The sequence below is a fragment of the Dermacentor variabilis genome, chromosome 2, assembly GCF_050947875.1.
Source record: "Dermacentor variabilis isolate Ectoservices chromosome 2, ASM5094787v1, whole genome shotgun sequence".
Classification (NCBI taxonomy): Eukaryota; Metazoa; Arthropoda; class Arachnida; order Ixodida; family Ixodidae; genus Dermacentor; species Dermacentor variabilis.
Window position 1 is genome coordinate 266,992,143 of NC_134569.1, and position 288,358 is coordinate 267,280,500.

A 288,358-nucleotide genomic window follows, 5' to 3' on the forward strand; every position below is an offset into this window, starting at 1 on the left:
TGAACTCATCATGGTAGATGTGATATGGCTGTAAAAGGGCCTAAAAAACTTACGCTGTAAGTGGAGTGGAATATATAGGTGCTAAAATAATGACGGTGACTAGGATGTGATGTGGGCTATGGAAATGGGCTTTCGTTAAAAGATGATGCAATAAAACCATAGCACTGACACCAGAGTTTCAAGAGAGCCCTTGAATGCAGGGCTGTTAGTCGTGTGCTTAAAAGTTGCCTGGCCAGATGATTTTCAGGGTGTCCGTTTCGGCTAAAAACTCTAAGACTGTTTGCAGATTAAAAAGCGGTTCATCGCTAAGAAAAAATGCAGGGTGAACGGGTAAATTCTCGCGATATGCAGCAGGGAAATTTTAATACTTTTTACTCTCTGTTTCTATTGCAGGGCACTGAATTAGAGCATGGAGGACAGTGAGATTATTGCCGCACTTAACACAAGTTGGAGGATTGCCCCCAGTCAAGAGATGAGAGTGGGTGCAGTATGTGTGGCCTATCCTTAAACGGCAAAGAATTACTTCCTTGTAAATTGCTATTTTCCCATTTATCCAGTTCCCCAGTTTTGGTTTTATTATGTGAAGCTTATTCATTGCTTGTTTATCCCATTCGCCTTGCCAATGATTCCGCAATTTACTGCGTAGAAAAGGCTTTAGGTCTGTGGCAGGGATGCGGATATTTGAATCTGCATCGCTAAAAGTTACTCACCCAGCGCTTTCTCCAGCAGCTTTCTTCAGCAGCTTTGTTGCCTTTTATACCTTTGTGACCAGGTACTCAGCATATCACAATCACTTGATTGCACATATATAGGGAGCACAACAGACTGTACAACTCACTAAAAACTGAGTTTTGATATTTTCTTGGTCTAAGTAGGGCAGCTGACTACACTTAATGAATCTGTAAATACAATAGCCCTAGCAAGTTTTGTGATAGTATAGCGTAGGCTTCAGCTGTAAATATACTTGTGTGTGGATTTAGTGCTCCGGATACTGAAAATGAAGGTCCCAGAGCTGCGTAAGAAACACCTTTAGAGGACTTGGAAGCGTTTGTATAATATTCTATACAGGAGTATTTCTCCTGGAGTTCACGAAAATGGAATTGTATATGGGCTTCTGGTGCCCTCTTAGATATTTCTACGAAAGAGACGTCGCATTCAATGGTCTGCCATTCCCATGGTGGGAGCAGGCGAGTGGGTGCCATTAGGACATTCTCTGGGACTAAGACACCTGTTTCTTCTGCCAGTGTTGTCAAACGAAGGCTCAACGGAGATTTAATAGCTGGGCGGTTACGAAATAATCTGGCTGTAGACACATCATGAATAGATGAGTGACATGGATGCTGAACGTCTGATTTAACCTTGAGGGCATAGGAAAAGGTTAAATATGTCCTTTGGAGATGTAATGACCATTCATTACACTCCACATACAGGCTTTCTACGGGACTTGTCCTAAAAGCGCCTGTAGCCAGGCGTATACCCATGTGTTGAATGGGATCTAGGATCTTTAAAGCACTAGGCGCAGCAGAGCTGTATACTATTGCTCCATAGTCGAGGCGGGACCGTATAAGGCTTTTGTAGAGGCTCAAAAGGCATCTCCGGTCACTTCCCCAAGATGTGCGGGATAAGAGCTTTAGTAAATTCATTGTCTTCAGACATCTCGCTCTCAGATACTTAAGGTGAGGGACAAATGTTGGTTTAGAGTCTAAGATGATTCCTAAAAATTTGTGTTCGTGGCTGACAGATAGCGGTTGCCCATTAAGATGGACAACAGGGTCAGGTAATATACCTCTCTTTTTGGAGAATAGAACGCATGTGCTTTTTTTGGGGGTTTAACTTGAATCCATTCTCGTCAGCCCACTTAGATATTTTGTTTAGGCCAAGCTGTATATGTCGCTCACAGATAGAAATATTGCATGATTTAAATCCTATCTGTACGTCATCCACGTACACTGAATAAAACATTGTTCGTGGTATGACGCTATAGAGGGAATTCATTTTTACGATGAAGAGCGTGCAGCTCAGCACACCACCTTGCGGCACACCTGTTTCCTGCGTAAATTGACGAGATAGTACTTTACCAACCCCCACACGGAAAGTACGATTAGAGAGATAGCTTTGAATCAGGTTCAAGAGATTGCCTCTGACACCCATACAAGCCAGATCACGAAGAATTCCAAAACGCCAGGTTGTGTCGTATGCCTTTTCCATATCTAAAAATACGGCTAATAAAAACTGCTTGTGCACGAAGGCATCTCGGATATTCGCTTCCATGCCGACAAGGTGATCTGTCGTACATCTACCCTCCCTAAAACCAAACTGTAAGGGGTCTAATATTTTGTTGCTCTCAAGATAATGAATTAGGCGTCTGTTTACCATTTTCTCAAAGAGTTTGCATAGGCAGCTTGTCAGGGCTATAGGCCTGTAGCTGCAGACCGAAGTTGGATCCTTGCCCTCCTTGAGAATAGGAATAACGACTGCTTGCTTCCAGGCAGATGGAATGTAAATGGCAGAGAATATGGAATTAAAGAGTGATAGTAGTGTTTTGTGTGTTTCGGCGTGTAGATGTTCTATCATCTCATAAACTATTCGATCGCCTCCAGGAGCTGATTTATTGCAAGAGTTCAGTGCAGCCTGAAATTCCACCATGTTAAATGGCCGGTTGTAAGGTTCATTTTTATTTCCTTGCCGGTTCAGAGGCTGTCGTTCCGCTTGTCGCTGGTATCTTAGAAATGTATCTGAGTAATGGGATGAGCTCGAGATGTACTGGAAATGTGCCCCTAGCGAATCAGCTTGGTCCTCAATAGTGTTTCCTTGTGTATTTATTAAAGGTAGAGGGTGAGTTTGGCGGCCTTTTATTTTGTTGACCCTATTCCAGGCTTTCCGTTCGTCTGTATATGAATTGATGCTACTGATGTATTTTTGCCAACTTTCCCGTTTGGCCCGGCGGCGTATTCTTCTACCTAGCGACTTTATTTTCTTGAATTTGATAAGATTCTCGGCAGTTGGAGATTCGCGAAGGTGACTCCAAGCCTTATTTTGATTTTTACGAGCTTCTTTGCACTCCGCATTCCACCAGGGAACACGTCGCCTAGTGGGTGATCCATTTGATTCAGGGATACACTGTGACGCCGCATCAACAATAAGTGCTGTCAGATATGCCACGGCGTCATCAATAGGAAGTCCAGAGATGTCTTCCCAGGTCATGCGGGTGAGTTCTTTATAACGCTTCCAGTCGGCTGACTCGACTATCCAGCGGGGGACGCATGGGGAGCATTGATCATGTTTTGTTGATTTTATGAGAATTGGAAAATGGTCGCTCCCATATGGGTTTTTAAGTACGTTCCACTCTAGATACGGTACGAGTGTACCAGATGCAATGCTCAAATCGATCGATGAAAATGTTTTGTTTGCCACGCTATAGAATGTAGGCTCTTTATTATTTAGTAAGCATGCACCTGTAGTGAAGAGGAGGCTTTCTACTAAGCGTCCCCTGGCATCACAACGACAACCTCCCCAAAGGGTGTTGTGTGCATTGAAATCTCCGAGGACAATATAAGGTTCGGGCAGTTCATTAATAAACTTTGGAATTCTGTTTTTGAAAGATGGCAGTTCGGAGGGATGTATACTGAGGAAATCGTTACTAGTTTATTAAACAGTATCGCACGAACTGCAACTGCCTCTAGGGGTGTTTTAAGTTGTAATTGCCGGCAAGCAACACCCTTATCTACAATTATGGCCACACCGCCAGACGAGCCAATTAAATTAAGAGCGTCGTTGCGGTCTTTTCTGTATATGGCATACTGCCGGAGAAAGTTCGTGTGTGAAGGATTAAGATGTGTTTCTTGGACACACAGCATCTTTGGATTATACTTATTTAAGAGTTCCTTAATGTCGTCTAGGTTGTGGAGTAAACCCCTGACATTCCATTGTATGATCTGCGTATCCATAATGTATGTGTTTTAAGAACTCGCCAGTGCGTTGGTTACCGCAGCACGAAAATGATGTGAATACTGCGCGAAGTACACGCAGCTTGGCACCTGTTGTCATTTCTTACATCAACAGTGCAGTGATGTGAAATTTTCGTTATGTCGCATTTCCGAACTCTGTGTGTCTAAGAAATATAGATTATATAAGCTCACGAGACCCTTTATGGCCCCTTCATGCGAGCTCTCTCATTCTTCCCGGCGCGCTCGAGGGAGCTGCGCCGTTCCTTGGGCGTCTGAGACGCCGGATTTGTGCTTGCATCCATCACCTCGTCTGAGGCGGTGGATACTGCCCGCGGAGCAGGCACTTTCGCGAGAGTGGTGGGCCGATCTGTACGAGCAGTGGCCCTGGGTACAACAGGCCCGGAGGTCTGCTGGCCCTCATTTGCGGGCGACGGAACAGCGCTGGCTGTCCCAGTCAGGGGGGCGGATGGCGTGACCGCCGTCACTCTCCGAGTGACTTGGGCGGGCGCCGAATGAGGTGGCGCTGCCCCCCGGCGCGCCGCATCGGTGTAGGAAGGACTGTTCTGATTGTTGGAAAAGAAACGCTTGCGTGCCTCTGGGAAAGTCAGATTTAGTTTCACTTTGAGTTCTATTATTTGTTTTTCCTTTTTCCACGAAGGGTAGGATCTTGAGTAAGCAGGGTGGTCTCCTTCACAGTTGGCACAGTGAGTTGCTGAACTGCAAACGTCAGAAGAGTGTTCGGTGGAGCTACACTTGGCACAAGTCGCACGCCCTCTGCAAGTTTGTGACCCGTGCCCAAAACGCTGACGTATGGTCTGACACGTAGCTTGCAGTAACCGGTCTCGATTGATTCAGGAAGAATGCTGGTTGCAAAAGTTATGATAATGTGCCTAGTTGGTATTTCTTTGTCATCTCGTCTTATTTTAATCCTTTGCACCTTGACAACGTTCTGTTCCTGCCATCCTTGTAGTAATTCACTTTCACTAAGTTCGAGAAGGTCATCTTCCGAGATGACCCCGCGCACTGTATTCATCGTCCTGTGTGGGCCTACTGAGACGGGAAGTCCCCGAACACTACAAGTTTCGAGAGTCTGTCGTACTGTGGCTTGTCGCGAACATCGAGAAGAAGATCACCGCTTCCCATCTTTGTTACTTTATAACCTGGGCCTATTGCTTCTGTGAGGGATTTGGCTACAAGAAAAGGTGATATCATTCGGACTGTCTTAGTTTCCTGCTGACTGTGAACAACGTGGTATTTCGGAAATGACTGTTTTTGGTTGCATAAAGAAGCTGAAAGGTTCATCGGTGCGCCCCCTCTTCAGGGAGCGATCAGGTAGGGGGGGGGGGAAGCGTTTGCCATACAAAGTTTGGAAATTCGGCGGCGATGGTGACCACCAACCACCGAGCCCAACAAGGGGACGCTACAAGGTCGGGAAAGTACATGCAGACGCCAGCCATGCATCGCCGCTATAACCTAATATAAAATCCCTAAGTTTGGATAATTACACCAGGTTAACCCTTGCCGCCCAGAATACGGAAGTGAGAAGAAGTGATAAGGGAGACAGGAAAGAAGAAACAGCGAGAGAGAAAGCAAAAGATTGAAGAGGAGGACAGGAAAAGGCGACTGCCGATTTCCTACAGGTGGGTCAGTCTGGAGGTGCCGTCTATGTGAAGCCGAGGCCGAAGAGGTGTGTTGCCTCCGCCGGGGGGCCTTAAAGGTCCAAACACCCAGCATCGGCTCAACCCCCAGGATCCCCTTTTCCCTAGACACGGCTAAACCGCGCACGGCTACACGCGGGAGGGGCCAACTCTCGTGTGCTCGGGTACCGTGGTGTCGCAACACACCAAACGCCTGCTGACGCAGACGCCCCTGCAGGGGTTCAAGAAAGGAAACGCCAGCAAGGCAGATGAGGATTATTGTTGTGGGACAAATACACACCACAAAGGGTGCAACCGTTTTAAGCGTGCATAGAACAGTTTACACCCTTTGGAGTGCCCCTTCTGATAACGCGCGTGCCGTTCGTTACTGGAAAGTTCCGGGCTCGCAGCGTTAAAGAAAGGAAACGCATGAAGGCAGAGGACGGTTATTGCACTTTTAAAACGGTTGCACCCTTTGGGTGTAAATTTGTCCCACAACAATAATCGTCATCTGCCTTGCTTGCGTTTCCTTTCCTGAAAACTCGGCGCTCGCTACTTTCCTGTCAAAAATGCTGCGTCACACTGATAACGCCACGCCGTTCGTGACTGGGAAGTACCGGGCTCGCCGCGTTAGAGAAAGGAAACGCGGGCAAGACGGATGACTATTATTGTTGTGGGACAAGATAAACCCCAAAGGGTGTACATTTTTCTAAGAGTGTGTTGTGTGGCAGAAGGGGCACGCCAAATGGTGTAAACTGTTCTTAGAGTGTATATACTCTACGGTTGACTGGTGCGGCGTTGTAATTAGTACGGCGGCTGTAGTGTTGTGACGAACTGCTTGTCTAGTTGATGATTTCTGCTAACACAGTCCCATGGTGATGTCACAAGGCTTTGGTCGGTCACTTGGCTCCAAAATTTGACTGCCCGAACCTAAAAAATGTCGGAGCGTGTAGTCCGTTGCTCTCTATATAAAATAGCGTTAAATAGCCGCTCCTATTGCCTTTTTCAAGAAGATTATTCTAAATCATATTGTTTATAGCGTTCGCAACGTACACAACAGTTTCATTGTATACGACGTAAAATTCGCTTCTACGCTCTTTAGAAACTTGAAACCACCGTGATGTTTGACGACAGAACGATTACCACTCATTTAACTCTTAAAAGTTGTCCGTTAGTGCGTCGTGAGTTCAAAAAGTTAATTACGCACACAGCTTCACTGCGTACGTATCATAAGCACCATCGTTATGCTGGCGCCGTACCACGCAGAAAAGCTAGCTTTACAGTTTGGAAAGAGCTCCGTGACACGATTTAAGGCGTGCAATGCAGCACGTACGTTTTAGAGCACTGCAGGGGATCGCTTTTGCAAGCTTTCTACTGAGCTAGACATCCAACGACATTGAAAACAAGATATGCCCACCTTTCCTTGAAACAGAATCGATTAACCTATTGCACATATCGGGCGGAGGACTTACTCGTGAATACTTTTACTATACTTTTACCAGATCATCTGCCTTTCACTACGGCACACAGCAGTAAATCCTAATGTCATCTACGACATTAGCCTATCTGTAATCAACTCAAAAAAGCTAGATTATCCTATGAATCTTTTAAAACAATTTTTTTCCAGTCTCTTACGGAGGCTAGGAAAGGGAAATTTATGCCGTCGATCTAGCATTCCAGCTGCCACCTATGCTCGTTGTTTACATTTCTTGCACTGCTCCTCCTCTTCTAGTTTCACTATTCAAACGCAAAGCATTCGCAAATATATGGTTTCTTTTGTATTTTGTGAATTCATTCATTTATTGCCAATACAAGCGCTTTGTACCTGCCGAAATGGCAATACGAGCGCTGAACAGATCGCAAAAGCAGACGACAGCGAACAGGTTATAACTAGCGCCACTCTCCTTGCACGTTCTATCCCTAGCGACAAAAGGGGGCGAACTAGACCAGGCGTGCTGGAGCAGGGAGATCTGTGAAGGACTGGAGTGTTGGTTCAGTAGGTCGTGAACCTAACGCTTTCGGGACCTAAGCGCTAGAACAACCAGGGCAAAAAAAAAGAAAAAAAAGAAAACGCTTCGCCTAGTCAGATAATTCATTTCCACCACCAAAGGTCGGGGCTTCAACTGTTACCAACGACCGCGGTTTCGAGTGCCCTAATTAACTATACATTAATTAACTTCGCCTTAATTACCACGAAAGTAAGTGGGTTCGACTTCTACCAATGCTCGTGGGTTCAAGTGTCGTAATGAACTCTATCGTAATTAAACATGTGCCTTAATTATATCTACCTTGATTAACTTCGCCTTAATGAACACCAAAGGTCGTGGGTTCGAGTCCCTTAAAGGGACACTAAAGGTTACTATTAAGTCAACGTAGACTGTTGAAATACCATCACAGAAACCTCGAAACGCTTGTTTCGTGCCAAGGAGAGACTTATTTTAAGAGAAAATGCGTTCTGAAGTGTCCGCGTACCTCTAGCGCAGTTCAAATCGCCCGCCCTCCGATCGAGGAGTACTGACATCATGGTCTCATAGTGACGTTGCGCCATCGGTGAGTAGAACGGCGTCCGCAGACGGCGCTACGGCTTTTCTGCGCAAAACGCGAACGCGCGGCCAGAAACAGAGCCAAGACAGAGCCGACAGCAGAGCGAAAGCGGGAGTATGGTGGCTAGCGGAAGGAGAAACGAATTACGTCCCATATTACGTCCCACGGCACACGGAGAGTGCGTTTTCGTTAAACTATAGGCTGCGGCGAGATCGCAGCGTGGTCGTTGTGGTCTATGAGAAGCGACGAGCCTTTTCGCACTCGCAACAGGGCATAAAAATGTGCGAATCGACGCAAAACTCGGCCTAGAAACGTGCTTCGCCACAGCCAGGGCTCAATACGACCCAAGCTGGCACGACCCAGATGTCGTTTCCCGCACCGCCACCAGGCGCCGCTACTATACCTCAAACTCCAGCGCAAGACGCCCATAAGCTGGTACTTCATTCTATGACGCTAACTTCGACGCTCGTCGCGATGGACCCTGACACCGACGCGTGCGTCTAATTGTCGTACAAAAATCCCTCACGTGACCTGATCCTAGGTGCCTAGGGACAGGATCGTTTAGGGACTTTTGAGAAGGCATGATGGTTGCGCCGAGCGACGCCGTGGCGTGTTCGTTCTCGGCGTGATCGTTCACCGGCTCGCGCGGACCGCGCGTTGTTCAACGTTGCTTATGTGATTGTGCTTGCGTTGCTTGTGTGTTGGTTGTACGTACTTAGCGGGAAAGCCACGAGTAGTGGTGATGCGACAGTGCGGCTTTCGCCATCTGTGCTTTCGCCTCGGTGAGCTCTGGCAGTACAGAATCTGCGTTGTGTGACCCGTGCTTCCTTGACATTTGAAATGTCGAAGTGGCCAAGCGCCTCGGCAGCGAAGTTCTGCGAACCGCGATGCCGTGGCGTGCGTTGAATCTCCGGCCCACGCCGACCGCTGGTCGTGTGTCTCCGCAGTGGGATCAGTACTTGTTGGCTAAAAGTCGCGCAGTAGTAGTGGTGTGGCATGTCGGCTTTAAGTCTCGGTGAACTCTGGTAGTGTGAGATCCGTATTTCTGAAGAATTCATTGGTGCTGACGATTGAAATATTCAAGTGGCGTAGCGCCACGGCAATGCGATTTGCGAACCGGCGCTGTGCAGCAGCGTCGTCGTGTTCGCCCCTTTTCGGCAGCGTCATCACATCGCACATGCACTTTTACTTGACGGGACTCGTAGGCGGAGGTATTGCACGTGTTTTTCGCCACGACTTACGTAAGTAATATAATGCATAAGGTGGTGTTTGCTCACAACTGTTCACGCGTCCTTGAAATAGGGCAGCGCATGTTTTCAATCGTGTTCAGCGCTAGTGCACTATCCGTCACTTCATGTGATTTACTTTTATCGTGGGCTTTACGACAATTATCGCGTAGTGCTGTGAACATAACGGAGCTTTAGTGATGTCACATGATCTGCCAGAATTCCACGAAATGCAGAGTAGATGTTTAATATTATTCGTACTAAGGGCGCGATAAGCACAGTGAGGTGGAGCCTAATACTGTGCCCTGTAATCTTCAGCTGCATTTGTGCCCGTTTTTCGCGCTCTTAGTTTTAGCAACGGGACGCAGGGTTAAGTGCAAAGTTGGGACGAATGAATGTGTATATACGTCTGCAATAACTTCACCGCAACACATTTGTTACCTTGAACATACTGCCCCGCCCGCTTTACTATAATCTCAGGTGCTCTCGAACTCTCTATTTGCCGGTATTTTTATTTTCACGTGCTGAATGGTCCTACCGCAATACATATATATAGTGAGGTGAAGCTGATTAATGTTGCCAAGTGCTTTGACAGTGTCAGATCTAACAGTTATAGAATGACATGGCCAATACAACAGCTCATACCTTCACTTTAACAATTCTATTAGGACTGTCAAACTAATCTTACAGCACAGAAAAGCAACGTAAACACCTCAAGAGTTGATTAGCAAGTAATACTGGAAAGCTCAAGTCTAGTGACCAAGGGTGTGGTGAAGTGCTTTAAACATTCAACCAACACACCTTAAGTGCTTAAAAATTTCTAGCATATTGATGCAGGCTGATCAGACTTACTTTGATATTGGTTGTTTTACAATGAAAATAATAGTACTGCATAAGAGGACGCAAGCGACTCGTGTGCTGCTTGGTTATGCAAACCACATGGGTGCCAGAAATACCCAAACATGGTGCTTGTTTACACACGCTGCTTGCGTCCACTAATCTAACGCTCTCTAATGTCAGCAGTATAAAGAGAGGCTGTAAAAATATGGCTTTGAATTTCGCAACTCCAATTTTGTTTCTTCTGTACTTGTACAACCTATGGTTTTGTGACAGCATCTGCCTAGCTCATTGCCACATTTTGCGACAAAAGCAGTGATGATTCAATCAGAGTTGCCTGTCCTAATATTACTCCAATAATTCTTTAAACAGTTCATTTTTTAAGCACAAAGCATGTCATGCCCAACTAGAAAATTAACCATGCAATAATCTACTAGAAGTGGCTAAAAAATCAGCAGTCTTCTGAAGTCAGCTTGATTTGCAGCTGCTAAAATTGGCTATTATTGAATTAGGGCAAGGAAGAAACGGCTTGAATAAACATATGTCTCATCAGAAAGTTGCGGTGGTGTGCTGCAGGCTAAAAGCCGTTTTGGCATTGGTCTACCTCTGTCCCAAAACCAGGCACCACAGCCAAGGCGACTTCACTTGTCTTTGACAGCTTCAAATTCGCTTTCACAAGCACGTAATACTCAGTCGAGGTGAGCTCAATGCACATCACCCGCACTGGGGATGCAAAGACATACGGCCAAGAGGATGCCACCTTGACGAAGCAGACACCACAGAGTGCACATGGCAAAGATGGAGTCATTTTTCAGATGTTGAGGAATCTTGCCGAAACAAGGAAGCAAGCACTATTGCTTGTAATCAATGAAATCTGGAATATTGGAATTCCCCACAGAGTGAAAACACTTGGTCATGATGCCACTACCGAAACCAGGCAAGAAACCTGACACCATAGACAACCTTTGATCAGTCTCACTCACATTGACAGTGTGCATATTGACTGAAGGAATGTGCCTCGCGAGGCTGAACCAGCATCTGGGAAAGACAATAGCCTCTTTCTGCATCAAACCATCGTCAATGCCAGCCGCTTTGGAGGAAAGATGTATGGGTTCTTAGTCACAGTCCAACCAAGAAGGATGTTGAGCACAGTCTGCAATGAGGAGGTACTGGTGGCCTTTCGTGAAGCCTGCCCAGTCATTAGTGGTGTGAAAGCCTCTAATGCAACCATATGTTTGAATATGAAGTTATAGTAAACAGCCAAAGACTTTTACCAACTGCACAGGTGGAAATGCAGGTAAAACCCGGACCAGCACACTTGGTTGCAGGAGTGATTTGCTGATGAGGTAAGAAGGTGACTTAACAGTTGGTGATAAGGTACACCGAATGCAGGTATGCGCAATATGTATACATACTGTTAGGCTGAAACAGATTAATTTTCTCCAAAGCAATATCAAAAGCTCAATTTTGTTTAGGATGCCACTCATGTGCTTTAGGTAAGTGTGGACATCATCATCATCAGTCTGGTTACACCCACTGCAGCGCAAAGGCCTCTCCCATACTTCTCCAACTACCCCGGTCATGTACTAATTGTGGCCATGTTGTCCCTGCAAATTTCTTAACCTCATCCGCCCACCCAACTTTCTGCCGCCCTCTGCTACGCTTCCCTTCCTAGCAGTGTGGACAGGGTTATATACAGCGGCATAGGCAAATGATACAACTAGATACAGCTGTTATGCGTAATATTTTTTTCTGGACTAAATTCTTGCTCCTTGAACTCATTCGAGATCATTAACTGTAGCACCAAAGTAGTGGAACACTACCAGAACAAAGGCATGTAGCGTGCACATCTCAATTCTTCTTATGCCAGTCTTCTTTTTTACACCAATAGCTGCTATGGGCCAACTCCCCTGGTTCTGATGTCTACTGGTGTTGTCACTCTAATTCCCAAATTTATTGCTAGAATACTGCAGATAAAGTTCTCATTGTGATTCATTCAAACATATGATCAAAAGATTGGCAGTCCACAATTCTACATTTCAGCCACTCTGCTGAAGGTGCAGTCGTGGCGAATACCGATCCTGGAGAGTGCGATCTAGCCAACAGGTGCCATGATTGGCTAACACCTGTTCAATGTCTGCGTGCTGTATATAGAGCTGGCGTCCACGCCTTCAAATTCTTACTCATCACTTGCCCCACTTGTGAAGGCAGTACTATGATAATTTTTCTTCTTACATGTAATGACAGTGATTGGATGCATCTGCTTTATTAATCTTCTAGTGCTTGGCTTCTCAGATTTGCTGGATGGGGCTGGTTGATGGGGCAGAGCGCGAGACCTAGCAATGGGTAGCTCAAATATTGCTTTGAGAAAACCAAATTAATTCAGCCGTAAGAAGCTATAGGGTTGTTTTTCTGGAGACCAGAGACCAAGTCTGGATGTGAAAGAGGAGGAAGAAAACTTGTCTTTCCACTTCAACACTGGGAGGCACAACTCCCACTTATTTTACTTCTTTAAAGGAGATTACTGACTTACGCTGGCAAGTGTTCACTTCAACAAACACCGAATGAAGCAAGCTTCCTGCGCATATTTCACCATTTATTGCATCACTTTCACAGTATGAGTGGAACTCCAATTTTCGTTATGCCACAACTTGCCCAATCTTGTGTTTTGCAGTAGTATTTTAGCAGTGCTATTAAGGCACTTACATATTCGTGAATAGTAGTAGAGAAAAAAAGTAAGAAAACAGTGGCTCTTCGTGCATCGACTATGCATGCACCTAGTGCTCTCATGTCCATTTTTTCCGCTATCTGCTAAACCGTTCTAAACAAGAAAAGCTCATAGACAATTATTTCGCAGAGTCAGACAACTAAACCAGTATCCTTGGTAAGCAAGGTTTATTTATTTGGTGACATTTTCTGTGGCCCTGCTATGGGGAACCAGCGCTGGATAGGCGGCGCGTCGAAAAGAGTGCGTTGCACGCCGCCCTGGCGACGAAACGCGGCATATTCCAGCCACACAACCAGACGACACACGCATACGCAGCCGTATTATAGTTCGTATGTTTCCGTTTTCGCGCCGCTTCAAGTGGAGGTTTTGTAAAGAAGCTAGCGCCATCAAGTGAAGAAATGACGAAAGAAGCTTTCTAAGCTTTATACATTTTTCACAGTGCGTCGCGGCGAGCACGTGTGTTTGTTTAACGGTTGCGTCGTGTATCGATGCCATGCTTGCGTGGCTGCCTGCCTCGCAAATCTAGCAGTTATGGCTCCGGTCGTGCTGCGCTATGGTTTCGGAAGTATTAGTTGGCCTGAAGATATTCCATATTTCTCTGGCTAGACATAAAAAATTCTGATGTTACTTCGCCACAGCAGTCAATGGAGAAGAAACCTTTATCTCATCAGCTGACTCGCGCAAGCAAAGGTTTGAGTGCTCGGCTGCTTGATCCGTAACAATTCTGGCTACATTTAGCACTAATGACATTAATTTGCCGGATGCATCTCAGCGCCGAGTCCTCATCCGCATGCGCATATTTATAAACACATAGGTGGCTTAGTCGCGCGTGCGCCGGCACTATGCGCATACAACTCGTATTACAAGGCAGCTTCCCTCCTACATAATTCTTGGCAATGAATGGATAATTTTTACCTTTCGTATCGTTCACTTGGTGCGGTGGCGTTGGAAGGGGCTTGGCGGTGGCATAGCGAAGGAAAAATGGTACATATGCCGGATGGTGCATGCTATTGCTCATTTTGTTTCCGACGAAATACCGACAGCAGATTCTGCTGTTTGGTACTGTCTGCCATGGCTGACCGTCTTCACTATCGAATAAACCAAGGATACACGCAAAATTTGATTTAGAAACCAGCCCGACACCGCTTGACAGGGCGACAAGACGGGAGCTTACTCCACTCGCCTGACTGCTTGGATCCAACGCCGCCTCCGTTCTTGTTCGTAGGGTTTAGATGGAAAGACGCAGAAGGATACATCCTCCCTCATCCCGACTTAGTTGTGGCACTTGTATACGCAACAGTATCGTCGGCGCCCTTTTGTTTTCCTTCGACTTTAAGGGCACGCAACGCAATTTTCGTCCGCGGGGGAGGCTGCATTGTGCACGTTCTGACCGCCAGGGCGGCGCTGCAGGCGCCGTGAAAACTCCAGCGCTGGTTCCCCATTGGGCTTTCTTTTCATCCTTTTCCGCTGTGCAGATTCATTAAGAAGTGACAAGACAGTTTGACAATTTTAATCATTGAAAGACTTAGCGAAACCTTTTTTGGGTTGTTTTTCCTTGCTTTCAGACTCTGCACATTGCCTTTTAAGGCATGTTTTAAGTGTTTCTTTTTTTATGGAGAGGGCATGTTAACATCTTTTACACCATGTCAATTATGTGGTGCCATAGTGCATTCTTGGATGGAGTCTTGCCCTTTCATTCAGTAAAATATAATGTTTTTTGTGTCATAGGCTGTTTTACATTTGAGTATGAGTGTAGCATTTCGCTAAGTTTTGCCTCTGTCACCCAAGCTTGCTACCCACTGTTGTTGACATGTGACTTTTGTTCAATAAAAGGAAGTCTGTCACTTATCCTGTGCACTGGTTGTCTTTTTGAATTACGATTTGTTGCCTATATTAGTTCTTTTGTTGTATCTCAGATTAGGAATGGCTATCAAAGTTGACATCATTTAATCATATTGCACACAATGTGGATGATATGTACTTGCAATATATGGCCACTATAAATAGAAGTTAATTCAAGAATAGTGCCTTTGCATGGTGGGGCAGCCATGAATTGTAGCTATAAGTTACCAGCACTGCAAGTAGCACTGTTTGTGCAGAATATAGTTCAACTCTACGACTTTCAAACATCATTGTTTTTATCTGCATTTGTATAGCTCCAGTTCCTGTGAACAACACGCATCTGGCGGAAGAGTGGCTTGCACCTGCAGTGGGGCCCAATGAATAGCCAAATTTCTGCCCGTTTTCATGTTATTAGCATATTAGTTGAGGCAGTCGTTCTTATAGTAAACTGTTTGCGCAGTGTAGAAGCCACTGCGGGTGTCAGGATCTTGTACACATCTTCAGCTTTGCAGGGGACACAGCATCTGGCACATAGTTTGTCACAGGCCATGTTTTTGGGGCAAGTTGGGTTTACTCACTTGCAAAGAGAGAACCAAGCTTGTTGGATATGAATTCAACCGCCTGTACACTCGGTGGCCTTCTTCATTTTGTGTGACATATATGGTTATAGCTACCCTTGCTTTATGAACTTCTTGTCCGGCAGCAGTTTTGCTTTTGAAACACTCAGGATAGCTTTCAGCAAGCTGGACAGGAATAGCACTGAAAAACCAGCAGATGTTAATTGTTGCACTTGTCATGCGAAGCTTCCTACAGTATGATGAGGACGGAAATTAATGAAGGTGTTCCTCAAGGCCTTCTAGCTTGTCATGAGTTTGGAGCAACGTGATGTATAGCACTTTTCTGATCGCATACTATAGGTTCAGCAGGTGTGGCCATGGTTGAAGTGCAGTGCAAGGTCAAGAAAACAGATATCTATGAGCAGCACACTGGTAAAGGAGACGCTGGGAAAACTAGTGGGAAGTCTGTTGAACATTTAATTGACCAAGTTGCTGGCTTCATCAGGCAAACTGTGATAAAGAGAAGGAAGTCATCAACACATCAGAAGGTTTTTGCGTATAGACACTGCTAAGGTTCTCAGGCACGTCTCTTGTAACACGCCAACAAATCTTAGTGCGCAGGCTATGCATGACCAACTACATATGCCTTCTGTTTGGACAAAGAACTGCTCATTGTAACTGATGAAGATGGAGTGGACAAAAAAAAAACGGCAGCTCCACTAATCTGGTTTCACTGGTATTAGCAGTGCTTTGTAAGTATGCATCGCCATACTCCCCACTGCCTTCTTGGTTGACATCAGCAAGGACCGGCTTGAGGCAAGGGGTAATAGACATCTTTACAAGCTAAAAATGCATGCATGCATGGAGAGCACGTTGTGTCCAAAAAGTAGGCACTTCACAGGGGCATTGGAGAAAAAACAGATTATTGACAGTGGCCAAAGGCAAGCTTATCTGCTACTAAACACCCAACACTGTTGCCATGTGACACCTCTGAAACAATCCTTCTGAAAGAAGAAATTATCCTTGTGCATCCATAAAGAGGGCGGATAGGCAAAGCCCCTTCAGCAATGCGGCCAGCTTCAAAAGGCCCACTTGGCACATCCTGAATGCTTCCTTCTTAGACTTTGCTGGGTGCAAGCATTCTACTGTCCAAAAGTTGTCATTGAGAGCACTGTTGGTTTGGTGGCAATACAGTTCAGAAGCGATTGCAAGAAACCTTTCTTCCGAGTTGGTCTGGAGGCTCATGGTGCTCACAAAGTGACACCATGAGACAAGCAAGGTGACCGGATGCCTCCAAGCCCTTGTTCGTGTATCACACTGTTCTGTTAGTAACAACCATCAGATCTGAAACCAACAAGCTCAAGTTCAGCACTCGTGTGGTTACTGTGGAGGATCCATAATAGAAAGCACAACACAGAAAACTGAAGGGAAAGGATAAGGCACCACTTAACACCTAGTATTGCTGCAGCCCACCCCCTTTTATTTTGTCTGGTCATGCTACATTTTTTTCTATATATAGGCATGAACTTATCCTGTGCACAGCTTATTGCAGAGAGCATAGGTGATGTTCCCAATCGGTGTCCGATTTTTATATACACTATATGCTGGCTCAAAGAGGCTCGAAACACTGCAATGGAAGCTTCTAATAGAAAAAGTGCCTGGAAGAAAAAAAAGCTGTGCTGCAACCATCTTGGCAACATCTTGTCCCCTTAATAAAAATTGTGCTTCCGTATAAACTTCAGCCCTCCAGTTTAGAGTAAAGTACCAGTGCACTTATGCAAAATGAATCAATTCTCAAAGAGCATGTGCAGTCCAGCCAGAAGCATAGGTATGAATCCGCATTGTGCTCCTGCATTGAAGGTGAATACTGCGTTACAAAATGACGAATGTGCCTTAGTAAGCTTCCCTGCAATATGAATTTGTAATCATCGTATCCAGCTTTTCTGGACATGAGGGTTTAGTTCGCGTGAGTGCCACCACGTGGCGTACCAACCTTAAACTTTTCAAACTTCCCGCGGTGACGCGTGATGACGTCAACCAAACAAAATAAAAAAAAATAAAAGCTATCCCTGCGCATTGAACTTCGCCACAATGCTTGTCCCGCCGGTGTTATCAGTGTTCTTGATCAAGCGTATTCGCTCGTCGCCTAGAAATTACTCGTCATCCTAAGAGCGTTTAGTCGCGACGAGCAATGGTTGATTCTGGGCTTTTGATGCGGTTCATTTTTTTCTTTTTTTTTTCCTTTTCCTTTTCTTTTGTTCATTCTACGGAGTAAAGAAGCTAGCCTAATCGTCAGAAGTACTTCGGGGCAGCCTTTCTACAGTCGGCATACATTGTTAACGTCCGAACATCGCACAGCGCCTACTAGAGACGCCGTCGTGGACGGATTTTGATTTTCCACTATCGAATTCGTTAAGGTGCACAAAATTATTTCACTAGCGACATTGCAATGCGCACACATGGGCCACCGCCGCAGCTGCAATTCTAGATGTGCTTAAGCATTAAGACATATGCATGGATAAGTTGGTTTTTCACCTTAACACAAAAGTCACGATACAAGAGTTGAGCAAACTGTCCTTGTGTCGTCGCAGGCTGTGAGACCGGGCTAGTTGGTATTCCATGCTAAAGTGACTAGCGCAAGAGTGGACACGGGACACTAGAGGCGACAAGGATAAGCGCGCAAACATCCAACTGGGCGCTTGTCCTTGTAGCGTCTTTAGTGTTCCCTGTCCACTCTTGCACTAGTCACTTCAGTTTGTGTCGTTGTCCGTTAGCACGCTATAGCCGAAGCTGTTCGCAATATTACGTCTCCATTTACTGGCCACCAGGCCAGGTACACCATTGGGTACGACATATACAGTACTTGCAGTTAGTTTCCAAAGTAGTCTCCTATGGCGGTTGTCCACGTGCGTGAAGCAAGAACGATATTTAAAATTATTGTGCAGTAATATATGCGGGATTTGTGTGTTCTCCCCATTCTCTACCATGTTGCCGTTCCGCCTTTATTATATAGCCGCAATGTAGACTAGCACCTATCGAACGCCATAAAGGCTATCCACATACTCAAAGACCTCGCGCACAACTCCTGACGCTTAATTGTACTCAAGAGTTGTGCGACTGCCCAGGACATCCTTAACGAATGTTACATAACACATTATGAGGTTTTACTTGCCAAAACCACGATTTCATTAGGAGGCACACCGTAGTGGAGGATTCGAGAATAATTTAGACCACTTGGGATTTTTTAACGTGTGCCTAGCCCTAAGTACGCGGGTTTTCGCATTTCACACCCATTGAAATACCGCTGCCGTGGTTGGGATTCGATCTCGAGACCTCGTGATTAGCAGCCGAACCCAATAAAAGCTAAGCAACTACGGAGGGGAAGGAATGTTGGCAGTAGGAGAAAGGTGACAGCCGGAAGGTGAGACAATTTGTTCCAATCCTCATTACGCGAAAATCGGTACCATCTGTTTTGTCGAAGAATGACACCGTAGAATGCACTGTATTCAATGAGTGAAAAAATTATGCGAATCCTATGTATGTGCGAATCGATGTAAGCAAAGCTTTCTGCGTTTGATGTCATTGTCATGCGTAATCTCCACAGAGTACGCAGGCACTCTCTAATGAAATGCTGTCAATGTTTGCCTGGTTACGCCTGCCATTGTGATGCAAATAAACGGGCGCCTTCAACTCTTTTTCTCAGAAAGAAACGCTGAATGAAATGCTGACGTGATCCTAAAGAAGATCAACAAGCGCCGCAGTGCTCGATCTTACGACGCCCATATTCGTAAGCTTATATTCGTGATTTTTTTTTTGGGAGGGGGGTTGTGCTCTTGTACCCTAGAAATGTCCCTCGGACGTCTCTGACGTGCTCGTTTTTATTCTAAAGTACGCAATGAAAACTCTCATCACTGCAAGTTCATGATGTATTGGTGGCAGGCCACCATGGCGTGTCGCGCAAGTATGACCACGCTGATTCGTTTGGGTTGACATATACTATTTTGTGCGTCATACTTCGCCACATTCATTTTTCAAACTATGCCAGAGCTCGAAAAGGGCGGCCAACTCACTACGTCCCTTTCCTCTGTTTACTTCCGCAAAATGTGTGTTTATCGCTGTGGTTACCAAATACGCCCAGCGGTATGCTACGACACAAGCCTTTCTGGCGGCTGAGCAACTGAAGTCGCAGGCTTTATTCAACATGGCGTCGACGTTCTATATGGCTATGCTCAATTACTTTTCGCGGACTTCGCTCACCGCCTTCTCTCCAGTGTCATCTCTTACGCTACTAGCTCCTGCTAGACACAACACAAACACGCAACGACCTTAATGAAGTATCACTTACACGCTAATTGACACACTGTCGACGTATATTTCCGCTGAGCACCAGGATGGGAGCGTTGTCCTGTCTATGGTGACATTATCCGTCTACAGCCTCGCTCAACAACACCGCTCGTTACTCATCACGTTTTTTTTTTGTCGGCAAGAGTATAGTGTATTTCCTCCGAATGTGCTTTCGGCTTTAGACGTGACCTTGCACGCCCGCTTATTCTGTTACGTTGACGGCCACCGTTGTCGTCAGGATGCCACCTCATTCTGAGCTTCGCAGTCACCAGAGACCACAGAAAGCTGTCTTCACAAACAAACCACCGAGATTCGAGCCCATCTCCCAAATGCTCCATCTTGCATTTGGGAAATGGGCACGCTAACCATTACGCTACCACCTGCCTCCACCAATTTCTGTTTATCTATCTGCCTGGAGCAATTGCCGGACTTGTTCGCCAGGCTAAACCCGCCTGCTGCTACAATTCACCACCACCACCACCACCATCCCACTTCACGTTTTTGCCGCAGACGCAGGCAGAATGGATGCAGAAACGAAAAAAAAGTAAAGATTGCTTGAGCGGCCAGCTGACACATGACCTTAACTTTGGCAGGTTATTCTCAGTGGAGCGCATGTAGGCTTGCGGCTGTGTGCAGATTGTGGGTCGCCTTAGCTTTATTGTAAATTTGCTTTCACCGACTCTTTTCAGCTAGAACTCAAATGCCGGACAAAAATGATACCTACCGTTGAATATTTTTTTCTTGGTTTCAACCAAAAACGCTGATTTACACAAATAGTGATCTTTTTAAGAAATGGCATAAGGATACTACATTTCGGGTCATGTCGTTGTGTCAGTACGGGCCGGCACCAAGTATCGACGAAAGGGCATCACAATGCCAATGCACGCGGCAGGTTACTGAATGAAGAAATCAGGAAGCGACTGTTTTTCAGTTCTCGCAACACATTGTAACAGACACGAAAGGCACGGACAAGAAGAGAAGAAAGAGAGGACGAAGAAAACGAGGAGTTAGAGAGGCCGGGCTGCGCTACGATCACGCTACCATCATCGTCCAATTCTCCTGTAAATAAAACCATTTCTTCGCAACTCCTCGTAACAGTTGTGGTGAAAGGTGCTGCGTAATCGACACCCGAAGACGGAGGCTGAACCACAAGTTCTTCGACGGAGCCGTCGCCTTGCTGGACCCCCACCGAATCTACCGGAGTTGAATATGTCCCACGACGCAGACGAACAGCGGCCCATTCCGACTGCTGCCCAAGTTCTGCTCTGCAACTGAGAGATGCGCGTCCCTTCGCCGGAAGATCGGACGAAGACGTCGAGGAATGGCTCATCCATTATCCCCGGGTGAGTGCCGCCAACAGGTGGAACAGCGCTTCTCAGCTTTCGAACGTCGTGTTCTTTCTAACCGATACTTCATTGGTGTGGTTCGACAACCACGAGGAAACATTCACAACACGGGGAAGATCTGTTTCCGAAATCAAAGAGCGATTCGGTGACTCCGCGACGAAAAAGAAAAGGGCAGAACAGACGCTACTGCAACGTGCGCAAGTACCAGGCGAAACCTGCACGACCTACATTGAGGCAGTAATAAAGCTGTGTAGGATGGTGGACTCTGGAATGTCCGAGGAAGACAAAGTCGGGCACATCCTAAAAGGAATTGCCGAGGATGTTTACAGTTTCCTCATTGCAAAAGACAGCCTGGCTTCCGTCGCTTACATCATTCGGCACTGTCGTACTTTCGAGCAACTAAAGACGAGGCGCATAACGCCGAAGTTTGGCAGGCTAGCCAATGTAACGACAGTTGCAAGCGTGGACAGCAACCAGCCCCTTGATCTTGAATCAACGATCCGACAAATAGTTCGGGAAGAACTCAGCCTGCACGCGCAAGTGACATATCCAGGCACTCATAGCTTCCGCCTACCACCAGATTTTGAGCCAAACGTGGCATCCTTCTCCCCGTATCCTGCGGCAAGGGGCACTGAGGATTATGAACTCGCGCCCCGACAGCAGTCACGTCTCTACGACAGAGGCCCTACTTATGGCGCTCGGCCACAACAAGAGCAGCCGCGTTTTTACCCCCGAGGCCCTGCGACTTCTGTCAGGCCACGACAAGAACAGCACCGACCCTACTACCACGACGCGACTTATGAAAGATATAACGGATTTCAGCAAGCAGCAGAGACACGTTATCCACATGACCACGAACTTTCTCGCCGCCCGCAGCCGTCTACCATTCGTTTCGAGGTAGACGCTGTGAACCGCGACCCTCCCGTGTGCTACAACTGTCGTTCCACAGGCCATATAGTTCGGTATTGTCGCCAAGCCCGTCAATCACGTAGGACACCATCGATGTTCTCGCCACCCTGAACCCGTACTTCATATGACCTGCGGACGACCGATTTGCTTCCAAGGGATCACTTCTCACACGAGACCAGACGCAGCGATTCGCCAGCATCTGAGCAGAGTTTCACGCCTCCAAATAGCCGTCCCCGTCGCTCTGCGTCCCCTCGGCGCCGTTCTTCCTGACCGCCCCCGGGAAACTAGCATCCGCGGCCAGTGGATGTGTGGTCGCCGGACGGTCTTTGTAAGAAATACCTCTGCCTGTTGTGATGTTCAAAAACACAGTGAATGTCTCGATTGACGGAATACCGACCATGGCGTTAGTTGATACTGGGGCGACTGTGTCTGGGATGAGCCTCGCTTTGAAAAACCGGCAAGGCCACAAAGTTATGTTTTCTTGGAACGACGGTATTACCTTTCGTGGAGTAGGCGGCGAGTGGTTTCATCCCCTTGGTGTTTGTGCTGTGAGTGTTTTTTTGGCTGGGAAAGTGTTTGTGTCGGAATTCCTTGTTCTTTCTCGTTGTTCGCACGACGTTATTCTTGGTATCGATTTTCTTGAACAGTGCGGCGCTTCCGTGGACTGTGGTTGTGGCGAAATCTCATTGAACAAGTTATTTATATCAGCACATTCTGAACAAAGCTTGGGTAGTGAAGACAAGGACACAGACACAGTCAGTGTTCTTGATGAAGTGATTGTACCATCGTGGTGCCTGACGTCCGTTCGTGTTTCTACAACTACTGTTGATACTGATTGTGTTGACCTTGTAGTTAGGCCTCTCCGCATAAACGGTGCTAAAAATATACTTGTGCACTGCTCTGTCGTGTGAATGACGAAAGGAGTCGCCACATTGTGGGCGCTGAACTCTTCCGCCACGCCGGTTGTCCTTCCTCGCGGTATGAAAATCGCTCTTTTCGATGAAGCCGCATGTACTTCAATAGCGGCACTAACTACGGACGTTTCTACAGCTTACTTTCCTTGCGATAATCGCCATTCTGAAGAGCTAATGCTTGGCATGATCAGCAAGGCTCTCGGTACATCGGAACGGCAAGCACTGGTACAAGTCCTTGCCAGGCATGAGGCCGAATTTGATTTCATGCATGGAGATGCACCCCTTCATTTACCGTCATACCGCGTCCTGCGCTCGTCACAGAATAGATACTGGCTCAGCACACCCCATCCGCCAGAAGCCCTACCGAGTGCCATCGTCCGAGCGCAAAGTTATTGCCGAGCAAGTCAAGGAGATGATGAACAAAAGTGTCGTTCAAGAGTAATCTAGTCCATGGGCAGCCCCAGTAATCCTGGTCCGAAAAAAAGATGGCTCCTGGAGATTCTGCGTGGATTACAGACATCTAAACGCAGTGACGAAGAAGGATGTCTATCCACTACCGCGAATCGATGACGTCAGTGATTGCTTACACGCTGCTTCTTACTTCTCAACACTTGATTTGCGATCGGGGTACTGGCAAATACCTATGGACCCTGCCGACAAGGAAAAGATCGCTTTCGTGAATCCAGATGGCTGGCCTATTCGAATTTAATGTTATGCCTTTTGGCCTTTGCAATGCTCCTGCCACCTTTGAAAGATTCATGGACACAGTACTACGCGGTCTAAAGTGGGAGATATGCATGTGTTACCTCGATGATGTTGTAATCTTTGGCCGCACGTTTGAAGAACATAACGAACGCCTCAGCCTCGTTCTCGACTGCATTGAGAAAGCTGGACTGGTCCTAAACTCAAAAAAGTGTCGGTTCGACGAACGTCAAACACTGGTCCTGGGACACTTAGTCGACAAGGATGGCGTCAGACCCGATCCTCGTAAGATTGAAGCAGTGAGCTCCTTCAAGCCACCGCAGTCAACACGAGAACTCCGCTCATTCATTGGCCTATGTTCGTATTTTCGTCGTTTTCTTCCCCGGTTTGCCGACATCGTTTATCCGTTGACAAGTATTTTGCGACAAAATGCATCCTTCAATTGGACGCCAGAGTGTGACGCATCATTCTCTCAACTGAAGTTTATACTAACATCAGCACTCCTCTTGCGTCACTTCGATCCATCTTGCCCGACTGAAGTTCACACTGATGCGAGGGGAATCGGGATAGGAGCGGTGCTTGTACAACGTCACAGTGGTGCAGAACAGGTTGTCGCATATGCCAGCCGTGGTCTGAGCAAATCTGAACGCAATTATACGGTCACGGAACAGGAATGCCTGGCAGCCGTTTTCGCCGTACAAAAGTTTCGATGTTATCTTTACGGTAGACCATTCAAGATTATCAACGACCATCATTCTTTATGCTGGCTGGTCGGTTTGCGTGATCCCTCTGGTCGCTTCGCACGTTAGGCGCTGCGCCTCCAGGAATACGACTTTGTGGGTACAAGAGTGGCCGTCGTCACGCTGACGCAGACTGCTTCTCTCGGATTCCTCTTGCGACTACCGACTGCGATGCTGAGAATTTTGACGACTGTCTCGCTGCTGTTACTCCTACGTTCCCTGACGCGGCAGACTTTCAGCGAGAACAACGGGATGATGTTACCCTTGATCCGCTTTTTGTCGCCGCCCGTACTTCTAAAGGCAGCGGTCGCTTTACTGTCCGTGATAAATTGCTGTACAAAACTAATTACTCCGGGCATGGAGCGCGTTTTCTCCTTCTTGTCCCCGAGAGTCTCCGCTCCGAGGTTCTACGCGCCATGCATGACGATGTGACATCCGGCCATTTCGGCTTCGTACGAACGCTGCACCGCACGCAATAGCGCTTTTACTGGCCCAAGATGTACGAAGCAACCAAGCGCTATGTCGCTATGTCGCTAGTTGTGAAACGTGCCAACGTCACAAGCGACCGACCACCGCAGCCCCGGGTCCCCTTCGGCCATTGACACCGCCCAGTACGCCGTTCGAGCAAGTAGGCATTGACCTTCGGGGTCCATTCCCGCCATCTAACAACAGGAACCGCTGGATAATTGTCTGCGTAGACCATTATACACGGTATGCAGAAACTGCAGCCATACTCTCTTCCACCGCTGCTTGCGTGGCGGCCTTCCTTCTCCGTTCCGTGGTCCTTCGTCATGGCCCACCACGTGTCATCATCAGCGACCGTGGTCACCGTGGTCGCCAGTTCACGGCTGATGCCATTGAAGAGTTACTTCGTTTGTGCACTTCACAGTTCCGTCATTCCATGCCATATCAGCCACAGACCAATGGCCTCGTTGAAAGGACAAACAGAACGCTGACTAACATGCTTGCTATGTACGTCTCCTCCAATCATAAGAACTGGGACGACGTGCTGCCCTTCATCACTTATGCATACAACACTGCGAAGCACGAAACCACGAATTATAGCCCATTTTACCTCCTGTATGCAAGGTTACTGCGAAGCCCTCTGGACACTTTCCTACCCTTCGTTCTGCACAGTGATGATTCTGTATCGAAGACTTTGTGTCTCGCTGAAGAAGCGCGTGGAATAGCTCGTCTTCGTACTCTGGCCTCGCAAAGTCATTCGAAAGAGCGATACGACGACCGTCACGTACAAGTATCGCTGCAAAAAGGTGACTTATTCCTCCTTTGGACACCGCAACGCAAGCGTGGATTGTACCAAAAGTTCTTGTCACAATATTCAGGCCCATTTGTAGTTGTGGACCGCCTGAGCGAACTCACTTACGTCATAGCTCGCCTCCTGTGCAATGGCCGGCGATCAAGCAGAACTCAGCTGACTCATATTGCTCGCCTGAAGCCTTTCTACCCTGCCTGTACATCCTGACTCGCCCCACGGGCTTCGTCTGCTTGCGGGGAAATTTAACAGATACGAAAGGCACGGACAGGAAGAGAAGAAAGAGAGGACGAAGAAAACGAGGAGTTAGAGAGGCCGGGCTGCACTACGATCACGCTACCATCATCGTCCAATTCTCCTGTAAATAAAACCATTTCTTCGCAACTCCTCGTAACAATATTGTACACAGCACACTAGGCAGCCACCACCATGACATCTTATTTTTGACAACTGCGACACCAAATGGCGGACTGATATATTTCCTAAAGGGGTTTAACTTTATTTTTTCATCGCAGAACCGCAAGCACAGGTTGCGTCGCGCGTATACCGCAGCCACGTACTGTGGCCGCACTCCTTTTCCTTTAACAATGTGGCCCCCGGCGGCTTCACGCGCTCCCGTAGGTGGCGGATTGGACTGTCACTCCAGAAGTTTAAATACACAACCTTTTTGCATAGAAACGACGGCATGATTGTTAACATATTGTTGGCTTGGATATGTTTGGCACGAGGCCCAAGACCCTGTCTAACACGTTCTTATGTTTGCGTTCGCGTCTCTGTCTTGAAGGGACTCACACCGTGACATGCTACAATGGTGCTTGCGTTGGGCGTATGTAAGGCGAAAAACGCGGTTCTAAAATGTCTGTTCACTAACTTGTGCAGTAAACCCATGTTTATAGTATTCGCGCAGTATAGTAGTAGTATAGTAAGAGTCACGAGTATGGCATCCGTAACCGCAAGTGCCACGTTATGGTCGTAACTTGTCGGGACAGCGTAGATGTAATCCACAGACCCTGCCACTAAGGAATACGTGGCTAGGCATGGCTGATGAATAAGTAATTGCGAAGGTTGGTTTTCAGTAAAGGTTTGTTACCAAGAACGGTGGGAGCTTATACTGCCGCAAAGGACGGATGCTGGGCGGTGACTCCAATCATTTACTCGGCACATCACACATCTACACTGGAATTCAACTGGTTTCACCAACTCTTGCTTATATTCTCTCGCCTCTAAGCTGCGACTTCGCCTGCCACCCAGGCCCCAGCTTTTCCTCTTTGTCCCCCGCTTCTTTCCCAGTCTGCTGAGACGTGCTTCCACTGAGTCTTGCTCCTCCTTTTTCTCAATAAATAAAGGCATTCATCCATGCATGCCTAGGTTACTGCAGAAAATAGCGTGTCTTTATCTCCATAACCACCCCGTCTCTCAACTGGACTCTCCCATCGCAAAACAAAGTTGCTGTGTTCCAAATGGCTGGGCGTCACATACACAATTTTCTAGGAAAGGCCAGTAGCACGGCGGGCAATTTTCGGTGGGTGACGAGACATTATATAGAACACCTTCTCTGCCATATCCACACTGAGTGCTCTGCTTCGTGAGCTACTATTAGCCGCTACGACGATGTACGAAATGAAAGAAACCTAGCTGGGCTGGTCGCGCGCAGCTCTTTTTGGATTCGTGATGCGTCGGTTTAAAATAATAATATTTCTTATCTAAGCCTAAATGACAGCGATATAGGCGAGGTGAGTTACGGTAGCTAGTTGGCTTGGACTAACGACGCTCTTCACGGAGCACTTCCCATCACTTATGCGTGTTTGCGAACGGGAATGAAAGACAGGAGGGTAACACGCCTTCCTGAAATAAAACATTCGGAAAAGCCCTTTGTTTGGCGGTTGGACATATGTCGAGGGTGCCCAATACGAACAATCTGCAAGTCTGTATTACCTTGCAAAGGGGAACTCAGATGAAACGCTGTCAAACAGATAGGCTTTTAATTATCGTAAGTAGATCTTTATTGGAATTCTTTACCATGAAGTGAAAGCCGACTAATAAGCATTTAAATTTTCTTTGTTAATAAAACATCTTGTTAGTAAAAGGTTGCTGTGCTTTACAGCCCCCTAAATTAAAACGTAAGTTATGGAAAATAAATTGGTGTGGTTAATGTGTAAACGCATAGGCAAGAAAAGGCCTAGTCCATTTCCCAGTATTCTCTCAATGAAGATGGAGCACCTCTATACTCTCACGTTGTAGTGATGTGAAGAACAAAACACTTCCAAAAGAGTCAGTCACGAATGTTACTCATTATAAGATGAGCTTGCGCTGGAAAAGAAAATAACACTCAAAGATACCGATGGCTGCGCGCAAAGTGCTTCCTCTGATTCCGATCTACGGATCAAGGCGTCGGTTCGTCAGATTGGAATGCTCGTACATCGCAGCGCAATCTCGGGTCGGCAAATGTGATGGAGAATGTACGCCAGTATTCGCTTCACGCGCGCAATCTGATAAGATAGCGCTGTTTCGCTATTGAATCCGTGCCAACATACTGGATATTAGAAACGCATGCAGGCGCATCTTGAGCTAACTGATAACTTTGGAACTGTGGTTAGACGCTAAACCCCCCCCCCCCCCTTAAAAGAAGGAATACAGTTGCTTTCAATATTAGCTGAAACATAGTGCTGGTGGTATAAAAAGGGCCCACAACACTGCACAGCGGCGCCGATTGACATACAGGAAATTCAAGAGCGAACCACTTTACAATTACTGGTATTTATCAAACCAGCATATCGTGGTTTAATGTAGCCCTGTATTCCAGGGGCCAGTTCCAACACGGGTACTGTGTCGGAGCTCATATTTCATGTCAGCATTATTTGTCACAAAATCAAAGCATTTTTTCTTTAGATCTTAACATTAGACAGCCAAAATACATGCAGCGAAACCCTCACCTTAATATTTCAGTACTTTTCGTTCTAACGTACATATCCGTGCTGATCCATATGTTACAAAGTGCTGAAAATGTGCCCAATGCTTTCCTCCAGGAAGCTGTTTTTATTCCTTATGATGCCAGGAAACCGAGTCTGATGCCACCAACGCTCAGAAACCTAGTCGGGAGCGCGCACAATGTTCTCGCACACCTTGTGGGATGTACCGTAGCGCTGAGGTGCTTCTTGTATAATGTATGAGAATCGGTTGTAAAGACAGACGTGCAAGGTTGGGTCATGTGCTTAAGCTCATGAAGTTGATTTGTGCCAAGATAACCTGTCCAAACTTTCACACTTACTTTATAAGAAGTCTACAGCACCATCAATATGCCGGCTGCTTTTAACTGCACAAAACAAAACCATTCGAACGATGCAAACAATGTTAACATCATTTTATCATTCAAGTGTTCAGATTGGTAACCTCTAGATGCGGAGTAAGTTGAGAAGTTGTTTGCGTAATTAACAAAGCTACGTAATTAAATTTTCAGTAAGCGTTTTTACGTGGTTAAAGAAAATGAGCAGTTTGGAGCCCGTCCTCGAGATTAAGCAGCCAAACGAACAAATTTCGACTAAATATGCTTCTGTAAGAGCAATGCGAACAAACATTTTCCAAGTAAACACTCTTGGAAGACGTAACTGACGCAGAAAAAGAACATCTGTGAAGTCAAAGAAAGAACACCACTTCACGACGGGACACACACAGGGGGAACCACACACAAACTGCGCTAACATTAAGTGCTGTTCTTAATGTGATAATGAAGCAACTAGCCCGTCAGTCTTTCCTTCCAAACCTGTAAAGTCAACCTGACCACATCTAGCCTTTTGTGGTGCTGTCATCAATAGTATGGCCCCGTGAACATGTTCCCCATGGTCACATAGTCGCGTTCCATTTTTATTCACGCTGCTTTCTCGAAGGCAAGCATTTTAAAGTTTTAGTGTCAATACGGCAGTGAACGTGTGCCGCCGAAAGCTTGCTTGGTCGCAGAAGCGATGCATGACGGAATGATGGTGCAGGTTTAGCGTGTCGTCGGCATCAAGACAGTGCACTGCCGCCGAGCGAAGGAAGATAACGAAAGGGAACAGCTTGGTAGCTGCTCAGGAAGCCGTGCCGATGGTGGCGGTGCCATCATGACAAAACCTGAGGCGGCGATATTGACGGCTGAGGCGATTTTTTTTCTTTTATTCTTTTATTACTTTTTTTACAACGAAGTCGTTAAAAGTATGCTTTAACTCGGGCCCAATTCCGACGTGGCCTATTCACGTAAATGTAAAACGCCGAAACGATTTTCTGAGATAACCCCTGGGCCGATTTTAATAAATTTTGCTGGATTCGGGAGAGAAACGTAAATTCTAGTGACTATTAGAAGCGCAAATTTCTATTTAGGGCTTGAATTCTGGTAAAAGATTTTCAAAAATTCAAAAGTGCGAAAAATACAGAAGCACGAAGTTTACAAATTAATAACTCCGCATCAAGAACTGATATCGCGGTTATGTAAACAGAATCCTTTAGACAGTTCAAAGCGGACAAATCCAATATGCCGATTTATATCTTACGTGAAGTCGTTACGTTGTGAACAAGGGTTGTGGAAAAGCTGCATTTCCGCATTACTAAATTTTTTTAGATTCATGCGTATTATATCAATTTTGTCCGCTTTAGATGTGCTGTTAGATGCAATGTACAGAATTGTGATATCAGTTTTGATTGCCGAAAGACAGAGTTGTAAAGTTGGTTTCGTTTTCTGAAAATTTGTGATTTTTGCCAATTTTGAATAAACAAATGATGACCCAAATAAAAGATTTTAAACCAACAGTCACTAGATTTTAAGTATTTCTTTCAAGTGCAACAAACCTTGTAAAATTTGATGCAGTGTTTGTGGAGAAAAACGAGTTCTCCTTTTACATGTATTTATATAGGACCACCAGAGCTAAAGGTTCCTCTTAAGGGCTACTTTCCCCACTATCGCGTCCGCGTATAGAGCAAAATCCCGAAGATAGCATAATACCGGCCTGACCCGCAGCAGAGGTGCAGCAAACGTTCAGCTCTCCCCATACGTGGGCTGATCCCGAATGTAACGCCATGCCAGGCCGACCAGCGGCGGAGGTGAAGCAGGTATTAAGCACTCCCCATACGTGGGCCGATCCCGAAGACAGTGCAACGCGGTGCCGACAGACGGCGGAGGTGCAGTTCGCCATTAAGGGGCCCACATACACAGCTTTGCGGGTCGTATTTCTTTAGAGAGTGGGAGGGCACTGAGATTTTTTACTTATCAAACATCAGGTCATCGACGGCGAAACTAGGGACACCAAAGCCGTCCTCGGGCTCCACCTAGAAAGCGCCTTCGACAAAGTTACGCACTCTGCCATCCTCGCGCAGGTATCGCATCTAAACCTAGACGAGAGGTCGTACAAATATTTCAAAGGCATCCTCACCGGCAGATGGCGGAGCTCAGACTCGGCGACCTGAAGACGGACGAGAAGACATTAGGGAGCCAGGGCACCTCCCAAGGCTCCGTCATCTCACCCATGCTATTTATTCTTGCTATGATTCAAGTTGCCAAAAGACTACGCCAGCTTGAAGGACTGAAGCACACGATATACGCGGACGACATTACGCTGTGGGTGAACGGGGGCAGTGATGCCCGCACAAAATCCACGCCACAGACGGCAGTCGACACGATCGAAGAAAGCTTGGAAGGTACTGGACTGCGTTGCTCCCCAAGTAAGTTGGAGCTCCTGCTTTACCAACCGATCAAAACGCACAGAATCAAGAAGCAAAGGAAACACGAAAAGATCAAGATCCGCACCAGGGATGGTAACACAATACCGACGGTCAGCAAGATCCGAGTCCTGGGCATGACGATCGAAGCGCTCGGCAGGAACGGAGACACCATCACCCTCAGCATGGGTGAGGCGTCCAATGCCAGCAGACTGCTCAAGCGCGTTACCACCAAGAAGGGAGTCATGAAGGAGGAAAACTTCATCAGGCTTATACACTCCTTCGTACTCTGCCAGTGTACGTGGCAGCCTTCCACAAGTGGGTGAAAAGCGAAAAGAACAAGCTAGACATCCTAATCCGGAGGGCTTACAAGACACCCCTCGGTCTACTTGAAACTACCAACATGAAACGTCTCCTCCAGCTGGGCATACACAACGCGCTCGACGAGGTCATCGAAGCGCAAAGAGCCGCTCAGTTGGAAAGATTGTCATCAACAAAGGCCGGCAGAAAGATACTGTGCAGTCTAGGCATCGGTTATCATGAACAGCAGGGACAAAAATGCCCCGTCCCCGACCACGTACGATGAAACGCGCGGGTTGACCCCTTGCCGAAGAGCATGCATCCGGAATTCAACGAAGGCAGAAGACGCGCTGTAGCCAAGGCACTAACGGACCTGCACGCGGAAGACACCGGTGCCAGATACGTGGATGCAGCCGAATATGCCGGCCGCAACTGCTTCGCGATCGCGGTGGTCGACTCCGTGCGGGCGACTGCCAGCACATCGAGCAAGCAAGTGGAGGAAGCAGAAGAAATAGCCATCGCCCTGGCCATCGTAACCCGAGAATGCCACATGATCCTCAGCGACTCCAGACAGGCGGTGAGGAACTACGCCAAAGGAAGAATTGCCCCAACGTCGGCACGCGTCCTGCTCCGACAGGCATACCGCGACAAGAGGACTCGAATCAAGTGGTTCCCGGAGCACGCAGGACAAGCGTCGGAGAAGCATGCCAATCGCAACGAAACGGCACACGCCCGAGCGCGAGGATTAACCGACCGCGCCCAAGGCAATGGCTGCCCGCTGTGTTTCAGCGCCAAAGACCGGATGACCACCTATAACGAACTGACCAAGGCTTTCGGCTGCCCCGTAGACTTCTCCCGCCGCCCTGCAAAGGGCTCAGCAGGTCGCAGGCCGTGCTGTTCAGGTAACTACAAACGAGAACACTTCCAAGCCCGGCGCTATTGCATAGGATGTAACCAGAATCGCACCACCATGACAAGTGCAGAGCGTGCTGCAGGGAGAAGGCCACATTCGAGCACATGCTATGGGATTGCTCCAAACATCCAAGCCAAGCTAACTCAGGACATATACCACCGCAGCTTGAGGAAGCAACGTGGAGCGAAGACCAAGAAATACAACTAGAGGCCGTCGAGCAGGTCATCGAGGCGATGGCTAGGCAGGAGCCTGGTGAGCCGGCAACGGCGAGCGGGGATCCTCGCAGAGCACCCGCTGTAAGAGTCGGCAGTCGTAGCCGTAGGGAGGACCTTGTGGCGACAGGACTAGGCGAGCAGGATTTATTTACATATTAACATTTTAAGGAAGATACATTGGCAGTTTAGCGCGACTCCCATATGGAGCCCGCAAGACTATCATACAGCAAACAGCTTACGAGCACACAGCTCACTAGTACATTTCTAGCATGACAACGAGCACTCAGCTCCCGACGACGAGCACGCTCTAGCAGCCGGTAAACGCTGCTTATAAGCTCTCCGCTCGACGTCATAGTTCGATGTCCCCGTGGACCAGCCCTTCTGGAGGAGAGCTCACAAACACGTGCCGCACACGCACAGGGGAAAAGGGTCCGGAGCCGACGTCAGAGGGCTTCGTAGAACTCTGCTTTGTCTCGGGTGGCGCAGCCGAGTACCACATTCCTGAGTTGACCGCGCGCCACGTGGCTGCCGGTCATCCGCAGTTCTCTGAAGTGCGCCCTGTCTGGTGGGATTGGAACAGGTGCTGCGGGCTGAAAGCTGGCACGTTGCCACCCCGTACGGCCATTCCTAACACCACCACGATGACGACGTAGGTCACGTCCGAAGCGCGCCTTCGCGCTTTACTGCAGGCTCAATAAACGTTTTCCCAATCTAATCCAATTACTTATCCGCGTTTGTCCTGCATGCGTGTGCAATAGAAACAAGAAGCAGGTATGCATAGAAAATCTGAGGTGGCGGCGGCGGGTCGTAGCGCAGAAGTTAGCATGCCCAGCCCCTCCAGGTACTTACATCTGCATTGACATGGGTTCGTGGTAGTGATAGCGACCACAGCTCTACTTTTTCTGCGCGCGATAGCCATTGTGGCAGCACGCGCAGAATTGGCAGAACTTTCGAAGTTAATCAACAAGCGTAAGACAGCTGGCATAAGGAAATATAATATGGATAGAATTGAACATGCTCTCAGGAACGGAAGAAGCCTAAAAACAGTAAACTAGGAATTGGCAAGAATCAGATGTATGCGTTAAGAGACAAAGCCGGCAATATCATTACTAATATGGATGAGATAGTTCAAGTGGCTGAGGAGTTCTATAGAGATTTATACAGTACCAGTGGCACCCACGACGATAATGGAAGAGAAAATAGTCTGGACGAATTCGAAATCCCAAAGGTAATGCCGGAAGAAGTAAAGAAAGCCTTGGGAGATATGAAAAGGGGGAAGGCAGCTGGGGAGGACCAGGTAACAGCAGATTTGTTAAAGGATGGTGGACAGATTGTTCTAGAGAAACTGGCCACCCTGTATACGCAATGCCTCATGACCTCGAGCGTACCGGAATCTTGGAAGAACGCTAACATAATCCTAATCCATAAGAAAGCGGACGCCAAAGACTTGAAAAATTATAGACCGATCAGCTTACTGTCCGTTGCGTACAAACTATTTACTAAGGTAATTGCATATAGAATCAGGAGCACCTTAGACTTCTGTCAAGAAAGGACCAGGCAGGATTCCGTAAAGGCCACTCAACAATAGATCATATTCACACTATCAATCAGGTGATAGAGAAATGTGCGGAATATAACCAACCCTTATATATAGCTTTCATTGATTACGAGAAAGCGTTTGATTCTGTCGAAACCTCAGCAGTCATGGAGGCATTACGGAATCAGGGTGTAGACGAGCCGTATGTAAAAATACTGAAAGATATCTATAGCGGCTCCACAGCCACCATAGTCCTCCATAAAGCAAGCAACAAAATCCCAATAAAGAAAGGCGTCAGGCAGGGAGATACGATATCTCCAATGCTATTCACAGCGTGTTTACAGGAGGTATTCAGAGACCTGGATTGGGAAGAATTGGGGATAAAGGTTAATGGAGAATACCTTAGTAACTTGCGATTCGCTGATGATATTGCCTTGCATAGTAACTCAGGGGACCAATTGCAACGCATGCTCACTGACCTGGAGAGGCAAAGCAGAAGAGTGGGTCTAAAAATTAATTTGCAGAAAACTAAAGTAATGCTTAACAGTCTAGGAAGAGAACAGCAATTTACAATAGGCCGCGAGGCACTGGAAGTCGTAAGGGAATACATCTACTTAGGGCAGGTAGTGACGGCGGATCCGGATCATGAGACGGAAATAATCAGAAGAATAAGAATGGGCTGGGGTGCATTTGGCAGGCATTCTCAGATCATGAACAGCAGGTTGCCATTATCCCTCAAGAGAAAAGTATATAATAGCTGTGTCTTACCAGTACTCACCTACGGGGCAGAAACCTGGAGGCTTACGAAAAGGGTTCTACTCAAATTGAGGACGACGCAACGAGCTATGGAAAGAAGAATGATAGGTGTAACGTTAAGGGATAAGAAAAGAGCACATTGGGTGAGGGAACAAACGCGAGTTAATGAGATCTTAGTTGAAATCAAGAAAAAGAAATGGGCATGGGCAGGACATGTATTGAGGAGGGAAGATAACCGATGGATACCAAGGGAAGGGAAACGTAGCAGGGGGCGGCAGAAAGTTAGGTGGGCGGATGAGATTAAGAAGTTTGCAGGCACGGCATGGCCACAATTAGTACATGACCGGGGTTGTTGAAGAAGTATGGGTGAGACCTTTGCCCTGCAGTGGGCGTAGCCAGGCTGATGATGATTATGATGAGCCATTGTGAAACTAAGGATGTAGTTAGCATGCCCAGCCGTAACTGCTGCAAATTGCAGCAGTTACGAGTGGTGGAACCCCGCTGGGGCTGATAGTGAAGAAAGCTTCCTTTCTCTGCGCACTCTCGCGATGGTGAAGCTAAAATGAGGAGGAGGCCTGACGGACGCAACGTTGATGGCCACCATAACAGAATGGATCGACCACCTGCGGATAGGACGAAGCACACCAAGTTTTTAGCACTTGGCCTGGAGTCAAGCGCTACAATGGCTAGTATGGCTTCACGGAGATGATAGACCGAACTGCTTCGCACTGCTAACACTGGACTGATGCTAAGAAAATACTCCGTTCGCAGACACCACGCTACACTGAAATTAGCAAAACAAAATCAGTTTATAAACTGACAGTGTCAATTATCTGGTGTCCTTATTGTGCGTGTGAATGGCATAAAGGTCCTCGCAATGAAATGGTAGTATCTTTGTTTTTGCTGCAGTTGCACACAAACAAACTTCGTTGAAGTGATCGGACAGCAATCTACCAGCAGGGAAGACCAACGCGCAAATTAAAAATAATTGCTGGTTTCAGATCTTCCAATGTACTTTGCGCTCAGCTACTATCTGTAATATTTTTTTTCTTTTTGTGCTCTTATGAAGAGGAAAACTCCACATTTCTACAATATCAACAACAGTGCACAAAATAGACTGGCTTTGAAGCTGTGACCACGCACCGCACTTTTCTACATTCAGCACATGTAGTATTGGGGCAACGCGTTTGAGCAAAATGATTAGGTTTTCGGTGAAAGCGCTGTGACAGGCGGGAAGAAATCGTTGTCATGCCCGGTCTAAATAATACCATCTGAAATCTTATTTACCTAACATATTTTTTGAGAAATCACTATAACCCTTTATACGTTTGCTTCGTATGAGTTATGTACTAGCTTGCCTCGTCAATCTCAAAAATGTATTGTCTTTGTGGGAAAGGCTTTCGTGAAAAACGACCCAACATAACAGTAAAACATCCAGCATGGTTTCTATCCAGATGATTGACGAAATTCTGCACTGAGAACGTGTCGACTAGCGTGCGATTGAAAGTTGAATTATGATCGTTGTAAGCTTGTGTTGCGTCTAGCACGAGCGAGTAGTGTTAGCGATGTCATTGGTGTGAAAATGGTCAGCTCGGTCTGCGATTTGTTTTTGTGGATCTCCACATTGAACGTCGCAGTCGTCACGATGAGAGCACACCCATGACATCATTAGCTCAGTGGGCTGGGAAGGCTCGAGTGGTAGCTTACCTTGAGGGATATAGGTAACAAGTATTGACGTACGTACTTTGCGATGATGAAAAATATGCAGAAATACCACTGGTGTTGTCTAACTATTCGTAAACAGGCCCCCAAATTTCAATTGGCCCACCCCAAACAATAAGTAGGCCCACCCCCAAATTTCAAGTTGGCACACCCTCAAATTTAAATTGGCCCACCCTCAAGTTTAAAGTCGGCCACGCCCTATTTTCTTTTTGCCCAGCCTTAAACCTCAAGTTGGCTTAAACCCGAATTTCAATTGGGCCACCCCTAATTTTCAAGTTGGTCCACAGACGAATTTCCATAAATCGTCCTCCAAATTTCGAGCCGACGCATCCCAAAATTTAGGTTGGCCCACCCCCATATCGCCCCCAAATTCAGATTGGCCGACCCCGAGATTGCTCGCACATTTAGGTAGGATCACCCCCAAATATAGATTGGCCCGCCTCCACAACACCACCAAATTTAGATTGGCCCACTCCAATACCACCCGAAAATCTAGGTTGGCCCATCCCCATATCAGCCCCAAACTAACGCTGGCGCAACCCTCGATCACCTCAAATTTAGGATGGCCCACTGCAAATCGCCCACCAACTAAGGTTAGTCCACCCATATTTTACCCTCCAATTCAGCTTGGCCCAGCCGCGCATCACCCCCATGGTTAGGTTAGCCCGACCCCATGTCAGCCCCAAATTTAGGTTGGCCCACCCCCATATCATCCCCAAATCCAGGTTCGCCCACCCCCATATCAGCCCCAAACTTAGCCTAGCCCAGCCCTCTATCACCTCAAATTTAGGATGGCCCACCGCAAATCACTCCCACATTTAGGTTAGCCCACCCCCGTATCACCCCCGATTCAGCTTCACCCAGCCCCATATCAGCCCCATGGTTAGGGTGGCCCACCCCCCATATTTCTCCCAAATTTAGGTTCTCCCACCCCCGTATCCTCCCCAAATCCAGGATGGCCTACCCCCCATATTCCCCCAAACTTAGGCTTACCCACCCCTATATCACCTCAAATTTAGGTTGAGCCACCCCCATATCAGCCTCACATTCAGCTTGGCTCACTACCATTTCACCCCAAATTTAGGTTGGGCCACTCCCATATCACTACCACATTCAACTTGACCAATCCCTGTATCACGGCCAAATTTGTGCTGACGCCACTTCCAATTTCAAGTTGGCCACCACACCCCCTTCTATAAAGACCTATGTATTCATATGGGAAAAGCGTCAAGTTTTTTGGCGTTACAGACACGATTTCGCACGATTTTGCTACCAGATCACTGGGGCACTCACCAAAGAATGCTTCGCATTAAAAGCAACTGCACCGAACGAGTGACGCCATATGTTGATCCTAAATACTGACGGCTAGCCAAGCTAGCTTCTCTGTAGAGCGACCGGGGCAGACACAGCACGGCACATTTATTCAAATTGTTTTTTTACGGCCACACCTACGGATTCATACCACTTGGCTGTAGGGGACACATTACCAGTAGCTATTAATCCACACGCTGCACATCTCCTATTTGGTGCATTTCTTAATTGGATGAATCTTTAGAAATAATTAACGTTCGGGCAGCGACTCAGCTTAGCAGACACTTTGTTCCGCACGAATGTTGCGTAGGAATGGCACTGGCCACCGGGTGGCATTGTGGCCCAGGTTGACCTCATTCGCTCGGAGTATTAAAGACATGGGAAAGTCGAAGAAAACGCACCTTCCAGAAGGACGCAATAAGAATGGCCATTTTGTTCTCCCAGGTGCCACGATACAGAGCACGAAAGTTTTTTTTTTTGCGTAGCACAAAGCTTTGCGCAAGCTTCTAGTTATGCTGTCCAATGAATAAAACCTTCATAAATGCGATGACCTAACAAATGAACACGACATTGCTGTGTTTTAGGAAGGAAAAATAGAAAACATAATATTTCAAGAGAACGACTGGAAAACCAGAACCGAAAGCAAATCATGAGTTTTGTGTTTCTTCCATCTGGTGGGAGACTATAAAACTAAGTCCTATGCGGCTGTAAAAAAAAACTGCGCCGCTGAAAAACCAGAACCGAAAGCAAATGTTGGGTTTTGTGTTTCTGCCATCTAGTGAGAGACTACAAAACTAGGTCCTATGCGGAAAAAAAAGAAGACCGAAGCGAGAATCGAACCGCGGCCACCGCGAAGCGTGACTAAAGGTGCGCGCAATTCTACCGCTCGGCCACGGCTTCCAAGGGTTCGCGCAGGCGTACGAACATCTTTTTATAGACACCACGTAAATTTTCACGACAGTGTTACAAAAAACGCTTTTGGGAACAGTGTTACGCCGTGTGTGGAGAGTCGAGCTAGGCATCAGTCGAAAGCTGAGTCTCCGGACTACATACGCTGCACTGCGTATTGCGATAGAAGCCGTAGTGTAATCACAGCCGCGGTTCTTGCCTCGAAAATGGAGTACAAATTTTCGTCGTTCCCATAGGCTTCCATTGCTAAATCTTTAACCGCTGTGGGAACAAAATTCTTACGTGCCATAGAGTGATCACTGCACTTGGCTCGTGTGGATTGTCTTCCAGAACACGTCTGTCACCTGCGTTTTTTGATAATCGACCTGCAGCTTTTGTTATTCGCGAAAAACCCGCTCGTTCCATTGAAAACGCGCTAGCTTCGTGCCGGGGCCGCTTGGGGCGCTAGTTGGTACGTGTCCAGAAAAGCTGGATATGGTACAAAGAATTGTCAATTAAGCTTACCAAGAGCACAGATGCACTTGCAAATTATATCACAATTGAAAATAATGAGCAAACCTATGTGCCCTTTCCACTATTAGTATGCTTTACTGCACAATGCTTAATTCCACCTCTGTATTGCGGTGTAGCAAGCTACGAAAAAAACGTTGCATAATTGAGCTTTTTAAGATTAACTTTTTTGCAATACACCTATGTTCTGCGGTGAAGCCTAAGCAATGTACTGCGTTGAAGCATACTAAATGTGGAAAGAGGCCACTGTCACTGGACATAAAAAGAGTTCTTTAATTATACCCTATGATTATACACTCCCGCAACCGCCGCCTCTCAGGTCGCCTGAGTGGACATACTATGCTGGGTGATAGCGGCGCCCTCCCACTTTTAGTATCCTTTACCGCGTAACTAAAATGCGCTGCGGCGAAGAAGCAGTACATTTGTATTGAGTGAATAAACAAATGCTTTTTACAACAGTACAGAAATAAACGCGCACCATGCATCAGTCTAACACATGGAAGAGCGTCGCAACAAAAGGTAGCTGATTCACACAGGCTGTGTAGCCCACTTATCAGTCGTAAAGGCTATTCTGGGTAATTCATAATTTCACACACACAGAAATATGTTTATATGTTTACGTTCGTACTCCTTGCGTAATAAGACTTCCAGAACTTCCACAACAGGTAGTAATTTACAACACACAAACGAAAACAACAGATACATATGCCTTGTTTTCAACTCGGTCGTCATGCAAATGACATATAGCACGGAAAAACGTGAACATGCTGTGTGTTAGCATCGTAAACTTCATACTAGGCAAGGAGCACACCACAATCCCGCGACAGCCGCTAATGAGACCAAAACGGGAGTACATATCTGTGAACGTGCAAATGGAGACCCTAAGCCACTCTGCTCCTCCACCACCCCCCGCTGCACGGCTGAACCACTCGTTTCAAGCACAGCACACCTAACACACATTCAGCACTGAACAGTGGGCGGTCGACGCAGTCGCATTTACATTACTTGTAGCGAGCAGCACATCCCTCGATGTCCGTTAAGCAAAGTCGGACACGGCGACGCCACATCGCGGTTCGCAGAACTTCGCTGCCGATGCGCTAGGCCACTTCGACATTTCAATTGTCAAGCAAGCACGGGTCACACAACGCAGATTCTCTACTGCCAGAGCTCACCGAGGCGAAAGCCGCACCACCACTACTCGCGGCTTTCCGCCAAGTAACGCAGAACCTACAACCAACACACAAGCAACGCACGTACAATCACATGAGCAATGTTGAACAACGCGGGGTCCAGAGAACGATCACGCCGAGGACGAACACGCCACGGCGTCGCTCGGCGCCAGCATCGCGCCTTCTCAAAAATCCCTAAACGATGCAGTCCCTAGGCACCTAGGATCAGGTCACGTGAGGGATTTTTGTACGACAAATAGACGCACGCGACGCCGACAGATTGGCTCGCGATGGTCGGCTCAACTTCAGCGATTTGAGCACCGACGAGCGCGACCTGCTGCTGAGGGCTCGCACTGCCGGCGTCGTTGCGTACTACGACGGCGGCCTCGACACCGGCTCTCCGGAGCGGGAAAGCAACGAGGGCTTCCCACGACATCACATGGACGTGGCATTCTCGCTGCTTGTTCCAAATGATAGTTTCGTGAGCCAGCAGAACCCTCACAGCACGACGCGATAACGAAACTACTGAAACTCCAAAGCGTGCGCGGCGCAGAGTCGGGCGCGCAGAGTCGAGCGAAAACGAAACCTTTCGAACACCCATATTACTGAAGGGTAACGTCAAAATGTTATTTTTTCTTAGAATCGAATAGACGTAGACAAGTAGCATTTTTTTCCGTCTTACAATCGAATGAAATGATATTTTTAATACGAGTAGTTGAGTATTAGTAACACAAATTATGAGGAGTCCTTTCGTCATCGGGCTAGTACCGGAATGTCGCTGGGGGGTCTCAAATCGTGTCATGCATTTACCTCAATTTCTCGGTTACTAAAGCTCTGTTCGCGATTATATTGACGCCTTAGACGTTCTAGAACATTGCTCTACCACTTTAACTTGAGTTTCAGGTAACCTTTAGTGTCCCTTTAACTATATCTTAGAAACTGGGTCTTAATTAACATCGCCCTAATTGATGCCAACGGTCGCGGGTTCGACAGGTTCCCCCAATGGTCGTGTGTCGAGTGCCTCAACTCTATTTTAATTAGCTGTGCCTTAATTAATTTCGCCTAATTCACTCTGCCTTAACTGGCGTCGCGAACTGTCTCGATTGGTTCGCTTGGGCTCCCGTGACATTTTTCGGACCATCGTGTGGCCGCGCTAACATCGCCTCATGAGTCATACCATGCGTTCGCATTAATAATTAACTAGTACTAAGCAGCAACAGCTGATTACAACTACTACTCATCTACTTACAGCTACTCATCAGCAGCAGCTGATTAATATAGAGCACAGTGGACGGCCGCGGCTGCTGCGGCCCTGGACTAAGGACTCCACAACGCACTCTGGGGCAGCGCCGCAGCATTTTCACAGTTACGTAAAGTTTTTTAATCAATCTCCTAAACGCGAGACTATACAAACATTTAAAAACGCATCGATGAAAACACTTGCTGAGTACGTAAGTTGCGAAGTCGGAGAACCCGAGCCGCTTCGCCAACGCAGAGCTGCGCCCACGTAGAGCTACCTGCGGTGCTCCCGCCCTGTGGCGGCAAGTCAAGACACGGGGGCACTCGCAATTACAGTGGCTAGAATAGGGAAGTGTGGCAACCAGCACGGAGCGCCTACGAGACGCAGTGAAGCCGCCCACAGGGGAGCCGCGAGGGGGCGCGCGCTGACGTTTACAGGTCTCCCTAGATTCAATAACACACAACACAGATAAAAATAAAAGGCAAAATAAAAATCTGAGCATGGTGGCAACTGCCATCGCCTCGTTTCAAAGGGGACGCTCCTACCTTCCATCCATCCATCCAGGTCAGTGTAAGTTGGATTTGGATTTTGTGGCGGATGGACGTGCTTTTCGGGGCTCCGTGGCGACGACGAAATCATAAGTTTTTGTGCATGCTTTGAGCTTGCTTCTGTTTTTATTTGCCGTTTTTTTTGCATTTAAATAGTAATTGGGCGTGCGGACGATCCTAATAATAATATTTGGGCTTTTACGTGCCAAAACCACTTTCTGATTATGAGGCACGCCGTAGTGGAGGTCTCCGGAAATTTTGACCACCTGGGGTTCTTTAACGTGCACCTAAATCTAAGCACACGGGTGTTTTCGCATTTCGCCCCCATCGAAATGCGGCCGCCGTGGCCGGGATTCGATCCCGCGACCTCGTGCTCAGCAGCCCAACACCATAGCCACTGAGCAACCACGACGGGTGCGGCCGATCCTGTGTCGAGGCTTCAGCGACTTCGTTCGTAGCTAAGTACTCTTTTTTTTTTTTTCTTCTTATTAGCTGATGTTTTTGAAGTGTTTTATTTTGCATGGAGCAGGAGCGCCAATTTTGAAATCGTGGTAAGCGTGGTAAACGTACCGGCTTTGTCTAGGTCTGGCGGTTTCCCTCGTTAGGCCTTGGTGCTAGGCGGGACCTATTTAATAGGCCTATTTAACTATCTCAGCTAGCTCTTCGAAGTGATTTGGCGGACGTGCTCGTTGAGCCTAAGAACGTAGGCCTAGCGATGAAACCAAAGAAAGGGAAGGCCGCGGGGGACGCGGAGCAAGTGCAGTGCGACGAGTGCCTGCGCTGGTGCTCCCTCGACGAGACCAGTTTCCAGAGCTTAGCAGACGCGGAGGAGTCTAGCTTTACGTGCGGGCTGTGCGAAGGGGTCAGGGAAGCAGTCCAAAAACTGGAAGGAAATTGGACAGCCAAGTTCGAGGAGCTGAAAGCAGACCTGAGGGAGGAGCGGGAGAGGCGGTTAGCTTTGCAGGCGAAAGTCGCCGAGTTGGTCAAGGTGGAAGCGGTGCAGGCCGCGCAATTAGTAAGAACCGTGGCCGAGCTTGGAGAAGAGAGGGAAAGGAGAGCAGAACTACATAGGCGTCTCGATGCGCTTGAGACGAGCGCAGCGGAGAATGATGGATCGGGACACCAAGCCGGTGGCAAAAGCACAGAAAGTAGGGCAGACCCTACATGCGAAGTCGGGGGCAGGGTGGCAGAGCAAGCGGTAGTCAGCTCGCCGCCGGTGAATCGGCGTAGTTATAGCGAAGCAGCGCAACACGCCCCGCGGGAGGGGACGCTGCAGCCACAGGGGCGCCAGCGAGCGCGAGCAGAGGAGGGGAACAAGCTAACTCCAAAGAATCAGCTCATAGTCAATGATAAGCACAACCTGGAAGTTAGGAGGGAGGGAAAGAATGCCCTAGTACTTATCGGTGGTGATTCAAATATGAGGAGGTGCAAAAGAGCTATAATGGAGCGTGCAAAGGGTGATAAGCGGGTAGCAGTCGGGACGTTCCCAGGCAGGACAATGGACGCAGTACTGAGAGAAACAAAAAGCGAGCTTTCTGAGAATGTTGCAGAGCTCAATTTGGTAGTGGTAGCGGCGGGGCTAAATGATGTGTTGAATGGTGAAGCTGCAAAAGTAGTGGAAAAATTAGCGGAGGGAGTTGACGATTTAAGGGCGATAGCACAGCAAGTCCATATCGTGGTATGCACAGTGCCGGAGGTGCAAGGAAGGAACGGAGCAATTGCCAAGGACGTTGTGGCTGTAAATTGTGAAATAAGAAAGCTAAGCCAGGAGAAGGGATTTGAAGTGGCAGACATAAACAGAGAAGTGCATAGAGCAGGCTTTGGCGTAGGCTTTACACGAGATGGCATCCACTTTAATGGAAGGCTAGGAGCCGAGATCGGCTGGCGCCTGGCAGGTCGGGCAGTAGCTTCTTCAGTGGGTCCACTGCGCCTCAGGGCGTAGGGGTAGGTAGAAACAGTGTAGAAAGTGCAACAATAGAGGCTGACGCCAATAAAATGGCCACTAGGAGGTCCAGGAAGAAAACTACAAATAATTTTAACACCAGGATCAGGTACATAAACATGCAAGGCGGTAGAAAGAGAGCGAGGTGGTTAGAAATAGAACAGCAGTCAAAGGACGAAGAAGTAGGTGTATACGCGCGATGCTAAACACACCTCAGGGATCTAGAAGACCCACCGCTTATTGAAGGCTACGTCTGGGAAGGGAGCAATAGAACAACAACGGAGAGGAAGGGAGGAGGAGTAGGTATGCTCATACACCAAGGAACAAATTGGCAAAGAATAAAGTTAACTTGCAAGGAACATGTCTTGGTATCAGGTACAATTGCCGGTAAAAAGGCATGGCTAGGAGTAGTTTATGTAGGGACAGGGGACAAATACAGGCAAGAGAACAAAGATCTAGTGAAGTGTCTCGATGACGATATAAAGCAGTTTGGAGAAGGTGCCGATATTTGTCTGCTGGGTGACATGAATGGCCACATCGAGGATCTGGATGGATACACAGATGGTAATGGAAAGTTGATGCTAGACTTCTGTGAACGACACAACCTAGTTATAGTAAATAGAGAAACTAAGTGTGAGGGACAAATCACGTGGGAGTCCCGTAACAGACAAACGACCATTGACTACTGCTTAATGTCGCAGGGATTGTATAGCAAGTTAGCAATAATGGAAATAGACGAAGAGGGGAAGTACAGCCTCGGAAGTGATCATAAGCGTATTAGTCTACAGTTGGGAGCCCTACTCAAAAGAGAAATGCAGGGAAGCCAAAAAGAGTACGCAAAATTAAATGACGCGCAAATAGCGCAAATAGCGGCTGGCATAGAGGAGCAATAAAGAAACATCCCATGGAAAGGTGGGATTATAATCAGTTAGAACTACTCATTAGTACAAAAATAAAAGAGGTAAAAGGAGTAAACTGCTGGAGAGGAAAGGGGAAGCCACGAAGTTGGTGGAATAAGGAAATTAGAGAGGCCATCGAACAACGACGGTGGGCATCTCGGGAACACAGAGAAGCAAAGAGGGCGCAGTTATCTGAAGAGGAAATAGGCCAAAAATGGGAATATTATCGACAAAAGAAACAACAAGTGCAGGTCCTCGTCCAGGCTAAAATAAAGCAGTCCTCTGATCGCTGGCTGGCTGAAGTTCGCGACGCAACTAAAGGGGGGTCAAGAAAATTCTGGAACCATATAAGCTGGCTGGGTAAAGCTAATCACAGAAAAGAGGAACAGATTCACGATGCCGAAGGAAATTGTTTAGAGGGAGATGACGCTGTGAACTACATCGGTTCAGTTATAGCAGAGTCATTTAGGAAAGACGATAGGGTAATTGCCCCAAGTGAGGGAGCAACACAGAATAGCATAATAGAAAACAGGTTAGAATTGACCAATCTTAACTGGAAAAAGGCGGAAGCAAATGTTCCAAAATGCACGTCCACGGGGATAGACGAAATTCCAATCAAGTCAATTAATGAATTTGGCCCAAGAAGCAAGGAAACGCTGATAAAAGCATTGGAGGCAGTCATAACAAATAAGCAAATTCCGCACAGCTGGAAACAGAGTAAAATGAATTTGATTTATAAAGGGAAAGGTGATAAGAAAAACATAAAATCTTTTTCACCAATTACGATAACATCAGTTATATATAGGCTGGCGATGCAGGCGGTGAAATTAAAAATGCAGTCATGGGTAGAAAGTAATAGAATACTTGGAGAACTTCAGAACGGGTTCAGAAGTGGTAGGCGCTTAGATGATAGCCTGTTCGTGCTTACCCAGTGCATAGAAATAGCTAAGGCGGAAAATAGACCTCTGTATTTAGCCTTCCTGGACGTAAGTGGTGCATACGACAATGTGAACAGGGAACTCCAGTAGAACATATTAAAAGCTGAAGGTATCGGTAATGAGGTAATTGATTTTCTACAGGAACTATATCGAGAAAATAATGTTGAAATAACATGGGAAGGAATCAAGAGTACGACAACTGTCGAGGTTCACAAAGGATTAAGGCAAGGTTGTCCTCTATCACCGCTGCTGTTCATGCTTTATATGATAAGCATGGAAAGAAGGTTACAACGAAGCAATCTAGGGTATAATCTGTCGTACAGTGTAGGTGAAAAGGTTGTTGAGCAACGACTACCGGGTTTAATGTATGAGGACGATATTGTACTGTTAGCAGATAGCCAGGAAGATTTGCAAACTCTGGTTAATTACTGTGGGGACGAAGGAGACAGTTTAGGTTTCAGTTTTAGTGCAGCTAAGTCCGGTGGGATGTTTTTCAACGATACAACTGATCAGGAGCTTACAATACAAGGCCACGAAATACCCCGAGTGGCCGAATACAAGTATCTCGGGGTATGGATAAACAAAGCGCAGATGTACACGGAAAAGCACGAACAGCCTCTAATAGCAAAAGGGCGAAGAGATGCCGGGATAATGAAACATAAGGCATTGTGGGGTTACAACAGGTATGAGGTACTGAGAGGCATTTGGAAGGGAGTAATGGTGGCGGGGCTTACTTTCGGGAATGCGGTCCTGTGTTTAAGGGCACAGGTTCAGTCGAGACTAGAAGTAAATCAGAGAGCTGTGGGAAGGTTAGCACTAGGTGCCCACGGGAAAACCACAAACGAAGCAGTACAGGGAGATATGGGCTGGGCATCATTCGAAGCACGGGAAGCTCAGAGTAAAATCCTATACGAAAAACGTCTGAGGAAATCGGATGATAACAGGTGGGCAGCTAAGGTGTTTAAATACTTAGACAGAAAGAGCGTTGACTCACAATGGCGGAAAAGAACTAGGAAGCTAACCAGTAAGTATGCCAGACACGAGGACGAAAAAGGACAGAGCATTAAACGACAGGTTAAAAATGCGGAAGGTAAAAATTGGATAAATTCAATGGAAAAGAAGATAGAACTATATCGATACTGGAAACAGCAGATCAGGAAGGAAGCGTTTTATGATAACTCAAGAGGCAGTGCCCTACTCTTTGAAGCTAGATCAGGATGTCTTAGAACGCGGAGCTATAAAAATAAATTTAACGAAGAAGAAGACACATGTACTGTGTGTGGTAAATATGTAGAAACGATGGAACACCTCATACTAGAATGTGATGGTATCAATCCCGATGTCGATGCGGCCACAGTCACCCTTCCTGAGGCCTTAGGGTTCAGAGATGATAGTCATGTAAATAAATATGCGGTGTAAATTAGCAAAAGGCGATTGGAGGATTGGTGGCTCAAAAGCAGAGAGGTGACATAAGGTTAAAAGGGTAGGAAGACGTATTTAAAGAAAATCGAGAAATTCAATAACACACAACACAGATAAAAATAAAAGGCAAGATAAAAATCTGAGCATGGTGGCAAAGGGACGCTCCTCCCTTCCATCCATCCATCCACGTCGCCCGGTGCGAGTTGCGCCGGCTCTGCTGCTTCAGCAACGCCACGCGCCCTGACTTCTGGGAAGTAGTGCTCGTTTCTTTTTCTGCTGCAGCAATTTAAAAACGTAGAAGAGCGCACCCACAAGCCACTTGCCGGCTCAAAGCCTAGCTGTCACTTTACACTCGAACTATTGAGAAACTGAAGAGACAAAAATGCAGAACTTGAAAAGGGCGTCCTCGCAGACCGGTTACACGCTCTTCCACCGAAGCAAAGACTTGCTGTTATGCAATGCTTTCAAGCTGCTCGCCAAAAATCAACGAAAGGTATGTAGTACAATCCGGACTGGTTGCTGGATTGCGTGATAATGCTGATGAAAAACTCGAGGCTCGACGAGCATGTCGGGCGGGAAGGCATACTCTTCTTCCCAAGCGGAAGCTGTTTGAAGGTGCACATGCGGAAATACAAGGATGGGTTTGGCCTCAACCCTGCTATTATCACAGGCATTGAAAGAAAAACCAAATCTATGGAGGAATTCAAGTGCCATGGTGGCCTGATTATGGACGAAATTAAGCTGTCAGAGTTCTTGAATGTTGGCGCAGGAGGGAAAGTAGAAGGAGTGGTGGACTTGGGGAAAATTCACATTGGAAAATGACAAACATCTTCCCTGCAATCACGGTCTTGTGATCATGTTTGAACCGTTCACTGGTTCCTAGCTGGCACCAGATATTCGGCGTTTTCGCATCCAGGGGAGATGTGAAGGCTGCTTTTGTGCAAGATCTTAACAGAAGCCGTGCAGCTCGCAGAAAAGGCTGGGCTGAAGGTAGATTATATCACGGCGGACGGAGCTTCATGGAACCGTTCAATGTGGCGGCTTTTTGTTATTTCTGGCTCCTCGACGTCCATAAAACCATCTGCACCATATCCTGTTGACACTGGAAGACGCCTCTTCATTTCGGATTTTCCGAGCCTGATAAAATGTGTTCGAAATGGCCTTCTTAAGGAAAGGTGCAAAAGGCCTGAAGGGTCTGTTTATACTGAGCACATCAGAGCAGTACACATAGAGGATAAGTGTCCACTTACCCTTAAAGTGATGCCGAAGATCACTCTTGCTCACGTGAAACCTAACAACTTTGAAAAGATGAAGGTAAACCTGGCATTGCACCTTTTCATTCCCCAGGTGCGTCGGGGCCTGTTTTTCTACAAGAAGCAATTAAAGGAGCACTGGGGTGACCCCGCACCAAGTCAAGCCTTTGTTCTGCTAATGTGGAAGCTAGTAAAGGCAATGACAGCACGGATTCCACCTGAGGGATTGAAACCTGACTCTGAACATGAAAGGCACGTCAAGGATATATGAGACTGCTTAAACCGATGGGAGGCTCACGCGGGAACGTCACCAGCAGGATTTCTTTCAGCAAGCACTGCCAAGGGACTAAGGGTCACCCTTCAGGCCACGCTTGATCTAATCAAGTACCTTCGTGAGAAACTTGGCTTAAAGTAGCTGCTGACGTGCCGGCTGAGGCAAGACTGCCCAGAGAAATTGTTTGGTATCATTAGACGGTTTTCGGGTGGCAACGACGTTCCCTCTTCTGCCCAATTCTTGCTCGTTGTGAACTGTTTGAGTTTTTACGAATTGGTCAAAGCGCCCAGGAGTGGCAACTGTGAAGGGGGCGATCTGACCTTTCTCCTCAGTGGTTAGGATGCAAGCCATAGCGGGAAGGTAGAAGAAGCTTCTCACGTGATAAAGAAGTCCGCAATGCTTCCATGCCATGAGTACCTTGAAAAGATGAGCGATCCGCGGCTAGCCTTCTACATGGCAGGGTATGTTGTACACGAAACAATCCTGAGGACTGCGTGCAAGAAATGCTTTGACGAGCTCCTTGTTTTCGCCGACGAAGCCAAAGAATAGCTGGCGATGTTCATCAAGTTCTGCGGGGCCTCATATATACCCTTCTGAGAAGCTCTTCTCATATGTAACGCCCTTGAAACTACTTTTTTCGGTGTGGTTCAGTTACAACGAGCTGCACAGTGACTTCTTGGAAAAGCTTGTCTTCTGCGTGCAAAAAAAAAAAAAATGACGCCATGCTAGGCTGTGCGCAGCATGGCCCCAAATTCACCAACCAGGTTACAAAATTGGTCACCCGTTTGCACATTTCTACACGAAGGCACTCAACAAAGAGAGCGCGTTTTCCTGTGAAAAGAAGCACCTGAAGCTCAGGCGCGTCACTTAGCAGAGGCTGACAACGTTCTGTTTGAACTGCTTGTAAACTATTTAAACAAAATGTTTTTTTGTTGTTCTCGTGAAAAAAAAAAGAGCACCAGCTCTGGCGTGTCGCATATCAAAATATCGTCGATGACTGAGAATGGTTTGCTTTCTACATATTCTAAGCAATTCTTCAAAATATGAGTTGTTTGTGCAAGCAATGTGTTGAAAATGAAATGTTTGCTTCCGAGTTACCACTGGGAATTTTCTTGCTTTGCGTTCGATAACCAGATAAAACAAGGTGCATTCTACCATCGATGTGCGCTCAATCGGATTGTTACCTTGGCGCCCTGTGATTCGTAAGGAGCTATGCTACTATATAGCAATTTGCAGCCATGAACGAGCGAGCATATACGTAGTGTGAAGCTCTCTTATTTGTTATTGCATTCCTGACCGCGCGCGGATGATCGCATTCCGCGCAGGGCCCCTGCACTGCGGCTGCTAGTCGCCGTCGCTGCCGACGTGTATGCGTGTGGCAGCGCCCCCTGGAAGTTTCCTTCCAAAGCGCCAAGCGCGAGCCGGCGCGTTCATCACGCTTCCCTATTCAAGCCACTGTACTGCAATGTACGGCGCCTACGGAGACTTTTACAACTGAACCTAGTCTAGTAACATTGCCGTCGACCCGGTCTCAGCAAACCTCGGTCAAGTAAACAAAAAAATGTATCTAAAATTTTATATAAGTAAACCCGCATTTTTTAGTTTTACAGAAACATGTCGGGATATCTAGCGTAATTTTTGGGTGACTAAGTTCAGTTGTCGCAAACATTTGCTACCACTACAGTGAGCTAGAAGTATTGGGTAGTGGAAAGAGCGGAGGGCTGGGCGCACAGGCAGCGTGAAGCCAACAGCGAAGACTCCCGCTAGGGGCGCTGGTGTGCTCTTCCCGAGGAGACCGTGCCGGTTGGAGCTCGCGTTGCCCACGTGCGCTTTACCGCGTCATTCTTGTTGCTACGAGCCACCGTGCTTTTCGCATTTTTGCAAGTGAAGCTAGTGAAAGTGCCGAGCGTGACCGTTTCTCTGTTCGATGCTGCCCTGTTGTCGCTTTTTGGATAATGGAAGAGAAGAAGAAAAAAAGCGATACGCATTGTTATGCGCCCGGATGCAAGAGCGGGTATCCGGGTTTTCGGGAAGTAAATGGGCGCACGTTGTCTCTTTTTGGAGCGCCTAAAGACAATGACCGGCGGAAACAATGGGAGAGGAATGGGAAAATGGGAGCGGCCCTACGGCCAGAATCTGCTTCTATGGAAAAGCTTCTTTCGTTTCTGACGTACCTGACCGAATGGGAGCTGCATGCGGTGGTCGAGGTAGAGGTGGTCGAGGTAGGTGCAGCTCTTGTGTACATTCAGTACACAAGAGCTGCATCATGAGAGTGTTATGGATGTTATTGGTATTGTTTAGAGAAACCGCCAAGACCGGATAGCCATGCAGAATCATTGACGGTGAAGGTTGTAGCTTTTCATGTTACCACACGGCTGCACTTTTTTGTGAAGTCCTCAAACCATTCGAAAGATAACGGTCGGGAGACCTCAAGATATCTGAAGTTAATAATAATAATAATATTTGGGGTTTTACGTGCCAAAACCACTTTCTGATTATGAGGCACGCCGTAGTGGAGGACTCCGGAAATTTTGACCACCTGGGGTTCTTTAACGTGCACCTAAATCTAAGCACACGGGTGTTTTCGCATTTCGCCCCCATCGAAATGCGGCCGCCGTGGCCGAGATTCGATCCCGCGACCTCGTGCTCAGCAGCCCAACACCATAGCCACTGAGCAACCACGGCGGGTATATGTGAAGTTGAGCCGCTGTACATAAGTATGTGAAATGGTATTGTGTACTCCCTACCGTGGAATTCTTCTGTTGCAGTATGTTTCTTGAAAATGCCTCCCCCTACCCACTGATACTGTGACTGAAATAAACTGTCTTCAGGAGGCTCATGCTTCTGAAATGCACATGCTCATGGCTTGCTTAAATCATCATGATAGAATAATGCAGCAGTTTCAGGAGGGATGTCGTGCGAAACGCAATTGCTTGAATTTATGACAGATTTACACTTTAACATAAACTCAAACCTTCAAACTGACAGCATCTTTCTGGATTTTTCTAAAGCTTTTGACCGTAGCCCATTGTCACCTGTTTTTGAAGTTATCATCATTAAAACTTGATTCACTAACTCTATCCTGGCTTCGAAATTTTCTTTCTAACAGGCAGCAGTTTACTTTCGCTAACAGCTTCTCCTCGCCCCTTTCAGATGTTCCATCTGGTGTACCACAAGGAAGCGTTCTTGGTCCCTTACTCTTTCTGATATACATTAATGACATACCCAATAACTTATCATGCATGCGCATTTTCACTGACGACTGCATTGTCTATCGTTCTATTAACAGCTCTGATGACCACCTGATCCTCCAAAATGATCTTAACCAAATTATTAATTGGTGTGACACCTGGCTAATGACTCTAAATTCATCAAAATGTAAAGTGATGTTCTTCACCCGCAAACGCACTAGCTTGGACTATTTCTACTGAAGTAAAAATGTCCCATTATCTCGGACCTCATCATTTAAATATCTAGACGTAAATCTTTCAACAAACCTCTCCTGGACTTCTCACATTACTAACATCTGTGCCAGTGCTTCTCGATCACTGGGTTACCTGCGACGTAACGTTCGGAACTCACCTCCACTTATCCGCAATCTGGCATTTCAAACATTTGTTCGCCCTCGACTTGAGTTCGCCGCTCCACTCTGGTCTCCCAACCAAAATTACCTAATTACCATGCTGGAATCAATCCAAAATAGAGCCGCACGTTTCATTTCCCGAAATTAGGACTACCGTTCTAGCGTAACCCAAATAAAAATTCACCTTTCACTTCAGATGCTAAGTAATCGTCGCGACATAGCCTTTTTGTCATTATTTCATACGCTCACCACACTAACAAACGCTCCCTACACCTAGAAACGTCATCGCACACGTCGTACAGATTACACAATCATGACAGCTTTACGCGCATCTATGGTAAAACAGAAGCATTCAACTCGTCTGCAATTCCCCGTGCCATTCAGCTCTGGAACAGCCTCCCCGACAACATAGTTGTGGAAACTGATCGTGAAAAATTCAGGCACTCATTCAACTCGCTTAACCTTTGTTAACCATTGATATCACACTCACTGTTCTGTGTTATTTTTCCTACCTTTTTCTTGCACTATAATACGTTTGTCACAAACCTAAGAGTTCTTTTTTATTGTACTTATATACAGCATTATGTAGCTATTATGTTTCTCAACTTTTAGGCTGTGCACTTGGCTGGTGCTTTTTATTATTATTTCATATTGTTGTTGTTACTAGATTGTGTGTACTTAATTGATTCTATGCCCCCCTTACTCAATCCCCATGTAGGGGCCTTGTAAGGTTCTCTACAAATAAATAAATAAATAAATAAATAAATAAATATGCATGCATTCAGCACAAATAGATTTTCTATGGTATGAACAGGACTTGTTACTGCTGCAGCTGGGTAAAAAAAAGAAGTGAAATTTTAATGCTAGAAGTGCACTCTGTCGCTGCAGGGAGGAGAGGGGCGCACGAAGTGCGTGCATCGCTATAACAGACATTGCAGGTACGTGCTGTGCCCTGCCATCCGATGCTACAGATCTTATGGTAGCTTACATAAAACCATATTTACATGTTTGGCATGAGGAAAAATGAACGCAGCATTCTGAAACTCTGTGCCGCCGCACTCGCTTGCTGCGTTCTGCCGCATACTCCCTCAGCCGGTGCTCGGGAAGTGAGAGCTCGCGCCATCTGGTGAGCTTCTGCACAATATGCCTCGCGCCCGGACCGCCGCTTCTTCCACTACCCAATATTTTCTAGTGCACTGTAGCTACCACCGAAGGCGCTGGCCTAAGGGGGGTATGATAGAACAGCCAAGGGAAGAGCAGCGATCATATGTTCGCTAGCAGCAGCAGCAAGCAGGGTCGCAGTGCGCGCTTGTAACACCAGTTGCAAAAGTCTGCAGTCCGCTGTAGTAGCGTTGTCGATAGCATAGTCCCGAGCTGCTGATACATTCGAGCGGTGTACTTGAAGAATTACCATGAAGTGGACGGTCGCCTTTGCTGCCTGCCTCGCAATTGTTTCAGGTGAGCTCGGCTCAATTTTGCTCAGCAGAGTGAGTTTTCACAACACGTCCGTTTACAAGTCTCAATGTCGGGCGACGTCTATTTGCCCCTGCCCATAATGCGCCGCTGTATAAATGGCGAGTATTTGGCGTGGTGTGAAGGCCGCCGTCGTATCCCTAATCAGACGGATGCGTCATGCGACAAGGGCAAGTCATAGCCAGCGGCTGACGTCCCCGTGCAGACCGCAGGCGCCAACTTGCGCGTGACAAACAATGCGCACTTTGGCCGACGCGTGAAAGCGGCGCGCGCGCGTTTTATTCCGCCTCCGTGCAGAACCCCTGCTCGAGGGGCGTTCATTGGTGGCCGTCTTTCGAGAGTCGGTCACGACGAATCGGCAACGCGTGCGTAGTGCTTTCATTCTTTCTACCGCATCGTGATGCCTACGCTCGCGTCGGTGCCGCCACCAAGCTTGGTTTTACTGCTCGCACTTCTCTGTTCCAAGCTATCGCGATCAGGGCGGGCGGTATCCGAGTGTCGCTCACGTGGCGGCGGCTATCGGCGTGTGCCGCCCCCATTCCTGTGGAGGCAGCGTGCGTTAGATGCGTTCACACATGGCTATCCTGCTAGGTTACTTCGCGTTGTCATCGCGTCGTCTTGGAAGCTCGACGGTCGTTCAGCTCGTTTCCACAGAGTGGTTAATTATCGCTTAAGGCAACGCCTCTAGGAATTTCATTAGCATTTCGTTGGTGCAGTGTCAATCACAAATAACTGGCAAATCTGCGTTTCCAAAACTTAACCGTTGCAACACAGCTTGTTTCATTTTAGTGTTACTTTGGCAGCTTCCTTGAGAGCACATTGTAATGCGCCGAGCGTGTACGATTGAGCGTGGTCACACCTAGCGTTTAAGTTTCGCAGATTGTTACGGGACCAGCGGGTATATTTGGAGCACGAGTATGCTAGGTATATACAATGACCAACTGGCTAGACCGAATGCTGTCAAAATTAATGCTGTCTTTGTCGCAAGTTTCATCATGCTGGAAGCTTTACTGTTGCCGAAGCATATTCCTTATTTTGAAGTGCCAACCTTTCCTTGTCATCCCATGAAAATGCAGCCAGGAAGCCCATCTTGACATCTATAAAATGATCAAGGACAAAAAAAGCCGGTGACTCAACAGTGCGGGCCAGTTAAATGAAAGCTTGCACAGAAGTTACTTACAGTCGAGGAGCTATATTGCCTCCCTTGTCAGGACCATCGCGTGTGTAATGCAAAGGCATGGGATACTTCCCCACCTGTGGCAAGTTGCTTTTCAGCCACTTTCATTGCCATTAATTTATCATTTCTTTAATTCACTTAGTAAGTACAAGTAATTTCCCCTATATTGTCCTTGGTTTGTTGGCTTCTCATGATGATTAATAAAAGTCGGGCCCATCGGTCAACCCCGTTTCTTCCCTTTCACGTCCTTGTCAAATATGCCTTAATTTTTTCCAATTCAAAACGCTTTTTGTGCATTGGTCTGTCTGTGCCTGAGGATAGTGGGGATTGACTGCTCTACATCGGCAGGCACAGCTGGACCAATGGGATGTACCTCTGTGCTTGAACTAGTCTTTTTCTTTATTTGCCCTCGTTTTGCCGTTCACTGCCATCACAAATTCCCACTCGCCTGATTCACCATCATTGTGCAACCCCAACAAGTCTTCAATTGCCCATTGACGTGCCTTTGTTACACTATAGCACGGCAAGAATGACTGCAATCGCACGCGTAATGTGAAGACGTGAGATCACCTGTGGCAAATTGTTTTTTCTTCCACTTCCATTGCCATCAATTTGATTTCTTTAATTCAGTTAGGTAGTGCAAGCAATTTCCCCTATGTTTTCCTTGGTGTCTTTATTTGTTGGCTTCTCATGATATGAGCAACACGGTTGCTTATTCCCCAAACTAATTCAGTTGCATGCAAGCATGAGGATTTAAGCGTGCAGTTTGCACCATTATTATTGAAGCACACTGGTCAGGCAGTGCTAACCATAAATGGAAAGCTTATCGTGATAAGTGTGAAACAAGGTAGTGGAAAGAAAACAGAGTGCGTGGTTTCTTGTAATCACAAATCCTATTGTTACATCCTATTGCAAGCAAGATTTTGCTCCAAGGCAGAGTTGGGAATGTATGCTTGGGGTACATACTGCTAGTCAATTTCAGTTTGGTTAGAAGCTAGCGCCTGTCCGTTTCGTAGTTTAGCACTTGTTGGCCAAGTTGGTGCACCTTGGCAAACATTTTTTAACTGTGAACTAATGACCTCAGAGCATGGAACAAGGACAGATGTGGACTTGCAACTAGCTTTTATTCCACAGACTACATGAAAGTACTGTCGCAAGCAAGTTTGGAGACCACGGCATCAGCAAAAAATTAAGATATAATGAAGCACAGCTCCATTACCTAGGCCGGTATTACGTAAAACTATTCCAATCTATTTTTATTCCAAATCTACAATTAGCACTCTGTGATAGGGCCAAATTGCTGTCTCCACCCATATAGGTGTGGGACCTGCCTATATAGGCTGAACCCCCATCAATTGACTTGCCACAGAGGGCTAATGTTGGATTAGAAGAAAGACTAATTTGAATAGCATTACCTAATACCGCCCCTGTAATTAGTTTAATACATTCGATTGGTCAAACATGCGCATGTTGGCATATGCTCTTGATTTCAGCCGGAATGCCTTGGCTGCAAAAAAAATAAAGTGCGGCACCTTTGCTCCCCACCAGTGCAGGTATGCGTGGCAAAAAACAATCTCAAACTTTCTGTTCATGCAAGCTAACTATGCTCGTCAATAAACCTCATCTCACTGTTGTGCAGATAAAGAAGGGGTGTAATTGTCATCAATACCTCAATTTATCTGCACAGCAGTGAGATAAGGTTTATGGAAGAGCGTGGTTAGGGTTGCATGAACAGAAAGATGTTTTTGATGATGTTTTTGCTGCCCACGTGGAGTGGTGTATTTTTGGGATGTAATTATGTGGTCTATGCGGAATAAAAGTTTGTTGCAAGTCTGTGCCTTACCTTGTTTCATGCTTTCTCTATGGTCGTTAGTTCATGCAGTTAAAAAATGTTTGCCTGTCAGTTTCATTTGTCTGCTCACCTTAAAGCATGCTTGGTGCCTCAAGGCTGTTGAGGCACTGGGTCTTCTCCGTTTAAGGGCAGATTGAGTTTGTTCAGAGGCCAGCACCTCTGGGAAAAGATGACACCTCAGTCGAAATTTGAGGCCCTTCGTTAGCAGTAGTTGTGTTCTGCACATTTCTCCACAAGAATGTGTTAATATAGGCATTTTATACCTCAACATTTAGTTGTAAAACATGCTTAACTATTAATCTCTACAGTGTTCATTTCGGCTGGCTGGTACATGTTCTAAACAAAGTTTAGGAGACAGGAGACGCAGCAGGAGAACCATGGGACAGAGTGCTGGCTATAACCAAGTGTTTTATTTCTACAAGTGGTAGATGAAGGTAGATATTAAAAGGAAAAAAATAACCCTCCCCTACCGGGAACAGTGGTGCAAGCAAAGCTCGAGATCTGCGGCTCTTCGTTGTCGTAACACCTCGGCTTCGTGTTCCCTCGCGGCGAGGTCGGCACGTCGACAACCAGCCCTTTCTCGACCAAGTTCATGAAACGCCGCCTGTTCTGTGGTTGAACACGTGGCACGCTCCCGCTGCCGTTTCTTCAAAGCAGCCTTCTCTTCGGCAGAACGAACCAAACAGGGCCTCCCCATCTGCCGGACCTGAACTGGCGGGAAATGGTGGGCATGAGGCGAGCGAACACACAATCTCACCCTTTCCCTCCTCTAGAGAGGGGATGCCTGTGATTGGCTAGCACCTTGCGATGAGTCTACTTCGTGCATATAAAATCCTGCATGATAAACTGACAGTGGCTGAATCGGTTAGTGTGGTGGTCTCGCAACCCAGAGGTTGGTGATTCGAATCTCCAGCCTAACAAGGAATCTTTATTTTTGCACGGCTTGAGTTTTTTTCGTACGGCAACACCGACGCCAATGTGAGTGAGGCAATACAAGCTTCGCTTGAAAAGCAGTTGGCACGACAGATATTCTATTGAGTTTGTTTACATGGACAGCTGACAGAGAACTGTCCCCATGTGTAAAGGTGCTGAAGGCTTCAAAATTCTCGTGTCTGCACTGTTCGCTCAGGGTAGTTAGCTATTTTGCTTTCTTCATAGATGATGGTGCAACCACACATCTGAAAATGGGTAGCAGGATGCGAAGCTCTATTTTCAATTAAGCAGTCATTGAAAAACCTTCTTGCTTAACCGATGTCACAGCGAATGTGTGAGCAGAATTTCGTAGACAACCCGGGCGAAACAGTCCACAAGATGATAAAAGTGCTTGTAAGAGCAGGGCTCTGTTATGCTTTGTTCTTGATTTACTCTCCTGCATAGTGCACCAAGCTTTTTAGGGGTACAAGAACAGACTTCAGTACGAAGCAAAGTCCGCGAAGGATTCTAGTTAGGAGTTGCCATTAGTGAGCGCACACTAGCAAGCGCACGTGTGGTTTGGTCTTAAGTTTCACTTATTTCGAGGCTAGTTCAGTGTTTAAAACTACTTGAAATTAGTGAGACCCGATGGCTGTGACACCGATAAGCAGTGTGGCCGCGGCTGAGTGTGAGCACATGATAGTAGTCTTTTTCCGGAAAGATGCATTATTGAAATTAGAAAGCAGATTTTTGATTGACCTTTTTGATCTTTCTCGGGTGACCGCTTTTCACTGGCTAACAAATGTTAAGTTATCGCTTGGCACAGCACGCGTCTACATGCATCAGAAGTTTCTCAAATGTTATTCATGGTTCTATACATTGTCTGTTGTCACCGAACCTTGCGTAAGCTGATGGTATGCGCGGCGTGAATTGTGTAGTACTTTCTGGAAGACAAGTGGGCGCTAGCGATTACTCTGGAACCTTCAATGACTTGCTTATAAAAGCTGATGCTCCTGACCTCAATAATTCAATACGTCAACATGAATGTCCCCCACATATCCCCCCGGTGGAAACTAGCCTCCGCTGAATGGGATTTTAAGGAATCAACTTGCTTATCACGACATGTTATCACCGATTTTAGCATAGATGAAGCAGTAGCGTATCTTACTTGTGTTATACTCGATGCAGCAGAGGAATTCATTCCACAAACACAAGGACTCTCATGTAAAAGACTGGTTCCCTGGTGGAATGAACAGTGCAGACTGGCATGAAAGAAACAAAGCGTTGGGTCTGCTGCGTCGCTCCCCGATTGCAGAAAACCTCATAGAATTTAAACTGGCAAAATCGCAGGAGCACGCGAAGACAGGCAAGGAGGGCTAGCTGGGAGAAGTTTCTCTCGGGCATCACTTCCTACACTCAAGAGTTCAAAGCATGGAACTGTGTAAGAAAGATAAAGGGGCAACAAATCCACCCTTTGCCCTTAGTGGACGACCAAGGGACTACCTTGGAAGATCAGGCCAACGCTCTGGGTGAACACTTTGAACATGTATCAAGCTCCACACATTACACTTCCTCAAATATGAACAATTAGCTTAACTTAAGACACTGAATCATAAATGCCGTCCGGATGAACCATATAAGCGTCGTAACCATCCTTTTAATATTGCCAAGCTTAAAGCTGCATTGAGCACATGTAGGAGCTCTGCACCGAGAGCTGATGGAATCATGTATGACATGATGAAGAACTTACACAGACGCACAGATGACACTTCTGGCACTTTTCAACTCTATCTGGGCTGCCGGATACCTCCCATCCTCACGGAAGGAAGCTATTGTTCCCGTCTTGAAGCTGGGTAATGACCCTTCCTTGGCGGCAAGTTATCGCCCAATAGCTCTTACAAGTTGTCTATGTAAGCTATTTGAAAAAACGATTAATCGTTGACTAATAAATTTCCTTGAGCTGAACAATATGCTTGACCCCTATCAGTGTGGCTTCAGAAAAGAGCGGTCCACGACTGATCATCTTGTACACATTGAAGGAAATATCCACAATGCATTCGTACATAAACAGTTCTTATCGATATTCCTCGATACGGAGAAGGCGTATGACACAACATGGCGATACGGGATCTTGCAAGACCTGTCGGGAATTGGCGTTCGTGGAAATATGCTAACCATACTAAAAAGCTATTTATCCAAACGTACCTTTCGCATGAAAATCGGCACTGTATTTTCGCGTCCTTTTATACAAGAAACTGGTGTACCGCAAGGAGGTGTGCTTAGCTGCACGCTCTTTATCGTAAAGTACACTTCGGGCTTCATTACTGCCAGCCCTTTTTTATTCTGTTTACGTAGATGATATACAAATAGGTTTCAGATCCTGCAACCTTGCAGTCTGTGAGAGGCAAGTACAACAGGGCTTGGACAAAGTGTCCAAATGGGCAGACGAAAACGGATTTAAAGTGAACCCCAACAAAAGTTCTTGTGTGCTTATCACAAACAAACCAATGGGCTCATTGCAGATCCCCATATCAACATGTCTGGTCAGCAAATCCCTGCAATCAAAGCACAAGTTCTGAGGCATCATACTTGACTCTAAACTAACATTTATTCCACACATAAAGTATCTCAAAGTGAAATGCTTAAACACAATGAACTTACTGAAAATTTTGTCCCATACAACATGGGGCAGCGACAGAAAATGTTTGAATCTGTACAAGAGGCTCATTCGACCACGATCGGACTATGGTGCTGGGATTTATCATTCTGCCGCCCCGAGCGCACTAAAGATGCTAGATCCGGTCCACCATCTAGGAATCCGCCTGGCCACTGGCACCTACAGAACAAGTCCCATTGAAAGTTTATATGTAGAATCAAATGAGCGGTCACTCCATCTGCAGAGAACATACATCAGCCAAACATATTTTCTTAAAGTTCGCTCTAATCCTCAACATTTGTGTTTTAATACCGTTAACGATATGACATATGCTACTTTTTGTAATCTTCCCTCTGTAAGACAGCCTATTTCGCTGCGTGTGAGGGAGCTTAGCGCTGAAATGGATGTCCCACTCCTCAAACATGCTTAATGCCTCCAGCTAAGCTGCTACCTCCTTGGGAGTGGCAGCTGATGCAATGCGATATATCTTTCATGCAAGTTACAAAACACGCTCCAGAGATTGAAATCCATATGCATTTCCTGGAACTCCAGTACAAGCACTCCTGCACGAAGCATCGAAGTCACAAGACTGAATGTCCTATGCAGCCGTCGGCCCATCCTTCTTGGAATCCGATGTACTGCATCCAGAAACTAGCATCTTTACGGCTAAGGCCTATGCACTATTGTCGGCTGTGAAGCATATAAATAAATCACAACTCCAGAAAACAGTTATATATACGGACTCCCTCAGTGTTGTGAAGGCCTTGATGTCTTTCTGTAATCACAAAAATCCAGTATTTAATGAACTCTACTCCGCACTGTGCAAAGCATATATATCTAACCAACATGTGATCATATGCTGGGTGCCTGGACACAGGGGCATCGAGGGAAACGTTCTAGCCGACCAGATGGCCACATCGATTGCATCGCCCGCTGTTAATTCTAACGCTGCAGTCCCTGTCAGATTTGAAGCCCTTCTTACGAAGGAAACTGTGAAACTACTGGCAACACTTCTGGGATGTGGAAACAAATAAGCTGCACGTAATAAAGCCACAATTAGGTTTCTGGCCTTCTGCAACAATCATGCCGAACAGATGTGATACTGTTGTCTAAAAATAGGACACACATTTGGCACCCATAACTTTTCACTCACTGGAAATGAGCCTCCGACCTGTGGTAGATGCGGGGAGAGGCTGACCGTCCTCCACGTCCTCCTGGAGTGTCGGGAAGCCGAATCTGAAAGAAACATTTTCCCTTAGCATACCGGCAGCACATTCCTCTTCATCCTGGAATGTTGCTTGGTGCAGAATCGCTCTTTGACAGCAATGCAGTCCTAGGTTTCCTGAAAGATGTGTTACCATATAGTGCAGAATATAGATAGAGGTTTTTTCCAAAAAAAGAACATTACTAGTTCACCCCTCGACTTATATAAGGGCCCTTGGCACAACATGAATAGTCGTCTGGCAACATGGAGGAGCGCAGACCTTTCGGCATCCGCGTCGTTATCGCCTCCTTTGTGACCGACGCGACCCAATGTTAACGCGCCTATGCAGTTGCACTGACGCCATCTTCCCTTTTTGTGCAGCGATCTTTCCTGGCGTTGCTAATTTCCCGACAACCCGCAAAATGAGTACGAGTACTCGACGTCAGTTCACCGCGGCATTTAAGCGTCCGGTACTGGCAAACGCAGAAAGTCAAGCTGTTTGCCTGCAACGCGCGGAAGACGTCCTTTTGCGGGTGCCACGCGGTGCACTCGGAGCTCGAAGGCAAGGTGGCGGGTTTCGTCCATGAGCATCGTACCAGAGCTTTGCCAGTGACAGAACTCATCCGCATCAAAGCTATTGAGATCGCCCGAGAATCCGGACTGCCCAAGGAACAATTCAAGGGCTCCATTTATTGGGTTCATCGCCTCATGCGATGCAAGAGATTCGCACTTCGACGGTGCACATCAATCTGCCAGAAGCAGCCAGAGGCATACGTGGACAACCTGGTTGAATTCCAGCGCTATGTTATCTGTTTCCGGTAGCAGAATGGCTACATGTTGGGACAGATAGGCAACGCTGATGAAACGCCGGTGTGATTCGACATGCCGTCGCCCACCACAGTGTGCGAACGCGGCGCAGAAGAAGTCAAGTTTTTCTACGGGGAACGAGCATTCGCGCTTCACGGTGCTGCTCGCGTGTACTTTCACAGGCACTTGACCGCAGGTGTGAAGCAGGCACTCCACGACGGGAGGACGGAACTCGCCGTAATTTCAGGAGGCATGACGTTAACACTTCAGCCACTGGACGTCATGCTCAACAAGCCCTTTAAGGACCGTGTCCGTGAACAATATAATCAGTGGATGGCCAGTGACAACCCAACGACCCCAACCGGCCGGCTGCGCAGGCCGCCTCGCCACTGTGGCCACATGGGTGTCGCAGGCTTGGCGCTCGCTGCCCAACGATATGGTGGTGCGGCCATTCAAGAAGTGTTGCACTAGCAACTCCTTGGATGGCACCGAGGATGACATGTTGTGGGACACAGCCAGTGAAACAAATACAGCTCAAAGACAGCTCAAACGAATGAGCAGGTGACGAGTCTGGTGGCACCACTAAATAAAACGAAGTTGTGTGCCTTATAATTTTTGTGTTGACTTCTTTGCGTCAATGTAAGGGGGTCGACCTATATTCTGCCTCAACCTATATTCCGCGTTATACGGTACATGTTATTAGCCCCATACGTTTATAGCGCCTCCTCTCTTCAGAGGATGCTGCTGTGATATATTGTTTCATATAGCACATGCTTCTAGGCCCTTGTGTTTCAAGGGCTCTGGCAAGGCAGTAGTGCTCTGGGCAATTTCAGCATTTCCCAAATTTTATGTATTGCATCATTCTTTCTTAATGCGTTTAGTGATCAGAGTACACGTCATTAATCATTGCCATAATTTTATTACGTGTAATTTTATGCAATTTATATCAGCTCTTTTAGGCCCCTTTATAGCCACATCATTAAATTCACAGAACCCATCAGACCACTACGAAAACATTAATACTAGCATGGCGCTCTTTGGCCATACCTGGCCTTTGCGCCCTTAAACCTCAAACATCAATCAGTCAATCTGTTACTTTACTTCGTAGGGAATCTTTAGGCCATATACAAGATATTGACCTCCTGCGCTCTCTGGAGTTTGCTGAAGACCAACCCAATCTTTAACTGAATGCTATGACTACACCTGTTCCCAAACCTTCAGCTCCAGGCAGTTTCCGCCCTTCTATTTTCACCGATCTATTGTCAACACATCGTAGCGAACTCCTGGCCCTTCGATCCTTCCGCTCCTCCTCCAATTGTGCTCAACCATCTTTGGGTCGTACAAATGTCGCGCACCACGTTGGGCTACATAGGTGACATAGGTGAAGGTTGTCATGCGCCCTTATGCCAGTGAGCGTATAGTTTCAACGGCAGAACGGCACATTGATGGTCTCGATTGTTTGCAAGGAGGAGAGAGGAGCAGAATATTTCTCGTCTTTGGATGTACGCTCGGGTTATTTGCAAGTTCCAATGGCCGACCTTGACCGACTGAAGACTGCTTTTGTCACTCCTGACGGACTGTGAGTTTAATGTCATGCCGTTTGGATTGTGCAACGCCCCAGCTACTTTCGAATGGCTGATGGGTAACGTCCTTCGTGGCTGCAAGTGGAATACCTGTCTTTGCTACCTTGAAGGCATCATCGTTTCTTTCTCGAGATTTTCCAACTCGCCTTGTTCGTCTTCGCGCCATTCTCCTGTGCCTCACCTCTGCTAGCCTTCAACTGAACATAAAGGAGTGCCATTTCGTTGCACGCCAGCTTGCGATACTGGGTCACGTCGTCTGCAAGGAGGGCGTTCTTTTGGACCCCACGAAGCTCTGTGCCGTAGCCGAATATCCCAAGCCCAGTTCCATGAAAATGCTTCCAAATTTCATTGTGCTCTGCTCGTATTTTCATCGATTTGTGCGCAACTTTGCTTCAATCATCTTGCTTCTTACCAACCTTCTGACATGTAGCGGCCTGTCTGCTTGGTCGTGAGCGTACGACAAGTCCTTCCTGATGCTACGGTGCTTACCAACGTTGCGGTCACTTCATCACTTTGACCCCAATGCGCCCACAGAGGTCCATATTGACACAAGTGGTGTCGGCCTTGGTGCAGTATTGCCTCAAAAAAAAAGCAGGATACCAAGACTGTCATTGCATACGGCAGTCGAACCTTCAAGAAAGCAGTGCAATTATTCCGTCCCTGAGAAAGAGTGCCTCACCATCATTTGTGCTTTGGCTTTGGTCCGTACCTTTATGGCCGCTCTTTCAATGTAGTAGTGGAGTATCATGCTCTGTGCTGGCTCTCATCGCTGAAAGATCCCTTGGGACTTCTCGGTCATTTGGCTCTTCGCCTACAAGAATACGACGTTTAGGTCGTGTACTGTTCCAGCTGCAAACACTCGGACGCCAATGCGCTGTCCCGCTCACTGCTAACATCTGACACAGCTTCTCTGTTGGCTTCTTCAGCTCCCTTGTTGCCTATTAACTTTGCAGACATGTCGTCGGAGCAATGCAAGAATGCATGAATTTGTCAACTCCTTAACTTTCTAACTGATCCATCAGCTTAACCAGCTTCAAGAACTCTTTCGTCAAGCTGTCCATTTCAGTAATCGAGACGATCTCCTCTATAGGTGACATTACGCATCTGATGGCCGGAGGTGGCTGCTGGTGGTACCCTGTCACATGCGAACGGAAATCTGCGCTGCTTTCCATACCGACGCTCAAAGCGCTCATGCTGGTGTTCTCAAGACCTACAACCACCTGCATCGGCAATACTACTGGTGTGGAATGTGAATGTATACATTTGGTGTGGAAGTACATATGTGCTTGCACTGCCTTTCGGCGGCGCTTTTCGTCTCTCTTGCTCGGCCCAACGATTTGACTGCATCGATATCAACTTATACGACCCGCTTCCCTTTACCATTTCTGAGAATAAGTGGATAATTGTCGGCGTGGACCACCTCGCAAATTATGCGGAGACTGCAGCTTTGTCCACAGCGAGAGATGTTGCATTTTTCATGTTATGCATCCCCGTGAACTCTTGAGTGACAGAGGACATGCTTTCCTGGCTGCTGCCATTCAAGCCTTGCGCAGCAAGTTCAGTGCAACATCGTTCATCGCATGACATCCACATACCATCCTCAAAACGAATGGGCTAACTGAACAATTTAATTGCACTCTCAGTGATATGCTGAAAATGTACACCGCATTGGACCAAACCATTTGTGACACTGGCCTTCCATTCGTCACATATGCTTACTGCACTGCTACACACGTAGCCACAGGATTCTCGCCGTTCTTCCTCTTGTATGGACGTGAGCCATCATGCATGCTGGACACTTTGCTTCCCTACACACCCGGCTCCTCTGAATACACTCCCATTTCTGATGTTGCCAGGTATGGCGAAGATTGTCGACAATCGGCCCGTTCAAGACAACCGGGATCAATGTCACCAGCAGCTAAGGCACAGCACCGACTGACCTCTCCCTGCTTTTGTGACCGGTGTCCTCGTTTGGCTTTGGATTCAACCAAGTGCTCCTGGTCTCTCCTCTAAATCACTGGCCCAATACCATGGGCCCTACCGCATCCTTGCTCGGACATCTCCAGTCAATTATGACTTTTAACACTGTCCGAAGACTTGCGTCGTTGTGGTCGAGAAATCGTCCATGTGAGTTGCCTCAAGCCCTCTTATGACCCTGCTATACTGTCAACACCTTAAGTTGCCAGGATGGCTATGCTATTCCCTGGGGGCCAATGTAATGAAGATGGCAAGACGATGACGAAGCAGCCAAGCCAGCAAGCCAGTGTTGGTGGTAGCCACGCGACACGAGCTTGCACTTGCCTAGATTTTTGGCTGCTTAATGCCTGCCATTTATTGACGCTTGCCTTTGATGCTCCTTGTCGTTCCTCAATGTCTAGACGTCAATAAATCATGTGACAATATATATGCCCTCCCTGCAGCAATCTCTTGTGAAATCGGCAGTATTACTAAAAAATAAAAAAAAGGTACGTGAAGTCCATTCACCTGCTTGAGCGCTTTTAATCCGCGCTTTTTTTCGCTACAGGAAAGGAAATATTTTTCCACCTTTGGTCGCCTAACAAGAAGGATTCTGTAGAAGAGCCATTTGCCCAATAAATCCAGAGAACATGACAAAACTGCATACACTACAGCAACGTCCAACGTGCAAATTTCAAAACACTTCCGACTGGCAGCAGACAGCCAACACAACACAACAAAAAACCCAAAAAAGTGCAGATACTCTGCTGAAATGCGCTAAAATCACTTGCTTCGGGCAGGTTAAGAGCGCTCTCTCATTGCTTCTAAAGTATTGCACAATATAAAATATGGTGAAAACCCATGAGCAAACAGCTGAACTTACTAATGTCTCAACTTGCGTAATTACTATGAAAGCGGCTCCACGCCTCCCAAGAAAGTGCAAAAACTGGGAGGGTGAGTGTTAAGTGACGAGAAGCAGGGCTGTGATTCTTGCGATTAGGAAGACATCCATATTCCAAAATGCCTTGAGCTTGGGCTGCCTCTTGGGCACTCGACTGTGACTAGCCAAAGCTGTTCCTCGAGGTTGGAGCCAGCAATATTTTGCCGGACTCTTATAGAAAAATGCGTCAGGTAAAGCGAAGCATGAACTAAAGTTAGCTCAGAACGTGGCTCAGTAAATACTAATAACGTCATCAGTAGGTTGGAAAGAAATTCGTCCGTTCATTGTAGCAATAAGTGGTGCCCAAATATAAGTGGCAGCTCTCACTAGCATGCTTTACGTAGATCTTGAGGCCAGCTGGTTGCATGTGGCAGAATTAATTTCGGAGCCAGAAATGTGCCGTGGGATTTCGGCACCATCTGTAAGGCGCCTGCAGAACATGTCATGTTTTGGCTACTTCTCTCTCATGAAAAATTTTGATCTGGCTATTGTAGTACATTTTGAAATATTTGGCTTTTTTGGGGGGTGGGGAGGGGGCATCTGGTAACCCTGTTGAAGAAGAGTGCATTGGGGCGGCCAGGCTAAAGGCACGAATATAATCCGGCTTAACGTGGATGCAATCCATGCACGGCCCAGTTACACTTGGACACTGTGGTTTACTAGCCTGTTGGGGAATAGAACATGTGCTATCACACACAGCTGAAGTGAGCGGGTTGCGTTTGCACCTTCAACAGAGGCGCTCGGCGGCTGCCCACTTGTGCACTTGCCCCATAGGTGTTTTGTGTTAGTGCTACAGCAACAACTGATCACTGCGCTGCTGCAGGTCACCTTTAAAGCGCAGGGTAAAATTTTATTGATCTTAGTGTCTCCGGCATGATTCGCAAGATTTCACCGGAAATGCCGGACTCGTCAACCGATCAGACTACAGTCATCTGTTAAGGATTAGTAACTGAGGCTCGACATGGCCTCCGAGATTTGCACGCGCTGGGTGGTTATTTTCCAGCCGTCCCATTTTCAGATGTAGGCGTGGCTCTTTTCTGTGCTGCAGCACTCGCATCTAAGGCATCGGGCAGGCTTTCGGGTGCCCTGGTATTGTTGCCACAGCTTGGATGAGGCAAGAACAGTGTTTTTGCGCTGCTTTACAATATTTTATTGATTTCGAAATATGGCTCAGTGTACGAAGGTCAAGGTGCATGCTGGAGCCTATTTTCCCAAATGCTTAAATTTTTTTCTCTGCAGACAGACTTGCTGCATTCACATGAGTATGTAGAAGTGCCGGTTATATAGATATGCTTATCATTCTTAAAGTCCGTTTTAAAGCAGTTTTGCCAGCTGGTATCAGTGCTTGCTCTCCTCTGAATTTCGCTGTTGTGATATGGCTTGAAGCAAGACATAGCATGACCCATCCACAGAAACCTGCTGCAATTGCCAGTATACTTAGATTGATGTCAACCTAAGTGTTCAAAATTATTTCGGAGCCCCGCACTGCAGCCTGCTTCATAATAGATTTTTTTTCGTACACCCAGAATTTTCTATTGAGATAGCAATTATATGGACACTCCAGGTGGCGACATCGACATTTCCTCTCATTTATGCTAAGCCTATTCGAACAAGGCAACAGTGCAAATCCTCAGTTTAATGAACATGCGTGCATTGCAAAGAATGTTGAGCGCACTGTGACGCTAACTGAATCGACCAAACTTGGCATTCGGCATCGAACATGCTCGCTTCTCGAGATGTTGCCAGTGCCGACAGATGTGGCGATGTGACCCTCCTTGCCTCACTTTCGTGAGGAGGGTCATTAATCTCCAGATTCTGCGGTGCCGGCGGTGAAAGCGAAAGCTAAGCTCCCATTGCGCATAATGCTTGGCACTTGCTTGCGAGGCTTCCCACGTTTCTTTTCCGAACTCCCTCTGTCATGCTGTGAATGTGCATACTTTTAGGAGGAAGCCGAGAAGCACTAAGCAGCAGGGGTGGCAGGATGGGGGTGTGCATATGGATCCCAGCCAAAATTTTTTCATGCTATCAAGCACCGCTGATCAAAACAACCTCGGCGCCAGAAATCGTTCAGGATTTTGTCTAGAATGTCTTCTTTTATGCTCGAAAAGACATTTCGGCATGAACATCGCGAACTCGGGCTGGATTCCATGGCAAATCCCATGCTCCTGGAGTCGCATAACTCAAGAAGCCCCTTCTGAGCGCAGTTTCAAGGGTGTTTTGATGGCGAGCGTGCTTGTCGCGACATCCTGCAGAGGCCCTGAGATCTACGGAGCGCATGGAATTCAACTGTGAAACTTTATAGGCATAAAATTCTTATAAACATTTGATACCAAAGGTGTATTGCCTTTTCTAAAGTTGTACCTCCGACCACACAATGAGACAAACCAAATCGACACGCTATCATACAAGTTGGCAAAGGACGCAGCGAGGTCCTATGAGACGAAGTGTTGGGGTGGTTCATTGCGCTGTTATGTAGCAGAAAAAATATCAACATAATTTCACCTGAGCCAACGCATCGATGCCAAGACAGTAAAGCCAGCAAAAGTAACCACTTTCTTATATATTTTTCTTTGACTTTTATTCGCGAGGAGACATTCAGCTTCAATTTCCTTGTCCTTGCTACTCGTGGGCTGCCAGAGTGTCAAGGATTGGTGGTGAGGTAATTCGCACTCTCCGAACCGGAGGGGATGGGGCGACAACAGACCCACCCCGCGTGCGTTTAGTGAGGGTTCGACTGCTGACCGGCGATAAGGTCCACGCCTGATCGACCGTGAACCAGAGGCATGAGACGGGAGGCGACGTCGTACAACACACACACTCAATTTAATAAAATAAAATCATGCGCGGGACATCATGAAAGAAAAAGAACATACAACTACAAGTAGTGGGCTCTAGTTCGCGGAAGGCGTGCGGGTCACACGACACACGCCCTGACGCCACTCGCGCGACACTAAGCCCACCACGTGGGAGCTATTAACACTCGCGAAATAACAAACAAAATACGCGACACAAATACAAAATAGACGCGACAATAACCACGGCAAACATTGCACTAACAGAACATACAAAAATCAACACTCTATGGCTAATTAAACGGAAGATTAAACGCGATTACAAAAGTACAGTCCGGAGGGAAGTTTGAGAGATGCGGAACACGTGGCGTGGGCTTATTTGCGAAGTGTCGAGTAGGGCGTCCGAGCTGGGGAGGCGCCGGGCTGCTGGGTCCGTCGTAACCGCACGTCGCTGCCGAAGATCGGGACTGACTCGGGACCGCGTCTAGGGAGGCTCCGGCTACAGGAACTCAGGCCGCCGTCCTCACGCCTGCCTGACACCCAATTCGCCTGCCGCTTGCCTCGCTGGTCCAGCAACTCTGTCCCCTTGTCGCAGGTCACTCCGCGCTCGTTTTCCCTCTCTCCGCTCCCTCTCCCTCGCCGCGCGCCGGCTGTGACGTGAGGAACCGGTCTGGGTGCCGGCGGGATCTAGGGAGAGCGCTCCCCGCGCCGGGCACGCCGCAGCGGGAGCTGTTGGCGGCGGTGGGCCGACGCCGAGGGGTACACGCACTTTGTGACACCACCCCGGCGACAAGAATGTTATCGAATAACATGCAAAACAAAACTCAAAGTCGTGTACGCGCACTGAAGGGGAGTCTGATCGCTGCTGACGGTTACCCGCACCACCGCGTCGATGAGCGTTCTTGAGTTGTGCGAGCACTCGCGCACAAACCACTGCACCACACTTTCGCAATGTTTCGGCACTGGTATTAGCACATGACGTACAATGAAAAAGATAAATACAAAGCATGCGTCAACGAGGCCATGAAGCAACACGATGCACGGAGTAGTCTTAGTGAAAAAAAAAAGAACAAAACGGAGACAACTAAAGTCTGTCCGAACTCCTCTACCCATTCATGCCAATTCAGACCCGGCTAAGGTAGTCAGTGCCCACGTTCTCCGCACCCTTGATGCTAAGGACGTTGAAGTCATACTCCTGTAGGAGCAGGGCCCTCCGAAGCACCCGCGAGTTCGTGAACTGGGCTTCCTTGAGGTATCTGAGGGGTTGATGATCCGTCTGGACCGTAAATCTTTTACCGTAAAGGTAAAAGTTGAAGCGCTTTACTGCCCAGACCATGGCCAGACATTCCTTCTCAATGGCCGCATAGGCCTGTTCTCTCGGCAGGAGCTTTCGGCTGGCGTATGCAACCGGGTGAAGCACTCCCCCCTTGTCTTGTAGTAAGACAGCGCCGAGCCCCTGGTCGGAGGCGTCGGTGCAAAGCACGAATGGCTGGGAGAAGTCGGGGATCTGTAGGATGGGGGCCTCGGAGAGCAGCCTTCGCAGTTTATCGAATGCCTCCTGCTCGGTACGTCCCCATGATATCTGATTCGGCGCCCGCTTCTTCGTCAGGTCCGTCAAGGGGGTTGCGATGGTGGCATAATTTTTGATAAATTCGCGTAGTATCCGGCCAGTCCCAAGAAGGCCCTAACTTGGCGCTTGGTCGTCGGCGGGGCAGCGTTGCGTATTCTATCCAAAGTGGACTCCATGGGGCCCAACTTCCCTCCTCCAATCTTGTGTCCCAGGAAAGACAACTGATCGAACCCCAGTTCACATTTCTTGGGGTGGACAGTCATCCCCGCCTCTCGTAGCCTCGCCAGTACTTCCCCCAAGGCATCTAAGTGGTCCTGCCAATTATTTGTCGCGATCAACAGGTCGTCGTAGTAATGGTAGACGTTGGCGATGCCGTCGAGAAGTTTCCGCATGAGTTTCGCGAAAACAGCAGGAGCAGTTTTTATGCCAAACGGCATCTTCTTGAATTGATAAAGCCCGCTGGGCGCGGAGAACGCTGTCTTCTCCTTGGATTGTTCGTCTAGAGGCACTTGCCAGTATCCCTTTGAGAGATCCATCTTCGAAAATATTTTCCGGCCTCCCACCTCAGCGATCAGACAGTCCGCTCTGGGGATCGGTTCCGAGTCGGCAATCAGAACCTCGTTGAGCCGTCGGAAATCCACGCAGAAACGGTTCGTGCCATCGGGTTTTTTTATCAGTACGGTCGGGGCGTTGTATGGTGAGTGAGACCTTTCTACCACCCCCATCTGAAGCATCGTGGAGACTTCGGCTTCCACTTCTTGTCTTACTGCGAAGGGAAGTGGGTACTGTTTTACATGTACAGGTTCTTGCGTCGTTGTGGCTAGCTTGCACACAGCCCAGTCGGTGTACCCTGGCTGCTCCGAAAACACATCACGGTGTAGGGCGATTATGGCTCGCAACTCCTTCGCTTGCTGCGAGTGGAGTTTGTCGGAAACAGCGACGTCACGGTAGTCTCCTCGCTCCCCCCAGGGCCACATTGGCATCCCTCGGTCGCTGGCACTTGCTGCCACCGTCACGACTGGTGTCTCAGCTGCCGGTTCCCTGGTGTGGTACTTCTTTAGCATGTTCGCATGAAACGTTTTCACAACGCCATTGATGTCAACCACGTAGTCCACCTCGCCTTTCCTTTCCTTTATGACATACGGCCCCTTCCACTTCATAGCGAGCTTGTTATGCTCGGTAGGCAGCAGTAGGAGTACTTGGTCGCCCGGGCGCATAATCCTCTCCTTTGCTCCGCGATCATAGTATCGCTTGTAGCGCTCTCCTGCCTCATCAAGGGCCTCATGTGCCATTTGACATGTCGTTTCGAGCCTCTCTCTCAAGTCAACGACATACTGGTATGCCGTCTTGACTTCCTCCTCTAGTCTCGCTCCGGTCCAAAGCTCCTTGAGTATGGCCAGAGGACCCCGCACGTTCCGCCCGTACAATAGCTCGAATGGGGAGAACCCGGTGCTGGCCTGCGGGACTTCCCTGTAGGCGAATAGTAGCGGCTCGATGAACCTGTCCCAGTCCTTGGGCTGTTCAGTACACATGCGCCGCAACATCTTCTTCAATGTCCCATTCAGCTTCTCCACGAGGCCGTTGGCCATGGGGTGATACGGGGTCGTCGTCTGAAGACGCAACGAAAGTAGGCGTCCTACCTCTGCCATGAGTTCAGAGGTGAAGTTGGATCCCCTATCACTCAGCATCTCTTCTGGTACGCCTACTCGGGAGAAGATTTGTAGCAGTGCCTCGGCCACTCGCTCGGTTTCTATGCTCGGCAGGGCAATCGCTTCGGGAAAGCGGGTTGCATAGTCGACCAGCGTCAAGATGTATCTGTTACCTTTTCGGGTTGCTGGTTTCAATGGCCCCAGGATATCAATCGCGACCTTGCGAAACGGCGTGTCGACCAGCGGCATCTTCTCGAGTGGTACCTTCCTTACGGACCCCCGGCTGGCCGTCTTCTGACAAATGTCGCACGAAGCGACGAACTCGTGCGTATCTCCGTGCACTCCCGGCCAAAAGAAGTCGGCCAGTATGCGGTCCGTGGTCTTCTTCTTTCCAAGGTGACCCGCCATTAGCCCGCAGTGTGCCAGGTGGACTTTTCCGCGATGTTGTCTCGGCACTATCAGCTGTACCGTGCTAGATCCCGAGTCTGGCACGTATTCACGGTACAGCAGACCGTCCCTCAGTTGGATGTTGAATGATCCGCCCCCCTTGCATTTCACGCTGCGTTGCTCTCTGTGTAGCTGAAAGAGCTGTCGCAGGGTAGTGTCACGCTGCTGGTCCTCCTTCATTTGTTCGGGAGTGACTTCAGCTAGGGTTGACGGCACCGGCAATCTCCGGAAGGCCTGGGAGTTCTGCTGTTGGGTCTGCCGGCGTGTGGTAACGGCAGCTATGGGCGGAGGCTGGGCTTCTGCTATCGATGGCCGCGCCCAGTTATCTTCATCCCGCGCGGAGGTTTCACCCCACGTACCGTCTGGCTCTGCCGGGGCTCGGGCACCTTCGATGTTCCCCAGGATGAGGTCGAAGAGTGGGTCCTTCATGCATGCCGCCAAGACCTCCCCTCGGTAGTAGGGCGTGTCTATGCTTATTCGAGCCTCGGGCAAAGTTCTCACTGAACGGTCTACGAGGTAGACGGCTCGACATCGGCCTGTCATCTCCGATGGCTGGACAAGGTCCTGGTTGACGATAACGATGTTGCAGCCACTGTCCCTCAGGACCTTCACGGTCTTCCCGGCAACGCGGCCTCCGACTACAGGGAGATCCCCCGCGGCCGGTGAAGTGCCCAGATTTACAACAGGCAAGCGCTGGCCGTCCTTTAATTCGAGGTAGCCGTCCTCTTCAAGGCAGGCTAAGACATTCCTAGCAGCGGGCTGTTCCCTATTCGTGTGCTCCGGCTTCTTATTGGTACTCGTGCATTGTGACGCAACATGTCCCGGTCGGGAGCATAGGTAACAACGGAGCCCTGTTCCACTGTTGGACTGTCGCCTGCCTCGGCCCGCATCGGGATTGTCCCCGGCTTGGCCTCCTTGTCTTGCTTCACGCTTGCCGAAGTTGACTGTGTCTCGGGCGCTCACATATTCGTCGGCTCTCTGGAGCATATCCAGGATGTCCCGGCTCTTTTTTTCCCTAAGGAACATCGCCAGCGCGGGCTTGCAGTTCTCGAGAAACTGTTCGGCTAGGAGGAGGTCTTTGATTCCCTCGTAGGACTTCGGGGCCTCCGAGAGGTGGACCCATCTCTCCCAGTAATTTTCCAGCCGGGCGAAGAACTGCGATGGCGCTTCGTTGTCCTGGGGCGCTTCCGTCCTGAACTTCTTCCGGAAGCCTTCTTCTGTCAGGCGGAAGCGACGTAGGAGGGCCCGTTTCACCTTGTCGTAAGACAACGCCTCCGACGCCGGCATGCGGCCGAACACGCTAAGCGCTTCTCCCGTCAGGCACGTACTGAGGGCGGTGGCCCATTGTTCCCTCGCCCATCCGTGGGCTTCGGCCACTCGCTCAAAGCGCGTCAGGTATGCATCCAGGTCGTCCGCCTTCTCATTAAAGGGTGCCAGTAGTCTTTGGGGACTGACCCCCGCGAACTGCGCTGTCACTAGGTTCCCATTGGGCAGGCTTTCTGAGCCGCCACTACTGCTTGCGCAATCACTCTTTGCGCGGAGTAGTTCCAGCTCTTTTTCTATTTCGAGGAGACGCCGGTCGCTCCGCGCCTTGTCGCGCTCATCTTCTTCGCGTTTTTGCTGCTCCTGTTCTTTAAGTCGCTCGCGATGCACCGCCCGTTCCTCGCGCAGAAATTCCTGCAGCGCTGTCCCTTCCAGGCCCAGCTGCTTCCCGACCGCAACAAATCGTTCCGCTTCCTCGGCCATATTTCGGCCCTTTTTCGCTTTTTGACAGAACGCGTTTGTTCTGCCCTCTATGCCTCGTGTTCACGGCAGATCGTGGTCAGCAAGTCCTGTCGTGCGGACGCCAGTTGTCAAGGATTGGTGGTGAGGTAATTCGCACTCTCCGAACCGGAGGGGATGGGGCGACAACAGACCCACCCCGCGTGCGTTTAGTGAGGGTTCGACTGCTGACCGGCGATAAGGTCCACGCCTGATCGACCGTGAACCAGAGGCATGAGACGGGAGGCGACGTCGTACAACACACACACTCAATTTAATAAAATAAAATCATGCGCGGGACATCATGAAAGAAAAAGAACATGCAACTACAAGTAGTGGGCTCTAGTTCGCGGAAGGCGTGCGGGTCACACGACACACGCCCTGACGCCACTCGCGCGACACTAAGCCCACCACGTGGGAGCTATTAACACTCGCGAAATAACAAACAAAATACGCGACACAAATACAAAATAGACGCGACAATAACCACGGCAAACATTGCACTAACAGAACATACAAAAATCAACACTCGATGGCTAATTAAACGGAAGATTAAACGCGATTACAAAAGTACAGTCCGGAGGGAAGTTTGAGAGATGCGGAACACGTGGCGTGGGCTTATCTGCGGAGTGTCGAGTAGGGCGTCCGAGCTGGGGAGGCGCCGGGCTGCTGGGTCCGTCGTAACCACACGTCGCTGCCGAAGATCGGGACTGACTCGGGACCGCGTCTAGGGAGGCTCCGGCTACAGGAACTCAGGCCGCCGTCCTCACGCCTGCCTGACGCCCAATTCGCCTGCTGCTTGCCTCGCTGGTCCAGCAACTCTGTCCCCTTGTCGCAGGTCACTCCGCGCTCGTTTTCCCTCTCTCCGCTCCCTCTCCCTCGCCGCGCGCCGGCTGTGACGTGAGGAACCGGTCTGGGTGCCGGCGGGATCTAGGGAGAGCGCTCCCCGCGCCGGGCACGCCGCAGCGGGAGCTGTTGGCGGCGGTGGGCCGACGCCGAGGGGTACACGCACTTTGTGACACAGAGGCAGCCAGAACGCATGCGTTTTTCTTGTATTGCCCCGACCACCGTGCGGCACACTTTGGTGTGCATTGATTTTCTTTTCGAAATGAGTGGATTTTGGCTTGCCATAGTTTTGGATACGTTTTGGCTAGCAGACGAGCAAAAGAAACAATGGTCGCTCGCTGCCAACACTGTGGGGACTTGTTGGATTGCGATGCCTCAGCTTGAGAGCATCGCCTTGACTTTGATGTTATTGCAACCTCTCCGTAAAGTCTTTTGTCTCGCCAGTGTAGGATACTGAGCAGTATGCGCATGGGTCTCTGTGGACCAGGTGTCTCGTGTTTTCTTCAATATTCCTTCGGTAACTACATTAGGTTTTCAAAGCAGGCATTCGATTGTGGCAAACATGCTTTCCTCTGCGTTCTTTACCTTTTTTTTTTTCACTTCGGTGCCCCTGCCCCACAAAAGAAAGACATTGATGTGGCGCAGCAAATTGTTGCATGGTAAAAGTTTGACTTTGTTACCTCTTTTGCAGAAAGTGATGGGCCATGGGACTCTGATACTCTTATTATATAAGTGTGATAGCAATTATATGGACTCTTCAGGCGCATTCCTGCTGTCGCCGTCATGTTCCATGTAAACTCCAAGAGCTGAAATCGAAAGTGTGATGGTAGCCTGTCTGTCCAGGAAAATACATGTTGAATAAACGTGAAAAGACTGTGGGATTTCAAAGGCTTAATGACTACTACTACAAGCAAGACTATCAGAGTGCAAGGATAAGGTCCATAGGCCGGAAAATACCTTCTATGCCCATTGCCGTCTAGAGTTCCTATGCCCTGCCGAATTTGCTTCAATTTAGCTACACGCTAACTTTCAAGCAAGCGTGACAACACGAAATAACATCATGCACCATGCCAAGCTTGAAAGGCTGCGACCATCCTGAAACGGTATGTCCTGAAGTTTACCGAAAGGCTATATGCAATCTTTCTTCCTATAAGCCTGACAAAGCGGAACTATGTCCCAAACCTCGGTCTAAACTTTAGCACAGGGCCCACGCGAGATATAAAGTAGCTGATTTGTGCTGTTGAATAAGCTCTAAGCCAAGTCGACTCCACTAGACGTGACGAAGGTCGCACGCATGTTATTAATGTTCGTTCTAGGCTTCAAAACCCTTCTTGAAACTCTGTGCTGTCGCTAGAGGAACATGAGGCTATCGACTGGCTTCGACGCAATCCAGATGTACATTGCCATTCTTCAGACTGACAAAGGAAATGAAACTGTTTTGCTTGATAGTGGTGACTACACCAAAAAAAATGCTGGCACTGGTTAGAGACGCCTATACCTATAGTCACCTGACGCGTGATCCCACCAGATAACTGCAAAGGGAGATCCAAGAGCTTCGAGCTGATGGCTTCCATTTGGTCCCGGGTCAGCATAACTCGCTCTATTACTACTTTGTCACAACGGACAAGCTCCTGCACTTTATGGCCTACCAAAGATACACTAGCAAGGTGTTCTTATGCGGCCCCATTGTCGACTACACTTGCTCACCTCCGTACAAACTTTGCAGTTTCTTACACCGGATAATTTCGCCACTCATTTTAAAAAGCAGCGCTCAAGTGGAATTCTGGTGACCTTATTGAACAGATACAGCACGTCGTTCCTCCTCATGACGACATCATGGTCTCATTTGATAAGTCTATTCACAAGCATTCCAGTAGAACTGGCTGTAAAGGTTTGCACCGCTGCCCTCGAAGCTGGTGAGCCGCTGCCCGATAGGTCTCTGATTGATGTTTCAGACCTGTCCCGTCTTCTTGGGTTCTGTTTGTCCAATATAGTTAGTCTTCCAACAGAATTATCTACAAATGCATGCTACGGCTATGGATGCATCTATATCAGTTTCTGCTGCGAATCTGGTCATGGGGGACGGCAAACGTTGGGTGTTTGCATCTTTTACCCCTTCTGCAAAGGTTTTCTCGGGATATGTAGATCATTGCTTCTCCATAATTCACAAGGATGCTCTCGCTGCCTTCACATCTCATCTTAACAGCAACAGGTGATTCAGTTTACTGTCGAGCAAGAACCATACGGTTTTCTACCATTTTTTTGTTATTGTCAAGCACGGTGACTCTGGCCTTTCTATCGTTGTCTACAGGAAGCCCACATACAGGCTGGTACCTGCATTTCAACTCCGTACATCTGCTTTCATATAAAAGGTCTGTTCCAGTGAGCAAAAACCATTTGCGCAAGACAGGAGGACTGCACGCGTGATATTGGGAGCATCTGTGAAGATTTAAGAACCTGTGGCTACCCTCTGTTCTTGTCCTCAGTAAGGAAAGAAGAGTCACTGCCAGAAAGACTGCATTCTGTTGTCTCCGAAGTCGGCTGCCATTCCTTATGTCCCTGGCACAAGTGAGACCATCGCTCGTATCATGCGCAGGTACGATGTCAAAATTGCGCCTGTGCCAACCCGCAAACGGAAACGTTTTAGTAAATGTGAAAGACAAATTGTCACAGGGAAATTTCCTCGGTGTAGTCTAAGCCATAACGTGCTAGAACTGCGATCACAAGTATATCGGTGATACAGGTGACTAAGAAATGTGTGAAACAGCATGAATATGACGTCAAGAAACGGCACGTGGCCTCCAGTGCCCTTGAGCTTTTGTGGAATCTATAGGCCACAATATTGACTGGGAACGGGCACGTTTCCTGGCCAAGGAAAAGAAGCTTGCATCACGCCTGCATCTAGAATCCTTCCACATACAGACCACGGCGGACACACTGAATAGGCATGATGGGATAACTTACAACAGTGTAGACTCGCTGCTTGCATCACATACTGAAACGTACTTAAATATGTTGCATCTCTGTTATCGGTTTCACTGTGAAAAGGCTCCTGTATTGGGAGCCGAAACGTCATTAAATTTTCAGTTATCTTGCTCGGTGTATCTTTTCGCGCTTTGACCAAACTTCAAGGGCGATAACATCGTCACCGCGCACTCACAAGCTGTACGTGCGAGTGAAAGCGTAGGGGGAGGGGAGATAGGTGAGCCGACCATTGCGCGTGATGCATCGGGGAGAATGAATTAATGCGTGGGGGCATTAGGATTCTGTGATCTGAGATTGTGCAGCATGCTTATTTGCTTTGTTTGATGCATTATATACAGTGACTTTTGCTTAGGTTACTTATACATGTATTTCAGACCTTGTTACGAGCTTTTGCGTATGCATGCGATGAACTTCATCTCCAGCGACACTTTTTTGCCCTTTATGAAGATGTAGCTTTGCATTTTTACATTCCGTTGTATCTTTGTGTTTCTAATGTTACTTTGCCGAACTCCTGGTTTTTGTGTGCTCTCTGTTGAGACTATACTTTTGGTGCAATTACTCGCAATACAAGACTGGTGAAAGCTGCTCCTGCGCAATACATTGGAACGAAGGACAGCATAACAGATTTTTCCCTGGCCGTCGCATGTGTATAATAATGCAAGGTTTTTGAACTACAAAATTTCATTAAACTATTTGTCTTCAATTTGTTCATTTCATGGCCTTCACGTTTTTCATATGAGCGGCATGCACTCTTTTGCTGGTTTTGAACTAATAGTTCTAAATGTGGTGTCATATTTTCTTTTACATAGACAAAAAAACGTGGACGCATTGATACCAGGTACTTTTGGCTAAATTTTTTGGGACATACAAATATATTTTATGAAAACATACATATTTTACATGTCTTTACAGTGCATAGTGCTCAAAAATTCGTTTGCAGCACCTTTGGGAATGGCAATGCAGGGACGTGCAAATATCTTGGAGATTACGTGCTACCGGAAACGATCGCTCGAAAATATCAACCCTGAATGCAACTTGCCTTTAGTTTTCATGTGCCATCTTGGCTTATAATAATTAGTCATCCGGAGAAAGCGTTTTCCAGAAAGATCTTCATGGGTAAGCAACTGTGCTGTCGAAGTGTGGCTTGTGGAGCTTTGTCAGCTGCAGTTAACATGCTTTATATGCATTGGCTGGTCAGTGTTGCACTTGCCTGCTGCGTCGCAGTGCACGCTTGCACTCTGAAAGCTGGGACAGGAAAATGTGTTTGGCCTTCCTCTACTCAGCGTTGTGTACTGCACAGCCATCGCCCATTTCGAGCATGTGTTTGAGCACCCGATGGCCACAAAACACATTGGCATTCTTGCAACAGCTCAAATCACAAGCACAACATGCCAAGAGAGATGCCTGTTAACTTGGAAATGGTCAGGGAGGAATGTGCCTGGCTGCCTAGGTGCAACTGAGACGTCAACAGTTGTGTGCAGTTCAATATTCGCCATATCTGCATTGCTACTGCTTTGCCGCCAGACGCATGTGTTGTCCACTTAAGTGCGATTTCATAGCTGTTAACACAATTGGGCAATAACCAGCCAAGCAGCTTTCATGGGACAGCTTGAAGCAGACCTGTTGAAATCCCACCCTCTAAAACCCCACACCTGTCTTTGTTACATTGACAACATGTTTATAATATGGGAACACGGCACAAGCACGATAAGTGACTTAATTGGCCATTTCAATCGCTTTCACCAGAGTAGTAAATGAAGATGAAGTTTACTTTTCACCACCAAAAGTTAAGTGTATTTTACACATAACATTTGTGGCATGGAAAGTGGGAAAAAAGCTGCGCTGATGCAGCTTGGCTAGCCCCACCTCCCATCTGTACAAGGCAGCAGAACGACAGCACAGCAAACTTCGTATAGTCTTAATGTATGATAGAAAAATAAACAAAATAAATAAATAAAACTTGTACGCTTATTGTCAAGTAGACATAATTATATGTGCCCTTGGGTGACTACAAGTACATCAATCATTCACGCATAAAAAACCAATGACAAGAAAATTACTGCAAGGTAATATTACAGTAAGACACACTGTAAACATAAATGAGTGCTTTATTTTGACAGAATTTTTCTAGGCTTGTTGCAGATTATGTGAACATTGTTGAATAGCTCCCTTCCTGAAAGGTCATGTAAGTGATCTTCTGTGAGCTTGGAACGTATTGAGTATGTGTGCAATGGTGAATTTTCATCTTTGGAGACCGTAATTCGTTCGTGTTCGGGAAATGTGCCAGTGTTCAGAATTTCTGGTGGGACGCAATGAATGTGTCTTAAGTTTAGGCTATTTCTGCAAATTTGACCTCAACGACTACAATTGATGTTCCTATGCAACACTGAATTTTAAAACCTTAAACTTCATAAATAAATGAGGTGTATGATCTCTATAGCCTAAATCTGCAACAGCCCACAAAGCACACTTCTGAAGTGTATGTAACTTTTTCTTTGATGTTTGAGTTCCAGATGCCCATACCAACTGGCAGTAGCGCAGGTGAGAACTAAAAAGCGCATTAAAAATGTGAAGTTTCTGGGGAACCGGCAGAAATGACTGACACCGCCTTAGCATACCTATGGCTTTTCTTAGCTTAATACATAATTCTTCAATGTGAGAATCCCACAGCATATGTTGATGAAAGACAACACCTAATGTTTTGACACTCTCTGAAAGTTCAATTTCAAAATTATTTAGGAGCAGTTTATGCAAGTACTTGCAAGCCGTTCCTCTTGCGCGGAAAAGAACGGACTTCGTTTTAGAGCTGTTGATTTGTAATGAGTTATGACAAGACCATTCGGATAATTTGTTTAAAGTTTCATTAGCTGCTTGATTCAACTCATCTGTTTGTTCCTGTAAAAAATAAGCTCGTGTCATCTGCATAGATAATGTATGTTATTGATCGATCTGCTTACAATATCATTAATAAAAAGGTTAAATAAGAGGGCCTAATATACTTCCCTGCGGTACACCACGTTTAATTTTTTTGGGCTTAGATGTTTTCGTATTTATTGACACTGGTACTGATCGCTAAGATAGCTCCTTAAGTCAAGTGTACTGCCTCTGATGCCATAATAGGGCAATTTTTCTAACAATGTTTGGTGATCAATCCTATAAAATTTACTGCTCACCACTCTCCTAGTCAGATCAACTTGCTCGAAATGACGGGATGCAATAAATCTGGAACTGATTTGTCATAACTCGTACTGATCCATTGGTTTGACCATTGGTTCTGCCTCACTAATTCTTTATTTCAAATGAGCTGTAATCAAATATCCATCTGGGAGTGAACATTTCCCTATAAAACTGAACCTAATTGAGTAACATGAGTCTGCTGTATGGCGTCAAATGCCTCAAGGTAGGAGTGCAGAAGTATAGCTTTTCTACATCTGCGGTAAACTGGCATCTATGGTCGCTGATTGTTACTCAGGGCAGTCCATGCCGGAGGATGGAGTGAAGAGACTGCAGCAGCAATGTTGACACGTGTACTTCTTTATCTTTGTCGGGTGACCACTTCTCACCACCTAACAAATGTTATCGCACAGTGCAGGACGCGCCTGCATGTAAAAGAAGTTTCTGGAATGTTATCAATGGTTCCATCCTCTGCCTGTGTCCGCAACTTGTGTAATCTGATTGCATGTATGCGCAACGCGAATAGTGTAGAACTTTGTGGAAGACATGCGGGTCCCAGCAGTTACTCTGGAACATTTGACGACTAATCTATACAAGACGACGTGCTTGACCCGTTGATCCGATTTCGATGATCGTCGCCCGTGTTACCGCTATCGTTGTGCTATAAGTGTAACCTGTTTTTGTGGGCACAGGTTCGCCCAATAAAAGCTAGTTTTGTCTTTCACAGTATTGCTACTGCGTTCTTTAACGTCACTACCACGTGACATTTGGTGGAGATGCTTTTCGTCCATGTACTGGACGCACCAGACAAGCCGTGATCCAAGCCCGGACCGCAAAGAGAGCACCAACGTAGTCCTGGACCATCGAGCAAGCAGTCATCTACAACACCTGCCCCCGAAGCACGGACTGCTACCTGAGAAGACCAAAATGACTGTGGCCAAGACAACCACAATGGCAGCCCCAGTGTCGCCCGTCGTACTTCAACAACCCAGAGCCCCCTACCTTCCGTGGAGCTACGTCGGAGGATCGGGAAACCTGGCTCGAAACCTTCGAAAGGATCTCGACCTTTAACAACTGGACATTTGAGGATAAGCTACGACATGTGTACTTCTCCTTGGAAGATGCCGCGAGGGCTTGGTTCGAGAACTGGGAGTCCACCCATGCAACATGGGACCTGTTCCGCAGTAACTTCCTGAGGACGTTCACAAGCGTTGTCCGAAAAGAAAGGTCCGAAGTTCTGCTGGAAACCAGAGGCCAACTACCCAATGAGACCATCGCCATCTTCAAAGAAGAGATGACCCGTCATTTCTGGCACGCCGACCCGGAAATGTCCGAAGAGAAAAAAGTATGTTTCTTGATGCGAGGTGTAAAGCAAGAACTTTTCACCGGACTAATCCAAAACCCAACGAAGACCGTAGCTCAGTTCCTGACAGAGGCTACGACGGTTGAGAAAACTTTAGAAATGCGCACTAGGCAATATAACCGCCAAGTGCTCACGCCTCAGTGCGCCATCTAAGCGCTGGGCTCCGTTGATCTCCAAGAGACCATCAGGGCCATTGTGTGCGAAGAACTGCGCAAGGTCTTGCCTTCGTCGCAGCCTCAAGTAGCTTCAATCGCTAACATAGTGAAATATGAGGTTCAGCGATTGCTGGGAGTTCCTGAGGTGCTACCTCAATTACCGCATCCCCAGCCAGAAGCGATAACCTACGCTGCTGTCGCACGCCGTCAAGGTCCCCCTCCGCGACTGCGCCAGGGCCCTGTAATGCTGCAATTCCGTCATCCGCCGCCGTCAGCACGGCCACCCGTCGCCCAGCGCACCTACGCGAGGAAGACGGACATATAGCGCGCCCCCGACCACCGCCCGCTCTGCTACCACTGCGGTGAAGCCGGCCATGTGTACCGCCGATGCCCATATCGCGACCTGGGATTGCGAGGCTTCGCTGTCAACGCACAGCGCCTGAGGGAAGGTGAATGCCCTCGTGACATCGCAGACTACCTCGCCGCTACTCAGTGGAGCCCTCGACGACCGTCCCGTTCGCTGTCACCAGGCCGCTGCCTGCCGCCGCAGCGCCGACTCTACACCGGCCCAGCCCAGAGCTGCTCTGCGAGCCGATATCCGAAAAACTAAAAGCAGCAACCGATGGAGGTGCGGTTGCTGTTCGTCGAACTGACGAAGATCCTCCGCCACCGCCGAAGACGACGAAGAGACCATCTCGACGACATAATAACGACACGCCGCCGTCCCGACGAAGTCAGGAACTCAAGACTACACCGACGAAAGACGACTTGACGACATGACGTTCCAGCTTCAGTTCAGCACGACACAGCGGTGATCCGACGCGAAGATCTAACTGCAACGCTAGACAAAGAACCACCGACCTCGACGTGCTTCTCGACGGCCACGCAGTTACCGCCTTAGTGGACACAGGGGTCGATTACTCCGTAATGAGTGGACACATCGCCGCCCAGTTGGAAAGAGTTAAAACTGCATGGGAAGGGCCTCAAATTCGGACTGCTGGAGGACACCTCATTACGCAGACTGGAATCTGCATGGCAAGAATTACCGTTCATGACCGGACTTACCCTGCCACCTTCATCATCCTCCAACAGTGTTCACCACACGTCATTCTCGGCATGGACTTCCTGAACCAACACGGCGCAATCATCGACCTAAAGTCGAAGTCGATAACGCTGTCACAAGATCCGGCGGTACCGCCGGAGAGCTCTCGTAGTCGCCATGCCTTAAGCGTGCTTGAAAGTCGTCGCCATCCCGCCTTGGTCCAGCATTCACTTCCGTCGGCACCAAAACACCTGCCGTCTAGAAGGCGTCATCGAGGGTGACCAACGTCTACTGCTAGACCGTGAAATTTGCGTTGCAAGAGGGATCGCTCGACTGCATGGCTCGACTGCATGAAGGAAAAACTAAAGTGTTGCTGACAAAATTTCAGCCAGAAGTTCACACATCAACAAGGGCACTACGATCGCGTACTTCGAGGAAATCCTGGAAACCAGTAATGCGTTTGTTCTCTCCGGTTCTGCCGCATCTACCCCGACGACCATAGTTCCCAAACCAGACTTCAACGTAAATCGAAGTCTCTCCATGAGCAAGCAACAGCTCAGTTTTCTCCGACGATACAAGGACTGCTTTTCGATCTCATCGAGGATTCGACAAACACCAGTTGCAAAGCATTGCATAATAACCGAAGAGTACGCTACTGCTCCGCCAGAGCCCTTACAGAGTTTCCGACGCGAGAACATGAAGCTATTAGGCAACAAGTCGACGAAATGCTCCGCGACATCATCCAGCCGTCGAAAAGCCCGTGGGCATCTCCTGTTGTCCTGGTAAAGAAAAAGGACTGAACTCTACGTTTCTGCGACGATTATCGTCGACTGAACGAGATCACGAAAAAAGACGTATACCCCCTCCCACTCATAGACTACGCATTGGATCGGCTCTGCAACGCTAAGTACTTCTCGTCGATGGACCTCAAGTCTGGCTACTGGCAAATAGAAGTCGACAAGAGAGAACACGAAAAGACTGCCTTCATCATGCCAGACGGCCTCTACGAGTGCGAGGTCATGCCATTCGGACTGTGCTCGGCGCCTGCAATGTTCCGGTACGTCATGGACATGGTGTTAGCAGGATTGAAGTGGCAGACCTGTCTTGTTTACTTGGATGACGTCGTCGTCTTCGCCGGAAATTTCGACGATCACCTTAGGCGGCTTGCGACAGTACTAGAGGCCATCAAATTATCAGCGCTCTCTGAAGCCAGAAAAGTGCCGCTTCGCTTATGATGAGCTTCTGTTCCTAGGCCACGTCATCAGCAAATCCGGAGTATGCCCCGACCCGCAGAAAACAGCTGCCATCTCAAAGTTCCCACAGCCCATTGACAAGAAGGCAGTGCGTAGATTCCTTGGCATGTGTTCCTACTACAGGCGCTTTGTCAAGGACTTTTCATGCCTCGCTGAGCCACTAGCGCATGTAACCAAATCTGGTATCGAGTTCAGGTGGCAAACGCCGTAGGCCGACACATTTCAAGAACTAAAACGATGCTTGTAGTCACCGCCGGTACTTGCATATTTCAACGTAGACGCCGATACCGAAATCCACACAGACGCCAGTAGCCTAGGCCTCGGTGCCATCCTAGTCCAGAAGAAAGATGGACATGAATGGGTGATATCTTATGCTAGCCGGTCGCTGTCAAAAGCGGAAGGAAATTATTCTAAGACTGAAAAGGAATGCCTCTCCATCATTTGTGCTACAGCAAAATTCCGCCCTTACCTATATGGCAGGCCATTCAAAGTCATCAGCGACCATCATGCGTTGTGTTGGCTAGCTAACTTAAAGGACCCTTCAAGACGGCTGCCAAGGTGGAGCCTCAGACTGCAAGAATATGATGCCGCGGTAATCTACAGGTCTGGACGAAAACACTGGGACGCCGACTGCCTATCACGCACCCCCATCGATCCCCCACCGGAAGACGACGAGGATGACGACGCCTTCTTCGGGATAAGCGCAGAAGACTTCACTAAACAGCAACGAACAGACCCGGAGCTAAAAGGCCTTGTTGAGTATTAGGAAAGGAACACCGAAGTAGTACCTAGGGCATTTAAGCGGGGATTGTCTTCGTTCATATTGCAAAACAACCTGCTCGTAAAGAACTTCTTGCCAGTCCGTGCCAGCTACCTTCTTGTTGTTCCGTCAGCGCTTCGCCCAGAAGTACTGTACGCCCTACATGACGATCCAACCGCTTGGCACCTCGGATTTTCCCGAACGCTGTCGAGGATACAGGAAAGGTATTACTGGCCGCGTCTGGCCGCCAATGTCGCCCGTTGCGTCAAGATATGCCGAGACTGTCAGCGACGCAAGACACCACCGACAAGGCCAGCAGCATTACTACAGCCGATCAAGCCTCCTTGCCGACCATTTCAGCAGATCGGGATGGATTTGTTGGGACCGTTTCTGGCGTCAACATCCAGAAATAAGTTCGATTGTCGTGGCGACGGACTATCTTGCCCGATTCGCTGAAACTAAAGGCCTACAAATGGCAGCGCAGCTGAAGTGGCGAAATTTTTCATGGAGAACATTCTGCTGCGGCATGGTGCCCCAGAAGTCCTCGTCACCGACAGAGGAACAGCATTTACAGCAGAGCTCACCCAAGCCATTCTGCAGTACAGCCATAGAAGCCACAGGAGGCCAACTGCCTACAACCCGCAGACGAATGGTCTCACGGAGCGCCTGAACAAGACCCTCGCCGACATGCTAGCAATGTACGTCGATGTCGAGCACAAGACATGGGACCGCGGTCCTGCCGTACGTAATCTTTGCTTACAACACGCCAGTGGAAGAAACGCAGATCACGCAGTTTAAGCGGTTTACAACAGGAACCCGATGACGACGCTCGACGCCATGCTACCGCATGTCACTGACGAGGAAAATCATGACGTCGCTACCTATCTCCAGCGCGCCGAAGAAGCCCGACAGCTCGCCCACCTACGGATCAAGAACCAGCAGCGTTGTGACAGCCAACACAACCTCTGATGACGCTTCGTCGAGTACCAGTCCGGTGACCGTGTTTGGATTTGGACCCCTATACGCAGACGAGGACTGAGCGAGAAGCTTTTACGTCGCTATTTCAGACCGTACAAGATCATCCGATGTATTCGCGCACTGGACTATGAGGTCGTGCCAGACGGCATTTCCTTATCCCAGCGGCGCCGCTCACGACCTGAAATAGTCCACGTTGTGCGGCTCAAGCCGTACTACCAGCCTTAGTGAACATTGGGACTTCGCTTAACTGACCTTTGGACTTGGTTTCTTTTCTTTGTTTTGTCACTTTTGTTTAATAAGTGTCCTTTTCTGTTTCGCTCTCTTATATTTGTAGCATCGGGACGATGCTTTTAAAGAGGGGGGTAATGACACATGTACTTCTTTATCTTTATCGGGCGACCACTTCTCACCACCTAACAAATGTTATCGCACAGCACAGGACGTGCCTGCATGTAAAAGAAGTTTCTGGAACGTTATCGATGGTTCCATCCTCTCCCTGTCCCCGCAACTTGTGTAATCTGATTGCATGTATGTGCGACGTGAATAGTGTAGAACTTCGTGGCAGACACGCAGGTCCCAGTGGTTACTCTAGAACATTCGGCGACTGATCCATAAAAGACGATACGCTTTGCCCGCTCATCAGATTTTCGCCGATCGCCTACTGCGTTCGCCGCTGTCGTCGTGCTTTAAGTGTAGCCTGTCTTCGTGGGTACAGGTTCGCCCAATAAAAGCTAGTTCTGTCTTTCACAGTATTGCTACTGTGTTCTTTAATGTCACAGTTTAAGCTAAATCGTAACAGTTTTCATGTATTCTTTTTACAAAAGGGGCCTGGTTCCATAAGTAGGCCCAATTTTGAGCTCCATGGACAGTGCTGACCTCTGAATGCAGAGTGCTTGTTTTTAGGTGTCAAATTTGACTCAAAGCTAACCTTCATTCCTCATATAAAGTATGTTAAGGCAATGAACATACTAAAAATTCTGTTGTGCCCAATATGAGGCAGTGACAGGAGTTGCTCAAACGGGCCCTGAAACACTTTTCTAACTAATCTTAGAATGATATCACTATTAAATTACATAGTCTCACAAATATCCTGCTGCAAAAGCGTTTATCTTTCAAGTTTAGAATGACAGAAAGCTGAGCTAGTTGGTAAGGATTCATTATGCAAAAAAGAGGTGAGGCGTGCAGACAGGACACGAGAGTAGAGAAATGGACAACACGAACGCTAATTATCAACTGAAGGGAGCACTGAGGCGAAAAAAGAAGACTCAAAACTCGTCTATGCAAGCTTGGGAATGGTATCACCACGTGTCAGTCAGGTACATGTGCCGGTCTACGTGAGAGATAAGTGTTAAGGCACTTAATCTCTTTCTTATGTAAGGTAATCGAAGGCTGACTCTACCTTAAGATGCGTATTTTCATTATGCATGTACAATATCGCGCATTCATGTAACTCTGGGGTGCAGTTACAATCTTAGCAATGTAGGGAAAGATAAGAAGGCGATCCACCGATTAAGGACCTTTTATGTTCCATCAGCCTCTGATACTGTCCCCTTTGCTCTACTTAGAACTGGCCACAGATAAGGGGAATTTTATAAACCACACCCATACGACAGTCAGTAACTGTTCTTATTGTGCTTCACTGGACAAATACCTTTTTTTTTTCCTTTTACCTGCTCCTTTTTCCTCTGTACGGCAGTGCATATCTCACCTAGCTTATTGGGAGCAGTGAAAGCAACATTAACATAATATCTACTTGCAACTTTTTTAAGCCTGTGCGACACTGAATGAATGTACGGAATAGCCACTACTCTTTTTTTTTTTTTTTTGGCATTACTGCTTTCTGTAATCGCGTCCTTCCGCCTCGAAACCGACTTCTTTAGGCGCTCAGCCACAGTGGCCACTGCTACACTAGGATAACCTGCTTCTAATAGGCGCCGCACCTGCGCATTAAAACTTGCACTCATTTTGTGCATGCAGGATCTGGTGAGAAAAGACTTCAGGCACGACACGGCAATTCCGTTTTTTACTACTTTGGAATGCTTGGATTGAAAGTTTAGCAACTGCTTCGAAGAGCTTGGGGAGTACTGCCAAACAACGTGGTTTTGTTCGAAGACCAAGGAAATGTCAAACTGAATGACGCGTCACTGAGGAAATTCCTTGGTAAACTTTAATCCTCCTCCATAAAGTTTAAATTGCTCACTTACTGAGGTAGCAGAGGAATCGAATTCTTCCCTATCAGAAAATCATGTAATCAGCAACATAACGAAATATCTTGATAACGCTATCACCTAAGGCTTTCTCTAAGCATTCAACCTTACTCGGGTAAATATTGCTAAGAATAGGGGCAACCTTTGAGCCAATACAAATGCCTGATTTCTGTAGAAAAACGCAATCTCTCCATCCAATCAACGTCGACTTCAAGTATATTGTAAGAATTTCTAGAAAAGCTCCTGTGGAAACGCCGCATCTGTCAATAAAAGCAGACTTTTGCACTTGTTCTTTAATGCACTCATTTATGGAATTTAGCAACCCGTCATGCGGCAAGGAATAATACAGGTCTTTGATATCCGTACTAAAAGCTGTACAATCACGAGGATTTTCCTCTCTCAAATACTGAACTAGTGCCTGAGAATTATGCAAGCAAAAGGGGTCTGAAAAAAACTAGTGAACCTAAGCAGTTCTGTAGGTAACTAGCGACACAGACGTGTCACGTCCCTTTCTCTGACACTATATCACGAAAAGGAATTTCTTGCTTATGGGTCTTCGTCGAGAAAAATAGTTCTAAGGTAAAGGATTTTGCTTTCTTAACATTAGAGACCGCCCTATTAAGATTGTCTTGACAGGAGGTCAACTGCACGTTGCTTTACTGCCGAAGGCTTGCATTTTACTGGCTGTAAATTCTTTTCTATAGCTGAAATTGCTTTTTCTGAAAACATGCAGTCTGGCATAATTACAAAATAACATTCCTTGTCACATATTACTGGCCTAAGTTTATGCTCCACAAGGTAATTAACTAACGATCGGACATGGTCAGACGTCTTAAAATGAGAATTTGATTGTTTAATGCTAGCAATGCCATCTGAAATACAGCGCGAGCGTTCTTCTTCCGGGACGAACCTGGTTATGCAGCGCAGTATACTTAAAATGTTACGGGTTTTATGTTAAGCTTAAAACAGTGCTTAGGATCTAAAGGAAGGGTTTTTCTATGGGTATCACTTACGATGGCGTCTCCAAGAACCAACTTTATAGAGGAGGATTGTTTACCAATGAATTTCCTCAGCGACGCGTAATTCAGTTTCTTGACATTTCCTTGGTCTTCGAACAAAACCACGTTGATTGGCAGTACTCCCCAAGCTCTTTGAAGCAGTTGCTAACTTCCAATCCAAGCATTCCAAAGTAGTAAAAAAACAGAATTGCCATGTCGTGCCTTAAGTCTTCCCTCACCAGATCATGCATGCACAAAATGAGCGCAAGTTTGAATGCGCAGGTGTGGCGCCTATTAGAAGCAGATTATCCTAGTGTAGCAGTGGCCACTGTGGTTGAGCGCCAAAAGAAGTCGGTTTTGAGGGGGATGGTCGCGATTACAGAAAGCAGTAATGGCAGAAAAGAGTATTGGCTATTCCGTTCATTCATTCGGTGCAGCACAGGCTAAAAGTTGCAAGTTCATAAGATGTTAATGTTGCTTTCACTGCTGCCAATAAGCTAGGTAAGATATGTGCGGCCGTACAGGGGAAAAAGGAGCAGGTAAACGGCAAAAAAAGATTTGTCCAGTGAAGCACAATAAGAACAGGTTTACTGACTGTTGTATGGGTTTGGTTTATAAAATTACCCTTAGCTGTGGCAAGTTCTACATAGGGCAAACGGGACGGTGTATCACTCGGAGGCTGATGGAACATAAAAGGTCATTAATCGGTGGATCGCCTTCTAATCTTTCCCTACATTGCCAAGATTGTAACTGCACGCCAGAGTTAGATGAATGCGCGATATTGTACAGGCATAAGAATGAAGATACGCGTCTTATGGTAGAGGCATGGCATATCTAATGGTGGAAGTGCATGTGAGAGTCAGCCTTCGATTACTTTACATGAGAGACAAAGTGCCTTAACAGTTCTCTCACGTAGACCAGCACATGTACCCGACTGACACGTGGTGATGCCATTCCTGAGCTTGCACAGATGAGTTTTGTCTTCTTTCTTTTTTCGCCTCAGTGCTCTCTTCAGTTTGTAGTTGGCGTTCGTGTTGTCCACTTCTCTACTCTTGGTGTCCTGTCTGCACGCCTCGCCTCTTTTTTGCATAATTTATCCTTCAAGCACAAGCGAAGTTGGAAATTGCGAATGAGCCAGACATGTAAGTGCTGTACCAGTGCGAATATTGCACAAAGAGAAATGTAGCTTCTTAAAAAGATACACAATAATGAAATCAAGTAAAAGAAAGTCACGACCACGTTGCGAATAGATGCCTACAACGACAACAGGAGCAGAGCTCTTAAACGTGAGCAGCACTATCTGTATCGGCACTCCAGCTCATATCCATGATTACGGGTGTGCTGTTCTGCACACTTGTTGAGATGAGCCATATTGTCCAACTCAAGGTCTCCTTATCCGATAGGTTGAGAGCGGGCTCTTGGCCTGCTCTTCGCCAATCAGATTTGCGACCTTGAGATTTCAGAAAGTGTCCAGAATAGTACCACAATTGTCCGTGATTACCGCCAGCTTCGTGGCCTGTTTCTGGCTCTTGAGAAGGTGTGGCTGCTTCCCACCAGCATCCATGCTTGCCTGTAATGGTGTGCTTGTGGAAGCCAGCCCTTTGCGCTCATAGCTTCCGCTGCATAGGCATACAGTTGTCCAGAGTACGGCAAAACTTGAAGTCCGAGAGGTGGGCGGGGGTTGTAGAGGTGGGCGGTTGGCCAGGTTGGTGCCTGTGAAAACCACTGCTGCCCACTGCGGGGAGAACCCTGTACACTTTTCATGACACAAAATCGGCCAGTAGCTGTTGATGGATCTGGCTGTTTGTGATGTTACATGATGACATTGCGAAGGAGAGAGCAAGTGTCGCAGCTTTTGACATGAGATGGTAAATTCCCTGCTGCTTGCAGTGCAATATTTGGCTCATGTTCACAGCCTTGTTAATAGGTTGTCAATGTTTTCTTACTATGTTCAAAGTGTGTTTCAGAGCCCCTTTAATTAACTTGTACAGTGTACAATTTAGATTATGGCACTGTGGTATATCGCTCTGCTGCACTGAGTGCGTTAAAAATGCTGGATCCTGTTAACCATTTAGGTATCTGCCACGCCTTGGGTGCCTTCAGAATTAGTCCTATACAAAGTCCATACATAGAATCGAATGAGGGTCGCTCTATCTGCAAAGAACATACATCAACTTCCCATATTTCCTCAAGGTGCACTCACTCTCAACATACTTGCTATAGCACCATGAACGATTTTATGTGTGCTATGTTGGTCCATAAAAGACCCTCAGTGACAGCCTTCCTCACTGTGTGTGAGGACACTTGGCGAAGGTGTGGGTGCCCTGCCACTCGAAAACCACCTTATGCCTCCACTGAAGCTACTACCACTGTGGCAGTGGCAGTTGGTAGAATGTGACACATTGTTTATCGAGGTGACAAAACTCTCTTCAGAGGCACAGATTCAAATGCACTTTTTAGAACTTTTTCAAAGTATTTTTGCACTGAATTATACTGATGCATCAGTCACGTGCTGGCGTGCCCATGCTGCTGTCTGTTCCTCTTCCTTTGAATATGCCATTACAGACGAGGCATGTGTAGCGCTGTTGGTGTTGAAACACATTGAGGAAGTCAATAATGTTAGGCTCTGTAAGCATTGTGAAACTTTAAGGCCACTGCAAAAACGTAAAGATGTCCTGTAAATGTTCATTCCCTCTTGGGCACTATTTATGCATCTCGCCAACATTGCTTAATTTGCTAGGTTCCTGATCATCAAGGGTAAAGTGCTTACCAACAAAACTGCCACATCCATTGCAAGCAATGCTATTAATTAATGCTTCCACAGCTTTTCCTGCTACAGGAATCAAGCCAATCCTATGCAAGAAACCGACAAGCTGTTGACAATGCTTGTGGGACGCTGAAACCATTATGAAGCTCCATGCAGTTAAGCTACAGTCCTCTACAACGCAAACACTACAAACTCGTGTCCTGTTCTGTCTGTTCGGGATGTGGCACACATTTTATGCTGGGGCCTGGTGGTGAACCTCCAACCTGTGGTCTATCGATGTGATGAGAGGCCAACTGACCTCAATGTTTTGCTAGAATGTCACATTCAAAGTATTTCCTTTTAGCCTACAGACGCATTCCTTTTCATCTGGCAATGTACCGTGGTACAGATACATTTTTAAAAATTAAATCGGTTTGTAACTTTTTACACGTTACTACATTGCGCATTATCAATCCAGAAGATCCATAGCACATCCACTTGCCAGCATTCAAGTGTGCTGGTGAGGCTACTGGCACGGAAATATTTTAGTGTCACCCTTCATAGCATACCTTTTATGTCCATAGCACACCTCGCATGTCATCATAGCTTGAATACATATACAGCATATTTTATGCAATTTACAATGAATACTTTTAGACCACTATACAGCCACTTTACATCTATCCGTCGTCATTGACTGCACATTCAACTAAACCATTCCATTTCTTGGCACCGTTTATCCATAACTGGCCCTTGTCAAAACCCCACACATTATCATTTTCACTTCAGCCTTTTAGTTAACTGCCTCAAATCTGCATCAGTGGGGAACAAGCGCACTGATCCAAACATCTTGCTTGCTTGCTTAATGTCAACTCTCGGCGGCTCTCTATGGGGATTGGCCTTCAAATGGGTGAGAAGCAGGTTTGGAGAGCGGTACTAAACTTTGGACTCTGCTTGTGAACTGCGCTCACTGCACATGACTACAAAATTTAGCCGAGAAGTTCACAGCTGTAATACTATTTCTAGGATGTGTTCTCTCGCCAAGCCACCACAAACCAACAAACCCATAAAAACATATGGTAGAAAAATGTATCCGATTTGCTGTAGCAAATTTGTCTCATATTGTGTCTAATTATCAGCAACGTCTTAGTACTCTGTCCATATTTGAATACTGAAGTTTATGTGAATTTGTGACAATTGTAATTCCAAGCTCCTTTTTAAGATGTCCTTGCCCTCTGAAAGTTTCTACTAAATTTTGCTTTTAGCTGTGAATGTACCCACTTTCCTTCAGTAGGATGGTTGGGCAGTGGATATTTATTAAAAGGCCAGGACCTCAGTACCTGGCATGGAATGTGATGTGGGTATTTCTGCCTACCTCCTTGCAGCACAAAATTCAACACTACCAGACTCTCATCAAAGCATGACTTCCCACTCTGAGACTGCAGCAGCCGGCAATACCACGCCAACGGCTTCACCAAACACTACCACTACACCAGCGCCACCAGCACCTCCGGCACCCAAGGAGGCCACTTTCAACAGCTACAATGTGACTGTGCCAGGCACCAACAACACCTGCATCCTGGTCAAGGCAGCCATCCAGCTCAGGGTTGCCTACGTCACAACTGACGAGCAGGTGAGTGTCTAGCAACTTGGAAAACATTCACATTTGTTCGAGAAATATTTTGTTAGAATATGAGCAATGTCAAGGGGGAAATACCCAAGTAAACAGCCCAATTTTTATATTCCTGTAGGTCAAGTGTGCCCCAACCTATCTCAACTGCCAATTTTGGAGGGATTTATTCATCCATTGTGTGCAGTACTGGTGCAACACAAGTGTACTAAGCTGCTGCTCACCGACAATCTACGGCACTGCTTGCAAGCATGTTAGGCAGTTTAGCATATTGCGGGGAAGTGTGCTAACAGGGGTGAATTTAGAGGCTGGCTTTAATCTGCTGCGGAGTAGTTTTGCCAATAGGTTCGAGGCCACGTTGTGGTTGTAGATAAAGGTGCACTGTTCTTGCTAGCAGCTTCATTGGTGTATTTTGCTACTGCACCGGTAGAGAGGCGAGGAGCACTATTAATGCACTTTGCTGGTGCACTATCAGTTGCTAATTTTCATTTGCTACTTGCCAGGTGGCACAAAGGGCTCTGTTAGTTTCCCAGGAGGTTCACTCCCTCAAGGAAACGGCCATTTAGGTAAAACCATACCTGCCAACTCTTCTGAATTTTCCGTAAAATGCACAAAATGTCGAGGACGGCAGAAGACTAGGTGGAGCGATGAAATTGTTGGAATGGGTTAGTGCAAAACAGGGCTAATTGAAGATCGCAGGGAGAGGCCTTTGTCCTGCAGTGGACATAAATTAGGCTGATGATGATGTATGAATTTCGAGCAGTCTTACAATTTTACGAATCTTGCTTGAAATTTTACTGATACATTTTATTTGCGAAAAAGAACCCCATGAAAATGTAGTAAAACTACACCCTGGCACTTTGCACTGCCACGAGACGGCAATACGTATGCATGGTATTATCAGCAGCTGCAATGTTGTAGTGAATTCTGTCATCTACTGGGGGGTCACAAATCCAAAGCTCGATAGTGCCTCTAGCACCTCCACAAACCTGTTGCCATGCTGTTGCCGTTCTTCGTGCGGGTTTGGACTTCAGCTGGCTTCAGTCACTGCAGTGTTGGCTTCGCCTTTTGTGTGACTAGCTGCCGCGTTGGACGCAGTGCTTCTCTGGCCTGTAGTGGCTTCGCAGTGCAATGGCACACTCAAAGCCCCAACAGTATTGAAATTTGTACACGGCACGATTTCCATTTCGTGCCGTTGAAGAAAGAAGTTTAGATTCTGCACGTGTACCTGTGATGTGAGCATCTCGCATGGCGGCAAGTCTGACATCAAGGTCCACATCGCTTCGAAAAAGCATCGGGGATACATGCGAGCCCCGGACAGCCAGCCAAGGCTAGCAAGTTTAGTTCTCAGCGACAACGATCTGTGATTCGGGCGGAATGCCTCTTCACGGCGTTTCTAGTTGAACACAACAACCCTCTGAGTGTCAGTGATCATGCTGGACTACTTTTCTGGAAGATGTTCCCCAAGTGCAAAGAAGCGAAACACTACACCTGTGAACGCACAAGGACGTCATTTGTTCGGGAACTGGCCGCCAACGTGGAGACTCCTTTTTTCTATTTTCTATCAGTGTGGATGGCAGTGACAATAGGGATACACAGCTTTACCCTATTGTTGCAACATATTTCGTTAAAAAAATGAGTCGAAAGCTGCCTCGGGACAATCCAAGGGGAAGTGACGGGTCACAAGGTTGCAAATGTGGTTCTGGACAAGATGAAGTCTCGGAATTTGCCTGTTGGAATCCTATTGGCTGTGTGTTCGGACAGTGCCAATGTCATGATGGGCAAGAAAAAGTTTTCGTACTGTATTGAGAGGCTCAACCAGGTTTGATAGGGGTTGGTTGCCCGTGCAATCTCGTCAACTTGGCCGTTCAAAAATGAGCTTCATCTCTTCCTGTAAAGGATGATGAAGCTTCGGTTGACATTTTTTACCTATAGAAAAGCTCGAAATGGAAAGATTGACTTAGAGTTCCAAAAAATGCATGATGCTGATGTTGGAAAGATGTTGAAGCATTCGCTGACATGTTGGCTGTCCTTGGGAAAGTGTTTCAAGAGGCTGCTTGACCAGTGGAAACCACTACTCAGCTTTTATTTATCTGAAACAAAGCAGTGCAACAAGCAGAGCTTGTTCTTTGGAGTAGTGTCAAATTCCGAAGACTTCCTCACAAACCTTCAAGAACCCTGCACTGACCCCAAAGCCTGCTACACATCTTCACAAGACTGCTGCAGGCCTTGGGGGAAAATATCAAGCAGCGATGAACTCTCGCTAAAGAGGAAAGAAGCTCATTGTGGACCTCAAGTAAAAAAAAAATTGGAGGACGCTTAAGCTTCGCCTTCAAGAGTGAAACGCGACAGTGTTCCCGTCGACCTGCCAAGGGGTGTAAGACAATGCGCTATGGCGCAGCGATCACTTATGAGGCGCCCCGCATCGGACTTTGCACCCACCAATCACGCGGTGAGCGCCGAGCAACGCAGCGTTCGGCGCGGCAACGAAACGTGCGCCTGAGCAAGGAGAACGAACCAAAGAACTCGGTGTCTCTGAGGGTGAAACGATCTACGCCTCGATGGGATCGTCCTCTATCTCGCTTGGGAGCACCACGCAGACGCATGACTCCTCCGAAGCAGCTCGGCACACATCGCAGGGAACGCTTTCCCCCCAGACGCGCTGCGGCGCAGCGTTACGTCAGAGGCGTCCCGCATCGGACGCTGCACTTAGGAATCGCGCTGTGAGTGGAAAGAGGAGCTGCATCGCCTAAACACGAGGGTTCGAGTGATGCACGCTGGAAGTTGGAAGGGGAGAGAGGGAGAAAACTTACTAAACGCAAGGGTAATGGAGCATCCTCGTACCGGTCCCCGCACGGCCCGAAGGGGAGAAGCGGGCGAGTGGCACGCCACGCGTTGGGGCAGCGCTGCACATTGCGAGGAGGGGTCTTCTGTGTTTGCTGCAAGATGGCTCTGCGTGTGCGCAGAGCGCAGCAGAAAAAATGTAGTGAGAATGTACTTCGCTACTCGTGTAACTGCGACTTCTGTAAGTTACATGCTCATAATTACCGATATACAGCGCAGTATAACTTTCTACGGCACGTTTCTAAGACAACACCGCATTCACTAGAGGTGCTTTTGTACCGCCTGAAGCATCGAACTTGTGGCTGAGTGGTAACGTCTCCGTTTCACACTCCGGAGACCCTGGTTCGATTCCCACCCAGCCCATCTTGCAAGTTGTTTTTTATTTATAAAGTGCCTCCCGGTATTCATCGCTCACGGCCAACGCCGCCGACGCCGACACCGGCTTTTCTGCGACACGAGCTCCTTAACGCTGTCGCGTTAAAAACTGAAACTTCATACCAAGGATTCTGGGGAAGCTAGCCAAGTGACCCGTGAGGAGTGCCTGTTTTATTTTTTATCGGAGCTAAACAGGGCATGCTGTCTTTTTCTCCAAAATGTTCTACCACTTTTTGAGAAGGTGAACTGCCTTCAGGCACAGGCTCCTCAGATTCATGTACTGAGGGACCTCTTGAACCGGCTTTTCAAGGATCTCCAGACTAGATTTGTGCGCCCAGGTGTCGTCAAGGCATGTCGCTCATTGCTGGAAGTTGGCTATGGAGCTGCAAAGAACCAGAAAGGGATGAAGACAGTCATTGGCAGCCCAACCTATTCTGTGGTTGAGACACTGAGCTGCATTGAGAGAGTTCCTTGCTGTGCGTCTGTACTTAACATTCATCATCATCATCATCAGCCTGGTTACGCCCACTGCAGGGCAAAGGCCTCTCCCATACTTCTCCAACAACCCCGGTCATGTACTAATTGTGGCCATGCGGTCCCTGCAAACTTCTTAATCTCATCCGCCCACCTAACTTTCTGCCGCCCCCTGCTACGCTTCCCTTCCCTTGGGATCCAGTCCGTAACCCTTAATGACCATCGGTTATCTTCCCTCCTCATTACATGTCCTGCCCATGCCCATTTCTTTTTCTTGATTTCAACTAAGATGTCATTAACTTGCGTTTGTTCCCTCACCCAATCTGCTCTTTTCTTATCCCTTAACTTAACATTAACATGGGATTAACATTACTTAACATTAGCATGGGATTACATTTGCCAAATTTCCGCTAGAAGACATCAATGTCAACATGGCTGAGGTTGCTTAAGTAGAAGCTCTGGAAAGTGCTTCATTCAACAGCGTACATCTCTTTATAATGGCATTCCCTGCTATCCTACCCCAGCAGAGTGCCGAATCAAAAGAAGCAATCAATGCACTTGAAGTTTAGTTTCTCAACTTGCAAGCATATCAGGTTCCACCTGACATATTGAATGAGCCAAGGTGCAACGTGCAGTGGTCGCAATTAGGAAGTGTTCGAAGTGTCGACGGATCACTCGGGTTCCACAGAAATTCAATGGTTATGCTGGATATTCTCCATTGCCCACAGCAATTCTGACTGTGAGAGTATATTCAGCACTGTGAACAATACTTGGAGTTTTGTTCATCTGTTTGTGAGAAAACACTCGAAAGTCTGGTGATGGGCAGGGGGCACCAGAGTCGTATTGGCTTTGAGCAAAGCTACACGGGGAAGTTTCTGAAGCAGGCAAAGTTGGCAACAGCGAAATCATTGCAAAAGTAAATTGTGCCCCAGTGGAGTTCTTGCTCTTTATTCTCCAGACATGAATTTCAACTTGTGGTTGTAAAAATGTAAGCTTGTCAAAAAGGTAAATCCCTTAAAAAACAGTGCTATAGTTTTACGAATTTCCAAATATTCAGATTGGCAAGTATGTTAAAACAGACTGAAGTGGAAATTTGGGGTAGTTGGTCTATGAACGGGAACTGGCTGCACATTTCAAACAACCCTGTTCATGGAGACCAGCGTAGAACTGTTTCTGCGTGGTTGGCTAGCCTGCAGCATGTGGTTCGCAAGATAAATCGTAAAAGGCTATGTATACTGTTTGTGCATATGCCGCCAGACTGGAGTGTCCTCTTTCGAAGGTCTTTGTGCTATCGCAGTGCTCAAAACTGTTCAAAGATTGGCTGCTTTTATTACGAAGGAGATGGAGTGAAGGCGTATTTGTGCACTTTACAGAAAAAAGATTACAATTCTTTCAAAAATCTAATTAATTAGTTGCTAATAACAGTTAATTACAGTTACTGCCCCACGGAAGTAATTGGAATTGTTGTTGAAAGGTAATTGCTTACTTTAATATTACTTAGCATTGCATGGAAACCGTAAATAAAGGGAGGTGGCTTGACTCTATCAGTGCATCCTCTCCAGCCCTTCACACATTGATCTTCACTAATAAAGAATTGCTTTTCAAATTTTTATTCCATGCTCTTCCCACATCATCTTGTGAAGACATTAACAGTGAGAGTGAAAACTTGCTCGATGTGCACGCTCGACAAGAGGGCTGTGTACTAACGTACAAACATTTGCCCAAAAGATTCTGGCTACAGGCATAGCTGCAGGACTCATTGTGGGAAGGATGTCACCCATGTACTTATTGTCATCCCTTTGGACACTAGTTCCTGCCAAATTTGTGCTCAAAGCTATGTCGCCTGTTGGCGCTTGTTTCGTTAAAAATAACTGTTTGAAACAGAACAGCGTGGTTTCCACGGGGACAAGCAGGGAGAAAGGACACCGACGAGCACTGACTTGCAACTGAAGTTTATTGCTTGGAAAGAAGAATATGTAACAGCTTCAACCAAGTCTTACCAACTTGGCCCAAACGTCGGTTTTAAAAATAACTTGTTACTGAATAAGTAAAAGAACTATGTACAATGAGCATTGCAAAGTAAATAAAGTAATTGGTAAATTACCAAATTGCCAAACAATTTAAAGCCTATCTCACAAGTTGGTTGCAGCATGGTGTAAGCTGGCTGGATTTCAACCAATAGGGAAGGTGAGCTCCTTTGTGTGGCTATTTAGCACTCACTTTCTTATGTGGCCTAATTGGACAAAGCCCGTACCATGATATCATGCGACAAGTCTCAGCGGATGCAAGTTCGAATCTGGATAGGTAGAGCTTAAAATTTTTTTTACAGTAATATTCTGTTGCTGCCCAATGCCAAATACACTACACCACACTGTTTCAGTAGTACTTTCATTTGTTTGCATTCTGTAGGATGCTTACCAGGTATCTGCAACCAACGATTTAAAGGCACCTATGGGTAGCTTATTTCTTGTAAGGTTGGTTGTGTTTTTATGAGTATTTCGTTTTACAGCCAAACTGTATATGGCTCACACTTCAGGATTTCTTTGTGGCATGGTCAGTCAGAATGCGCGATGCAACAAAGCCAAATTTTTCATGAATACGAGAAAACTATATCTGTATATCTAAATATCTATATCTTAGAAAAAATAATTCTGCAAGAGCCCGCTAAGATGTCTAACAATGGCGAGTTTCATTTACTTGTCATAATCTAATTTACCATGGAGTTGTAATCTTTCCGAAATTCCCGTCACTACATGGGCTTTTACGGGAGGAGTGACGTTACAAAGAACGGATGTAACTTGTGCTTCACTGAAATTATCCAGAAAAAATTTTATGCTTCATTGCTCTGACATCTATATTACCATGGAGATATTTATCTTAGCTGGTGTTGGGGATAATTATCAGTCGCAGCTTTAATACAGATAACATGATGTGCCGCTATGTAATTCCAGCAGCATCACAAAGCCAATATGCAACAGGCAGCCCCATGTTTTCGTGATGCCTCTTTATTGTGCAAGCAGGTTTATTCTGCAAGCATCACCATGTCACAACACGAAAGAAGACAAAAGAAAATATAACAGTTGTCTAACATATGCAGAGATGTAGAATGCCTGAAAGGGCAGGTTTTCATTTGTGCACATCAGAAAGATAGACTTCAAATCATGAACATAACAAATTTTTACGTAAATGTCAGACGCCTAATGTTGTGCATGTACAGCCTCCTGTCATTGCCCCTGGTTGAGTTAAGAAGCAAGCTTGTTGAACTACCAAGCCACTGCAGAAAAAATCATTCCACTCTGTGGAAGTGGATGACCAAGAAAGCTGTGTAGCATGCAACACAGGTGACAGAATTTTGAACATGGATAGACTCATTTACCGTTCTTTTTATACACAATTCGCGTAGACGACAGGGCTGCCACCCCAAGGAGCCGAAGGAAACTACACGCGTGACGTCTGGACAGGACCGCCACCACTGGAGAGTGGTCTACTCTCCAGTGGACCGCCATGAAAGAAACAGAAAGAGAATACAATGCACAAGAACAATTTCTCACTACATGTAAGCACTTCCGGCACACAGCAAGTTTCGTCTGCTTGGGTTACAATAGTTAAAATGTGCCCCATTCTGATGAGAGCTCCGCGGTCAGTCGGTTCGCGAGTACCATGATTCGACTTAGTTGGGTTCTGGGCTGCAAACGTAGGGACTGGCAATATGTCAAGGTGCGACATCGTGTCCCTCTGCGAAGCAGCAGATGAGCGGACTGGCTGCAGCGCATTGGACTGCCGCTATCTGATCGGCGCCAGGGTTTGCATGTTTGCGGCCGTCGCTTTACACCGGAGGATTACTACCGTAATAACGTTTCGAGAGTCCAGTATTATGGTAAACACAATCGCAAGGAGACAGGGCCTGGCCGTTTGACCCCGTCATTTCACGGGATAAGCAGAAGCTCGAATGTGTATGGTCTGCTTAGTGCATCCACCTGGTGGCACAAAGCTCAACCACAGAGTAGCAGTAATGAATTGTATTCTTCTTTACTGCTGGTGTAAATTTGTGGCAGGAGGGCAATCGTTAACATGTTGTTTTTGTAAATGTTTAAAATGTTTTAAACTTGGTTAGAGGAATATTAGCGCTTCGTTTGGCTGGTTAAGCTCTGTGCCAACAGGTGGCTGGACCATGCAGACCGATCAGGCTGCTCACGTACGCCTACGCTCAAGTTTCTTCATCAACTTGAGCTTATGCCTCCAGCCATCCGTCGATACGCCCAGCTAGCCTGTGGTTTACCGGAATACCAGACATGTTCACTGCTGCAACAGAATGCTCGCAACGCATGCTGCTTCGATAGCTCTTGCTTGGGGTCAACTGCCAAGCAGCTGGAAGTGAGTTTGGAGAGGCTTTGCGCGTTTGCTCCTCTAGAACCGAAAGTCGACGACACGACGTGCCGTCATGACAGAGCCAGTGAAGGTGTAGCTTAGCCCCGATCATTCGGCGAACGAGTTGAGGAGAAAATGCATGACTATGGAGGAGGGTAACTTGTAATCATCCGTAGCTCTCTTTATATGAGACGCTTCACACAAATTGTGGTGTGAATCATTAACTTTAGCTGTACCCTATGTGTCTACAGAATTTGTCTTTGCCATTTCAGGGGCCCTTCAAAATAGGTTGATGATGATGATGTGACTCTCCTTAATAAATAGACCCTTACTGCATAGGGAAGCCAGATTGGCTATTCTTCAGACTCTTAAGTTAGCTTATCACTTCACTCCTCACAAAACCAAGAAATTGAGTTTCTTTAATTTCAATAATCACTGCACATATTTACTTATTTATTTATACATAATACCCCTAAAGGCCCTCCCGGCTGAGGGTATTACATAGGGGGGAGGGGTACAGGCAATTATAAAGGAATAGAATACTCCAAACATCATGTGACATTAGAATATAAGTACCAAATACTGTTAATTCCGACAAGCACAAAGAATATCCAAAGAAGCAAAACATAAACAGGGCAGTAGTAAAAAATTCTACCAATAGTACATCTTCCAAACAACAGCATAAAATGAATCAAGATCTAAATCCTTAGAAATACAAAGTAAAAAGAAACAGTGCAGATGTAATATACACATCATGTCAAGCAGTAGTTAAGTTTTGCAATCTGTTGTCTGCCTTATCAGGATCTGTGGCAGTAGCAACACATGGAGGCAGAGCATTCCAGTCAGTTATGGTGCGTGGCATGAAAGAATGTGCGTAGTTAAATGTACGATATGGCAAGTGCTGAACTTTAAACGGATGATTGCATTTCTCAAAGTTTGAAGAGGGCGAATAAAAAGTATTAAGTGTTGAGTGATGGCACAGCTTATGAAAGTGATAAACATGCAGTTTTTCGGTAGTTGCACAGTTCTTGCAAACCTGCGCATTTCTTTACTGCTGTGATGCTGGCATGACGTGAGTAGTCGGATTAAATAAAACAAACTGCATGGTTCTGCAGTGATTCAATGTTATTTACTAAATATGCTTGAGGAAGATCCCAAATAGCCGAAGCATATTCAATTTTAGGTCTGGTTAGTGTACAGAAAGCCTATAATTCAAGGGGAGAAGGAGCATGCTTCAAGTTATGTTTTTGGAGACCTAATGACCGATTAGTGGATGCAGGAATAAGGTTAATATGGTGGTTCCATGTTAGGTCGGAATGAATGTGAGTACCCAGGTACTTATATTACCAATTCGACTGTAGCATTAGTTAAGGTATACATGGTTTTGGTTTGAGACTGACAGCTAGTAAAAAACATCGTTTTCGAAAGGTGAACTTGCACGAGCCAGGCAGAGATTGTAGGGCTGAGTGATCATCATTAGAATGAATTTTGTGGGAAAAACATTTCTCAGCAAAAAGTCTGATTTGGGAAGAAATGGAGTTAGGTAAATCGTTAATAACTATCAGAAAAAGCAAAGGGCCAAGCACGCTCTTGTGGCACGCTGGAATGTGCTTGGCTGAAAAATGAATTCCGGTTATTAACAGTGGTGAACTGGTACCTGGAAGAGAGAAAATCTTTCATCATCATCATCCTGGTTACGCCCACGGCAGGGCAAAGGCCTCTCCCATACTTCTCCAACAACCCCGGTCATGTACTAATTGTGGCCATGTCCCTGCAAACTTCTTAATCTTATCCACTCACCTAACTTTCTGCCGCCCCCTGCTACGCTTCCCTTCCCTTGGAATCTAGTCCGTAACCCTTAATGATCATCGGTTTTCTTCCCTCCTCATTACATGTCCTGCCCATGCCCATTTCCTTTTCTTGATTTCAACTAAGATGTCATTAACTCGTGTTTGTTCCCTCACCCAATCTGCTCTTTTCTTATCCCTTAACGTTACACCCATCATTCTTCTTTCCATAGCTTGTTGCATCGTCCTCAATTTAAGTAGAACCCTTTTCGTAAGCCTCCAGGTTTCTGCCCCAAAGGTGAGTACTGGTAAGACACAGCTATTATACACTTTTCTCTTGAGGGATAATGGCAACCTGGGGTGCAATCGGAGATGGTTGTTCGGCACGTTCGTTCGGTTACCGGCGCGTGCGATTGATCTACTCCGCGCCGACATCGCCAGCCGCGGGGTGCGGCCACGTTTCTGGTGACGTCAAAATGACGACACGAACCTGTCAATCACCCTCCCACCGAGCATTTCGTCTGCTAGGTGCCGAACCAGATGGGAGCTGGGAAGTTTGGAGCGATCATACGGCTTCGCATGGCACGTCTGGTAGATTGGATCCAACAGGCGGCTGCAGCAATGGCGCTTCCGTTGGGAACTTTGGTTGTTGCGCTGGCGTGTCTAGAGGAAGGAGGAGAGCGGGTGGCGGTTTGAATAAATGGCAGAAAGTGAATTCCGGCATCTTTCTTGTTTCTCGAAACAAATAATTCGTTGGTTGTACAGAAAAATCGACCCCATCATCGGTGCCAGCAAGCCCCTGGAATGTTGTCGCTGCCTCTTGAAAAGTGTGCCACTCTTCCCTTCGTTTTTTTTTCTTCTTGCTGTGCGCGACACCACCCAGGGACGACGCAAAGAAACTAATAGTGATAAATTGCATTAGTCCCACGTACTACTATTTGAAAACGTGTTTGGGCTTGAAAAAAAACATTTTTTAGATAGATTTCATTCATTTGGAAGACGAGAAACATTTGGTTTCGTAGTATACTGTCTGCAAGCAGACGACAAACGACGGACGTAAACTTCCGGGGAGGTCACCGCTTCCTGATTGGCTGCTCTCTACGCCCCGCTGTCACAAATTTTGCATACTGCAACTTTGTGACATTGCAGCAACTGAACAGAACGCGTATCGAACAAAATATCTACGATCCTGCCCCTGCTGTTCATGATCTGAGAATGCCTGCCCAACGCACACCAGCCCATTCTTATTCTTCTGATTATTTCCGTCTCATGATCCGGATCCGCCGTCACTACCTGCCCTAAGTAGATGCATTTGCTGTTCTCTTCCGAGACTGTTAAACATTACTTTAGTTTTCTGCAGATTAATTTTTAGACCCACTCTTCTGCTTTGCCTCTCCAGGTCAGTGAGAATGCATTGCAATTGGTCCCCTGAGTTACTAAGCAAGGCAATATCAGTGAATCGCAAGTTACTAAGGTATTCTCCATTAACTCTTATCCCCAATTCTTCCCAATCCAGGTCTCTGAATACCTCCTGTAAACATGCTGTGAATAGCATTGGAGAGATCGTATCTCCCTGCCTGATGCCTTTCTTTATTGGGATTTTGTTGCTTTTTTTATAGAGGACTACAGTGGCTGTGGAGCCGCTATAGATATCTTTCAGTATTTTTACATAAGGCTCCTCTACACCCTGATTCCGTAATGCGTCCATGACTGCTGAGGTTTCGACAGAATCAAACGCATTTTTGTAATCAATGAATGCTATATATAAGGGTTAGTTATATTCCGCACATTTCTCTATCGCCTATTATTGAATAGCCTTTGCGGAATCCTGCCTGGTCCTTTGCCTGACAGAAGTCTAAGGTGTTCCCGATTTTATTCGCGATTACCTTAGTAATTAGGTTGTAGGCAACTGACAGTAAGGTGATCGGTCTATAATTTTTCAAGTCTTTGGTGTCCCCTTTCTTATGGATTAGGATTATCTTAATGTTCTTCCTAGATTTCGGTACGCTCGAGGTCATGAGGCATTGCGTATACAGGGTGGCCAGTTTGTTCTAGAGAAACTGGCCACCATCCTTCAACAAATCTGCTGTTATCTGATCCTCCCCAGCTGCCTTCCCCCTTTGCATAGCTCCCAAGGCTTTCTTCTGGCGTTACCTGTGGGATTTCGAATTCCTCTAGACTATTCTCTCTTCCATTATCGTCGTGGGTACCACTGGTACTGTATAAATCTCTATAGAACTCCTCAGCCACTTGAACTATCTCATCCATATTAGTAATGATATTGCCGGCTTTGTCTCTTAACGCATACGTCTGATTCTTGCCAATTCCTAGTTTCTTCTTCGCTGATTTTAGGCTTCCTCCGTTCCTGAGAGCATGTTCAATTCTATCAATATTATACTTCCTTATGTCAGCTGTCTTACGCTTGTTGATTAACTTTGAAAGTTCTGCCAGTTCTATTCTAGCTGCAGATTTAGAGGCTTTCATACATTGCCGTTTCTTGATGAGATCTTTTATCTCTACCCGCCGTGGTTGCTCAGTGGCTATGGTGTTGGGCTGCTGAGCACGAGGTCGCGGGATCGAATCCCGGCCATGGCGGCCGCATTTCGATGGGGGCGAAATGCGAAAACACCCGTGTGCTTAGATTTAGGTGCACATTAAAGAACCCCAGGTGGTCGAAATTTCCGGAGTCCTCCACTACGGCGTGCCTCGTAATCAGAAAGTGGTTTTGGCACGTAAAACCCCAAATATTATTATTATTATTATCTCTTATCTCCTGCGATAGCTTACTGGTATCCTGTCTAATGGAGTTACCGACTTCTATTGCACACTCCTTAATGATGCCCTCAAGATTGTTGTTCATTGCTTCAACACCAAGGTCCTCTTCCTGAGTTAAAGCCGAATACCTGTTCTGTAGCTTGATCTGGAATTCCTCTATTTTCCCTCTTACCGCTAACTCATTGATCGGCTTCTTATGTACCAGTTTCTTCCGTTCCCTCCTCAGGTCTAGGCTAATTCGAGTTCTTACCTTCCTATGGTCACTGCAGCGCACCTTGCTGAGGACATCCACATCTTGTATGATGCCAGGGTTAGCGCAGAGTATGAAGTCCATTTCATTTCTAGTCTCGCCGGTCGGGCTCCTCCACGGCCACTTTCGGCTATCCCGCTTGCTGAAGAAGGTATTCATTATCCGCATATTCTGTTTTTCAATGTCTACTGATAACTCTCCCCTGCTATTCCTTGTGCCTATGCCATATTCCCCCACTGCCTTGTCTCCAGCCTGCTTCTTGCCTACCTTGGCATTGTAGTCGCCCATCAGTATAGTGTATTTTTTTTTCGCTCTACCCATCGCTGATTCCACGTCTTCATAGAAGCTTTAGACTTCCGGGTCATCATGACTGGATGTAAGGGCGTAGACCTGTACAACCTTCATTTTGTACCTCTAATTAGGTTTCACAAGACCTGCCACCCTCTCGTTAATGCTATGGAATTCCTGTATGTTACCAGCTATATTCTTATTGATCAGGAATCTGACTCCTAATTCTCGTCTCTCCGCGAAGCCCTGGGAGCACAGGGCGTGCCCGCTTTTTAGCACTGTATGTGCTTCTTTCGGCCTGCTAACTTCACTGAGCTCTATTATATCCCATTTACTGCCCTCTAATTCCTCCAATAGCACTGCTAGAATCGCCTCACTAGATTACGTTCTAGCGTTAAACATTGCCAGGTTCATATTCTAATGGCAGCCTGTCCGGAGCCACGGATTCTTAGCACCCTCTGCTGCGTCGCAGGTCTGACCGCCGCCGTGGTCAGTTGCTTCGCAGCTGCTGGGGACTGAGGGCTGGTGTTTGAGTGTTGTGTTCATTCATATAGGAGGTTGTGGGCAAGTACTGCACCAGGGTGGCCAATCCTTCTCTGGTGAGGGAGTGCGTTACCGGTTCTGGTCACCAGGATCAGGCCACACTCCAGGCCTGTTGGTGCAATTTTATCAACACGCGGATTTTTTTTTAACCCTTTGAGGGTGGAATTATTTTGAAAACTTTCCCAGGTGGTCAAATTACTTTATTGCGGATCTTGAATGTACAAGATGTATAAAGTCGGGAATAAATAGTAAAAAAAAATTTAGGAACAGTATTTGGGTGTCTTCTTCACTCAGAACTGCAACATGTTCAATAGTATTTCAGTGTGGTACTCCTTGAAACACGGGTCTCCGCACAGCGCCTTATCGCAGTCTGCACACCTAAAATGCGTGTATGTTCTTCTCTTGGAGCGACGAGTTGTGCTGGCGCACACATGACATCATCTCTGCGTGTGGCTGCCGTGGGCAGAGGTCTGAGGCACCTTCTCGCGTAAGCGCGTTGCCGCAGAGAGCGAGAATACCTCGTGAGCGGCGGTGATAAACAAGCTAAGAGCAGCGTCAATCAAGATAGAAATCAACTTCCGCCACTTCTGCAATAGTGTGCAGACAAAGAGAAAAATCACGTTTTACGCACCTCCGTTGCGATCACGCGGAGGAACCGAAACCGCACTGCTGCTGGGAGCGAGAATACCTCGCAAGCGGCGGTTATAAACATGCTAAGAGCAGCACCAATAAAGATAGATATTTACTTCCTCCACCTCTGCAAGAGAGTGCTGACAAAGAGAAAAATGACGTTTCGCGCGTCTCCGTTGCGATCACGCAGCGAAACCAAAACTGCAAAAGGGGTGTAGCCCCTTTTGTGACAGCGGGGCGTAGAGAGCAGCCAATCAGGAAGCGGTGACCTCCCCGGAAGTTTACGTCCGTCGTTTGTCGTCTGCTTGCAGACAGTATACTGCGAAACCAAATGTTTCTCGTCTTCCAAATGAATGAAATCTATCTAAAAAATGTTTTTTTTCAAGCCCAAACACGTTTTCAAATAGTAGTACGTGGGACTAATGTAATTTATCACTATTAGTTTCTTTGCGTCGTCCCTGGGTGGTGTCGCGCACAGCAAGAAGAAAAAAAAACGAAGGGAAGAGTGGCACACTTTTCAAGAGGCAGCGACAACATTCCAGGGGCTTGCTGGCACCGATGATGGGGTCGATTTTTCTGTACAACCAACGAATTATTTGTTTCGAGAAACAAGAAAGATGCCGGAATTCACTTTCTGCCATTTATTCAAACCGCCACCCGCTCTCCTCCTTCCTCTAGACACGCCAGCGCAACAACCAAAGTTCCCAACGGAAGCGCCATTGCTGCAGCCGCCTGTTGGATCCAATCCACCAGACGTGCCATGCGAAGCCGTATGATCGCTCCAAACTTCCCAGCTCCCATCTGGTTCGGCACCTAGCAGACGAAATGCTCGGTGGGAGGGTGATTGACAGGTTCGTGTCGTCATTTTGACGTCACCAGAAACGTGGCCGCGCCCCGCGGCTGGCGAAGTCGACGCGGAGTAGATCAATCGCGCGCGCCGGTAACCGAACGAACGCGCCGAACAACCATCTCCGATTGCACCCCAGGTTGCCATTATCCCTCAAGAGAAAAGTGTATAATAGCTGTGTCTTACCAGTACTCACCTTTGGGGCAGAAACCTGGAGGCTTACGAAAAGGGTTCTACTTAAATTGAGGACGATGCAACAATTTGGGCCCCAAGAAGGTAGCCCAAATTTGAAATGCTTCTTGTAAGTCCTAAGAGGTGGCAGCACCTCCCAGTAAGCATGCATCATCATTATGGCGCGAAATTTCAAACGGGGGGTCGAAACCGTACCCGTACGGCAAAGATCTTGTGGGACAGAAAACTGCCGCCGTACATGTACGGCTAAAACCTTCAAATTGTTAATCCGGTGGAAAATTGCGCGGCACCAGGATTCGAACCATGGACCTCTTCACGCGAGGTGGGTGTTCTACCTCTATGACACCGCTGCACTCTGAAAATCTTTAGAAGGTGAATATTTAGCAGTTTTAATTTGCTTAGTAAGTTTGTGAGGTACCCTATCGAAAGCTTTGGAAAGATCTAGAAATAAAGTCAACTTGAATACCAGCATCAAGAGATGAATGCAGATTGTGAATGAATCCAGCAAGTTGCATTTCACACGAGTAGCCTTTACGGAAGCCATGTTGGTATTTAAAGATGTTGTGTTCTCCTAAATAGTTAATTACTTGTGAATAAACCATGTGTTCAAGAAGTTTAAAAACCGGGCTAGTTGAACCCTTCGAGGGTCAATTTTCTTTTTTTTGCCAAGTGCGAACCCCCAGGGTTGAATTTCTTTATTGCAGATTTAAAATCTTTCGACACCTATTTAGAAAAGAAATTACCATACTTTTTTTTTAGTTACCATAAAGTGAAAAAAATTTTTGTTCATTGATGAGTTTAGGTGGACTTTTATAAGTACTTATAGTAAGAATAAAAAGTAAATGCACTGATGTGAATATATTCTGCTCGACTTGCAGCAGAGCAACCACCCATAGACTGAGTGATGTCAGTCAGGAACTTGCACTAGTCCTTCGTTTCGTTGCCAACAAAGAGCAATCTGTTTTCGTGAGCAGTCTCCAGAAAAGAAATGCAGGCGTGGCAGCATCGTTTTTATACGGCGGCATCATCCACCATATACCATCGTCCGCCTATAAACAGATCTAATCATACCGCTGTTGCGTGAGCATCTTAGGGTTACCCTTTGATAGATTAGAAACCAGATAGACATTGGTTTTTACGAGCGCAACAAACAGAAACTGCCTGCGAGACTGCAATTAAAACTAACCATCGCACGCACTATTTGTTGCTGAAACCCTATCTTAAACAAGTTGTGGAATGAAAACCAAGAGATTACGAAGTGAAAAAAGATCCCTTGTATCCACACAGGTTAACGGCAGTTGCTGGGCAACAGTTGAAAAATATGTGCATTTTTCACACATACAGATGACGCCGTCAATATGACATTCACGAGGCTTGCTCACGGCGCAGTATACTTGTGGCGTTGACCGTCAAAAGGCTATGATTGTAGCATTGTTTTGCTGGGTTTTAAGCGGGAAGTCGACTTTTGTAAGGCTAAAGGGAAAATTTGAAAACGGCCTTCCGTGACGTTGCCGCGAGGTTCCTATAATGCTTCACATTGGACGGAGCTCGTTCAGTAAACCCGCGCGGTCCTTCGGCTCTGGCATACGATGAGGGGAAGGAACTTAAGGCAGAGGGTGTTTGCAGTTGCGCTAGACTCCTGGCAGTATAGTAACAGGGCATTCAATTTCTTCCACCTCCTCCAATAACAAGCTGGTTTAAAAAATCTATTATTTCGGTAAAACTATCCATAGATAGCATTTCAGAACTCCCAGTGTATAAGTAAAATTTGAAATGGGGCCCTTTAATCTGATTTGAGCAGAATTGAGGCTACCATTTTGCATTCAATTTACAAAGAAGGTGAGTCGTACAAAACTAAATTCTGGGGTTTTAGGTGTCAAAAGCACCATGTGATTATGATCCACGGCTCAGTGGGGGACTCTTGATTAAGTTTAGTGACCACCTAACTAATGTCCACGTAAATTTGTAAGTACAGAAGCGTTTTTGCACTTCACCCCCATCGAACACTCAACCTCGGCAGCAGTGCAATGCCATAGCCAGCAAGGGTGGCAAGTCATGTCATAGCAGTGGGCAACAATGGCGGCGACCGTGGGCGCATTCATAACTGCACCACACAGAGAAGCCCACTGGCAATGCAGAACAGCACTCGCCTGCATTTAAATTTGTGTGATCATAGGTGCAGTGATGTCTAATTTCCTTTTGAGGAGTGGGATGCACCATGGTCCTAAATGGGCCTATCTGCCTTTGAGCCTTGCAGAATATCCCCCTGGTGTGGATAAGCAAAACTTTCAGCAGTGTTCCAATAATGGCACCTGCATGCTCAATGCTTTGTTTACTGCATGTAGGCAAGTGGGAATGACTTTGCATCCATTGAAATAGACAGGGCAAAGTGGGAGAGAACAGTTGTAGCTTAGCTGAACAATACAAGACATGGAAATTGTTCATCAACTTGTGTGGCAGTTATGGCCCCTGCTGGTGCATGTCATAAATGGCAAAAGGTTTCTTGGCAATTTTATTAAATTTCTTAATGCAAACGAGTTTTGCTGGTTGGCATTTGTTCCACAAGATTGCATGCAATTTGGGACGTTTCTGTGGCGCACCACAAGCTGCTTCTTTTTGCTTCCCCCAGGTGATGGAAGCTGTCCTGGCCCTGGATAATGAGACGGTGGTCGACCGTGAGCGCAGCAGCTGCAGCTCTCCTCTTGGCGAGCAGTCCCTCGTGCTGCGCTTTGGCAACAACAGCCTCTCCTTGGTGTTTGCCAAGAATGGCACGGTCTACCTGCGTGAAGTTGCTGTCGACTACTACACCAGCCCGGCCCTCTTCCCACATGCTGCAAAGCCTGGTAGGTGGGCAGCAGTGGTTGCAGTGTGCGGCACTACACGCGAGACAGCCGTGACACGTTTTGTGTGATGACATAAACAGCTGCAATAACGGGGGCAGGCCACAATGTTTTGTATGTACAAAAGCAACACTACGGGCAAGTCCACACATACACTTACTGGTGGGTGCACGCAGACTCCTATGCACCTTGCAAGAAGTGGCAGTCTGCATCTAGAAGAGACGCGCTCCTTGGCAGACAGTTTCATAAAATGCTATTGACAATGCTTCAGATTGCTTAAATATTTATAAGCATAACTGTTTTATTTTTAGTAATGTAGATCAGCACGAAAAGGAAAGAAAAAGCACTTTCTCACGTGACATAAATCGGCCTCATCGAGAGTTTAACTGCAGTATAGCTGTGTAGTTGGGCGACTCGAGGCAGCTCAAATGCTGATATTCGTTTCGAACAGATCTTCACATTTTCGTGTGCATGGCTTTTCCTGCATCATCTGGGCATATGCAGGGGCACAGATGTGAGCTTGCACATGCTGCCAAGTGTACACGTGCTCTGGCCTTTAGACCGGTGCTTCTTTTTCATGCTTCAAAGCCATCGGCAAGCAGTGCAGGGGCAGAGCCTGTGCCACTGCTCAGGGCGGCAAATCCTTTGAATGAAGAACACTGCTCTGAAGAACAGGAAGCTTGGTAGCAAATGTTGAACTATGCGTAGCATAGAAGAGCGCACGACAGCACAAAAAGCTGCACACCAAACATAAATGGCTACGATGGCTGCAGTGGCTACGGCTGCCATCTGATCAGTGCTTGAATGCTGGTTCGAGGATGCGAGATAATGAAAATGGTGGCAGTGGTGGCTTAGATTAATGCTGCTTTGGACCTGCGGTCGCAGCAAGAAGTTAAAAAAATCACATGGCGAAAGGTTTCAGCGTCTGCGAAATTTTGGATATCCTTATATATTGGCTCTGTGGCGTACTGTACTTCCCAGAGTCTTAATGTGCCCCCGATTTTAACACGCACCTGATGTCCATGACCGAAAAAAACTAGAACTTCGAAGCCAGATTCTAACGCCCACGCAACTTCCGTGACTGCAAGAAATGAACTCTTCAAAATTTTATTTTTGAAGAATGCACAACCTCTTCATTAGTCACATACTGCATTCACCATCGCTCTCGGAAAGCTGTTTTTCACCATCAGTCTTCAGTGCTGTCCACAGTTTGAAATGCCGCATTTTTTTAAGGACTTCACAACCCTGGCCGATAGAGCCCCAATCCAAGCTTCCACCACCCACCTTGCCACTTCCCACGCTTCAGCGTGTTGCTGACTATGAATGTGTGGCTTCCATTCATCAATCACCAAGTGCCCGAATGTGGTCCTTGACAGGCTTGTTAATGCACATGTCTAGTGGCTGGAGCTGGGAAGTCATCCTGCCCGGTATTACCACCAGGTCTGTGTGGCAAGCTGCAGGCTTGTTGATATCCTCGTCCAGGTGGCACTTGGCCTCTTGCTACCAGCGGGCCTCTTGCGCCACACACAGTCTATTCAATCAAGGACGAGGTCAGTGTTCATCCAACCTTTCTCATTGGCGCGCACTCATCATCATCAGCCTGGTTACGCCCACTGCAAGGTAAAGGCCTCTCCCATACTTCTCCAACAACCCCGGTCATGTACTAATTGTGGCCATGTCATCCCTGCAAACTTCTTAATCTTATCCACCCACCTAACTTTCTGCCTGCTACGCTTCCCTTCCCTTGGGATCCAGTCCGTAACCCTTAATGACCATCGGTTATCTTCCCTCCTCATTACATGTCCTGCCCATGCCCATTTCCTTTTCTTGATTTCAACTAAGATGTCATTAACTCTCATTTGTTCCCTCACCCAGTCTGCTCTTTTCTTATCCCTTAACGTTACACCCATCATTCTTCTTTCCATAGCTCATTGCGTCGTCCTCAATTTAAGTAGAACCTTTTTCTAAGCCTCCAGGTTTCTGCCCCGTAGGTGAGTACTGGCAAGACACAGCTATTATACACTTTTCTCTTGAGGGATAATGGCAACCTGCTGTTCATGATCTAAGAATGCCTGCCAAACGCACCCCAGCTCATTCTTATTCTTCTGATTATTTCAGTCTCATGATCCGGATCCGCCGTCACTACCTGCCCACTACTTCCAGTGCCTCGCTACCTATTGTAAATTGCTGTTCTCTTCCGAGACTGTTAAACATTACTTTAGTTTTCTGCAGATTAATTTTTAGACCCACTCTTCTGCTTTGCCTCTCCAGGTCAGTGAGCATGCATTGCAATTGGTCCCCTGAGTTACTAAGCAAGGCAATATCAGTGAATCGCAAGTTACTAAGGTATTCTCCATTAACTCTTATCCCCAATTCTTCCCAATCCAGGTCTCTGAATACCTCCTGTAAACACGCTGTGAATAGCATTGGAGATATCGTATCTCCCTGCCTGACACCTTTCTTTATTGGGATTTTGTTGCTTGCTTTATGGAGGACTACGGTGGCTGTGGAGCCGCTATAGATATCTTTCAGTATTTTTACATACGGCTCGTCTACACCCTGATTCCGCAATGCCTCCATGACTGCTGAGGTTTCAACAGAATCAAAAGCTTTCTCGTAATCAATGAAAGCTATATATGATGGTTAGTTATATTCCGCACATTTCTCTATCACCTGATTGATAGCGTGAATATGGTCTAATGTTGCGTAGCCTTTGCGGAATCCTGCCTGGTCCTTTGCCTGACAGAAGTCTAAGGTGTTCCCGATTCTATTCGCGATTACCTTAGTAAATAGGTTGTAGGCAACTGACAGTAAGGTGATCGGTCTATAATTTTTCAAGTCTTTGGCGTCCCCTTTCTTGTGGATTAGGATTATTTTAGCGTTCTTCCAAGATTCCGGTACGCTCGAGGTCATGAGGCATTGCGTAAACAGGGTGGCCAGTTTCTTTAGAGCAATCTGCCCACCATCCTTCAACAAATCTGCTGTTACCTGATCCTCCCCAGCTGCCTTCCCCCTTTGCATAGCTCCCAAGGCTTTCTTCTGGCGTTACCTGTGGGATTTCGAATTCCTCTAGACTATTCTCTCTTCCATTATCGTCGTGGGTGCCACTGGTTTTGTATAAATCTCTATAGAACTCCTCAGCCACTTGAACTATCTCATCCATATTAGTAATGATATTGCCGGCTTTGTCTCTTAACGCATACATCTGATTCTTGCCAATTCCTAGTTTTTTCTTCACTGCTTTTAGGCTTCCTCCGTTCCTGAGAGCATGTTCAATTCTATCCATATTATACTTCTTATGTCAGCTGTCTTACGCTTCTGGATTAACTTTGAAAGTTCTGCCAGTTCTATTCTAGCTGTAGGGTTAGAGGCTTTCATACATTGACGTTTCTTGATCAGATCTTTCGTGTCCTGCGATAGTTTACTGGTATCATGCCTAAAGGAGTTACCACAGACTTCTATTGCACACTCCTTAATGATGCCCACAAGATTGTCGTTCATTGTTTCAACACTAAGGTCCTCTTCCTGAGTTAATGCCGAATACCTGTTCTGTAGCTTTATCCGGAATTCCTCTATTTTCCCTCTTACCGCTAACTCATTGATCGGCTTCTTATGTACCAGTTTCTTCCGTTCCCTCCTCAAGTCTAGGCTAATTCAAGTTCTTACCATCCTATGGTCACTGCAGCGCACCTTTCCGAGCACGTGCACATCTTGTATGATGCCAGCGTTAGCGCAGAGTATAAAGTCTATTTCATTTCTAATCTCGCCGTTTGGGCTCCTCCATGTCCACTTTCGGCTATCCCGCTTGTGGAAGAAGTATTCACTATCCGCATATTATTATGTTTTTTCAATGTCTACTGATAACTCTCCCCCTGCTATCCCTAGTGCCTTTGCCATATTCCCCCACTGACTTGTCTCCAGCCTGCTTCTTGCCTACCTTGGCATTGATGTTGCCCATCAGTATAGTGTATTTTGTTTTGACTTTACCCATGAAAAGTTATGGGGTGCATTTCTGCTTGTGCTCAATTCTGATGCGCATGCAATTGCACCTATTTTCTTCAGCAAAAGGTGCGCATTAGAATTAGGTAAATACATTACGTGGCAGTGACATGAAGACGTCGAGAGTTTTCAGGAAAGTCCGAAAAATGCTTCTACAGCAACATCACCAATAAACATAGCATGTGGCACAACAAGGCAAATATAATGAAACAGTAATGATATATTCAGTTGCACGTCCTCATGAGCGACAAAGATCCTGTAGTTGCATAGTGAACACATTTGTGAACTGCTGGATGGATGGATGCTTGTGTCTGGTGAAATGGTGATCTGCTGTGACCATAAGTCCATGGCATAGTGCAAGAATATGCGTTACTTTTGTTTCAACAGCGAAATCGGAAGCATTTCACTCTGACATACATGCATACGCGCAATCACTTGCTGCATATCTGATCGGTGCGATTGCTACTTTGAGACGTCACTGGCTTTTGTGGTATGCATTGCATACAACACAGTTGCATCTGGCATTGTGTTTTCTCAGTGATAGCTTCTTTCACGCAACAAGCAGACTTTGTGGACGTCCTTGCGAAGACTACGCAGTGAGCATTCACTGTATTTGATGAGGACACATCATGTTAGGTATCCTGTGCTTGCAGTTTGCCCAGGACCATTAATTTTGCATTGAACTTCGCAAATTTTCTAGGTGCTATCTATTGTATTTACTCGCATAATAGGGGCACCTTTTTTTATTTTTCCAAAAAGTCTGGCTCAAAGTTCGGGGTGCGTCTATTACGCGGGGTAAAATTTCCGAAAATTTTTCAACTCTCATTCTCGCACTTTAAATTTGAACATACGTCAAGAATATGGCTACTCTCGCCTAATTTACCAATAAATACAGTATAAGTGTATCACTAAAAGCTAACTACTTACCTTTTAAAGGGATACGGACACAAAAGTTGGTTGGTGGTTTTTTGCATCAGAACAAAAGTTAAAATGTTGAAAATGATGAATACAACAAGCTGCTTAGAAAAAAAGAATGAGAAACGCCTTTCTTTTGCGATTTTCTGTTGCGCCTTGCCTCCAAGCGGTCGCCGGGAGAAGCAGTAATTTGATGTCGTGACACTCCAGTGCGCGCTGCCAAGGTCAGCCACAGCCGGTGGAGTCTTTCCGGAGTGCCGGTCCCTTGCAGCATTTGTTTATCGCCGTCGGCTATGTTCGCACGTGGTCTGTCTGAAACATTATCCCCGTCAGCGCTCCATGCAGGTGGTGCGTTTTACACGCGTGTTCGCACGGTTCGATCGGTATTGACGCATTCGTCGCGGCAGAAGAAAATACAGACATTACTGCGCCCACGGCTGTTATAACAGCATTATCAATCGTGACATGCTGTCGCGCACGTTTCCCAGAGACGAGAAGCTGCGTAAACTTTGCATACGTGCCTGTCAGCCACCACACCCAGCATGGAAACTTCTCAAAAATGGCTTCATTGACGCGTACCACTTCGTCGACGATGATTATGCGACCAGCCTGGCTGTGCTGAAAAGCCGTGGCATGCCGCTCAGAAGGCTCCTGTTGAGGCAATACAATTCAAAGAGCGGGTGGTTAGTGATGCATTTGTAACTGTCAGCTGTGTTTGCCACCTTTTGTTGTTCTGGCAACAGACCGTCTCTCTTTCTGTATGCATGTAGCCGCAGCGGTGACCGCAGGAGCGTCTGTTGAAAGAAGGGAAATTACCCTTTCATTGGCTGCGCAACAACAGATATTCTCGGCTTGTGACAGAAATTGTTTACCATGCGGATGCATGTTTTTGTCACAAAACAAAATAGTCATGTTGTGTACACTTTTGCTGTGTCTAATAATGAACGACAGCATATGAGCGCTCTTTTAATTGATCAAATATACAAAACACAGCCAGTGAATGAACGCCAGACAACAGCATGCACGTGTAGTAATCAAAAATGCGCAGCACATTTATCTACGTTGCCTTTTCACACGTTGCTTTTCAACCTCAAGCAAAAATTTAATTTTCATAGGTCTCTGCATGATCATGCGTCGGGTTTCAGGACTTGGTTGTTCGCGCAGCATTTCCCTAGTAAATGTCACAGCCACATACTTCCCTTTCTGGCCACAGAATCGATGTAGCTAAGTGATCTGGTCGATGGGTCCCTAGTGCAGCAGCCGCCCATCTCAACGAGTTCAACCAGTAAATGGCTTCTAATGGCGTGAATGTGATAGTAGCTGTAAACACAGGGCTGTAAAACGGCTGGAAAATTCTACACATGCCGTGCCTCGTCACATAAAAACTAAGTGTGCAGCGGTCGAAAGCCGACAGCGTAGGTAAGCACAAAGCAACGAGCTACGCTACCTACGATTCAGCCGTAATAGCTGCCTTTCTGCCTCAACGCGGGTCACAAAACTAGGCATTTTGCATCCTATGTAACATAAATTTACGAACTGCTACCACTGCACTTCAAGTTTACTAGGAAAAAAATTACCATGTTGCTGGCCCGGACTGCCTGACCGGCACGTTCAAGACTGCCTGCTCTTCGCTGCTTGACGCGGAAGGCTCGTAACCGTAAGTCGTTATATTTCTTGCTAAGTTGGAACAGTCCTCATCTACAGAAATGTACTCATCGCTGGTAGAGGCACCAGAACCCAAATCCATGCTCGCGATGGCAGCGGCAGCGCGCTTCGAATGACCGGCTGGCTATCTGTCGAGGGTGTCGTGACGTCACGCCTTCCAACTCACTTGGGTGGCGTTGCGCGCGCTCACAAAAAACTCCAAAATAAAGCCATCCACTGAAAAATGAGCGAAGTAACTACTTGTTTTCAGTGTACTCGGACACTGAGGACTCATTTTATGTATTATCGTAAAATGTTCAGATTTCATCCCTGTATCCCTTTAATGAACACGCATAAAATTTATTTAGACATGGATGCTCCTCCCCTTCCCCTATTTGGAGTCGGTGAGAACACTCATCACCACCGAGTGGAGACTCTTCTTTGGCTGAACTTCACATCCTGTCTTCACTCGCATCCAGTGCGTTGGAGATCCCAGTCTTCTTGAAGCTTTTCCCGATGACTTCATCGGATATCTCTCACCAGGCTCTTATGATCCATCTGCACATTTCCGCAGGCGGCCTCTTAATTTTGCCACCTCGAGTCAATTGGTGCTGTCCTCCAGCCATCCAGTTAGTGTACAGCCTTCGAACATTGTCCTTAAAAGGCTTAAGGGCACGTCCAAAGGCTGTAGTACTGATGCGAGGCCTCCTGGAATCACGGCAATATCAGCGTGCAACTCTCAAATTCTCTCGTACACCTTCTACAAGGTGTTAGCGAAAACTGTCCAAAATGACCATGGCCGGATACAACAGGCCACCCGGCCGCCAGACCCCGATGGTCTTGATCCAATCCCCCATCAACTCCACGGGCATCCAGCCTTTCTCCTGGACCCTGACGTAGATGCCTCAAGGGAAATTTCCCTTTCGGAGCATCTTCCTCTTAAAAATAACATAAGGCAGCAGTTTCCGCCCATCCGCAGTCCCTGCCAACATCACAGTAAATCTTTCTTTTTCCATGCCATATGTTGTAATAAGCACACTTCGTGCACTTTTCTCCACTACAGTCGTGTTTCTCAGCATGTCGAAACAGGGGGGGGGGGTCTCATCTGCATTCCCAATCTGGGACAAAATGAAGTTTGTTCGCTGCCGGAGCCGTGTAACAAAACGGTGTCACTCCAGTACCTTGTCCTCGTATGCTGAGGGCAAGCACTTGCACATTGCGCGCCTTGTCAAAATGAGTCCATGGCGTCGCATGAAGAGACTTGTCCATCCGGAGCTTGCCTTGAAATCTTTCGTTTCGATGCCCTGCGCTTGGGCAATTCTGCGTGCCTCAGTCTGCACTATGTCGAGGGACGCGGCACAACCATCCTGTCGAAGCTCCTATATGTGCTGAACAAGTTGCTCCTCCACTTGCAAATACTTTCTGGACTTCGCACCCCAGAAGGACCCTCGTGGCTTGTTGGTGGCCTGAAGTTTTTGTGCTGACCTTGCCAGTAGCGAATGCTGGTTTCTCCGACACTGAAATGTCTGCTTGCAGCACGATTCCCATGCTTGAGTGCTCTGCACAGCTTTCAGTTTGTATGCAGCTGTGTAGCTTGCGTACTTCCCCATTGCAGAACACGCGACCACACAAATCCCACGGCACTTGCAAAATGGAGAGATTTGGCATTTTTTCTTTGCCTGGTGTGGAGCATTGATGGCGATAGCACTGTCGCACGTCTCATCGCCAGGCCTCCGAGTGTCGCCCAGCTTTTCGAGCTGCCTCAGCGAAGGTAGTGAAAAGTGTACATCCGCAGGGCGGTTTGGGGGGGGGGGGGGGGATAGTTGATGGAAGCACTATTTTTCGCTTGTTGATGCATTTTTTTTTTCTGTTTTTGTTTGGACAGCCGCGTTAGGTCATTGTGCTTCGCTGGCTTTGCGGCGGTTTGGGGGGCGGGGGTATTTATTGGTAGTTAAAAGAACTGGTTATCGCGATGCTGTACCTGCTGTGGGCCCACAGCAGCTGAAACTGCAGCGACATTAGTGAGGACTAGTAGTCAGCTCAGCAAATATGTTAATAAGCTTGGCTTGTGGAATGTGCGTGCATGTTTTTTCACCTGAGATGGAGTTGGAGGAGGGCGTCGGCTTGCAATTGTGTGAATACAGTACTGATCAGTGCCAAGTTCGGGGTGCACCTATTATGCACGAAAATAAAAAAATATAGGATTTTTCGCGACCAAACTGGGGGTGCACCTATTATGTGAGTGCGCCTATTATGCGAGTAAATATGGTATCTCTACATCGACCCCATTTACTCACACAGTGAACCCACCTTTTTCAGAAAAGTTAACCTCAATTTGGGGGACTGTTCGCTATGCGGAAGAAAGTTACGACAGATTTAAGAGTTGAAATTTCGTAACACAATGTAGCTAAAAAACTCGCTATTAAAACCTTACCTTTTTAGTAAAAACACATACGCAGTGTATATGTAACTAATTTCTTATTTGTTTTGCTAGCCAGCCATGTGTTGGTACTCCTACTCGCAACTAGAACTGTCGTCACTCTCCTCATTGAAATTGCTTGCTGCTGCTTCGTTGCTGTCAGTCCACGGTGCATCATCTTCTGTGCTGGCCAGGCTGTTTGGAATTCGTCTTTTTGAAGCTGTGGATAATGTCGCAGGGAATCTTGCTCCATGCCTCCAGAATCAATCTGCAAAGCATGTGGATGGATGGCCTGCTTATTTCGGCTGCTGGAGTAACGTTATGGCTTCCTCCAGCCATCCACTCCGTGTACAGCCACTGCACATTGCCCTTCAAAGGTTAATCAACAATCAGCCCCCGGGCACAGTCTCCCAACCGGTCCATTATCAGCTCTGCCGACATGCAGCTCTTCTCCTGGGGCGCTATAACGTAAATCTATTCCAAACCTTTCTATTCTTATTCTGCAATCAGTCCTAAACTATTGGTCAAAAAAAAATTCAGGCCACCCCCAACTTTGCCTGTCTGTCTCTTGACCTCACGAAAACTGTGATAGCTCCCCATCTGGTATGTGTACACACTGATTATGCATGATTAAGCCGAGCAAAAAAAAAAAAGAAAAATATTCCTCATTTGTTGCTTTTTCACCATTAGCACTCTGCTATTCGTGAAGGGCAAGAGCAGTGATGATGCCGCTGCTCCAATTGCGCCGAACTGCTCCGAAACGTGAACCCTGCTACATCCTGCTACATTCCGGCAAAATATGGTACATCTGCGCCCACCCTGCGCCGAAGGGTGTGCTCCGGTCCAGAAATGAAACTAATTCATAGTGCCGCTTATTTCACCATCGAAAGTGGCATTGCTTGAGCTACCGGACTCGCGGCGCGTGCGGCAATCCGAGCCAAGCCAAGCCTGATGGTGTTGCTGCTGTTGCTGCTGGTTGGACTTTCTGCTGCTGTGGTCCTTGCGGCGTGCGGTCGCCCTGCGTTGGATGTGCTAACCCTCACCGTCGGCCGTCGACTTCGCGATGGTGCTTGCAAAGCTGAAAGGTTGGTGCATCTGTAATGCATTTTGTATTGCTTAAATTTGTAGAGGCATAGCCAGCACGTTGTCTGCTGCTGTTCTATATGTCAAAAATGTGTGCCAACAGCGCGGGCAACAAAGCGGCAAACATGGCGGTCTGCTGTTCAGGAGCGATTGGTGTTCACCGCACGCGCTTCTTCCGCCTCGGCTGAACCACGTTGGCGCGATTTCACGCGTGATGACGGCTGCGCGACGGGGACTAGCGATGAGTTTGGGCCTCTTGTGGGGAGGCGCGCGCTCCGTCAAAAAAACCGCGACTTGTCTGCCGAAAGCTCCTCAGGTCATGGAGGAAGACATTTAGGAGGTGAAACTCCAGTCAGCGCGAGCGAGCGTGGGCGACCAGATAAGGTCACAGTTGTATGCGCCGACGGGGCCATATGCAGTGGCGGTGCCATGCGCCGCGTTTTAAAAGCCGATGCAGCGCCCAGGCAGGCGGCTTCGGCGTGCTCTCTGGCCACTTTCTTCGTGCCCTCAATAGAAGTCAGGCGCGCGTGGCCGAACGGGAGCAACACGCTTGACTGGTTGCCCTGGCAGCCGAAACTGCCACCAGCACGATAGTGGCTCCGCAGGCTTGTGATCTTTTCTGGTCGCTGCAAACAGCGCTGCAAACAGTGGAGTTTCCACTCCTAAATGTTTCTTGCTCCGTGCCTCAGGTTAAATGTTTCATGGACGGAGGGAAGGTTCAATCAAGCGACCAGTCGCGTAGGCCAATAAAAAAAAATTTTTCCGCGTCTTTAACATTTTAATTCCGCGCTGTTACATATACATATTAAGGCAAACTGAAAAACCGTTGCGTTGTTTGTCTGGTAACTTTAGTTAAAGCTAGTCTAGTTGGTGGTATTAATAAAACTCTAGTCACTGTTTTCTCTCGGCAACGTCGCCCTGGGTAGTTCCAGCTGTGCTGCGATCACCAATGCTTATCGCGTCGTCGCACGCATACATACAGCTACTGAAGATGTCACGTTAGCTTGCTGTAATGTCTAGTACACAGAGTTGAGTGCTTTCTACCTTTTTATTTGACTGTGAAACATGCCTGCGTTATGCTTTAGAACTTATAATTTTAGCTGTTCGCGTGAGCTATTTCAGTCAGGACTATGGAACTGGCATGCTTGCTATGCCCGAACTTGCATGACAGCTAACATATCATGGCCGCTCGCGGCAATGATAATGCAAGCTGTTCACGGGGGCAGAAAGAGTCTAACAGAAAGGGAACCGAAGGGCACTCAATAAAACCTCGTCTCTTGTCTAGCGTCTTGGCAGGCCTCCGTTGTTTTTCTGCCAGGTTGAATTTGGCCTTGTAGGCTCTGTTCTAATACAGGACAAAGGTTGAAGTGCTAAACTAACTGATGAAGCGATCTTGATAAACATTTGCGCATGTGAAAGAATTAGTTTTATTTCTGGTATATCATGTAATGCTAAAATGTCTGTAATGAGCAATTTAACTTTATTTTCTTTTAGCTTAGCATAAATTGCACTATTTAGTAGAAATGAGAAATTGCCTTTTTTTTGTGCAGGCCGCTCCACCAAGTTCAATCGGGAGCTTCTTCTTGAGACTGACCAAAATGGTGACAAAATATCACTGTGGTGCCATCAAGCAAACGAAGCAACTGGCCTTTGTGTTTTGTGCGACAGCAGCATTAACTGCAGGCAGCACGGCGTAACGGCTATAAGGCGGCCGCCACAAAGCGCCACATTGACTCTGCTAGTCAGCACCGAGACCCTTCAGGTGTCCTACAAAGACCGAAGACTACTCAGCCAACTCTGCAATTAGCAAGCCAACAAAACATTACACTGAATGACCAAGTGACACATGCAGAGACGCTTTTTGTCCTTGGTATGACACTAAAGGGCATTCCGTATTCGTGGGCAGACACAGCAACTGACTTGTATCCAAAAATGTTCCCGGATTCAGAAATAGCCGAGAAATTTTCCTGCAAGGGGTCCAAAACCTCTTGCATTGTTTCCGACGGCCTGGGTTCATACTTCAAGAAGCTTGTGGTCGACGAGCTCAACAAGGCAGACGTGTTTTATTCTATTGCCATAGATGAAACCCCTAGTCCAGAGCAAAGGTGCCAGCAGCTTGATGTGGTTAGATATTTCTTTGACAAAGCGCAGCAGGTAGTAGTGGAGCACTTGCAGTCGTGCCAGCTGGGTTTCGCAACAGCAGAAATTTTGGCAGGTGAGATCCAGAAAGCAATGATGGACCTTCCGCAGAAGAACTTTATTTGCTTTTTTACCAATAGTCCAAATGTAATGAAAAGCTTGAAGAAAATGCGAGAGGCTTACCCGAATATCGACTGAGGAGAGTGAAGTGCACAACTCGTTTGCTCGAGGATTGAATGCCTTCGGGTCGGACATCGAGGGGGCTGTGATAGATGTTTATTACTTTTTAAAGAATGCAGCTATGCAGAGTGCAGCAATGAAAGTGGAACAAGTGACGCTTGGTCTTCCTGAAACTGTATTTTTGCGCCATGTGAGCTCAAGGTGGCTCACTTTGGGACCTGCTGTTGATCGCTTGATAGAGCAGTATCCTGCTGTGAAGAAAGTCATGTTGTGAACGACTGAGGAAGGTGTTCTCTGACAAGACCTTCTATGCCAAGCTCTTCTTCATTAGGAACGTTTCTAAAATTTTTGTTTCGTTCTATCACTCCTACAGGGAAGTGAACCACTGGTGCATGGACTCTATGAAGAGATGGTGTTTCTCGTTCAGAAGCTGCTTGGTCGCTTTATGAAAACCGAAGCTTACCGTACAGTTAACGGCAAGGACTTGCCACGTTTGGATATTCACTGTTCTGCAATGTGGAAGGCTGTTATAGAAGTTGGTGGAGACACAGAAGCAGCTATGTCCCAATGGGAACCAGCCCAGAAAAAGGCCTTTCGGTTGGGTGCCCGAAGTTTCTACTTGAAAGCCACTGAACACCTGCTATCACGACTGCCCTTTGGGAACATGGCACTGCGGAGCCTACGTTGCCTTTCTCCTAAGGCCAGGGAGGAGGAGTCATCAGAAGCTGAAATGAGGTGCTTAGCTGCAAGGTTGCCTCAGGTGATACAGCCAAGTGAAATCTCAACCCTGATGGATGAGTATAGTTTTTCAACTGGAGACAGTTGAAAGTGCTCCAAGGGTTGATAAATATTGGCAGGTCATCTTTGACTTCAATAAGAGTGATGGCTCACACAAGTATCCACTACTTAATAAAGTGGTAAAGGCTTTGCTCAGCATTTCCCATGGAAATCCAGATGTCGAAGGGGGTTTTAGTGAGAATCGTAAACTTCTTCATGACAGGGCGCGACTAACAATAGAGAGCATCAATGGGATACGTCATGTTGTGTCCTATGGCAAGCGCTTCAATAGTGACCCCAGCCGTTTCAGCATTACGCCTGAGGTTGTGCGAGTGTGCAGAACGCAAAGAAACTGTACTCCGAACGCATTGCTTCTGAGGAAGTGCAGTCAGAGAAGCGGCAATGCAAGGCAGATGAGGCAGGCTCAAGCAGTGGTGATAAAGCAGACCTTCAAAAGGAAGTAGAAACCACAAAGAAGATGCTAACAAATGCTGAACTTTTACTTAGCCGTGGCCTCAAGTCAAAGGACTTTGCTTACATTGAAAGTGGCAATTGTCTTCTGGCTGAGGGCAAATCTAGACTTGCAGTGGCCCTTGAAAAGATGGCTGAAAGTAAAAGAAAAGTGGCTGCACGCACGTGAAGTACTTTTCCGGGGGTTTCACAGTAGCTTGGTGGACACAAGCCTGACTGATGCTGAAACTTGTGTGAATTTTCTTCATTGGACTTTTTACTTAAGAGTTTATTAGAGCACATAGCCAGAATTTTCTTCATATTCATTGCTGTGCTTCTGTATATTCATAATGTCTGCTTAAATTTAGTAGATATGTTTTCATGAATGGGGTTCTCTGTCAAGGTGCTATTGTTCCCGCTGTGGTATGTTTAGGCCCGCACAGTTCGTCATGCAGTTTCACTCAAGTGAGTGTATTCTCTGCTTTTTTTTTTTCTTTTTTTGTTAAAGGTTTTTTTGCTAGTCAAGCTGCCTCACTCATGACTATACACACAGTTGTTCACTAGTCCTGCTGTTTCCCTCAAGTGAGTATATTCTCTGGTATGTTTTGTAAAAGGTTTGTTCTCTAGTCATGCTGCTTCACTTGCGTGAGTGTATTGCTTAGTTTTGTAAAAAGGTTGTCCTCTAGTCATGCTGCCTCTCATTACTGGGTTCCTTGCTTTATTATCAACAAGGTTTGCTTGCTAGTAATGTTGCCTCACTAGGATAATTGTATTCCTTGGTTTGTCTCGTAAGAGGATTGTTCTTTAGTCATGTTGCCTCACTATTTTGAGTATTCCTTTTTGTAAAACGTCTGTTCACAAGTCATGCTAGTCCCATGAGCATATATTCATTGCTTTGTTTCATGACAGCTTTATCAGTCGCATTGCCTCACCCATGTGAGTGTATTCTATTTCCTTTGTGAAAGGCCACTGTTGTGATATTTAATCATGAGATCTGTTCCTGTGATCTTTCCTGTACAAGTACGTGCGAATATTTGCCCATGCTGCTGTGATAGTCTTGTTGCCTTAGGACATTTTCTAATAAAGTGCAATAATTGTATTTACAGATTGTTTGTCTGGTAAGCTTAGTTAAAGCTGGACTAGTTCGGGGTATTAATAAGTAAACTAAGTTGCGTTTGTTATATTTTAGTTATGATAGAACGCCACTCAGTACTTCTTGCTTTCCTATTTGCTTGCTGTGAAAGCTTCACATATGTTTTGCAATAGTTTCAACAGACACCCGCTTCGAACGCTCGTTTTACTGCTTCGAAAAGCAATTTTGCCTTCTCCGAAAGCCCCATTTTACTGCTCCAAAAAAGCATTTCTGCCTGCTCCGAAAGCCCATTTTACTGCTCCAAAAAGCATTTTTGCCTGCTCCGAAAGCTGCTCCGAAATGGCAAAGGCCAGTATCATCACTGTTCTTGGGCTGCGCCCACTTAGCCTGTCTGTCACGCGACGTGAAAACTGCCGAGAAAACCGCGAAAACTTGCCGCATCAAAGTGACGTGTATGTGTTAAAGGCCAACTGCAAAGAAATTTCACTTTGACTAAATTGACTGTAAATGCCTAGCGTACACTCTCAAAGTGCTCTTGGCAAAGCTGTAGGGCTAGTAATTGCCTAATTTTGTTATTAGCAGCTATTGAATAGCACCTATGCAGGTGACTCGTGTACCTGGCAGCAACGCGGTAGCAGAGTCCTTCCATTTTTTTTCTGGTCACGAAACTGCTGCCTCAGTTTCATATAGAGCCAGCGCCCACCACTGGAGGTGCAACCGTGCATGAGAGGGCATGCGAACGCCGTTACCGCTGTGGTTGTGTGTGGGGCAGCCTCGGTATTCTAGCTTTCTCAACTTCCTCAACCGTCGCTTTAGTTTCACATAACTATATTTAACATTGGATATGCTTAAATTACTGCCTGAGCGCCCAGGACGAAAAAAAAAAAGCCGCTTATAACATGGAGCTTGCGGCGATCTCAGACCAAAAAAAAAAAGAAGAAGAAATTCGGCGATTTTAAGAGCCAGAACCGCGATATGATTATGAAGCACGCCGTAGTGGGGGACTCGGGATTAATTTTGACCACCTTGGATCCTTTAAAATGCACCTAAATTTAAATAAATGGGTGTTTTGCATTTCGCCCCCGTCGAAATAGTCCGCTGTACACGGCCGGGCGGTCTCTGTCCAGATTTCTTCATCATCGCCGTTCGCCTCAACACTTCGGTGGGCTCGGCTTTTTAATAGTTGCCTGAAGTTAAACACTGCGCATTCGCAACAAAGCGGCAGTGGTCCTACTTATCACCAGATGCAAACATATGGGCTGTTGCACCCCCGCTTACCCGTAAGTAAGCGCCAACTCTCCGTTGCGCATAGCGGCAGATTGTTCGCCAAGCACAGCTGTTCACATTCTGTTAAACTGTGGCAGAGAAGGACTCTGACTGGTGCGCAGTATCTTATAAGGAGATCAAAAGAATGAAATTGTTATTGCAAAGGGCTGCTACCGTAAAATACTTAATGACAAAGAAAAGGAAATTGAGCTGCTCCGTGTGCTTAAGATTTCTCTGCAAAGCGATGCCATTTCTGAATGAGATTTAGGTAGGATTAGTGCAAGACAAACTTTGCTACTAAATGTCTTCGGTGCAGCTTTTAGCAACGGATTAAGGCGAACGTAAAGTGTTAGGACCTGCACAGTTAAAACTAGCTGTACTGTAATTAGACAATTGCCTTAGCAAGCAGTCTCTTAGAAGCGTCAGTAAGCCCAGCGCTTATTCACGCTGTTCGTCGTTTCGACACAGAAGCGACGAGACTAGATATTTTGGTTCTTAATGCGCAACTGTTTACAATGTTAAAATGCTGCAATCACCGGTCCTGACATTCTTATCATGGTCGAAAAATGAAAAAACAAAAACTTTATAATTCGATTAAGAAAAGAAATAAAACGTGTTGATGCAAAAACATACAAGCACGATCATTTATTTATGTAAAATAAGTGGAGTGAAATAGACAGCACAGAGGCGTCCACGAATGGTCCACCATTCACAATGCAAGAAGTTTGTTAAAAGCATGACACTGATATAATAAGCATAAAGAAATAACATCAAACGTGAGATGTGCATTGGGGTGCAGGAAACAAACACCAGCAAACGAATGGCAATAAATACAGAATGCATAATCAATTGTTTCCATAAACAAAAAATGTAAAGCATAAGCATTTCATAACACATGGCAAAACAACTCTCAAACGAACACAAGTAGCCACATCAAAAATACAGCAATCTTTTTTTAAATCGCTTGTTAGAGATACCACTGTTCTACTTCAGCTGTTACTTGCAACACGTGTTCGGCATCGTTGTCCCACCCCACCACTTCAATTAAACAGCCCAGCACTCGAAAAATAGCGCAGCACATGCACAGAACGCACCCGATCACTCGGCTCGCCTCGCACTGTGCACGCGTTTCGGTACGTGAACGATGCCCTCTGTGGCACAGTGGCGCCGCGTTGCAGCACCTTTGGGCAGCATATAAACCTCTCCCATAGCGTGATGGCGCAGTTTCGTGACCAGAAAAACATGGAAGGACCCTGGCGGTAGTGATGCGGATGTGGCGCATATTGTAGAACCGTACGCAACTGATGATCTCTCACTTGCGCCAGGTTGCGCCTAGGCAGCCAGGTGCATTGCTCACTCGTCATTTGCTAGTTGACTGGTGTCTCTCTGTGTGCGTTGTTCCTGTTCGCATGTGATTTTAGCTGTTGCAAGAATGTCGATGCGTTGCGTGGTCATTGCGAGCTCGAATACGTACTCGAGCTTGAGCGATGGCTGTGCAGTACACAATGCTGAGTAGAGGAAGGCCGAACACCTCTTTCGTGTCCCAGCTTTCCGAGCGCAAGCCTGCACTGTGGCACACCAGGCAAGTGTGACGCGGACCAGCCAACATGCACAAAGCATGTAAACTGCAGTAGATGAAGCTGCACTTCAACAACACAGTCACTTACCCATCAAGATCTGCTTGGCAAATGCTTTCTTTCTCCGCAGGGGCGTCTGTATCAGCAGGCGTTTGGTGTGTTGCGACACCATGTACCCGAGCACACGAGGGTTGGACCCTCCCGCGTGTAGCCGTGCGCGGCTTAGCCGTGTCCGGGGGAAAAGGGGATCCTGGGGGTTGAGCTGATGCCGGGTGTTCGGACCTTTAAGGCCCCCCCGGCGGAGGCAACACGCCTTTTTGGCCTCTGCTTCGCGTAGACGGCACCCCTGGACTGACCCACCCAGGGGAAATCGGCAGTTGCCTTTTCTTGTTCTCCTCTCCAATCTTCGTCTTTCTCTCTCGCCTTTTTCATCTTTCCTGTCTTCTCTTCACTTCTCCTCACTTCCTAGTTTCCCGGCGGCAAGGGTTAACCTTGTGTGGCTAACCTACCTTGGTTATGTCGTATTAGGTTATAGTTGAGGTGTACAGCTGGCGTGGGCAGGACTTGCTTGAGAGTTCCTGTCCCGTCCCCTCGTTGGGCTCCATGGTGGGCGGCTGGCATCATGACCAAGCATTAAACGCACTTTATGGCTCCACGTCTCAGAAAATGATCGCACTCCAAAAAGAGTGCGGACAGAGGACATAACTTCCCAATGCTTCCAAAAAACAAATGAACATTTCCCTAGGTATCGTGATACATAGTGAAGATCCAGATCAACCAGCTCGAAAAATGTCCTCATTCATAGTATCAAAATCTCTGACTTACGCCCTGGGCCTTGACTACAAGGTGACGAAGCTAGCCAGTGGCGACCTACTCCTTCAAATCCGATACAAAACACAATATTCGAAACTCCCAACCTTAGTGTCCTTTGGAGACGTCCGGGTAACCGTAACTACTCACCGCTCACTAAACACAGTCAAAGGTGTAATATCTGAGCACAATTTCCTGAACCTTTCTGAAGAGATGTTGGATAGTCTGAAAGACCAGAATGTCACCGAAGTCCATCGTATCAAAATCCGAAAAGACAAGGAAATACCTACAAAACATAGTCCTCACCTTTCCCTCCAGCCAACTCCCCGAATCCATAGAAGTAGGCTATCTTAGAATAACTGTAAGACCATACATTCCAAATCCGAGACGACGTTTCAAATGTCAAAGATTCGGCCATGGCTCTCAGAGCTGTCGTGGCCGCCAAACATGTGCCAAATGTTCATCTAATGCTCATGAATCTGTGGACTGTACCACTGCACCACTGTGCGCGAACTGTGAAGGGGATCACCCTGCGTACTCGAGATCATGTCCGACCTGGAAGAAAGAGAAAGAAATAATGATCAAGACCAAGGAAAACGTAACTTATCAAGAGCCACAAAAACGACACTCCTCAACATTTCAATTCAAAGCAAAAACAAATTTCGCCAATGTGGTGCACAGGGGCGGCGCACCGCACCAGGCCTCGGCCACCCCTCAGGCAAAGCCTGAGGCAGGGCCACTCCCGCCCCCGGCAGACGCAGCGAAGGCTGCTCTGCCACCTCTGAACAAAGGCGCGCCGGCCTCTCAGTCGGCCGCCCGCAAGGCTTCCCCCAGTCGAGAGAAGCCCACAAACCGTACACCCGCGGGTTCACCACGGAAGTCCAGAGCCTCTAGTGAGGCAATGGACATAACACAAAACTTGCCTCTGCTGCAGCAGAAGCACAGCTCCCTGGAGCGAAAAAGAAAAGAAAAAACCCCTGTATTGGCACCCCGAAAACCAGCATCTTAATTTTTAACTACACTCATCAAACATGGTGTTCCTTATACAGTGGAACTGCCGAGGACTAATAAATAACTACAGTGACATAAAAGGACTGTTAAACACACTGTCCCCGGTGGCTTTATGCTGACAGGAGACCAACTTAGGTCCCAAACAAAAAAACATTTTAAGCAAATACAATGTCTTTCGGTCTGGCCGAGAACACGCAAGTAGACTGTCTGGAGGTGTTGCTATTGTAATTGACTGGTATTGCAACCCAAGAAATCAAACTTAAAACCAAATACAGTGGAACCCCGTTCATACATTTTTCACCGGACCGAGGAAGAAAAACGTAACAGCTGGGAAAACGCAACAGTGAGGAAAGCTCCGAAAATGAATGAAAAAAGTGCAGCTTCAACTATAGACAGTTTATTTCCAGAGTGCACTTAGAAATTAAAAAGTCTAGAATGGTGGCTTGCAGTTTCTTTCGCTTGCTAGAAATCTCCACACGTTTCTCAATAGCCTGGAAGGCCGCATTGCTGTCAGCGTCGCTGTGAGGTGCGGCGTACCTGCAGAGGAGGTCCAGAGCCGCGACTGCTTCTCCAAATCTAGGATTTGGCAACTCTCCGGCATCATGCGGCTCGTGCTCCTCGTCGTCACCGCGCCACAGCAATGGCAACAGACGAAGGAATATCCGCGGGAAATTTTGCCCTCTTTGGCGTAATCATGCTAACATGTTGTTTAGTATTGCTGCGCAGCGCGCGCGTCCGAGCAGCCTGGTTGCACGCACCGCGGTTTCGCGAAAATGTAAACAAGAGAGGAGAGCTGGCCCGATAGGCGGAGCAACGCCATGAGCAACACCACCTTCCGGCTTCCCTTTAGCTATGGCTTCACAAAGAGTGACGTCAGGGCCTCTCCTGAGTTTCCTTCCTCCGTGGGTCGACCCGTCCAATAAACCATGCGGCAACCGTAATCAGAGTGATGACAGTGAGAGCATTTTTCACGAATGGCCACCTAGTGGCAGCCTCTCAAACTGGTGTGCGGCTTCTTGCAGCCAGTTCATAGCCAAGCCCGGTCAAAACTCGTCAAAAGCCAAAATGGCGGTTGGAGCGCGTTGCCTACTTTAGCCCAGGCGGGTTCGGGTTGCGACGCATCATGCAGGAACATTTTCACAACTACTACGTAACAGCAGGGTTCCTTATACATTGGATCCTATGGAAGCTATGCCGGGACCGGATGAAAACGACGTAGCAGCCGGGAAAACGCAGCAGTGAGGAACGTAACAGTGGGGTTCTACTGTACGAAGCTGTTGCTGTCACTGTCATTCATTTTAAGACGATCACAATATGAAATATATATCTTGAGCCACACCTAACAGTCACACTTAATGATTTAGAAACCCTCTTAGAACAGCTACCAGAGCCGTACCTGCTAGTTGGTGATTTTAACGCCCACTCCGGTTTTTGGGGAAGTGCACACACTGATGCGAGAGGCCGTATTTTAGAAGATAGTATTTTAAGTAATAATGTTTGCCTCCTAAACACCCGCAAAAGTACATACTGCTCTCCGATCACGGGGAAAAAGAGTTCCATGGATTTGTCTTTTAGTTCACCCTCTGTTTTTAGCGATTTTAAATGGGATGTCATCGACAACCCATACGGCAGCGAATAACCTGCCTGTATTAATCAGCCTAACCTCTCCACCACAAGTCATCCCAACAAAACCACGACGGTGGAAGTTACATTTAGCCGACTGGGCACTATTTAAAGAAAGGGCCAGCTTAGATAAAATAGTTTCAGATGATTTAAGCATAGACGAACTGAATGAAGCTATCGCCAACTGTATTTTAACTGCTGCACGCCTGGCAATTCCTCAGTCGTCAGGAGTAGTAAAAGAGAATCGCAAAATTTGGTACACACAAGAATGCCGAGACGCAAAAAGGAGACAAAACAAAGCCTGGGGAATTTTTCGTAGGTACCTAATGCAGGAAAATTTCATCAAGTTCAAAAAGTTCGGAGCAAAAGCCCGGTATATTCGCCGTAATGCAGAAAAAACTTCATGGCAAGGTTACGTGTCCTCCATAAATAGCACAATCACATCAAAACAAATGTGGGAGATGGTAAAAAAGATAAATGGCAGCTACTTCCCATTCACGGTTCCATTTCTCTCTGACCCTAGTATACAGACAAATATAGAACAAGCAGATATTCTAGGTGAATATTTTTCTGCGGTCTCCAGTTCATTTCACTATTCAGAATCATTCCTGAAATACAACAACACAGCTGAAAGACAGACTGCCTACAAGTGGCAGTACAAATGAACCCTATAATGCACGCACTAACCTCTTTAAAAATTCATTCTTTCCTCGTACAGTTGTTCAGTGGAATGATCTACCCTCAGAAATTTTCTCTGCTGATAATTTTGAGCAGGCACTACTCATGTATTTTGCACAATGATATGGAATGTTATTTTTTCCCCTCTTTTATTCATGTTATCACCTATGCAAGTGCATTTTGTTCTGACAAGAACTTGTTATTTTAATGTGATATTGACTATCCCAGTGCATATTTATGATAGTGTGAATATCGTCCTTTGCAATACAAAAATGCCAACTTGTTACTTTTTTTCTTCGCTCTCTTCCTTTTCCTGTTCCATATGTCTAGCACAAGAGCATATATTATTCTTATCCTACATGATTGTTTGCGGAAATACGCCCACCTGCTTGGTCTGTATAGACTGCAGTATGTACAAATAACTAAATAAATAAACTTACAGTTCAGAAAATTAATAGAGTACTGTGCGCTGGTAAGCAAACTGCACCTGGCTCAGGCGAAATACATTATATGTTAGCTCATCTCTCTGTACCGGCTGTGGAGGCACTTTAGAATTTTTTTAACAAAGTTTGGGTATCGGGGAAACTTCCCAAAGCCTGGAAGATGGCCATTATTGTTCCATTATTAAAACCCGGAAAACCATCCACCCTTCCTAGCAGCTATAGGCCCATAGCTCTGACTAGCTGTCTAGCAAAGTCCTTTGAAAGTCTATTGAATATCAGACTAACATTTGTGTTAGAAGACCGGGAACTCCTGGATGTCCATCGATTCGGTTTTAAAAAGGCTTGCTCCACCACCGACCACCTTGTCCGTCTTGCAAATACTGTTCGTGAAGCTTTTATACACAGGCAACAATGTCTATCTGTCTTCTTTGATTTGGAGAGGGCATATGATACAACGTGGAGGTTTGGGATCATTCAGGACCTGGCTGAACTGGGCATCCGCAGCAGGATGTTGAACTGCCTGAAGGACTTCTTGTCCAACCGTACATTTCATGTCCGCCTTGGCTCAACCCTTTCAAGGAATTTTATCCAGGCAAATGGAGTACCTCAGGGATGTATTTTGAGCACAGCACTCTTCATTGTAAAAATGAATTCTATCAGGAAAATAATTCCAAGGTCCGTTATGTATTCTCTCTATGTAGATGATCTCCAGATAGCTTGCGCATCCTCGAACATATCAACATGCGAACGACAAATACAGCTAACAATAAACAAATTAGCAACTTGGGCAGACAGAAATGGTTTCCGTTTTTCCCCACAGAAATCGGTGGCCATTCTTTTCTCACTCAGAAGAGGCATACAAATAGATCCCACCCTTCACCTGAACAAAATAGATATACCCGTAAAAAATGAACATAAATTTCTAGGTGTAACATTTGACAGGAAGCTCACCTTCCTGCCTCTCATCAATGCTTTGAAAAAGGAAGCTTCTCAATCCCTGAACATACTCGAAGTGCTGTGGGAAAAACACTGGGGAGCCGATAGGACCTGTCTCTTACAAATTTACCGCTCTGTAGTACACTCTACCCTGGATTATGGATGTACAGTGAAACCTCGTTAAACCGTAGTTGGCCAGATCTCGGGAAAGGTACGTACTAAACGGTAGTACTGCTTAACCGAATAGCATGAGATCGCCCACTTACCTGTCGAAAACGGAACTCGGAGAGAGTGCGATGAAAGGGGAAAAAACATACAGTATTTATTCACTTCGCGCGACAAAAGCGTTATTTTCGTTTGATGCCGCGGCGGCCTAGCACGCCGACGACAGCGGCCTCAAACTTACTGAAGCTGCGTGCCAGCTTTTCAGCCAGCCCCCTCTTCTCGGCAAACACTCGCATGGCAGATTCCTCGTTGGCATTACGTATTCGCCGTGCACGTGCGCAGTAGTGCTGCAGAAGTACCGGGGGCGCCTTTTTAATTACGGGTGCCGGAGTTTGGAATAATTTTCATTTGGAATAGAGTTACGTTATCGCGCCCCTATTGTCGTCGTGACGATTGCATTCATGAGGCTGATGCAACGCGCAGCTTATGCCACTGTCTGGCCTGAATCGCCCGTGCTATCGCTTTCCGTTTCTTCCTCGTCACTGTCGCTAGTCGACACTAGACAACGATGGCGAAAAGTCGAACCTCGTAGCCGACATATCTTCGCGGTCGCAGCAGCGCTGCCGAGCAATTTCTTCGCATTCCAAATGCCACACACTGCAGTCAACAGCAGATCCCTGTTGCGTGTCAGCGCCGACTTCTTCGTGTCACGTTCGATAGCACGGACGATGTCTAATTTTTCTTCTATGCTGAGCACCCGGCGTCTTTCTTATCCAAGCTTCGGAACGACGCGAGTCCTCGCTTGCACGACGCCATAACTCTCTCTGGCACCGCGTCGAAATGATGTTGATGTGGCTTCACGCGCAAACGCACAGGGCGCTTGGAGACCGTTGTTCCGATCTCTGAGGCGTGTTGTTCTGCCGGGCCGCCCGATGGAGACGGCGCAGCGCCGTGTTTGCGCGACGAAAAGTTCAAACGGTACGTTTTAACCGATGCATACGCAGTAAGCTGGTACGGTTTATGCGGATACGAAACACATTATGTTCAATGGCCGCTGAGTCGGGGATTTGACTTTACTACTTTTAAAACGAAACTACTGTTTAAGCGGGTACGGTTTAATGAGGTTTTACTGTATAGTGTATGGTTCAGCAAGACCACCGTACCTGAAACAGCTAGATCCAGTACATAATTTAGGTTTGCGTCTCTCCACTGGTGCGTACAGGACATCACCCATAAACAGTCTCCATGTAGAAACCAATGAGCCATCACTTACAGATAGAAGAGCCATGCTCACATGCTCGTACATTCTAAAAATCCGTTCACTTCCCAAACACCTATGTTACCCCATAGTCATTAAGTGCCCATCAAGAACACTGTTTAACAACAAACCACAAGCTATTAGGCCACTCCTTCTGCGTTTCGAAGAGATGTGCCAAAACCTCGGCATGCTAGACATATTGCCAAACATTGCCCCAAAGGCGAGGTCTATTGCCGCCATGGCACAATTTTCCTGAAATCTGTGATTACACTCTCACACACTTCCGTAAACAAATTGTGCAACAACATATAATACAAGAATTCCTCACTCTTGAAGAAAAGTACAGTAATTTTGCAGCTTTTTACACAGACGGTTCAAAAACAGATGCTTATGTAGGAAGCGCAGATGTACAGGGGAATTGGAATAAAATAGTAAGACTTCTACAGTGTGCTTCCATCTTCACTGCGGAAAGTTATGCCATCTGTGTAGCCATAGAAAAAATTGTGAAGGAGACTCGCCAACAGTGTTATTTAGACTCACTGAGTGTGCTCACGGCCTTTCATTCTGCAAATGCAATGGCTCCTCTGCTTGGAGACCTCATACGTAGCATTACAGCAGCCACAGCTCAAGGCCATAACATCAGGCTCTGCTGGGTACCAAGTCATGTCGGCATAAAAGGCAATGAAAGAGCGGATTTGTGCGCTGCTCAAGCTTACAGCAAGCAAATTAAGAATGTAAATATGCCCTATAGAGATTGCATGAACTTACTACATAGTAATGCAAGGAAAGAATGGCAGTCCACTTGGAACAACGAACTAAATAACAAGCTACAATTAATAAAACCAGTTCTAGGTGAATGGAAGTCATGCGTGCACCAGAAGCGTTTGAAGGAAGTCATTACCTGCAGTTTCCGTATAGGTCACACACACATTACACACAACTTTGTGCTGAAGAAAGAAGACAAACCAATTTGCACTTGTGGAGATGAACTTAATCAATCACATTTTAATTTCATGTTGTAAACTGGAAAAGCTACGGAAAAAGTGCTTTTCCCCATTTTATAACCAATGTATCCCTTTTCACCCAGCACTGCTCTTGAGTGATAATGCAATTGTGGATATGTGTAGCGTTTTTAGATTTTTAACAGAAGCTGGTATTCTTAAAAATATACAAATCATCACGCAGTACTTCACCTCATACACCACTGCCATTTCTCATTCCTGAGAAAAAGGCTGAGGACTTTATTTGATTGGTTAGGAGCCTCGAGATCCTTGCCCTGGCAAGGATGGCCACTGAGGTTACCTGACCTCTTCAAGTTTTTATCAGTACCCATTGTTACAATCTTTCTTACTCCATCATGAGGTAACTCTAACTATTTAAGCATTCAACACCACCGACGATTATTTACATTTTCATAAAATTGCGCGGAAAATTCTCCTATACCTCGAGCTTGGCGCATGATGGCCTTAGTTGCCTATGTGCCATAAAACACAACACAAATGCTTTCTCGAGTTGACTAAATGGTGCGATGGCACACGAAAACCAAAGGTGACATTCAAAGGAAAGTTTTATTCAAGGGCGATATTCTTGAGCGATCAGTCCCGCTAATGAATCGTCTTCAGTGTTTCGCGTGCTCCTACATTGGACGCGTCGAAGTAGACGAAGGAAATCCTTTGTGACAGTGCCAGAAACGAGCAGGAACTGTGCTGCGTTGGTCACGAAGAATGCCACGTGGTGGCCACGATGTAGATGCGGCGGCAAGCCACGCAGAAATGCAATTCCACCACAGCGAAATGGGCGAATATTTATCACAGCCGCAGTCCGGCCTATCTGGCCGTGAGTTTATGCCTACTTAGCACCGAGCCCCCCTAGTTCGGCCGTGCATAGTCTCGGCTACTTATCATCCTTTACTACAGATCGTAGTTGTCTGTTCGGTCTAGGCAAACAGTCGGTCTACATGCAAACGGAACATTTGCTTGCATGCAAGCTCCCTTGATTGGTCGACAAGTCTGGCAGTACCAGCGTGCCAGGCAGTGCCCGGTGAAGTCGGATACATAATGCCAGAGACAGTAAGATCGCTAAAATGTTATCCTGTGCTTTAAACGTGACCCGCAGCAGCGCGGTGATCAGGTATTGCCGCAGCGCTAACGGACAAGTTCGCGGTGAGCAAGTGCGTGTTTGTCGAGCGCGCAAACGCAACACGCTCACTTCAGTGAACCCAAACAGCATGTTGCTAGTCAGCCACGCTAGCGCGGGGTGCACCCTGTTCCAGTTTCTGCAGTGTGAGATAGGACATGTTCTATTCCCGCGCCAGCCACGCAAGACTGTAGAGCTTCCAATTTTTGCCGATTTAGCATAACTACATCATGTGTGAATCGCGTCTGTGTTAAGCTGGACTATACTGCACTTTTAGCTTGGCCACCCCAATATGCTCTTTTTTGAGTGGAGGCAGAACGTATCGAGGCTCCGCTGTTGAACGTAGACAGCCTGATAGAGAAACCCGGTTGGACTCGGAGGTTACATTGCATTAAAAGAACCTTGTGGGCGTGCAACAGCCTTGTCACTGCGCACGAAGAAGCTAAGAAAGTATACTAACTGTGCGACAAGCAGATGTGCAGGACCTATTCACTACTGATACACCGGAACGAAATACGAGCAAGGAAAGCCGACAGCACGGGTGCTGGTCCTCCATTCTTCACTGTACATCGCTTCGGCCAGGCGATAATGGCGTCGTTTTTTTTTTGTTTCGGTATGAAAAACATTGATTTTTGCGAGCTCTTTGTGATAGATTGAATTGCATTTCAAGCGTAACATTTTGCACAGAGGCTACTGCATGTCTAAACTATCTGAAACTAGGCTTCTTATGTGGTAGAAAATTTCGTTGCAGTTGGCCTTTAAAGATGCATTAATACGCCGAACAAAACTGAATTTTTTTTTTTGAATAGCCAGAGACTACCCAGTTTCGAAAGGAATAGAAGATGGCTGTCCGCAGATCTTTCAGGCATTGCTACTCGCGGCTGACCGTGAGCATGGATTTATTTCAGTATAATCAATATTGTGTGGCAGTAAAACATTATCGAGTCCTTTTAACACATATGAAATCGCTCTGCCAACTCTTCATTGCCGAAGATCAGCTTTAGTGGCATTCTTCATTTTCAGTTGCACATCGCCGCGATTTTCGACCAGCCACCATGAAATAACTAAAAAGAAGCGGGCCAATCATAGACCACCCTTTTCATCCGGTTATCTATTTTCACTGTGCTGGCTCGGCCCCATCGAAGCCCTCTCCACTTGAGCTTGTTCCTCGCCTCTTGTCAGCCAATTAGACGGGAAGAACCGCTGCATGTAGGCAATTTTATTAGTTTTGAAAGGGAATAAGTGTTTCATTGGGCTGTTCAGACAATGCTGTGGGTCACCTCCTGATGTTTGTGTTGGCGGTTACGTAAATTTGACGGAGGATTGAAATAAATTGGAATAGGGCCCCTGAGCACGGACATGAAAGTCGGCAGGAAGAGTTCTTGGGAAGCGTCTTCCTCTTGAAAGCTATGAATGGCCATCAGCTGTTACTGTCAACATCTCCATGCACCATTGTTTTTCGGCACCCATTGTCTTCACATGCACACATTTAGCACATTTCAATTCCACCATGCTGCTTTGCAGCATGTCCAAGTTTCCACCAGTCTGATTGGTGGTCCCAGTCTGAGAGAGAAGAAACTGCTTTTCTTACTGGGTCTGAATGACAAACCGATAGACATCTCATATTTTGATTTCACAGTCCGTCGGCAAGCGTTTGCATAATGTGCCTTCTAAGGCACATCCTATTTTGGCGTTTAACCGTTGCTAGGAGCAGAAATGTAGTGATTTCTGGCTGCGACCTGCGCGTGGTTCTGTATAGGTTCTCTGGACGCTGCACAGCCTCTGGACGCTCCAGAGCGTCTTGACATACTCCAGAACTTAATTCACCACGAGAAGAAACCTGCCTTGTATTGGCCCTGAAAATGCCTGGCAATCCTTTTTTTTTCTAGTGCGAAACTCGTCCTCTTGTTTTTGCCAGTAACGTACACGCACCAGATCAACGCTGAAATGCCATCCAGCCACACGGTTCCCATGCTTCAATACATGCTAAACGACCTTGAGTTCAACTGTTTCTGAGGCTGTGTACACAATTGTGTACGCCAAGATAGTTCAACAGCAGAAGCACTGATGAAAGCAAGCATATTTAAAGTATGTCACATACACCTTGAAACACTTTTGATTTGAATTGTGCTGCAATCTTGAATAACATGTGCAAAATGTTTTATCAAAATGGGTACGAAAGTAGGCAGTTGGGCACTTTTTACTTGGTGTCAGTATGTTGTATGCAGCGGGCTCACTTCTTTCATTGTTTTTCACAATGTCATGCACCAGGCATAATTTTCGAGTGGCTGGATAAGCACTTTTCAAGCTTTTCAAAACACTAAATACAGTTAAACTTTGAGATAGCAAAGTCGGTAAAATCGACAATTTGCTTCTTTATATTCAAATTTCGTATTCAAATTTGACCTTTTATGCAAATAAGTACAGTCACCGATTGATTTTTCTTGCAAGGGAAGGGGCTGCAGAATTTTCTGAATTATCAGGCAATCGAAAAAAGTCAACTTGAGGGGGGACATGGGTTGTAAAGATAACATCACTTATTTCTTAACCAAATTAGATGAAACTGCAGACTTGTTCAGTTTCTTGAGCTGATTTTAAATATGTAATTATATTTTAAATAGGTCAATTATTTCCTGATATAATCAGTAATCACATTCTATTGCTTGCTGAAACAATAAAAATATATATTTTAACATAACATTGTTATTAACACATGGATAGATACTAGAATGCATAAAGAATACAGTGTTGCAAGCAGATTTAAAGTTAAACTACTCAATTTACCGTACAATGAAGTTCATTGTTTATGCATAATGGAAAACAAGAAATTTTTAAACTAAAAAAATTTTGTGGAGCTGTGAATGAAAAATCTGCTCTCAGTGCTGCTTTATCTGCGCATTTAGCTTCATGCTGCAGAAAGAATTATAGCCCTAGCTGTCCTAGGTCCAAAGATATCAAAGCAGCAAAGAAAGTGGCCAAAATCTGTTCTGAGAAAACGAGAAAAGAAATGGTTGATACTTTATTTAGCTCTATACAGTTAAAAATATAATGGTATGTACACTCCTAATGGGCTAATATGCACCAGGCATGTAGTCAGATTGACTGTTTGCGCCAGTGTGCCTTTTCTTCAACGTGCGATCATCACTCGATCATCAGTTTCTCGGCAGCAAGAGTAGCAGCAGGTGCAAGTTTCTTCTTTACGTACGTCTACCACGTTTTCGTATGGAGGCCGTGATGCGCAATGTTCATCATCGCAAACATGTCGTTCAGTGCAGTTTGCCTATTGCCAGTAGCCTGCATTGCACGGGCGGCGAGCAGGTTCACGGTAAACGGGTTGATCTTTTGATCTCAGACTCGCGGCGAACTCCACTTTGACGGTATGTCACCGCAGTTCGTACACACGAGATGAAGCTTGACAAGACCGTATTCCCGCTCACCTCTCATGATTTGCGCATCTCCCTTGCAAAGCTTGCACTGTAAAGGCGATATCAATGCATTCACCGCCTCCAAGTGCACGATGGTGAAGGCCATTTCGTCAGAGGGGGGGTGAACCACGGCGTCAGCGCGTTTAGTGATATGATTTCGCTTCCACTCTGTCACCGTGACAGATGACATTTTCCGGAGTTTCTCTTCTGCTTCCTTCTCATCTTCAAACTGTTGTGGCAGCAAAGTTTGCATGTCAAGACGCACACGGCAGCTTTCTGCGATGCTGTCGGCAGCTGACGAGCTCGTAGGTCTAGCATCCGTTAAGCCTACTGTGGCGGCAGCGGCGACTGCTTTGGCGTCTGCACTGCCGATCGCAACGAAGTCGTCATCCTCGTTGTCCCGAGTCATTGTGGGATGCTTCTTGAAGTTCTCCGATAGCAATCGCCTCACTCGCTTCCGAAATTTGTTCTTGGTGCTGAACTTCTTGATTGGCAACACCAAGGCAAAATGGCGTGTGCTTGTGCGCGTCTCGACAGCGTGAAGTAGATGACGGTAAGGCCGCTAGGCCAATCGGGTGCCTAGACTTTGTCACGTGCGCCGAGCAGCCAATACAATCGCGTGTTGGTACGTCTTGATGATGGCTTTTTTCTAGAAAGCCAATGAGCAAGAACAGCCAGCGACGGCAGGAAATTGAAGGTGAAGGGCAGCTCTTTCAAACGAGACCAAGACGGCCATGATAACCTGTGTGCGACTGCAACCGTTCAACGCAGAAAAAGTGCCATTTTTGCTTAAATTTGCACTCAGATTCACCTCACATGCGTGCTACAAATTGAATTTGCAGCGAAGATATTGATAAGTGAAGCTAGAAACTTCGCAAATTAGTGCAAAAATGGTTCTAGATTCCGAAAATGTAAGCTTCAAAAAGTCGGCTTTTTTTCGCGATTTTCGGCCTTTTAAGACTCGTGTCTTCCCTTAATGGGAAAACAATTCATTTGGATGAATGCTGGAGTCTGCTACGAGTGATAAGAGGTGGGTGCTTGAGTTCTTGGAGCATTGCTTCGCAGACAGCTGAAATCAGACATGGCGGGAAGCCTGCCTGTTGCACCCGTTGCACTTGAGCGCTGAAGCTACTTGACACCAAGTGGGAACAAGACTTAATTAAAGCAGTTTGCAGAGAATTGATAGCAATTGCACACTTTACAATATTGGAATGGGCGCTCTCAAACGGTAGCAGGCCTTTCAAAGAACGCGGATTGTACATCCAACAGATGCCATCCTTTGAAAGCACTAGCCTGATATCCAAAAACTGGTGTTGACCACTGTTCATAACTTCCTTGGTAAACCTGAGATCCTGGCTGGCGTTTGAGAAGAGTCATGGTTCTCTCAACCATAGAATCTAAATCGTGCTCAGGGAGATCCTTCAAATTGACCAAGAAATCAACATATCTGTAAATGGACACTACATGAGGATCACGAAGATAATTACCGATCTCAGCTTAGTGTCCCAGTTTCTCTTAATATAGACATGGTCGGTTTCCTGTCCGTCATCTTGGGCAGCTGGGCTGCAACAAGGAAAACCGGGAATTCTCAGGGATTTTGAATAGTCTGGCAATACTCAGGGAAAACTCGGGGGAATTTGTGCTTCCGTTGGGGAAAATTATCTGGCATTTTGTTGAAAGGCAGCGAAAGTTGCGCTAATGCTGGCTCGAGTCACACAGAGGAATCGTAACAAATCGTCTGATGCCATGTCGTCGGCTGGAGGAGTTGCCAGTGTACAGTCAACGACAGACTTTCCGGATGCCCGATAATTCGGACGGCTTTGCGGCACCGCCACGCACCCCATAGAGTGAATGTATAGGAACGTCCGAAATTTCGGACGTAAGAACCCTTCGCCATCCAATTTTCCGAACTTCTTGCCGTCACCGAAGGTCTGAAACTGCATTAAACAAAGCCACCACTGCCGCCATTTTGATTACCTTGCTGCCTCGAGCTGGCGCGCTCGCACACAGATCCGCTGGCAGCCACAGCCACTAACACTGCAACGCTAGGTGTAGCAGCTTTGATGTTCGCTATTAAGCTCCTTGCCATTCTGTGCCGTATTTTTTCATTAAAAGAATTCGCCACTGTCAGCAATGGCACCGACTTCGCCTTTGTGTTCCTCGTGATTGGCTTCGAAGCTCGGAAAGCACGTTGCATTGCATGAGCCGATTCCCGAAAGTCATCTTTGCCTCAGTACAGAAATGTTACGTGAAGCATACGCAAAAGTCTTGTGATGAAGCATAAGCGCGGGCACGGCACGCAGTATTACCCTTTAATTATACACGCATGCACCTGCCATCTCCTGTCGCATTTTGAGCGCTGATATGCCTAATCAGTCTACTGGCAGGCCTTCAGAGTTTTTTTCGGATGTGCCTGTGGTGACTTGAGCTCTTGAGGGCAGTGAAAGACATGCATTAATTTTTTCGAACTGCCCGATTTTTTTGGACGTCAGGCAGTCCAAGAGGATGCTTCAAATGGTCCATGGGGCAAACGTGCGGCGCAAGGAGGGCGCGAACAGGAAGGACCTACATTGAGAAATGAACAGGAAAGGAAGCGCGTGCCACTGCTTCTTTGAAGGAGCTTGAGTTGAAAAAAAACAGTGTTGGCTGAAGCCAAGATGCAGGTGTCCCTCTATCCAAACTAAAATGAACTGTTTAAAGCAGTGAAACGCAATGCTGAGGCATTGTGCGCGTGCTGAGGATATGTCAGGGCACATTGTTGTCTTGGTAACAGTGCAAAGGGACACGGGCACCCGTGTTGTCGTGTTTCTTGCTTTTCTCAGTGTCCCTTTCCATTGTTACCAACAGTATCATGAATCCTAACCAACTCGCCCACCTTGCTATCTTCAGCATGTCAGGACAGATGAGGCTGAGTTACCAACTGTTGAGAATCTCACTTGTGACAGTTTGGCCTTTGCCAATGAGCTTGCTATTAGTTAGAAATAGCTCATGTTAGAAAATATTGTTTTCTGTATCCCTATCCATTTTATTTGTATCCCTATCCATTTTATTCGTATTTGAGAATGTTACTCGATTTGCAATGGGTTTTACCATTTATTTCCTAGATGTTCGCTGTGCATTTCACTAACCCCTCCCTTATGTTTTCTTTTTGAATAAAATAAACACTACTCCTTAACATTAAAATTAGATTAAGTAGTTTTTTATTTTTTAACATGCTTGCTAGAGTGAAAGCATTGGGCGACGTGGAAGCCCGTCTTAACATAAAACAAACTTCTGTGTCACTCAGGGAATATTGCAAAGGCACCCAGGGAAAACCTGGACAACTCAGGGAATTTAGAGATGTCACCTTAGTAGGCACCCTGAATTTTAGTAGGCCTTTCCACCCATGTGGTTATCAGCTTCATTCACTTTGAACTAGATAAGCACATATGCTAGTCTCTGTTCACTACACTTCACAACCGATAAAGGCAACAAGTATAATTTGCTCACGGCTGCAGCAGGAGAGGAAAAACAGGGAGCACCAATTAGGGTGCGTGTAAATTGGGGGTCTGTCGCTGTGTGGGCTGCAGGAGCTTCTGATTACCTCAAGACTGCTTCCCAATGCAACTGCCCAGGCTGCTGCATCTGAGACATAACACGGCGACCATGATCAAGTGAGACAGCAGTGAAATTAGGCTTAGCATTTGATCGCTGCATAAGGTTCAGACAGGCGCTTTGTCCAGTCTCCTTGTTTCTTGTGTGTGTTCGTGCCTAGTACCCAAGATGAATTTTGACCAACTCGCCCAACAAGACGTCCTTTTAAGTAAACTATCCACATGACAACACAAGACAGCATCCACAAGATCCACATAACGGTGAGCATTCACGTACACGGGCCGCTTAGGCACATTCAGCCATCCATCTTCAAGCAGTGTTTGCCTTCATCGCACGTGGCACTCTGGTAACAAGAGACAACCAGCAGTGCAAACAGATTAGACAGTGTCCCACCTGTGTGCAGCAACAGTCGCTGTTAAATTACGAGCTTCCATTGCAAAGCAATTGGGTGACTAAGGCATCTGCCACCGCAGCCAACAGTGACATGGACCAGCCGGCATTTTTTTGCATCCTTCCTAACCTGCACATTTCTTTTTGTTCTTTCGGGGCCACTTATGTATAGCTCATACTTGATGACCCACATTCTATACATATAGACATCGCTGGTTTTGCAGGCATCACCATTTTTCAGCCACTTCTGCAGGCCTTTTCACCCATGCGGTTATCAACTTCATACACTACGGACCATGTAATCATGTATGCTAGTCTCAGCTTGCACCAAATCACTGCAGACAAAGGCTGCAAGCAAAATTTGCACATGGCTTCAGCAGGGAAGAATGGAACAGGGAGCAGCAATCACGGTGCGTGTATACAGTCGCCGACCGTTTGTTCGGACCTCGCGGGGACTGCGCAAATGTCCGAATAAACAGGTGTTCGAAAAAGCAGATGATTAAGCAAAAAAAAATCCTTTATTTCCACGCACTTATTTGGGCTCGGCAGTAGGTTTCAAGAAATCGTGAATGCGCCGTTGCACGCTGTTCCGTTTACGCGTGCAATCAGATAAGCCTGAACCTCTGAGAGGGTCGTACGGTCACTATAGGCAGCTGAAAGCACATTCACTGCTTGTGTACGCTCTGCATGCGGCGGCAGCATAACACATGGTGCATCATCTTCAGAGTCAGTCATCGTTCGGCGGTGCAGCAGAAACCTGACGAATGATCTCGCTGTCATCGAGTTCTGCGCATGTCAGTACAGCATGTGAGCACCTGTGAAACTGTCAAATGAGATGGTGTCCGGAACCACTGCACAGGTCTCGACAGAACACTTTCGGCATCAGTAGGGTGCACATCGGAAGGCGAGAAATCCTAGGCCTCTCGGCACCCGCTTGCCGGCATTCCCCAGCGCAGTCTGCGTGGGCACTGTCGGTGCCATTAGACACTTGACACGATGTTTCCGTATGCCACATTGCATCACCGCAACCTCCACACAGCACACAAAGCAAGCATCGCCACGGCGTCACGCAGATACCAGTCGCACAAACGAAAAAATGTGGCCTACTCGCAGTGTCGTGCACGAACAAATCAGCTGCTGGGTTGTCTTGACATGGCTTAATAAGCTGAGACCAGAACTGCTGTAGCCACGAACCAGGCAGAAACGATGATGAGTGGGGATTTGCAGTAGCGCCACTTCGTGCAAGGAGGCTTCGTTCAAAACAAAATGGCATTCAGCAAGTCGAACCATGCACCAGTCAGTGCATGGTGCTTTCGATCAAGTTGGCTCAAGGAGTGTCCGAAAAATCGGACGAGAGGTTGCAAGGTGTCCGAACTTTCGGCAGTTGTTATACATTATGGTCTATGGGGAGAATGGCGGTGCAGCGAAGCAGACCGAATAATAGAGCACGTCTGAATTTTTGGAGTCCGAAAAATCAGTCAGCGACTGTATTAAGAGTTTCTCTGTGCAGAGAGCAGGAGCAGGTGCTAACCTTGAGACTGCAGCTGTCACAGTGCAGTCTCAACTTCACAGTGCAACTGACCAGGCTCCCACATCCATAAATCGTAACACGGCGGCCACGACCAAGTGCAACAGCAATGAAACCAGGTTCTGCCAGTTATCACTTTTTATTTCAAATACTGTTAACCGTCTTGGCCGTAACAGGGTGAGTACAGAAAGTTTGCACAGAGCATAAAAAATGTAAACACCTTACGAACATGCATAAAACATGAAGCAAAGAATGTTGAATATACAATGCAAAATAAATAACCAAATAGAAATACAATATTTTGGCTAAGAAATACATGTTTGTAACATTGTGAGTGATATCAGAAGCAGCATAAAAGAAAGACTAGTATGTATTCTAGAACAGTGCGACAATGTTTGCACGACACCACTAAGATTCAATTTCATAAAAGGTTTTTAACATGTTCCTCAAAGATTTTAATGCTACTCAACTGCAAAACAGACGCCGGCAAACTGTTCGATTCCTTAATCGTTCGCGGAAAAAACAAATAAGCGTAGTACATGTCCAGATATGCTTTTGGAATCAAACATGCAATGATGGCTTGACCTGACATTTCTAGCCTGCCTGGGAGCAAGATAGTGTGGTTTCAATATTGAAGTGGCCTTTTGATAACAAAAAAAAAAAAAAATTTAAGTATAGCCAACTTCCACCGTTGAGCCAGTAGAGGCAAATCAACGAACCGAAGCATTTCAGAAACATCGTCAATACAGTAATACCGAGAATGAACCTTGTGGATTTTCTCTATCTTCTCAATGCGGTATATTAATCCCGATTGAAACAGATCCCAAATGACACTGGCATACTCTAACGTCGGTCTAATGCAAGTTAAATGTGCAAATAGTTTGACGGGTGTGGTTGCTAGCTTTAATTTTCGGCGAAGGAACCATAACATTTTTCTCCAGCTCCGCAAATTGTCTACGTGTGATCTCCAACTTAAGTCTTTCGAAATTGTTAAACCTAGGTATTTTATCGTTTCAGCTTCAGGTAGAACTGTTGAATTCATCTCATAATTACACTCAATAACATGCTTTGTTTTGTTTGCAACTCTGGCATGGCTGATTTAGATTCGTAAATTTTCATTTGACTTTTAGCAGCCCAGACTTCTACAGCTTTAAGGGCTTGACTAAGTGACGCGTGATCATTTTGGTTATTGATTTCACTATATAATAGTCATCTGCAAATAACTGGATGATTATGTCATTACTTATGTGATGAGCAATATCATGTATGTAAACTAGAAAAAAAGTAGTCCTAAAACGAAAAAGAAGTGGTCCTGTGGAATGCCAGAAATTATTTTTAATTGGTTAGATTTGTTACCATGTATTTCAACGTATTGTCCGATCTGTAAGATATGAGTGGATCCACATAACATCATAATTTATATTCATTTCCATCAGTCTGTTAATTCGTTATGTATGACCAAATCGAAAGCCTTTGTGTAATCGAAAAATATAGCGTCAACCCAACCTGCTTTCTATTGTTCAAGGAAGCTGAAAAATCGTTAATCGTTTCTATCAACTGTGACAGTCGAAAGGTGCTGTTGAAATCTGTGCTGGTTAGGAAAGAAGCTCTCTTGTCTTCAAGGTAGGTGTAGATTGACTTTGAAACGGTGTTCAAGTAGTTCGCAGCATTGATATATAAGTGAAATTGGCCAATAGTTTCCAATACGTTGCCTTTCACCAGCCTTGTGAACCGGAACCACTTTTGTGACTAGCCAGTCACCTGGGGTACGATCGGAGATGGTTGTTCGGCATGTTCGTTCGGCTACCGGCGCGCACGATTGGCCTACTCCGCGCCGACGTCGCCAGCCGCGGGGCGCGGCCACATTTTTGGTGACGTCAAAATGACGACACGCTCCTGTCAATCATCCTCCCACCGAGTATCTCGTCTGCTAGGTGCCGAACCCGACGGGAGCTGGGAAGTTTGGAGCGATCATAAGGATTCGCATGGCGCGTCTGGTGGATTGGGTTGGATCCCACCGGCGGCTGCAGCATGGCACGTTTGGATCCAGTCCATAGTTTAATTTGAGAAAATGGCGCTTCCGTTTCTAGAGAAAGGAGGAGAGCAGGTGGCGGTGCGAAACGCGTTTAAAGAAATGGCATAAAGTGAATTCCGGCGTCGTTTTTGTTTCTCTAAACAAACAATTCGTTGGTTGTACAGAGAAATCGACCCCATCATCGATGCCAGCGAGCCACTAGAATGTTGTCGCTGCCTCTTGAAAAGTGCGCCACTCTTCCCGTCGTTTCTTTTTCTTTTTTCTTCTCGCTGTGTGCGACATCACCTAGGGACGACGCAAAGAAACTAATAGTTATAAATTGCAGTAGTCACACATGCTAATATTTAAAAATGTGTTTGGGCTTCAGCAGAAAAAATACATTTCTTTAGGTAGATTTAATTCGTTTGGAAGACGAGAAACATATCGTTTTGTAGTATACTGTCTGCAAGCAGACGACAAACGACGGAAGTAGACTTCCGGGGAGGTCACAGCTTCCTGATTGGCTGCTCTCTCCGCCCCACTGTCACAAATTTTGCATACTGCCACTTTGTGACGTTGCAGCAACCGAACAGAACGCGTATCGAACAAAATATCTCCGATCGCGCCCCTGGGACCTGTTTTTGTTAGCAAAGCATTAAAAATGAGCTCTAGATCGTGGGCTACCCATTCCGCATATCTGCGCAGAAAGGCATTTGGTATGCCGTCTGGACCTACAGATTTCTTATCGTTAATTTTAAGCAAAAGAGCTACAGTGCCTTCATGCGAAACTTGAATCTTGGGCATTGGTGATGTGTACGGGGATTTTAGTGAGAGGGAAGAAAAACAGTCTGCAGAAATGTCGGTAAAGACAGATTGAAAAAATCATTAAAACATATTGCCATACGCAATTTGTCGAACACAAGTTCGCGATTTGCGACAATGTCACTTGGACCTTCGTTATTATGCGACAAATGGAGCGAAAAACTGTGCTGATCGTGCTTCATAAAATTAGTTAATGTCACGTCATAGTAATTCGTTTCAGCAGCAGCCATATTTGTGTGCAGTGTAGAGCTTAGCACCGAAATTTTAGTGTGATCTTTTTTTACTTTCTCTTTGGGTTAATTTTCCGCTTTAAATGTATAATTTCGCGTGTTATCCATGGGTTCTGTTTATTTTCTTCCAAGTTGGCACAAATCTGTTGACGCAGTGAAAAACAGTATCTTTAAATGCAATCCACATCGAATTGAATCCATCAAAACACAGCGAAAAATGATCAACAATGCTTGTCATTGGCTCTATCAAAACACAAAACATGTGTAGTACTACCAGCCTTCGGGTATACGTCGGTACACTCTATCTCCACGTAAACTAGCTTATGATCAGACAGGCCAGGTCCAGCCAGTACGTCAGTCTTCAAATCGCCCATCCAGGAACAGCAAATCTAATATAGATCTTGATTTCCCAACTACGCGTGTGCACTCGAGAACTACCTGTTGTAAATCCTTACTGAAAGCTATTTCTAGAAGTAGTTCACAATGGGCATCTTCGCGAGGCTGAGCGATAAGTGTGGACCAATCAATCCCTGGCAAATTGAAATCCCCAGCAATAATTATGCGACAGCTGCGCTTTCTAAAGCTTTCCAAGTGAAGCTGCATATTTTCAAGATAGGAAATGGATGAATTACGCGGTCCATAAACATTCCCAAGGCTTATCTTTGTTTTATCTAGCTTAATTTCACACCAGATGTTTTCATGTGTTGGAATGCAAGTCATTTGCACACAGTCAATATCAGCCTTGAATACAATAGCAACTCCGCCCTAACGAGCATCGCGGTCTCTGCGTATAATTTTATATTTAGGTGGTACAAGCTCTTGGTCTTTGAACGACAGAAAGCTGAGCTAGTTGGTAAGGATTCATTATGCAAAAAGGTGAGGCGCATTATGCAAAATTGGAGACAATACATCCTGGCTAATTATGATCCTCATGTGCTTACAATAACGTAAATGTAGCTGCGGCCCGAAAGACAAGACGAAGAGTAAAAAGGTGAAGCATGCAGACAGGACACAAAAGAAGAGTGGACAACACGAACGCTGACTATCAACTATCAACAGTTGATAGTCTGTGTTCGTGTTTTCCACTTCTCTTGTGTCCTGTCTGCATGCTTCACCTTTTTACTCTTCGTCTTGTCTTTCGGGCCGCAGCTACATTTACGTTATTGTAAGCACATGAGGATCATAATTAGCCAGGATGTATTGTCTCCAATTTTGTTTGCTAAACTTGTAGCATTTAAATTGATCAAGCGGAAGGCACTTGAACCACATTCTTTGTTTCGTCAGTCACCCCTACCAACAGCACGGCATCTGTTAGGATGCGGAACCTTCACACGGCTGCGCTTTGATTGATCCCATGTCTACACGTCAGTCCACATGTAGTTTGTTGTAATTTAAGTGCACATGACACCTGTCCTCCCTTTCTTTTTTTGCTGAATCCCAGAGCATTTTACGCTTCGCCAGTGTTTCTTTTGAAAAATCATCAGAAATGGAGATGCCTCTGCCCTTCAGCTTAATGCACTGCTTGTAAATTTCAGCTTTTTCCCTGTAGTCATACAACCTGAGAATTACAGGTCGAGGCTGGGCACTCCTTTTTTTTTATCCGATGTATTCGTTCCACGGTACCCAATCTGACGCCAAGTTTTTATTCGAATACACCTACTAACACTTTCGCTTCAAGGTCAATTAAGGATTCCCTCTCGCCTTCTGCTATTCCAAATACCACTAGGTTATTCCGCCTACATCTGTCCTCGAAGCTGTCCATTCTCTCCGTTGCTGCCGAAGTGTACTTTATAACTGTTTGACTTTTCTAGGCAATTGAGCAACTATACTCGCTTGTTCTTTAAATATTTTAAGGCTGTTTTCAACCACCTTCAGTCGCTTGCTCATGCTCTCTAGATCTGATTGTATTGCCTTTTGGCCATCACACAATTCCTTCAACATCACCTTCGTGTCTGGCCCAGGATTCATTTCTTTCTTTCTTTTTTTCTTTATTGATACTGTCAGCCCTTTCTTTAGGGCCATTACAGGAGTGGAGAAAAATAATAAAACAAGCAACGTCAACACATCTGATTCAGGCAGGGCGTACAATACATCTGAATACAACGTACAAAAAGAAATTACATTACGTATACATTGTAATAGGCAAGCAGAAAAAAACCAGTCAATGTACCTTGAGGCATGTAAAATAAGAACAACATAATTTCTACGTCGCCAGACAGCCTCAGACACAAAGATGCAAAGCCAGAAAAAATCACTTCCAGGCACGGCAGCACAACAGCAAAACGATTATAATTCTTATAGCCATAACAATTAAAACTAACCTGTTCAAGGAACAGAAGGCGGTTAGACGACATTGCATACGCTGTGCCGCCGTGCCCACTGAAGCCGTAGGTTGACGGCCGATTTTTACTGTCAGACGTGATTCCCATCACCTGCCGTTGGTCTCTGCGTCCCAAGAGTAACGTTGATAGCATGGTCCAGCTGGATGCCGGTACGGTCCAAAGACGGTCCAATGGCCCACTGGTTCCAGGCATGCAGCTGGTATGATGTGGCGATCGGCATCACCTGTTCAAGGAACAGAAGGCGGTTAGGCGATGTTGCATACGCTGTGCCACCGTGCCCATGTAGCTTGCACAATAATTCACGCTATAAAGCAAGAAGAGCAACCCTGAACTTAACTATGAATTACATGTGGGAATGAGAAAGCTTGCATTCAAGAAGCCACTCTGCTCTGCAAGCACCGAAGGCCAAAAAACTTCTGAAAGAAGTCAAATGCTACATAGCAGACGGCACACAGGTTTAATACAAGACACGTGCCAATGCTGCAGTAGAAATTCTAGGAGAGGCAATGTACACTAGAAAATACTGCTACAGATGTTATGCTATTAAACAGTGACTGGTAATAAGTATGACCAAAGAATCAGTTGACCTTTTTGTTTGGATAAGGAAGAACGATCGCTAACAAAGAATGGGGAATGAAAAAGCTTGCATTCGTAGAAAAAAAAATTTATACTTTGCACATATAAAGTTTGACGAGGCCAGGAAGCTGATTATGGATGGGCAAACTGAGAGAACTCTTTTGGCCAGTGTTGTCCGTGCTTGTTCAGAGGTGGCAGGGGCATCTGAACACAAATTTATTTTGTTGCGGTACCTGGATGACTCGGCCAATGCTTGTGCTGATGCTGGTGGAATGATGGTGGAGGCTTTCTCATTGTTGACACAGTGCTCCATAGACTTCGTATCTCATCCAAATACTACGGCACCTCTAGCGGGAGATATTGCGCTCATGGGTCATCTTTTTAATTGATGTACTATGCTTGTTTTATGAGCAGCGCCGCGGGGTCTATTTTTTTTTCCCCTCTATGGCTATTTGTTGAACTTGAGTGTGTGGGGCCTGACGTTCCTGTGATGTCCACGTGGCTCCTGTTTTGACGCTCGTCGAGTTCATGGAGAGCGGAGACTGTCCATCGCCAGAGCAATGGCGAACAGTACTGGAGTCACGTGGTGGGCATGGCCAATCGCAGACTTTGGCACAAAACCTTCAATCAGTTCCTTTTTGTGCATTTGTTAATCTACTCGCGTACAGGGCAGAAACCTGGAGGCTTACGAAAAGGGTTCTACTTGAATTGAGGACGACGCAACGAGCTATGGAAAGGAGGAGGGGTGTAATGTTAAGGGATAAGAAAAGAGCTTATTGGGTGAGGGAACAAGCGCTAGTTAATGACATATTAGTTGAAATAAAAAAAAAAGGAAATGGGCATGGGCAGGACATGTAATGAGCAGGGAAGATAACCGATGGTCATTAAGGGTTACGGACTGGATTCCAAGGGAAGTGTAGCAGGGGGCGGCAGAAAATTAGGTGGGCCGATGAGATTAAGAAGTCTGCAGGGACGACATGGCCACAATTGGTACATGACCGGGGTAGTAGAAGTATGGGAGAGGCCTTTGCCCTGCAGTGAGCGTAACCAGGCTGATGATGATGACGTTTATGTATGGAGGAGGTAGGTGAAGCAGCATGTTTGAAGCCGAAGAAACGCGCTTTCCAACAAGACTAAAATCGTGGCATTCAGCTGCACTGTTCCGGAGATATTTTGGCTTGAAAAACTGTTCTTTTGCAGTTTTTGTGAAATTTCTTTTTCCACCTTGGCTGATAAAAATTTTTAGAGCACTTCTATATGGTTTTCAGTGCTGATATTTCAGAATCGGATAAAGAGCTACAGACTGAACATTGTTTTCAAAATCTATATTTTTCAACGTCGTCCGCAGCTTTGTTGAGTGCAGCAGTGGTGACTTTCTTTATATGCTACATGTTACGAGCCAGTGAGAACATGGCACTGGGGCGGACTACCGTGCCAAGCTATCTTGCATCAGTGATTACTCCAAGTAATCGTTCTTGGACATGAAAAATAAAGGCTGTATCATTTTACAGTAAGTTCTTGCTTTTCTTTTTTTCTTCATCATTTCGGCTAATTTCAAAACGCACTTAATTCGAAGAATGTTCGTGGTTCGGCGGCCTTCAAATTGTCAAGGTTTTACTTTATTTAATGATTGCAGTTCTATTTTTCGAACTGTACGATTATTCATACATTTTCACAGCATTGTCCCTGTCATAAACATCTGATGGCAATTGTTAGGTCACAGCCTGCGATTTTGCATAGCGGTCTGAGTGCAGCACAAGGATTCGGTGAGGATCTATAAGTCCACCTTGTGCAAGGCCCACACGCAGTAAAACATGAAAACTGTGAGCCTCGTATATGTGAATATGGTCTATAACAATTTTCAGTCATTTTCAGGGTGCCTGTAGAAATGCCCGGGTGTTTATACTAAGCACTGGCTGCCAAATTATGAGAATGCAGTGGTATCCCTGCAGTGGTATCCCTCATTTTGAGTGCCTATGCTTGCCCTAGTGTCCAATATATGGCATGAACAGGTTGTGTTGTGATGCACCAACAAGAAGCTTCTGGCGTGTAGGCATGTGTCACTGTCACCATCATGTGTTATTGTTTGTCATGGGCTTTGGTGATGCACCATGTCTTCTCCCCCTAAAGTGCAGAATGATACCCTCTAGCTGGATATTGTTGCGTCCATGCAGCGGAGCACGTCACCGTGAAGAACAACACGCTGGTGCTGTACAGTGTTCCCGAGGATCGTTCCTACCACTGCAATGTGAAACAGCCTGTCTATATGGGTGCAAATGTCACCCTGGATGTGCTCAGCGTTCAGCTGCAGGCTTTCATGAACACTACTGCGGAGACAACAGGACAGTTTGGCAACGGTGAGCATCTTTTCTGGCACATGCATCCTCCAGAATGGTTGTACATCTTATGCTCTGCCACCTGTGTCCTAGCTCACCTGGGGGGTGGGGGGTGAGTTTTCAGCCAAATGGGGTTAACCACATAGTGTATTTCATTCATACTGGATTGAATGAGTTTTTTTTTTTATTCTCGTGACACAACATGGAAAAGGACTAGAACAAAAATGTCGCAAAATGTGGCTTGAAAGTGTTCAAGGTCCGCCATCAGGCACGGCAAACCAGTGTATCGGCACTAAAGAAATAGATAAATCCAAGCAAGAAAATCTTATCTGTACCCATCATACAGATGAGGTCACAATCTACATCTTGTTTGTATACAAAACAAATTGCAGTTGAACCTACTGTGTTATAATCGGGTTGCAGGAAAAAACTGACAGCTATCAGAACATCGTAATTAAAACTACAATTGTACATAGTACTTCTAGTTAGGGATGTACGAGTACTCAATAGATTTTGGATCGAATATTGAATCAGGAAAGCCGAATGTCAAATAAAATATCAGAAAATTTAACAAACTTTTATGCTTCTGAATGTTGTGCAAAGAACACCACATTGCACATGCTTCTAAGGCTAATCATGATTACGTTACTTAACGAAAATTTTGCAAGCTATCTAGCTTAGGTACCTATGAATCGAGATGCATAGTATGCTCTACTCTTATTAAAGGGAACACAAATTGGTATGCCAGCGCTGATAACTACTCGGTTCTGGAAAATATTTATCGATAGAATGTCTGTTAAACAGAACAAAGTGCTTTATTCCATCTGAAAATGAAGAAATGGGAAGCGGTCCTAAATACCAATGAAGTTTTCAGTTTAAGTGTCCCTGAAACAGTTGCGATGAACAGGTACAAATGGCACAAGTGGCACAAATGTTTTAGTGTAGCTGTACCCCATGTGTCTACAAAATTTAAGTGAATTGTATCATATTAAGAGCACTACGGAAGATTGTTACTCATTCATAGGCATGCTTCTTCTCCTTCAATGATGCAGAGCCATCAATGGCTCTGCATCAGATGAGATGTCGTCTTGTAGCCAGTGTGCAAAGCCTCAACCTCCCTGCTAGCTGCCTGGCTGTCGATCCCCTGCGAGAGCTATCCAAGCAATGTGCATTGCGAGCATTCTGTCTGTGCGTAGTGAGTGCTGGTAGGTGTCCGGTATTCCTGTAACTGCAGATGGGCTGGGTGTTTCAACAGATGGGCGGAGCTGTAAACTAAAGACCCTTTATACCGCTGTGATGAAGGGGCTTTAGCATAAATGTGAGTAGCCTGAGCGGTGTACACAGTGCAGCCACCTGTTGGCACAGAGCTTATACTGCTTTTGCAAAGTGTAAAACATATTGAACATATGACATGTTCATGATTAAGCTGCTGCCAGAAATTTACACCAACAGCAAAGTAAAATACACTTAGTTACTGCTTTATTAGCTCTGTTTGTCTAGTTAAACTCTGTGCCACCAGGTGGCTGCACCCTGCAGGCCATTCACATTCGTGCTTCCGCTCATCTTGCAAAACGCCCAGTCGGCCTGCATTGACTGGAATGCCCAACGCACAAAACGCTATTGTGGTACAGTCGAACCTGGATACATCAAACCCACACATAATTATTGTGTATACCGAACAGCTGTAAAATCTCCTTGAAGATGCTCAATAAAATTTTTATTTTATACATCAAATTACTTATATATTGAACTTTCTTGTGATCCCCTTCAGATTCGATATATCTAAACCACGATTAACGAACTTTAATATAAGGAAATTCTCGATACAATAAAGTATATAATTTTTCATAACCTCTAGCTCATAGAGCACCATGTGTTTAATGAAGTGGTTGTATGCGATTTCAATATAACAATTTCACTGCTGCTGCGAAGGAATGATGAGAAATAAATCGAAACTTCCATTGATGGAGATGGTCAAATGATTGAATTACAAGCAGCTGTTTGCAAATGCACCTCTTAAATCGTGTGACAAGAGTGACTGCTTAAGTAAAGCATCATGGCCTATATGAAGTACAAGTGCAATAAGATCCTATCGCGCCCTGCGCGATATGCATTTTATGTGCGAGGGAAGGTGTATGAAAGTGTGACAAGAAGGCAGCTTCACGAGTGCCGCCTTTCCATGCGAGCCAGGGCAAAGAGGGGGGCGTGCCTCATAATCAGAAAGTGGTTTTGGCACGTAAAACCCCATAATTAATTTTTTAAGGGCAAAGAGGGGAGCGAGCTCGCAGAAGTGCGCTCAAGCATCTGCTAGGGGACAGAATGGGGGTGCAAGCAGGTGCACATCTCAGCCGTGGCTGTAAGAGTGGCTGAGCACATATGCAGCCGGGCACCCTGCTTTATTAGAGGTAATTTGCTGCGTATGCAAAGAGTGGGGGTGCCGAGAAAGCGTGGCAGCTTGTAAGCTATCTTCCCGCGGGTCTAGCATTGGAGGTTGCGGAACTATATGTATATATATGTATATATATATGTATATATATGTAAATGTATATGTATGTATATGTATGTATATGTAAATGTATATGTATGTATATGTATGTATATGTAAATGTATATGTATGTATATGTATATATATGTAAATGTATATGTATGTATATGTATGTATGTATGTATATGTATGTATGTATGTATAATTTGTTGCACTTGAAAAAGCTTTGTGTGACCTTGAAGAATTGAGCACTAAAGTGGTGGCGCTATATCAGTATATAAAAAATTTAATTGGATTCACGAGAGTGGCTTGTTGGGCTAGTTGTTACATGGTTATACTAGGAGAATGCCAGCAAACTTAAGTTTTGAAACTTGAAACTCTCGATTTTTTCTACTGAAGTTTGCTGGCATTCTCCTAGTATATTCATAGATGGTTCAATTTCACAGCCTGAGTCCTCTCGGGGGTGTAATTTTTCTTCTTGTCATTGTCGCCTACTTGGCTATCACTAATACCGCTTCGCCTTTCTGGCAAAACTGCAGCCTCTTTTTCATTATTTTTTTTTCTTTTTCTGAGAGTCCAAGTATAAGCCCTCCTGCACATGACTGCTATTGATTCTGATTTTGAGTGAATCCGGCTTGGCCTCATTTCAGTTACTGAGTGAATTATAGTATGCCCCAACTATCATGCACCAGGACTTTAAAAAAAAGAGCAGTTGTGTCACTCGAATAAAACTTAGTTTCCAGTACAGTGGAAACTCCAGCAATTCTTTTGTTATTGAGACTTATTTCGGTAATTGCAATTATCTGACTCGAAGTACTGTTCTCATTTTCAAAGCGTCAATGAGGCATATGTAGGCACCCCAAAATAACATCTAACTGCAGTGTTTTAAGTGACGTACTAAACTGTGTTTAAGCGACGTACTGACCCCCCTAATTTGACAAGAGCCCAAGGGGCCAGGCGACATACGCCTGCTGGAAGCTGTTGAGCACCTTCCAGAGAGTGCAAGGCAAGTGGCAGCATTCACCTGGCGTGATCCCTTACTGTTGCAAGTGGGGCAATGGATCCTTGAGGACTGGCCATGAGAATAAGTAGCCCTGAAGTAGTTCGCGTATGGGGTAAGACAAAACGGTTGTCCGTGCATCGTGACTGCTTCCTCTGGGGAAGCCGCGTAGTAATTCCTGAGGCATTGCAGAAGCAAGTTCTAAGTCTTATGCACGCTAACCATCTGGGAGTGACTGCCTTCAAGGCAATTGCTAGATCGTATGTGTGGTGGCCTAAGATGGGCGAAAAGATTGTCAAGTTTGTCAGGCACTGCACTCCATGCCAGGAAAACGGGCAGTGAACCCAAGGCACTAACACATTTCTGGACTAAGCCTGAATGGCCATGGACTGGAATCCACATGGATTTTGCAGACCGAGCCGGGGTGTTTTTCTTTTCTGGTGCTGGTAAATGCCCTGTTGAACTGGGTGGAAATCAAGTGATGCCATCTCTACAATCATCTACGGTAAATGAAAAGTTGCGAAAAATGTTTGCCTTGGTCATGCCTGATAATGGCACCCCTTTTGCGAGCAGGGAAATCCAAGCATTACTGAAACTAAATGGTATACGCTATATGTATACAGCACCGTATCACCCGTCAAGCAATGGAAGGGTGGAGTGTATGGTTTGGGAACTGAAGTGTGTATTACGGAAACGGAGGCAGGGCGCCATATTATGCAAGGTTTCATATTGTTCAAACAGCACTCTATGCCACACTCCGACACCAGGAAATTGCCAGCCGAAGTCATGCTGGGCCGAAATTTCAGGCTCTCCATATTGATCCTTCACCTGGGTGAGAGTGATGCAAGATGCTTTCTTTAGCCGCTTCATTAAGGTTTTCAGTCTGGTGACTCCATGTATGCACGAAACTCAACCACCAAGTGTGCTGATACCCGCCACCGCCGTAGCTATTTAAGCAGTGGTACAGTGAAACCTCGTTAAACCGTAGTTGGCCGGAGCTCGGGAAAGGTACGTACTAAATGGTAGTACTGTTTAACCGAATAGCATGAGATCGCCCACTTACCTGTCGAAAACGGAACTCAGAGAAAGTGCGATGAAAGGGGAAAAAACATGCAGTATTTATTCACTTCGCGCGACGAAAGCGTTATTTTCGTTTGATGCCGCGGCGGCCTAGCACGCCGACAACAGCGGCCTCAAACTTACTGAAGCTGCGTGCCAGCTTTTCAGCCAGCCCCCTCTTCTTGGCAAACACTCGCATGGCAGATTCCTCGTTGGCATTACGTATTCACCGTGCACGTGCGCAGTAGTGCTGCAGAAGTCCCGGGGGCGCCTTTTTCATTACGGGTGCCGGAGTTTGGAATAATTTTCATTTGGAATAGTTAGGTTATCGCGCCCCTATTGTCGTCGTGACGATTGCATTCATGAGGCTGATGCAACGCGCAGCTTATGCCACTGTCTGGCCTGAATCGCCCGTGCTATCGCTTTCAGTGTCTTCCTCGTCACTGTCGCTAGTCGACACTAGACAACGATGGCGAAAAGTCGAACCTCGTAGCAGACATATCTTCGCGGTCGCAGCAGCGCTGCCGAGCAATTTCTTCGCAATCCAAATGCCACACACTGCAGTCAACAGCAGATCCCTGTTGCGTGTCAGCGCCGACTTCTTCGTGTCACGTTCGATAGCACGGACGATGTCTAATTTTCTTCTATGCTGAGCACCCGGAGTCTTTTTTATCCAAGCTTCGGAACGGCGAGAGTCCTCACTTGCACGACGCCATAACGCTCTCTGGCAGCACGTCGAAATGATGTTGATGTTGATGTGGCTTCACGCGCAAACGCACAGGGCGCTTGGAGGCCGTTGTTCCGATCTCTGAGGCGTGTTGTTCTGCCGGGCCGCTTGATTGAGACGGCACAGCGCCATGTTTGCGCGACGAAAAGTTAAAACGCTACATTTTAACCGATGCATACGCAGTAAGCTGGTACGGTTTATGCGGATACGAAACACATTATGTTCAATGGCCGCTGAGTCGGGGATTTGACTTTACTACTTTTAAAACGAAACTGCTGTTTAAGCGGGTACGGTTTAACGAGGTTTTACTGTATTCCTGGAATAAAACACTTTTGATTCCATGTAGTCGTGACTCGTGCGTCAGTTATAACAGAAACATACATTTATAACTTGTGCAGTAGTGTATTCCCGAAAGCTATGAAACAAGCTAGAGTTCAAGGGTGGAGACATAAAAAGTAACTATTGTTCGATCTTGATTTTGCCATTATTATTAAAATGTATTCAAAAAGTAGTGTATGGCAGGATTTCCTCGTATCTTACTTGCCACAAAATGCTCCACGACTTCCAACACTATTTAGAAAAAAAAAAAACGCACGTCCACCGAAGCAGCACTTCTGGCTCAAAAATAAATAAAATGACCTTTTGGAAGGCTTTTGATCTGGTGAGTCCTTCAGCTATTTTGTCGAAGCTTAAGCGATACAGCATTTGTGGAGTGGCTCATGAAATACAATACAATAGAATCTTTGTTGTGCATAAAGAAAACAATGTACATATCGCAGGCCTACCAAAGCATCAGAGGGCTTGACTGGCAGTGCCTGAAATGCTGGAATCTTACCCATGTGCAGAGAACTAGATAGACAGATGCAAACAATGCCGGGTCATCCGTGCAGTGTGTGCATGCTAGTGTGCTGCAAGGCAGCATTTTGGGGCTGCTTCTCTCTATCATTTATGGGATGGTGTAGTATTCCGTGAAGTTTTTTTCCTATGCTGAAGATACATCTGTTTTTGTTACAGGTATGTCGGCAGCTGATATAGAACGCAAAGCCAACTGTACACTTGCAAATATAAGAAAGTGGGCAGATGCTAATTGCCTCAAAATAATTTAAAGCAAAATAAAAGTGGTATTATGTGCCAGTAGAAAAACAAGCCATGATTATTAGGTATAAGCATGGGAAATGACCAAATAGAAGTTGTTCGCACTGAAAATTCTGGGAGTTTTCCTTTCTGTAGACTCAATTCGTAACAAACGTGCAGAGTACCTCTGTTTCAATGTTTCTTCGGCTATCGTCATAATTACCAGATTGAGACGTTTACTCCCCATAAAAAGTAGTTATGCTCTATCATTCCTTGCTACTTTCACTGCTTCACTATAATTGTCTTGTTTGAGGTACGACTAGTACTGTACTGTTATTTGTGCTCTAGTTGGCTACTCTTCGTACTAACGATCCACGGAGCTTGCTCAACCACTGCACATAATTTTCCTATTAGGGGGACCTTTCTTACAACCCTGCATGACTGGAAAAGCAGATTCCATGGTTCTAATTTAAACTCATGGGATCATTGGCAAAGTTATGCAGAAGAGATTTTGCAGGTTACCTCTAAAGAAAACCATTTCAACTCATAACTTCGACTTAGTAGCGCACCACCAAGGACATGGTCCTCTTGTGACCTTATTCCACAGTTGTTTTTTTCTTGCACACTTGAAGCCGCTGATGCGCAAATGCCTGTGGCAAGTGAAAATGGCAGAAGCAGCTTTATACTGTGAAATGCGCACAGGGAAAGGAATTCAATTGCATAATATAGAAAATAATACATTAATAATAATTTCAAATGTCTCATGTGCAAAAAGCTGGCTCCGCTATATTTACTTACAATTTCAATTAAAATTGAGGCTATCTGGTCTATAGATGTGTGTTCACCACTGCACTAGAAATGCTTTTTGCTGCACCAACTCAGCATTTTGCCTGCTCCAGGGCGAGAAGGTGAAATCGCTGTTCCACCATTGTATCTGTATTGCATGCATTTTGTGTTAAACATACAGAACACAGATGTGTGCTAAACCCTCTGTGTATGCAAAACAAAGGGAGCAGGGAGCTTTTGTCAAGCTCTTCTTGTGACTTTTTTTAGTCCCGCCTCTTCTCGTTAAAAAAGGAAAAAAATTGAGCTGCTTTAGCAGACGCTAAAGAGGATGATGCCTGCATGCTCACAAGACATTCATTAAATTACTTGACATTCTCATTCAAATGTTTTGTTACTTCCTATTATTTCTCTTGCTCTACTGTGAATGCATTATATGGCTCATGTGGCGGAAAATGGAAAAATCTAAAGTTTGAGGCTCTGACTCCCACCAAAGGTTGAGGGTTTCGCCCCCAATTTTGGTGCCATAAAGCCGGTTGGCGAGTTTTTCGACCCATGAGCCATCTGAGGCCTTAATAAAAGTATTGTGTAGCCCATGCTTTATATTTGTGTTGTTAATCTGCTTATTTTTAGCATAGTTGCTAACATCGCCTTTGAGGTTATTCCAAGCTCTTTCAAGTGTGCGCCCCGTGCTGTTTATTTTAATGTAGAGGTGGACAAAACAAGCCTTCTCTGTTGCGCAGCTGTGGAATGCTCGGCAGGCGACATCAGCAACATCGTGCCCATTGCGGTTGGCTCTGCACTGGCAGCCCTGGTGATAATTGTGCTCATCGCCTACCTCATTGGCCGCAGCAAGAGCCGGCAGAAGGGATACCAGTCCGTTTAGGAGTGTCCTCTCAAATGCCCTTCCTGGCTGGCACTTTCTTTTCGTTTTCACTTCTGTTGCTCTGGACACTCACTGAAAATGGAGATGCTGTTCCTTGTTCCACAGAGGCCCCTTTCTGCTTTCCCGCTCCTTCCCTGTTATTTGTAATGAGGCATGCAGTAGTGTGTATTTTGTGACGGTGGAACATTGGTGCCCAGCTGAATTGCACCCACAGTTGGCACCTGCGGCATGAGACACTTACCGGCATTGAAGAGAGGCCGCATGTGTGCAGTTGATCTGTGCGGCTACAGATATTTTTTTCAGTTGATGTGCACGTTTCTCTCTGGATTTGCAGAGTGTACATATAGGGAAGGAGCCGCAAGCGTTGGTTCCTATGTGTAGTAGATTAATTTCCTAGGTTTTTAACTGAGGGGAAGGAAAACATTGCTCCCGACTGGCGGCTGCTGTAGTATGCCACAATTGATGTCCTCTCTGGCAGAAGTACTTCTTGGGTGTTTGAGTGTTTTTACTGAGCGTTAATAAACAACTACTTTCTAGACGGTGTGCTTTCTCAGAATGCCCAACAGCAAATTATTTTGGTGCACAACCACATGAAAACAGATAGTGAAGCCAGGAAAAGTGTAGAACAAATGAACTGTTTGTGCAGTTGAACAGCCAAAAATGTTTTAATCATTCAGAGTTCATATGTTGAACAAATAGAAGGCACATTAGAGACTTTGTGCCAACCAATTTTCAAGTCTGTGCATTATTTGCGGGCTAGATAAAAATTGCTAGACTCTTGTTTTTCGCTTGTTTATAGCCCGATTTATAACCTGATTTCTTGTGCTCCCTAGGGGCTGCCCAAATGTCTGAAAAAATGAATACATGCCTTCTACTGCCCCAAGGGCTGAAATCTCCACAGGCACATCCAAAATGGCTCTGTAGGTCTGCCAGTACACTTATTGGGTGTATCGGTGCTCATACTATGATAGAAGATGGCGGGTGCATGCATGTACGATTAAAGGGACACTAAAGGCTAATACTAATTTGACATGGACTCTTTAAATACCATTCCAGAAACCTCGCAACACTTGCTTTGTGCCAAGAAAAGGCTTAGTTTACAAGAAAATTATTGCCTTTTCGAAATTCAAATCTCCCGCCACCCAACCGGGAAAGTGATGACGTTGCATATGCCATCACTGTCCTTTGCCACCGTCGGTGAGTAAAACTGCACCTGACAGACAGCGCTACCGAGCCAAGGCAAATTCCCAGCGGCGGATTCGCCGCTGCAGCTGGTTTTGGCCAAGTGGCATAGACCGTTCGGGCATCTCGCAACATCACATGGAAGTTGACTTCTCTGCTACTTGCAGTTTATGCGAGTTTCGCGAGCCAGCAAAACCAGCGCAGTACTATGCGATAACTGCTGAAATGTGAAAGCGTGGGCAGTGCGGAGTCTAAAGAAAATAAAACTTTTTGACCATCTGCGCCATTGTCAAGAGTAATTTCAATGAGTTTTTTTGTCTAAACAGGAAATAGAACTGGACAGGTAGCATTTTATTTTGTTTTGCAAAACAAGGATGTTTCGTGCAACAAGTGGTTGATTACTAGAGACAGGATTTAACTGAGTGCTTTCGTCATCGAGCAAGTACTTGAAATTCCTGGGGAGTCTCTAATGTCCTGCATTTACCTAATTCATCAATTATCAAGGCTCTGTTCGCGATTTTCGAGCACTCGTCTATCACTTTAGCTTGTCTTAATATTTGCCTGTAGTGTACCTTTAAGTAATGCATATTGTGTCCCATGGCAATTGCCCCTTTCCACTCTAGGTATGCATCACCGCGTAACATTACTGTATTGAGGCGAAGCAGGCTTTCAGGAACTGGCAGTATGCGACGTGCCTTTCTTTCTGAGCTTCTAAGCCATTGGCGAGGATTATGAAGGCAGAGTCAGCGCCATTGCTAACAGTAGCGAATTGTTTTAATACAAAACACAGCACTGAACAGCACGAAGCTTGGTAGAGAACATGAAGTAGCTAGGATTAGCATTGCTGCGGTGGTGGTGCTACAGCTGCTAGCAGATCTGCGTTCGAGGCAATCAAAATGGCAGGGGTGGTGGCTTTGATTAATGCTGTTTCGGACCTGCGGTCATGGCAAGAAGCCCGGAAAATCGGACCGCAAAGGGTTCTTGCCCCTGAAATTTCATAAGTTCTTATATATTGACTCTATGGCGTATGAATAAAGGGAAAATCAGACATCCACCCGTTCGTAGCAATTGCTACAAAGGTAACCCATACGGGTTCCTCGAAAGAAAACGCCTCATTGTTGATGAAAAATTCGTCCTGGTCCGGGACTCGAACCCGGGACCACCGCCTTTCGGGGGCAGCCGCTCTACCATCTGAGCTAACCAGATGGATGGAGGGTGGATGTCCGATTTTCCCTTTATTCATTACTTCTCTCCACCTTGCGGGTTTCCGCAGAACTACTACGTCAAACACTATGGCGTATGTGGTGGTGCCGCGAAGCCGTCCGAATTGTTGGGGGATGTCCCAAAAATCGGCCATCTGGAAAATCTGTTGACTGTACAGTGGCAACTCCTCCAGCCAACGATACGGCGTCAAAAACAATTTGTTACGGTACGTCTGTTACTTGGACTAGCATGAGCGCGACTTTCGTTACCTTTCAATAACATTACTTAGCTAAATTTCCCTGATAGAAACACAAATTCCCCGAGTTTTCCCTGAGTATTTCCAGACTATTCAAAATCGCTGAGAATTCTCGGTTTTCCCGGTTGGTAGACGGCCTGATACCATTCACAAAGCTTGGCCTGGTTTTGTGTTGGCCTGTGTGGCAGTGATGAAAAGGAACTGCATGGCTCTTGAAGATCCATCCAGCTGTCCAATGAGGTGGCCAAACATTTTTGTCACGCAAAAGCTGAAGTACCAGGAGACAGGCCAGGAATACAGCCCACCACAACTCGAAGCATGCCAAAGAAGGCTGCAGTGCAGCTAAGCATTGTGCACATAATTCCCTGCTACGGTAAGCAAATAAATTACATAGGACTTGATAAAACAGCAATAAATCAAAACATATAGACGAGCAAACTCTACTTTTTTTAGGCTAGCAGGAACGAAGCTACAAAACTGCATTCTGCAGGATGCTGAATCATCGCACAATCTCATAAAAAATACAGCATTTATTTCAGTAAAACAGTTGCAGGAAACATCACTACTAGTTCAATTCTGAAATGCACAAGCTCGGCCATTAGGAGTTATTTATACCACACCATGGTTAGTAAAAGTGCACATGAATCGCTGTTTACAAATACTCTTTGGGTAGCTAGAAAATTCAAGAATTCGCAGTGGGGCCACTACAGAACTTATCACGAGGCTTGCTGAGGGCTCGCTTCAGTGGTCGCAGGCACATCAGTGCAAGATTTGCCGCAATGTTCAGGCATGTTGGCCACTTCAAGTTGCCAGAGCCTTTCCCTAGGCCATATTTCAGCAGTTATATACACCAACACGAGTTATGCTAAAGATGTCACAACTACTACACAATTTACTAGTCCTGCAGGATCTGTTCCAGTGGTCGCAAACACGAAAACACAGTTAAGGTCAGGTTAAGAAAGCAGATTTCTGTGGGCTTGTTTCTGTGCTGATCATAAACGAAGAATGATGTCGACCCAAAGTGACACCAAGCTGATGGCAGGAACACAGCATGGCTGTAAAGTGTGGAAGAAAAATGTATAAAAAATATGTACGAAAATGACTATTCACTCTGTGCATGTTAACAATCTTCACTTTTAACAGCATCTGCTGGTTCTGACAGCAACTTTGCTTCCTTGCGACTTTATACAAGCTTGCTGAGCTACAGTCATCAGAAAAGGAGTAATAATTTCACCGCTGTGCAAAGATAAAAGGAATTCTCGAAGTCTCTGTCGACATATCTTTGTCAAACGAGCTCATTACAGTAACAAATACTGAAATTTTGCCCCAAAATCGAAGCAGTGATTTCCAAACAGCTATGATTAAGCAGCTGTAGGTGTCGTTGTCAGTGTACATTACAGTAAACCTTTGCTTCCTTGTTAAAACTTGGGGTGCGATCTTGTACGCCGTCGAAAATAGAACGGAGGCGGTCCATTCTGTACATCACTAAATAGGCGGTCCGCAGTGTTCGCGAGAACGAGAGGAAGCAAACAGCCAATGAGCAAAGTGCAAGCCTGCGTCACGCTTTGACGTCTGCTTGGGGACCGTATAATATATTGAGAAGCGTTTCCAACATGTTGAGAAATATTTTGCTATTATGACTGAGTGGCAAAATGTGTTGGTGTTGCTTTTCAAGGATTCAATTTGGAATGCGAAACGACTAAAACAAAATATTGCGATTAACGTCTTCAAATGGCGCTAGGTGGTGTCGCGGTTTTAACTTCGGCTGTCGTGGCTCGCAGACGCTCCTGCGCACGAGGCTTCAGCGACTTCGTTCATAGCTAAGTACTCTTTTATCTTTATTAGCTAGTGTTTTGGAGTGTTTTCTTTTGCATGGAGTAGGGGCGCAAATTTTGAATTCTTGGTAGGAGTAGTAAACGTACCGGCTTTGTCTAGGTCTGGCGGCTCCCCCGTTAGGCCTAGGTGGTAGGAGGGACCTATTTGATAGCTGAAAGAATTAAATAAGCCTATCTCGTCAGATTCTTACATGGAGTAGGGAGTGATAATTCTTTTTTTGTTTGGGATAGTGGTCGAGGTCGGCTTTGCGTGAGTGATTTGGCGAAATTGCTCGTTGGGCCTAGGGACGTAGGCCTAGCAATGAAATCGAAGAATGTGAAGGCCGCGGGGGACGGGGAGCAAGTGCAGTGCGACGAGTGCCTGCGATGGTGCTTCCTCGACGAGACTAAATTCCAGAATTAAGCAGACGCGGAGGGGTCTAGCTTCACGTGCAGGTCGTGCGAGGGCGTCAGTGAAGCCGTCCAAAAACTGGAAGGGAATTGGGCGGCTAAGTTCGAGGAGCTTAAGGCAAATAATATAACCATATATAACCCTTATATATAGCTTTCATTGATTATGAGCAAGCGTTTGATTCTGTCGAAACCTCAGCAGTCATAGAGGCATTACGGAATCAGGGTGTAGACGAGCCGTATGTAAAAATACTGAAAGATATCTATAGCGGCTCCACAGCCACCGTAGTCCTCCATAAAGCAAGCAACAAAATCCCAATAAAGAAAGGCGTCAGGCAGGGAGATACGATATCTCCAATGCTATTCACAGCGTGTTTACAGGAGGTATTCAGAGACCTGGATTGGGAAGAATTGGGGATAAAAGTTAATGGAGAATACCTTAGTAACTTGCGATTTGCTGATGATATTGCCTTGCTTAGTAAAGGGGACCAATTGCAATGCATGCTCACTGACCTGGAGAGGCAAAGCAGAAGAGTGGGTCTAAAAATTAATCTGCAGAAAACTAAAGTAATGCTTAACAGTCTCGGAAGAGAACTGCAATTTACAATAGGCAGCGAGGCACTGGAAGTCGTAAGGGAATACATCTACTTAGGGCAGGTAGTGACGGTGGATCCGGATCATGAGACGGAAATAATCAGAAGAATAAGAATGGGCTGGGGTGCGTTTGGCAGGCATTCTCAGATCATGAACAGCAGGTTGCCATTATCCCTCAAGAGAAAAGTATATAATAGCTGTGTCTTACCAGTACTCACCTACGGGGCAGAAACCTGGAGGCTTACGAAAAGGGTTCTACTCAAATTGAGGATGGCGCAACGAGCTATAGAAAGAAGAATGATAGGTGTAACTTTAAGGGATAAGAAAAGAGCAGGTTGGGGAGGGAACAAACGCGAGTTAATGACATCTTAGTTGAAATCAAGAAAAAGAAATGGGCATGGGCAGGACATGTAATGAGGAGGGAAGATAACCGATGGTCATTAAGGGTTACGGACTGGATCCCAAGGGAAGGGAAGCGTAGCAGGGGGCGGCAGAAAGTTAAATGGGCGGATGAGATTAAGAAGTTTGCAGGCATGGCATGGCCACAATTGGTACATGACCGGGGTTGTTGAAGTATGGGAGAGGCCTTTGCCCTGCAGTGGGCGTAACCAGGCTGATGATGATGATGAAGGCAAACTTGAGGGAGGAGCAGAAGCGGGTAGCACTGCAGGCGAAAGTTGAAAATTTCGTCAAGGTGGAGGCGGCCCAGGCCGCGCAATTAGTAAGGACCGTGGCCGAGCTTGAGGAAGAGAAAGAAAGGAGCGCCGAACTGAAAAAGTGGCTGGACGCGCTTGAGACGTGGGCAGTGGGGAATGTCTGGTCAGGACACCGAAGCGGTGGCAAAGACTCGAAAAGTAGGGTAGACCCTACAGGCAAAGTGGGAGGCAGGGAGCCAAAGCAAGCGGTCGCCAGCTCGCCGCCGGTGAATAGGCATAGCTATAGTGAAGCAGCGCAACACGCCCTGAGTGAGGCGACGCTGCAGCCACAGGAAGCTGGAAAGAGTGGCACCTACCTTGAGGCCGCCACGCGGAAAAAGCAGGAGCCCAGGGGACAATGCCTTTTGTCGAGTCCGAATCACGCAGAAAAGGACACAGGGAAGCAGAGAGGTAGGAGAGAGTGAAAGGGTGATTATCGCTGGCGACTCGAAACATGGCTGGGTGCTCAAAAGCAATTGTGGAGAGGGTGAAAGGCGACAAAAGAGTGGCGGTAGGGACATTTCCCGGGGCGGACACTGAGTTCTGTCATGGAGCGAGCAAAAGAAAAGCTCCCGGAAAATGCCCACGTGCGCAACCTTGTCGTAGTAGCAGGTGGGCTAAATGACGTCCTGAACAGGAAAGGGCCAGGACTAGCCCAGCGCTAGGCGAAGGGGGTGGACGACTTGCGCGAGCTATCCCCTCAGGTGCAGATCTAGGTGTGCATGGTGCCGGAGGTGCCTGTGCGTGACAGTCACGTACAAAGAGCCGTAATGGCTGCCAATGAGGCAGTATGGAAAATGAGCCGAGAGAAGGGCTTCGAGGTTGTCAAAGTAAACAGGGAAGTGAGAAGTTGTGGTGGTTTTAAACGAGATGGGATCCACTTCAATTACAGGTTGGCACGAGAAGTGGGCTGGTGACTTGGGGGTTGCGCTGTTGCTTTTTTAGGGGGCCCACGGGCGCTCAGGAGGTCAGAGTAGGTAGTAACGAAGAAGTTTCCCTAGGGGAACATCAGAAGAGCATCGCTGTCGATAACAGAAAAAGGACGAAAGCAAGAGCAAGAACTCGCCATGCAATAGGCTACATGAACATGCAGGGCGGCAGAAGAAAGGAAAAGTGGGCAGAGATTGAGGAGCAGTTACACAGAGAACAAATAGGGGTGAATGCCATTACAGAAACGAACCTTAGAGACTCAGAAGAGCCGCCAGTTATTGAGAATTATGTATGGGAAGGGGGTGCAACAGAACTAAGTCGGAAAGAAAGGGAGGGGGAGTCAGAATGCTCATCCATCAGGGAGCCAAATGGAAAAGAGTAAATTCATAATGTCAAGAGCATCTTTGGTTATCAGGTACAATGAGTGGGAAAGAAACTTGGCTGGGAGTTGCGTATTTGTGGACCAGAAATAATTGCACAGAGAAGAATAAAGAGTTAGTGGAATGCATAAGCGCTGATATTAAGGGTTTCGGGAATGGTGCTGACATTGTCCTATTAGGTGACATGAATGCCCACATACAAGATTTAGATGGCTATACCGACAATAACGGGAAGTCAATGCTAGACCTTTGCGAGCAACATAACCTCGTGATCATGAATACAGGGCCTAAGTGTGAAGGACAGATCACGTGGGAACTGGGAGACCGGCAATCGACCATTGATTACTGTCTGATGACAGAAGGAATTCATAAGTTTAGAGAAATAGTCATCGATGAGGAAGGGTTTAGCAGCATAGGGAGTGACCATAAACGCATCATTTTGAAAATGGGATATGTAGTTGGGAAAGAGAACAAGGAAAGCACAATGGCCAGTCCAAATTTGAATGCTGAACAAATAGCAAATATAGTCACTAGGGTTGAGGAAGAACTTGGCAAGTGGCCAAGTAAGGAGTGGGAATATGGCGAGCTTCTAAGTGTAATAACGACAGAAACACGGAAAAAGAAACATGTTCGTTGGAAAGGAAAAAAGAAACCGAAAAGCTGGTGGAACAGGGAGATACGAGAAGCGATCACCGAACAACAGAAAGCATCTCGAGAGCACAGGCAGGCAAAGAAGGCGCAGTTGCCACAGGATGAAGTAACCAGTAAATGGGAAATATACCGGGAGAAAAAGTCTATGGTTCAAATACTGGTGCAAGCAAAATTAAAAGGTGAAAGTGAACGTTGGTTGGTCAGAAATACGTGAGAAAAAGAAGGCTGCACCTAAAATATTTTGGAATCGCATAAAATTATTAGGCAGGAAGTCAACAACAATACAACAACATATCCTAGACGAAGATGAAAACAGACTGGAAGGAGAAGCGGCAATAAATTACATCCAAAAAGTAACAGCCGAATCTTTCCAAGGCAAGGACGAGGTTGTACTTGAAGAAAAAAAGAGCATGAAAGAGACCCAAGTGGAAAAGGAGCTGGTGCTGACAAATTTAGACTGGAAGAAAGCGGAAGAGAAAATTCCTAAGCGCACAGCCACAGGGCTAGACGAGGTTCCCGTTAGGCTGATAAATGAACTGGGACCAAAAAGTAAGGAAGCTCTGTTGAAAGCAGTGGAAAAAAACTTTAAAAGATAGACGAATACCAGACAGTTGGCGACAAAGTAGAATGAATTTAATTTATAAAGGTAAGGGGGAGAAAGACAGAATTCACTCGTATAGGCCGTTGACCATTACATTGGTAATATACAGGCTAGCAATGCAGGCAATCAAAGCTTCAAGCATGGGCAGAGAATAATGACATTTTGGGAGAGCTTCAGAATGGCTTTAGAATAGGTAGGCGTTTGGATGATAGCTTGTTTGTTCTTACTCAGTGTATTGAAATATCAAAATCAGAAAGCAGACCGTTGTATGTGGCCTTTTTGGACATTACAGGAGCCTATGACAACGTAGACCGCAACATTTTGTGGGATCTTCTGGATGGAAGGGGAAGGCTTGGGTAACGATTGTCTACAGCTTTTGAGAGAGATTTACCTAGAAAATACCGTTTGTGTTGAATGGGAAGGGATGAAAAGCGCAGAGAAAGTTCATATCAACAAGGGACTGAGGCAGGGGTGCCCTTTATCCCCGCTGCTGTTTATGATGTACATGGTGAGGATGGAGAGGGCGCTAGAAGGAAATAATATCGGGTTTAATCTCTCATACAAACAGGCAGGTACAGTAATAGAGCAGCAACTCCCAGGTTTATTTTATGCAGACGACATTGTGTTGCTCGCTAACAAGCAAAGTGATTTGCAACGTCTGGCAAATATCTGTGGACAGGAAGGCAACAATTTAGGTTTGAAATTTAGTGTTAGAAAATCAGGTGTTATGGTATTCAATGAAAACAGTGAACAGACAGTGGAGATACAGGGCCAAGAAATACCTCGGGTAACAGAATATAAATACCTTGGTATATGGATAACGAAGGCAAGGGATATATGGAAACACAGGAAAAAACCAGAACAGTCAAGGGGAAGAGAAATGCAGCCATAATGAAGCACATAGCGCTATGGGGATACAACAGGTACGAGGTCCTCAGAGGTATGTGGAAAGGGGTAATGGTTCCAGGACTTGCTTTTGGAAATGCGGTTGTTTGCTTTAAATCAGGGGTACAATCAGGACTTGACGGGAACCAAAGGTCAGTGGGTCGCCTAGCATTGGGCGCTCACGGGAAGACTACAAATGAAGCTGTGCAGGGTGATATGGGCTGGACCAGTTTTGAAGTGACGGAAGCTAGCAGTAAAATTGTGTATGAAGAACGGCTGAGGAATATGGAAGAAAGTAAATGGGCTGGGAGAGTGTTCAGGTATCTGTACAGGCAAAACATTGATTCACAGTGGAGGAAAAGAACTAGGAAGCTTACCAGCAAGTATGCGGCGTGTGGGGTGGGCGACACAGCAACAAAGAAGGTCAAGCGGAAAGTCAGAGAGGCTGAATTAATCTCATGGGTGGCGACAATGGAAAAGAAACCTGCCATGAGTAACTACATAAAAGGAAAAAATGAAATCAGGAAAGAAACCATTTATGATAACTCGAAGGGAAGCTCATTACTTTTCGAAGCGAGATCGGGATGCCTTAGAACACGCACCTATAAAGCGAGATATAAGAAGGAAGAAGAAGCATGTGCTTGCTGGGGTAAAGCTAGGGAAACGATGGAGCATATTTTATTAGAATGTGAAGACGTCTACCCAGCATTCGATTTAGGCACCACTGGCCTCCTTGAAGCCCTTGGGTTCAGCGAGAGCAGTGGTAAAGCAAACAGGTCTGCAATAAACATTAGTAAGAGGCGATTGGAGGAAGAAAAGTAGGGAAACAACAAAAGACGGAGACGTACAAAAGCACAGTTCGCAATAGGGGATAAGAAAATTGGGACGTGATAGTTCATAGGGTCTTTTTTTTTTCATTGGTTAACTAGGTAGGATATAAGCTGCATAGTAGCAAGAGCTTGGTGGCGCAACCCACCGCCCCGTTCCAAAAGGGACGCTCATAACATCCATCCATCCATCCGTGACGTCTACCCAGCGGTCAATTTAGGCACCACTGGCCTCCTTGAAGCCCTTGGGTTCAGCGGGAGCAGTGGTAAAGCAAACAGGTCCGCAATAGACATTAGTAAGAGGCGATTGGAGGATTGGTGGAAGAAAAGTAGGGAAACGACAAAAGACGGAGACGTACAAAAGCACAGTTCGCAATAGGGGATCAGAAAATTGGGACGTGGTAGTTCACAGTGTTTTTTTTTAATTTTTTCATTGGTTAACCTAGGTAGGATATTAGGCAGCATAGTAGCAAGAGCTTGGTGGCGCAATCCTCCGCCCCATTCCAAAGGGGATGCTCATAACATCCATCCATCCATCCACGTTTAGTGATGGCGCTAGCCACCATCCCGTTTACAAGCACATGGTGTGAATTTTGAAGCGGTTGGTTCAGTCGTTAAGTCGAGCCAACGCCTCCTTTGGTCGAGCACTTGAAGTTGGTTCTTTATTCTATGGCCATGGCGCTTAACGTGGCAGCACCGAAGGGTCCACATGTGTCGGAGGCACAGCGAGAGACGGTGGTCGCCTTCATGGAGCAGCATCCCCAGCTGGCTATAAGATCCAGCTAGCTGGGGCCGTGCTTCACTGTTGGCGACCGCCGACGGCTGTGGCAGCAGCTGGCCGACGCGCTCAACAGCGAAGGCCCTGTTGTCAAAAGCACCGAGCAGTGGCAGGAGTGGTGGCGCAAGCAGGTTTTTGAGGCCCGCCGCGACGCTGCCGCAATTGCCCAAGAACAAAGGTGAGTGACCGTCCAATGGTCTGGGTGATTTGTCCTTCAACATTGGCGTGTATTTTCAGAAGCACAGGAGGGGGGCGGCTACACGGTTTTCGAGGCTGACCTACAACTGACCGGGACGGTCCGCCTGCACGGCGTGACCGACCTCCCCTACCAAGAGGTAAGCACACTGCCGCCGTAATATCATGGGTTCCTGAACGGTGCCGGTTTAGAGTTCGCCATTATCTGTAAGTGGCACCTTTAGCGGAACGCAACGCGACACCATTGGTGAGCAGGAAAATAGCGTAGGAGAGAATGGAAAAGCAGGTAGGTTAATCAACTAGAATCTCAGTTGGCTGCGCTTTCGGGAAAAGGGGGATTAAGTGACCAACACAGAATTAAAATGCCTTCAGGGAAGTGCACGAGGACGGTAATACATGGGATCATTAAGCACTCAATAATTGCAGAATATTTCCGCAAATGTGTAGTACGAAAACTTGTAACATAAGCATTGCAACGAATAGCCACGCTTATGACACTTTCCAGCAGGCTGACGTCCCCACCTGCGCCATGGAAGTCATCGTCCAAGCTACAGACGAGGCTGCAGACGTAAGGAGCACAACGACAAGTAAGCATCAGAGAATGAGTGTTTTAATTATCGCCAAATGTGTGTGCAGTTCGTAAACTTTTAATGTGTTTACTGTACAGCGGCAGAGGATCCACCGCGCGGTGCATCACATTGATGCACCGCGCTGTTTAAGCTGTTTAAGAAAATGAGCTCTCGTATTTTTTTAAACTAGCCCAATAAGCCATAACATGGCCATAGCCACTTTTATTCGTACCATAAAATGCAGTGCAACTGTAGAAAATGCTGCATGCTTTCAGTGTAGCAGCACCCTGTTCGGCCACCAGGTCGACAGCGACCACGACGGGTGGATACCTTGACGACAATGTCGTCGCATTGCGCCCGCAGCGTGGAACAGGGCGACGAGATGTTGCAGGTTGGTAGGTCCTTTGGTGTCATTTTACATGAAGGACATAAATATTCTTTATGCTTTGTTATAAGTTAATCATGAATCTGAAAAACAAATTAGCATGGGATGTAAACAAGAAATATGCGTTGTATAGAGGGCTCGGTATCGTGTCTTGCCAACGATCAGCCGCCGGGCAAAAGGTTGGTTAGCCCTGAAAAGGGCTGTTTGGTGGTGAGAGATGCATTTGAGTAGATGACGGAAGAGTAGCTCCAGCAGGTCTCTGTCTGTCCAAACAAAGAGGGCATAGCTTGTACGCGACGCTTGACACTGCCAAAGGATGCCATCAGGCCAGTGGCTCTTCAACAGAGAAGGAATCGTGCACGTTGCAATTCTTGACAACAGCAGCTTCCAGCCGTGAGCTGATTGCGAGTAATCAGCAACTCATGCGAACAGTTCCACCATGATTATTCATTCCAGGTGCTGCGGAGAATTGAGGCCTCCACCACCCGCCTCGCTGTCGCGGCAGAGCGGACGGCAGCAGCTCAGGAAGGAATCTTGGAGCAGGTGTGCGCCATAGCGCATGACATCGCCGCACACCTGCAACAAGACAAATTAATTTATCATTTCTTCAATATCATTTTATTCATTTGTGTTTCATCAGTTCCGTTTGTTTTATTTATTTATTGCTTGAGTTTTAGTGTTTAAGGTGTAATGCGTGCACCCATTTTTTGTTCTGTAGAATTTGCCTCTTTCTATTTAGGCTTGTCCAGCTGCAATGCCAGCGTGCTTTCTTTATTTACACATTTCGAAGGCGTCTAGTCATTCACACTGGAATCATTACAAATAATTGTCGATTTCTGTGTATGGGTTTTGTACTGTGACATTTATATTGCTTCACTGTGTTGTAGCTTACTGCACTCATTATGAAGCGTTACCGCATAGTGTTTGCACTGTGATATTTTCATTTCGGCACAGTGAGGCTAAGGTGCAACAACTACAATGTGCTCTTTTTTTTCAGAGCACCAAACTAGTCACTCTTTAAGTTGCATAGTTTCACAAATGAAAATGACCATCATCATTGCACCACGCCAGTGATTGGTTTCCTCTAGTCTTCGTTTCAAGAGAGTCATTGCAAGAATAACTTTCACGTGTAACACTTTCTGGGTGCTGTGAGATTGTAGAGCCAATTATTCATGTTTCATGTAACATGTTTCATCACAGCTGGCAAGTGCACTCACCTTTTTACAATTATGATTCACCTGTTGTTTAGCATCGCACTACAATTGCTGCCGAGAAATCAATGCTTCTAGTCAGTGACTCATAACACTGACAAGGGAACGGACATACCTGTGAAAGTCATACTTTCTTGCAAGGTCACTTAAATGTAACTGCAAGTTTTATGTGCCGTGGTGAAAACGAATTGTGCGAGGCTGATGTTGCAATGTTGTCACATGCTTTGGTACCTGAAGCATGTTGTACTACAAGGTTTGTGATGTACTTGTCATTGTAGAGTGTGACAAAGTTGATGTATCTATTTTTTGTGCTTTTACGTTAATTTACATCTACCATTTGGACATGATATGACGAGTGTAATGTCACTACACTCAACGTTACATTTTGTTTGTGTTTGAATCCGCATTCATTACGCTTTACTTGCTTGCACAGAAGTTTTCATACACCTAACTCAAGAGATGGCTAGCAAGCATATTGCCTCGCTCCTACCAATGTACACTGAGTGTCCGAATGCACAGGATGCGGCGGTTGCGTTCATTCTGGTGTGTTTTATGAAAATTTTGCGCACCTTTTGCTGATGGTGACCATGAGCACAGAGTGCCAATTATATGTACTGCTTCCATCAAGTCTGTCATGACTATGATGGGTCAAGGGATGTTTCCATTTCATATTTCATGTGATATTTAAAGAAAAGGCTGCACTTTCACGTTGCTACCGTGTTTCATGTTGCACTAGGAAAGAAGTACTTTGTGCCAATTTCCCATTACTGTAACCACCAACTATGGCAAAACAAACACGTTTGGACATGAGTAGAAAGTAACAACTGCGGCATCTACAGAAAGTGGCATATCACAGGATGCACACAACACATACATGCGGTTGTAGCATCGTATTTCTAATGTTACATGAGGAAAGAAGCACTTTGTGATGTGCATATTGCACAAAACAATGCTAGCTTGGGAGCAGCAGCAAATGCAGTTCACAGATGAAGGGGCATGAAGCATTGCCTTATGACTGCTTCACGAGTACTACTGTTAATAAGTGGCAGCCTTGGAGACTCGTGCATAGTGAAGAGGGTACACTTGTTTCCGAATCTACGGCTATGGCATTTCATTTAAAGGATTCTTTGTATAAGTGTACTTCGTTTGTGTTTAAATTATCATAATCTGTCGGATGTGTGGATTTGGAACATTGACCATCCGCATGGAGGTGCACTTGCTGTGTGTACAAATTTTTTAATGTATTTTCCGCTCTACAAACACAGCCCTGTGATAGCCTAATGGCACTGCAATTTGTATAAATAAATTATATGTTATGAAAACTCACCATTCCCGTGTCCTTCAGAAAAGGTTGACAACAGCGCTGCGCTGCTGCCTTCCTCTGAGGAACACGTCGTGCGGTGCCAGCACGTGGATGTCTCCTGGCTCCTCAGCTGGTGGCACTTCTGCACCATAATCGTCCAATGTCTAGTCGCCCGCGTCCAAGGCAATGTTATGGAGAGCAACGCATGCATAAATGATTCGCGCTACTCTATCGGGGCTGTATAGCAGTGTCCGAAAGTGTAGCAAGCAGCGGAACTTCCTTTTCAACACCCCAATACATCTCCACAACATTGCGCATGGATGCGCAATCCCGGTTGTAGTGGCCTTCAGAGGTAGTGCCGGCATGGCTGCCAGGTACTGGAACAAGCAGCCATGGCTCGAGGCGATATCCTGAGTCTCCTATTACAGAAAGTCACAGGTGAGTGCTCTGCCCTAGTTAGGGGTATGCTTTACGAATACTAACCAAGCAGATACTCGCCAGGCTGCAGTTGTGCGGCTAGGCGTGTGCACGCAGTGGGTTATGCTGCCACACCCAAGAGTCGTGGCGCGAACCAGGGAACCGGGGGTCTACAACAAAAATGCGAAGTTCCGCGTTGCACACCTGCAATGGGGAGCAATACAATATAGTGCTGCAGATATGCTCGAAATCCGTTTTGCCATTCATATGCAGAAAAGAATACATGTGCGCTGGTACAAGTAGCAGACTGTTTCAGCCATAGGCGCGCACAGGGTCTTGCAATTGGGGTGGGGGGGAGGGGAGCAATGCGCCCCCCCTTGTGTGGATGCCTATGGTTCGCACTAATTGATCGCTAAATGAAAACTTCAGGCCCGATATTGCGCAAGAACACCCATACAAGTCAAAGTCAGCCCATGCAATGGATGTAAGTACTTCCGTGCTCAAAATGCTTCCATCGTGTCTTCCCTATAGTGTATCCATTTCTGCTACGACTGCACCCATTCAAAACACAATTTTGGAACGGCAGACAGATTATGCATACAAACACATGGCACTCATCATTACTCCCGACATGTCAGACTTTAACGAGCTCGTAAACAGTTCCCGCATGTCCTCTTTTAATCGTTACATTACTAGTTACGCCAGCTTGGACATTAAACTGAACAACTGCTACTATGGGCGAGTAAAAATGGCGACCACAGTCTGAAGTAAAACATTCCAACGGTACTTACGACCATGATGTTTAGGGCGTAATAACCCTTTCTCGACATGAAGCTCGCCGTGTCAGCCGGGCTGAGTCCCTCTGGCTTCATAATGGCGATCAATGTGTCATTGACGCACGCTAGCACGCCTGGAATGGTGCTGCGTCGCGCCAACGCCACCTTTGCCTCATCCTTTGCAGCCGGTGTCAATGGGAAGTCCACCAACTTTCTCTGGGCAGACATGGAATTGATGGCCTCCGTCACCTTGTGAATGGTGCTGCTCACGGCCGACTGTGCCATGCCTATGTGCTCCTCGCAACCAATGCTCCTCTCGAAGCTTCCGGTGCCGAAGAATCGCAGCGCGCACAACACCTTCCTTTCTGTGGAAAGGCCACTGGCTCGCTGGCATCGAATGATAGGGTCAAGCTCGTCGCAGAAGCTATGCACTGTTCGTTTGGACAGACGAAAATACTGCCGGAACTCTTCTTCCGTCAACTCTTCAAATGCATCATCTACCTCGGGTCGTCGTCTCTGCACGACTGCAGCAGCCGCACAGGCGACACGAAAAGGCACGGCAGAGAAAGCAAACACCATGTTCTCCAACTGTTGGGAGCGCGGAATTGGATTGAACCGGATACGAAAGACGCTAACTGTCCCAAGCACTTACGTTCTAATCCAATCCAAGCCATCTGGTAGCCGTTCTAATCTGTTCTATTGCTCCCGACGGACTCCGTCCGTTCCGTGGCGTTGGTGCGTTAGACGACACGGAATGATTATGAGCAGCAAGACGTCACGGCTCACGTGACAATTGACGTCATGGCATTCGTCGCGGTTCAAATTGACCAATCGTGTGCGGCTCGATGGAACGGACCGCCTCCGTTCTATTTTGGAATGCGTACAAGATCGCGCCCTTGGTGTTGTGTGCAAAGCCAAACATGAACACATCTCACTGACAGTAAACTCTCCGTAGGAGCGCTGGCATGATGAAGCAAAGCAGCAGCGACAAGCGATCGCTTCTTGCTGCTTCTGGAATGCGTACAAGATCGCGCCCTTGGTGTTGTGTGCAAAGCCAAACATGAACACATCTCACTGACAGTAAACTCTCCGTAGGAGCGCTGGCATGATGAAGCAAAGCAGCAGCGACAAGCGATCGCTTCTTGCTGCTTCCAGCCACAGTGAGTTTCCAGAGCCAAGTTTACACGACCTTCGACACTACAGCTGTTCACAAAGTCACAACCCACCGCCGTGCATGTTCGCATCAGCGGAATTTCATTGGGAGTGCCCCTACAATTTCTATCGCAATAATAAAAAAATCGGGCAAATGTCAACATACAGCTTCACTAAGAATTCAATGACAATATGGGGATGCAACAGTCTTGTAACCTTTTCCAGCAAGTTGTGCACACATGTCAGCACATATGCTGGCCTAAATGGTAGAAAATGCGAGGAAAGAAAACTGAAGCAGCACGGTTGGTCAGCCGCCCTGTGTGAGAGGTGCTGCCAATGAAATACAAATGCCTACAATAGTTCTGTTATTCGCTCTTCTGCAGTTTTAAGCTTGCTCTTGCAATCATGTTTATGCAAAGGAAACTGAAACAGACTAAGCTTAAGCAACACGGTAAATCACCTGACAGAACTTTAATTAACAGTCAACAGAGACAAACACTCTCCATTACTAAAATATTATTGGGTTTTACGTGCCAAAAGCACGGTCTGATTATGAGATGCACCATAGCGGACTCCGGAATAATTTGGACCACCTAGGGTTCTTAACGTGCACCTAAATCTAAGTACACAGGTGTTATCGCATTTCCTCCCCAATCGAAATGTGGGCCCCGTGGCTGGGGCCACCATTACTTAAGATACAACAACTCGGAAGGGTTGAAATCCGGGCCACTTGGTACATAGTTGAAGTGAAAAAACGTCGCAAAAGACGAGAGGTTCGTACTGCAACGACGAGTCGTGATGCGAATCTCTCTTCTTGTCTTTTGTGACAGTTTTTTCCCCCTTCAAATACAGCTGCGAAGGAGCAATAGTCTAATGAGCGTAAACATTTTCTATCATTACAGACAGCTGGGACGTAAGCTTGACCCTCACCATCGCACTGGCAAACACCTGAGAATGTGTAAATTAGCAGCATTTTCACAATTGGCTAAAAGTTTCATTATCTCTAGCAATGCAAGTGTACAACACTCTTTGGCACGAGCAATATACCGGCCTAGATGTAAAGTGAGAATTTAGCAGCTTTGCCGCCCAACCATTGCGTGCAGAAAGTGCTCGGATCGTGATAAAAGTAAGTTTAGTTACCAACCTTGCATTATTTTATGATTGCTTTCTCAATTGCACGGTTATGCAAAGGAAACTCAAACAGCAGGCAAAGCTTAAGTGACACACTTAACTAAAGAAGTCGCATGACAGAAATGTAACAGTCAACACAGATAAACGTTCCTATTAATATGACAGTGTGCCAACGAGCTAGTCTAATAAATAACGTACACATTTCAATCGTAACAGACAAGAGAGACGTAAGAGCTCGACCTCGCAATCGTACTATCATGCACCTGACACGTAAATAAGCAGCAGTTCACAGGTAGCCCAACAGTTTTATTATTCCCAGAAAAGAATGTGTACGACATTTGTTTGACAGAGACGCATGGAAAATTCAGTAGTGCCGCTGCGATCGTGCTACAAGGACTGCGATCTCGATACAAATGCCCACAAATGTTGAGTTATTTCAACCGTACGCTGTTTACAATTGCTCTTGCAATCGCGGTTACGCAAAGAAAATTCAAACGGCAGACAAAGCTCGAGAGGCATGGTTAATCAGTGAGGGTGGGCACGTGGCACAAATTCAGCAGTCAACACAGATCAACAAACATTCCCCATTACAACCACGTGCGAACGAGCTATAGTTTAAGTAGCGTAGTGGCCCAACCACATGCGGCAAATTGTGCACGCCTGTCCTACGCATCTAGAGAGGGTAGACGCACAGGCAGCACGCTCGTCAGCTCTTGATTTTGGGCTTCATTTTGAGCGCACACGAAGAAAGTGGCAGCTTGTGCACAGGTGTCACGTGGCTTGCATGTACACTCGGAAAGGTTGAAGCTTCAAAATTGTACGAAGTCGCCGGGAGTTGCTGCTGGTTTATTATCGCTAGAGCACAGAGGCTATCTAGGCAATCAGCAACGAAGTGCTGATCGCCTGTGTTGAGGCTCGAGCTGCGCTTTGGTGGCAGGTGAAACACAAGCGCCACAAGAACAAGCACATGGTGAGGTGCTTGTGGATCATCATGCTCAACGCTGCAGTAACAGGTGAGTGCTCGGAAATTTTATACGGGCATCATACCGGAACAGTTTCAGTTGCAATTGAGCCTGATCGGGATCGGATTTTGTGATCACGATTGCCTGTACTGCGCAATCTGCGTAAAACCGACCGCGATCGAGAAATTTTGTCGCGCTTGAAAACCTGTGTGAAACTGGTATAAGCTGCCTGTCTTATCAGCTGTCAAACCTCTCTTGTCAGCTGTCAAAAACTTATTTCAACTGCGGAGGTAACATTATCACAGTGCTGCAGAAGCGATGGAAGTCCTTGGGGGATAACTTTCGGTGCCTTTTGAAGACTTCAAGAAGAAAAGAGCTGCGCTGTGGCAGACGACATTCAGGATGACGTCATCTGGCTGTTTCTTGACCAGATGATGTTCCTGCACTACACAATGGAATGTAGACCGTAAGTGATTTTGAAGTTTCGACCTTAGCCGGCTTGTTAAAAATGAAACATGGAATGCTAGTGCTTTCCCTTTAGCGCGTAGACAAGCAATGCTGTATGTTTGTATTATAGGTGGCAATGCGCCGCATTTAGGGGATCGACTCAATGTTGTGCTTACCTGAGTAAATTGACACACTGTATGCATTATATTCAGCTTTGTCTAATTGGCGATAAATGATTTGTGCGGCGTCGCTGCTCCGTTTATTGCATATTTCGTTAAATGTGATCCGGTAAGGGGACATGTATGTGTACAAGGATAGCTTTGTATATTTATTTAGGTTCCCAAAAAGCCAGTTTGACTTCGTAGTGGGGAGCAGAGAAAGCAGAAATACAGGTAGAAAATAAGTAAAATAGCACATAAACAATTGCATAATAATGCACAAGACAGAAGTGCAGAGAGTATCGCACACAAATTAACAGTATGAATAAGAAAAGGACTTCCATGATGTACACACAAAATGAATACACAGAAGATGCAAGTAATTTCCTTTGATTTTATGCACCGAACCTAAAATGCAGCGTGCAAGTCAATGGGCATTATTTAGCCGAGTATTGAATGTTGCCATATTCATGTGTGTCTTGGGCACTGCAATGAACAGCTTCAATTTTACATTTTGTTGCTTGCCAGCACTGTGAAAATCTGTGCTCCATCACAAACCCTCAAGTTTTACCTAGCTTGCTCAAGGGTTCATTCAGTGCCATTGTGCTGTAGGAATAAATGCACAATAGTACTGACGACAGTGTCAGCTGTGTAATTGATAATGCTTATTTTTGTGTCTGCTCCGCAGTGTCCTTACCTAATTATCAGCAGGCGGTTATTCTGTGGATCCCAAGCGCTGTGGTTTCTGGTTTAAGCAAAGCTTTCGCGATGTTAATGAAGGACGCTGTTCCTGCTTAGCAGAATTTCCAAGGAATGACTAGACGATCCAGTTGTACACATTGTCACTGTGCAAAAAATTATTACGGGAATTTTACTTGCCGAAACCACAATCTAGTTACATTATTATATATGGTATTTTCACTGTCCGGTACTGGTCACTCGTGCAAGACTGTAGCCAGCAGTCCGCCGGGATGATAATGGTTCAATGACTTCATTAATATCAGCATGAGGCATTCAGCAACGGCTATTTGGCAAGACAGCAGCAGCTGTGGGAAAGTCCAATGAGGCAAAAAAATCTTAGCTTGAAGAAACTTCTGGAAGGGTTTGCTTGATAAAATCAGCTACACTGGGCAAAACACTCTACAAGGCAGATGGCAAGAAGAAAACATGATTATACATAACTTCTTAAATACGAACAACAAATGCACTGACTGCTAAGTACACAGCTTCACAATGTGTTTAGACATACATTCAATTAAGAAAACCAGTTTAAAATCAGGTGAAGTTTAAAAAATAATGAAAGGAAAACAAAGTTAAAATTTAATATTTGGGGTTTTACGTGCCAAAACCACTTTCTGATTATGAGGCACGCCGTAGTGGAGGACTCCGGAAATTTTGACCACCTGGGGTTCTTTAACGTGCACCTAAATCTAAGCACACGGGTGTTTTCGCATTTCGCCCCCATCGAAATGCGGCCGCCGTGGCCGGGATTCGATCCCGCGACCTCGTGCTCAGCAGCCCAACACCATAGCCACTGAGCAACCACGGCGGGTAAACAAAGTTAAAAGCCAAGAAGATTTCAACTACAGAAACTGTAACAAGAAAGAGCCTTATGTTAAAGCAAGACATAATACTTCTACTCCATGTTTATAAAGTGTAAGCATAGGTCTTTCAACATGAAATTTATTAAGTAGTTGTGCTGGTTAAATGGAATGCTTGCTGCTAATTATGTCGAAACTGAAACAGTCCAGATATGCACTGTTTCGAGTACAGTGAAACCTCGTTAAAACCGTAGTTGGCCGGAGCTCGGAAAAAGTATGTGCTAAATCGTAGTACTGTTTAACCGAAATAGCATGAGATCGATCACTTACCTGTCAAAAACAGAACTCGGAGAGGGTGCGATGAAAGGGAGAAAAAAATGAAGTATTTATTCACTTCGCGCAACAAGTGTTATTTTCAATTGCTGCCGCGGCGGCCGAGCAGCGACGACAGCTGCCTCAAACTTACTGAAGCTGCGAGGCAGCTTTTCAGCCAGCCCCCCTTGGCAAACACTCACATGGCAGATTCCTCGTTGGCATTATGTATTCTCCGTGCACGGGTGCGGTATCGCTGCAGAAGTCGCAGGACGCCTTTTTCATTGTGGGGTGCTGTTCTCGTCGCGACGATTGCATCCATGAGGCTGACATAACGTGCAGCTTCTGCCACTGTCAAGCCTGAATCGCCCGTGCTGTCACTTTCTGTGTCGTCGTCATCCCTGTTGCTAGCCGACACTTCGGCAACAACAGAGGCAACGGTGGCAAAAAGTGGAACCTCGTAGCCGACGTATCTTCGCGGTAACAGCAGCGCTGCCGAGCAACTTCTTCGCATTCCAAATGCCACACACCATTCGCAACTCAAATCAACATTAGGGGGCGCTGCGAAGCATGGCCCGGTCTGGCTACACTGTGCAGTATGGCGGCTTTACGGAGACTTGCGTCTCCCCGCAGGTAGGGTGGCTAGACCGCAGGCCGGCTGAGGCCGGTGAACAATAGAAGGCAGCATCCACGTGACCCTGCGTTCCCGGATGTTGGTTTCCAACTGTCCCTATGGGGCCATTGAATACCTAGTGTGTCACGTGATTGGGGAGGTTTCTTCTCTATATTGCCGGAATATAGACCGTTTCATCGGGCGAGGAGGATAGGGCGCGCGGAGAGCCTTTCCTCCTCTCCGGCTTGGGCGATCCGGCGCGGCGCAGCTTGAAAGTATTGCTGTCACGTGCTCCGGAACGATTTCTTGATGTTTTAGATCGTACTGTGTGAAATTTACGCCGTGTCCGTTCATATAAGGTCGTCAGGGAAGCCTTTCGGTGCATCGGTAACTACAATAGGCGGAAATATCTTTTGGAGGCGCGAAAATGTGACGCGTTTTATCAGCCGCGGTGTACGCACATTATCAGTCGCGGTGTGTGTATGTGTTGTGAACTATTTTGCTTATATCGGTTTTAACTCAGCAAAGAAAACCGGTGTCTCTTTATTAGCAGCATGAAATGGTAAATCTGCTCAATATCTGATCGCTTGGCGTAGGGAGTAAAACATAAAGCATAAGAGCGCATGCTCGTGCACGGCCAACCTAAGGCAACCACGAAACATCTAAGCGGCAGGCGCAATCAAATATTTGTGATGCACCGGCATCGTTCTCGCGCATTTCAAGTCTAGTAGGCTTGAAATTACCATATGTCTACGCTAGCCTTCCTGCATGAGGCCGATGGCGCTGCTCAACACAGCGATCACTGCGGTTGGTGATCCAGCACGGTACATATGTAAGCTGTGCGCTTCGGCATTGCCTTTTTGGCCTGCATACAGCCATAATATATGAGGGATCGCATAAAAAGAATGCGATGCCTATTTTTGAGGACAAAATTTCCGTAATACGTGTGAGTGCGTCGTAGAGAACGGAACGAACACAACCGAAAAAGAAATTCGGTTATCATCCTCTTTCTAGAAAACGCAAGAGAAAACGGGCTAACACCGCAACAGGGCCTCACATAGTCACGCCGCACAGAGTTTATAAATATATAACCGCTGATGCGGTATGCTTGGACCAAGCGGTATATAGAACAAAGATATATGTAATCCTGCACCTACCACTGCTTAGGACGCTCGCGCAGTTCGTAAACAGTCCCTTTGCTGGACAAGCGTAATTCAGACTGTAAGGTATGCTGCTATCACTTGCCAAAACTATTTTATTCAGGGGCGGAAACCTCATCCATCAAACCAAGTAGTCACGCAATGTAACCTGCAGCGAACAGTTTGAACGCTTGTCAAAGTATAACATCACAGCTCCTATCGTAGCAGAATGGTACCCATGCTCACGCTGTTATGATGGTCGCGTATATTTCATGGCTCCTAAACCGCAGCTTAGAAATAGAGGATAATACTGCAATAAGGTCACATTAGTGACTGGAACATTCAGAAATACACAATTCATCTCCGAGGCTGATTGTAGACTCGAATATATATATAACCGCTGATGCGGTATGCTTGGACCAAGCGGTATATAGAACAAAGATATATGTAATCCTGCACCTACCACTGCTTAGGACGCTCGCGCAGTTCGTAAACAGTCCCTTTGCTGGACAAGCGTAATTCAGACTGTAAGGTATGCTGCTATCACTTGCCAAAACTATTTTATTCAGGGGCGGAAACCTCATCCATCGAACCAAGTAGTCACGCAATGTAACCTGCAGCGAACAGTTTGAACGCTTGTCAAAGTATAACATCACAGCTCCTATCGTAGCAGAATGGTATCCATGCTCACGCTGTTATGATGGTCGCGTATATTTCATGGCTCCTAAACCGCAGCTTAGAAATAGAGGATAATACTGCAATAAGGTCACATTAGTGACTGCAACATTCAGAAATACACAATTCATCTCCGAGGCTGATTGTAGACTCGAATATGCGCGCACACATCGCGCTGCGTGTTCCGTTCACCTCAACGCCAGCAGAAATTCCGGCCATGACGCCTTAAACCACTTCAGCACGTCTCACAGAACCGTTTACCACGTAGAAGACACACGTAATACTAAACAGGCCGCACGACGGCGAAAGCAAACGCCAGAACCTGCCGCCGAGCGTATACCTAGCTGCCATGCAAAAGACCGTTTCACCCAAGCCAGTATGGCGCTGCTCATAGGCGGCGCCACTGCGCTCACAATATGGCGGCGCCTACGAAAAAACGGTCTATAGACCAGAACACGATAGCCTCGCACCCATGCTAACCGAACGCATACTCTCGCACCCGGGTTGCCCGGTCGACCGGCGGCATTTTGTACTGGGCTGCCAAAGTGTGTTCGCCGGCGACCGGTATACATGGCAAGCGTTAGCTCTAGGACTCCAAAGTGCGGAAATGTGCCCGTTCCCGCGGATCGAAAGTACAAGAAGTCATCTGGGCATCATTGCGTTGTGTTTGGATGCCAAAACAACGAGTGCAAAAGGAGCAGGTTGCTTAGCGCTGTTTGCGAAGAGCACAACACACGGTGGGAATCGTGCCGGTGCGGTGTTTTCAGCCTGCACCGATTTCCATCCGCAACGAAGAATGCCAAGCTGCGCCACCGGTGGAAAGCTGCAGTGAATAGGAAGAACTACCAACCCAGTGAAAATACACGAGTGAGTATTCGATCTGTGTATATTTTGGTGCCACGTTCAACTTTGCGCCCTACGAACGTAATATGTGCAACACGTAGGTTTGCTCCGAGCACTTTCTGAACAACAAGCCTACAGAGAAGAATCCCGTGCCGGTGATTCGCCTTGGCTATTAAAAAAGACACGCCTTTTCGTGTTTTCAGTAATGCAGAGCCCTCGACAGTTAAGCGGAACAGTTGAGTTTGCGGTTAGCGATACTTGCAGCTGGTGTACGGCATGACCATTAAGCGTGAACGACAAGTTGTAGGCAATAGACTGTTGCCCTGCTGGTGAGCGTTATTGCTATGAAAGCAAACCGAAGACTGCTCGTCACGTAGCACGCGTCCACAAAAACGTAAACGACGACTGCTCGTCGCCGAAGGTGTTCTTGCAGCGCGCCTATCTTTACGAGGTGGTGCTGCAGGTGTCATTCGTAACGAATTCATTTGAGCCTCCTGAGCTCTAAACTGCGTGCGGGCTGTTATGCCGGGCAAAGCGCAAGATTTTTCCGTTCTTATAGCGAGGAAAATAAGGTGCTTAATTATCGTTGTATTCTGTAACAAAATTTTGCTCGTTCTCGCCAGTTTTTTTTACTGTTTTATTTATTTTTTCTAAGGGAGCGCCAACAATCCGATATGGCCTCGCACAAGTGAAACAGGTCTGATACCAGGTAGCTGCAGTTGGTGGGGCTAATTTCTTGGAATGCAGGTGCAGTTGTCTTGCACCAAAGGGGTCCCTGATGATGCAGCTTTAAGTAGGTATGGTAATTTTATGTGCCCTGTCATGGTTTGTGCAACAACTGTACAACACCTGCAGCTGTCATGCTCACCCTGTTATAGGGGCTTTGACTGCACACGTAGTTTAACATTATAACTACTGTAGTTATAATGAGTTTCCAATGAGTGCAGGTTTAGCATCATATATGCTGCTTGTTCGAGTGCTGTAGGCTTGTGTTCCGAATGTTGTACGGTAAATTGCACGATGCAATTGGCCTGGTGTATTTTCTATTTCATTTTGAGAGGACTTTATATCTTCGCAACAGTGATGGCATGGGAAAGAACTACAGCCCTTCTTACTATAACATATATTTTGTTTTCAATGTGCAGGTGGTGAAGGGCAGGCGTCTGCTAACCAGGCAGGCTATAAGCCCAGTCAAAGGACCTCGCCAATTGGTTGCCAAACGCGGCCAACCCAGTAGTGACCATGGCAAACAAGACCAAACTGAAAGTGCAGAGGACAATGTTCTGCGTGCTTTAATAATATATGGCACCAACACAGTGCTGTATATTCCTTCACGGGTTACGTGCCAAAAATGCGGAGATATTACAGCTCACACGTGTTCTAGCATATAGCGCGCGGTTTGTACAAACGTAATAGCGTACTTGCCCCGATGTATTCGCTTCTGCAGCCTGCACAGCACTCAGTGTGGCCATTGCGGACTTGCATGAGGTCTTGAAGTTTTATTGAATCGAGACAGCGAAAAAGGAAGGTTAGAAAAAACGCGAAACACGCCTTCCGCCCAGCTAAAAAGCCCAAGTTTCGCTTTTGCTCCGAGTCGCATCTCCCGGCGTGGCAGCCCAGACCTGCTACTTCGCGGCGCTTAGGATAGATGGCGCGACCAGCGCTCATCAATATGGCGGCGCGCTTTGAATTCACGGTGTTCTGGTGTATACAACAACCCTAGTGCGTGCAATGACGCAGAAACCACGTGCTTCCAACGCCGCCTCTCCGCTTCGGAATGGCGCACGTCTGTGATCGAGCTGCCATCGGCGATGACGATCGTCGCTGCGAATTTTGCAGCAAACTATTCATACAGAGGAAGAACATGCTGCAACACATCAGGAACGTTCACAGAATGGCCGTGGATGTCAAGAAATTGATGAAATGCGACGTATGTGGCACTTCCCTGCCTACAATGGAGAAGTATTCGGTGCACCAGATCGCTGCGCACAACTTCGAGGCTGACTACGTGCACCTGTGTTCCGGAACACTAAGGGTGAGGAACAGTTTTATTAAGTTTATTCTCAGTCATCGTGAGCAAATGACGTTTAAACGCAATATTATATGTCGGACTTTTTTAAATTTCTTGTTGCGCAGTGTGCCTCCAGAAACAGTTGTTTATACCTTGCGGGCCTTTGTTTTTTTCTTTCTACATCTGTTTCGCGAAGTGCAGCTTTAGCGCAGGTGCCTAATTTATTTCCTTGGGGTATGTTGAAGTTTGTATCCTCGTTAAATATAATTTGTTTGTTTATCCATCTATATATAGTATAGACATGTGTGCGCGCTCCCAGCGATGCGCTACATGACATACGTTTGGCATGGTCTGCTTTCCTGCACAGCAAGTGGAGTGAAATTTGACGTTTGTACATCTTTTTTCTTTTTTTTAAGCGACAGAAGTAAGCTGTTCTGCGTTCTGACGTTGCTCTGTGCCACATGCGTGCGTGGCCTCTTCGCCTCAATGCACGTTGCAATGCGGCAGAGACGCAGAACCGGGACCATACTTGAATTTGCGGATGTCGCCGGGATGGTTTCCCAGCGTATTGTTGGCAAACTCTTTAGTAGCGCATTTCATAGAATAGAGCGAAATGTGACGCTCGCGCACCCCCCTCCCCCTTCTTTTTTTTCTTAAACGAGAGGAGGGATTTGCTCTGCGTTCTGACGTTGCTCTGCGCTACTTGCGTGCGTGGTGCAGTCTTCGCCTCAGTGCAGGCCGAAATTGGTCCGAATGCAGACGACGTATGTCCAGGACCACACTTGCAATTGCGGCTGTCAGCGGCTTGGTCTCCCGGCGTACTTTGGGAAAATTCTTTAGTAGTACCACAGTCCTTCAATTGAAGGACTCTGGTTGTAGATTTCATAAAATAGAGCCAAATTTGATGCACGCGCAATCCTTTTTTCTTTAAGAAGAGTGTGTTAGGAGGCTACTTGGTAAGACATCTTTTTGTGAACTTAAACTGCGCTTGGGAAAAGACGCCAACGTAGAATAAGACAGGACGAACGCAGACTAGCAACTGGTTTATTGAAATCACACATAATGCTGCCTCTTCGAACCAGGCGCATGCCCAAGCCAGATCATAACCGCGTGACGATGGAACACTCCCTCGCCAAGCCCCTATCTACAGTAAAAAATCAAGCTCTTCTTGAAAAGGAGCTTTTCAAGAAGAAACTGAGGGAAGGGATTCACACTGTTCCGGGGCGTAGCTTGCACCACGTGCTCTCAGTTAGTCTTTGTCTTATTGTAACAGCATTGCTGTGAATGTACAGTCTGATTCAATATTGAGGAAGGAGTGAGCATAGATCATGCTTAAGTTTCATATTTGTTTCTTATTAAAACAACTAATATGATAAATTTTTTGAAGTTATGGCACATTGCATATTTGAAATTCAATTTTAACAGAAATTTGAGCAATATCAAGGGTAACCTCATGACACAGTCGAGTTGAAGGTGAGGGAGTAAAATAAATGCTACATTAGCCTGTGTCCAAAGCCTTCAAAGTGATTATTTTTGTTTGCATCTCTCTCCCCAAAGTACTTGTCACTATCTAATGCTATTTTGTGCTTTTATTACAGAATTTCATGAATGGAAAGCAGAAGAGGGTAGCCAAAACTGCTGGTTCATTTTGCCCAGGGACCCCGAAAAGCTGGCCAGTGGAGAGACAAGGATCCACTATTACTGTAATAGATCAGGCGAGGCAAGGAAAAAGGAAGGTCATAGTGACCGTCGGGAGAAAAGTCAAGGGAGCCGTAGGTCTGGTAAGATATGCCTTTCATTTATTACCGTCACAATGGACAACACTCAGTCCGACACCTGAAGGCACCACCATAAAAGTCAGGTATCAAAGAAACCATTATGGTCATAAACCAGAAATTCAGCACTTGAGAATGAGTGACAAGGAAAAGGCCAGCGTAGCAGAGAACCTAGAAAGGGGTGTGCCCATGAAAACCATTCTAAAGCGAATAAGAACATCTGTGGCATCCAAGCTGAGGCCAGTGCTCTTGGCAGAGTGCTCAACCCTGCATAACATCAAACGGCAGTTTAACATTGCTGCTCCTGAACGTTGTCACACTAATGATGCTGTCAGTGTAGACACGTGGGTGCTTGTGATGAAAGAAAAAGGTGAAACACTTGTCCGCCTGTACAAGGCACAAGGTGCAGTGGACCCAAGTGGTACATTTTCTTCAGCAGACTTTGCTCTTGTTCTGATGGCAGAGCCTCAGAAGGAGCTACTAGAAAAATTGGGCCCTGCAGGGACTCTATGTCTTGACTCCACACATGGAACTACAGAGTACCAGTTTGAGCTGACCACTCTTCTGGTGCTAGATAAAGTAGGATCAGGTGTAACTATAGCTTATTTCATCTGCAACCGGATGAACGAGCAAACTTTGAAAGCATTCTTCAAATATCTGGAGTTGGCCATGGCCAAAAAAGTGGCCGCTAAGACATTGATATCTGATGATGCCTCGCAATTCTACAAAGCATGGTCCAGGGTCATGGGTGCCGCAAAACAGAAACTTCTCTGTGCCTGGCATGTGGATAACAATTGGCTTAAGAAGACACTCGAGTGTGTAGAGAAACAGCTAAGGCCACATGTTTACCATAGTGTGTGGCTACTCTTAAGAGTTCCTCGCGGAAAAGGCATTTGAAAATTATTTTAAGCAATTCCTTTCTAGTGAGGAAGAAAAACGGAGGGTCTTCCTGAAGTACTTCAAAGAGCACTATGTAGTTAGGCCGCAAGAGTGGGCCTATTGCTTTAGGACTAGAGCAGCTGTCAACACTAACATGCACCTTGAGAGCAAGCACAGGACGTTAAAGAACTATGCTGGAGAGAAATCAGAATAAGCATGGTGACAAACTAATTTCTGCCTTCATGGACTTGACAAATCATTTTTTAATGAAAAGGGCTATCCAGATGATGAAAGGGGCAAAGGGTAAGAAGCTGAGAACAATGCAGAAGAACCACAGGTCTGGCAGTGAAATGGCAGCTTATGCCAAATTAAATGAAGATGGCATATGGACTGTGCCATCTCAGTCTATTAAAGGGCTCTCATATAAAGTGTCAAAAGTGGGAGATGGTGCTTGCTGTCCTTTGAGGTGCAAGGAATGCGCAGTGTGTGTGCAAGCACATTCACTGTGTGGTCATCGCTAATCCAACTAGCAGCAACAAGGCCCATGAGAGCTCACCCAAAGAAGCATGTGAGGCAAGTCGGGCATTGCACATTGTACAGAGTATAACAAAACTGGAAGCAGCCAAAGCAGTGTCAAGCTCAGCACTCTTAAGAGCAAAAATGGACTCAGTCAGACAGGCAATATCAGATGGTGAAGTCTCTGAGGGTGTGGCTGAGAAGGCAAACAATTTGTTTGAGCCAGTTTTCATGCTTGTTGAAAGTGAAAGTGACCCAAAAAGAAAGATGCCAGACCATTCAAATGAACCAGCCAACAAAAAAGTTGTGCACCTGTTAAGATTTCACTCTACAAAAAACCCTAGATTGTCGCAGCCATCATCTAGCCTTTCAAGGCCCACTGAAGCTCAAAAGGAAGTCCTTAAATAACAGCTTAGGGACAGCAACATAGAAACTGAAGAGATAACCACGTCAGCAGGGCACGATTACTGGTAACAAGCCTCCAGTGCAGTTAGGAAGAGAGAAGTGGTGCAGTAGTGCTGTGCTGTCATGCTTTATTGAAGCAGGTTGAGGGCTCGCATGTTAACAAATCATGACGTGGTCTCTGATGATTAGCCCGTCTGTTTTTGTCTGTGGTGTGCAGCCATATGTCACAGCTGGATGGTATGTGTGTTAGAGCACGAGAGATGCCTCCATGCTTGTTGTATGAGCTGCTGGTAAGTGTTCTGTGAAAATAGGTACAGACCCAGTGTTCATCTCTGGTATGTGGCAGCTGTTGGATGGTAGTGTGTTAGAGCACGCCTCCATGCTTGTCATATGAGCCGCTGGTAAGTATGTCTGTACATAGATGTAAGGAAGCGCATTGGATGGTGTGTAGTGTTTCAGTGTGCAAAAGCCTCCAATGTGTTTTGCTACGTATAAATTTGTGTAAACACTCTGTAGCGCAGTAGTTATGATGTTGCACTGCTGAGCTCAAGCCTGCGGGTTCAATCCCAGCAAAGGTGGCTGCATTTCAGTGGTGGTGAAATGAAAAAAAAAGCGTGTAGTTGAATTCAAGTGCACATCACAGAAACCAAGGTGGTCAAAATAATACTGGGTCCCGCACTGTGTTATGCCTCATAATTCGATCTAGATGTTGTGTTCCATGTGATGTTCTTTATTGCCCATTTGAATAAACTTTTATTTTTCAGATTACCAAAATAGAGGGCATATGCAGTGGTCTTGTGTGCAGTCTAGATAAGTTGCTCTGGTCATGAGCACTCAATGAAAACTTTTGCATATTTAGTTGCAGCAGAAAGTGGCATAATGATTGTAAAGACTATGCAGAAAGCTTTAGGCCACTCTACATATCAGATCAGTTTTATATTGCATCCCTTATGGTGCATCTCTTACTTGAGTAGGCATAATAACCATTGGCAATGCTTCCTTACACATTTAATATTTTTCTTTTTTTCTTTTGGAAGAGCAACCTTGGAAGAATAATCTACAACAGTGCTCCTACCTTCTCTTTCACTGTCTCCCCATTTCTTTTCTACACTTCAACTTCATTCTACGCACTATCTTATTCTCCTCTTTATCCTACATTGAGGGTGTGGAAAAGTGAGCTAAGCGTGCATAAAGATTGCTGTGCAGAATTTAATTGCGGCACTGACGAAGACAAATTTTTGTCAAAAGGTTCATTACTGCTGCATTCCCCCTCCAAACACTGTTTATCACTTCAAGCCTTCATATTCCTGTGAGCTTTTGTCTTGTTTAACAGTTGTAACAGTCATACTATTTATTACTATCAATAGCCAGCATACATTTAGCACTGCAAAGTGCTGTTTAGAAGACGTGCGAGTTTCTACTTCCCTTATGATAAATACTCCAGACATTAAGTCTCTATTTTATGAAAATCTTTCAAACATTGCCAGTGATGACCACCATATGGGTTAATGTTGGCATGGGACTGAGGCTTTCCCACAAAAAGAACAGTTATGCTTTGCTCATATCATGTGACTGACAGTTTCTGCTGTAATTTTTGCACTTGTCGACTGCACTGTGAAGAGTTCGTTTCTGTGAATATGTGCTGGCCTGATTCTTGTTCACGCATTTCAGATCTTGTGCTATGAGATGAGGAGGTGTAAAATAAAAACTGTGTAGATTTCACAATGCCTTTAAAAAACCATGCAAAGCTTGGAGATGAAGCATTACATGCAACTTGAACGAAGTGTCTGGACACAGCATGTGAAAGTTGTTTTGTCATGAGTGAGGGTGTCGGTGTTACTTGTAACTACCTTTAAATAAAAGTTTGTTTCAAAACAGTGGCTCAACTCTGTGTTCCCACCGGTAAAAAACAAAACCATTGGGATTTTCATGAGTGAGGGTGTCGGTGTTACTTGTAACTACCTTTAAATAAAAGTTTGTTTCAAAACAGTGGCTCAACTCTGTTCCCCCGGTAAAAAACAAAACCATTGGGATTTGCAATTCGCTTTTTAAACATTATTGACCAATATGAATAAAAAAAACTTGATGAATCAAGATATAAGCTTGCCATACCATGGAAACACTTGAAACTCCTTTTGAGAAGCTTACTCATACACGAACACACTATAGCAATTATTTTCAATCGTATACCCACAATTTGCCGCGTCACCATGTCAAGTTTCAAGGCAGATTTTTTTTAGACTCCAGGAAGCTGTATGCTTAATTCTATCCATTGTTTACTGCATTGCATTCGATTTTCTATAACAAATAAAATCGAATTCTCCATTGATTGCACCAACGCTCACGTTATAATTAAATGCTATTATTATTGACTAGTCTTTTATATATATTCTTGGGGAGTGGGGGCTTCACTGGTGGCGTTCTACGAATTTGCGCCGCGTGTTCGTGCGGGTAAGCTTAAGCGCAGAATTTTTTTTGCGTGTTATGGAAACAATGCACTGCAGGTATTTTAATTAATGCAACGAGCTGTATGAAATATCAGTCAAGGGGTTGGAAACGTCGTTATAGAGAATCCCGACTATTTTCTTTTGCGTGTGTGTATTTGGAGTTGATGCACAGTTTTCTTTATTTACTTATTTTGGCTACATTGCGCCAATTGCGCTTCCATAGAATAAAGAAACGCTCTTCCGCGCGCTTGTTGACTCGATCGCAAGGGGACAGCCTGATCAACATCAATATCAGCAGCAATGGCGGATTTGCGCTTGCCGTGGCGCTTGCAAAGTTGTCAATAGTTTTCGCCTTTTAAGTGATGCTTTTGCTATTTTAACGTGTGGAGGTTCATTGTACGTCTGTTTTTTCAAGTTTGGCATGTGTTTTAACACATGTGAAGGTGTAGTTTTTTCTTCAGCGGATATTTGTACAAGACCTCGTTCACCGTCTATCAGGTAAGATGTGTACGTATGCTACACGCAAGCGTAGTGCTTCACTAAGCCACAGTGCACTACAAAGTTAAGCATGAACGGTACACAAAATTCACAAGTTCTAAGTATTGCCAAGAACAACCATTGATTGGCGAAGTTCTCACAGGCGTTGTAGAAGTTGTTGGGCGCGGCAGTGCTAAACGTAGCGTTAGCGGCTTAAATCATGTTTTTTTACTAGTAACAACATGTCACTATTTCATATTATTGGCGGCGTCTCCAGGACACCAAATCGGTAACGGGGACACCAGCGCTAGAACCCAGACTGGTCCATGGGTTGGGGCTCGCCGAGGCCTGCACGTGCTAGTAGTACATCTATGATGTCTGTAGGCTGTGTGTAAGTCGTACTTTCCGAATTTTCCGACGCATTTTAAGATCAGCTGTCCGCTTTCGCGGACAAAGCTGGAGTCAGGGTGTTCCGTGGGTTGGGGCAACATAACCTGCTTCCAGTTTGAGACCGCCCTGCTTCCAGTCTTGATCCCTCCGCTGCCCCTTGGGTACCCTGCCGCCTCCTTGATTAGAATCTAATGCTCTCCTGAGGCCTCTGTTTGCCGGTTACATGTGACCTCCTGGAGCTGTACTTGTAAATGAATCCGATCTATCGTCGCAACGAAAAAAGCGCCCCGCGACTTCTACAACACCAGTCAGAACATTGCCCATTGGTTTACCTATGTGTGGCCGCAAATACCTGAAACTTAATGCCAGTTCAACAGGTTTGTTGGCAAGGGTGTCAGCTAGGTCGTTGCTTTGTGTGGAATCGGCCTTTTCTCAATTCTTAAGAATTTAACTGGAATGCACCTGACCAGTGCTGCTCTGTGGTGCTTGCCACCAATCCCTTGGACAGGGAAGACATGAGAATCCCTGTGCATACACTTTATACGCAGTGGTGTGACCGCTTCCTTTGGGAAACTACCACGTTAGCGATATTGTGAGCGCAATGGTGACTTTCCTTCATCTTCCTCATCCGTACGTAGTGTGTGTCGCTTCTTCCTCGCCATAGCTCTAGCTCGGCAAGAATAAAGCGGTTCCTTAGAAGTGGTGGAGGTGCTGGGGTTCTGCATACCAAGGACGTATAAGGTAACAGTGTTTGTGCCTTTAATATGTCGCATTCGATCATTTTGGGACGTGGTGGTGTTCATGGTGGTGTTTACATCAACAATGTAAGAGGTACATGATTCTTTAATTGTATACTCTCTGGGCCTTTCTCACAACCTCAGCACAAATAGTGGGAGCATCAAAAAACTGACAAAGCTGGTGCATGAATGTTGCCCAGTCAGAAAGATCTGGCTCTTGGGTCAAAGCCAATTTTTTTTACATTGTAGAGGCAGACGGGCATGCTGTGAAGTTTCTAAGAACTGTCCCACCATTGCTGACTCTGTTGTACATTTATCAAACCACTTGGTTCTCACCAAGCTCAAGCTCTGGTGACAAAGACGCGCCACATTCTTTACAGTCACATATTGCACTCGCAATACATCTGTTATGCCAGTTTGCCGAAATGAGCATGCACAGTAATGACGAATTCACTATGCGTGCACAGGGATTTGCCTTTCCTGTCCTATGGGCTGTTGGCAAGCATCACAATGCTACACTCGTCAGGTACACCTCAGCTTTCAGTATGTTTACATTCGGTTGCATGAACATGGAGGGAGTGTGTTCGCTGTAATCAGTACCACACATTTTGCTAATGTAGGCTTGAGTGGCTTTCCCATGCCTCCACTAAATAGTCGGAATACTTCCATGTATGATAGAATGATGAGCATTTAACCTCCAGACATGCAGCAGTCTTTACACCACTGCAAGGCAGAAGCAGCCTTCTCGCCATTTTCACGCTCAAATAAATCCCATTATTAAGGCATTTTATGGGCCTCCCAAACCGCCTGCACCACCTGAATGATGTCACTTGTTGTTGCACCTGGCTGTTCATTTCATTTGGCATCCTCTGTTCGCACATATTCGTTTCCAATAATTCAAGAAAATTGCAGGGCTGGTTCGCAATCTTTCCTGTTTTCTTTGTTTTTCTTTATGGCCTTGTAAAACTGAGAAACGATAATAAAAAAAGAAACAAAGGCTGCCTTCCTGTTCACCAGTGAAAGCATTGTTGCTTAGAAAGAGGCGCAGAAAAAGATATATATGCATGTCGGACAGCCTGCACAAGGTTTTATCTTTGTCTCTTCAAACATCGCGTACCTGCGTCAGTGGACTCGCTGCTCTGTAGCATTACCCCTGGTAGCGGAAGCACTGTCCCAGAGCTCTAAAGAGTCATCGGAAGCACAGTGCTAAACCTTCATCCTTGAAATGTGAAGGACGTCACTGGACAGGACGAGAGATGACAAGGTGAGACTGATTGGGGCAATGTTGTGGTGATGGGTGCCACCTGGTTGAGCGCACAGTATGGTCCCCTGTCCTGAGAAAAGCTTTTCTGGGAGCCCTACACAGTGGGAAGGGGACCAGAGAAGTACAAGCGCACCAGGGGAGAAATGAAAGTTGCATTGTGAAGCATGGTACTGTCATTTCTGGTTGCTTCATGACGCAGTAATGATAGTCGCAGCACAATATTTTCATATTTATACTTTTTGTGCGCAAACAAACAGGGACGAGGAATAGGGGCAACACAAGGACGATATTTTCAATTTATTCTGGCAACTCACGATATGCAAGTGAATGCTGCTCACTCTGATCATGTGGCTGCGTTTCAGTGCTTGGATATCTAAGGCCACGTTGCAAAATGCACAAGAGATTTGTTATCAACTTCGTATACACAGAAAATACAAGAACAGTTCTAATAGCACTGAAAAGACAGCATTCATGACGTCGTTCAAGCTCAGCGTCCTTGAGCGTGCACAAGAACTAGTCTAACTGATGTTATGACTGGCCTGTGTGGTCAACGATTTGTGTCGCGCCGCCAAAGGAACAGCGAAAGGCTGGACCCTTTAAATACGCTGAGCCGCCTGCAACCGTTGGAAAACGCCTAGGAGGCCCCAATAGCAATAAGACCTTATCATTTGTGCAGGCATTTTCGCCTTCTTACCCACGGCTTGCACAACCCCATGATGTCTGCTTAGTCTCCACAGTGCAGTCTCCCTTCAGCAAGTGGGACGATAAAGCTTCGTGTGTGCATTCGTTCTTTCTCTTCGTCCTCGGCAGGGAAGATGCCAGCGTCGTGTGCGCATGTCAGTGCCTTTCCTTCTGCTGAGCCAGTGAGGGTTAGAAAATTTGTTGAACACTTCCATGTATCGAGCGGCAGCCGGCAGCGTGGAGAGTGTTTTCTCTCTCCTTCTCTTGAGCGAGGGTATTCCAAACACTATAAAGGACGTCTTCGCTAATGGACTTCAGCCTTCAGTTTTTGAGCAAACTAGCATGTCTGTCACTCACCATCGGGAAACTTGCAGAGTTGACCACTCCGTAACAATGTGAAGTAAACATTCATTGCTACTCGTTGCATTGTTGCCGTACCTCCTGCCTGGCCCCCTCAGGACTCATGAGCCGCTGCAAAATGCAGTCAGCGGCACGATCCGTCAACCAATGGTAAGCTCCAGACCACCAAGCCCACGCTACTTCCACAGTCTTGGGTTCCCATCTTTAATACGGAGCAGCAGCAAAAAAAGAATTGACATCTGCGAATAAGGTATGCGGATGTGGGCTGCTTCCCTTGAACATAGGAGGCAAATGCCTTCAGGAAGTTCAGTTGCACTTTGTTATATGAAAAGGCGTCTCACCAAGATAGGAAGTTGCAAACCAACAAGTGCAATGCATAGATCACACACTAACAATCCTGTCTCCAAATTATCAAAATGATGCACAGTGGGAAAACAGCTGAAAATTTAAACAAAAGCCATCATGGTCTCAACGAAGCCCTGCTTCAGCCAGAGTCAAGGTTATAGGCACAAATGTTTCTATGTAAAACGTGCTGCCTGCAATATCACCAACCATGGCACGTGACTTTCGTAAGCCAACCAATGTTAAATGCCATCCCTGGATGTGTGCCCCATCAGCAAAAAAGGAAGAGAAGAAAAAAAGGAAAGAAAAGACAGGGCTCGTCATGCGAGTGTGACGTGAACCCTTGGCTCCGTCATGGGGGAAGATGAAGAAGGAAGATCACTTGGAGGCAAAGGGGTTGAGTGCCGTCGCTTTTAGCACTCGCCTCCTGGCAGCGTGAAAATGCAACATTTCAATTTCTTCCATTACCTTTAATAATGAACTAATTAGAAATATCTGTTTGAGAAAATGCTCCCTTGACGGCATCTTACAACTTCCAATGTACCTATAACTAAAATTTGCCATGGTGCTTAATGAGAGGGGCTTTTTCAGCCCAAATTAGATCCTGCAGACTATAGTACTGTATGGAAAATATGGTACATGGAACTGTAAAATTTAATTTTCCACACCAATTTCTACCTGTGCAGTTATAGTTTGCTTTGTCGTAGCATAGATATGAGGACTGTGAAACAACCTTTATTCCCTAAAGATCCTGTCCTGTAGTATATTTGAGCATTTACATAAAGGCATGGAGACCCTCAGTGTGTTGCAATCTAAGTGACAGCATATAGGTGGTGTGTGCTGCCTGTAGGGATGCCACTGTAAGCCATCTATTTATTGGCGGATTTCTGAATTGTGGATGGGAGAAGGCTCATGGCTGTTCTGCCTTTCCACCAAGCACTGCAGAGCACAGTGCTGCAATTTTCTGTTTGTGCAGTTCGAAGAAAATTATTCCTGCAGTGGCAGTGACTACACAGAAAATGCACCCTACGAGAGTGGACAGAGTTCCAATGTGAATGGTTTGAAATGGTCCAGCCCCTGTGTATACAAGCACCGATTTCCCCAGACAAGTGTGACAGTGCCTGGCTTTGAATGCAGTGTGCTGCTTCATAAATATTGCAGTTGCCCAGCGCTAAGCTGCCTGGATTATGTGGTTGCCATAATAACTTCTCTGTACCCGTGGGACAAATATTTGCACTCGAAATAGTGACAGCAGCCATGCATTTCCTGCTGACATAGAATTAGGTTCCACAATGTCATCTGATACATGCACATGCTGTGATGTGGTTGGTGTGGCCATGCTCGTTTTTCCTCCCTTCAAGTGTGCTGGTGAACTGCCACTAGTTACAGATGTCTGCAAGGAGTGCACACTGTGTGAGTGCTGCACATAAATTGAAATTACGATCACCACAGTGATGATAAAGAACACATTGAAAAGTAATCTGACAACACTTATCAAGACTGCCTACAAGTTTTCTGTGAGAGGAAATCTCTCACAGAAAACTTGTAGGCAGTCAGGGTTGACAAAAACCATCTTAGGGACTATTTAATGGGGTGTTACCGCCCACATTATGAGATGGAAGAAAAGGAAGCCATTAGGATTTCTCTGGTGGTGCAAGGTGCTCAAATAGATGGCTTTGAATTGCAGTAGATATAAATATTATTTTTCTTTCTGTCTGGGCACATAACTTCTTTGCCAACCTCTGTCATCTCTGTAGCACATTAATCTGGGATAGTAACTCCACTCTGATGCAGGAGATGAAAGTGCATGCCAGACATGCTGACCACACTGACTTGGAGAGTGCCACTTTCTTAAATGTGGCAAAAGTCTGTGTTTTGGGCGAAATAAGAGCTCATAGGCCAATTTTCATCTGTGATAAACAGAAATATGTGCTGCCAGTGGTCAGACGTCATTGAGGTCGAGCTTCTCAAGCAAGTGGATGCCATTGAGAAGACCAAAGAAGCCAGTGATAGCCATTGTGCGCAGCAGCTTCATATGGTAAAGTCCAGCTGGGGTTTCTCTGCACAAGGTCACCAAGTGGCATTCCTAAGTTACGGATATTTTTTACCCTAAACTGCTACCCTAGAGTGGCCGGAACATGCACCGTTCGTTCCAAGCATGCAGCTGTTACCAAACTTAGTTTAGTCAATTATTGAGGCTTAAGATGGTTTTAATGAATGTACATTAGGAAACAATTGTAAAAGAATGTAAAAAAATTTGAACTGTGTTGACTCTTTGGTGGCATACTGTTGCTATTCCCAAGTTACGTCCTCAAATGACTTATGCTTCAGGTATTTGAGTAAAAACTATGGGTGTGGAAATATCAATTTTTCAATTTCAAAGCTAATTCGAATAATGATCGAAACCTAAGTGCGAAGCGAATATTTTTCGAATATGAATACTATTGGTATTGCAAAAATCCATTTTTCTTTTCACCAACCAGAGGCTCAAAATAGTTATACTACATAGACTGCATAGCAAATAATGTACAGGGATATTATACTTCGTGGTTAAAAAAATTCTCTAATACAACACTTTTGTTTGACAATGTCATAATTGTACTTACTTAATGTTTCATGAAGCAAGGACAACAGCTCAACATGTTCGAAGAGCAGTGACACCTAGTGCATGTCACCATCGATTCAGACATCGAAAAGAGCTGCTTAAGTGTCTGGTATCAGTAGGTCGCTCTTCGCAAGCCGAGCTAACAGTGGGCTCCACGCTTACACCATCGCTCAAACGGATCTTCTTTTTGGACCAAAATGTCATCATGCAAATATCTTTGAACCTGCGATTGTGGCAGTGAAAATTTCTGCCACGAGTGAAAATTTCTGCTGGTTGATAAGCTCATCAGAGTCTTTCCGCAGTGCTGATGTGGAAGTGGCCCCTTCAGAAGCTTTTGTTGTTGAACGCATACTTCGGTTCCTTGGTGTTGAAATTACCCTTCCTTTCTCTAAATCCAAGGGCGAGATCTCGCATTCTGAATGTTTGCTTGCGCTCTCATTATTCGCCTTCACCGTGCTTTCGTCAGCGGTCGTCTGCTTGGTGAAGTGGGAGCGCCAATTGAACACTGCCAACTCACTGATGTAGGAGGCGAAGCAAACATTCAGAAAGTTAGAAGCTGGCGCAATCTGTCATTCTTTCTGTCTGGGCACATAACTTCTTTGTCAACCTCTCTGTCATCTCTGTAGCACAAGGTTCTCTGTAGCCTAGGTTTTTAATCCAGTTTGACATTGAAGCATCCTGGTAGAATTTAAGTACCTTAGAATGAGGTTCCAGAAGCATTGCCAAGTCTGCCACTTGGTGAAATTTGTAGTTTGGAACAATTTAGGCTCTTGGCGAGATTAGCAGTGAATGCAGAGGTTTTCACATGGCGATTGGTGTTGTCCAAATGCATGAAGAGGTCACAATATGGGTACTTAAGCTAGTGTCAGGTAACCATATGCACCAGCAGGGGCCCCGTGACAGTGTCTCCTTTAACTTCAGATATGCTTCACTGCATGATGATAAATATGCTTCGCCGCATAACACGACTCTGCTGCAGCAAAGGTGACTTAAACCGACAACAGCCGAGAAGGTGCAAATAGCACTGTGCTGCCTGGTTCTTGCTGTTGGCCTTATTTTTCTTCTTTTCACAGTGTCCTTACTGTAAGTGCACTCCAAAGTTACAATGCAGGAATATGCATGTGTGCACAAGCTTTCATTCAAGAGTAACTCACGATCATAAGTTACGTCATCATGGTTTCGTACTATGTCACGGCATCATAAGCGAGACATAATAAAGGGGGCCTCAAAGGCTGTGGCAGAGACTAATCTTTTGTGCGAGATTGTGCTATCCTTGCAGCACCCAGTGCAATATTATATGACTCTCATGTCTATGGTGGCATTGTCAGTTATGAATGTTTCCTTACTGCGTTAAAAAAATATGCAGTGCATCTTTCAGATAATAATGGCATTATAGCTTCAGAGTTGTTCCAAGTTTTGGGGACTTGTTCACTAAAAGTACATTATTAGAAAAGCTTTAGAATGTCTAGGTCATAATTGCATTTGAAGAACTGTAAGTCTTCCTACACATAGCAATTGGTAGCTTACTGTGCAATGTTGAAGGTGGTTTTTATTCATAGGCCCTACGCAGAGAGCAACAACACAATGCCTGGCATGTGACCAGGGTTCGTAACAGTGTTTGCATTTCCAGTGCTCGTAACCGATTCCAGTCTTAATGCATAAATTTGCTTTATGAATTCTTTGTAGACAGAAGGTGCTTGAATATTGGTTGCATGAAATGCTCCAATGCACACTGTATACGTACAAGGTGTCTTTTATTACCATACAGATTTTCTTGTTTTCAAGTTATGAGCGCGGAAAATGTGACATTCTTGCAGAGGAATTCCTCTATTTTGGAACTCCAGATATTTGGAGGTAGTCACATTTTAATGCACTCTCATTTCTTACAAATCTTGAAAGTTGCACCTAATTCAAGATCTTCATCATTGAATTTCACTGGTAAATCGAGGCAATATTGGAACCGAGTGTGCTGGGAGTGCAGAAAAGAAGGTCCTGCTATCTCATCAGATGGAAACATCTTGGCCAGTCATTGTAGCTGCTGATACGACACATTTTGCCTGGCAAGCATGTGCGTCAGTGTGCCATGTCAGGCTATCATTTAAGCTTTGTCCCACACTTCTTGACAGGGCACTGCCGCCTGATGTGGAGGAGGATGCACCAAGTTTTGATTGTACTCAATTGAGCGCGATAATGAATATTTCAAAATGAGCGCAATTTTCGAGATTTAGAAAAAGAAGGTGCGCGTTCACATGCGACTGCCTCCAAATATGCCATTTAGAAGGCTGCCGCCAAGTTACTAATAAAAAAGTGACTGAATTTTTCAAAATTAATTTTCTGAAACTCGCATTATTAGCAGCAAAGCGTGTCCACCTCGCCTAGAAACTCCTTTGCAAAAACGCCGGGCTCTCCGTACTCAGAACTTCTTGCTAAATATCTGCATGGTTAAAAAAAGTAGATATGCACAATTGTTAATGTATGAAAGTCGTACACTATCATTTTCAAAATTTTTGCCTTTCTATGCAACACCAGAAAAATTGGAAATAGAAGCGTCCGGTGACCTATCTGATGTGCAAGTTGCATGGCCATATTATTGTTTTAATTTTTCGCTATTACCTTTTACTGTGATGTCGCCACTGCAGCAGCTCGATGGCTGTGGCTTTTTATTCCAGGTCACAAAGCTGCACCCAGGTAGAGGCAGAATCCAAAAATGCTTGTGTACTTAGTATAGCTGCACATTACAGAATCCGAGGCCCTCAAGATTCACCCATAGCCCTCTTGTAGCCCACGAGTTCCTTATTTTTTATTGGGAAGAGCAACGTTTGTGCTATATCCCTCTATTTCAGACTAAATAATGTGCATGCAAAATTATATCTTCATTACTTTACACCATAGTACCAATATCTGTCGTGCATTGATTTTTTGATGTCTTTGCATTTGCTATAGCAAGGATTTTTAAACATCAGCCACAAAAGAAAATATAAATGGTCAAAGAACCAAGAAATGATGTGTAGCAGCTCCCTTTTTTTAATCGGCGGCAAGTTTGGCACTCGTTGTGTACTTCAAAAGAAGTGTTACCTTCCTGCTTTAGAACTTTGTGGTTTTGTTCTGCCAGCTCTTGACCAAAACAAGCAAAATGTACTTCGGATGTTCCACAAATTCATTCTGTATGCATTTGGTACAATAAAATTTGTTTCAAGAATGGACAAATACAGACATGGTTGCATTGGAAACTGCAACATGCCGATTTTAGTTTCATGCTTCATTAATTTTCTCAGAGCCCCAAAGAGAGCATGCGAGGCTTGAAAATATATCATGCGACGAAGTGCTGGCCTGCCGTGACATTAGTGCACTCGGTCTAGAGAACTGATTAATGCAGCACATACATTGAACATGGTGGCCATGACCATCCCTCATGAATTGGCATTCCCTGCCTAAACCACCTCACCAACACAGCCTGTTAACAGCAAGAAAGCTGACGGGGCTTCCAAGAATTTCTATGCACTATTTATTAGTATCACCCTACTGAAATTGCTCCATTTCTTTACTGACAATTGTCTTGACAAAAGTGGAAGCCGAATCGGTTGTGTTCGATCAGTTTTATTTACATACAACCTATTATAATGTGGACCTTTCTTCGCCTCTTCAACTGTTCCACAGCTGCTGCTGCCATCTTGCATGCCACATCGAGGAGGAGGGGCAATGTACATGGCAGGTGCATGGGAGGATTTTCCAAGGAACTCTGGAAAGCTGTAATCAAATTGTGGGCAAAGTTTAATAAGTTAAATACAAAAAGGGTGAAGAGTATTGTAACCTTGTACATGTTGTCACACCACATGTTTCAGCAGCAGCTGTAAGTGCCTTGTCTCAAACAAGCTACAGTTCTTGCAATGTTCCACTTTGTGATACTCAGTATGAATTGATAAGACTAGCTGCTATTCTAGTGGTTGTGCAGGCCGCAAGGGAACAGTGCCTGGCCTTTGTGCTCGTATGTGTCAATTTCTCTCGGTCTCGCCCAAGCTACACCAAAATGTTATCCACAAGTGTTGTGCCAAAAAGGCCTGGCAACATCTCGTATTAAGCCGTTTGATCCATTTATTACACTGATGCACACGGTGCAACCAAATGAAGGAAATGACATCGCCTAAGTGGTTAGTAAATTACCCTTCTAAAATACCACAAGAGCAACTTTGCGGTGGCAAGAGCCTTAGCAAAAACATGAGACACAAAAATGAAGGAAAAGCGACACCTTCAAGTTCCCGCACCAACTCACCGTGACGAGCACAGATTTTGACACTGTCTGCTTGAGCTTAGTTATTTGGAGATGCATGCAGTTGAATGCTTTTACGAGCATTGAGATGCCCCACTATGCTAGCTTGCCTTTTATGGCTATAGAAAGTTGTATACTGCTGCAAGTCTGCCTATTCCGATTAGAATCTATATTGAAGCTGCTTTGAGCAACAGGTGGTATTCTATTTCAGCGCTAATGATACATTGAGAGTAGTGTGCCTGGAAGGAATAGACAAAAGCATTGCAGAAGCTGCAGTACTTTGTGCTTGCTGAATGATCACACGAGAAGGTAAAGATGCCGTCAGAAAGCATCCTTCCTATGGAGTCTCTTTAAAAGAAAAACACTACAACTAGACATGGTGACAGTTGTGTGCAAACTAAAAATATAGTAATAGTTCAAGGTGTCGTATGGCATGTTTATGCTATTTCTGAAAAAATAAACACGGCAAGTGTGTCCATGCCAACAATTGACACAGGATGTGCAGATGCAAAGCTGCAATACAGCACCACGGCGTCAAAACGACAGTATGCAAGTGGTGGTCCAGCATCAAAACTTCAATGTACCTACACTGCAACACTGGGAGGCCATGCTGCGTGACAGAAGCCTGGGTGGCCAGCAGGCGCTGCTGTGTCGGGCACAGGACGTGGCAGCAACTATTTCTCCTAAGGATTCAATAAACGGATTTCTCTACCTCACCCGCCATGCGATGCGCCGTGTGAGGGAATGACAGTGCCACTACTCTCACAGGATATGGATGGTGCACAACACCACCTTGAGCATCGGAGCGCACGTCTGCCTGTGAGCTCTGTGTACTACAAACACAAGTGGTGCACGCAAGGTAACATTTAACATATCACTGCCAAATGCCATCAATGAACAGAAGCAGCAAAGAAAGCTGCTTACATAATTTTCACAGTGTGTCAGATCTGCATATTTTTTTACATCCTGTCTGCATGCCGCATTGTACATCACTGCTAAAAAGTGCATAGTTGCATGGTACATTTTTTCGATTTTGTGCACTTTCTCTTGTCCTGAAAAAATAACCACATAAAAATAAAGCAGATGTTTCTCAATGAGCCGTAAGTATTGAAGTTGTTCAAAAAGGTAGTTTACTGAATTGATTGCATTTGAGTACTGCAGGCCTAGTTTCTTTCGGTCTTTCTCTTTGAAAGCCTCGGCACAAGTTAGCTGAAACACCCTGTATACTGGACGGCTTGCCTGGCTGCCCGCACCGCCGAGGCGGAGCATCTAACGTTTTTGTGGCCCACCTGTCGCCGTCTCGTGGTACCGGTCGTCCATCCTTCTCGCGCACACGCCAGCGTCGTCTGGTGTCCTGATTGGCTGCAGCAAAGCGGACAGCTCTGGCGGGCGGGAAAAAAAAGTGGTCCGCGAGCGATCGGGCTTGCCGCCTCGTTTAACGCCTGCTTTTATCCGCCTGGCCAAGAGCTTTGCCCGGTTTAGCCGCTCCGTCTTCGGTGTGAACGTGCCTTTAGAGTAAAAAAATCAACAGCTTGCACTTCTACATTTTTTGCTTGGTAGCTACATTCAATTTGCTTGCTCCTCGTCTTTTAGATGTCTAGGCTCCTCACATTTTAACGTGGCTGAATAGTGCACAAATCAGAAACGCGAGCTTCTGTGGCCTAGCCTTCTCACACTTGCAAGGATACCATCCAAAATTGACTTACTTTTCTTATGGGGTGCCCACTGATTATGAGGATGCTGACATCGAAGGATCTCAAGTGGTTCTCTAGCATTTTGGTGACAAACGGAATACAGCAATGCCGAGCTACAACTGACTTGATATCTGTCAGCACCAATGAATGCAGTAGTTAGTATTCTCACTAAATTGAGAGTCCAGCCCAACAGCAGATGGACACCAGTGGTTTGGGTTGGCAAATTTAACTGGCTGAAATCGAGCATTTAAAAGACACGCACTTAGTTCCGTCCCTTCAATCTGTGAGCATAATGAAGATCAAAGGTCAGGTTATGTGGCTGCAGCACCTTCTGTTCATGCAGCATACCTTTACTTTCCTTTACCAAGACACTTAGCATGCACATGCCTTGTGTGCAAGCCACATCTATTTACAACAGAAACAACGCTTTCCACCCGTGAGCAAATGTTTGGAGGTAAAATATGATAGAATTTTTTATCCAGCCAACGCATGCACGCTGAAATCCAAGTGGTACAACCAATATGTGCCTGTTCAATCACTGCAATGCATTGAGACACTTCCGACAACGCACGGCTGTACCAGAAAAGGTTTTAATTTTTTTCACTAATGCCATAGACTTATGAACTTTTATGAATGTACCTTCAGCTTTCGCAGGCTTTCGAGTAGCTCGAACGTAAAGTGGCCTGTGTGTTATTGCTATTCAGCCAGAGTGCAATAGGAGCCAGTCAAATGACTAAAACACGAAGTCAATGTGCACACAAAGACTACATGTACCCTTGCATGACTTCGTGCCACAGGTAGCTAACAGCTTCCAATTCACAGTTCTCGTAATATGCTTGTGGCAGCCATCTACAGTGATCTATTTGATTTAACGTGGATGTGTATGTTGGCTGAAAACAAGAAATATGCTAGAAAATATACTAACACCGATGGATGCAATATATCCTTTTCGGTAGAGTTTTGCACAGAAAAGTTAGCAGATTCCATGCACATGTGAAAATCGGTTATAAGTGAAGCCTTTGTAATGTTCAGTAAAATGCAACCACTCGTTCACTTCTATAACTCTGCACACAATGCATGTCCTGGTCTCGTTTAGTTCATTTTTGTCCATACTCGGTTGCTTTCGATGCTGGCTTTCCGACTTCTCTGTTGCTGACTTCTTAAATTTCCTGTTGTATACTTAATTTCTTGCCTCTTGTTCTACTTGTCTACCCAGTGGTACATGTTGAGCCGCACTTAACCGGTAATCCAAGTTGCTATTTGGACACATGCCAAGCAGCACATATCCAGTGCCATACACAGTGACCAATATTGGCAGGACTGCAGCAGCCACCACCCACTGAGCAAGGAAGCGGCAAAGAGGATTTCGTTCTAAAAACTATGTACATGGTTTTACCTTTGAATAGTGTGTGCATCTTAACCCTTTCATAGACGCAAGCAGAGAACAGACCGATTTGTGTCCGAGACATTACAAGTGCTTTTTTTCTATGAAGTATTTTTCACATAACGTAAAATCTCAAAGCTGACTACGATTCTGTAATAGCAAAAAGTGGGAATATTACATCCCACTATACAGCCCCAAGGCCCATTTCTACCTACTCGTGGTCACCTGTAATGTGATTAGAAACAGGCAGAGTACCCAGTACATTATACATTATTTGTGCATGTTTTCATTATACTTACTGAGCATGCTTTGTATGAGAATCCTCAATCAGGGCTTTCCAATATCATAAGGGTTCTTAGAAAAAAGATGCTTCTTGAAAATTCTTGAGGGCTCGTATGTAGCAGCTTGCATATGTAGGAATGCGATTTGTTCGCGATGCTAATAATTTGATCACCAGTTTTGGTAGCTGTGGGCACGAGAAATTTAGACACCTAACTGCACCAAAACTCAGCTATTATGAAAACGCGGAATTTCGATCAAAAGAGTCCATTTGCCGCTGTGGAGGTTTGAAGGAAGGCGACAGAATAAACTAAACATTGTAGAAAGGGAAATAAACAATCTGCGCAATCGCTCTATCGCGTTGTTTGACAAATAAATGGACGAAAAAATGTGCTTAACGTGATTCAGAAACATATCTACACAGGAATGTTCAATGGTATAAATTACACTTCACCGCTACAGAGTAGCGAAGTTGCCCTGAAAAGTGGGACCAATAATTTCCGACCGCCCAACAAAGGGTGAAGTGCGCACAGTATGTACGGCAACACTTGCTTTGTTCACCGCAGTAATGCCACCCTGTAACGGAGACACAACTACGACAAACGGTCCGCATTTCTTTCGCAGCGAGCAGCGAGAAAAAGTGAAACATTTTTTACCGAGTCAGAAATAATCCAAGCGTGTTCCTGACGGTTGTAACGGCATGCCGCTGGAAAGAGGGGGTCCATACCTCGGGGTTCAAATTCCGCAGACACGACACGCGCTTCAGCGTAGCCGTCAATTTGCGGTTGAGCAAGCGACGTTTTTGCATTTTCTGTTCCGCATCAGCATCTTCTAGGCAGCGAGGGAGCACCTTGAAAACCAGCACGACGGGGGCCGTCTCGCTGAACAATCAAGGCCTAATATTTAAAAGAAAACGCAACTATTAGCGCTTATTGTTTCAAATTCTGTGATTTCAGTAGACTTACCTTGATCTTGTTGCATATTTCTTGTAGATCCATGTTGCTTTCAAGGTCATTTCCGCCAACATAAAGAACGGCGAAATCGACACGCTCGAAGCGCATCGTGGAGACAGCCCACGCCAGCCGCACTGCATTGTAGCCAGCAAAACTGAATGTGCAGTCTTTAATAGACTCAAATTAGGCGCAGGCGCGACCTATTATGGAATTTAACCTGACTCGCCGACAATGACGCCGCGCAAGGACGGCATCATGTGACGGCATGACTGAACACGATCCAGCGAGGCGTAACAAGACCACGCGAACGAACCTACGTGAGTCGGCAGAAACCACAGGGATTTAGCAGCAGCACCTAGCAGCGTCTTTCCCTAGGCGTACAAGTACCTATCTGGGGGCAGGGAGTACGGCACTGGCTTACGTCACATCCAGTTTGCCTCCAAAACGGGTACAGCCGGCCTGCGGGGAGACGCTTCTGCGTAACATAGTGCCTAGAATATACTGCTAGTGTGTCGTACGGAGCGCTCTCCCAATGGGAGAGGGTGCGGAGGGGGCGGACGATATTGTACTGCTAGCAGATAGCCAGGAAGATTTGCAAACTCTGGTTAATTACTGTGGGGACGAAGGAGACAGTTTAGGTTTCAGTTTTAGTGCAGCTAAAAGTCCGGTGGGATGTTTTTCAACGGTACAACTGATCAGGAGCTTACAATACAAGGCCACGAAATACACCGAGTGGCCGAATAAAAGTTTGTCGGGGTATGGATAAACAAAGGGCAGATGTACACGGAAAAGCACGAACAGTCTCTAATAGCAAAAGGGTGAAGAGATGCCGGGATAATGAAACATAAGGCATTGTGGGGTTACAACAGGTATGAGGTACTGAGAGGCATTTGGATGGGAGTAATGGTGCCGGGGCTTACTTTCGGGAATGCGGTCCTGTGTTTAAGGGCAGAGGTTCAGTCGAGACTAGAAGTAAATCATAGAGCTGTGAGAAGGTTAGCACTAGGTGCCCACGGGAAAACCACAAACGAAGCAGTACTGGGAGATATGGGCTGGGCATCATTCGAAGCACGGGAAGCTCAGAGTAAAATCCTATACGAAAAACGTCTGAGGAAATTGGATGATAACAGGTGGGCAGCTAAGGTCTTTAAATACCTATACAGAAAGAGCGTTGACTCACAATGGCGGAAAAGAACTAGGAAGCTAACCAGTAAGTATGCCAGACACGAGGACGAAAAAGGACAGATCATTAAACGACAGGTTAAAGATGCGGAAGGTAAAAATTGGATAAATTCAATGGAAAAGAAGCATAGTGTAGAACTATATCGATACTGGAAACAGCAGATCAGGAAGGAAGCGTTTTATGATAACTGAAGAGGCAGTGCCCTACTCTTTGAAGCTAGATCAGGATGTCTTAGAACGCGGAGCTATAAAAAGAAATTTAACGACGAAGAAGACACATGTACTGTGTGTGGTAAATATGTAGAAACGATGGAACACCTCATACTAGAATGTGATGGTATCAATCCCGATGTCGATGCGGCCACAGTCACCCTTCCTGAGGCCCTTGGGTTCAGAGATGATAGTCATGTAAATAAATATGCGGTGGAAATTAGCAAAAGGCGATTGGAGGATTGGTGGCTCAAAAGCAGAGAGGTGACATAAGGTTAAAAGGGTAGGAAGACGTATTTAAAGAAAATCAAGAAATTCAATAACACACAACACAGATAAAAATAAAAGGCAAAATAAAAATCTGAGCATGGTGGCAACTGCCATCGCCCCGTTTCAAAGGGGACGCTCCTACCTTCCATCCATCCATCCATCCAGGGTGGCATCGCGCGCGCTGCCTTTCAACTTTGGCCGCGAGAGGCGCTGCTCGTCGTTAAGGTGCCTTTATGCCGTCGCTGTCGGGCATGCCGCAGTCGCTGCAGTTGCATTGGTCGTGCGCGGTGTGTATTATAGTATTTTAGTCGGATCTGCGCTTTTTCCTGCGTTTTTCTCCGTCCTGTTCCGTGTGAGGGAAGACCACAGCGACTAATGATGCTAAACTCGAAGCATAAAGGCCGGGAAAAAAACGTGTTTCGTGCCGCTCTGTCGGAGTGGCTACCGGTCGAATCCGGACAAAGCTTCCATGTTCGGTGTGCCCTCGGACCCAACACGGCTTGCGGAGTGGGAGCGGGTGATCAGAAGACAGGACCGCAAGTTGACTCCAACGTGTGTTGTCTGCGAAAAAACATTTTGAAGACTGCTATATCGAAAGAACGTTCAAATTGACGGTGAACGGTGTTGTCAACGAGCTCGCCCGAGACAGACCACGTCTCATGCCCGACGCAATGCCAACGCTATTCGACAACTATCCGAAATACCTTCTGCCTAAGAAGACATCGAAACGAAAAGTAAGGAACTTATGTGACCAACCTGCCGCTAAACGGCAAAAGCGCAGTGCCGGTGCAGGCGTTAGCGATGGAGCGTCAAGCACGCTCGACGATGTCTCCGACGAGCCACCAGCAACAGAAGAGCCGTGTGAGAACTCATGCCCGCAGCAGCAGATGGGTTGTATTGCTGTTAAAGATCACCATCGTTCGACTCAATTTGTATTCCTGAAACCTGGGCCAAGCTATCTGAAGCACCTGCTGGCTCTGTAGCCTACGCGCGTTATCGAGCGGAAAAAAATAACTTTGCCACTTTGTATATAGAAAGAATGCTAACATTTGGAAGCTTGATGCCTGTGAGCAGCTCTGTGGTCGCTACAGTGTATTTTCTTGGAAAAGAACATAGCAAGCACGTGCTTCCCAGGTAGCACAAAAGAGATACGTAACGTTTTTGTAGCGTTTATCCAAGACGATAAAAACGGGTTAAAGAAGACACGAATGAGAGAACTTCGGTGGGAAAACGTCGTATATCTCTGCTAATGTCCGGCTTAATTACTTTCTTGAGACGATCTAGAACAGGTCTGCAAGACGTATTCGAAAAGCTGGTCTAGAAATAGAATTGGGAAAGACACAAGTAATCCCTTTGCCAAAACTATTCGTAACCAATTTCTAAACGTTTTTAGGACGTTATCAAAAAGCTGGTCTAGAAGCGGTCTTGAAAGGTTTACGATCATCTGAAGCTAATTTTCGCGGGTGACGGGCGCGATCAGACATTGTTGTCCACAACGCGTTTAGTTTCGCCTCACGCGACTGGCCTATGCCGCGCAGACGTCGTCAGCCGCACCCGTCGGCACGGCCTAGGCCAATCGCGTGAGGTGAAACTGATCGGTTGTTTCCAACAACGATCTCCAATCGCGCCGCGGATGAGTAGAAGCGTCGGTGATGACTGTAAGAGCCATGGCGCAGTGCCTAGCACTGTCGCCCGCATGGCAGGCTTATCCTCTATCAAGTCACACGAGAATGAACCTGTTAGGAATAATGAATCCTTAATACCGCCTTTAGTAAGCTACGATGCTTACAACCAAAATGGGAATGACATCCTGCAAAGAACAAATGGCCACGTCTTGGCAGGTGGCCAGACCAAGCCCTTCATGCCAAGAGTGCATGAAATGAGAACATTGTGACAAAGCAAAAACACTTTATTAAAATGTAATGCTTATGCAAGGCTCGAACAAACTGTGTGAGAAATGCAAATAGAAGTAAAAGTACATCAACAATGACAAAAGTCGCAGAAAGGATTCGTAATGAACTCGTAAGTGAACATTCACTAGCACATAAACAAAATTCCAAGTACACATACAAAAATGAACAGAAAAACCTGGAGTGTACTAAAGTGTCTAATTTATCATAGTAAAGTGCGCGTGCTATTAGATGGACTAGAGTTATGCAGAAGTGACATCGGAGCAAATGGAAGAAGTAGACTGAAGAATGCAAGAGTATGAATTGGATGGTAACTGCTTCCAAGCAATGTTACCAATCATCTAGAAGCTTGAAAAGAGCACAAAAAGAAATACCACCGCATACCATCATAAAACAATCCTGTGACAGAAATAAAAAAAAATGGGAATAATGCAAAATTGGAAATATTGCCTTTAGGATAAATCAAAGAAGGTAATGGCGAGAAAAAATAACCATACAACAAAAGAGCAATAAAGTGAAATTAGTACAGAATACTTAAACGGGGGATTCAGTGTAACAAGTGAACACTACTGTAGTACAGCGTACGATGAGACAGTAATGCTGCATCTTGCCACTCCAGAACGTGAGAAATGAATATGCAAGCCTCATATTAGAAACTTACATAAACATGGAAATAAACTGGAATGCACTGGAAGCTGCATTTGTGTAACAAAGGAAACAATGGTCATAATAAATAGTAAGTGTTTTATCTAAAAAGCCCTTTACAAGAAGTAAAGTTGTACCTCTCTGGCAAAAATAAAGTTGCAACGAATAATTTGCAAACCAGCAAATACATTAATTAGCACACTGACATGTCACACTTTGCCCACATCTCCAGTATCCTAAAGTAAAAAAAAGCACTCTGAACGAGAAAAACGTTTAACACATGTAGCCCAGAGCAAATTCTTTGCCAGTTCACTCACACTTTCACATCCAAAAACATTTGCCACAAAGTCCAGGCACAGTTCCACTGATGTTTACCAATTCACCCCCACTTTCACGTCCAAAAATATTTGGCACACAGTCGAGGCAGAGCTTCATAGATGAACAGCTTGAGAGCACCCTAGTGATTATTGTGCAGTCCCGCTGCTAGAAATAGAACTGCCGCACATGCTGGTAGTGGTTTCAATGTAGACACACTTGCTGCCCTGGACAGGTATGCTCAGATATCTGCACTGGCGCTCCATTTTGTCGAAGTAGACACATTGATGCACTACGCTGGTAATTGAAATCTTTTGAATGCACAAGTATTGGCTTCACCAGAAAGACTTGCCCACATACCACCACTGGCATACATATGCACTTGCTCTTCACTCAGTAGCATTGAACTTAAAGTGTTCCCTATGTGGGAGCCATGTGTAAAACCGGTGTCACACGACCACTCTCGATCGCGATCAAGCCAGATCCGGATCGAAATTATCGATGTGACTGGCTCACTCTCGTAGCTTGCGCAGAGGAGCCAATCACGACCGAGAAATTCGATTTGTAACGGACTGGATGGCGGCTAAAAGAGCCCCGTGTGAAACCGGTATCAAATAATGCACAGACGGACGCTAGGAAAATGTGCTGCACAAGGACAAAGAACTGCGACATGCCCTGTTGTGCGAAGCGCGCGAACAGAACACATGTGTGTATATATATATATATATATATATATATATATATATATATATATATATATATAAAAACTGCGAGAGCGCTTCGCGAACTCCATGCGCACACATGGCACCCGCACGAAAACGGCAGGCCGCCGTAAAGCGCGAAGGGCGCACAGCGTACATTCCGACGCATGTCCCAAACTGCAAACAATCGTACTACCTAAAGCATACAAGTTATTTTATACCAAGGGCATACTCGACTCACGTATGCAGTATCCACAAGCGAATTATGCAGCGTACATGCTGTATCCATTCGCCAAATAGTAAAATTGATAACAAGCACAAAGCTACAAGGGACTCAATACATTACTACCATTTGAGGCGTCAAATAAAATCGAATTTGGCCGTTTCATATATTGGACACAATATATGGACACATGTGGTACCCGGTAATACCATGAAATAGCCATCACGTGGGTAAAGGGGGCGAAAACACAATCGAGAACCTGAAGCGCAAACGATAAAAGCACGGTATGGTGCACGCAAAATTTTGTCAGTGCGCTGTAGCGCGAGGGAAGAAAATAGGGCGAGCACTTGACCTCACCTTTTGGGATACCGCACTAGTACTGAATCATTAAAAAAAAGCCTGTTTGAACCAGTTCCCTTGACTGCAACACTCTTGCTAAACGGGAGACTAAAATACCACGATGACGGCTCTATTGCGGAGATCGGCAAGGTGCGCACAGACAGAAATTTTGCCTCCTTTCTTCGCATTCTGCAAAATGCTTTCTTGTTAGGATAACGCATAGCGGCCGACCCCGACGCTAGGGACACACAGGCACGATTTAGTCCCTCTAACTTTCGTCCTTACACTGCCCTTAACGCCTTAATTACAGCGTCAGTGAAAAGGTGCCTCACATAACATGACAATGAAGTCGAAGAGCTGATTAGTGCCCTCCACTCCGCGCCCTCCAATTGAAAACACTACTGATTTCCAAATTAAACTACACAAACAGATGGCACAACCCAAACTAATCACAGAACGTCGTTTTCTTGACGGCAAAACCCTGCAACACTTACATGACAAAGGGCAGCGGCAGCACATTCAGAACAGCCGCTATCATACCACAGCGCAATGCAAGTGCGATAACGCTATTATGCCCGGCTCAAACAGATCGCACAACCCAAACTAATCACAGAATGTCGTTTTTTTGGCAGCAAAGCACTGCAACACTTACATGACAAAGGGCAGCGGCAGCACATTCAGAACAGTCGCAAACAGACCATAGGGCCATGCGAGTGTAAAAACGCGACTATGCCCGGCTTCACGAATAACGTGACCGCCTTGGTCACATAACAATTGAAAACACTACTGATTTCCAAATTAAGACCACACAAACATATCGCGCAACCCAAACTGATCACAGAATATCGTTTTCTTGACAGCAAAACACTGCAACACTTACATAGCAAAGGGCAGCGGCAGCACGTTCAGAACAGCCGCAAACACACCACAGCGCAATGCGAGTGCGGTGACGCGACGACGCCATGACGACGCGACTATGCCCGGCTCGCCCGGCTGCCCGGCATCACGAATCACGTGGTCACCTTGGTCATATGATTTGACGATGGTATCGCCACCTTGCGGAAGGTTGGATCGCCTTGATGGGTTGTTGAATATTGTAGAAGCCGCTATATAAAGAGGCTGACGCGCCGTGGCGTGGCGGTGGCGTTTTGAGTCGTTTGCAAAACGTATTCACCCCTCGTTTTTAAGCTGTCTGGCTTCCAACGTTATCAAAACGTATTCACCCCTCGTTTTTAAGCTGTCTTGTTTGGAACGTCTTTGATGCGTCGATTTTGGTCAAAAATCCGTTTCAGACGTTGAATCCCTTAATACGACGTTTTCAAGACTTTGTGTGCTACCTGGGTTACAACAAAAGTTGAAGCTGAAGAACTAATTAGGCGCAGTGCATTGGAGGTTCTTTGTGGCGGATGTGGCCTGAAACCTGATTCAGCAAAGCACATATCATTCATGGAGAAGTATTTTGCAGAAAAGTGTCGCTTGACCGCCGAGTCTGAAGGGGAGAGCTGTGCTCAATGCAAATACCAGCGGAGACTTACCCAGAACAAGCTGCGCAGAAAGAGGAAGCAAGCATGCAGTCAGCCAAACAAAAGCAGTAACATTTCTCGTGCTCTGCAAAGAGCGAAGAGAAAACTGGCAGGTGCGCAGCAGCAAGTGGCTCTAATGAAGGCGCAGAATGAGACGCTAAGTGAGTCTGCAGTCGAGGCTAAAATTAAGTCCCTCCCCCAAAAGCAGCAACTCGCTGTAAGGACTTGTTTTCATGCTGCTCGACGGAGGTCTGTGAAGGGTATGGCATATGACGACAACTGGTTATCGAATGCATCTTGATGAGAATGCGAAGCCCAAAATTGTATGAGCACCTGCGGAGAGAGAAGATATTTGTTTTGCCCGGACGAACTTGCCTGCAGAAATACCTGCAGCAGTTTAAAGGTGGATTTGGACTAAATCCAAATATCTTCAGCGCTTTAAAGGAGAAGACAAAGCACATGGATGCCTTTAGCTGTCGCGGCGGCCTGCTGATTGATGAAATTTCTTGAAGCATGAAAGCAGTACAGTTTTTCCATATATTGTGAGTATGGTGTAATTTCATGGCCATGAGCCGTTTGTGTGTGCAGGTGCATGTTTCTGAATTCGCGTTGATGAGCAACTTGTTTAGACGTCTGTCAGAGCGGCCCCGTGGCGCCACTTGTGTCCAGTTCTGAGTGGGGTTTGCGTGTGCTTCGTTCCATGCCCTTTCGTTTTGTTTGATAATAAAATTGTAGACCAGGTAAATCTTTATCAACCAGCCGCAAATGATTTATTTTCACTTAATCAACAATGATTCCAGTGTAATGTCTCATTTGATGAAAACTTTTAGGTAAATAATGTCCAAATTTCGCTTGTTTTTGTTGCTGTGTATTTTTTATCTGTTTTTACTGTATTCCATATTTGTAAATAAGAATCAATTATACGATCACCATTTTCTTTTGTTCCGTTACAAAGGGAAGCGCAAGCTCATACACACCTGCGTAAGTATTTATGTATTAAGCAAGCTAGCTGTGACTTGCAAATAAAATACACCAATAGTGTGACCTATTCTAACTGCTTGTGTTGATCGTCACATGCGATCTTTGAAGACGGAAGCCGTGGTAGGAAAGAGCGATAGTGCCCTGCTTTTGTCTTTTACCTATATGCGACGCCATTCCGGGTTAGATGTTCTGCTCGCCATTGACAATGGGGGCCACTACTCGGTCTTTCCACCTGCACAGAGCTGGCTGAGCGCTCACTCAGCATGAAGGTGTATACGATATCCTTCACCCGCGATCGCGATGCCTGATCGCAATCGACTGGCCCCTAGTCGAATAAAATCTCGATCAGAATTAAGTTTCCATGTAGCAACAATGAGTCCGGACCATACTCGATCGTTCTATCACAACAACCTAATGAGGCCAACGCATCAAATTTCGTTGCTTATTTCAAGTTGGGTACCTCGCTGAACATTAGCCGGTCAATATGACTTCTGCTTAAGTCCTCTCGCGGTTCACCACAAAGAATAAACGAATAGAAATTTAGCAAACTGGACCTGGTTGTACGTGTCAAACGTTTCGCCGAGCGCTGTTTCAGTGCAGGATTTTTTCCGGATAATGCCAGGGCGGTAAGATTGTCTCCAGCCAGTAGAGTTTTTAAGCAAAAACTGCTCTCAAAGCCTTCAGAGACAGGCTTTCGCAGTGAAAAGCGCAGCGCACCAACGTCAGATTTGCCGCACCTACGCTGCCTCGGCAGCGAACGAGGCGTGGTGGCACCTTAGTGATTGGCAGTGCAACCACGCGGTGGCTGCGGGAAGGCATTGCCTCGGCGGCCACGCGAGCGCGCGCCCTCGGCGCACTAGCAAGTATATTCTAGGCACTATACGCGTACGCTGTCCTTGGTGAAAATATTAAGTTTGTTGCACTGCGATGTTAATTCGCGCTGTTTTGTGGGGGGAGAACGAGTAGTGGACGCCGAGCACCTCATTTTAGTCGGTACCAGTGGTACAGTGAGTAATTAAGTAGAAGTGGTCGCGCGTGTGTGCAAACCTCCGGCGTGACAGCGGACCCGCACGAGATTGTGGTGAGAATCGCCGACGCATTCCGGACCCATCGATCGTGGAGGCAAAGTGCTCGTGCAATGCTGGATTGTCGCAAAAGTTCAAGCACATCTCGGCTGTTTCTCCTGGCACCTTATCCTGGAACATTTGGTGTAGTTGTCAGTCCCTTTAATGTTTCATCTCTACATTGCGTTTCAATGCTGTTCATATTGCAAAGATCGTATAAAGTGAAATGTTCATGTGCGTGCACCGTTGTAAGCAGAAGAGATCCTATTATGTGCCAAACTGCAACTTAGCTTCACCTTGTGCTGTGGCGCTTGAGGTTACCTATCACAATACATATCCTGCTTTTTTTTTGCCGACATGACTGTTCTCCTATGGCTCATACGTTATTGTTTCACAATTTGTGCACGAGCAACTGCGTGATATCAGTGGCGACTCAGGCAGAACTCATGAAACCAATTTTTGTTGTCTTTGTTTGTGCCCTCCTTAAAGGGGCCCTGAAACTGGCATGCTGCATAATATAGATACCACGACCACCACAAGCTCTGTTCGCAGGACGATCAGATAGCCGTGTGTATTTATTGGTCTCTGTAAGTGATGTAGCTCCAGGCGTCCATCTCGCGTTTAGAGAGTGCCACACATGCCTGAACCACAAGTAGCAATGTGTAAAAAAAAAAAAACTTGACAAGGACCTTGCTACCTTGCCATGCACCGTGTAGCTTCCAGCACACTAGCTGAGGCGAAAGGAGAAAGCAATGCATCAGTGCAATAACTACTAATTCCGCTTACAGTTCAATGATTCGAAAAATTTTTGCAGCAGGCGATGTCCTTTTGTAGTGAGGTAACTATGATCAGTCGGAAGTGTTTCAGTCCCCCTTTAAGTGTTTGTTAAGTGCTTTAACTGCATGTTAAACTTTTATGTCACTTCCTTTCCATTTAATAATATGTTGATAGTAAGGACAGCTCTATATGCTCTCTGGAGGTCAATAATTATCATTCACTGATGTTAAGTCTGCACAAGTGTCTCCCCATGTTGTATTGCCAGTGGTTTAGTTATGCTTCCCAGGATAGCCATTTGCACTGTAGTCAACAAATTGGGAAGAAGCATAAATTATGGTACATATACCAGCTGGGGTCATTTGAATCAAACCATTCTTTCAGGGTACTCAACTCTGGTGGCCAAACTTTTTAAATACTCATCGTATGCAGGTATGACACTGTTCCATGTTACTTCTCATGTTCTGTTTGGCAAGATATACCCTCATATGCTAAAAAGTGCAACAAAAATGGGCTTGAGTAAAACGTATGAGGCAAACACCTTGACACAGAGTACAGTGAACAAAATATTGAGTGCATGTGGTTTATATTGTGAAAAAATACAAGTAAGGCAAAGGACAATAAACAGCCATTGAAGAATAACCACAACTCTATGCACACCGATCATAAGTGAACTGCAAATATCTCGGAATACCATAAGATGAAAACTTGCATCAGAATGCGTAGCGTAAATCAGCACTTCAATGAAGAATACAAGTTGCAAAAGAATGTGCATTGCTAATTTACAAAAAGTGTGTTGAAGTTGAAGTCTGCAGGTTTGGCCAATGCAAACAAGTGCAGCATGTAGATCACATGGCAACGACCGTGTCTGAAAAGTATGAAATGGCTGAGTGGCATAAAAAATGCTGAATTTCCAACAGAAGACCGCACTTACTCTCAAGGCCGCCACGCTTTGATGGAGCCAAGGTCACACTCACAAATGCCTCTATGCAATACAGGCTACTTGCAATATCGCCAGCCATGGCACATGACTTCAGGTGAATCACCTAATGCTGAATATACAAACGTGCCACTGGAATTGTGAAGAATTTTTTTTAAAATGCGGGGTACGACACATTCATGTGACATGGTCTTTTCGCTTTGGTATTGGAGAAGGCAGGGAAAGAACACTTGCGCACCCTAGTCGAGGCAGAGACAAAATGTCTGCTGGTAGTAACGCTTGCCTTCTGGCAGCATGGTAACAGGACAGGTTCTTCCATTTCCCAAGATGTGGCAAATTTCCTGTTAGAAATGGCTTCAGGTACTTGGCTTACAGAAACCAAGGTTGTCCAAGTGACATCAAGTGAATTAATTTGAAAATCTTCGAAAAAAAGGCTTTCGAGACGACACCTTACATATACCAGTGTATAACCAAAATTTGCAATAGGGCCTGGTGAGGGGCCCTTACGAGGCCATGCACCAATTAAGTTTTCCTAACAAAGAAAAATAAACTCGGGCAACGTAGCAACACATGTTAAGTTCAAATGGGCTGCAACAATACACAAGATTGTGGAGATGTAAAAAAATACAAACAAAACATTAGAACAGGCTATAGTAAGGAAGTACACAATGGAAACAAGGAATATAAAAAAATTGTTGGAGGGTAATTTATGTGCCAAAAGTGAACCAACAACACCATTTTAGGAGGGGCACTGTAAAAGATTATTTTTCAATGAAGGAAAAGAAGTGCTTTCCTCACACTTCCCACTAGATTAAAGGGGTTGAGACACCAAATTTTGAGGCTATAAGAAGCATGCTGTAGGCTTCCTCTGTATGCAAAGACACTCAACATGAAGTGCTAGACACAGAAAAGTTTAAAGTATGTTTTCATTCTCTTCCAAAGAGTGCCTAAATGCTCGTTCTCGTGATAAAAACCCATCGCTACCGCGATTGACACCGATGTCACTGTGTTGGAAGCACAACGAAAATTTTAGTGACGTCATACCACATTAGAGTGACGCGCAATGAGTGGTGACCCACAGCACCGGGCAAGCCTAGAGAGGCTTGAGTCTAGAGGGCAATTAGCCGCGTCAGTCGTAGAGTCATAATTGGAGCTGCTGCAGCTAGCCCAGACAACTGTCGGCGTGGTTTTGTTTGCCTGCACTGGTACAGAATGTGTGTGCGAGACCAGATGATGCAGCAGTGTGCGCGTCACAGCTTGGTGGGCCCACGTGACCAAGCTTTCTAGACATTGACATCACTGTCCAACTCTGCGCCCACAAACCGAAACTGAAAATTGTTCACATAAATAATGCAATATTAACTTATTTACTGAGAATATAAGAATATTCTAGTGTGCACCATGCTTCCTGGAGCAATAAGAAACGTTTGAAACAAAGAACGCGCAAGCCAAAAATTTGATGTCTCAACTCCATTAACGTGACTTATTTTGACATACAGAGACTGGCTGACGTGTATCTTAGTGTTACTGGTTTTAAGATGAAGCCTGAAATTCTTGGTAAATTGTTTCAGAAATAACGTAATCAATACTCAGAGGAAGATAATACTTCTGACAGGAACAACATGCTTTTAGTTTCTAATTAGAAACTAAAAGCATGTTGTTCCTGTCCGCAATTACATTACCTGAGCCAAACCACTTCATCTGTAAGAGGACAACCCAACGAAGGTCTATTTCAAATGTAAAATAAGGGCAAGCTCTGGCTTCACCTCTGCTGGTAAGGAACATGGCGCTTCCACTCCTGTAAAGTTTTTTAAAATTCCTTGCATGGAAAGCACGAACCACTTTTATGATGCACATAATACGTTTGGGAAATGTATTGATGCAGGACTCACAAAAATCGATGTGTTGCTAAAATCGGTGATGAAAGGTTTGTGATGCCTGCAGCTATTATGACAATGTCGTCAAGTAATCCCACCATGCTCCATGGGATTCTAGTTGACAACACGGAATATTTTCATTCGCTGCATAGCACGCTCTACATAAGCTCTTGCTGATGCTATCTTTTGTGTCCTAAGTAAATCACCCTCTGACATCTGCTTTTGTTTGCTGAGTGGAGGCCTGATTAACTCAATTAAGTTGTCCGCACAAGTGTCATCAATAAGAAAGCCACAGTCTACCATTATGGCATCTGATATCGGGTCTAGTTGCTTGACGAGGCAGCTTTGCTCAAACAGGGCCTTGTCTGAGGTGCGGCCTCCATATCCTTGGCTTATGTAGGCACTAAGACCACTTCTTGTAACAGTCACCATATATTTAACCGTGAAACCTTTCTTATAGAAGGGGTAGGTCTGTAATGCACATCGCAAACAGTTGGGCTGGCTAATAGGAATTACGGTGCAATCTACAATGACACGCACATTACTGAAGTGTTTAAAACAGACAGGCAAATGTTCAACATCATCTTTTGGTGGTACAGCCACAGTTACTTTTAAAATTTCAGACATCAACTGAGCAGTCTCTGCAATTATGTTGCTACATGTAGTTCGAGAGCAGTTAAAAAGGTGACTCAAGAATGCAGTGGAAATATTATGCTTCAATTTCACCAATGTCAATGCAGTTGTTTTTACACATAACTGGTGCCGTCCTGAAAGTGGATGAATTTTTGTGTAGCACGTCACACGAGCATTCAGAACATCGAATGATGGCAGGCCTGTGAATGTATTTACGTTGCTACTATTTATCGTGTTCACAAACTTCTGTGGAAAAGTACCCGATGTCACTTGGTCAGCCTTGCTTTCTGTAAGCCTTGTCCCTGAAGCCATTTCTAGTAGGAAATTTGCCACGTCTTTTTCTTCTCTTGAGTACTCTGCCATTAATGTCCGGGGGCCAGGTTGGCAAGCACATTCCTGTCACAAAACAAGAGCAAGAGTTATAATGTCTGACATATCTGACGCGAGATGCAGCTTCTTTTTGTCATTCCAATAATGCACGTCAATGTGTTAAATTCAATGTTGGGAGGAGGAAAGCCAGGCTTTTTGCATCAGTTAATTTGCACCCATCACACACCACAATCCTTTCACGAAGTTAATCCAGAAAACATGCTGCCGGCTAGGTAAAGACAGCTACCACCATCACAAATATATAGAAAAAATAAATTGCCATATTTGCTATGTCCTTGTCCCTTATGGTGTTTGCAAGGCTTTGGTCCATACTGTTAGGGGATGGGAAATCGTCCTGCAATGTCAGATAGAGTTCAGTTCAAGAAACCAGTGGTTAAGCAATGTGTGCACAAGTTGCAGTTAATATGCACCCACCACACACCACGTGCTACAATGCTTTTACGATGTAAATGCAGAAAGCATGCCACCGTCTAGGTAAAGACAGCTACCACAACACATACATGTACAAAAAGAAATTACCATATTTCATTTGTCACTTATTTGGTCCATGCTGTTGCTGTCAGGGGATGGGAGATCGTCCTGCAATGTCAGAGTTTAATCCCAAGGAATTAGTGGTGAAGCAATGTGTGCACCATTTGCAGGCAGCCAATTTACCATGGTGGTCGTGCTGACAGGTGCATGGAGCAACAACTTTGCTTCTAATGGGGAGGCAGCAGTTTCTTTGCTTGATTCATTCTGTAATGCATTAAAAGGTTTTGACATCCATTGCATGCTTGTAGCCATGGTGTATGCACCATAAGCATATAAGTGCTGCACCATGCAGTCAAGTTAACTTACTCTGGCTGACCGATACGCACGTCGGCGAAGTCTTACCAGTGAAAGCTCTTTCGTATGAGCATCCTTGTTCTCATCATAACATGACGTCCTAGGCAGGTTTTCAGTTGGTATTGGTATTTTTTTCAGCCGCTGTCTTTGACATGCTACACTTGAAAAAATAAATGAATTGTTTATGCTTTATTAGAGAGTTTTAGTATAGCGTAAAGCAGCAAACGCAAAGAGTTAGCGTTAGCGTTAGCGTTGCGTGCACCATACTGCGCATGCGCTATACGCAAACGCTGCTGGAGCTGTTACGTACGTACGCTATTTTCGAGATTTAGCGGTGAACGCTAACGCACGCAAGGGGAGCCTTACGTACGGCAAGATGGCGGCGCCAGTCGAAGTGAGAGCAGCCCGCTTCGGATCTATCGAGTCGTCTGCCTGCACTGCTAGGCTCATTCGTTCCCCACTAATGCTCGTGTTTGCTTTAGATTTGTGTGATGATGCTTCGACAGTGGCGCACAGGTGACAAATGGGCGTTGTTTACGCTATACGTTCTCGATTAGCGGCGCAGTAGGCTTAACGAGAGGGTTTGCTCATAGAGTTAGTAGAACAACTCTATGGGTTTGCTAAATGTGTTTGCTGTATCCGCCTCGAGATGGCGCCCAAGTGTGTTTCGCTCGTTCGCTTGGCGTAAAGCCGCATGTCAAGCCGATGCATGTCACGTTTTCCGTGGCAAAACACAGTAGTGCGGTCGGTGCTGTGATCACAATGCGTGTGCGTTTTATCCACGACGACGATATGAACCTCCTGACGGAGGTTTTCGCCTTGAACCCATTCGGGCGGACGTCAAGATGGGCGCCCGTTGCAAAAAAGTGGAAAGAAGTGGGAAATCCGCTTTCTGGAAGCGAAACTGCCGGCGAAACGTCCCCTCCGGAATAGCTTCGATGTTGAGTGGATCTTGAGGACACGTAGAACCTGCGCGGTCGCTCTCGTTCCCGAAGCATGAGTGCGTCTATGTCATCCCAACTTAAAAAGGACACGTAATATGGGTCCCACAGAACACTCGATCGCGGCATGCCAAGAATAATCGGTGTGTTTCGCGACTCTCGACAAAACAACACTCCAACCGAACACCTACATGCGTAATTAACGCAGCGCCTGTAGCTTTCGATAAGCTTGACTTAGGGACACACTTGCGGATTCGGCATTGGATAAGCTCGACATTTCGTGTGGATTTGGCTTTCCAGTACTTTGTGTTTTTACATCTAGATGGCGCTGTATTTGCTTGCGTTAACGTTTGCGCTTTTCTTCGTTCCGCTATTCTAAAACACTACTTTGTGCCGCACAGTGCAGCCTTTCTTTGCGTTAGCGTTGCGACGCACGCTAACGCTAACGCAAGCGTTTTGCGCTAAACTAAAACTCTCTATTGTGCCTCAATATGGGCTGCACCCAGAATTTTTGTCTTTTTACCTCAGAAACAAGGCCACAATATTTATAAAAATGGATTTGCAAGGAAATGAAGCACGGTTTGTGTGTGCAAGGCTATGCGACGTTGTACACCGAATGTAGCATCTGCAAAACGTAGCTGAAAGCTGCTCATAACGCAAAGTACACAGGTGCAAACACCATCACATGACCGGAGTAGTTTTGCCACTGACTTGTGGATGATTTAATAACACAGATAAAGCTAGCTTAGGTACTAATACTGCACATACATATGCGACACGTCAGTAGACGGCGGACGCCGTAAGTTTTCCTCGCAACTAGCAAACGCGTGTAAAATTTACATGTGGCTGTCGCGTAAGTGGCAAACTTCTGCAATGAACGTGATAGGCTCGCCGTCGGTGCGAAATACCAGTTTCATATGGCCACTCTTGAGCGCGTCGGAGATTCTCAAGTGCAAGTGGCAAGTTCGTAATCAGTCGCGCTGGGAAGTGCCCGTGTGCAGTGCGCCTGTGCTGCAAGTTCATCCGCGCCACGCATGATATTTATTCCGCTTTGGCATGCCACATGCGTGGCACGTTTACACTCAACACTTCCCGAACTTGCTAGTACATCATTCGTAAACAATTGAATCTCCGACGCCCGTATAAGTTGCGCGAGACGTGCTGGGCATCAAAAGCCTCCCGAGTTACAGCCGGGTGTAGCCAACGAGCGCAGAGGTGACGTTCCTCGCAGAAACCGCTGTGAAGCGTCGAACATGAGCTCTAATTACAGCCAATGTGGTTAACGAGTGCAGAGGAGACGTTCCTCGGAGAAACCGCTGTGACAGGTCTCGAACCTGTGCTCGAATTTCGCGTTGTGGCTAACATATGCAGCAAATAATGCATAGCCCAATCGCCAGTGCTCGCAATGTGAAACGTGTTTACATAAGGTGACACAGCGACATGTATAATGGCCACGCAGAATGGTCATGCATTAGGTTCGAGTTCACAAGCTCACAATAGTGTCTCACCTGGTAAGGAGAAATTATCCCGTGCAAAATGCCGTGAGCAAACAGTCACTGTCAGCGTCACAGCCTTGCCGATGCGGATGTTAGCGATCCACCTGGTTCTGCGGCTTCAGCCTTTCGACTCGGAGGGAAATGCGTGAACGGAAATATCGCTGTCCTTCCACCTCGCTGGCACGCACCGAGGAACACAGCATAACTGCTTGGCCGTTCGCTTTTTCTTTGCTAGCAGCTCCATTCTTCCGTCCGCGACAGCAGCCTCTACGGCACACACGGCGACTGGACCTCCGTATGGCGTTTCTCCCTACTGCCGCTAGGTGTCGCATGAGTTGCTGGAGTTGCGAATAGTCAACAACAGATCCCTGTCGCGTGCCAGCGCCGACTTCTTGGTGTCACGTTCGATAGCATGAACAATGTCTAATTTTCTTCTATGCTGAGCATCCGGCGTCTTTTTTATCCAAGCTTCGGCATGACAAGAGTCATCGCATACACGACGCCACAACACCTTCTGCCATGCCGCCGAAGTGATGTTGATGTGGCTTCCACGCGAACGCACGGGGCGCTTGGAGGCCGTTGTTCCGATCTCTGAGGCTTGTTCTGCCGGGCCGCCCAATGGAGACGACGCACCGCTGTTATTGCCCGACGAAAAGTGGAAACGCTACGTGTCAACCGATACGCACGCAATAAGCTGGTACGGTTTATGCGGATACAAAACACATTATGTTCAATGGCCGCTGAGTCGGGGATTTGACTTTACTACTTTTAAAACGAAACTACTGTTTGAGCGGGTACGGTTTAACGAGGTTTTACTGTAGAAGGTATCACTAGGCTTTAGGCATGCAGATCTCATCAGAACTGCTTAAACGCATCAGAAGCAAAAAAAAAAGAAAAAGAATACAAAAGCTACACTTCAGCACATGCAGAAAATGTTCATTCTGGTGGTGTGTGCAAGCCACTTTTGTCCCCACAGAACTGACTCGAGCTTGAGCCTTGTTCTCTAATGAAATGACACCTTAAAACAAATGTGAATGGACTTGAGCCATTACATATTTTTGCACTCAGACCGGCACATTATTTGTACATTGACAGTATGTGCAAACCTTATTACGCTCACATGCAGGACGTCGGCCAGCCTTTCACCAGTGTCCCCATCGAGTGAGGAGGGAAGCGCTGCCGCTACCTTAACGGAGATGTACCAGTTTTGTGATCTGGCAACGCTTGAAGTGCAGTCACCATCAGGTGAAGAGTCACAAGTGCCAGCATCGACTCTGTTTTCGGTGTCGCATGAGTCTGTGGAGTCCCTAGACATTTTGGAATAACTTGAATCACCGGTGCTTCAAGAAAAGTGCTGGTTCCTGAGGCTTCCGAGGCACACCACTGCAGGCTGCAGTCACAAGCATCGCTGGCTTCAGCAGGCAGTTGCGAGCTGAACACATTGGGAAGCATTACTTCTGAAGCGACGTTAAGATGGAGGAAAAGAAAAAAAGAAAGATGAGTCAGTTAATAGAGAAATTGGGCACCGTTTCAAGTGTAATCAAAAGATGCAAACTACATGACGAACTCGAACTTTTGCTGTTTCTCTGCTCAAGCACATGAGAGGCCAGTGAGGATAAGCATCTCGATATGAAAAGTAAATTGATGCAAGTAGTAAGGTAATTTAAAGATTGTTCTTTAATGTATACCTTTTGTATAATAAAGCCAGATACACTGAAACAAAGGAAATCATTGAGCAATTTAATTACTTTATCTTGAAGTGGAGAAATACGAAGGAAAATGAAAGTGGATGAAAAGATAACTTGCCAGTGATTGAAGATGAACCCACAACCTTTGAATTATGCCCGCGTTGCTCTACCAATAGAGCTGCAGCAATGGCTATCCTTATGCAAACTTTCTTGTGCATATATGTGCAAGTACAGTCGAACTCGGCTATATTGAACTCGAAGAAAAACACCTGTCAGTTCGATATAGAGCATAATTCGATATAAGCCTGCTAAATAATTTGATGTCATAAAAGCACATACCATTTATAAAATCACTTTATTAATAAAACTAGCTCTGTTTCGCATGAGCTAGTCCTGCATTTTCTGCTTGGGCAATTTCGCTGCCTGCGACGCACGCACTTCTCCACATTGTCTAAGGAGTCGGGGCAGCTGAGGTCGCAACCTTCCGCATTCGCGCAGAAGCACCGGACTAGTGCGAGGGCACCAATCACTATGGAGGATGTGGGCAAAGGACTGTCGTTGCTTTCCTCATTGTGCCCACTTTCACTTGTGCTCAGTATGCTGTTGGCAATGTAGTCTTCATTTCTGGGCTCTCCCGTGGTCGTGACACCATCATTTGCACTCACAAACTCGTCTACCGTCGATTCGTCAACTTCCGGAAATTCTGACGGCTCGCTCCAAACTTAGCAACACTGCCAACGGCTTCGTCGCATTCATCAGAATTTACAGTCGTCACCGAGCACGTGGAAGCCGGCACGGCTGAAGCAATTTCGGATAACCACTCGTACACGGCCGTGCGTACGTGTCGGGTGCCACGAGCACCGAGTCGCGAGTTTGGCCACTTTAGCCCTGATCACCCCCTTATTCTTCAAGATCATGGTGAGAGTGCTTCTCGGAATCTCGCATGCTGCGGGGACATCCGACTTCTCACCGCTTTCGACCCGATTTATGATTTCGAGCTTCACGACAAAAGGCAAATTCTGTCGCTTCATCGCGGCAACACTGCAGGAGAAGGCCCACAAGGCGCACACACAATGAACCAGAAAAGCAGCGAGACAACTCGCACTTTCGCCATCTTGCACGACGAGGGCAAAGAGCCTCTGATTGGCTGTCTGAGCAAGTGCTGCGGGTGGGCCAGGATCATTTCTTGCAGGGGGGTGTCGATGGCTCGCTCACGCAGCATAGTCACCGTAGGACGAGTGGTTGCATGGAGCCGCGCCACCGGGTTTCCCCGCCACCGCAAGGGAAAGCCAACTTCTGAGGACACTTTTCCGACACTTGACGTTCGATATATCGGGAATTGCTGCTATTTTTCTTCGATGTAAGCATAATTTTTACTATATATACTCATTGTAACTATACCTTGTCTAGAAATTGTTCGATATATATATAGAATAATTCGATGTAAATGGGTTTGATATAGTCGGGTTCGACTGTACTAGATCTGGCCCTGTGAGTGTTAGCCAGTGCTGCTCATGCAACAACACTCCCAGAGCCTAACTAGTACATGTAAGCATTCTAGGAAATTGATGATGGAATGGCCTCTGCTGTAGCTTAATTGGTTTTGGGTTTAGCTCCCACCATTGGCAAGTTATATTTTGGCTATTTTCATTTCCCTTCTCTTTGTGACGTCAAAATCACAAATGAAACTTGTGGGGTTCTCACACCCGCTCTTGGGATAAAGGAACGACAACACAGTAGTGCAAACAATCACAAGGGCATTTATTGCGCCTTTCGTAGATCAATGCCTGCTAGCCGAGCTGCTATCCACAAAACATGCCGACGGGTGCGCCACAAATCTAGAAGTCCGACTCACCGCGACCGGATAACGAGCGAATATGTTCGACCCATGTTAAATCCCAACACCTGGTCGTTCGCGCGTACGGTCACGCGAACGGTGGCGCGTTCGAACGAGGCCTCACGAGACGGTCTCGCAGACCATGGATCGGCGCACGCGCGGAGCGTCCGCGCCGCTTGACGATCTCGAACCAAAGAGGAAAGTGCCTTGTCCATGGCCTTGTCCTCCCGCGCCCAAGTAGCCCCGCCGGTAGCAACGTTGCTTTAGTAGCAACGCAACACTCGCGCCATCTCTCGCAGTACGCTTCAACCACATTGACAGCCGCGGGCCCCAGGCCATGCGGAGAAGCCGCACTGCAGGAGACGGAAGCTATGCGGGAAAACAAGATATCAGGGGACGCGTGAGAGTCACGCATCCCCACAAACTAGTTATTTTCCTCTATGCTTTACATTTCCTTGTCTGTTGGTGTCATATCAAAGCCCCTCAGTTCTTTCTTTTTAATTTGACATTGTGTTGTATTTGTATTTTCGTGCATAATTATTTAAGCATTTCATAAAATTGATATATGTGTGCCTGGTCGGTTGGCCATTGCTGCTGCTGCGATGTGTGAACATGTTTTAGCAACACGCCGATGAGAGAGAAACAAGCACTGACTTGCAACTAAAGGTTTGTTCTTGCAAGACAGGTGTTCATCGCTTTCATCTGTCCTTACTCATTGGACCTGTCTTGCAGCAATGAACCTTTTTGAGTTCACCACCTGTGCATGTAGAGTTTACGCATGCATCTATGGGTGCCTGATCTTTAGCCAGTCCCCATTGGAAATTTCGGTTATATAATGCAAGTTGTGAAGCATTGTCGCGGGGCGTTCTAGCATTGCAAGCGTTTTTCAAGTTGTTTTATTATTATTAAAGGGAAGCTGAAGAGTCTGTCGAATTCAATAAGACGCTCATATACAGATGCGGGAGCCTTTAAACCATGTAGGTAAAATTTGGGGTTTTTTTTCAATTAGGAGCGACGTAATCGTCGGTTAAAATTGCGCTGTAGCTCCGCCCCCCGTCGAATGCCGCGCGCTGCTGCTGGCGCTGACGATGCGAGCGGAGACCGGAAACCGCGGTGTACTGACGTCAACTCTAGTGTTTTGTTCCTTCGCATCCTGCGCGACCGTGCCTGACCGTGCTTGTTTCTGCGTGCGTGCCATCATAATCTGCTTCGATCGACCCTGCATTCCTTTGTTGGTGCGTCTGCGTGTATGTGGAGTGGTAGTATACGGCCAGCTCTGCAATTCGGCCTGCGCAGTTGCTGTATATGGCCACAGAATGAGAGAGGACTACTTGCCACTAGCAGGCTTTCTAAACGCAGCGCGAAAATATCGGAGCAACGAAAACAAAGACGGCACGAGTGCGGACTGACTGATGATAACTAATGTTGGAAGGCCTTATGAATACACGAACTCGCGCAAACCTGGATTTTGATTTACTGCGAGCTCATTCGTGTTAGCACGCTGAACGGAAGGTGCATGTTTATCTCCCGCCCTTGACGCGGGTTTCGTCGCAAAGCGCCGCGAATTTTCTATTTGCACGTGTGTTGTAAAACAGCCTGCATGCAGCTACCATAACGCAGTGCAAATGTAGAGTTTGCATGTGCTGGAAAGCCGGCGCACGCCAGGACGCTACGCTCCCCCCCTTCTCTCGGGCACAGCGAGAAACCGACCGTCTCACGTAGCCGGCGGAATTCGCCGCCTTTACGACTTCGGTTACGAGTAGTGTGCGGATGGCGCACAGATGAAGGTCACTACACGTACTGCATGAACCGGGAAGCTTTTCACGCGTTTAAACCGTCTTTGTAGATTGCCGACAGCTTTGGACAGCGCACAAATGCCGACGATCGCATCCCCGCTTACGTTCCACGAGGAGGCATGCAGGAACACAACACTACAGTTGTTTGACCCGAAACGAGCTTACTAGATTGGCGAAAGATCGGCGAGATCACTAGATCGCTTTGCAAAAACCATGCTCACCAAAGAGCATTTCCAACACGAGGAGATCCCAAGGCTTCGCTTTCGTTCGCGTGGAAAGCGCTGCTCGCACCAGCATCGTATGCTTCTTCGAGAGGCCGGCTCTTCGCAATCGGCTCGTACATGTAGGGAGTAACGCCGAACTCCTCAGAAAAACGCAGCCTCTCTAAATTTTCCATTAACTCTTAATTTTTCATTACAGCACCAAACTACCTGGCACCGCGCTTCATGTGTAGCGGCAGCGGTCCGTCACTAGAGTTGACGTCACGAGGCGCCCGACCAATCACAGGCGGAAATGAGACGCGCGAGCTGGGCGGGTCCGCTGCTGCACTTTTCGTCGAAATAAAATACATTTGCGCTTTCTTTCGCTCAATTTCGATACGATATTCGAATTCGGAGGGTTGAAAACCATTATGTACACATGTTCACTCATTTTTTCTGGAAGACCTTTCAGCTTCCCTTTAAACACTACTAAATGTAAAGCAATGTTGTTCTCTCGCCGTTCTAACCACTTGGTATTTCGTTACGAAACCGCTAACAAACAAAATCAGTGTGTAAATAATTATAAGTACTTGGGTGGTACCGTCTCAAATGATCTGGACTGGTGCGTGCATGTGACTAACGTTATCTCCTCAGCTAACAGATCACTTGGGTTCCTACGACGGCACTTAAAAATGCATCGCAGTATGTGAAACTATTAGCTTATAAGACACTAATGCGACCCAAACTAGAATACGCACCAGCCATTTGGAGCCCTCGCCAGACTTTCCTCATTACCGCCCTTGAGGCATTTCAGAATCAGGCCATCCGGTTCATTCACTCCGCTTTTTCTTAGGATGTCAGCATAACTTCGTTAAAAGTGGAATCTGGCATGCAAACCCTTTACCACCGCCGTTTTATTGCCAGCTTATCATTATTTCACACTCTACCATAGCATACTCAATCGTGCACCATATATGTTGCCACCATTACGCTTATCCCATTGCATAGGACATTCCTTAAGCGCAGCTCGTCCACACGCGCATGCTATCACGTTTGCATCTTCTTTTTTCCCTTGAACAGCCAAAGACTGGAATGGCCTTGCGCACAACATCGTTTCTATACCAATCTGCCTTCATAAATGCCTCGCATTATGCCTTGTAACATATTGATATTCTTTGTTTCTCATATTCTTTGTAACCCACCCCTTATGTAATACCCTGAAGAGGGGTCTTCAAGGAAATAAAGTGAAAGAAGAGATAGCAGAAAGTGAAGTCTTGCCATCGCTTAGCCAGGAGGTGAGGTTCACTGCCAACGTCGACAACCTCTTCCTCAACTAGCATCCACAAGCCACATTTTTTGCTCTCTCTTTTTCTTTCTTTTCGCTGTTGCATGGCTCACTTCCAGAGTTGCTTTTGCGCATTCTGCATTGAATGTTTGGCCAAATTTTTGTATGTAAACAGTAACATTGAAGGCAGTGCGTAAATGAGGCATTTGTACATATGACCCTGCTTCTCTGGCAGGAAGTAGGCTTACCTGCCAGGAGCCGTAAACAGCATGCGAGCTTTAAAAAATTCTTAAGCTTAAAAAATGTAAGAAATTTCTGCTACTGTTGTGCTGTGCAGCAGTTTAATACTTTGCATACACGACTGTCACAATACGACTTATTTTATTTATTTGTTTATATGTTAGTTACCTGCATCGCCCTGTAGGGCATTACAGCAGGGAGGTTACAGACTTGAATAAATACAAGAACAAATTATTTCAATGCGTGGAAAAAAACATCATTTTCTGTCATGTATACAATGCTCAATGGCAAACTGTTGCAATCTCGAACAGTTGTAACAAAAAAGGTATAACGGAAGACGTCGCCCCTACAAGAAAATTCCGACCTTCAAACGGGTCAAGTCGCTTAGATATGTAGTGTGGTCATATTGGACATATTGTGGCCTGGACATATTGTTCGTGGTTTATACCTGTTTTAGAATATTAAATATGGAGGAAAAATTTTAATTTGATGTGCCTTCTATGATCCTTCAGCTCTTGCCATTTAAGTTTGTTTGCTTTCTGTCATGCTAAGCTGCCGGCTATAGTTGCCAAGAACAAATCTAACTGCCCTATTCTGGATTTTCTCTCATTTATTTATAAGCTCAGATGTGTGTGGGTCCCAACAAACGCATCCATATTCAAGTATTGAACGTACATGACTGAAATGCAACTGCATTTTTAAGTTACTCGGTAAATGACTAAAATTGCGCCGCAAGAATCCCATAACTGATGCTGCCTTATTTTCAATATAGTCAAAATGCTTGTTCCATCGTAAACTGGAAATAAAAAACACCTAGATATTTTATTTCCTTGCTTATGTTTTGAGTTAAATCATTGATTCTATACCTATATGGATGATTAGCTCGTTTTCATGTGAAGGTGGCGCGAACAGTCTTATTTATATTTAATGACATATCCCAATGCACACACCAGTCTGCTATAGTATTTAAGTCAACTTGCAGGATTTGTGAGTCGGAAATGGCATCTACGACTCTATAAACAACAGTCATCGGCAAACATCCTGAATGAAGACTGTATACCATAACTGAGATTTCAGTTATGTAATACCAACACGCCCTAACCTACTCACTTTCAACTGTATACCAGTAGAAATATTAATATACAACAAAAACAACAGTGGACGCAACACTGATCCTTGGGAACTCCCGACGTAACTGATGCATATTGCAAGGATGTACCATTCAGAACAACAGCCTGTTTCCACAATGACAAATATTCGGCAATCCACGCTATTATTTTACCATCCAAGTTATATGCTTTTAATTTGGAGAGTAGGGACTGTGTGCGACTACATCAAATGCTTTACTGAAATCTAAGAAAACGCAGTCCATAACTTGTTGCTTATCAACTACCGAGGCTAAATTGTGAATAAACTCTACCAACTGTGTATTGCGAGATAAACCACACCTGAAACCATGTTGGCTGGGGCTTAGGAGATTATGTTTCGTTAAACTTGCACTTAGTGCAAGTTACACTTGCACACCATTGCAGTCTAGCCGTCTCAATCCCCACACGGTAAACAAAGGCAACGTCATTTATGTCTTGCCCGGATGCCAAGTAGCCGGAATGCAAGTAGGAAAAGAATTAGTACCCATGTCTCAATTGTTTGCACATTAATTATGACGACGTGACTTTTCTTGACAATGATTTCCATAGCTGGGAGGGGGGCACTTGTTGGGTGACATACGATCAAATTTCATTTATGTAGGTTAGCTACTACCTTAGTTTAATACTAAATGGGCAAGCATTCCTTAGTGCATATTTTACAAGTTGCACAAGGTCAAAAGCGCCGAGGCAGCTTTTGTGCGATGCCACTCGATCGCAAAGTTTTTTCGATTAAGTTCGCCATAACTGCTACACTGGTGATGCACTAAGTGCAAACTTTCTGTCTCTGAGATCATCGGATGACTTTTTTTTCAGGTATTTTTTTTTCACCCACATTGTCAGTAGCTTCATTACTATTTCTCTTGTTTTGTATCGGTGTTTTGTGTACCATTCTTTATTTTTTTATGAGTTAATAACTATTTAGTTGTGTATAATGAACTAGATTATGTGTTAGTATTTTTTACGTACGCTCACTGTCAGTTGCTTGGTTATTTCTTTTGTTTTGCTTCAATGCTTTGTGACCCCTCCCTGCTTTGGCTGCCAAAAGGCTGCTGACACTGTCATGTAAATAAATAAAATAAAAGAAATGATACATTAGACGACAAAGAAATGGTGTTCTTTTGCATTCTTCCAATCGCACATTATTTCTGTAGGGGCAACTATTTACAAACCTGAATGCTATAGGAAGTCGTTCTCCAGGTTCCAGGGGTTTTTCGAATATGGTGCTGCCGTGTGAGGTCCTTTGCGACAAAGCTTGATAGCTTGTCAAAGAGCTGTGGCTTCATGTGAAAGAACTCGTAGAAAAATCTGTGGTCATCCTGGTACATCTGTGAAGCATTATTGCTTCACAGAAGGCCCGTACCCTACCCACAAACATTTTCACTGGCACACATGCATATATCCACAAGCCATGATTACCTCTGCTTTGTTTATACGCCTGCATACAAACGCTGCAATGGCAAAACAGGATAGCCAATCAAAGTTAAACGAAAATTGTGCGGCCACTGTCAAGGAACTTCTGAAAGCAGTCGCACAGCATTTTGATTTGCCAGGTCACAATTTAATTATATTACACTTCATATTCTATAGTCACACTTCTGAGGCATAAAATATAAGGAATCATATCTCATCCACAAGTTTAATACGTAACCAGCACGGATAATGTTTCAAAAGGTGCTCTTGAATCCGTGTGCTATACTAATGGCAAAAATATAACGAGCAGTCCTTAACATTTTTTGTGCACAAATACTGAATAGTAGATTTAGAATTTAATAGTGAATCAAATGAAGAAAAAAAGTGTGAATATCGAATAGCAGAAAATTTATTACAAAACTTAATCCTTGCAAATTTTGTGCAAGAGGGTGCTACACAAGCTCTGTATAGACAGTATGGCCTGCTGTTAATAATGAAGGGAGCTCCAAATTAAGTTTCCAGCAGTGGTTACACCTCTGTTCTAGTATATGAACGTCTGGAAAATACTTTTATTAATGGATTGTCCATTGAATAGAATCAAGTGTTTCTTCCCCTCTGAAGCTGAAGAATTAGTGGCGGTATGTTGTACTGCAAGCACGAGTTATACCCCTGTCACACGTGAAGATTTATTAAACGAGAAGAAAGGGGGTTAACCGAGGGGCCCGATTTTTATGAGTCATATCATAAGAAGCCAACAAACACTGACACCAAGGACAACAATGGGGAAACATATGTGCTTAATAATGGGAAATAAACGATAAATTAATGGAAATTAAAGTGGACGAAAAAACAACGTGCCACAGGTGGGAACCGAACCCACAACCTTCGCATTTCGCGTGCGAGGCTCTACCAATTCAGCTACCGCGGCGCCTTTTCCCCCATTCAATTTCTTGGGTATTTATGTGTCCTAGTAGAACCCTGGGAGTGTTAGCCAGCGCCGCCACTCGCAGACCTTGGTGGCGGACGTGGAACGTCCTTTTTGCCGCAGGCGTCACGAGAACGTGATCTTTTTGGGTGAATGCAACTGGTCAATAAACCTACATATGCTACCTGAAGGCATCAATGCTGCCGGATTCGAGACCCTCGTTATGTAATAAACGAGAAGAAAGGGGGTTAACCGAGGGGCCCGATTTTTATGAGTCGTAAGAAGCCAACAAACACTGACACCAAGGACACCATAGGGGAAATTACTTGTGCTTAATAAATGGAAATAAAGAAACGATAAGTTAATGGAAGTTAAAGTGGATGAAAAAACAACTTGCCACAGTTTCAACTTGCCACAAATTTCCATTAATTTATCGTTGCTTTATTTCCAATTATTAAGCACAAGTAATTTCCCCTATGTTGTCCTTGGTGTCGGTGTTTGTTGGCTCTTTTTGAAGATTTAATGTCATTCGAATCGAATGGCATTTGCATATAATCCCACTAAACGGAATTTACTCAAGAAAATTTAATGTCATTCGAATGGAATGACATTTGCCATCGAATGAGTTAGGGGAACTCGTTCGCATTCGATTGCGAACCAAATGTATACTCTTGATCCCAGATAGACAACAGCGACACGCAACGCGAAAAAGTGACCCGTGCATCAGTAAAGTCGGACTATATTTCTTCAGACTTATAAAAAGGAATAATTTTTGCCGCGATGATATTTTCACCACGGGCTGTGCTCAAGCGCTATTACTCTGCGTCAGCACTCTAAGAACAGTTTACACCCTTTGGCTTGCCCCTTCTGCCACACAAAAATCTTTCTTTATCGCTGCGAGCCCAGAACTTTCCAGTAAAGAATGGCACGCGCGTTATCAGCATAGAACAGTTTACACCCTTTGGAGTGCCCCTTCTGATAACGCGCGTGCCGTTTGTCACTGGAAAGTTCCGGGCTTGCAGCGATAAAGAAATGAAACGCATCAAGGCAGATGACGATTATTTTTGTGTGGCAGAAGGGGCAAGCCAAAGGGTGTAAACTGTTCTAGAGTGAGGAGTCGCTTGCGGCGGTCGGCCATATTGGATGTGTTGGTCGAAGGCGTGCGTCTAATTGTACAAAAAATCCCTCACGTGACCTGATCCTAGGTGCCTAGGGACAGGATCGTCTAGGGATTTTGAGAAGGCATGATGGTGGCGCCGAGCTTGCCGTGGCGTGTTCGTTCTCGGCGTGATCGTTCACCGGCTCGCGCGGAGCGCGCGTTGTTCAACGTTGCTTATGTGATTGTGCTTGCGTTGCTTGTGTGTTGGTTGTGGGTACTTGGCGGGAAAGCCGCGAGCAGTGGTGATGCGAGAGTGCGGCCAGGCCCCGCACACTCTCAAGTTCAACAAATGGCCACAGAGGGAGAAAAATCAATCGAGGCGTGTTTCAGCGTAAGCGCGCAAGTGGAGCTACTGTAATTCGGTCGCGTACTTTAATCTGTGCTTTTTCTGCTAGGGGCGCTGAACATGCTGAATTTTTTACTTTACACAAATCATTGACAAACAATCGAGGTGTCTAAGGATGTTTTGTTACCTCAGGCAAATAGGCAGTTGATTTTTTTCATTTGATTGTTGAAGCTGCTTTTTAGTCATAGCGTCACGGTTTTTATACTTGATTAACCACCGAAAGCCGACAGCCTATGGGCGTCTTGCGCTTGGAGTTTGAGGTATAGTAGCGGCGCCTGGTGGCGGCGCGGGAAACGACATCTGGGTCGTACCAGCTTGGGTCGTATTAAGCCCTGGCTGTGGCGAAGCACGTTTCTAGGCCGAGTTTTGCGTCGATTCGCACTTTTTTCTGCCCTGTGGCGAGTGCGAAAAGGCTCGTCACTTATCACAGACCATGCCGACCACGCTACGAGCTCGCCGCAGCCTATAGTTTAACGAAAACGGACTCTCCGTGTGCCGTAATGCTGAAAGCAGAAGGAATCGGTGACGCCGATCCGGAGAGACCTAGCCCAGCCTCGAAAAGGCGTCACCGTCATTACTTCTGCGTCTTGGGCTGCCATGAACACGAAGGCCTAAATCCCAACATCAGATTCTACCGGTTTCCTTCAAGGACTCACGAAGTGGAGCGACGGGCGCGCTGCATAGCAGCAGTTCGTCGCGCTGAGTAAGCGAAACTTCGCGCCATGCTGACTGCTTCGCCTGTCTTGAAGCTTGCTTGATTATCTGCGTTCTAAATTTAGGTCTTTTGCACCTGCAGTCCCGACAGCAGACCGACATAGCAGCAGGCATGGCTGGTAATTCACGATTCGAGACCCAGCCACAGCGATTAATTAACAATTCGACCGATGCGAAGTGGTGAAGTGACCAGGTGTGTGCAAATGACCACAAATGGCCGGGCTGATTCGGTGACAATTCACTACCCCCACTACGAGCAGCACAGGTTAGAGAGTTAAATGTGCTCCTACTTGACCTCAAGCCAGCATATTGAGGCAGCGCAGCAAGGCAGTATTGATTACAGCAGATCGATGTTCGAGCGCTGTCATTAAAAGCGAGCTGCGCATGCGAGCTGCGCGCGTCAAGCGAGCTGCGCACGAGCTCGCGCTGCAGCGCGATTCGCACGTACGTGCGAGCTCATATATGCATTGCATCAGTTATTACCATTTACTAAAAGGGACAGATGGCCGCTACTACACCGCAGGCATAACTACTTGTTTAGCGGCATGCAGTCAACAAAGATTGCAGGAGGCCCGCCGTTTCGCGGCATGTCGAAAGACCGCTGCCGTCGCGGCGCGTACGATCGTGCGCTCGAGCAATTCGTATATCGCGGCGCGTACCGTCGTGTTCTCGAGCAGTTCCGTACACATGATGTCTGCTTACCGCTGCTGTGGATTCATTTATAGGAAGCATTTCCTCGCGTTTGTGCGCCTGAATCTAGCAGCGTGCAAACCTTAACTGAAGTTCCACTTCGTACGCGACTCGCTTCACTTGCGATCGACACCGCGCTAAATCTTCGCCGCTTAATTTTTGAACGGCGTACGTGTATTCGGCACTGCATAATTTCTTGCCTTTACGCAGCGTGCCACCCCTGAAAAAATCTTCGCCGCCCGATATTTGCTGCAGGCCGTGATACAACACAAACGAAAGTGGCGGGTCCATATTGTAAACGTGCTTTCCAAAGCAGACGACCGAGCTTGGTACGACCCATTTTGGGACAGAGGGCGCTTTTTATCACCTTTTTCGCAGCGCCCCCTGGGCAATGCAAGAGCCCCATTGGTATCGATGTGGTTCCTGGCCGTTGGCGTTCGAATACTACGGCGGTAAAGCATTTTCTTAAGCATGCTGGTTTCGTCTGCGAGTCATTACATAGACTTGCTGTAAAGAGGTCTACTCTTGGCAAAAAAGAGTGCCTCATTTTGTTTAGGCGTTGATTATCATAATAAATGCGGCGGAGTTTGAAGGAGTACGCATGAAGGTACGTTTTTATGCCGTTGATCTCCATAACATCGTAAGTACGCAAACCGATGTCACAGAACACCCGATGCATCATTGTGTGATCTCCGTCATCGCATGTTTGCTGTACGCCTACTAATTCTTCATTTCTTCAAGTGTTGTATCCTCCTTTTGTCCTTGTTCTCTTGTGCTTCACTCACAGTATGTCGTTCAGTCAGCTGTAATGCGCATTTGCAAAACCAATACGTTTGATAAGACGCAGTGGTTATCATAATTTCACTACACATGTATTAAGCTGGCACATATGGTTCAGATACAGATGCCTGTATGCGGACTTGCACGACGTTGATGCGGAGATTAGGATAATTATGACATCCGTAAGGAAGAGGCAGCTGACGGCCGTAAGCTGTTGCGTTCTTTCCGCCAAACTACCCGGCCAGGTAGTGCTGTAAAGATGCTGTATAAAAGTGACACGCGGTGACAGGGAAATTATTATACTTAGCAGCCGACCGTACGTTTTGTAGCTTAGGTCGTCTTGTGCGTTTGTGCTACCTTTATTAATGAGCCATTTCTTGACAATGTTCATGACTATGTAACCGCGTTTGTGTGGATGCGTAGACGTGTGCTTTTTGTTGTACTTGTAAAAATGCAAATAAAATATTTTCAGGCTTACTCAATCTTTGGTGTCGTGTGCGTTTATTCCAGTCGAGGCCATCGTGCCACCTGGAAACCGCATTCTGTCAGTAGCCCTACACGAAATGCAACAGCTGGAGCGCGGCGGCACAACTCGGGGTAACGGCGGCGTAATAAACGGAAAACCGCTCGGGATGCCCTTAAAAGTCAGTTTAGAGTGTGCCTTAAAGGGACACTAAAGGTTACCAGAAAGTCAAGTTAAAGTGGTAGAGCAATGTTCTAGAACGTCTAAGGCGTCAATCTAATCGCGAACAGAGCTTTAGTAACCGAGAAATTGAGGTAAATGCATGACACGACTTGAGACCCCCCAGCGACGTTCCGGTACTAGCCCGATGACGAAAGCACTCCTCATAATTTGTGTTACTAATACTCAACTACTCGTATTAAAAATATCATTTCATTCGATTAAAAGACGGAAGAAAATGCTACTTGTCTACGTCTATTAGATTCTAAGAAAAAATAACATTTTGACGTTACCCTTCAGTAGTATGGGTGGTCGAAAAGTTTCGTTTTCGCTCGACTCTGCGCTGCGCACGCTTTGGAGTTTCAGTAGTTTCGTTATCGCGTCGTGCTGTGCGGGTCTGCTGGCTCGCGAAACTTTCATTTCGAACAAGCAGTGAGAATGCCACGTCCTTGTGATGTCGTGGGAAGCCCTCGTTGCTTTTCCGCTCCGGAGAGCCGGTGTCGAGGCCGCCGTCGTAGTACGCAACGACGCCGGCGGCGCGAGCCCTCAGCAGCAGGTCGCGCTCGTCAGTGCTCAAATCGCTGAAGTTAAGCCCAGCATCGCGAGCCCATCTGTCGTTGTCAGGGTCCATTGTGACGAGCGTCGAAGTTTGCGTCATAGAATAAAGTACCAGCTTATGGTCGCGCGTTTCTCCTTCCGCTAGCCACCATACTCCCACTTTCGCTCTGCTGTCGGCTCTGTCTTGGCTCTGTTTCTGGCCGCGCGTTTGCGTTTTGCGCGGAAAAGCCGTAGCGCCGTCTGCGGACGCCGTTCTACTCACCGATGGCGCAACGTCACTATGAGACCATGATGTCAGTACTCCTCGATCGGAGGGCGGGCGATTTGAACTGCGCTAGAGGTACGCGGACGCTTCAGAACGCATTTTCTCTTAAAATAAGTCTCTCCTTGGCACGAAACAAGCGTTTCGAGGTTTCTGGGATGGTATTTCAGCAGTCCTCGTTCACTTAATAGTAACCTTTAGTGTCCCTTTAACTCGATATGACTCAGCGCTACATGTATTCTGCTGCGCCTCGATCGTGCTCCCGCCAGTTTGGTTGCTGTGTGGCAAACGTAGCGCCTACATATATATGTAGGCGCTACGTTTGCCACACAGCAACTAAACGGGCGGGAGCACGATCGAGGTGCAGCAGCCAAAACCCAGTAAAGCCACAGAACACCTGGTAAAGCGGCCATACTGTGCAAAACCTCGTTTCCGTTTCCTGTTGTACAGCGCCACCTGTGGTCGCATACTTTAGTTCACGACGCCACCGCTACGCTTATTTCCGTAGCACTGTGGAAGGTACAGTTTCCCTTCTCGAAGTTTGTATAGGTGTTCTGTGGTGCGTCTTTCGCCATCTGTGCTTTCGCCTCGGAGAGCTCTGGGAGTACAGAATCTGCGTTGTGTGACCCGTGCTTCCTTGACAATTGAAATGTCGAAGTGGACTAGCGCCTTGGCAGCGAAGTTCTGCGAACCGCGATGCCGTGGCGTGCGTGGAATCTCCGGCCCACGCCTACCGCTGGTCGTGTGTCTCCGCAGTGGGTTCAGTATTTGTTGGCTAAAAGTCGTGCAGTAGTAGTGGTGTGGCGTGTCGGCTTTAAGTCTCGGTGAACTCTGGTGTGACTGGTGAATGGTGACTGGTGACTGACTCTGCTGAATCATGAACAGCAGGTTGCCGTTATCCCTCAAGAGAAAAGTATATAATAGCTGTGTCTTACCAGTACTCACCTACGGGGCAGAAACCTGGAGGCTTACGAAAAGGGTTCTACTCAAATTGAGGACGACACAACGAGCTATGGAAAGAAGAATGATAGGTGTAACGTTAAGGGATAAAAAAAGAGCAGATTGGGTGAGGGAACAAACGCGAGTTAATGACATCTTAGTTGAAATCAAGAAAAAGAAATGGGCATGGGCAGGACATGTAATGAGGAGGAAAGATAACCGATGGTCATTAAGGGTTACGGACTGGATCCCAAGGGAAGGGAAGCGTAGCAGGGGGCGGCAGAAAGTCAGGTGGGCGGATGAGATTAAGAAGTTTGCAGGGACGGCATGGCCACAATTAGTACATGACCGGGGTTGTTGGAGAAGTATGGGAGAGGCCTTTGCCCTGCAGTGGGCGTAACCAGTCTGATGATGATGATGATGATGAACTCTGGTGGTGTGAGATCCGTATTTCTGAAGAATTCAGTGGTGCTGACGATTGAAATATTCAAGTGGCGTAGCGCCTCGGCAATGCAATTTGCGAACCGGCGCTGTGCAGCAGCTTCGTCTAGGGTGCCTTGATGTCCTCCTCACCCGCCGCTCCTTTCAGGGTGGAGACATTCTTTGACGGCGCCGGAGCCGCCAGAATCGGTTCGTTCTAGCCACCGCCGCCATGTTCATGCCCGCCGCGCGCGCTGCACGGTGCAGGTGGTAGGACGTTGCTGCGACGAGTTCGCTGGGTGTCGTCGGCACAAAATGCCCGGCTGCTGCGTGCCGTTGTGCAGTAATCACTCAAGGAATGGTTGGCGAATGTTTCAGTTCCCAAGAGATCCAAGAAGAAGAATTTTGTGGACTGCAAGGATCAAGCGGGACAAATGGCAGCCCACGAACACCTCGTGCATATGCAGTGTGAGTACTGAGGCGCTTCGTGGGAATTATTTTTCCGACGTGAACTTTCTTAAGCGTTAGTGATGATCGAAGTAGATTGCGTATTATGTTTCCTGGTAGTTAACATTGGGCTGACAAGTAGATTACCAGTTAAGCAAACTAGTAGCAGTAACATTAAAGTGTTTACAAAAAATAACATCTCGACTGTCTCCGTCATGTTCCGAAAACCTATGTGCGCGTCTGTGTTGTTTATGGCGTGGTGTGTTGCGCGTTCGTTAATGTTTTTCAGCTTTTCGGTGCTGCAGGCGTATCAATTTGAGTCGTTCATCTCGCCCTTCCGGACGGTGCAGGACAACCAGGAAAAAGCTGGTTGGAAAAAAATTGTGCGCCCAAAGTTCGACAGTGTTCTGGCACCCTGTAGTATAACCATTGCTAATTAACGTTACTTGGACGTTACTCGCACGTGCGGAATTGTTTGCGTAACATAATATTATGGTTTTAAATGTAGCAGTTGCAGTAAAGTTCGGAAAATGTTTAGGAACGTACGAAACAGAGCAATTGTAGGCGTGTGAACACTGGTCATATCTTGCGAAGGAAATAAATTTTACGACTTTCTATGAACGCGCAGGCTCATTTCGAAGAGGACAGCTTCGAGCAAAACAGAGCAGACGGATGGAAAAAACTAAAGCCAAATGCGGTGCCGACAGTGTTTTCCTTCAGACGTAAGTTGTTCAATTTTTCAGCGTGTTCCATTTTCATCTCTCGGTAGGAGGTGGGGGAGGGGTCGTTCTTAAGCTGTTGCTACGTAACTTATATATATATATCTATATATATATATATATATATATATATATATAAGAACAAGGGCGCCGGGCACGAAAAATTAGTGACCCTGACCGAAAATGACATTTTGTCGCTCTACAGGAGTTCTAAGCGTGTAACGGATGTAACAAGCGGTGCTTCCGACAGAAAAGTGAAAAGACATTAAGAAAGTCGTTCGTGGCATGTACCGCTGTTGCATAATGCTGTTTATGGGATGCATTTTGATGATATCCTTTGTTTTCGCAGCTTTGCCTCCTCACAGAAAGGCACCAAAGGATAGGACCGGACCCGCTGTCCTCTCGGCCCTACTTGAATATCAACACGACATAGCCACTGATGATCATGAAGCTGCAATGGACCCAATGTCGTCACCAGGCAGGTTTGAGCTGACTCAAGGACAGAATTGCAGCCCACACGACGCCAGCTCAAGTGCACTGGTAACAGACGAAGCAGGTCTGCAAGTCTCAGCCAGTGGAATGAATCCCGGGGTCTCTGACCTGCAGTCTGCTTGTACCTCTTGCGCAGAATTAAGTAAGCAGCTCGCAGACCTGACACGGAAATACTGCGAACTTCAAGAATTGCATACCCAGGCAAACTCAACAATCCAAGGTCTCCGTCTCTGAAGGCAGCAACCTTCATTACCCAAGCGATGCAGTCATGCTGGTTCTCAAATCTTGCGAGGAACATTTTAATGGTATCACCACCTGGACGGAAAGCGTTTTCACCGTGAAATCTCCTTTGAAGGCTGAGGCTGTAACCACATACTTGACAAAGATGTTGCTGTGGGGCGTAACGAGCGCCTGTCAGGAACACAAAGAAACAGTGGAAAAGCTCCTTGAGTCAAACTACGCGAGACTGAGGCTGCGTGTGCACCTGCGTCAAGCCGCGGCAACGGGACTTGACGGGCATGCAAGCAAGACGTGTGCAGGAGCGAGCCTACAGTGAACACTGAAATTAAATTTTAATGCATATCGCCAGAATTCAAAAACTTTCGTTTCATTTGTGTTACTCTTTTAATATAGTTTTCATTCATGTGTTTATTCTTACTTTGCTGTGCGTGCTGATTTTTCACCTTGTGTCTGTACAAGGTATCCGCTCTTTTTCCTACTTATCGAACTGAGCTGCAAGCTGACATTCTAATTTATTTTGTTCAAGTTAATTCAAGGCTTCATTGTAGTTTCTGGTCGTTGGTCTGAGACCTACGAAAGACATGTAGCAACTGACACCTCCTGACGGCTGACATAATAAAAACCTGCATGGCGACCCAAACGTCGTGACCGAAATCACGTATCTACTCGTCACTTATTGACCTCGTTTCTTTACCACCGGCATCTTCTTATGCAATAGGAATTTCCAGGGCTGCATGCCAACATGCTCACAAGCAACACAGGTTCACGGCGTAACTCTTCGCGAAGAACAGAAATGCAGGCAGCGTAGCAATTTTTGCATTCCTCTATGAACGCTTGTGTTTAACGCATCATTTCCCACTGTAAAACAAAGGGATTGCCGCGCAACTTAATTTCTGTATTTACAGTTCGTAAACAAAACACGCCAGGCCAGTGATCAATGGTTGCAACGCGTTTTACGAGGGTACTTCCCACGACCTACTGTATAAACAGTAGGTCGTGGTACTTCCAGACGACAGCATTAAAACGACACTAAATAGAAACAAGAAGTTGAGCTGGCATAAAAGAGGGGCCCTAAGGAAGGCGCACATATTTTTTCGGTGCAAAAATATTTCTTAATAGTAGAGAAATTCGTAATCGAAGTAATCAAAAAAGCGCATTGCTTCCGTCAAACCGCTCATCCACACGCGCGCCAACAACGCGCCGCTCGCAGCGGGCAAGAACATGGCGGACGCCGTTGCAGACGACGCACTTGTCTCCACCCTGAAAGGAGCGGCGGGCGAGGATGACATCGAGGCACCCTAGCTTCGTCGTGTTCGCCCCTTTTCGGCAGCGTCATCACATCGCACATGCACCTTTACTTGACGGGACTCGTAGGCGGAGGTATTGCACGTGTTTTTCGCCAAGACTTACGTAAGTAATATAATGCTTAAGGTGGTGTTTCTTCACAACTGTTCACGCGTCCTTGAAATAGGGCAGCGCATGTTTTCAATCGTGTTCAGCGCTAGTGCACTATCCGTGACTTCATGCGATTTATTTTTATCGTGGGCTTTACGACAGTTGTCGCGTAGGGCTGTGAACATAACGGAGCTTTAGTGACGTCACATGATCTGCCAGAATTCCACGAAATGCAGAGTAGATGTTTAATATTATTCGTACTAAGGGCGCGATAAGCACAGTGAGGTGGAGCTTAATACTGTGCCCTGTGATGTTCAGCTGCATTTGTGCCCGTTTTTCCCGCTCTTAGTATTGGCAACGGGACGCAGGGTTCGGTGCAAAGTTGGGACGAATGAATGTGTATATACGTCTGCAATAACTTCACCGCAACACATTTGTTGCCCTGAAGATACTGCCCCGCCCGCTTTAATATAATCTCAGGTGCTCTCGAACTCTCTATTTGCCGGTATTTTTATTTTCACCTGCTGAATGGTCCTACCGCAATACATATATATAGTGAAGTGAAGCTTATTAATGTTGCCAAGTGCTTTGACAGTGTCAGATCTAACAGTTATACAATGACATGGCCAATACAACAGCTCACACCTTCACTTTAACAATTCTAGTAGGACTGTCAAACTAATCTTACAGCACAGAAAAACGTAAACACCTCAAGAGTTGATTAGCAAGTAATACTGGAAAGTACAAGTCTAGTGGCCAAAGGTGTGGTGATGTGCTTTAAACATTCAACCAACACACCTTAAGTGCTTAAAAATTTCTAGCTTATTGATGCAGGCTGATCAGACTTACTTTGATATTGGTTGTTTCACAATGAAAATAATAGTACTGCATACGAGGACGCAAGCGACTCGTGTGCTGCTTGGTTATGCAAACCACATGGGTGCCAGAAATACCCAAACATGGTGCTTGTTTACACATGCTGCTTGCGTCCACTAATCTAAAGCTCTCTAATGTCAGCAGTATAAAGAGAGGCTGTAAAAATATGGCTTTGAATTTCACAACTCCAATTTTGTTTCTTCTGTACTTGTACAACCTACGGTTTCGTGACAGCATCTGCCTAGCTCATTGCCACATTTTGCGACAAAAGCAGTGACGATTCAGTCACAGTTGCCTGTCTTAATATTACTCCAATAATTCTTTAAACAGTTCATTTTTTAAGCACGAAGCATGTCATGCCCAACTAGATAATTAACCACGCAATAATCTACTAAGAGTGGCTAAAAAATCAGCAGTCTTCTGAAGTCAGCTTGATTTGCAGCTGCGAAAATTGGCTATTATTGAATTAGGGCAAGGAAGAAACGGCTTGAATAAACATATGTCTTATCAGAAAGTTGCGGTGGTGTGCTGCAGGCTAAAAGCCGTTTTGGCATTGGTCTACCTCTGTCCCAAAACCAGGCACCACAGCCAAGGCAACTTCACTTGGCTTTGACAGCTTCAAATTTGCTTTCACAAGCACGTAATACTCAGTCGAGGTAAGCTCAATGCACATCACCCACATTGGGGATGCAAAGACATACGGCCAAGAGGATGCCACCTTGACGAAGCAGACACCACAGACCTCGAATTAACAAATGACACCAACTATCCCAACTGGTATACCCTCCATTCAAACCAGAAGGGCAGCACTCTTACCTAGCATGGGCAACTAGGGCCTTCATCCAGAGTGTCAGTGCGACTCTGCCCCAAGAGGCAGCGACCATTATATGATTTAATACTTGATGTAGGGGTGAAAATGTGCCACATTCACAAAATCGGGGTTTCAGGCTGGGACCATTTCCGTGATGCACTTGAGTGTGCAGAATGTGAAGGTGTTGAAGAATCGCTAGCAACACGCATCCTTTACACACTGCAAAGAGCGACATGCTAACTAGAGCTTACTGGGCGCGTCATTTAAACATATAGGCCTCAGTAAGCTGTAACACATTCTCGGCTATAACAGGATGCACCAAATACTGTAATACTATTGAAAACACGCTGCTCGATTTTCAGTGCACATCTGAGAAATTTGAGGAACAAGCTGCAGATGCTTTCCCCGACCACCTCACAGTGACTGACCGTCACCTGAGTTGTAGGCACCTTAATGACCACTTGCCAAGGAAGGAATGGAAAGCCTCTATATACGATGGCAGAACCTGTTGTTGCTCTCGAGCATGTCAACACTTAAAGTGCACATGGCAAAGATGGAGTCATTTTTCAGATGTTGAGGAATCTTGCCGAAACAAGGAAGCAGTCACTATTGCTTGTAATCAATGAAATCTGGAATATTGTAATTCCCCACAGAGTGGAAACACTTGGTCATGATGCCACTACCGAAACCAGGCAAGAAACCTGACACCATAGACAACCTTTGATCAGTTTCACTCACATTGACAGTGTGCATATTGACTGAAGGAATGTGCCTCGCGAGGCAATAATTTTCACCTGTGCCAGATTGGTTTCTGGCCTAAAGTTGACACGTGTGACAATAGCCTGTTTCTGCATCAAAGCATCACCAATACTAGCCGCATCGGAGGAAAGATATGTAGGTTTTTTTAGTCGTAGTCGAACCAAGGAGAATGTTGAGCACAGTCTTCAATGAGAAGGTACTGGTGGCCTTTCATGAAGCATGCCCACGCATTAGAGTTGCCAGTATTGCCAAAGCCTCTTATGCAACCAAATGTTTGAAATATGAAGTTACAGTAAACAGCCAAAGAACTTTTACCAACTGCACAGGTGGAAATGCAGGTAGAGCCCGAACCAGCACACTTGGTTGCAGGAGTGATTCACTGATGGAGGTAAGAAGGTGACTTAAGAGTTGGTGATAAGCTACACCGAATGCAGGTATGCGCAGTATGTGTACATACTGTTAGGCTGAAACAGGTTAATTTTCTCCAAAGCAATATCAAAAGCTCAATTTTTTTAGGATGCCACTCGTGCTTTAGGTAAGTGTGGACATCATCATCATCAGTCTGGTTACGCCCACTGCAGCGCATAGGCCTCTCCCATACTTCTCCAACTACCCTAGTCATGTACTACTTGTGGCCATGTTGTCACTGCAAATTTCTTAGTCTCATCCACCCCCCCAACTTTCTGCCGCCCTCTGCTACGCTTCCCTTCCTAGCAATGTGGACAGGGTTATATAAAGCGGCATAGGCAAATGATACAACTAGATACAGCTGTTCAGCGTAATATTTTTTTCTGGACTAAATTCTTGCTCCTTGAACTCATTCGAGATCATTAACTGTAGCACCAAAGTAGTGGAACACTACCAGAACAAAGGCATGTAGTGTGCCCATCTCAATTCTTATGCCAGTCTTCTTTTTTACACCAATAGCTGCTATGGGCCAACTCCCCTGGTTCTGATGTCTACTGGTGTTGTCACTCTAATTCCCAAATTCATTGCAGAATATTGCAGATAAAGTTCTCATTGTGATGCGTGGATTCAAACATATGATCGAAAGATTGGCAGTCCACAATTCTACATTTCAGCCACTCTGCTGAAGGTACAGTCGTGGCGAATACTGATCCTGGAGAGTGCGATCTAGCCAACAGGTGCCATGATTGGCCAACACCTGTTCAATGTCTGCGTACTGTATGTAGAGCTGGCGTCCACGCCTTCAAATTCTTACTCATCACTTTCCTCACTAGTGAAGGCAGTTAATTTTTCTTCTTACATGTAATGACAGTGATTAGGCGCATCTGCTTTATTAATCTTCTAGTGCTTGGCTTCTCAGATTTACTGGATGGGGCTGGTTGATGGGGCAGAGCGCGAGACCTAGCAATGGGTAGCTAAAATATAGATTTGAGAAAACCAAATTAATTCAGCAGTAAGAAGCTAAAGGGTTGTTTTTCTGGAGACCAGTGAACAAGTCTGGATGTGAAAGAGGAGGAAGAAAACTAGTATTTCCACTTCAACACTAGGAGGCACAATTCGCACAAATAAGTACGACTCTTACTTATTTTACTTCTTTAAAGGCGATTACTAACTGGCACTGGCAAGTGTTCACTTCAACAAACACCGAATGAAGCAAGCTTCCTGCGCATATTTCACCATTTATTGCATCACTTTCACAGTATGAGTGAAACTCCAATTTTCGTTATGCCACAACTTGCCCAATCTTGTGTTTTGCAGTAGGATGTTAGCAGTGCTATTAAGGCACTTAAATATTTAGTAGTAGAGAAGAAAAAGTAAGAAAACAGTGGCTTTTTGTGCATCGACTATGCATGCACCTGGTGCTCTCATGTCCATTTTTTCCGCTATCTGCAAAACCATTCTAAACAAGAAAAGCTCATACACAATTATTGTGCAGAGTCAGACAACTAAACCAGTATCCTTGGTAAGCAAGGTTTACTTATTTGGTGACATTTTCTGTGGCCCTGCTATTGGGCTTTCTTTTCATCCTTTTCAGCTGTGCAGATTCATTAAGAAGTGACAAGACAGTTTGACAATTTTAATCATTGAAAGACTTAGCGAAACCTTTTTTGGGTTGTTTCTCCTTGCTTTCAGACTCTGCACATTGCCTTTTAAGGCATGTTTTAAGTGTTTCTTTTTTTTATGGAGAGGGCATGTTAACATTTTTTACACCATGTGAATTATGTGGTGCCATAGTGTGTTCTTGGATGGAGTCTTGCCTTTTCATTCAGTACAATATAATGTCATTTTTTGTGTCGTAGGCCATTTTACATTTGGGTTTGAGTGTAGCATTTCGCAAAGTTTTGCCTCTGTCACCCAAGCTTGCAAGTTTGCTACCCGCTGCTGTTGACATGTGACACACATGTGACTTTTGTTCAATAAAAGGAAGTCTGTCACTTATCCTGTGCACTGGTTGTCTTTTTGAATTACAATTTGTTGCCTATATTAGTTCTTTTGTTGTATCTCAGATTAGGAATGGCTATCACAGTTGACATCATTTAACCATATTGCACACAACGTGGATGATATGTACTTGCAATACATGGCCACCATAAATAGAAGTTGATTATTCAAGAACAGTGTCTTTGCGTGGTGGGGCAGCCATGAATTCTAGCTATAAGTTATCAGCACTGGAAGTAGCACTGTTTGTGCAGAATATAGTTCAACTCTACTACTTTCAGACATCATTGTTTTTATCTGCATTTGTATAGCTCCAGTTCCTGTGAACAACACGCTTCTGGCGGAAGAGTGGCTTGTACCTGCAGTTGGACCCAATGAATAGCCAAATTTCTGCCCGTTTTCACGTTATTAGCATATTAATTGAGGCAGTCGTTCTTATAGTAGCCTGTTTGCCCAGTGTAGAAGCCACGATCTCATACACATGTATGTACACATGTCTCTTGTAACACGCCAACAAATCTTAGTGCGCAGGCTATGCATGACCAATTACATATGCCTTCATGGTGTCACGATCTCATACACATCTTCAACTTTGCAGGGGACACAGCATCTGGCACATAGTTTGTCACAGGCCATGTCTTTGGGGCAAGTTGGGTTTACTTACTTGCAAGGAGAGAACCAAGCTTGTTGGATATGAATTAAACCGCCTGTACACCCGGTGGCTTTCTTCATGTTGTGTGACATATATGGTTGTAGCTACCCTTGCTTTATGCACTTCTTGTCCGGCAGCAGGTTTGCTTTTGAAACACTCAGGATAGCTTTCATCAAGCTGGACAGGAATAGCACTGAAAAATCGGCAGATGTTAATTGTTGCACTTGTCATGCGAAGCTTCATACAGTATGACGAGGACGGAAATTAATGAGGGTGTTCCTCAAGGCCTTGTAGCACATGTGATGAGTTTGGAGCAACATGATGTATAGCACTTTTTTGATCGCATGCTATAGGTTCAGCAGGTGTGGCCATGGTTGAAGTGCAGCGCAAAGTCAAGAAAACATATATCTATGAGCGGCACCCTGGTAAAGGAGACGCTGGGAAAACTAGTGGGAAGTCTGTTGAACATCCAATTGACCAAGTTGCTGGCTTCATCAGGCAAACTGTGATAAAGAGAAGGAAGCAATCAACACATCAGAAGGTTTTTGCGTATAGACACTGCTAAGGTTCTCAGGCATGTCTCTTGTAACACGCCAACAAATCTTAGTGCGCAGGCTATGCATGACAAATTACATATGCCTTCTGTTTGGACAAAGAACTGCTCATTGTAATTGGTGAAGATGGAGTGGACAAAAAAAACGGCAGTTCCACTAATCTGGTTTCACTGGTATCAGCAGTGCTTTGTAAGTATGCATCGCCATACTGCCCACTGCCTTCTTGGTTGACATCAGCAAGGACCGGCTTGAGGCAAGGGGTAATAGACATCTTTACAAGCTAAAAATGCATGCATGCATGGAGAGCACATTGTGTCGAAAAAGTAGGCACTTCACAGGGGCACTGGAGAAGAAACAGATTATTGACAGTGGCCAAAGGCAAGTTTATCTGCTACTAAACACCCAACACTGGTGCCATGTGACACCTCTGAAACAATCCTTCTGAAAGAAGAAATCATCCTTGTGCATCCATAAAGAGGGCGGATAGGCAAAGCCCCTTCAGCAATGCTGCCAGTTTCAAAAGGCCCACTTGGCACATCCTGAATGCTTCCTTCTTCGACTTTGCTGGGTGCAAGCATTCTACTGTCCAAAAGTTGTCATTGAGAGCACTGTTGGTTTGGTGGCAATACAGTTCAGAAGCGACTGCAAGAAACCTCCCTTCCGAGTTGGTCTGGAGGCTCATGGTGCTCACGAAGCGACACCATGAGACAAGCAAGGTGACCGGACGCCTCCAAGCCCTTGTTCGTTTATCACAGTGTTCTGTTAGTAACAATCTGAAACCAACAAGCTCAAGTTCAGCACTCGTGTGATTACTGTGGAGGATCCATAATAAAAAGCAAAAAACAGAAAACTGAAGGGAAAGGATAAGGCACCATTTAACACCTAGTATTGCTGCAGCCCACCCCCTTTTATTTTGTCTGGTCATGCTACATTTTTTTCTATAGATAGGCATGAACTTATCCTGTGCACAGCTTACTGCAGAGAGCATAGGTGATGTTCCCAATCAGTGTCAGATTTTTATATACACTATGTTCTGGCTCAAAGAGGCTCGAAACACTGCAATGGAAGCTTCTAATAGAAAAAGTGCCTGGAAGAAAAAAAGCTGTGCTGCAACCATCTTGGCAACATCTTGTCCCCTTAATAAAAATTGTGCTTCCGTATAAACTTCAGCCCTCCAGTTTAGAGTAAAGTACCAGTGCACTTATGAACAACTAATCTATTCTCAAAGAGCATGTGCAGTCCAGCCAGAAGCATAGGCATGAATCCGCATTGTGCTCCTGCATTGAAGGTGAATGATGCGTTACAAAATGGCGAATGTGCCTTAGTAAGCTTCCCTGCAATATGAATTTGTAATGTACAAAGAATTGTCAATTAAGCTTACCAAGAGCACAGATGAACTTACAAATTATACCACAATTGAAAATAATGAGCAAACCTGTGTGCCCTTTCCACTCTTAGTATGCTTTACTGCACGATGCTTATTTCCACCTCTGTATTGCGGTGTAGCAAGCTATGAAAGAAACGTTGCATAATTGAGCTTTTTAAGATTACCCTTTTTGCAATACACCTATGCTCTGCGGTGAAGCCTATGCAATGTACTGCGGTGAAGCATACTAAAAGTCGAAAGGGGCCACTGTCACGGGACATAAAAAGAGTTCTTTAATTATACCCTATGATTATACACTCGCGCAACCGCCGCCCCTCAGGTCGCCTGAGTGGACATACTATGCTGGGTGATAGCGGCCCCCTCCCACTTTTAGTGTCCTTTACTGCGTAACTAAAATGTACTGCTGCGAAGAAGCAGTACATTTGTATTGAGTGAATAAACAAATGGTTTTTACAACAATACAGAAATAAACGCGCACCATGCATCATTCTACCACATGGAAGAGCGTCGCAACAAAAGGTAGCTGATTCACACAGGCTGTGTAGCCGACATATGAGTCGTAAAGGCTATTATGGGTAATTCAAAATTTCACACACACAGAAATATGTTTATATGTTTACGTTCGTACTCCTTGCGTAATAAGACTTCCAGAACTTCCACAATAGGAAGTAATTTACAACACACTAACGCAAACAACAGAGACATATGCCTTGTTTTCAATTCGGTCGTCATGCAAATGACATATAGCACGGAAAAACGTGAACATGCTTTGTGTTAGCATCGTAAACTTTATACTAGGCAGGGAGCACACCACAATCCCGTGACAGCCGCTAATGAGACCAAAACGGGAGCACATATCTGTGAACGTGCAAATGGAGACCCTAAGCCACTCTGCTCCTCCACCACCCCCCGCTGCACGGCTGAACCACTCGTTTCAAGCACAGCACACCTAACACACATTCAGCACTGAACAGTGGGCGGTCGACGCAGTCGCATTTACATGACCTGTAGCGAGCAGCACATCCATCGATGTCCGTTAAGCCGGTTCAGAGTTCCCCTAGCACCTATTTAATTCGGTTTGAGTGGAGTATTGTTCTGGTTACCGCGACATGACCCGATTTTCAGAAATTCTGATAAACGTAATATTAACAACTGTTATTTTTCGGTTTTCAGTCATGATTACAACCGCGCACGCAAGGTAACCACGAATACAAAAAAATGAAAGGTCTGCCCCTGGGCTCTTTACACATTTGATTTGAATTCAAGACAGAGCTGCGCTTGGGCGTTTGTTTTGTATGCATCTGCACTTTTTTTTGAACATTGAAAAAGCAATAATCGCGCGCAACACGAGACACTATTTGCGGTGGGGCTGTACTCCATGTCGTGACACGGCCGTGTGTGCCATCCGTGGTCCTGGTAGAAGTGTGATTGGACGTCTAGAGCAAGGCATAGGCCTGATGTTGAACTCTGTATATGAGCTGAAGCTGCAGCGTCGAGCTTTTTGCCGTATTTTATTAAAATCCCAAGGCCCAACCAAACTGTAGCATGTTCGTGCTGCTTTTAAGTTCTCACTTTTTAAAACCATACAAAAAGTATGGGTAATTAATAATAATAGTGATAATTATTATTCTCGTTGAGGAGAGCCAGATGTTCTTGCTAGAGGCAGTGCATCTTAGTTTCTTTGCTGCCATTACATTACACAAACTAAAACTAGATTTGATATTGCCCTGTGCCATGCATAAATCTAGGCACCTTCATTAAATCGTCTTTATTGTTTATTATCAGCCAATGTTGTCTTCTCCATGATCCACTCCGGGTGCAGAATCTCTCTAGACAATGTACCGTTTGTGGTTGTCAAATAAACCGTCAAAGTCTGCATATTTGGAACGGAATACTGCAAAAAGACTCGAGAGAAAAACAAAGACCAGGTATGTTACATGATAATGCACTTGCGAACGTTTCAGTCTCGTGCAGATATCCAGCAGCGTTCCAAATTTAAAGATTGTGTACAGGCAGTGTAAAGAGGATTTACTTTATGTTACTTTAGGTTAGGTTACTTTAGGTTTACACCAGAAATAAATATTGATGATTTCATTTACAGGGTTCAAGCACCACTGACTGGCCGAAGGAGGTGTACGAGAAGAAGCGAATGAACCTCCAAGGCACAAAGAAGAAAGTGTGTGCAGCAACAATGAATTTGAAGTTGATTGAATTGTACCCAGATTTCCAGGTACGTAATGCGCAACCACAAGTAAAATATGTTTGCAGGTTACTTTCTGGGCACCTTTATCACGGCATTTATGTCTGCAAGCAGACACGAAACAAGCAGTTTTAAAACATTATTACATCGTCCTTGCAGTGGCTCGTGAGAAATTTGTAGCTTATGTCCACTATCATTGCTTCTACTTCTGGTGATAGTAGGGAATTTTAGTAGAGAAATCCGATAAGGATGCCTTCTCTCCCCTCTGACAGCCTTGAATACGCGTTGTGCATCGTTATGGTATCGTTATTGGGGCTAAAGAACGGTCTGGTAAAACTCCCTAATATCGGCTTTTCCTGTTGCCCTTGGTGCGCAGTGCAGGCAAATTTGTCGTGGCATAAGATGGGGCATGTTAGACTTGGTTGACGTAAGCTCAATGAAAGGTTTGTTTGAGCTAGTTGGTTTACTAGCTCAATCAGCAATGATCATTATGGTTTAAAACAGCGTGCCAATATGAGGACAAAGTGAAGACGAGACAGAAGACAGCACTGAACTAACAACAGAAAGTTTATTTCCACTATTTCCAGTATATATACGAGTGCACATGGGAAATAGCAAAAAAAAAGACAGTGCGAAAGATGAAAAGAGTACAGCACATACATTCTCGACATCCAAGGCGAGGCTGTATGTGTTGTACTCCTTTTATCTTTCGCACTCTGCTTATTTTGGCATTTCCCACGTATATATATAATGGGCAAGTGGAGATAAATTTCCAGTTGTTAGTTCAGTGCTGTCTTCTGTCTCGTCTTCACTTTCTTCTCATCTTGTCGCGCTGTTTTAAACCATAAAGTATGCTCAATGTACGTAACAATGCCTACTTTCTAGGTGGACCTTCCCCAGCCATGAGGCCAGACGAAAGAGGGTCGGCTAAAAGCAGACAAGGCCAAGCAGCTGCAGGAGGTGCTTGACGCAGAGCAGCAGACTGTGGCCAAAGAGACGTGGATATACATTAAAATTGCCAACTGCGGTTCCCATCGTAACCTTGGTTTCGAGGACATGGAAGCTTTTAGCCAAAACATGGACAGGAACATTGCTGAGCGAATTCAAATGTTGCCAAGAGAAGGAATTACATCTGTATCAGATGTGAAAAAGTGTCTGCACTATTACGTGCACGACGTACTTTTTGCAAACAAGGAAAAGCCTGATAGCAGCTGCAGGGCCTTTTTCCCAACACATCGTGATATCAGGAACCAGATCCAAGCTGTTCTTAAGAAAGACCGCTTCAGTAGAGTCGATCAAGAAAATGCTAGCGTCCTTATTGAAAAGATCAGGGGTGAGCAACCCGAATCCTCCATTTTATTTCGGCCATATGCAGCGCGCAGCTGCGTGGGTAGCAACGACTCGACCAACGTGGAAGAGAGCATTGCCAGCGAGTGCGAAGACACGTTGCTGTTCTGCTTCCAGACAAAGTTCATGAGAACCATGCTTAAAAAGTATGGAGGCTCAGTAGTTTGCCTGGACGCAACACACAAGACTAGTGATTATGCCTTACCACTTTTCTTGCTTGTTGTGAAAACACCGTCGGGATACACACCAGCTGGTGTGTTTATCGTACAGTTTGAGACGACCCACTGTATCGCTGATGCTTTAGACGTTTTCAAGCAGTGGTGTGATAACTGGTCCCCACAGTACTGGATGGTAGATTACAGCAAGGCAGAAATAAGTGCCATCAAGCAAGTGTTCCCAGAGAGTCAAATCTCCATCTGTGACTTCCATAGACTACAAGCATGGCAAAGGTGCCTGCGCAGAAAGGAAAACAGTATATCCGATCCGGATGATGCCCTGAGACTCATGAAACGCTTAGCCAGTGCTTCAAATCAGGATGAGTTTGACAAGGCATTTGAAGTCCTTGTCGCCTCAGAGTACTGGAAAAACGAAAAATTCCGCAGTTACTTTGAAGCAGTGTGGCTGTCTGTAAAGGAGCTGTGGGTCATGTCTTACAGGCTGGAGTTTGATGGTGTCTTGACCACAAATAACGGCATTGAGGCCCAAAACAGGGTGTTGAAGGCACAGTATGTGAAAAGTGCCAGTGGGAAACGGTCGTTAACATCCCTAATCACAGCTGTCGGTCGTCCATGACTACCTTCCCGACAAAGAAGTGAAATTCCATGAGGCAGCAAGGAGGCAGTCATCAGTGTACAGACAGTACAGCGAAAATATTCCTGCATACCTGCACAACCGGCCTCACGGGTTTGTTAAACATATGCTGAGACGGCTCGTTAACGCAGAGGAATACAGCCACACAGACATGAAAGAGCTGCCCACTGAAGGCATGTTCTCGGTTCATTCTGAAAGAAGTGATGATGACGTGCACACAGTCGACTTCACCAAGCCATCCTGTACCTGCCCCGACTTTAGAAAGCACAAGTACCCATGCAAACACTTTTGTGTTGTTTTTAAGTACAGCGACAGGTGGCGCTTTTCCTCTCTTCCGCAGAGTTACCTCAGTCGACCGCAAATTACACTTGGAAGCTGTCTAGAATCAGAAACAGGTTCTGAGATTCCCCTTGTCAATGAGCCCAGCCCTTCTGAAGTGTCTTCACAGGCTCTTGGTACAACAGTATCAGAGCGTGACATTCCCTTTGCCAATGAGTCAAGCTTTTGTCAAGTGCCTTTACAGCCTGTGGTTGCTATGGTTCCTGGGACAGCAGTCCTCTCAGTCTCGGAGTTGCGCAAATGTATAATCGAGGAACTTGAAAAGCGCAGTTCGCTCCTTTACTGCTGCCACGACGTTCAAACACTGTTGGAGGCTAGGGGCTTATTGCAAGTCACCTTCCGTAAGTTGGCTGAATCTGTGCCTCAGAGTTCTGGCCTTCACATTCGGAGCTCACCGACAAAGGGATGCTCGTCTCTGAAGCCTCTTCCAAAGAGAAGGCGCCTATAGTGTGCTTTCACTCTGCCATTGATTCGTTGATTCTTCACAGGAGCTTTGGCTCGGGCTGCTAGGAAAGGGTCCGGGGAAAACGTTAGCGATTGCAGCTCGGTGTTTTTTTTCATTTTTTAAGGAGTTTGAGTTTGACAAGGCATTTGAAGTCCTTGTCGCCTCAGAGTATTGGAAAAACGAAAAATTCCGCAGTTTACAAAACTTTACAAAACTCAATTTTTACCATGCATAACTTGAGCTTAAGCAGAGTGTCTTAAATATGTGTAAATATGTTTTAGAATGTTTGGAGCTTTTAAGATTAATATGCTATGTTTTATACTAGACTCCATTATAGTCATGTAATTGCAACATTGGCAACGGCTGTGTATGTGTAGAAATACTGCCTTAATGTTTCGTGTCGGTGACTCAATTCATTGATTCTATAAAACTATGTTTTTAGGCTTGTGTTTTCAATGTATGTGTATAAAACTGCTTGTAATGTTGCATCCCTTCTGTACTTTCATGAAAGTGCTTGCTTTTATACTTTCCTTTTAACATTTTAATATAGTAGCTATTGTATATGGAAACGTGTTATTACATTTTTGTCTGGTGTTTACTTCAAGAAATGTTCAGTAGTGTGCTTGTAATATGCATCGACTGTGAATAAAGCACATTTGAGAGAATGCCTAATGTGCACCAAGAGTTTATTTTGAAAATGTGAAGTGTGGTTACCTACACAGTAGAGCAATTTCGCCAAGTGTACTTCAACAGTTGTGACTGGAATTAGAGGCTGGGCAAACTGGCCATTTTTGAGCGCAATTATGAGAACTACCCTTTCAGCGAAATGCTTTAGGTATACATTCTGATACTAGTGACTTGAGGGAGCTGTTTCATTATCCAGACTTAAAACATTTTTCAATGGCACCCTATGGGAATGGGGATATAAAAAGGGGTTGCATAAGGAACAGGAATGCACAAGAAAACAGGCAATCGTCTAAACTTGGCATTTATCAGCTAGTCTCAACATGTACTTTAGTATCGTGGAACTCGAAACAGTCAATGTTGATCTGTTTAGTTTTTGCCCATCATGTAACGAAAACATGCGACCTGATGTATGGTGCATCAATCGTTAGTATGGTGCGTACTACATAGCCGTTCTACGGAAAGGGGAAAAGTCTCATGAACCCTCTTTTTTGCGCCTTGTAGGTTCATTCACTTTTTCTCGTGCACCTCCTTTGGCCATTCAGTGGTCAGTGGTGCTTGAATCCTGTAAATTAAATAAAGTATATTTATTTCTGGTGTTCTTACATGCATGTTAAAAGACACACAGGTCAACTGTAACATCATGCGGCTTTGGTAAGTACAAACAACAACAGTGACATGCTTCCATAGTTCACACCAGGCATGTAGCCAGGATTTTGTTTGGCTTGCAACTACTGAATGAGGGGGGGCCGGAGGGGAAAACGCCACAGGTGGGAGATATGGTAAAGGACATCCCAGCAAAACTGAAGATTTCTTGGGGGACTGGGCCACTCCAACCAGCGGCTATGTGCCTGGTACACAGCCATAATGGTGTTTTCCTAAATCGATTCATTTACTAGGACCAACCTGAGGGCCCTGAAAGGGGCATCGTATAAGGGAAAATAAGTTAAAAACAGCTGTCGCGAAGTATCCTCTTTACACTGCTTGCACACAATCTTTGAGTTGGAAGGCTGCTGGATATCTGCATGAGAGTGAAGTGTTTGCAAGCGCATCCATGTAACATACCTGGCCTTTTTCTCCCTGAGTCTTGTTGTAGTATTCCATTCCGAACTTGCGGACTGAGTGTTTCCTTCACAACTCGAAATGGCACATTCCCCAGAGAGATTTGACATCCGCAGTGGATTGTGAAGAAGACATTGGCTAAAAATAAACAACAAAGACGATTTAATGACGGCGCCTAGTTTTATGCATGGCAGAGGCAATAACGAATCTGGCTTTAATTTTTGTTTATGGGCAGCAAATAAACATTAAGATATGCATGCCTCTGGCTAGAAATTTTGGCTCTCCTCAGCCATAATAATAATAATTAATATTATTATTCACCCAGACTTTTTTGTGTGGTCTTAAATAATAACTTGCAAGCAGCGCCAAAAAACCAGCATGTTACAGTTTGGTTGGGCCTTGGGATTTTAATATAACACGACAAAAAAGCTCGACGCTGACGATTCAGCTTCTCGTATACAGAGTTATACAGAGTGCCTTGTAGCAGGACCACGGATGGCACAGACGGCCGTGTCACGACATGGAGTACAGCTATGGTGGCCGTTCTAGCCACATAGTACAGCCCCACCGAAATTCGTGTCCCGTGTTGTGCGCGATTGCTTTATCACTATTAAAAAAAGCGCAGATGCATACAAAATAAACGCCCAAGCGCAGCTCTTTCTTGAATTCAAATCAAATATGTAAAGAGCACAGGGGCAGACCTTTCATTTTTTTGTATTCGTGGTTACCTTGCGTGCGCGGTTGTAATCATGACTGAAAACCGAAAAATAGCAGTTGTTAATTTTACATTTATCAGAATTTCTGAAGATCAGGTCATGTCGCGGTAACCAGAACAGTACTCCACTCAAACCAAATTAAATCGGTGCTAGGGGAACTCTGAACCGGTAACCAGAACAATATATAACCCCATTTTCAAAAAGGGGAATCAAGATGAATCAATTGCCTAGTGTTGCGCACTAACCGCAACTGAAAACAAGTCGTTCTGCCAGGTTGAGTCCCTGGTTAAAATTACTACTGCGTTTTACAATGGTAAATCTACACGCAGAGCGAAACATTAAGAAGCAGTCGATACATCCTTACATTTAGACGGCTTGTTCAGGTCTCCTGATGTCCGCACCAGTGGCGTAGCCAGAAATTTCGATCGGGGGGGGGGGGGGGGGCTCACGTTGCAGCTTGGCTTCCTCATTAAGACGAAGCTTTATCTCGGATGCTCCTATCTAAATACATGTAGAAGGTGAATTGGGTTTTCTTGGCAACCACTCCACAAAATTTGATAAGGTTTGTTGCATTTGAAAGAAAAACTTAAATTCTACTGTCTTCTGATTTCGAATTTTTCATTTAGGTTGTCAATTTTTTATTAAAAGTTGGCACAAATTTGAAATTTTCAGAAAACGAAACTATCACTTTTAAAACTCTGTAACTCAACAATGAAAAATAATATCCCAATCCTGTGAATCGCATCTAATTGTACATCTACCGCAGATAAAATCGATATGTTACAAATGAATCTTAAACAATTTAGCATTATCGAAATACAGCTTTTGCAGAACCCTTGTGCACCACGTAACTAATTCACGTAAGATACAAATTGACATACCGAATTTGTCCGCTTTGACTCTTATAATAGGTGCCGTTTGAAGAACCGCGATATCTGTTTTTGATAAAGAGCTTTTAGTTTGCAAACGTCGTGCTTCTATTTTATTCGCACTTTCAAATTTTTCAAAATATTTTAAAGGGACACTAAAGTGAAGAATGATTTCTTCTGTATCGGTAAATTACCGTTCTACAACACCAAAAACACCACTCTTACGACGATAAGACGTTTGATAAGCCACAAAAAGCGCAAGAACGAAATAGGTTCGTTCTCGCTTAGGTTCCCGCACATGGGGGCTGTGACGTCTTGGATTTTGATGGCATCTTCTAGGGCCTCCTAAGTATATATAGCGGTACAGATTGACTACATTGTGTTCTAAAGGAACAAAATATTAAACATGGCAAGCTTCGGGAGCCTTTATTCAGCCAACGCGGCCCAAATGCGAAAACATACATTGGCATCCCTGACGTCACGCTGACGTACCGGCTCGGGGGTTTCGGCGCGAAATTCAAATACTGATACTTGGACCTTCATTTTCTCATCTAATAATCAAACTATTTTTTTAAATGACTGCCTGCAGGGTTCTCAAACAATGCTTCATTAGTCTAAACTGATTTATTGTGTCGCTTTAGTGTCCCTTTAAACAAAATTCAGGCCCCAAATCTAACTGCCGCTTCCAACAGATACTAGAAGTTAACTTTCTCAAATTCAAAAAATTCCATTAAAAGTGATCCAGGGGTTATCTAAGAAAAGCGTTTCTGCGTTTTCCATTTATTTGAATAGGCCGCGTGGGTGTTGGGCCCGCGCTAAAGCTTCCTCTTAAACAATTTGTCCAGAGATCAAATACATGAATAATAACTGCATTGCCATTGTCAAAGATGCTGCAAACGAATTCTTGAACGCTACGCACTGTCAAAACAAGTAATACATGTATTTTTTAATAAAAAGATATACTCGTATGTGCCAGAAATTGTGCTCAAAATAACAGATATCAACGCTTCCATGTTTTTGCCTATTTAATAAGTAAAGAAAAAATCACATGATCCTTAGAACTATATCAGTTCGAAAGCAGCAAAGCAGTGCATGCCATTGATATGAAAAATGTAAAGGCCATGAAACGAACAAGTTGAGGACAAATATGTTAATGAAACTTTGTCATTCAACAACCTTGTTTGCATTTTTGTACATATGCAACGGCCAGTGAAAAATCTCAATGACGCTGTCATTTATTCCAATGTATTACGCAGGAGCAGCAGGCACCGGTCGTATATCGTGTTTAATTGCACCGAAATCACTGTCCCAACAGAGAGCATGTATAAAAAGCAGTTCTGCACAATATACGAAGACGAGTCAAATGAAAGTGAGCCAGTGCGATTATATGACAAACAGGGTACTTAATTTAAAAGCAGTCTCCATGAGCATTTATACATTAATCCCATTGACTAACGGGTCGAGTGATTCCCGTGTCATAAAACTCCTTAGGTTGCTGCTTCAACAAATTTGCAACGGACTCTTTCACGTCATCGTCCGACACGAATATGTTCCCCTTAAGCTGTTTTTTTCATTTGCCCCGAAATGTGGAAGTAGCAAAGCGACAGGTCTTAGCTGTATGGCGGATGTTGCAGCGTTTCTCACTTTAACTTTGCCAGTTTTGTATTAACTACATCAGTGACGTGGGGACGGGCATTGTAGAAAAAATAAAAATTAAATTATGGGGTTTTACGCGTCAAAACTACTTTCTGATTATGAGGCACGCCGTAGTGGTGGACTCCGGAAATTTCGACCACCTGGGGTTCTTTAACGCGCACCTAAATCTAAGTACACGAGTGTTTTCGCATTTCGCCTCCATCGAAATGCGGCCGTCGTGGCCGGGATTCGATTCTGCGACCTCGTGTTCTGCAGCCCAACACCATGGCCAGATGGTGGAACAAGATGACTCCATTCGTCAATTTTCCACGTCGTTTGTTCTTGATTGTGACACACAGCCGATACGGCGTTTCACAACATCGGAAACGATTGATAGTCCCTCCAGTTTTAGAAAAATATATTAGTAATGGGCCCCTGACGGTCGAAAAAAAAATAGTAAACAACACTTTCCAGCGGAAATGACGGCGTTTGCTTTCTTTGGGGGCGGTGAATTCGAATGTTTCCACTGTAAGCTTTGCCGTCGTGTTTCAGGCTCGTAGTAGTGGCACCATGGTTCGTCCCCGATCACAATTGCAGACAAGAAGTCGTAACCCTCATTGTGATACCGGATCAGATGAGTCAAGGCAGCGCAGAACCTTCTGGCGGTGGTTCAAAATCTTGGGCATCCATTGAGCACACAAGAGCAGATGACCGAGATGTTCATGAATAATGGTGTGAAGCGAACCGCGACTGATGTTCACACGCTCTGCCAATTCATCGATGTTTATCCTCCGTTCTTGTCTCATCAGCTCATCAACTTTTCACTTGTGTTGGGTGTGATTGCACGATGGCTTTGGCCCGGTCTTGGATCGTCTTTGCAACTTTCACGTCCTTTTTCAACCGTTTGCTCCAATGCTTCACAGTGGCCAATGAAATGCAATGTTCAACGTACACGGCAGCCATTCGGCGAATAATTTCCTTTTGGAAAACACCTTCAGCTGCCAAAACATTCACGGCACCCCGCTGCTCAACTTCTGAAGTGTCCATTACGTCACGCAACCATGTTGAATCCAGTGTATGAGAGCATTAAAGAACATTTACCCTCACAACTGCGTGTCAGTTTTGTAAATGAAAGGTGCCTCTGTGCTACGCGCATGCCTCGCAGATAATGAACACCGAACCATTATTGCGCGGGGTGAGTAGGCTCACTGTCATTGAAGTCGCCCTCGTTCGTTAGAAATGCGAAGATACAATGGAATATACAAATGCTTGATAAAGGGCAAAAAAGTGTCACTGGAAAGAAAGTTCACTGCACGTATACACAAAACCTCGCAACAAGATATTTAAATATACGTATAAGTCTCCAATAAATCTACGTATATAAGAAAAAGTCACTGTATATAACGCGTCAAACAAGGCAAATAAACTTGTAGCGCAATCACAGATTCACAGAATCCTGGATCCCGCCCCCCTTCCATCCACTAAATCCGATGTATCGCGTGCGACGGAAGGCGGCGCCCTTGCTCCCCGCTTTTCTCCTTTGCGCACGCAAGACTGAGCCACCATCGTCGGCTCACCCATTCCACTCCCACTACTCTTTCATTCGCACATACAGCATGCGGCGCGCGGTGACGACGTTATTGCCCTGAGACGTCATACGAAACATGAGGGCGACGGCGACAGAAGGAATGCGCCTGGAGTCTTCATATAATTGCTATCACAATAATATAATAATAGTGTCCGGCAACCGAAGCGTGCCGTGGCCGATTACTTTCCGCAAAAGAAGTAACAAACTGTCACCATGCGACAATTCGCTGCGCCGCAACAATGTATCTATCTTTCTTCCTTTTGTGGGGCGGGGGCACCGAAATGAAAAAAAAAAAACAACGCGAAGGAGAGTATTTTGGCCACAATCCAATGCCAACTTTGGGCACCTAATGTGGCTACCGAATGAATATCGAAGAAAACGCGAGACGCTTGGTCCACCGAGAGCCATACGCATATGTATAGTGCTCGGTATTTTACACCGGCGAGACAACACTTTCCGGAGAGGTTGCACTCAAGCGAACGCGGTGTAATCCGTCACGTCTTCACAGTGATGGCGGTGTGCGACCATTATTTCTTTTTCTCATCTGCTAGCCAGAAGGCGTCTATACCTCTGCCAGGCGAAAATTCACTCGGCCAGAGAAAACCACACGCGCACCGAAGTACGCGGCGCGGTGGTTTCGGGCCAACACAAGAAAAACGCATGAGCTCTGGCTGGCTCTGCCAGCCCGCGGGCAGGGTAGCGAGAATAAAAGAATTTACGAGGCTCAATGTGTCCTCACGAATAAAAGTGAAAGTAGAAAAAATAAATAAGAACGTAGTTACCCTGGCTGGCTTTATTGTCTTGACATGGATGCTTTGGCGTAGGTGAAAAAAAATGTTGATATTTTTTTAATAATAATAATATTTGGGGTTTTACGTGCCAAAACCACTTTCTGATTATGAGGCACGCCGTAGTGGAGGACTCCGGAAATTTTGACCACCTGGGGTTCTTTAACGTGCACCTAAATCTAAGCACACGGGTGTTTTTGCATTTCGCCCCCATCGAAATGCGGCCGCCGTGGCCGGGATTTGATCCCGCGACCTCGTGCTCAGCAGCCCAACACCATAGCCACTGAGCAACCACGGCGGGTTGATATTTTTTTTTTATGCGACATGACAGCACAATTGAACCACCACAACGCTTCGTCTCATCGTATCTCGCTCCGTGTTTTGTCAACTTGTCTCATAGTGTGTTGATTTGGCTTGTTCCAATGTAAGACTTTAGAAAAGTCAATGCACCTTTGGCGACAAATTTTTATAAAAACATTAAGCCCACAAAGTTCCGGAATTGATAATCTAAAGCACGACTTTGGAAATATCAATGCACCTTTCGCATCAAAAATTTATTAGAACTTTATACCCATAAAGTGTCAGAATGGAAATCCAAGCGCTCCCTATTCCGCGGCCTCCGCGAGATGCCGCGACGAGCCCGCCCGCCCCGCCTTTGGAACTTTGTTCTCGGATGGAGCTCCTTGCGTTACGATATGTGACTCCCGGTGCATGGGCGTTGCCGCGAAATCCAGCCCGATTTCGCAATGTTCGCGCTAAAATGTTTTTTCGAGCGTGAAAAGGACATTATAGACAAAATCGAGCATGATTTTTGTCGCCGGGGGTTGTTTTGGCCGGCGGCGCATGGACAGCACGAAAAAATTTCGGGGGGGGGGGGCTGAAGCCCCATAAGCCCCCCCCTGGCTACGCCCCTGGTCCGCACAGCATACCTCTCGTTGACGGCAGCCAAGGACCTCTCAAAAAGCTTATCGTCTGACTTCAGGTAGTCATGGGATAGAGGCTCGCTCATCGTTGCATTCCGCGCATTTACCAGCGAAACAAAACGCGCGCCGACATTTCACTCCACTGAAGCGCCGCACACCGACCACGCCGCCAAACAGAGGGCAAAAGAAAAATGGTGACACGTCATCGAGGCGAGGCTCCGCCCCTGCACGGATTTGTTGTGAAAACAGTCGCACCCCACCTAGGATCAGGTCACGTGAGGGATTTTTGTACCACAAATAGACGCACGCTGTTCGAAGTGCTTTTAGTTGTGGATAATTGGCGTCAAAATGTTTTCAGCCGTTTTAAAAGTACTCGCAAAAGTTCTTAAACGCGTTTAATAGGCACGAAATTTATTGTAATTTCACAAATTTTGTTCCAGGTCGTCATTGCTATCATTTGCAAATGCCATTATATTTTACTGTGTAGCACCGCAAGAGACCGAATGACATTCGATGCATCGAATGCCATTCGATTCGAATGACATTAAATCTTCCCTTGTGACAGGGGTATTAGATAGACGGCTGGTTAAACGGCATGAAGTATCGTCACCGTGTACCCAATACGATCCTGTGTGCCTCTGGTGGCTAATCAGCCCGATCTTCGCCTATGCTTTCGCGCTTTCCGAAACACACCCTACTCTTGTCGTTCCCTCTGTTTGCGTATGTCACGTTATCGTTTCAATCGATGCTGTCAACCTGGACGGACCTTGTACCGACGGCATGGTGCTGTTCTGCGAATTGTGGCATTCGCATACTGCGAGTACAATCCCCGCATTACTATTTTAACCGTTTTACTTATGTCTCTACATGCGCGCAATTAAGCACGCTGATAAGTAATTGCTGTCCTGACGAAGATAAGTCCCCATGTACAAACCTTGGCTCCTAGTTCTACCACTGTAGATCATCGAAAGGAAAGAAGTTACTCACAGCCATAAAGTCCTTCTTTACGCCGTTGAAAGATAGGCCGGACCCACCAACATTGCTGCAGACGCTTCTGCGCTCCCCCCGCCTTTGCAAAAGCAGCAGTAGCAAAAGCTTCTTTGTCATGTGGTACATTGCGGGCAGAGAACGCTGAAGCCGGCGAAGCGAGCGGCTAAGCAAAAGCTCGACAACATCGTGTGCATGGTCAGGCACATATGTCAAACTGCAGTCGTGGGCAAGCAGACGCTATCGCGCGTGATATTGATCATTGATGTAGCTTTGCTTGCCATACGGTTGTGTAGATACAAACGGCACGCATTTTTCAACTTAAAGGGATACTAAAGCGAAAAATGATTTCTTCCGCATCAGTAAATTACCGTTCTACAACGCCAAAAACACCACTCTTACAACGATAAGACGTTTGGTAAGCCAGAAAAAGCGCAAGAACGAAATACAAGTGGCGACCCCTACTTAAGTTGCCGCACCTGGGGCACTCCGTGACCTGGGGGCTGTGACGTCTTGGATTTTGCTGGCATTTTCTAGGGCCTACTAATTATATATGTGGCGGTACAGATTGACTACATTGTGTTCTAAGGGAACCAAATGTTAAACATGGCAAGTTTCGGGAACCCTTATTCAGCGAACGCGGCCCAAATGCGAAAACATACTTTGGAATCCCTGGCGTCACGCTGACGTACCTGCGCTGGGGTTTCGGCGCGAAATTCAAATACTGATGCTCGGACCTTCATTTTCTCGTCTAATAATCAAACTATTTTTTTTAAATGGCTGCCTGCAAGGTTCTGAAGCAATGCTTCATTAGTCTAAACTGATTTATTGTTTCGCTTTAGTGTCCCTTTAAAAAAAATATGCTAGCTGTGGCATTGATAAATAGAAAAGGCTAATTAAATCAAGGATAAACTTTTCTCAAGCACAAAGACGAACGTTTCCGCCATCGCTGGTCCGTCGGCCCTGTGCTACGCGGGGATGTATCGTGTGGCTGGCCGCCCTTCATCACCCGCGTACGCACTCGGAGGCGCGTACGCGTATCCGCGCTACGTGTGGTTGGGCCTTAAAGGAGTACTGACACAAAAATTTCAAGTCGAGAAAGCTTGTGAGATCGATTTAGGTGGTCACACACACATCGTCTACCGAATATCAGCGGCGAATATAGCTGAGAACATATTTAAAACCAATTTTAAAGTACGTGCTCGCAGCCAACCGCAAAACGGAGCACCTCGCGACATCGACATCATGGTGGGGTTGTAAATAACCAAGAAAACGTCTTGTGGCTACGTCACGAATTTTCGTTGGCTGCCATGCAGCTTACATGTGCTCTTCTCCTCTGTTGTTGCTTGTTCTAGCTGTTGTAGCGGGACGTTCTCCATGTCGCGGCAACTGCAGTTTTTGTCGTGTCCATCGGGATATTTCCCACACTATCAGCTTGACTGCGCTGCACTGACCACGCACGAATATATACACGCTACTGGTTAAATACCGTGCAGGCCACAACGTTCAACGCCAATTTGTTGTGTCTTACCATTGAACGTGGCCGATGCGAGGGTTTTGTTGAGGTTCGTCCTCGCCATCGCCGGCCCCAATATCCGAGTCGCTAAGTGATTGGCCACGTCTAAAGCGCGAGACACATGGTGCGATTTTCCGTGCGATCTGTCGTACGGCGCGTCGTGCGCGACTCGCCGAATGCGGCGATTCGGGACACATGGTACATGGACAGCGAGCGACGGGTAGCTCCGCCCAGAACCGGCGCCCCTGCGTGGAAGTTCGGAATGCTGCGTAACTTCGAACAGAAAGCAAACGTATTTGCACAGCTCTCTTGTTTGAAACAAACGGCGACAATATAGAGACGTCTATGCGAACACTGTAGACGTGTTTCCGCAAGACCGCGTTCGCAGTATCGGATCCGTTGACAGCTGCTGATGGCCAGGAGCCGGCAGACATAGCTCGCTGGGCCATCGAATCCGACACCGGTTGCGCTTGTGACATGATCGCTTGCAGCTCGTATAGCGAAGCGCCTATGTTAGTCAGCACAACGTGTACACAGTTATGTCACGCTTAAATTGCAGCACATTTGATTTCATTGGCGCCTACCGAAGCGAACGAGCATGCCAGGCGAGCTTGCGATCGCTGAGAGACGATGTAGGCCTAGCTCGCCGGCCGTCTATCCGGGGCCGAGGGTCCTTGCGCTGCGTCCGCAGCTCGTAATAAAGCGCCTAAATTCGTCAGCACAATCAATGCCTGAACATTTATGTTTCTGTTAAGTGAAAATACGGTTAGTTTTCCCGGTGCCGTTAGTAGCGATCAGTAAACATGCCAGTCGGGCGAGCCTCTTTAGGGCGCGACGTCTCACCCTCAATCGTGTCGCCCTCTCTAGGACGAGACGGTTGCTGACCGCGTTTGAGTAGAAATCACACCGACGATTTACTATTTCGCACAACGTTTTAAAACTCGTACTCTTTCGAGGTCACTTTATTGGAGAAGTTATTTCATGTCAGAAACAAATTGTAGCCCATTTATGTTCCGCCGTCAGCGGCGAAAGAAACCCGCATTTCTACCAGGGAGAGCAAAAAAAAAAAAAAAACACACACACACACAGATATGATCGGAGCGGCGACGCGCCCACTCGCCGGCCCCGCCCCGCCGGGTCTACCACGTGGCCATGACGTTCACGCTACCGGCGCTGTCATAGGCTGCGGTCGTCCGACCGATGCGGCAGTCGCACGGCAATTTTCAGCTAGATTACAAAGACGGCGCCGAATGAAACAACACACGAAGAAGGGGGACACGAGACAGCACGTAGGCGTAGACAGCACGAGCGCCTACGTGCTGTCTCGTGTCCCCCTTATTCGTGTGTTGTTTTATTCGGCGCCGTCTTTGTAATCATGCTTAACCAACTAACCCACCAACACATGCTCAATTTTCAGCAAGTTGGTCGCGCACGCTGGCTGCGCGTCAGAGCATACGTCACGGCTTTTTGCGAACACGTGACCACTTTGTTTACATTCCCGCTTGTCCCGTCTCGTTACTCCCTGAAACCGAAACTTCGACTGGTCGCTACAAAAAAGACTGCAAATAATTACCTGTCGCGCTCTGAAGCAAATGAGGTTTCGTGCCGTGATTACTGGGTCATTAACTACTTGTTAAAGCAGAAAAAAACCACGTGGATTTTTTTGTGTCAGTACTCCTTTAAATATTTTGATCATAGCAGGAAACTGAGACCAAGCTGACATTTCCAAATTCCCTGAGTTTTCCAGGTTTTCCCTGAATGGCTCTGCAAAATTCCCTGAGTGACACAGAACTTTCACTGTCCCTATCTTGTAAGCATGTTAAAAAATAAAAAGCGGCTTAATTCAATTTGAATAGTAAGGAGTAGTGTTTATTTTATTCCAAAAGAAAGAAGGGAGTGGTTAGTAAAATGAATAACAAATAAGATATCTCCAATGAAGTGGCAAAACCCATTGGAAATCGAGTCGAACATTCTCAAATACGAATAAAAAGGAGATGCATATAGAGGAGGGAGGAAAGAACTTTATTGTGTGCCCTGCGAGTTGTTGGGGAGGGCCAGAGGCCCCGCCTAGGTGACGGCCAGGAGTCCGAGGGTCCTGGCGGCATCCTCGGCCCGCTGGACGGCTCATAGCTGATCCTCGAGGGCGGGGCTGAGCAGCGCGGCTTCCCAGCGCGTGCGAAGGCTGCTGCTAGAGGCCGAGTTTTCTTTGCTGTTATTTATCCCTCGGCATTCCCATAATATATGCTCCAGAGTGGCTCGGGATTCGCATGTTTTGCATTTGTCCGTTGGATATACATCCCTATATATGATGTGCGAGAGCGCAGGATTCGGATACGTCCTAGTTTGTAACTGCCGCCATGCGACAGACTGCTTTTTTGTCAATTTTGCGTGAGGTCGCGGGAATATGCGCCTCTGTAACCTATAATGTTTCGTAATGTCATTATATTGTCACAAGCTGTCATGAACCGCACTTGCCACGCAGACAAGCAGATGAAAGAAAGAGGAGAACGACGTTAGCCAAGCTACCGCGAGACCGCTCTTCAACAAGCGCGCCTATCAACCAGATTCATCTAGTTCTGCATTTAACTACTCGTGTGTAACATTTGGTGGAGGTGCGGGGTAACTCCCACGACCTACAACGGAGCCACCAGCACAAGAGCTACGCCGAAACCGTCGCCTCGCCGGACTTTCGCCGTCGCGCTCAATCATGGCCACAGAGCAAAATACCCTCACAAGCAGTGCCTCGGCGAGCCCAGTCCCTATCCAGCACTACCGAGAGCCACGCACGTTCTCGGCGAAGGCAGAGGAAGATGTGGATGAGTGGCTAACCCATTACGAAAGGGTAAGCCAATACAATATCTGGAACGCTGCCAGTCAGCTTAGGAACGTGGTTTTCTTCTTGGCCGGTACGGCGTTGGTATGGTATGACAACCACGCGGACATGCTAACTACATGGACACGCTTTGTTGAGGAGATCAAAAAGTGTTTCGGTGACTCGGACGCAAAGAGGAAACGTGCGGAACTCACATTAGCCCAGAGAGCTCAGGTACCCGGCGAGACTTGCACTACCTATATCGAAGAAATTTTGAAGCTGTGCCGAACCGTCAATCCTCAAATGACAGAGGAAGATAAAGTGGGGCACGTGGTAAAAGGAATAGCGGAAGACGTGTACAACTTCCTCATTGGTAAAGAGAACTTGCACACTGTATCAGAACTGATACGGCACTGCCGTACGTTCGAGGCGCTGAAGACTCGCCGAATTGCACCAAAGTTTGGACGGCTGGCCAATGTAACGACTGTAGCAAGTGTTGACACGAGTCCTCCGCTCCCAGACCTTTCGTCCGCCATCCGCTAGATAGTCCGCGAGGAGCTCCAGCGACATGACGAACACGCACGTTATGCGGCGCCACGTTGCAACTCCTCCGTTATCCGAGACACTCTTTGGGAACCCCCTTCGGCTACTTGGAACCACTCGGTGAACGTCGCGGATCTTAACGGCTCCAGAGACGAACCGCATTACATTACGACTGAACCACCACGCAATGATTCGCCCCCTCAATGTTTTGATCCACGCCCACGCAACTTTCGTCCGCGAAGACTCGCCGCTACCCACGACTTTCAAGGGGAAGAGCCTCGTTACCCTCAACCGATGTCTTCGGTAGAATACTTCAATCCGCATTCTGAAGTTCGCCCTTCGCCAGTGTGTTACTGCTGCGGCATGCCTGGCCATATAGCTAGGTACTGTAGCCGACGCCAGGCATCAAACTACTGATCGTCAGCGCCGACTATGCGGTCTAGCGGTCGTACACTGCGCACTCAGTGGCCAGGAGACTCCACTTCAGGAAGCCACTTTCGAGAGGACCGATGCACCGCCCAGGAGACCTACTTTGGCGAAGAAAGAACCCGGAACCGCTACCGCTCCCCTGCCTCCGACCGTACTCTGACGCCACCACCGGCCTTCCGAGCCTCCCGATCACCATCCCCTCGGCCGCGATTCACGTCACCATCGCCTCGGCGCCGTTTCGTGTCGCCCCCGCCGAGAAACTAGCCAGCGCGGCCGATGGAGGTGAGGCCGCTGGAAAATGTATGCTGCCGACTCAACTGCCTCCAACTATTTTCATGCTAAAGAATAAGGTTCATGTACTGATTTATGGGGTCTCTACAATGGCTTTAGTCGATACGGGAGCAACTGTCTCGGTCATGAGTATGGGGTTTAAAGGCCTTCTGGGACGCAAGGTTATGTTTCGTTGGGACCAGTGCACAAGTTTCCGTGGAGTCAGTGGTGAATCATTATACCCGGTTGGTGTGTGTAACGTGGATATGTCTTTGGGTGGGAAAGTTTTTAATGCAGAGTTTATGTGCTTCCTCGCTCCTCGCATGACGTGATTCTGGGGATTGACTTTTTGCAATTGTGTGGTGCGAATGTTGACTGCCGGACGGGAGAACTAAGTGTCTACACCAGTGTTTCACCTGTGCTCTTTGAAGGTGAAGCTTGACCGGAGAGTGTGTTGTGCGTGACTGAGGATACAGTTGTGCCCGCCGTATCCGCGATGCGCGTTGCCGTCGCCTGTTCCTCTCCAACTCCTATCTCGTTCGATGCTGCATTGGAACCTCTACATCGGAACTGCCTCAAGGAAAACGTGTTAGTTCCGCACTGCGTGGTCTCAGTGACCAATGGATGCGCGGGGCTGTGGGCGCTAAACTGTTCCACTGAAGCGGCAGTGCTACCTCAAGGCCTAAAGATTGCCACGTTAAGGAAGATTCGCCCGTATCGGTGGCAGTGCTTACAGAGCCCCCGATGGGGGAGCAACCAGTGTCTCGAGCTCCGGGAGCTCGAAGATACTTTGCATGATTGATAAGTCACTCAGCGATCACGAGCGTCGAGTTTTGATGGCCCTGCTTACGAAACATACCTCGGTATTCGACTTTCCGCAGCACGATGGCCCGCCATCGTTTGCTGCGTCCAGAACTCGTCACCGCATAAACACGGGAGCCGCCCAGCCAATCCGACAAAAACCCTATCGTGTATCCCCGTCAGAACGCAAGATAATCAGCGATCAGGTCTAAGAAATGCTATGCAAAGGTGTCATTCGAGAATCATCTAGTCCTTGGGCAGCCCCCGCGATATTGGTGAAGAAGAAAGACGGTACGTGCCGGTTTTGTGTTGATTACCGTCGCCTAAACGCCGTTACTAAGAAAGATGTATATCCGCTCCCACGTATTGACGACGCCATCGACTGTCTCTTTGCGGCATCTTACTTTTCCTCAATCGAATTACGGTCAGGTTACTGGCAAATTCCTATACACAAGGACGACAGAGAAAAGACAGCATTTGTAACACCCGACGCACTATTCGAGTTTAACGTGATGCCTTTCGGGTTGTGTAACGCACCCGCAACGTTCGAAAGGTTCATGGACAGGATATTACGCGGCTTAAAATGGGAAGTTTGCATGTGCTACTTAGACGACGTTGTGATCTTCGGGCGAACGTTTAGTGAGCACAACAAACGTTTGGATTTGGTCTTGAACTGCTTGGAGAAAGCGGGTCTTGTGCTCAATTAAAAAAAATGCCATTTTGGGGAAAGACAAACGCTTGTGCTAGGCCATCTGGTCGCTAAAGAAGGCATCCGACCAGATCCACAAAAGACTGCGGCCGTAGAAGCATTTAGAGTACCCAGCTCTGTCAAGCAGTTAAGAAGTTTCTTGGGCTTGTGCTCCTATTTTCGCCGATTCATTCCCCGGTTTGCTGACATGGCTCATCCCCTTACGCGCCTTCTCCAAAAAGGCGTTCCCTTTGAGTGGACTGCAGATTGCAATGTTGCACACGAGGTGTTCAATGCAGAACCAGATGAATCTGGTTGATAGGCGCGGTTGTTGAAGAGCGGTCTCGCGGTAGCTTGGGTAACGTCGTTCTCCTCTTTCTTTCATCTGGTTGTCTGCGTGGCAGCTGTGGTTCATGACAGCTTGTGACAATACGTTGTCATTCTGTCCTCCCACTCCCACTCATTTACCGCACCGTCACGTCCGGAGGGTGTCGGGGCGTCACGTGCGCCTCGTTGTTGCCGTCCTCCGCGAGGGTGTGAGCTGGTGTCCAGGTGATGTATATCTTTCTTTTGTAATTTTGGCCTCCTGCAAGAAGAATGCGTAGTGCCTCCGGGGAGATTCGGCCGTTGGCAAAGTTTCTTATTGCCGTCTGAGAGTCGCTGACTATCACGGTTGCGTTAGTCTGAGCTGGCTACTTCTTCAGCTATCTCGTAACTTGTGGTGCGTATCGTCGCGCACGTCTTGCACCGTTTCTCCCTATCGATTACAGCTGCCGTAAACCCCTGTCTGCGACTGTATCGAGCCGCTTCTACGAACACTGCGTCCTTGTCGGTGCCGAATTTCTTCTGTATTTGCTTCGCTCTGTTCTCCCTTCTGTCCTTATTGTGTTCTGGGTCCATGTTCTTTGGTATGGGAGGTATTACCAATCTTTCCTTCGTCTCCTTCGGGATGACCACCTTGACACCGTGCTCTGTGTGGTAACCTATGTCTAATCTCTCTAGGATGTGTCTGCCCGCTCTAGTCTTAGAGAGGCGTTCATATTGTGCCGTACATTGCGCTTCAATGAGCTCGTCTATCGTGTTGTGTAGGCCTAATTGCAGCAACTTGTCCGTGCTGGTGCTGATCGGTAGTCCTATAGCTATTTTGCATATTTTCCGAATGAGGCATTCTAGTTTGATCTTTTCCGCGACCTGCCATTTTAAGTATGGCGCTACGTATACTATTCTACTTGTTACGAAGGCCTGCATTAACCTGATCGTGTTTTCCTCTTTCATCCCGCTATGTTTAGTTGTTATCCTTCTGATTAGCCTCATGATTTGCGCTACAGTTCCCTCCAGTCTTCTGAGGGTTTCTCCGTTGTTGCCCTTGGCTTCAATGAGGAGCCCCAATACCCTGATCCTATCGACCTTGGGTATGCGTTTCCCATCGGCCGTCTTTAACTGTATCTCCTCAGATCTTCCCTGTAGTTGCCTGGTTTGCGACCTCTGCGAGTCGGTCTGTACAGCAACAGCTCCAATTTCTCTGCTGAGCATGTTAACCCTGTCCCCTGTAGATATTTTGCGATTGTTTCGACCGCTGTTTGAAGCGTTTGTTCTATCTGCCCATCACTTCCGTTTCTCACCCATAGGGTGATATCGTCAGCGTATAAGGTATGATTTAGACCCTCGATTTCTTGTAGCTTGGCTGGCAGCCCGATTAGCGCCAGATTGAATAGCATCGGTGATAAGACCGAGCCCTGTGGCGTACCTGCGCTGCCTATCTCGATCTCCTCCGAAACTAGGCCCGCTATCGTGATCTTTGCCTTTCTGCCCGTTAGAAAATTTCGTACATAATCGTACGTGCGTTTTCCCAGTCCTAGTTCACCTACTCTATCTAGTATCGTTGCATGTGTTATGTTATCGAAGGCCTTTTTTAGGTCCAACCCGAGAATTGCCTGTGTGGATCTGCCCGAATCGTCTATGATCTGATATTTTAGCTGTAACAGAGCGTCCTGCGCCGAGAGGTTTCTCCTGAATCCTATCATCGTGGGCGGGAGCGCGTCGCAGTCTTCGAGGTAGGTGGTGATCCTCGCTAGGACCACGTGCTCCATGAGTTTCCCCACGCAAGAAGTGAGAGATATGGGTCTCAAGTTCTCAATTTGCAGTCGCTTGCCCGGTTTAGGTATTAACACGATTTGTGCCGTTTTCCATTGCTGCGGAATCTGCCCTGCCTCCCAGCACTCGTTAATATATTCGGTTAACTTAGTTATAGACTCATCGTCCAAGTTCCTTAGCGTTTTATTCGTTACACCGTCTAGTCCGGGTGCCGACTTGGTATTGAGTTTCTGTAGGGCTGCCCTGACCTCTGACTCGCCGATTTTGCTGTCTAATTCGTCATTTACCTTCCCTGTGTAGTCAGGGTGTATGACGGGCAGCGCTTGCGAGATGTATCTTTTCTCGATTTCCTTGAGCAAGTCCTGCTCTGTCCCTCGGTACGTTTGTATTAGCCGATTTATATTCTGCCTATGAGCCGACTTTGTCCCGTCCGGGTCTAACAAATATCAAAGGATGTTCCACGTTTTTGCCATTCCTGTCTGACTGTTCATGTTGTTGAATTTTCCTCCCACTGTTGTTTGCATAGCTGCCGGGCGTACTGTTCTATGTCCCTGTTCAATTTGGCTATCTTTCTACGAAGCGTCCGGTTGTGTTTTTGTTTTTTCCATCTCCTTTGCAACCCTGCCTTAGCTTCCCACATGTGTAGAAGCTTACTGTCTACGTTCTCTAAATGCGCCTCCGGCGGGACCGTTTTCGTAGCTGCCGCCACATCTCCCTTTAGTTTTTCGGTCCATTCCTCAATACCTTGTGTCGTGTCGTTGGCCTCCTCCCTTATTTTCCTGAATTTGTCCCAGTCGACAATCTTAAGTGGTCTACCCTTTGTCTTGCGCGGTCCTGCCCTTACCGTTATTTCTAGTATATTGTGATCGCTCCCAAAGTCGTGTTGCGTATTTGTCTACTGCGTGTCCCGTAAGATCTTGGTGAATGTGAAATCTGGCGTAATATCCGCGCAAACGCGGGTACCTATTCTCGTGGGAACCGATGAGTCGGTCACGAGCGTCAGGCCTACCTGTTGCGCGTCTAGCCCATAGGTTCCTGCCTTTTTGAGTTTCGATTTTGTAACCCCATGCCGCGTGTTGGGTGTTAAAATCGCCTCCGATCACTACCGCTCGGTTGTCTGCTATGGCTAGGGTTTTTTTAAAGAGCGATCGAAATTTAAGGTGTCTGCACTTAGGACTGCTCTAAATATTTAATACGAAGAGACTGCCCTTCGTTTTCCGCATAGGTATGAGTTCTAAAAGAATGTGATCGATTGATTTAACTTCCGTATCGTGTTGAACGACCGAGAGATTTCGCTTTACCAACGTCGTTAACGCCTTCGTCTACCTATCGGCAATATCAAAGGACTTGTAACCCGACAATTTTGCCAGCCCATTTGTTGCCTGCATCATTATAATATCCGGGTTTTCTTTGTCTTTAAGGTGTTGTTGCAAAATGTAGCGTTTTCGATCGTATCCTCTACAATTCTACTGTCAAATCGTGTATCTAATTCGTCTGTTCATGGCGGCGTTACAGGTTCTCCAATCCCTCGGAGGGTACCGGGGGCCTAGTGTACGGCTTAATGGCCGTCTTAACCGGTCCCCCCCCCTACTTGTTTGCGGTCCCCATATTGCTAGTTTCGCTTCGAAGTCAGCCATCATATGTTGCACTTGCTGTAGTATCGCCTTTCCTAGCGCCTCTATCTTTGCCTCTATCTTTGCCTCAAGCATCACTTCCAGTTTAGTTTGAAATTTGGTTTCGTTTTGGTTGATGCTGGTTTCGATTTTCTGTTCAAGTTCCTCCTGTCTTCCTTGGAGCGTCGTGGCTGGCTTGGGTTTCTTTACACCGGTTTCAATCGGAGCGTTCTCGGTTTTACGTTTAACGGGGGCGAGTGCTACGTCTTCTTCCATTGCTGTCTCTTTTTCCTCCCTTATAACTCGCGAGGTTTCCTCATTGCGTGGCACTTTCCCGCTCCTCAAACGGTTGTTCTCTTCCCTGAGTTTTTTCAATTTCATCCATAAACGCAACATTGCGCTGCCTGATCTGCGCCAATTCTTTTTCTAGCGTCTGAACTCTATTTCGAAAAGCAGCCTCTGCCTCCGCACGCGCCCCGGAAGTCGCGTCCGCCCAGCTCACCTATGAGGGTCCCGCGGCGCCGATGACGTTGCTCTTTCCTTTTGGGCTCTGGGATCCTCCTCCCCTCTGTGCTCTGGGAGATTCGGTATTACTGGTCTTAGGTCTGGACCTCGATCGGGACCGCGATCTGGATATGGTTCTGTTCTACGTCGAGCGGCCCCTTTCCCTTGCCTGGAGCTTGGGGAAATCTTCTAGTCCAGATCCGTCCTTTGTCCGATGTTCCTACCGCTGTCTCCAGTCTTCCCGTCCTGGCCTGTACAGTCTTTCAGCTTCCCTTTCGTGGTACATCGTTTCTTCTTCGTCTGACTCGCTCCCAGCGGCGCCTCTTTACCAAGTATGGTACCTTGTATCTGACATTACATCGGCGATCCGCCGTAGGGTGGTCTTTGCCGCAGAGCTGGCACTTGCTTCGCACTCGTGGTCCTGTGGCGGGTTCTCCATCCCGCAACCTCTGCATATCCTGCTGTTCGGTTCGGGAAGACATCGGATCTGTGTTCAAGGCGTCCGCACTGGTAGCATATGTCTATTTGCTTCCGGTAGAGTGAGCACTTGACCAGTGCCCTTCCGCATCTCACGTAGTTTGGGACGTGGTGCCCATCGAAAAGGATGAAGACGTTCCTGGTGTTTCCCATCCTTTTGGCCATGAGGACTGTCGGATTCCTTGGTGTTACAAGCGTCTCCACTATTTCTCTAATAGAAACCTCGTGCGTAACTCCTCTTATCACTCCCTTAGATGTATCCTCCGGAGCCGACTAGTACGCGTTGGCTTCGAACTCCTTGTCTCCCATCCTCAGTCGAGTGATAGTCCTGTATTTTTCGGCACGCTCCTCCGACGCCGTGCTGATCACTAGAATGTTCTGTTTGTAGTTGGCACACACCGTGTTATCGTCCGATTCCTTCCTTGGGATTCCCGCGGCGTTGGCGACGCAGCATTCTAGGCGATTGATGCCGTAGTCGGTGACCTTGAAGCTGTCACGTGGGCGCACTATTATCCTGTACTCTGCCTTCGGCAAACTAGGTATCCTGCTTGCCGCCATGATTTGTCTTGCTTTTTGTCCCTTGTTCCACCTATTATTGAATGCGTCCTCGCTGGAGAAGCGTGCTGCCTGGTCCTTGGTTCCGTGAGATTATGTCCGCTCATTGGCACATCCTTCACTCTTCACAACACGCCAACCTGCTTCGTCCTCATACTCTTCTCTCGTAATATCATCCCCTTCGGCGTTCACCGCTGCCATCTTGCAGCTCTAACCCGAAAAGAGGCGGGGCTCCAGCCACCGGCGCTCCAGCCACCAGCTTCGTTGGGTCAGGCTTAGCGACCATGTCGGCGTGGCGCTAAATAAAGTGGTCGATGTGCCGAAAATAAACGGTCCACCTACTTGAAAATGATATCAGGGTGGTCCGTGGAACTTGCACTTCCTTCTCGATAATAAGGCGTCGGTGAATTCTTCGAATGTACGCCGAGAATCATTCAAAATCTGCGGAGCCGACGCGACACACATCCGCGCTTTGCGTTTTCTTCTTCTTCCCCATGCAGATAGAAGCAAATATTTTTTATATGAGCTATTTCTATCAGCTGATAGCATGCTCATTGGTATGAGGCCCGAACTTTGTCACAAGTGAGATTCTGCCGCAACAGCCAGTAAGTCAACCTCAACTGTCCTGATATACCTTCAGTCTGCGCACGCCTCAGTGTTGTGTTTCACTGCTCTAAAGAGTTCATTTTGGTTTGGATGAGTGACAGCTGCACCTTGGCATAAGCCAACACTTTGTTTTTTGTGCCCAAGCTCCTTCATAGAAGTGGCAGCAGGCTTCCCGTCCCATTCATTCATCAATGTGTAGGTTGTGTTCTTGTCCTCCTTCCGCTATGAGCAGTGGCGTAGCCAGAAATTTCGTTCGGGGGGGGGGGAGGGTTTCACGTTGCAGCTCGGCCTCCTCCTAAGAGGAAGCTTTAGCTCGGGTGCTCGTATCTAAATACATGTAGAAGGAGAATTCGTTTTTCTCAGCAACCACTGCACCAAATTTGACGAGGTTTGTTGCACTTAAAAGAAAAACTCAAATTCTAGTCACTGCTGGTGTTGGATTTTGCATTTGGGTTGTAAATTTTTCATTAAAACTTGGCATAAATCGCAATTTTTCAGAAAATGAAGCTATCAAATTTTAATCTCTGTAACTCAACAATGAAAAATGATATCAAAATTCTGTGAATTGCATGTAACAGTACATCTACAGCGGACAAAATTGTTATGTTATACATGAGTCTAAAAGAATTTGTTACTATGGAAATATTGCTTTTGCAGAATCCTTGTACACAACGTAACCAATTGACGTAAGATACCAATTGACGTACGAAATTTGTTCGATTTGACTGTTATAATAGGTGCCGTTTACAGAACCGCAATATCTATTCTTGGTGCAGAGCTAATAATTTGTAAGCGTCGTGCTTCTATATCTATCGAACTTTCGAATTTTTCAAAATATTTTAAACAAAATTCAGCCCCGAAATCGAAATTCCGTTTCCAACAGACACTAGAATTTAACTTTCTCTTTCAAATGCAACAAATTTCATTAAAAGCGATCCAGGGGTTATCTCAGAAATGAGCTTCTGCATTTTACATGTATTTGAATAGGCCATGTCGAAGTTGGGCCCAAGCTAAAGCTTCCACTTAAGCAATTTGACGAGGGATCAAATACATGAATTCATGGATCAAGTACATACTGCATTGCCGTTGCCAAAGATGCTGCAAACGATTTCTTGAACGCTACGCACTGTCAATACAAGCAAAATACGTATTCTTTTCATAAAAGAACATTTTCGTATGTGCCTAAAATTGCGCCCAAATTAACTCATACCAATGCTTCCATATTTTGTGTCTATTTAATAAGTAAAGAAAATATAACTTTAGAAATATATTGGTTCGAAACCAGCAAAGCAGTGCATGCCTTTGATATTAAATGTAAAGGCCATGAAAGGACAAATATGGCAATGAAACTTTGTCATTCAAGAATCTTGTTTACATTCTTGCACATATGCAACGGCCAGTGAAAAATCTCAATGACGCTGTCATTTCTTCCAATATATTATGCAGGAGCAGCTGTCCTCGGTCGTGTATCGAGAGTAATTGCACCGAAATTGTAGTTGCAACAGATAGCGCGTATAAAAAGCAGTTCTGCAAAATATACGAGGGTCAGTCAAATGAAAGTGAGCCAATGCGACCGTATGACAAAGGGGGTACCTTATTTAAAAGTAGTCTAGACATTTGTCCTATTGACTAACGAGTCCCGTGATTCCCGTCTCATAAAACTCCTTCGGTTGCTTCTTCAACGCGTCTGCAACTAAATCTTTCACGTCATCGTCCATCACGAATCTGGTTCCCTTGAGCTGTTTTTTCAGTTGCCCCAAAATGTGGAAGTGGCAAGGTGACAGGTCTGAGCTGTATGGCGGATGTTGCAGCGTTTCCCACTTT

At 46.1% G+C, this 288,358-nt stretch overlaps 3 protein-coding genes and 2 long non-coding RNA genes across 7 annotated transcripts; all 5 read left to right on the forward strand.

The window, feature by feature from the left end:
- The first annotated feature begins 53,885 nt into the window (after positions 1-53,885).
- On the forward strand, positions 53,886-166,211 carry Lamp1 (lysosome-associated membrane glycoprotein 1). Its single transcript, XM_075682925.1, has 5 exons — positions 53,886-54,130; positions 95,344-95,591; positions 113,591-113,804; positions 157,499-157,681; positions 165,533-166,211. The coding sequence occupies exons 1-5, from the start codon at positions 54,085-54,087 to the stop codon at positions 165,673-165,675; spliced, it is 834 nt and encodes a 277-aa protein (XP_075539040.1). The 5' UTR covers positions 53,886-54,084; the 3' UTR covers positions 165,676-166,211.
- A 5,195-nt stretch (positions 166,212-171,406) lies between these two features.
- LOC142573290 (uncharacterized) lies at positions 171,407-180,568 on the forward strand. Of its 3 annotated transcripts, none has more exons than XR_012826287.1 (5): positions 171,407-177,060; positions 177,120-177,217; positions 177,583-177,664; positions 177,745-178,037; positions 178,488-180,568. It is a non-coding gene; the product is annotated as an uncharacterized LOC142573290 (long non-coding RNA). The 3 variants fall into 3 exon arrangements; XR_012826288.1 differs by having other exon boundaries at positions 171,408-177,060; positions 177,922-178,037; XR_012826286.1 differs by having other exon boundaries at positions 177,583-178,037.
- Positions 180,569-191,478: 10,910 nt separating this feature from the next.
- On the forward strand, positions 191,479-200,051 carry LOC142573287 (uncharacterized). The gene is made up of 2 exons (XM_075682924.1): positions 191,479-192,746; positions 194,321-200,051. Exons 1-2 carry the CDS (start codon positions 192,489-192,491, stop codon positions 195,392-195,394), a joined length of 1,332 nt encoding a protein of 443 aa, XP_075539039.1. The 5' UTR covers positions 191,479-192,488; the 3' UTR covers positions 195,395-200,051.
- Positions 200,052-248,721: 48,670 nt separating this feature from the next.
- LOC142571265 (uncharacterized) lies at positions 248,722-250,130 on the forward strand. Its single transcript, XR_012825827.1, has 3 exons — positions 248,722-248,963; positions 249,571-249,664; positions 250,011-250,130. It is a non-coding gene; the product is annotated as an uncharacterized LOC142571265 (long non-coding RNA).
- Positions 250,131-261,424: 11,294 nt separating this feature from the next.
- LOC142570787 (uncharacterized) lies at positions 261,425-263,572 on the forward strand. Its single transcript, XM_075679118.1, has 2 exons — positions 261,425-261,463; positions 262,346-263,572. Exons 1-2 carry the CDS (start codon positions 261,425-261,427, stop codon positions 263,570-263,572), a joined length of 1,266 nt encoding a protein of 421 aa, XP_075535233.1.
- The last annotated feature ends 24,786 nt before the right edge of the window (positions 263,573-288,358 follow it).

Coding starts and splice junctions, on each gene's coding strand:
- Lamp1 (XM_075682925.1), top strand. CDS start 54,085: ATGAAGTGGACGGTCGCCTTTGCTGCCTGCCTCGCAATTGTTTCAG. Junction 54,131..95,343: donor CTGCCTCGCAATTGTTTCAG/GTGAGCTCGGCT, acceptor ACCTCCTTGCAG/CACAAAATTCAACACTACCA. Junction 113,805..157,498: donor CCCACATGCTGCAAAGCCTG/GTAGGTGGGCAG, acceptor GCGTCCATGCAG/CGGAGCACGTCACCGTGAAG.
- LOC142573287 (XM_075682924.1), top strand. CDS start 192,489: ATGGCGCACGTCTGTGATCGAGCTGCCATCGGCGATGACGATCGTCGC. Junction 192,747..194,320: donor TGTGTTCCGGAACACTAAGG/GTGAGGAACAGT, acceptor CTTTTATTACAG/AATTTCATGAATGGAAAGCA.
- LOC142570787 (XM_075679118.1), top strand. CDS start 261,425: ATGAATTTGAAGTTGATTGAATTGTACCCAGATTTCCAG. Junction 261,464..262,345: donor AATTGTACCCAGATTTCCAG/GTACGTAATGCG, acceptor CCATGAGGCCAG/ACGAAAGAGGGTCGGCTAAA.